Here is a 275,044-nt window from a genome sequence, read left to right as displayed (position 1 = left end):
ACTTAGTAGATAGGGTCCCGGAAGAACTCTGGACAGAAGTTGGCAGCATTGTTCAGGAGGCAGCAATAAAATACATCCCAAAGAAAGAGAAAACCAAGAAGGCAAAATGGCTGTCTGCTGAGACACTAGAAGTAGCCCAAGAAAGAAGGAAAGCAAAAGGCAACAGTGATAGGGGGAGATATGCCCAATTAAATGCAAAATTCCAGAGGTTAGCCAGAAGAGAGAAGGAATTATTTTTAAACAACCAATGCGCGGAAGTGGAAGAAGACAATAGAATAGGAAGGACAAGAGACCTCTTCCAGAAAATTAGAAACATTGGAGGTAAATTCCAGACCAAAATGGGTATGATCAAAAACAAAGATGGCAAGGACCTAACAGAAGAAGAAGAGATCAAGAAAAGGTGGCAAGAATATACAGAAGACCCGTATAGGAAGGATAACAATATCGGGGATAGCTTTGACGGTGTGGTCAGTGAGCTAGAGCCAGACATCCTGAAGAGTGAGGTTGAGTGGGCCTTAAGAAGCATTGCTAATAACAAGGCAGCAGGAGACGACGGCATCCCAGCTGAACTGTTCAAAATCTTGCAAGATGATGCTGTCAAGGTAATGCATGCTATATGCCAGCAAATTTGGAAAACACAAGAATGGCCATCAGATTGGAAAAAATCAACTTATATCCCCATACCAAAAAAGGGAAACACTAAAGAATGTTCAAACTATCGAACAGTGGCACTCATTTCACATGCCAGTAAGGTAATGCTCAAGATCCTGCAAGGTAGACTTCAGCAGTTCATGGAGCGAGAATTGCCAGATGTACAAGCTGGCTTTAGAAAAGGCAGAGGAACTAGGGACCAAATTACCAATATCCACTGGATAATGGAAAAAGCCAGGGAGTTTCAGAAAAACATCTATTTCTGTTTTATTGACTATTCTAAAGCCTTTGACTGTGTGGACCATAACAAATTGTGGCAAGTTCTTAGTGATATGGGGATACCAAGTCATCTTGTCTGCCTCCTGAAGAATCTGTATAACGACCAAGTAGCAACAGTAAGAACAGACCACGGAACAACGGACTGGTTTAAGATTGGGAAAGGAGTACGGCAGGGCTGTATACTCTCACCCTACCTATTCAACTTGTATGCAGAACACATCATGCGACGTGCTGGGCTTGAGGAATCCAAGGCTGGTGTTAAAATCTCTGGAAGAAACATTAACAATCTCAGATATGCAGATGATACCACTTTGATGGCTGAAAGCGAAGAGGAACTGAGGAGCCTTATGATCAAGGTGAAAGAAGAAAGTGCAAAAGCTGGCTTGCAGCTAAACCTCAAAAAAAACCACACCAAGATTATGGCAACCAGCTTGATTGATAACTGGCAAATAGAGGGAGAAAATGTAGAAGCAGTGAAAGACTTTGTATTCCTAGGTGCAATGATTACTGGAGATGCTGACTGCAGTCAGGAAATCAGAAGACGCTTAATCCTTGGGAGAAGAGCAATGACAAATCTCGATCAAATAGTTAAGAGCAGAGACATCACACTGACAACAAAGGCCCGCATAGTTAAAGCAATGGTGTTCCCTGTAGTAACATATGGCTGCGAGAGCTGGACCATAAGGAAGGCTGAGAGAAGGAAGATCGATGCTTTGGAACTGTGGTGTTGGAGGAAAATTCTGAGAGTGCCTTGGACTGCCAGAAGATCAAACCAGTCCATCCTCCAGGAAATCAAGCCAGACTGCTCACTTGAGGGAATGATATTAAAGGCAAAACTGAAATACTTTGGCCACATAATGAGAAGACAGGACAGCCTGGAGAAGATGCTGATGCTAGGGAGAGTGGAGGGCAAAAGGAAGAGGGGCCGACCAAGGGCAAGATGGATGGATGATATTCTAGAGGTGACGGACTCGTCCCTGGGGGAGCTGGGGGTGTTGACGACCGACAGGAAGCTCTGGCGTGGGCTGGTCCATGAAGTCACGAAGAGTCGGAAGCGACTAAACGAATAAACAACAATCAATCTTCAGTGTAGGGATTACTTCCTGTAATGGTTGCCCAGCCCAAATACTCAGACTCACAAGAGGTTGCTAAATGAAATCTGATTTATTAGGGAACTTAGGACAAACACAGAGAAAGCTGAGAATGACAGAAAGCGCGCCAAATACAAACTTAAACCCTTTGTTGCACACGTAACCCCACCTCCCTACCAGCAGAGCCGCCCGTCCCAGGTGCTGGCAACTGTCAGATCTTCTAGCCTGGGAAAGTAACCTTGAACACAGGAGATAACCCAAATACATTCCAAAATCACAGCCAAGAGATAAATCCCTCCCAGCAGGAACCATCCTCCCGTCAAAGATGAAACACGCATCCAGCTAATGACATGCGAAACGTTATGATGTATCAAACACATTGAAAAGGCGAACATGACACTTCCCCATTTCAAATGGTGACATAAAATTTAGGACCTGTAGAACACAGCCTTTATGTCAATAAAACCAATGATGTGGGGAGACCAAAACAGGCCTCAATGTAGAACAACAGGAGAGTTCTAGATTTACAGGAATTATGTACCCACAGCGGTAGAAAACATGCTTTATCAGGACGCTTCTCTTCCTGAAGTCCCTGCATCACCTACTGTGCTACAGTCAAAAGTTTTTTCTAACTTCCTTCTAGAGCAGATTTAAGAGGACTAGATGCAAGGGTACTCAGAGATTAGCGGTTTAAGAGTACATGCTAGCTACAAACATGATCTCTTAGTTGGCCCTTGAGCACTGTAAAGCATTCTGGCCAACACAGAAACATTTAACAGAAGGCTGTTTTGCTCAAACACTGGCTTTATTCCTATTTTTAAGTGACACAATGTGGAGGCCATGCACCAATTTTTGCCTTGACTTTTACGCAACACTCAACAAAAGAGTCCCTGTTATTCTGTAGCCATAGGGACAGAGAGGGAGATGAACATGTGAAAGCCAGAAACTTGTTACCAACTTGCTGAGACTCTTAGAAGCCACAAGCAGCAAATGGCTATTCTGTATTCATCTACAAATACAAAAGTCCTATTCATCCATTTTTATCTGAAAGCATTTTACGCAAAAATGAGCACATTTCTGCATGTCTCCAGTTGTGTCAGCTTATTCAGACCACAGCAGCACAGCCAGTTACTGGTTAACGAAACTTGGATTAAACTGTTCCAGCCCCATGTTGTTTAAAAATGGCTCGCTAGAATCTTCCCTCAGAGTCCTACACATTCAGATTCACGCCCATGACTTAAACTTAGATTATTTAGATTATCACATTTTTGAGACAGTATATTACTAATAAGCATCTTATCCGACTCTCTCAAAGTCTTACCACTTTTTTTGAGCGTCTGAAATACTTCAACAGATTATTTGTGCTTCACATCTATATATTTTCTCTTCTAACCGGGGGTGTGGTTTTCTTTTTTCTTTTGGTATGGTTTAATTTTATTACATTCTGCCCTGGCTGTGAAGGACAAATCTCCTGCCTCTACTAAAGGGACCAGAGCTAAATAAGTAAGTAAAAAATTAGGATAACACCTCCAACCATCAGTCCACCCAGGGAAGACCGACCTATTTAATGTAGAGTGAAGGACAATGTCTGCCCTCTGTGTTGTTATAATATTCCCCAGCAGGATTTTCCAACAGGAGGAAACAGAATAAGGTTGTAGGAGATGCCATTTATCACCTGCAGTTTGCAATTCCAGCTGCTGACCCTGCTTCTTGGTTCAGAGGCCTACGCCCTGTCTCACCTCCTGGTTCTCAACTGTCCCAGGGGCCTTTGCTGGCCATTGTTCCTATGCTGCCTAAACCATTTCCTCTGTCCTAGCATTATCCACTGTTCTAAGAGCAAGCAGAAGTCAAAATTACAGCTTCTCGCAGGGAAGGCATTGTTTTACTGGACAGCATCAGGCTCCAAGCAGGGTATACCTAATGAGGCACCTACTGAAGGCCTGTCAAGTGATCAAGCCAAGTGATTCATGCAGGAGTTTCTCAAATATATATCAAACAAAGCCTGATTGTTCATAGGAACTGCTAACTTTTCCCATCTAACTCAGTTTATATTAATACTTGCAACAGAGTAAGCAGTGACTTTAAACCTCTTAAAGGACCCATTCTAAATGCTTTCTCCAAAATGGAGTGGTGATGTTTGTCTATCCAGCTGTTCCAGAGCCTAAAAGAGTGTTGTCAGCAGCATCAAAGGAGCATGGTTTCTGTTCCTATTTTCTCTGCTTTTTGCTTTTAACTATCATGGTTATACTTTCTCTTCCCTTTATATTGGCTTCTCACAAAATCTTTGGGCAAATGCTACCTTGTTTATAGGAACAACAACAGCAGCTCTGTAACAACAACAAGGTTAATTGGGGACAACCAGCACTTTTATCAAGCAACTAACTTTGCCAGACTTTTAATGTTGCTGACCTACCCCATGTCAGCACTGCCAAATCTGGTCCTGGGTTTTGGTTTCCTTGTGGATGTCCAATTTGGGTGTGGTCAGTGAGCTAGAGCCAGACATCCTGAAGAGTGAGGTTGAGTGGGCCTTAAGAAGCATTGCTAATAAGAAGGCAGCAGGAGACGACGGCATCCCAGCTGAACTGTTCAAAATCTTGCAAGATGATGCTGTCAAGGTAATGCATGCTATATGCCAGCAAATTTGGAAAACACAAGAATGGCCATCAGACTGGAAAAAATCAACTTATATCCACATACCAAAAAAGGGAAACACTAAAGAATGTTCAAACTATCGAACAGTGGCACTCATTTCACATGCCAGTAAGGTAATGCTCAAGATCCTGCAAGGTAGACTTCAGCAATTTATGGAGCGAGAATTGCCAGATGTACAAGCTGGGTTTAGAAAAGGCAGAGAAACTAGGGACCAAATTACCAATATCCACTGGATAATGGAAAAAGCCAGGGAGTTTCAGAAAAACATCTATTTCTGTTTTATTGACTATTCTAAAGCCTTTGACTGTGTGGACCATAACAAATTGTGGCAAGTTCTTAGTGGTATGGGGATACCAAGTCATCTTGTCTGCCTCCTGAAGAATCTGTATAACGACCAAGTAGCAACAGTAAGAACAGACCACGGAACAACGGACTGGTTTAAGATTGGGAAAGGAGTACGGCAGGGCTGTATACTCTCACCCTACCTATTCAATTTGTATGCAGAACACATCATGCAACATGCTGGGCTTGAGGAATCCAAGGCTGGAGTTAAAATTGCTGGAAGAAACATTAACAATCTCAGATATGCAGATGATACCACTTTGATGGCTGAAAGTGAAGAGGAACTGAGGAGCCTTATGACTAAGGTGAAAGAAGAAAGTGCAAAAGCTGGCTTGCAACTAAACCTCAAAAAAACCAAGATTATGGCAACCAGCTTGATTGATAACTGGCAAATAGAGGGAGAAAATGTAGAAGCAGTGAAAGACTTCGTATTTTTAGGTGCGAAGATTCCTGCAGATGCTGACTGCAGTCAGGAAATCAGAAGACGCTTAATCCTTGGGAGAAGAGCAATGACAAATCTCAATCAAATAGTTAAGACCAGAGACATCACACTGACAACAAAGGTCCGCATAGTTAAAGCAATGGTGTTCCCCATAGTAACTTATGGCTGTGAGAGCTGGACCATAAAGAAGGCTGAGAGAAGGAAGATCGATGCTTTGGAACTGTGGTGTTGGAGGAAAATTCTGAGAGTGCCTTGGACTGCAAGAAGATCAAACCAGTCCATCCTCCAGGAAATCAAGCCAGACTGCTCACTTGAGGGAATGATATTAAAGGCAAAACTGAAATACTTTGGCCACATAATGAGAAGACAGGACACCCTGGAGAAGATGCTGATGCTCGGGAGAGTGGAAGGCAAAAGGAAGAGGGGCCGACCAAGGGCAAGATGGATAGATGATATTCTAGAGGTGACGGACTCGTCCCTGGGGGAGCTGGGGGTGTTGACGACCAACAGGAAGCTCTGGCGTGGGCTGGTCCATGAAGTCACGAAGAGTTGGAAGTGACTAAATGAATAAACAACAACAATTGTAATTTAACAAGATGTTAAAACAATTCTCCCAATTACAACTCATGGCATCTTAAGGGTGGGCCCTTTACATCTGCTGGTATTAATTTTGCTCCACAAATTGTTTATGCCACATTAAGTGGAAAGCTAGTGTCTAGCGGTTAAGTTGTTGGCCTAGGTCTGGGAAGACTCTAATTCAAGTCCTTCTTGCCCATGGAAGCTTATCAAATAACTTCTGGCCAGTTGAACTCTCTATCCATTCAATGTTACAAGGTAATAGAAGTGGAGAAAAAAAAGAGGAGGGAGTTTTGTTATTGGGCTCTTGAAGGAAAGGCGCTGTATCAATGTAACTAATAATAATAATTCAACTATACATGGATTAGCTTTTAGGTAGCACACCCCTGTTAAAGTTTTACACTCCTTTCTGAACTTAGGCACTTTTCTCAGTAACCCTTGCTTCTTATAAAAGTGTATCAGGTTTGAATTCAGCTATCATCGATATTTGTTCCACCTATTGTCACGTTCACTGTTTCAATGTGCCTGGTACATCATAACACTTCACACGTCAGTTGCTACTCCCGTATTTGATTTGTAACACTTCACATGTCAGTTGTTAATTGCGTGTTTGATTTGCAGGGAAGAGAGGCTTCCATACCCTGGACCGTTATCTCTGGGCTGAGGGAATGGAATGTGTTTGGGTTTTCTCAAATGTTCAAGGTTGCTTTCCCAGGATAGGTGAAGACGGTTACTGGCACTGGGGGGGGGGGGTTAGAACGGCCGGGTGGGGGGAGGTCTTACGTTTTGAGCTGAGGGTTCTTAATTTATATTTGGCGCGCTTTTGCTCATTCCCAGCTTTCTCTGTACTTGCATACTAATCCTTCAATAAACCAGATTTCCTAGAGTCTACTGGTGAGCCTGGTTTTGTTAGGTTAGGCAACCATTATACCTATCTACTTTAATGAACACAAAATTACCCAGTTGAGTCACAACTGGTAAGATGGGTGACTCAATCAATATATATTTTAAAAACTCTTTTTAACAATACTTACTCCCCCAAATAAACTCAGAGTTTACAACATTACAATTAAGTTCGTGAAAGATAGTGGAATTGTATATTTTTGAAAAACTGAATGCACACATTATCAATTGCACATTTTGACTGAACTCTATTGCAAAACAATAAAGTGACACGCAAAAATTGAAAAAAGAATGGCACATTCCCCAAGCATTTCAAACAGACCATTATTACAGAATAAAAGGGTTGGGGAGCGGGGAAGATTCATTTATTCTTCAAACAGCATTGTGTTGTGAACTGCAGTTATTCTGAATGTTTTCTTATTGGTATGATAAATTTACTCTATACTCCTAATTTGCCACCTTGGTCCAAAAGGCAGACTTCCTAAAAATAAGTTTTCCAGAGATTCAGAGGTACCAACTGCATTAATTGACAACTGTTGTTTTGTAAAAGATATAGGTAATGATTAAGTCGAAGAAATATTGTGAAAAAGCACAAAATACAGAGAAAAGAATGTGAGTTTTGTGCTGTTGCAACTACAGCTTCCAGGCTGCCATGGACACAGAAAGCCACAGCCACCTGTGATTCAAAATCTTTCCTTTTTTTCTGCAGCTTCTCGCTAGCCCTTCCAAAGAAATAAATTTAAGAATTTTCAAACTCCTAGGGGAATAAAGATAGACCTGATAGATCTTCTTGAATCATCCAGAAAACCACGCTTAGCTCCCTTACTTCAGCGGACAAAACCATGAAGGGATAAACAAGACGCCCAAACGGCCACCCTCCTAAAGAGTTAGGACTACAAAGCCTACAGTCCCCAGCCAATACCGCACTGGAATCACAGCTTCCTCCCAAACGAGTGAAAAGAATAAACGAGAGGCCAATGAGTCCCATACATCGGGCAGAGATGTAAATGGCCCTCAATTCTACAAACGCCATACAGAAGCCGCAAACGGTTTACAATACTTCGTCATACTTTGCAGTACTTAGCAAAGGCGCACGCTGGGTTTGCCTCGTGAAAAGGCAGAAGGCTAAGACTACTGCAACCGGGGGGGGCTCCCTTTTGCAGGAAGAGCCCCCCCCCCGCTTATTTTCCCTGCTTTTCCAGAACCGGCCATGAACACCCCCCATAACCCCGCCCAGTGCCCCTGCAATGCCCCCAAAGCGGGTCATTTGCAACGCGGCTCCCCCTGCGCCCCCACGGAGCTACCTCCATCCTGCGGAGGAGAGCAGCGTTTGCAACGTCAGCTCCTCGCGACGGCCGCTGGCACCCCAGAAGGAATCAGCTGCTCCGCTCGTGATGGTCCCAAGAAAGCCCACGAGACGCCCGCCGAACTCCCGTCCCTCCCGTAGCTTAGCGACCGCGACTCCGCCCTGCCGCCCGCGCTGCAGCCGCTTCCTACCAGGGCAGGGCCGCCCTCTGCGCATTAGCCCGCAGAGACCTCCACTCCGTCGGTCCGTGGGGGCGGCCTAACGGGCGTGCGGCTCAGCCAATCGCCGGCCGCGAGGGGAGTCCACCGACTTAGAAGCGGGTAGAAAGGCGCTCCGTGTCCGGATGGAAGCTTGAGACGGTTTAGGCACGCCCTTAAAATGGAACGTCGTTGTGTTGTTCGGAAGGAGAAGGAGGAGAGCGAGCCTGGTGGCTTTCTTAAGACCGCCGGGCATGGGCTGAAGCACCTCAGGCGGCCGCTGGGGGCAGCCAAGAGACACAGAGCCCGCCGGCTCTTTATCGCCTCCTGGCGGCGCTCGGGAGTTTTGCAGCTCGTAAATGAAATGTCTCAATTGAAGGTTACACTAAGTTTATGTTTTATGGTTTTACCGCTTTTAATAGTTTTAATGCTTTTTTTGTTATGTTTTTCATTATTTGTTGTACTCTGTTTTATAAACTAAATTTAATGTCATGTTGTTGTTTATTCGTTTAGTCGCTTCTGACTCTTCGTGACTTCATGGACCAGCCCACGCCAGAGCTTCCTGTCGGTCGTCAAGCTTGTCGCATGATGTGTTGTGCATACAAATTGAATAGGTAGGGTGAGAGTATACAGCCCTGCCGTACTTCTTTCCCAATTTTAAACCAGTCCGTTGTTCCGTGGTCTTTTCTTACTGTTGCTACTTGGTCGTTATACAGATTCTTCAGGAGGCAGACAAGATGACTTGGTATCCCCATACCACTAAGAACTTGCCACAATTTGTTATGGTCCACACAGTCAAAGGTTTTAGAATAGTCAATAAAACAGAAATAGATGTTTTTTCTGAAACTCCCTGGCTTTTTCCATTATCCAGTGGATATTGGTAATTTGGTCCCTAGTTCCTCTGCCTTTTCTAAAGCCAGCTTGTACATCTGGCAATTCTCGCTCCATGAACTGCTGAAGTCTACCTTGCAGGATCTTGAGCATTACCTTACTGGCATGTGAAATGAGTGCCACTGTTCGATAGTTTGAACATTCTTTAGTGTTTCCCTTTTTTGGTATGGGGATATAAGTTGATTTTTTCCAATCTGATGGCCATTCTTGTGTTTTCCAAATTTGCTGGCATATAGCATGCATTACCTTGACAGCATCATCTTGCAAGATTTTGAACAGTTCAGCTGGGATGCCGTCATCTCCTGCTGCCTTGTTATTAGCAATGCTTCTTAAGGCCCACTCAACCTCACTCTTCAGGGTGTCTGGCTCTAGCTCACTGACCACACCGTCAAAGCTATCCCCGATATTGTTATCCTTCCTATACAGGTCTACTGTATATTCTTGCCACCTTTTCTTGATCTCTTCTTCTTCTGTTAGGTCCTTGCCATCTTTGTTTTTGATCATACCCATTTTGGCCTGGAATTTACCTCCAATGTTTCTAATTTTCTGGAAGAGGTCTCTTGTCCTTCCTATTCTATTGTCTTCTTCCACTTCCGCGCATTGGTTGTTTAAAAATAATTCCTTATCTCTTCTGGCTAACCTCTGGAATTTTGCATTTAATTGGGCATATCTTCCCCTATCACTGTTGCCTTTTGCTTTCCTTCTTTCTTGGGCTACTTCTCGTGTCTCAGCAGACAGCCATTTTGCCTTCTTGCTTTTCTCTTTCTTTGGGATGTATTTTGTTGCCGCCTCCTGAACAATGCTGCCAACTTCTGTCCAGAGTTCTTCCGGGACCCTATCTACTAAGTCCAGTCCCTTAAAGCTATTCTTCACCTCCACTGCATATTCCTTAGGAATATTAGTGAGCTCATATCTAGCTGATCTGTGGGTCTTCCCTAAGCTCTTTAGTCTGATCCTAAATTGTGCAAGAAGAAGTTCGTGATCTGAACTACAGTCAGCTCCAGGCCTTGTTTTTACTGACTGTACAGATGTCCGCCACCTATGGCTGCAAAGGATGTAATCAATCTGATTTCGGTGTTGTCCATCTGGTGAAGTCCATGTATAAAGCCGTCTCTTAGGTTGTTGGAAGAGAGTGTTTGTTATGCAGAGTGAATTGTCTTGGCAAAATTCTATCAGCCTATGTCCTGCTTCATTTTGTTCTCCCAGGCCATACTTACCTGTAATTCGAGGTGTCATTTGACTGCCCACCTTAGCATTCCAGTCTCCTGTGATGAAAATAACATCTCTTTTAGGCGTGTTGTCCAGTAGGTGCTGCAGATCCTCATAGAACTGCTCTACTTCAACTTCTTCGGCATTTGTGGTTGGGGCGTATATTTGGATCACTGTGATGTTAGATGGCTTGCCCTGAATTCGAATTGAGATCATTCTGTCATTTTTTGGGTTGCATCCAAGCACTGTTTTAGCCACTTGACTATTAATTATGAAGGCTACTCCATTTCTTCTGTGGTCCTCTTGTCCACAGTAGTAGATCTGGTGGTCATTTGATGTGAAGTGGCCCATCCCAGTCCATTTCAGTTCACTGATGCCCAGAATGTCTATCTTTAATCTTGGCATCTCACCAATAACCACATCCAATTTGCCCTGGCTCATAGATCTTACATTCCAGGTTCCAATGGTGTGTTGATCCTTAGAACATCGGATTCGCCATTCACCACCAGCACCGTTGGCCGCTAGCCGTCCTTTCGGCTTTGAGCTAGCTGCGTCATCACGTCTGGGGCTAGTTGAGCTCATCCTCTGTTCCTCCCCAGTAGCATTTTGACCATCTTCCGACCTGGGGGTCTCATCTTCCGATGGTATACCAACATATCTCTGGTTGTACTGATCCATTTAGTTTTCACGGCAAGAATACTGGGGTGGGTTGCCATTACCTTCCCCAGGGATCGCATTTAGTCTGACCTCTCTGTCATGACCTTCCCGTCTTGGGTGGCCCTTCACGGTTTAGCTCATGGCATCATTGAGGTGCTCAAGCTCCAGCACCACGACAAGGTAACGATCCTTTGCTGAAGATTTAATGTCATAATAAACCAAAAATAAAATAAATATATCTCAGTTATATCTCCTCGCCCGAAGGCCACGTACACTCCCAGATTAACCCAGTCCCTGAACAGGAAAAAGACTGGTCCTTTTGAAGCTGGGGCAAAACTCCAGGGAAGCTGTTTACTAAAGCTGAAAAGGAATGAGGTTTACCATCTCCCCACAGCCTCTGATTAAAGTTTGGAATTTTCAAAAAGTGAGAAATCAAGGACAACTGAACCAATGATCTTTCACTAGAAAGAGGTGAAGTCTGGCAACAGGTTTTTGCTTTTTTCTCCTGGTTGGACAAGTCTCATGTTCTTATTTGCCTGGACACACTACAAATGGAGGGTGATCCATCCATCAAGCTATGTATGAAGAGATCAAATTTTCTCCAGAAATTTCTTACAATCAATAGTGCTGATTTCAAACATCTAACCAGACTTTTTAAAAATGAAACTTGATTTTATGAAGCAAGAACAAGCCGCAAGTACCATTCCATCACCACCCCCTGGCTTCCCTGAGCATTGCAATTTTCATATGTTTTAAACAGAAACAACTGTTTTACCAAGATCGGAGGAGCTCTGGAATCATCCTCAAATGCTTGCCTTTTGAAATTCCAAGTAAAGAAAGGCTTTTATATTTTATCTTTTCTTTCGACACCAAGTTTGGTTTTGTTCAGCTTTTTTGACTGGGGGGGGGGGGCTTACCCATCTCCCAAGGGGGAAAGGAAGGGCTGAATCCAGTCAGCCTTTCCAGTACACAGCAAGAAGGCTGCTCTATTGAAAATAATTTTGCTTTTTCCATTTTTATCTTTTCTTGCTACAAAGGCAGGATAGGTTGTGAGACCTCTCTTTCTCTCACATTTCAGGTTTAGGGGGTGGATGCCAGGCGTGGACCCCTGGAAGACAGTTGGTTACAGGAGTTGCCCACTTCTACCCAGTTGGATATACCACTCCTGAATTCAAGAATGATGGCAGTTAATTGTTTCTGCTTAATTGTTTCTTGTTGTTCTGGTCCAGGTGACCTGTTTATGCATGGTTTTTTTTTTCTGGATTTTGTAAGCCACCCAGAGTCTAATGAAGTGGATATCTGTAACACTTTTAATAAGTTAAATTAGAGGGACAGAAAGCACTCAGAAGTTTGGCAGGTGCATCAGCACACTGCCATGCAAAAGGGGGGAGAATAGGGCAAGGCCCATCAGCCTTGCTCTACTGGTATTTTTTCAGCCAAAATCCTCAAAAAAATGTTCAGCTTGATGGTTCCACCAAACAGCAAGCCCCCTGGAATGGTTTAGCTGAACCTCTGAGCTGCAGAATTTTTGTTTGGGGTTTGAAATAAAGCACAAATTTCTCAGCTTTGTGCATCCCCTATTTCATTCCACCAACCCCACAGTGTAATCCACAGCACCAGAGATCCATCCAGTACAAGAGAACTGGGAATATACTACCTCCCTTTTAATTATTTCCGCTTCACATCCATTGCTGTACCTGAAATCTCTACTACAGTGTTTCTCAACCTTGGGAACTTTAAGAGGTGTGGACTTCAACTCCCAGAATTCCCCAGCCAGCCATGCTGGTTGGGGAATTCTGGGAGTTGGAAGTCCACACCTCTTAAAGTTCCCAAGGTTGAGAAACACTGCTCTACTATATAGGATTCCTCCTCTTCGTTGAAGGGCAAATCTGGAACCAATCCTTTTTGAGAAACAAAGGCAGGCGTTTCAGACAAAAGTTGGATATAAATTATGTGATGTTGCTTGATAAGCTGTATAGAAAGAGTCCCAAGCAGGATCATCTAACAGCATTATGTAGACTGAGGAGGGTTACAAATAATTGCATTTTATTGAACAATGGTTCCTCTGCTGACTGCATCTTATATTCAAATAATCTTTCCACTGGCAAAAACGTGAAGATGTTTTGGTTGATACTTTCCTCCTTGGCCACCTCACCCTCTGTTACCAGATGGCGTGGACAAATGGACTGCAGAGAAAGAACAGAAAAACCCCAAGCAAGGGTCTTCCCATTCTGTTGAGTCAGTTAGAACGTCTGACTGACCACCTGCAGGAGCTTCTCCAGGGATGATGTTGGAGAAGTTGCAACGTTGGATCTGGTTGTAATGAGCATGCATAGTGCACCGAGTAATAGTTTTCTCTGGACTGTGTTTGTTGTTAAAAGGTTCCATGATAGGAATATAACCCAGCAGTCCTATGCATTGGATCTTTTGAAGCAACATCACCCTTTGAGACCTTCAGGTGATTTCTCACAAAAAGGATCCCACGTTCTAGAACAGGAACATGGGGAAAGCCTTTATGCAGAGCAGAACTTGATCCTTCTAGTCTAGCCTTTCTACACCAATTTGTCTTTCCTAAGGGAAGGTGGGAAGACTTTCCTAGTTTTACTGGGAAGGCCAATAAACTGGGATCTCCCATAGATGTTTTACCACTGACCTATAGCCCTTCCTTTTCCCTCCAAAAGGCTGGTGAACAGTGGTGTCTGGGGAGATCATCCTTTGCAATAAAGTTGGAAAGAAATGCATAAATGTGGCCAGGCATTGGAGCTCACTTCACCTTCATATGGTCAAGCAACTACAGGTAGTCCTCAACTTATGAGCATTCATTTAGCGACTGTTTGAAGTTATGATGGTGCTGAAAAAAGTGACTTATAACCAATCCTCGCACTTATGACCATCGCCGCATCCCCAGTCACATGATCAAAATTTGGGCACTTGGCAACCATTGGTTGCAGCATCCCAGGGTCATGTGATCACCATTTGTGACCTTCCCAGGGGGCTTCCTACAAGCAAAGTCAGTGGGGGAAGCCAGATTCACTTAACAACCATGGCAAAAAAGGTCATAAAATTGGGTGCGATTCACCTAACAACTGCATCGCTTAGCGATGGAAGTTCTGGTCCCAATTGTGGTCATAAGTCAAGGACTACGTGTACTTTTTTCATCTGCTAACGAAGTATTTTGCCATACAGGTGGCTCCCATCTGCTGTGATTCCGCGACTTGTGCTTCTGCATATCTGCAGTTGCTAAAAAGGCACAAGACGTGGATATCCACAATAATTTTTTTTCACCTGCTGCTTTTAGCTTGCTTTTCATTACTTTAAGCATGTGCAAACAGTGAAGAGATTTTTGCACATGAATGCTCTTCCAAGGTGTTCCTATCCATGGTTTCATTATCCACTGTTATTACCTGGAACACAGCCTCCCTGAATAATGAGAGCTGCTGATGCTTAATTTCATCTCTTTATATCCTATCTTTCCCTTAAGGGGTTCTAGGTGGTACAAACGGGATCGCCTACCATTTTATTCACACAATCATTCCGACAGGAAGTGACTGCCCCAGAATCACCCAAGAAACTCCTTAGAACCACCTAGAGACCGCTGAACCAGGACCACTATACTAAACGTTACACTGCAAAAAGCCTTTGGAACTATGTACGTGTCCCAGAATTGCTCATTTTGTGTCTGGTTGCATTTGCAAAAACATTTCTCACTGGATGTATCTGACACACAACATTAAGTAAGACAAAATAATGAAGTTTATTCTTGCAGATAAAGGTACATCCAAGTCAAAACTTTCCCATGATAGGAAGACATTAACAAACAGCAATTTTAATGTTCTTCTGCATGACCTTAAAAAAATCCAGATGACCTTCTTCTTACTAAATAATGAAAGCTTATTAACCAACCGTGCAGAACATGCACAAATAAATAGCATTACCACAACAGCCATTAACAGCCTGGCAAATAAACATTCAAAATGGGCATTGACAGCATAATAGTTGTAACAGGCGTGTTAACAATTTTGAAAAATTGTGGCGTTAAACCAACTGCTTTCATTTTAATACACCATTCTAGCAATTCAATGGAGCAGCATGAGAAGGAATTGCCATTTTAATTTACCAAGAATGTGTTTTTATGGAACACACATACCCTTACAGGAACAAATCTCCCAAATATAATCCAGGAAAACATTTCTGAACAGCTAGTTTGCGCTGTTTATTGATGAAACCAAATGCCTAGATCACTTGATCACCCTTTGGTAATCACTACCATGTAATCTTCTTGGCCTGATTTTCAGAAGTTTTCCATTATCTAAATTCATAGGGGGGCAGTTTCCAGAGACTTCCCAGTACCAAAGACTGGAAGGAAACAAAAATGGTTTTCTCAGACAAAAATGGTTTTCTCAAACAAAAAGGAAAAAGAAGTAGCAAAAAATGTGCCATTAAAAAATACACACATCTGCTTAGGTATTAAACAGCCTTTTCCCCACTGTTGGTATTCCAGTTTTTAGATCTTCCTGTTTTTGATGGGTGCACGTGGCGACTTCTGCATGAAGGACTTCACTAAATGCACAACTGCTGAAGCTGCTAATGCTGGAATGCTGGTACTAGGGATGAACTACCATGTGTAACTCAATCAATCCCCAGACGTTTATTGTGAGTGTTTCACATATGGCCACTCATTCCTTGTGATCTGAGTGGAAAGAGGAGAGCTGGAGAAGACACTACTACACACACCATGGAAAAGACAGATATTTTTGAAAAATACAGATTACATTTTGGTATCGAAAGATCAAGCTGCCATCAGGTGTCTGCTAAGGAAGGATGTCATTACCCAAATTGTGCAAAATACATTATTAGCATCATCTGCACAATGACATCATGATATGCATGTTGGACTTGTGGCTCGTACAGGACATCTATATCTGTTACTGACAAAAACGTTACACTTTTCTTTGCTGATAAACAAAAAGGAAAAAAAGGTATATCTGCAACTCTGTAAAAGCTGTCTGTGCCCTTGAAGACGGAATATAAATTCAGTATAGATTAGTTAATAATGAAAATAGCTGCTTTTTAATTTAAAAAAGAAATTTGTTCGTGTTTTGTCTCAACATATTCTGCCGAACAACTATTAAAAACTGGTCTGAATCTTAGAATTCAAAATCCATGGATTACTCTCATGGGTTGAGCCTCAGCTTGTTTCACAATTCACACAAAGATATTTTACCCGTTTTTCACATACTCCTAATGAAGTGACCATAGAGCACAACCTGTCATTCCAACCTTTAAAACTCTGTAACAAAAGAAACATTTGTTAATGTGAATGTAAAAAGTGGCTTGTGCATCTTCACACTGAATGGAAAACTGACATTCCTTAAACTGTGTACTGCTGGAATTGTAACTGTATTGCAAATTATTTCAACTACTTCCATACAGGTACCTAAATCTTTGTTTCTACTCACAAACTATTATTATATTCATATCCTCTAAAGGCACTCTCTGGAAACAAAATCTACAAACATGGTGTACAAACACATTATTAACCTTTGGTTTTAGCGAAGTTGACCTGGTCAGCATGCAGATTTCAGTGCAGCTGTTCTCCAAGAAGAGAAAACACTATCATTTGTGTGTCAAGTATAATAAAAATGTTTGATCAATGTGGCTTGAGTTTGCAAGTCTCAAGCTGGCAGTCCAACTTCTTCTCTGGACAAGTGTCTCAAGGAAGTCACTTGAACGATCTTAAACTACCACTGCCAACACCACAATCCTACATGAAAAACACTTTTATGCAGACCTGGAAACATATATAAAATTCCTATTGGACTGAAAAGATTACGTGTGTCTATGCCATGAAGGCAAGACAGGCAGAAGCTTTTCCAAAGCAGTGGTCCCATGTAGGCCCAAAATCATGTCTGTAGCCATGGCAACTCTATTCCTAAATATCTTGGGAAGAAGAGCTTGCTTATACATAAGGCAGCAGTCTTTGGGAAATGATGGTGTTATGTACTTGTCTTAACCACCACTAAAAATTGTCTGGACTTAAGATCTTATTGGATTCTCTGGACACAGCCCAGTGAGATGGAAGAAAAATCAGGTCTGTTGAGACATAATCTAACCTGAATACAATATACCTGTAATAACCTGGCATATATGAATGGGTCTTCATAATTTCAACATTGCTCATTATTATTATTATTATTATTATTCTCTCAAAACATGGAGTAGGGTAGTGACTTAACCACTCCCCAGAAAGCATGCTGAAGTGGTGTTTATGCAAGGTTCATCTGCTGCCCATAACAGAACCTTTCTAAATAAAAATATATGAGATTAGATCTGCTCAGATTGTCAGCTGGGGGGGGGGGATATTAAGACACTACCAAAACCTCACACTAATGAATTTAATTCAGCATTAATGTAATGCTAAATTTAAAAAGAAATGGCACTGACGTGTTTCAAGAGAAAAAGGGTTTTCAACTTTTTTGTAGACACGTTTTGCACATTATTTATGCAATGCCACTCCATACAATGGGATGCTTTATGAAGTGTGTTTCTCCATGGCCTAGTCTTTGGTATAAAGTACAAGTTCTCAAAATTGTGAACACATTAGCTATTGACCACTGGAAACAGCTGATTTTAAATTAGTGTTTCTCAACCTTGGCAACTTTAAGACATGTGGACTTCAACTCCCAGAATTCCACAGCCATAATGGCTGGCTGGTGGATTCTGGGAGTTGAAGACCACACATCTGAAAGTTGCCATGGTTGAGAAACACTGTTCTAAACGAACAGAGAGTGAAAGAAGACCTACACCAAATTGTTAATTTCACTTGTTCCCATTCTGACATGTCAAGTCCTAATATTGAAATATTCATAACATTTATGAAAGATGAAATTCAAACCCAGTGCTAAGGTCTGTTCCAGTCTCAAGCTACACCCTGTTCTGTAATACTTGAGAACTTTTAAGATTTAACATTCTTGCACCAACAACTTGCTTTCATCAATTCTGCAATCTTTAGTTGAATAATCCCTGAAAGAACACTTGAGGGTTAGGTTCACCAGCAGATGACTCAACATCTTCAATTTTCAGAATGTCAGAAGTCCAAGTTCTTCAGCTGTTCGTAAGTTACAAAGAACTAGTGCCTTAATTAAGGAAAAAAGGCAGTGTTGAGTCTTACTCCTAAATGAAAAAGGCTCTTTAATTATATCTAGTTCCCTTTCATCTTGTTTTTACAGCAAATCTGCTCATCCTTCTTGTAGTGTCTGAAACAGGTAGCTTTGTTAATTATCTTTAGATAGAATTTTGCTTCCTTTTTATGCAAGTAATAATTCCCCTGTCTATTGCATTCTAAGTCCTTTTTAAAATTCCATCCAGACTTTTACAACTGGAGGTTAAGACTGTACTAAAAAGGCATGGATGAATATTTGCTTGCTCTGACATGTATATATCATATACATACATGCCGCCCAGAGTCACTTGTTGAGATGGGAGGCCATAGAAATAAAATAAATGAATAAAACCATATAAGAATCTTGAATTTGGACCTCCAGTCCCCATTTTACAAGCCACCAACTTGTACTTTACCGGTGATAAAATTTTGAACTTTATCATTACTATCTTCTTGTTATTACGTCTAATCAATAAGCTTTATTGCCTGCTATTATTCTATAACATTTAAAATTTAGCATGGTTTTAAAGGTGTTTTGATTTGGTTTAACTATTGTGACATCACTTAAGGGGACTAAGAATAGAATAGATAGAAAAAAAAACCCTCAAAATTTTGTATATCCAAATTTCTTAACAGAGTTCCCATTCCAGTATCTTATGAAGCCTCACTTAACAATTACGTTTTAATGAAGAAAACAACTACATCCATAGAGATTCCTATGTTCTTGTGGCATGGAAAATGTGTTTGAGTCACAAGATCTTGAAACAGACAATTTTCAACATCAGTCACTCACTAGTGTAATTCAAAATAAGGAAGTCAGAGCAATCTGTCTTAAAAAGTATCAAATACGTCACACTTGTTACAGAATGCTCTCTTATAGGATAAAAAGCAAGTGAAACAAAGTATTTTCAATCTCTACACCAAACAACAAAAATGATACAAATTAGCAAGAAATTAAATAACTTTGTAAATAAAAATTACATACACCTGCTATTATGGTCCCACTATTATCAGTGAAGAAAAGGAACCAGCCTTGAGTGAATGAATATCCAGAAAGCATCTGCTTCCATGGGATTATGTACCAGTGCAGGATTCTTACTGTCGACTAAATGACATTTGAAATTGTAAGCGCCCTGCAATAAATTGGTAACTAGACAGAAAGATTTTAAGACAGAGAAACTAAGTAAGTACTACGTTCATTTGTCATACTCACTTTTTTTTTAAAAAAGAGAATTTTACATTTTATGTAGACATTTGAAGATTTATGGGAAAAGGATACAATAATATTCCAAGGACCAAGTCTCAACCAGTTTGGCCAGAATCCTTTGTACAATGCAAAAAAACCTTCGTTCCTCCAGGTCTATGAAAAATAAATGTGAATTTCTGAATATTCTGTAACCCACGCTCAACAGAGGCGATGCAATCTCTCTCCCTATCTGCAAACAGAAACATAGCCCATCCCGTAACACACACCAAGGATGAATGAAGACTGGATGGTGGGCCTTGCCACTAGGGGTAAGAGCCTCCCTTCAAGCCCCCTGGCCGGTGTGTCTACAAACTGGCTCCATAAGAAGGTGCTCTTAAGGATCTCCGGCTAAAAGTTACTCTAAGAATTGTTCTTTGGGAAGAACTTCTTGAGGCAGCCTGAAGTTGATTGAACCTGGGAAACAGATTACAATACTGGGAAAGAGAAGGGCTGGTGATTTGTTCCCCCACCCCTCCCAGTCCATTATTAGACCCAAGGGAGAGGGGCTGTGGATGGATTAGCTCTTGGGCCTGAGTATGTCTCCCACCCACATGCACTTTTAGCCTCCTTGTGTGCAAGAGAGAAACCTCTTCCCTACACAGCTTAAGCCTCAGGAGTTCAAGCAAGAGGCTTCTTCCTGATGGAAAACTGCACTTTGCTTTAAAAAAGAAGCAGGAAGCTTCTCCTCTCCTTACGTGCACCAAGAATGAAGGCAAAGCGAGTCTAAAGGTCAGTTCATAATTAACCAACAGATGTTATCCAGATGTTTTGGACCACACCTCCCCATATACAGGTCACGTACTCTTAACATCTTTTGCCTGTGAAGGTTGGGACTGGTGGTGGTTGAACCAAATCATGATTACAATCACAGTCCAAATGGTCTCCATGCTCTGCAACCCAGAACACTCCAAATCTTGCTCAGGAAAGTGTATTTGATCTAACTGTGTTCTTACTAAAGGGAGTCTACTGACCTGAAGCAAGCAGTCTAGAGTCCCCTTGTAGCCATGCTGGGGTCCAGTTCGTAAAGTCTTCTGATTCATCATCCGCGTTCTCACAACATCGATGGGGTTGGATGCCAGAGCTCCAACCCAGCCGCATGTGAAACTTGCTCTAACAGAAATTCAGAGGAGTGTTATCCACCATGACCCTTTCCTTCCCAGGGAATGAGAAAACAGAACAGCAAGTATGGCTTGTTCTGTTTTCCCAAAGTATGAGTGGAAGAGGTCGGAATGTTTCCCTTCTCTGGTTAAAATCATGCAGATTGATTCAACTTGGAAACCCTTTGGGCAAGTCTGTCGATTCATTCTGTGCTTGCACCTTTCTTTCAGGACTTACAGAAAGTGAGTATACACTGTGTCTCCCATGAACCCACTGAGAATTATATGCTTTTTGGCAAGATCATAGACTGGCAGCTCGACACCAACGACCACAGCGGCTCTTTGAGCGGTAAGAGAGACTCCCTGTGAGAAAAAAGAGGAGAACCGTATTGTAAAATAAAGCCATGTGTTCTTTAACAAATGATTTACACTTTTTATTTTTGATATTAAGTCCTTTATTGAACTACTCTACTCTGGGATAGTGGTTAAGGTGCTGGGCTAGAAACCAGGAGACTGAGTGTTCTAGCCCCACCTTAGGCATGAAAGCTGGCTGGGTGACCTTGGGCCAGCCCCTCTCGCTCTGCCCAACTCACCTCACAGGGTTGTTGTTGTGGGGAAAACAGGAGGAGGAAGGCGTATAGTTCGCCGCCTTGAGTCACTTATAAAAATAATAAAGGCGGGCTAAAAATAAAATAAATAAATTAGTCCTTAATTCTGAAAATATGGGATAGAAGTTTTATAAATCGATCTTTTTTTTTAATGTTTTTAAAAAAAGCTTTTTTGAAAATCTGGAGGGTTGCTCTCTCTTTGGGATTCCTGTATGATCAAGGATGGAATTCAACACAGTAAAAATGGTCCTACCCTGATGAGGAAGCACCCATAACCAGTTTCTCCCCAACTTGGAAGCTCAAGGAACATTTTGCTTCGAGTAGGGATTTTCAAACTTTTTCAGGCCATGGGACCTACTAATTATTTTAAAAACATTCCCAGAGCTCCCCTTTTTTCCTCTTTAGTTCTCACACAACCCCATCCCATCCTCTTAAAACTCTGGGCTCCTGCAGAACATAGTTTGAAAAATGCTGACGAGGGCATTTGGTTCTTTTTTTAGCTCCAATTTTTAGAGGTGGGCTGTCTGGGACTGAATCAGCAAACTCCCTCTCCACCTTTTCCTATGTTGGAGCTATTCTTCAGCCAAACATTTCTGATAAATAAATAGATAAAAATAATGTATTAAATTTATATGCCGCCCGACTCCCAGCGACTCTGCTGAGCAGACAAGATGCCACTCATCCTGAGAGAATCGGAATTATTTTTATTCCCCCAACAGAAAATCCTAACCAGAACCTGTCAATTGTAGCAAAATCAAAAACCTGAAACTCCCCGCCCACCCAATTTTCCTGTTACAGGTTCTTACAGGTTTAGTGTGTTTTTATTAATTTCCAGGTCATATCATGGATTGTACAGTAAGTGGGTGGAGCTCTTTACAGCATTAGACACTTTCAGTGAGAAAACTCCAATGAATCCACAAATCAAGAAATATTTTTATATATCTATAACCATGATAGGTGTGATATTATTAATTTCAACTTTACATTCAAAAACACATTTCTGCCTGATCCAAAAGGAGTGCCTCTGAAGCGCCTGTCCCCTGGACTTTCCCAGCTGCAACAGAAGAACTACGGGCACATTTCTGAAAGGTATTTAATAACTTGCCTTCCACAAGCCTCTAGTGCCTTCGTTGTGATAAATATTCATGAAGTTGCCAATCATTCCACCTTCAATGAGGCTTCCTTGAGCTTGCATTCTGATCTAGGATTTATTTGGGATATAAAGGAAAGAACAGAGCAGAACAGAAAACGTGTCATACATGCAATCTTTCCGCAAGGAAACGAGAATGCGTCTTATCCCACCCATGGGGCAGTCAGTCAGAACAACTGACATCCATCTGACTCATATGTAACTTTAAACCAGGGGTGGGTAGCTTAATTTCAAAGGCCTTCTTTGAGAGGTCATTTTAGACCTCTTGCCCTTGGGCGGGGGGGTGGGAGGAGAGAAGAAAATGTCCAGAAAGATAAAACAGGAAAAGAACATGGTATCTCTGCCAACTTTGGGTTCTGGCTCAACTCACTCACTCCTTGTTTCAGTCCTATCTAAAATGTGAAGCTCTGAGATTGTAGCCCTTGACAGAAGAAAGGTTGTCCCTTCTGTATAATGTGTTTTACGTCCACTTTTTTGGAAACAACACTTCCCATTGGCTAGAAAGGAAAACACAATGCAAAGAGGCTGCCGGGCTTCTATTCCAAAGTACAAAATATAAATGGGAAAATTCACCTCCAAGATGTAAAGGACTTTAAAAAATGGGCATAAACATCCGACATTAAGGGCAAGAAATTTTCCTTCAAAGACTGCTATGAGGCCTCTCATTCAGGAGCAGGCAAATAAAGCCTCATAAGTAGGAAAAACAAAAAAAATTGCTTTGTGAAAAATAATTATAACATTTAGCATCAATGGGCAAGCTTTTATCTCAAGCAGCATAGTCTTCAAGGCATATCTCGTGGGAAGTGACATCACGTGGCTACGCTGGGCAGGGCTGAAACAAGTATGGGATCTGGCCAGAGCTAATGTTCTACACAGATGCTTTTTCCAACATCTCTTCCCCCCCCAACCTCCAACATTTTTCTATTTCCCTATTCTTTCCCCTTAAACAGTAGATTACTAGAAAAATGGTAGGTTGCTCTTAAGGTCTTATCAAAGACTTCTAAAATTAGACCAAGGAAGCATGAAATTAGGCTGAGAGCAATTTTCCAATTCCTGGAGAATAACTCAAATTCAAGAGCTGGGTGCTCATTTAGAATTGCATCACCCTCACAGCAGGGAAAGCTGCTATAATGGAGAGACAGAGGAATGAGAATGTAGGCTAGTTCCTAAATTAGACATGGCCAATGTGCTCAGCTATTTTCTTCTCATGACATGCTGCAGTACAGATAAGTTTTTTTTTATGATGATGATGACCCCAACAGAGTGTTCTCTTGGGGATATATTAACAATACAAGAGAAGAGAAAGACAGGATAGGAGCTGGTCCAACAGAGGGGGAAAGATTGCCTTCTCTGGCTTAGTAGTGCAAAAGAGATTTAAGTTAGCAAATCAAGGCTGGAAAGATCTGGATACCCTATAGACAGCAACGAATAACTGGCAATTGTCTGGGTATCTGCAGTCCTACTTAAAGTACCCATTTTGCTTTTAAACCTTCCCCAGTCCCCAAGAAAAATGTGCCAGGTTTTTCTATTCAGACATTTAAGGGCAAAATAGCTAGTTGAAGCCTCCGCAAGATTCATCTCCCCTTAACAATCCCAAAACTTAAAAAAAAGAAGAAGAAGAGGGGGGCTGAAAATTTCAGTCCCATCCCTACAACCCTCAGGCAAGACAGGAAGAGGAAAGGTGGCCTCCAAACTGCCTATCTCTGATCTCAGCCAATATTATTTACTCTGCCTGGGTGTAGTTTTTTTATGGTGAAAGGTCCCCTGTGCAAGCACCAAGTCATGTCTGACCCTCTGGGGGGACGCTGCTTTCACGACGTTTTCTTGGCAGACTATGGAGAGGGGTGGTTTGCCATTGCCTCCCCCAGTCATCACCTTCCCCAGTGAGCCGGGTGCTCATTTTACCGACCTTGGAAAGATGGAAGGCTGAGTTGGCCTGAGCCGGCTACCCGAGAGAGAATCCAGCTTCCGCTGGGATTGAACTCAGGTCGCGGGGAGAGTTTCGGTTGCCATACTGCCACCTGCCACTCTGCGCCACACGAGGTTTTTTTATACTTCCACATAAACCCACCCCTGGTCCTTTTAGGGTGGGAAGCAGCAGCTGGGACTTTCTATATACAAGTCATGTACTCTATTGACAGCAAGCTACAGCAGAAGGTCCTTGTTAACGTTAATGCTGATGATTTCTAAACACATCAATGCCAGTGCGACATGAAACACACTGCAGGGGCCTGTTGCCTGAACATACATGATTCTTCCTTGCTTTCCAAGACTGATCAATCTGGACCACCAGAAGCAGGGCCAGGCCTAACAGAAATCCCAAATAACAAACCTGGTTCCACTTTAATGGGAAGTGAATCTTATTCAGGTTTCCTCTTTATCTGGAGCAAAGATGAAATCTTGCAGTGCCCATCAGTGAACCGATGTTGCAGGTCTCCAATCCCTTCCTTCTACTACTTGGGGAAGGAACTGAGACATTTTTGGAACATCAACTCTCATTCCAAATGGATGATTCAGAAAGTTATAATGGCTAATGATATCAAATGCCAGATGGAGCTACTTAAGAACTAGCTATGCTGCATTCCCTTTGTAAGGTCCTAACAAGCAAGCAGCTAAGGCTAATTGGGTTTTAAAGCTAGGCTGAAAATTACTGGTAATCTGAAAACTGAACAAGCACCATACTATTTTACTTATTATGATGCTTATTTACATCTCTGTATTTACACACATTTTTCTATAACAGCTAAGAAGCAATGGCAGGTATCTTATTCTCCTCTGAAAGGATAATGTAATTTGAAAAGAGAACCAGAAAAGTAATCAGATCAGCAAAAAGTCAGAATCCCCAACCTTCTTTGGTTTATTACGTCAAAAGTGTTTTGGCTTTGTGTTTTACACACACCCCAAGCCTTTTGGTTACTCAGAAAGTTCGCAAAAAACTAGCTTCAGCCTGCTTTATCTGAAGCATCGTTGGGCCTTTGATGCAAAATGAAGTAGAAGCTTACCTTCAAGACATCAGTGGGGTTAGCAATAGAAGATGAAATTACACCAGACAGAACCCCACACAATACATTGACGGCCAGCGTTTCATCTGTTTCAGAAACAAAAATGTTCATTACACTCAACCTCTATATTTTGGTGTCCAGATCAGTCTTGACTAGTCCCTGCAGTTTTCTTGGCAACATTTTTTGAAGTGGTTTGCTGTTGCCTTCTTCCTGGAGCTGAGACAGAACGATGGGCCCGAGGTCACCCAGCTGGCTTCGTGCCTAAGGCGGGACTACAGTAGATCTCCCAGTTTCTAGCCCATGTCTTTAACCTCTACACCAAACGGGTGCTCAATACAACACAGAACCCAATGTTTTACCCACTTTAGCAGGCTTTGAAAAAGTGATAGCAGAACACCACTTTTGCTGGACTTGTGTTGGGCACGCAGAGTGAACCCATGCTGACACAGACTGGCAATGTTCATCTAATATAGGAAGCCAAGTCCTATTCAGGGAGCAATAGCCCCCTTAGCTAGGTCACTCCAGTGGGACAGGCAACCTGCTCTGGGGTTCCCCTGACTGAAGGCAGATGAAAGAATGGCAGGAAAGCTTACATATATGTATGAAAGAACGTGCTTTCCTTGCATATGTTCTGATCCTTATGATGAGCTATGCTAAATCTGCCTGCTGATAGGCACACATTTATGTCAAAAGAACCAAACTCATGCCGCTCCAGTGTGAGTTGGTTTCACACATGCTGAGTTATAAAGGGAATCCCTTGGCTTAATCCACTGTACAGTCCGAGCAAGTGTGGCTTCTACAATAACCACAGAGTTAAAGCAAATCATAGTTTAGCCACTAAATGAACCAGGGCGTTGTTATCTTTGCATGGCTTGCAATCAGTTGCCAACACGCTAAACCTAGGTGAACAAAACTCAGTGCTGTGTTCACCTAACAAGCTTTGCTCAAACCAATTAACCACCTTATGGATTAATGTTCCGCCAAAACCTAGCCAGTATGAGTTTAATGCAGGCCAGACGTTATCTTAACAATGCTGTGTGGTAGGTTAAATGACATCACCTACCATACAAAATTACTCTGATGACAATGCACACTCCAATACCTACTCCATATATCTTATGGATTACCTACATCCCCTTATATCTTCCTGGAGAAAATCTACTAATGTGGTCACTAAGAGCTGACACCAACTTGATGGCATATCAATCAATGTCAATCAAAACTTCTTAATACAGCTGACCACTGTACTGAAACTCTTCTTACTTCCTACAGTCCCTACTCTGACCTCTCTTTAGCTTTGATCTAAGAAACGCAGCTCAGATCTGGAAAATCTGCTCACCTTCTGGCCGTTCGATAAATATTCTTTTCAGGGTCTGATATGCGCCTATTTTTATAGTTCCATAAGAGGCCTGGCGTAACATAGCAGGGGCAATTCTGCAAGAACAAAAAAAAATGGAAATAAAATCAGGGGTCTGGCTTTCCTGCAGTCTTCTGAACACGCAATACTTGGGGCGAGGAGATGACGACTGCCTTGAGGGCAGCAGAAGTGCTCAGGGCTTCCAAGGATGGTTTGACCACCAGCACAAATGAAGAGAGGCTTGTATTTATTTATTTATTTGGTACCTTTCAGTCAGTCTTGACTCCTGGTCACTGCCTGGACTAGTCCCTGCAGTTTTCTTGGCAAGGCTTTTCCAAAATGGTGTGCCCTTGCCCTCTTCTTCCTAGGGCTGAGAGAGAGGGACTGGCCCAAAATCACCCAACTGGCTTCATGCTTACGGTGGGACTAGAACTCACAGTCTCCCAGTTTCTAGTGTGGTGCCTTAACCACTACACCAAACTGGCTCTCTTATATCCATTATTACTGGTTAAATTAGCTGCTGCTATAAACAGTTCTCAACTAGGGACATGGACTTCTACCAACTCAGACCCAAGTTCTGAAGAGTCTATAAATGCAGAAATCACCAACAGCTCTGTGCAAAGCAGGAGAGACGGGAATGCTCCTTTTCCAAAAGATTTTATTTCAGAACTTTTCGATTAGCTTGTTCTGGATGCTCTGGATTAGCTTGTTTTAGAGCATTCCAGGGAACACTGAGCTTTTCTAGAATTAACACATTCATACACTAACCAATCCTGGGAATGGATGAATGTGTATGCATGTGTAAATGTATACAGCAGGGGGAAAAGATTTAGAATACCCCAAACTTTAAAAGCAATATTTGCACTTAAAAAGCTCTACCATTCATAGCTCTGTCAAAGATGAAGCATTTAACTGTCTTTTTCCTAAGTGGGAAATGCCAGCTTAATATCAATTAACACACTAGGAAAATAAGCTAGGATGTGACTCGGAACTGGGTGAAACTGTTAGGTTTAAGGTAATCTAAAAATCCACAATATAACTCACAAGTCTGTCAACCAACTATTTAACTACAGGTAGTCCTTGCTTAACAACCACTCATTTAGTGATGGTTCAGATGTATGACGGTCTTGAAAAAAATCGACTTATGACTGGTCCTCACACTTATGACTGTCGCAGTGTCCCCACAGTCACGTGATCATGGTTTGGGCGCTTGGCAACTGGTTCACATTTATGACCATCACAGCATCCTGTGGTCACATGATCACCATTTTTTACCTTCCCAGCCGGCTTCTGGCAAGCAAAACCAATGGGAGAACCACATGATTCACTTATCGACCATGTGGTTCAATTAACACTTGCAGTGATTCACTTAACAGCTACTGCAAAAAAGGTCATAAAATCAGGTCAGATTTGCTTAATGACTGCTTCACTTAGCAATCAAAATTCAGGTCCCAATTGTGGTCGTTAAGCGAGGACTACCTGTACATACAGATACATCGGTTTAAACTGTTTTCAGCAATACACAAAACACACATATTAGAAATCTTACCCAGAGTATAAGGCCTTCAGTCCTTCTTCCCTGAATATTTTCACTAATGCGTGAAGCATTCCACGGTAACGGATTTCTTTATGCTTTACATCATTTTTCTGGCCTTGTACTTGGAGACGTGTTTTTGTCAGATCAATTGGGAAAGTACCTTCATCCCCAAGAGAAAACTGGTTAGTTTATAAATTATAAATTTACAAATACGTACACATTCCAGAGTTAGATAAAGCTAGTTTCTAGCATAAAATGGACAGAATATATGTAACGCCTGTTTAAATAATATACACGGACAGGGTGGAAGCGGTCTTAAAAATCTATTTATTTTCAAAATTAAAATGTATATTTATCAGACCTTCCAAATTCTCTATGACACGTCATATTCCCATCCCCTATTCCGCATTCCACTGTCCTATTAGAATATCTGAGTATTATTGTTATTGTGTAGAACTCACAGTTTTGCTCAAGGCACTAAGACTAAGTAAAGTGTGAAATACAAAAAGTAAACTCTTAACCACACAAGTTAAGACAACAAATCAAATGCTGGTGGAAGAAAAATACTAGCAGGAGCCACAAAGTTATGGAGCGAGTCTCAGACAGTAGAAAGGCACGTTCCTAGCAAGGTACTCTCTTAAAAATAATAATATTCTGACCGCTTCTGAAACCATCCAGTTACACTGAAGGCTTAGAAGTTTTAAGTTTTTGTTCTAAACCACTAATTTGCTGTCCCTCTCTTTTTTTTAACCTGGACATTTCTTCCCTTTTTCCTTTCCCCAGTTTACACTGTAAAGTCAATAAAAGTCTTTAAAAGTCAATAACAATGCAGATTAAGTTTGAAAGAAACTTAGTTTTAAAGAAGAGTCCTTTTAAAAAAATTCTTCCTTCTTAAATTCCTTTTTAAAATGCAAAATGTATAGCTCAGCTGTTTCAGGCAAGCCTTAGAATCAGAACTGCCCTTTTGAAAGGAAAGGAAATGCTGGTTGGGCAACTAAGAGTAAGTCCCTGCATGAAAGTAGCGAATTCACCCTGATCAAGTTATGCTTCTGTCTCTAAGCTGGTCATATAATTCCACCTGTGATTTCTGTTGCAATGTGATTTTCTTTGCCTATGCTTTTAAAACAAGGTTTTAGTTATCTTCAGGTAAGGCTGGGAAAGATTCTTCCCTGACACCTTAGTAAAAATTATTGTAAACAGTGCTGAGCTGGTTAAAAATTGGTTTTAGTCAAAAGTCTGTTTGATTTGCATTCCTTGGTTGAAGCGGGCCATGTACTGGGGTCCTATCTTCCTCCCACAGAGCAATTTGATCATAATGCTGGATCCCATTGCGTGCCTGCTAAACTTTGGAACTCTACAAAAACATACTTATGGAAACAGAAGATTCAGTGAATTTCATGGGAACAGCCTGAAATCACTCCCTTATTGTCCAGATAGGGGTCATTCAGATGGTGCTTCCTAATCTGTCTGCCTCCCATCTTGGGCAGAAGAAACAAAATCCATACATGGTCCTTTTAAGTAGCCATGCCTTCTTTAAGAACCACTTGAAGGACAACATCAGCCTTCTAATGAAGGTTTGGTTCTGATTTTTCTTCTGAAGGAGTCTGGTAGCTTCTTTTCTGACTAACGAATTTTATTAAAAGGCATACACTTTTGTTTAGTTGCAGTTTGTTTGTTTGTTTGTTTTTCAAATTTCTATCACCGCCCATCTCCCTCAAAGAGGGGGACTCTGGGCGGTTTACAATAAAATTCACTTCAGTTTACTTCATCAGATGCATGGAGTGGCCAGCCCAGTGTTTCTCAACCTTGGCAATTTTAGGAGGTGTGAACTTCAACTCCCAGAATCCCTCGGCCAGTCACGGGAGCTGAAGTCCACACCTCTTAAAGTTGCCAAGGTTGACAAACACTGGGCTAGAATGATGTCAGATTAAAATTTAAGTGAGGTAGGAAAGGGGCTTGCTCAAGATCCTGCAAGGTAGACTTCAGCAGTTCATGGAGCGAGAATTGCCAGATGTACAAGCTGGGTTTAGAAAAGGCAGAGGAACTAGGGACCAAATTGCCAATATCCGCTGGATCATGGAAAAAGCCAGGGAGTTTCAGAAAAACATCTATTTCTGTTTTATTGACTATTCTAAAGCCTTTGACTGTGTGGACCATAACAAATTGTGGCAAGTTCTTAGTGGTATGGGGATACCAAGTCATCTTGTCTGCCTCCTGAAGAATCTGTATAACGACCAAGCAGCAACAGTAAGAACAGACCACGGAACAACGGACTGGTTTAAGATTGGGAAAGGAGTACGGCAGGGCTGTATACTCTCACCCTACCTATTCAACTTGTATGCAGAACACATCATGCGACAAGCTGGCCTTGTGGAATCCAAGGCTGGAGTTAAAATCTCTGGAAGAAACATTAACAATCTCAGATATGCAGATGATACCACTTTGATGGCTGAAAGCGAAGAGGAACTGAGGAGCCTTATGATGAAGGTGAAAGAAGAAAGTGCAAAAGCTGGCTTGCAGCTAAACCTCAAAAAAACCAAGATTATGGCAACCAGCTTGATTGATAACTGGCAAATAGAGGGAGAAAATGTAGAAGCAGTGAAAGACTTTGTATTCCTAGGTGCGAAGATTACTGCAGATGCTGACTGCAGTCAGGAAATCAGAAGACGCTTAATCCTTGGGAGAAGAGCAATGACAAATCTCGATAAAATAGTTAAGAGCAGAGACATCACACTGACAACAAAGATCCGCAATGGTGGTGTTCCCCGTAGTAACATATGGCTGCGAGAGCTGGACCATAAGGAAGGCTGAGTGAAGGAAGATCGATGCTTTGGAACTGTGATGTTGGAGGAAAATTCTGAGAGTGCCTTGGACTGCCAGAAGATCAAACCAGTCCATCCTCCAGGAAATAAAGCCAGACTGCTCACTTGAGGGAATGGTATTAAAGGCAAAACTGAAATACTTTGGCCACATAATGAGAAGACAGGACACCCTGGAGAAGATGCTGATGCTAGGGAGAGTGGAAGGCAAAAGGAAGAGGGGCTGACCAAGGGCAAGGTGGATGGATGATATTCTAGAGGTGACGGACTCGTCCCTGGGGGAGCTGGGGGTGTTGACGACCGACAGGAAACTCTGGCGTGGGCTGGTCCATGAAGACACGAAGAGTCGGAAGCTCTAAACGACTAAACGAATAAACAACAACAGGAAAGGGGCTATTAGGCCCTTTCTGCTTTTTTAAATCACCCTAAACTAATGTGGCAATTTCTCTTCTCTATCTGTTTATCACTAGGTTATTCCTTAAGAATGAGAATTTATTGTATTCCTGTTCCTTCCTTACACTCTTTCTAAGGAATCAGTGTTTCTGTACACAGTGGGATTTCTCTCTTAGAAGATGCACATAACACTGAGGTCTTCACTGTGCGCATGTCTTCAAGTCATTTCTTGATTTGCTGCAGCGGCCAGGACTGGTCCCTGAAGTAGTCTTGGCAAGGTTTTTCAGAGGTGGTTTGTCCTTGCCTCCATCTTCCCAGGGCTGAGAGAGAGGGACTGGCCCAAGGTCATCCAGCTGGCTTCGTGCCCAAGGCAGTACTAGAACTCACGGTCTCCTGGTTTCTAGCCTGGTGCCTTAAACCACTACACCAAACTTAGGGGTGGTATTTCCTTGATACAGTAAGAAGACATGGACCATGAGGTCCTTCTTCACAGCAGAGGTCAAGTTTATACAATCCATTTCTATACGTTCAGGATGCAAAAAATGCAGGTCACGTGTGAGGTCAGGTATACTGGGAGCAACACGTGACCCTCCCTTGGCCATTCACCATCCCTCCAATACTTCTTCTTCCTGCATCTACCCCACACTTGGCCTCTTTCCTCCATTCCCCATGCTTCTCTACTGCTTACCCACCTAGCATGCATGTCCTCACCTGCCTTTTTCTGAATTTCATCCTTCTCCGGCACCAACCCCTGCACCACCACTTCTTTTCCTCACCAATCTTCCAGCCACTTCACTAAACCTCAACCCCCACCCCAGCAGCTGCCCATTCAATCCACCCAATTCACCTGGCAGCCTTCTTCACTCACTGGTCTTGGCTGTTGACTTGCAGACATTTCACTACCCACTTAAGTAACATCATCAACGCATTGTTGATGTTACCCAGTTGGGTAATGAAGCATTTGCAAGCCAACAGCCAAGCTCAGAGAGCACCAAGGCCTCCACAGCTCAACTCCGAGCTGCAGATATTCTCTTCTACTGGATTTTTTGCTGATTCCAAAACTGAAATGAAAACCTGTCACTTTTGCATTAAATTAGATTAAATAGAGAATGGCCCCACCCCTGTGGCATCCTGGCCCGGCCCAACTCTGCTATGCCTTGTGAGCATGCAAAGATCTTTGTGCCAATCGAAGTTTGTAAGCGAGGGTCATTTCCATATTAATTAAACAACTCTGTTGGGCAGTTTTATAAATTAGCAGTAATCCTTCACCCAATTATTTCAGAATTCAGTTACCCACCACATTCTGCAGTGACTGAAGCCAGTCCTCCGTACACAAACGGCTTCCAGTTCAAAGCCGCCATGCTCCTGCGTATTTCTTCCCTCTGCAATGCAACAAAGCAACACATTGCTCTTAAAAACATCTCCCTGGTAGGGCAGCAATTGACCCACGTACAGCCCTCCAACCCTATTCTTGCCCCAGTCCTCTCTGAGCACCCCCAGAGTGCCCCACTGACATTCAGCAGCAAAAAAGCTGATTTTGAGAGGGCCATTTTTCATCCTTTTTGCCCCAAAGGTGGAAAATGCATGCATTAAGCCTCACCAAGGCTTTAACAGACCTGCGCTGCCCCTGGGAAACTCTTGTCTCTTAGTAGTGGCAACTGGCAGGCCTTGCCTGGGCTTCAAAGCTAAGCATGGTCAGGCCAGGTTGGTGGCTGGCTGGGAAACCACGAAGGGATAAGCTCAATTGGGAAGTTAAAAGGACCTTACTGAAGGGGCAAAACAGCAAGCCACCTGCTGCAAGACAAACCTCACAGACACAGTCTGGAAATGACTTGGAGTCAAACCGGACTTCAAGGAGACTTCACTTAACCCCCAAACAAGAAAAAAAAAATGGGGAGCATGACCCAGAAAAATTAGTTCCTGCTGACAGCAACAATTTTCCCCCCCCGTTCTAAAATCTACTGTTGAGTGATTTCTTTATTTTGGTCGGGCTTTAAAAGAATATTTGAGGATGAAGCTCTCTTTCTCTCTCCCTCTTGCAAATATGACTCTCTTTTTGTTGCTGCTGCTAAAAAACTGCTCTGGGAAACTTTTCTAGGATTGCACCTTTCAGGAGCAACCTGCAGCCAAAGAGCGAGGTAATGCATTTCAAAATCAGCATGTGAACTCTAGCTGTCCTCCTGACAGCTTTTGATCACGTGCAGCCCGCCTTTCTCCCAATTTTCATTCTGACCCTCACCTCTTGCGGCCCCCTCTTCCCTCCTCCACACGTTCTCACAGCTGCAACTTTCTCTGGCTCATTCCTGCCCCTCCCTAGCCCCCATTTACAAAACCCAAGTCAAGGAGAGGCAGCACAGCCCCCCCCCCCCCATTTATGATCATGAGATCACGTGTGGGCCTTTACAACTCACCACTGCTGCTTGGGTGGGTTTGCACAACACACCAAGTCCAAACCAAACAAACCACATTCTCCTTCCCTGACCCTCTCTTATTTTCAAATCTTGATGGCATCACTAGTGCCAATACCTTTTGTTCCTTAAAAGACAGAAAGGCTTTCCGTGTATCAATGTCAGTCTTTAGATGAGATCAGATTTGGCCTATAGATACAGTAACTGAATGTCTTTTATTACAAGGGGAGCCCTGCATCTCAGAAAGCCATCCTTTAGAGTTACTTATTTTTCAAAAACTCATTTTTGTCCTTTAACTTTTGCCATACAAATCGTACCACTCAATGCACAGTCTTTCACATTCATGCGAAAAATATGAAAATCGAATTGTTGTTTTTTAAATCAATTTACATATGTAAATGTATTTAGATTTTTTTTATAGAATGTGCACTTTTGTAAAGTTTTTCTTGGTTTTGCACTTGAATTTTCCTTTGTAAAAGAAAGTTACAAACATAAACAATTAAAAAAAATATCCTTATGAATCTCTTTCAAAATTGCCCTTTTTTCAGTTTGTCCTTTATTTTTTCCAAGAAAATATGGTCACCATACCTATAAGAAATATTCCTCTGGCATATAAAATGCTTCAGTGTTAATTTATGTCTAATGTTCATTTCCGGAATATTTCACAGACACATCTATTAATCCTATCAGTAAAAACCTAGAGGCATCAAACCCTAAACGTCCTTAGGGTTAAGGTTGGTTTAATTCTTTTGTGGCTCAGCATGTGAAAAGAACCCAGCCTATTTGGCTACTTTATTGGTTCAGGGTGCTGTGTGAACCTGATTTTTAAAAAAGGCTGAATCTCCTGAGCATCCCCCCCAAATATTTATGCACAAGTAAAAAGCAAAGTCTTGTTAAGTCAGACTAGATTCCTGGTGGATATCCCAGACCCATATAAGTAGGGGTGGGGGGTGGTCAGCAACACAGTAAAGCATTACTGTGTCTTTTTGTGGGATGCCTTCGAACTTCCCAGACATCCCTAGAACTTCCTGGTGGTCTCCCATCCAACTGTTCTCCAGGTCTGGCCCTGCTTACCTTTTCCAAGAGCCGCTGCGGTAACCAGGCGCAGGTAAGGACGTCCCGCGCCACCCGAACTGGCCGGGCCAAACGCTGCCCCCAGCCCAGCCCAGCGCCCGCAGCTGAACGCCGGTTGGGCCGAGCGAAGCCTTCGCCTTCCAGGCTCCCAGCGGAGGCGGCGGCGAGGCTCCGGCGACTGGCCCGTCGAAGGGACCGGAGAGCGCGGAGGAACGCCGGGGCCAGCCCCCTCCTGCCAGGCGCAGCAGCCGAAAGCGGCTCTCTCTGCGCCGGGAACGCGCCGAGCCACGGGCGGCCCTCGGGAGGCGTCGGAGCGCCAGGCGCGTTCCTCGGCAGTCAGGAGGGGCCGGCCGGCCGGAGGAGGAGCCGCGGAGGGGAGCGCGCCACGCCCGGCTGCCCCCCCGCCTCCCGGCAGCATTCTCCCGGCCGGCCGGTGGGGCCGAACCGTCGGCGCGCGGCGCGTGGGTCGGGCGTCTTTGCAACGGGGGCGGCGGAGCGCGGCAGGACAGGAACGGGTCTCTGCAGGGGCGGCCTCTCCCCGGGCGCTTCCCCGCGAGGTGCGAGCTTCCCAACGCCGGCGGCGCGCGGGGCGGCACATTGCTGGGTCCGCCGCTCTGTCCCGACGCTCGAGCGCAGCAGGCCCCGGTCAGCCTCCCCCACTTACCGGCGATAGAAGCCTCGCGGTGCCCGAGCTGCCCGTGCCGAGGAGAAAGTGGGGGTGGGGAGGCCGGCGGCGGCGAGCAGCCCACCACGGCCGGCCGGCGGCTGCCTTCCCGCGATCTGAGCCGAGGCTCCCGAGCCCCGAAGGAGCCTCCCGGCCATCCGCTCCTCCCCCGCTCCCTGGGCTGCTCGGGTCGGGGCTGAGCTGTCCAGCCCGCCGCCGCCCAGCGCCAGGCGGCGGACCTCGCGCGCCGGTCTCGCCTTTTTTTTTTCCGCCCAACGACCCTGCGGGGGAGGGTCAAGCGGAGGCAGCCTGAAAGCTCTCCGGGGGACCCTTCCAGCGATCCTCAGGAAAAGAAAGCGAGAGGCTGCCGGGCGGGGGGGGGGGGGCGGGAATCTCCTTCCAGCGCAGCTGAGGACAGCGAAGGAAGAGTAAGAGGTAGCTCGGCTTCCTACTTGCCAAAAATGGCTAGTGGGCCCCTGGGACGAGGAAAGCGTGCGCTAGAGAAGTGGTTTCCCCTGCTTCCTTCCAGAATACATACCTACAGGCGCACACGCTTTCCAATCTTGCCTATAACCTTGAGATTTCTGATGGTTTCCCCCTCCAACTAGGAATCAGATTGATTCTGCGTTGCTTTTAGAGGTCAGCCGAGGTTATTCCCTATCTGGGCATATTAGTGATTACTTCATCTGTAGTACTAAACTAGAGACTACATTTAAAAAAAATATTAAAAGTTTTTCAAGACTTTGCTGCTATGTTAGTCAGTACTATTTCCAACACATCTAAAAATGTTTCAACAAATAATGTAGTCTAATTTTCCAATATTTTGCTCTACCTCCCAGAGTTCCTCCCGCCCCATGCTTATTATGTTTTCTGGAGTGCCTGTAAAAATCCAGCATTTTCGGGAGAGGTCAGTCAGATGATGCTATGCAGGTCCCCAGTAGCGATACATCAGATTGTTTATAACTACGTTTTTTATAAAATGTGTAATTTTATATTAACACTGTACGCTACTCAAGAGTCTGAATTATTTTTATTTTTATGTGTTGCTCCTGATGAGTTGCCAGAACAGATTTAAAAGATATTTAATAGCACATAGTTCCAGGCTGACTCATCCTGTTCATGTACCAAGTCTTCACCTCAAACTTTTCAAAAGATTTTCAAGAGGGGCTTGAAGAGAGAGACAGAAGAGTTTGAAAAATACTCAAGTTCCTTTGGTTTTAAATGGGGGTCTTTCTTCAAGGTTGTTGATTTTCTTGATTAGAAAGTTTTCAAAGATATGATTTCACATTTGAAACCAAGTTGGAACTGATGGCTAATTCTTCTGCAAAATTTGTACAGCTTAGCAAACCTGTTACTGATGGTGGGAAAGCTGTATTTCTCATCTTCAATCCCCTATCCTCCCATTCCTCGAATTGCTGAGGTTTTTCTGCATGTCTGAAACGTGGTTGACCAAGAAACAGAAGAAGAGAAGGATCAGGGCTGAGACATGCTTTCTATTTTTGCTCTGGGACTATGGTTAGCTGATAGAGGGTCCAATCAGGCAGAAGCAGTATATTTGCTGCTTATTTGCCTTCCTGAAAGATTTAAATTGCAAGAGAGCTGCATGCAATAAGGATTTTACAAGCAGCACAGTGTCCAATTTAAAAGTTCTGCATAGCTCGCTGTTTCTCAACCTCAGCAACTTTAAGAGGTGTGGACTCCAACTCCCAGAATTCCTCAGCCAGCATGGAATTCACACCTCTTAAAATTACTGACGTTGAGAAACACTGCTGTAGCATGGCTAGATTAAAAATATATATAAGTATCTGGAAATTGTAATCCGACTCTGAGACCCTTAAGGGCACCCATTCATTAAACTGGTGTGGGGGCATACGTTGGCAGGGAGATAATTCAATCCTAACTTTGGGGAACTACATTACCCGTAAACCACACCGGAGAACGGGCTCCACCTCTACCTTCTGTTGCTCTTGATTCTGCTCAAACCATGACGAACGAACCCGGAATCTGAACGTCCCTCCAAGCGCTCGGACGGCTCTCCTTTCCTACTTCTAGGGCGCGGGGAAGGCGCTCGCGGCGGCCGGCGACGTGCGTGCGACGTCACAGTTTCGTGCGTCATGAGGAGCGCGGGGATTGGCGACGCACGGATGGCAGGGACGTGCCCTGCTGGCTATATGAGCTCCGGGGAGGCGCCTCTTCGGCCTTTTTCCGCCTCGTTCCTCGCTCGCGCCAGGGGCTGCCGCGACTAGCGCTCTTCCACCCGACACCGCCGGCCCGCCGCCCGCCGCCTCAGCCATGATCATCTACCGCGACTGCATCAGCCGTGAGCCCGAGCCCCCCCGCCGCGTTTTTTCCCTCTAAATCGGGGGGGGGGAGGGAGGGGCGGGCGCGGCGGCCCCCCGCGGCGCCGAGTGCGCCTGCGCAGCCTCACATTCCAGGCCGGGGAACGCGCGCCGGCTCACCTTGCACTGCGCCTGCGCTCTCCGCCTGGCTCGTGCCTAAAGAAGGAAGCGAGCGCGGGGTCGCCGGGCCCCCAGACGGCGTTCCATTGGCTGCGTGCGCGTGTCGCCAAGGCGCCAGCCAGCCGCCAGGGGCACTGCGCTTGCGCGGCAGGCCGGGACCGGGGCGAAAGGAAGGACGCGTTGGCTGCGGCTGCCAAAGCCGTGGCGACCTCTAGAGGGCGGCAAAGGGTCGCGGGACGTTCTCGCTCCCCGGCGCCGCCCCCTGGTGGCCTTGCGGGGTCTCGCGGGCCGGTTTTGACAGCTCTCTCCCGGGCGTCTGCCGGGCCCCCCATCTGCGCTGTGGGGGGCTGGGGGTGGCCTGCTTGGGGGCCACGCGGGCTGTGGCTCCCAGTCTGCTGCCCTAGAGTGGTGGTGCCCCCCCTTGACTTGCATCCAAGGTTACTTATGGGAACAGCTGTTGCTCCAGGACCTCGCTTGAAGCTTCATATTTAGAACTTGTAGGGTTTCAGGCTCGTTGCCTGCTTTCTTGTAAGCTCTCGGGGTGCAGAAGTAAAACACCGATGATAACGTGGGTCTCGGGTCCGCCATGCTGTGGGAGTGGGGCCCCCCATGTGGTAGGAGTCCAGGGGCTCCTTGTCGGTTAAGAACAGAGGTGGGTGGTTTCAGGTTTGTCTTTTCTCCCAAGAGGCACAGACGGGGTGGAATGAGCCGTGAGAAGCGGAAGGTGCCCACTTTCTGGGCTGCCGCTGGTATCTGCACGAGCTGAGTTTAGGAGAAGGGTGCGCGCGTGCTCTCAAGGGGCAGGGGAAAAAGCCATGTTGTTTCTTCCTTTTATAGAAGATGAGATGTTCTCGGATATCTACAAAATCAAAGAAGTTGCCAATGGTCTCTGCCTGGAAGTGGAAGGGAAGGTAGGTGTGAGCTGGGTGGGGAACCGTAAAGGTGGCTCGGTTGGCTGCATGCTGTGGTTTGATGGACATGGAGAGACGGACGTTCATAGCTAGCTTTTTGAGCGAGGGATTCTTACTCCAGACTCTATTAATCCATTTCTTTCAAGGCTCTTTTTGTGGAGAGATTGAATCTATTTACGTTTCTTTGAGTAGCTCTTCAGAACTGAATCCGCAAATAGTCCTGCCAGCACAGGACATCCTGGCTTCCCAAATCACAGCACCGTTACAGCAAAATGTCCTAATTTTGATGACACAGTTTTCGCTCTTCCCCCTTTAAATATAGGAGTGGAAGTGGGATGTCTGGGAAAGATGCCTTCTCTTTTTTTATCCTTAATCCCACCCACCCAGATTGCTCAAAATTGGAGTGCTGAAGTTTTTTGCCGAATGGTTGCGGCTGATGCGTTGAAGTTTTCAAGGTAGAAATAGGAGTGTTATCTCCTAGATGTGTCCTATTCCCAACCCTAAAACTGCAGAAAAGCACTCCACATATGGGAAATAATCACACACTATTACATCACCAGCCTTATGATGACATCACCTCCAGCTGATGAGGGAGCAAGTTGTGGCCCCTTAAGGGAAAGAGATAGAAACCGGAAGGTGGTATTGAAATTTCTGAAATGTTGTGAATTCATCTTTGAAGTACTTTATTACCACCTACTCCAAGTAATACATTTTGAACAGAACAAGAGTGTTGAGTACTTTTGAAAACGAAAGACCAAATACTGGGCTTGATTTGAAACGGTGGAGAGGGTAGGCAACCTTTATTACCCTCTTCAGATATGTGCTGTCTGACTTTAAAATATAGTTGTTTGGATTAAGGGGAAAAATACTTTGGGGGGGTCTAATGAATGGCATGTTGCAATCCTAAATATGTGTGTCTTATCAGAGTTCCTTGGTTATTTCAATGTATCAGATGGTGAGCAGGAAAGAAGGTGAAATTGATGATGCTTTAATTGGTGGAAATGCATCTGCTGAAGGTCCAGAAGGAGAAAGTACAGAGGCCACAGTTGTCACTGGTGTTGACATAGTAATGAACCACCACCTTCAGGAAACAAGTTTCACTAAAGAATCTTACAAAAAGTACATCAAGGACTACATGAAATCGTAAGTGAACTTGGATTTCATTCTTTCAAGTGACTTAGCATAGGATTGTGTTACTTGTGCTCCCAGGTTCGGCTTAGGTCACTCACCTCGTCCGCCCCCCTGGCTTTCTACCTGGGTTTTCCAGGTAGGTGCGGCTTGAGCAGACAAGACACACAGCCCGGGTCAGCAGCTGGGCAGTAATTAGGGACACACACAAATCACTTCCAACTGAACTGAGGCACAACAGGTTCTTTGCAATACACGGAGACCCAGTGACTTTAGAGTAACAGCAAAAGACTCAAGGAGTGGGCAGCTTTTAAAAGGTAAAGGTTTCCCTTGACGTAAAGTCCAGTCGTGTCTGACTCTAGGGGGCGGTGCTCATCTCCGATCCTAAGCCGTTAGAGCCGGCGTCCGTAGACCCGTCCGTGGTCATGTGGCCGGCATGACACGGAACGCCGTTACCTTCCCGCCGAAGGTAGAGTAGACCTATTGATCTACTCACATTTGCATGTTTTCGAACTGCTAGGTGAGCAGGAGCTGGGACTAGCAACGGGAGCTCACCCCGTCGTGCGGATTCGAACTGCCGACCTTCCGATCGGCAAGCTCAGCAGCTCAGCGGTTTAACCCGCAGCGCCCCCACTTAGGACCACTTTAATCCCCAAAAGTCCTTGCTTTGCTGGTAGCTGTTGATGGGTGGGGGGACGTTCCATGTGCTCAGGCCGAACTTCCTTTGTCTGGTTCAGGTGACATCTTTTCCTCTGTTTTTTTAATGACTTGCTTTCTTCTTATCTACCTCCCTGAAGGGAACTTATAAACAAGTTTCCTGGCTTTTTGTCCTCTCTGCTTACATGCCTGCTTCATCTTTAGTTATGGTACCTTCAGCCTTGTCTCACAATTGACCTTCAGGGTTTTTGAGAAGCTTGCAAAATGCAGCCACCTGCCTCTTCATGGATGAAACTGGCTGTTGAGGGGGATATCTATAATTTATGGTTTGGTTCAAACCAATAACCTTCATACTGGTAGGTCCACCACTTCAGAGCCTTAGGTATTTCCACTGCAGACAGTGAGGAAAGGTAGCGGGAGTAGAATCTGTGGTGCTATGAATTTGGGTTCCTGGCTCTCCCTCTATTATTGATTACACAGGAATCTATAGAGGTGATGTCTCCAGCAACAGTGTCTATACAAAGCTACACGGCCTCAAAATTAATGGCATATGCATCATGATGACTTTGCACAACTAGCACAATTATTTAATAATGTCTGGCACAAGTATGTAGGTTGCATCAAGTGTGGTTGCTGTCATGCACATATTCCAGTCAGATGATAGTTCTTTACCACTCTGGCCTTACTGATCATGCACAGATCTCAAATCTTGTATGGTCAAGCCCGTGCACTAAACCCACTAATGTTCCTTTATTGTAGCATTTGTTTTATCATATGATTTCTGCCTAAATTTTACTTATGGAGGAGAAAAGGTATAGGTGTTGAAGAATTGCTTCCTTTCCCTAGAATCAAAGCCAGACTTGAGGAAACAAAGCCAGAGAGAGTAAAGCCTTTCATGACAGGGGCAGCTGAACAAGTTAAACATATTCTTGGAAACTTCAAAAATTATCAGGTAAGTTCCAAAGCCTCTCTTTTTTCCTGAAAATACAGGAAGTCTATATGATCCTAGGGTTACTGTAAATGAGTACAGGTAGTCCTTGCTTAACCACAGTAGGGACCGGAAAACTGGTTGTTCAGCAGTGCTCTTGTTAAATGAGTTGGGGCCAGACCCAATTTTACTACCATATTTACTATGGTGGTGAAGTGAATCATTGCAGTCATTAAGTGAGTCCAGCTTCCCCAATGGACCTTTTTTTTTTTTTGCCAGAAACTGGCAAAAAAAAGTTGCACATTGCAATTGCATGATACAGGACACTGCAACTGGTTGTAAATGAGAGCCAGCTGCCAAGTGCCCAAATTGTGATCGTGTGACTGGGCTGGTGCGACATTTTGCGACGGTTGTAAGTGTGAGTACAGGTCATAAAGCATTTTTTCTGAGGCCACTGTAACTTCGGATGGTTGTTGAGTGAGGACTACCTGTAGCTTTTTGCTACAGACTTAAAATGCGTTTTGTTATATATGGGTTTTATTTTTAAATGACTTGTTTTTCCACCTCTTATTCGAGTCAGACTGAGATACAAGATTCTCTAAACTAAGGATGAACAAATTTTAATGGTCTGGGGACCACACCAATCTGGCTATTCCATGTCTAAAATATTATTAAATACATTGCATCCTGGAAGATTTATTTCTGTATCAGGGAGTCTAGGAAAAAAACCCAGAAGATTATTTAGCCAGAGATGCAGATTTTATGTGTCTGTGCTCTAAATCTGCTCATATCACAAAGGAAACTGAATTACTTTGGAAAACTGCTGTGCAGTCATAAAACTATGATGCAAAACCAAGATTTGTTAGGATTACTCAATTTTTAAAATAAGATAAAAGGTGCTGCTAATGACGCACATGAATTGTAAAAAGTATTGTGTTTCACACCAAAACAAATGCATTGTTTTCATGGACATTCTGTCAAGCCTCTTTCAATGGACCACAGCGATAGACTGAAATGCTTTTGTTCTAAGTTTTGGATAAAATAAAACTTGCAGGGATCCCAGAGTGATTTAGAAGAATGAGTAGAACAAGGCTGCATAGTTCACTACTGCCCCAGTTTTGCCAGTGTGTCTCCTCCCCAATTTAAGCCACTGCTGCCAGGGTCCCTGGTTTTGTTATGTTCCCATCTCCCCTACCCCCCTTGAAACACCGTGCCTGGAACAGCAGTGTTTGTATCCCTGTTTTGTTCCATGTCTGAACAAAGCACACGTGTTTCAGTGTTGTCATGAGCCACTGGTCATCCACTGTTCTATGGAATGGTCCATGGAATGGCTCATTTTGCACATCCCCAATGCAGAGGAAGGCTGAAGTTCCCAGATGCCTCCCTCAGGAGCCCTCGCAGCTTAAGAGCCTGGTCTTGCCTCCTGGTTTGGACCTGGCTAAACATTTTTACTTATTTCTTCTGCTTCAGTGAGCTGGATATTTCAGCTTCCTGGAAAATTCTAAACTTTAATCAGAGGTGATGGACAACAGTGCTTGTCTCCTGCTTTTCCCAACTTTGGTTCATGGATTCTGGCAGACTCCTAAACCCGCAAAGGTTTTCTGTTTCCAGTAGTGGAAAGGCTGTTGTGTTTGGACTCTCTGCCCATAATAGAGGATGTCTCCCCTTAGGTGAGTGTGTTTTCTGCCTCTGGCAGGAATTCACACCAGAGAAGGCCTTCTGTGTTCTCGCTGAAATGAGAAGTACTTAGTTACGTTTTTGACTACCGAGAGGACTATACAGTGATAGCTGGCATGTGTACTGATTGTTTCATACATGGAATAGCTAACTTCAGCCAGTCTGCTTGATCATATCATACGTATTACAGGTCTTTTGGATTGTGAATAGAGTGGCGTTATTCCATGCAGAGAGCAAAATAGAGTTGTCCTGCACAGAGCTGATTTGGTGGGGCGGGGTGCCAAGGATATGGCAGTGGAAGGAATGGGGAGGCACTGGGATGAGTGGGCCCATGGGACTTGCTAGGTTGGGAGGTGGTGAGATGCTGGGAACAACGTGAATCAGCCTTGCTCTGGTCGCACCGTTTAAAGCATTTTTTTCTGTTTCATGCATGCCCTTGGGGGTACATAGGTTTCAAGGTGATTTGCTCCCAAACAGTTTCAAATTTTAATTGCACCTTGCTTAGTGGTCGGCAGAGCAAGAGCCAAACTTGTATTAACAGGCAGTATTTTTTCCTCTAGTTTTTTGTGGGAGAGAATATGAATCCCGATGGCATGGTGGCATTACTGGATTTCCGCGAGGATGGCGTGACCCCCTTTATGATTTTCTTTAAGGATGGATTAGACATGGAAAAATGCGTAAGTATAGATTTACAAGACAGCGGGTAGATATTTTTGCAGACAGAAACAGCGATTCACAACATGGAAGTCTTGCTGGGTCAAGTCTGTGAACTGAGGAGTAGCATAGTTCTAACAGCAGCCAGCTTGACGTTTATAAGAAGGGGAGAAGCAAGACGGGAGGACCATCCTCCTCCTCTAACGTGGACTTAGAACGTCACAGTGCCTCTGGCCCATAACCCTCAATAATTGTCGTGCTGTGGCATCCCATATACATTATGGTGAACTTTAGTAATAGTATTAAAAGAGAAGAATGTGCTTGCTTTTCACCTGGCTGAGCTCTGCTATTTCTAACATTTTGTTAATTAATCTGCCCCGAATATTGCTGTTGATGCCATTACAGATGGCATTTATTTTCACTGCTGTCTGGTTGAGAAAATGTTCATCAGATTTTCTCCTCTTTCAAACAACCTCATTAAGGAGGTGAGATACCCTTGCTCAATGCTAAGCATCGACTGATAGGCCAGGAGCTGATTTGTTTACTCTTTGGCTTGCATTAAGATGCAATAGTGACTTCCTTGCGCTTTCTGCCTGCCTGATCACATAGCAGCTCAGATTGAATAAGGGAGAACATTTAAGAATAAACACCGATGTTGTATTGAAGACCTGATATGAACACAGGCTAACTTTCATTCATTTCTTAACAGTAACACGAAATCAATCATTCTGAATCATTTGTCATCATAATTGGCTGCTGCTCGTTATTCATCAACAAACATCATGACTCAACAATGTCTGAAAACTGGACTGATATCATCTTGAGCTTAATTTGATTTATTTTGACCCCGAATTAATTGAAGTGGAGGCATTGGTTTTTAAAAAAAAACTTGTCTTGTAGGCTATCTGAAATAAAAAAAACTCATTTAAACCCAGCATAGGTAATGCCTCTTGGTTTAATGTGTTGAGCGGGCTTCTTCAGGCTTCTTGTAGCTTTTGTGCATTTGGATTTTTTGATATCTCAATAGCATAGTGTGGCCCTAGTGCTTGTGTCTCCAGATGCTGGAACCTTGAAGCTGGAAGATCAATTGGCCACAACTGAACTGCTTTTTAGACACTTGGAAACTACTAATAAAGAAGACAGCTTACTTTCTGAAGTGGACTTGGCTTCTTGCCATTCAACAAACCTTAACTAGTCGGAGGACAACGTTGGAAGCCTGGCTGTGGTGTTGCTCTGCATGCTAATCTTGAGTGTTTCACCAGTGAAGGAGAGATGGAATTCTTCAACATATCATGGCAAAGTTTGACTGAGGCAGAGAGTGGGAAGAGAATTCTTGGCAGCAGAAACAAGCATATTGGGCAAAGAATCTACACATACTCGAGGCATTGCTTATATGCTGTAATATGGAATAACTGTAATTTAAATACATAAGTATAATACTGATTTAATCACAGGTTACTAATTTGCTGTGTGGTGTATCAATTCCAGCCTAAGGCCGTTAGTTGTAGTTTAGTAGTAAGCTTTTGAGCACTGGTCAAAGGGAATGGCTTTACGTAGTAAGCATTGTGTACTTCCTGTTTGAATTGTGCAAAGTTTGAAGTACTGGAATCATGATGACTCTTTTCCAAGTAGTTACTTGTAATTGGGGAGGTGGGGTAGGGATTCTTATCACATTAGTTGAGAATCATTGTTCCTTGTTTATTACAGTTAGGCCCTGTCTTTCTACCAGGATACCATTATGGGCAATTGTGGATAATAGTAGGCAAGGGAGAAATGGAAAAGATGCTGTTGCTTCAAAGGAGCATCTTTGTCATCTGGCATGCTGTCTTTGCTCTCCATTTGGTGGGGAGGGAGGGTCTGCAACAGAAGTTCTCTGGGTGAAGAACTAGGAAATTGGGGTCAACAAAATGCCTTTGCAGCAAGATACATGTGAAGGGAGGTGAGCCTGGAATGCTGACAGAACAGGACCAGAAGTCTCGTACGCTAATTGGAGAGCTCAATTGAGCTTAGGTCCAGCACAAAGGACTTGTTACCCATATGTTTCCTTTTGTAAGCAGAAAGAAAGCAATGATCAGAACCCTCAAATTTCTACCCTCAGTAAAACCTATCTTGGGTAAGCTAGGCTAAATAGATTCTCCTTTAACCTGGTGGCCAGAGCCATTCTGCGTGGCAGCGGCAGTAGTAAATGTGCATAGGTTTATGATGACTGAGCCCAGATTGAGTTGCTGTGGACTGTGTGTGTGTACATAAAGGAGCTTGCATGTAGATACAGGCAGATGTGATCAAATAATTTCGCAAATGAAATGCCTTATTTTAGGGAATGGCAGTTTTAGTTGGTCATTAAATCAGTGTTACTTTTGTCATGGCCCTGCTTTTCTGTAGAGTTTAACTGCTGGCTGGTGTGTGCATATATAGATTCATGCCCATTCAAATCCATTAGATATGCAAATCAAACTTGTGTTAAGAAAAAATAAGTATTTCCAGGATTGGTTTTAATGGGAATTTCTAACTATAATTGACCAGATAGGAAAGCTGGGCATTCTCTGGATATTTTGTCTGTGCGGCTGATATTTTCACTTCTGGGGAGCTGATCATCGGTCTCAATAACGTTCTGCAGATTATTCTGGATAGGAGTACGTTCCTCCCGAAAGTAGAGTTCTTTAGAATGCAAAAACCTGAAAGCTTTTGCAGCTCTTCAGCACGGTGCCATGGGTTTTTAAACGACTCTTAAAACAATTGCTGTATCCGGGTAAACAACAGCAGATACGTTGATCATTAGGAGCATGGGTGTTTTGCGTTACTAGGAAGAGCAAATACGTGCATGGCACAACCGAAAGTTTTCCTGTCTGTCTAAGGCATAGAGTGGCCAAGAGTAATGGAGAAAACGTCCTTCAGGGAGGAGTCCGTGTGTGACAGTTGTCAGTCGCTTTTCATTTTGTTTCTCTTTGATCTTGCACAATCGCTTTGAAAGTGGTCATGTGGAAGTAACCAGTAGCAGCATCAGAAATGTATCGGTGGAAACTACTTAATATTCCTGTGACTTAACATTTGCATGTATGTTTTGGCTCAGCTGTACTATTTCACTGCCCTTGAAATCACTAATTCACAGGACGTTCGGTTGATCTTCTTAAATTTTTCATTTCCTAGCTTAGACTTTGAGGGGTGCATTTTGAAGCCTCTGTTGTCCCTGTTTGCTTTCCAATCTGTATCCTACAAACACTGGGTGCTTGACTAAGGAGGAGAGCTTAATTTTTGAGAAAAAGGTATTTTGTATGCATTGTATAAATGTTTTCAATTTAACTGTAGCCAGTCTTGGAATCAGAAGTGATAGTTGAAGAATTGTGTTCAAGCAAGCATTGATTAAGCACTCTGGAGCAAAGTGCTATTGGAATAATGGAAGGAAAGTACCAGCATAGAGCCTGGTCGTTGCAGTGGTATACGTCTTTTTTCAGTGTTTATCTAATACATGAGGCTGGGCTGGGCTGCCCGCCCCCCGAAAGGAAAGATGGCGTCAGCAGTGCTGTGGTCAGCCAAATCTCTTAGCTGGCAAGCGTTGCAGCATTGTGGGCATTCCAGTAGACCTGTCTGAGTGTTCAAGAGAAAACAGAAGCCTGAAGTATTAGAGAAACATTTATGGGCAAAGGTGCATACAGTCTTCGCCCTCCGAGGCTTGCTATTTGTATTGAAGGAAGACGGGTGTTAACGTGGGCCTCGAGATCTGTTTCCTGCCACTCCTCGATTGCGTGACTGCTTTGACTGCCACAGGACTGTTCAGTGTTTAAAACTGGGCATGTTTATTCCCTTGGTAAGAAAGTTTTCAAGAAGATGTTGGCTTACAACAAACAGCGGGGTAAAAGTATTTCCTATCTATAAAGACTGCAAGTTCCTGAGTACACAGGCCTGAGGCAGCAAAAGCTTTCACAGCCCTGAGTGCTTTTTAAAAGGGCCTGTTGCCATATAGGGACCCGCCTAAGAGGGAAGCGTTTCCAATTCTAATGGAATTCAGACCATCAGATTTCGTAAGGTGCTCTATGAAACTGTACCTGTTTTGCATGTCTGGTAAAATTCAAAGTTACCATAGTGTAGAACACGGATTGTTTTGGCAGGTCTTGCAGGCAGGACCAAATGCAAAACATTACTACATGTGTAATTGGTCAAAAGCCAGAAAAGTGTTATGGTTGCTGTTGGGTTCATGTTAAAGCTAAAACATTTTAAAATTGTTTGTGTTAAAAATCCATGGAGCTGATTTACCTGTTCCATGGTTTACTCTTGAGAGCTTCCAATATGCTTATTTTTGTTTATTTTAGTAATGCCCTTGGCAATATTTCTATAAATCGTAACATTTAACCCTCTCATGTTTAATCAGGAGCATCTTTTGCATCCTGCTTTGGATGAAAATTAGAAGCGCTTCCAATTCTAATGGAATTCAGACCATCAGATTTCGTAAGGCGCTCTATGAAACTGTACCTGTTTTGCATGTCTGGTAACATTCAAAGACATTTCTGCAGGGTAGAATGGAGTACGCTTTGGTACAGAGAATAGAGCATGGAGTATTAGAATCACAAACACACGTGGGTCTGAGATTCCTTCATTGCAAGGGAAAATGCTTCCCCCCCCCCCAGAATCTCTAGATTTTCACAAATGCAGCTTGAAATCGTACTTCCTGAAGATTGCTATCAAATCCCACACAGAAACGTTCCAATGCCTTAGCCAAAATGTTAGGTTTAACTGCTTATTCCGTGAGAAGGGTGTCCTTTTTACTTGTTTATTAAAACTCAAACATACACAAACACAGATATGCACACCTCTTTCTCTAAAGCCACTGAAGCAGTTTACAACAGTTTTAAAACTCTTACAAAATAAAAACAAGACATTGGAGGCTTAGTGGCCAGCAAAGATCAGCGTTAAGAGCCAACTCCCTAGTGTTGGGCAGGTTTGAATTGGCTGTGAAGGGCACGGTTGAGAACAGTTCTGGGAAAGAAGTGAACTGAAGCGACTTTTCCACGTCCTTCAGTCACTGGAACTGCAAAAAAGTCCACCAAGCGGGACATAGCGGGGGATTCTATGCCTTAATAAAGAGATGACGACTCCCAAGAGTTAAACGTCCTTAGATTCAGCACAGCAATTTCCGTTATTCCTGCTGGTGGGATAAGTACCATGAAGCAAAATTTTAGGTGCTGTGATGAGAGGGTTACATCCCTACCACCAGAAGGAGAGAGGCTTGTGGACCCCTTCCCTGATCCTCCGGTCAATACGGGTCCACTAAAGAGGTGGGTGCAATTCTGACGGATCGGTAGCTCGCCCAGCCGCAGCGCTGTCACGCCAGCCACCTCGCCTATAATTGGAACCCAGAGGTGCCAGTGCTATCCTGGGAGATTAGACTTAGGGAAGGTAGCTGGAGACCTTTATAAGCCCAAAGTGATGGTTTTTTTAATCCAGTTAAGCGTGACCCTATGTTGGCAGACTTACCCGTAAAGAGATTTAATCTGAATAGTTTACTGGTCTAAGTGTTGCAATAAAAAGACATCAGTAAGTCTCCTCACAATGTTCCTTATCTGTACGGCTGCCGGCCTCAAGTGTCTCCCAGGAACTCTGCATGCGCCAGATCTGCTTCCTGCCTTGCTAGTGGCTTGACAGTACTCTGCGCCATCTCCTATTTTCCAAAGGAGGTGCCTTTGCCTTGCAGGTCCTTCCCCTTCAGCCCAGCATACCAGAGATCGGTGGGGTCCCGCAGCTTGTGCCCCTTACTGGCCAGTGGAGAAAACAAAAACAGAACTTACTGTGCCACCTTGGGTCTCTGTGGCACTGAGGCCCATGGGTAGATAAATTGCCCCCCTTTCAGTGGAAAGAGACAATTTTATAAGTGATAGAATCAAACTTTATTTTAAAATAAGTTAAAAGTCCTTTTCAAACTTAAAAGTAGTTCCATGCAAAACAAACGATGACAGAAATAAAAATACGGAGTGGTTCAAATCACAGACTACTGCTTAACCTCTGGACAGAAAAGCACACAGGAAATGACTGAGTAAGCTGCACCGTGAAGCTGCTCTGTTCCTACTTACCTAACGGAAAGAGGTTCCAAGCTACATAAAAACACAATGCATGAGCTTGTATGGAGGCAATTAGGTATGAGAGAGAATAAAATCGCTGAATCCATTCCAATAAAAAATCCTGTATAATGTTTGTAGCTATACTTACTACCTACTCCTTAGACACAAATGGATTTGTGAAGTAGTAGCAACCTCCAGGTTGCTGTCCTGGAGTTTATCTAGCTGCTTGCTAATTCTGATCTTTAATCAAGGATCTGGCAGACAGTGTTTTTCTCTACCCTCCCCCAGGACCCAGCTTCTACCTTTGTTCTAAAACGGTGCTTCTCAACCGTGGCAACTTAAGACTGCATTGCTGGCTGGGGAATTCTGGGAGTTGAAGTCCACATGTCTTAAAGTTGCCAAGGTTGAGAAACACTGTTCTAAAGAGTCAAACTGTTTCTAGCAGAAAGGGAGGGCTATGTGGTGACCTTCCTCCATACATGGTCTCCAGCTATACCACCGTTGAGAAGCTCCTGCTTGATACAAAGGGATGTGTATTAGAACTGAGATGCTGCTGGCTGTTCATGAATGTGGGCTGGGGACTTGCTTGCCCATGCGTTACAGAGGCCCATTTGATCCATTTCATCTATTTATTATAGTTAGCCGTTAACTCTGGCGGAAGGTTTTGCTACTGGATCTGCTACCATCTTGAGTCATTCTGCCTTGAGTTCATCTTCATAATGGAAGCAGAGGTGTCCTATCAATGGGGAAGCAACAACTCAATGCTGATAGCCCTGTGAAAATTTAGCGCACCCAAAAGGGATGCGCAAAGGATAGCTTGAGTCCCTTAGTTGTCACTGAATAGCAACGTTCGAAGGAAGAATTATATATATGGAAAATAATGTCACCTATTCGAAGCTCAACATCTGCAACTGACAAATGAAGAAAAACAAATGGAGTGTTTCAGAATTATAGAATACCTAAGACTCTGCTGAGTCCTTTTCCTATCTGAATCAATTTTTGCAACACAAAGATGATGGTTACGTCTTTGTGGGAAACGAATAGCCTCTTTACTTATTTCACCCATGTAACTTCCAACGTGGATGTTCCGGCATAGATGGAGATGATCTTTCCAGGTGACCCTTTGCCAATCAATGCTCAGCTAAATTCTGGCTAGCTTATTCTGAAACATCTATATTCTGCAAAGTTTACCCAGGTTCTAAGTCTTGATCAATCCCAATTTGGTGCAGAACCTGGATTTGGAAGGCCACAACACCTCTGTGCTGACTATCCATCTGGAAGATGTCAAGTAGTATACCACCAACCACAATTTAGCATCGTATGAGCAGATGTCCACTCAAACCATAGGCCTTTGTACATCATGTAACAAACACTGCCGAAAAAAAGGGGGGGTTGAAATTTCACCAACCCTCCAGAACCTATTTTGAGAGCTGCAGGGGAGACACAAGATGATTTGTGTTCTCAGTGGAAAAAAAACCATTTCCGACTCAACTGAAAATGTGTCCTACTTCTAGTTATTTTTGATCAACAAGCATGTAAAGGCTATTCACCATCCCATGATACGTTCTTGGAAACTACTTCAGGATTCAGTCTCCAAAGGCATAGCTGTGTCATTTGCAGCAAAAACACAAGTGTGACCTGGATCCTTAAAGGTAAACAGTTTTTAGAATAAATGTGTTAGCCTGATGCTCTGTTGTTCGAAATATAGGCCAACTCAATAGTTTAGTCATAATGGGATAAATTCAGCCCAGGAGTAAATAAAGCTTCTAGTCAATTTATTAACATAGTTATATTTTTACAAAATGCAAGAAGTTATAATAAAAGGCCATTCATTCAAGAAACCAAATACAAGTTTATTCTATAAATAATTTGTATGCAATAAACATACCACAAAAACTTAGATAACATTCCAGAAAAATCTTTTAAAAAATGAAGACAGCTGATTACAAAAGTATTAACTCTTACTCTTTTAAGGATGAACCTGGGCAGCTTTTCCTGCTTTCGAAGTCAACAGCGTCCTGGTTGCTAATCACTTTTATCTTCATTTTGATAATGCCTGTATTCTGGTTTAAGTTCCCAGGTACTTTTGTGTGGCCCCTTAAAATTGTAGATGCCTATTTCTCTCAAAATTTCCTTTAAATAGATCTGAAAGTAAGAAGAAGGAATAATGACAGAGCATCGTAGGAACCCAGAACAATTATGCTGACACCAATCTGTCCTCTATTCCCAACCAAGGGCAGCCCAACTTCAAAGACATAAATTTACACCAAGTTGAGGATGGGTCTAAGTCAATTTTCTTCTTCCTCTATGGGGAAGAAAAAAGGAAGTTGAGAAAACCGGTTCTCTACTCCCATACTAAAGCTGGTAAACTCAGCAGCCTATCATAGCTCATTGTCACCAGCATATCAACTCCACCCAGGCAGCCCGTAATTCAGATGACGGGGTCCACAGCACAAATCTATACTTCCCACACTGGAAAGTCTAAGAAGAACCACCTATGGAGTAATACAACCCAGGCACTCCAAGGCCACATCTAGACAATCAGCCTCTTTTCTACAGCAATGGGTTTCATTTCCATGTTGGCAGTTTCAACGTGTATTCACAAGTTTGAATAGCCTTGTTCTGCAGAAGCTGGGAGTCCCCACCTGAATAAGAACCTGGGAATGCTGTGCATCACATGTCTAATGACTGAAATTAATCCCTTTCTCCAAGCCCTTTTTCCATGTCGCTCATCACTGATGGTATTGACTTACAATCTGCTAGCACAATCAGGAGTTTTTTAAAAAATGCCACAAATATGCTGGACCATCTCCCACTGATTGGGTAGTCTATTCCAACTACAAGGTAACAGACCAATCAGGTGTTCTCACCTGCGGCATGCTGGAGGAACCACTGCGTTTTCACCCTTGGCATCCCATGACAGAAGAAGCTGTTTATTGCCATACCCAATATAATTTCTACCACGTGCTTCTAAATCATTCTCAGAAGTTGCCTTTTCTTCCCACGCTTACTACTATCTACCAGCTATGGATCTGAGCTACCAAACTGTTGCAGTGGAGACGAACCCCAGACATGTGGTAGTTGTTGCCTGCTCTAAGTACAGCTGCCAAATACCTCCCTTAGCCAAGCATGTGTGGGCACTCCTAGCTTTAGAAGCTACCTGTCAATATTCAGTCCATTCACCGACCTTCATCCAGTCACTATTCTGCATCAGTGGTTCTCAACATCTTGGTCTCAGGACCCCTTCACAATCTTAAAAATTACTGAGGACCCCAAAGACCTTTGGTTTATGTGGGAGGGAGGGATGAATATGAATATGAATATATATATATTTACTGTATTAGAAGTTAAAACTGAGAATTTTAAAAAATATTTATTCATTAAAAATAACGAACCCACTACACGTTAACACAAATAACGTATCTTTAATGGAAAATAGCTATATTTTCTAAACGTAAATAGAAGAATTTCATTTTTTAATTTATGTTCACACCTCTAATGTCTGGCTTAATAGAAGGCAGCTGGATCTCATATCTGCTTCTGCCTTAAATCTGGTGTGGTATGTTGTTTTGGTTGAAGTGAATTAAGAAAATCTGGCCTCACACAGATATGTAGTGGGAAAAGTGAAGAGTATGTTAACAGACTTCAGATAATTGTGGATATTCCTCTGTGATACTATACACCAGAACTCGACAAATGGAAGTTTCTTAAAGTTAGTTGCAATGTGGAATATGAAACTCTATCAATGAACTTTTTTTGTACTGTTAATTAAAATCCATTGATCTGTTTTGCACTTTCAATGGATCTTTTACCGATGCACGATTTTGTAGCATCATGCGTTGGTCATTTGGAAAATACTGGTTCACTGACTTATGCAGATCTTCTAAATGACATATTTAATATATTTCATTATATAATATAAAAAACAGTGTTAATACATTTAAACATTTTTAAGGACATGAATCCATTGATGAGGCATTATGGGAAATTCCCGATCTTTAGACCTCCTTTGAAATATCCCAAAAATGGACCACCTTTGAAATATCCCAAAAATGGACCTTCTTTGAAATATCCCAAAAATGTCCATTTTAAAATTCTTGCACTTTTGATAGAGATATGCTATAGGTTTTAATTCTGTCATGGATTCCATCAAGAAAGAAAGCATCACGTCCATGTTGATCTGTTAAAACATGCTTAAGTTGAAGATACCTCCACTGTTTCAAGCTGGGAAGACCAAATTCAATTTGAAGTCAGGGCAAATCCTTAAAACAGTCATTACATAACAACTGGCTTAAAGTCATGATGCTGGCTTCCACTCAAACTTTCCAATAGGACATTTTACCACCAATTTTCAAAGTAGAATTTTTCTAAAGAGTTAGATATTCATGAGTCCCGTTATCAAAACCCAGTCCATGCCCTAATATGGCCCCAAAACTTCTCACTAGACATATTCCTTGAAATAAACATCTTTTAAACTGTATGTTGTCCAAACACTTGCCATGATCAGAAAGGAAATAAGTCATAACTTTCCAACATAGCCCACAGGCGGTAATATTCAACTATATTTTCATTCCACATGCTGGTAACTAATAAAATACTAGCCCAATGATATTTTTGCTAATGAGATAAATTAAAGCCACCTTCCTCAAATGTTAGTCTTAATTTAGCTAAGGAAAACCTAGGTGATCCACAATCCCAAATACATTTCCTATCAATATGAGGGAAATATTTATTTGGTATTAACACAGGAATACCTTTAAGAACATAAATGAAGATCAGATAAAAATGGTGCTTCATGGAAAAACCTAGTCTATGTGCACTTCCCACGTCATCACACAGAATATTAAAAAGATGTTTACTCAGGGCCAACATTTAATAAAATTAATAGTTTTTGCTGCTTCACCAAGGACGTTCTTAAGTGAAACTGGCTTTTTCGTTTTTTACTGTGAGCGTGTAGTGGTGAAGAATACAATGACTTTTAGTACAGTTTGCTGCCACTATATTATTACTGTGGGCAGCCTCTGGAAAGCTCCACCGTGCACTTGTAAGAAAATAGTGAAAAAGGCAAATGATATCTTCGCGTTGCTATGAAAATACTTCTGATCTCATGGGCACCACTTCATCTCATTCAAGAGAAATGGAAAGATGCTTTGGCTGAACACCAGCCTCTTGTCTGGCTACTGATTTCAACGAGACCCGCAAACAGTACAGTGTCAAATGGAGGTCAGGCAAAATACTTACACCTTCCCAGCTCGACGGATAGAATAACGCAACAGTCTGTATCAGAGTTTCTCAATCAGGGTTCTGCGAGAGGTCGCTAGGGGTTCCCTGGGAGATCACGATTTATTTAAAAAATGATTTCAACTGTGGGCAACTTTACATTAAAGGGCTAAGTTTCATTCTTTTAGTTTAAGAACACTGTTAATGCATATAAACAGGCCTACCCTTGAAACAAATAAAATAATTTTCCAACTTCTGGCCTATATTTGAGCCTGAATGTGCAGGGGTTCCCCAAGGCCTGAAAAATATTTCAAGGGTTCCTCCAGGGTCAAACGGTTCAGAAAGGCTGGTCTATATCATTTTTTTTCTTGCTATGCTCAATAAATCCTTCTATAGCTGCTGCTTTTCTTTAGGCAGTTCATAGTTACAATTAAGCCCAGTCTTGGATGTCACCCCCTAGAGGATACTGTTTCTTCCTTGTGGTCTCCTTTTCCCCAAAGACAGATGTTTTCCTGCCTTAACATTTCAGGAATACCTCTTTTTTGTGGTTTCTCCATTTCAAACCTAATCTCTCTCCTTTCCTCAAAGGCAGCAATAATATACTGATCAGAACCAAAGCAGACAGAAGGACAAACAGACAGCCTAAGATGTGCCACCATCACAGACAGAACGTCCAGCTGATGGTGTCCCCAAGTGATAACTGAGGTCACTGGCTAGAATGGCTGCAAACAAACCCTCTAAAATTCCAAGGAAACCTTTCAGAGGGTGAATTAAAAATACAGAATGGAGAAGGGGGCAGCAAGGATGGTCTGGTAGCTAGTACTCTCTTTACACCATTCGTTTTTGTTGTGTGGTGTAGGGAGAGAGAGGAGAAAGAGAAGAGGAGGATGTTCATTATAAGCTATTCCTGTACACATTTCTAGAACAGTTGCAGTTTCAAAGCAGCAAATGGCTTAAAATGTTGGAACTGTCTCTGCTATTCAGCTCTCCAGATATTCTTCACAGAGCATCAGCCCCCACGAGGGGGCAGCACTTTACCATATGAGCCAAAGATAAAACTTTCAGTGTTGCAAGAACCAGAAGAGGATCCTCTCAAAGGAGCAACTGGACTGTACATGCATCCTTGATCCCCTCCAACTCTGTGGTTTAATTGTGGTTTAACTGTGGTTTCTTCTGACTGGAACGATACTAGCGCTGTATGATAATAGTGGTTAAGGCATCAGGCTAGAATCCAGGAGACTGTGAGTTCTCGTCCTGTCTGAGGCATGAAAGCAGCTGGGTGACTTTGGGCCAGTCCCTCTCTCTCAGCCCAACCACCTCACAGGGTTATTGTTGTGGGGAAAATAGGAGGAGGAAGGAGTATTCGGTATGTTCACCGCCTTGAGTTATTTATAAAAACGACAAAGATGGGATAAAAAAATCTTTAAAAAAAATTGGGTTATGGGGCAACAAGGCTACGATCCTCAAAACAATGTTTTAGAGCCAAGAGAATACTATTTAGAACTCATTTAGATTCAATCAAGGCTTATTAGAGAGATCACTATGGGCTGATTCACATGTTACACTAAGCCAGGGTTTCTCAGCCAGGGTCCTGTGGTACCCTTGGGTTCCGGGAGAGGTCACCAGGGGTTCCCTGGGAGATTGCAACTTATTTAAAAAACTATTTCAAATTAAGGCAACTTCACATTAAAGAGGTAGGTTTCATTCTTTATTTTCAGTTTAAGAACACTGTTAATGCATATATACAGGCCTACACATGAAATGAATGTAATAATTTTACACCTTCTGGCCTATATTTGAGCCTGAATGTGCAGGGGTTCCCTGAGGCCTTGCAAGGGCTTTTCCTAGGTCAAAAGGTTGAGAAAGGCTGCATTAAGCTGTAAGCCACAGCTTGCAAACATCTGCTTGGTGTGTGCAACACACTGAGCTACAAATATGGGTAAGTACAATATGTGATTCACATCTTAATCAGTCTGAAAACCACTCACAGGAAATTTGTCTTTTTCTTTAAAAACATAGAAGCAGGGATCTTTACAAATGTATAAAAGAATGACACTAATGAGGCTAATAAAAGTAATTATGATATTTTTCCCCATTTTATTTACTTCCAGGGGAAAGCTGGGGAATGTATCAAATGTGCAATTCTTTTTTTCTTTTTTTTGGCCACCTAAGGACCTTTTTATCCTGGCATTTTAGTGCTTTTTAGAAGGGATTTTGTAAAAAGCTTCCTAAAAGTCTCTAATAGGTCTTGGTGATGCCAAGTCACTGCTCTTCCATAATCAGCTGGAAGTTAAATTAAAATGGTAGTCTCACCCAGTGCTGAATCATTTAGCAATGCCATTCCCTCCATGGCCAAGAACTTTCTCCGACATATATTCCCATGCAACTGCTATGCAGGCAAGGCCTCCTCCAGCATGCTCCATAGGAAGAAACAATTTTCTTCATCTCTAATTTCAGCAGGGCTGGGAATTACTGATTTCTTGCCCTTTAGATAGTCCCCATCTATCTCATTTGAGTGTGTGCTCTGCAATCACTGACTTCCTCTATTTCTGTTTTCTTCTGCAGTCGAGCAGGATTTTGTCATTATCAAAGAAAAGGAAACGTAAAAACAATGAGATGAAAGCAGTGATTAAGAGGAACTGATTAATTAAAGGACATTTCGCTCGCCTGGCCTTGCCAAACAGGAGAAATAATAGCCAGAAGAAAACACACTTTCCAGAGGAGGAACATTCCAACCTAAATATGTTAAACTTAAACTATGCTTTAAGTAAAACATGTAATTAATAAGCCTGCATTTATTATTTATCTGTTCAGATTTATGTCCTCCAAGACCTCAAAGGCTGTGTACAGAGGAAGCCTTCCTCCAATATCTTTGGAAGAAGGAATGGGATGATGAGGACAGAAGAATGTGGAAAGATGAAGGAATGGCCTCATGTGGGTTCTTATAAAAAGCATTTGGATATAGGATGGCAATTCCAGGCTAGGCAGCTCATGGGGAAATAACCAGGGGCTACCTACCCATTCTATCTATCTGCCTGGTAACATCTTCAACTAATGCTAAAAAGTTAGCAGGGCAGCCCAAACATTAAGGAGATCCACAAAAGGTGGATATTTTATTTTGTTTCATACTCAGAATACAACTGCTTCACATGAAAAGCTCCATCAGAACAGTCAAGTAGGCTATGTTCTGTCAAACCAGATTTGGAATGACATGAGTATTTCTTTCCAACCTCAGAACAAAACTCTTGAAACCCACGTGCTTTGTTCTTAGTTTGTAACACTCAGAACCACCCATCCCTGGGTCGAAACAGTTATTTCAAGGAATCTCTCTATGATTTTCTTGCGGGGTGCCAAAGCCTCAGTTTCATTCCAGATTTGAAACAGTTCTTTGGACAAGTAAGTTCTACTTCAAATTCAGAACACTCAAAATGATGGTTTAATGCTCATAATGTTTTGAGCACTAAAGATTTTGCACATTTCTCCATGGTATCCCTGCATAAAAACCATACCTATCTTTCTTTGAAAGCTTAGCTGCTTCCAAATGCTTGGGAATTCTCACTCTAAGGATGCTTTAAACTAATTCAAATGAAGGTGACAGATCTGTGTTTTCTTGAATTAGTTACTGGGAAGTTTTTAAGTGCTTAGTGATGTATCTGGAGTCTTTCATAGAGCTTAGAAAGAGGGAGGGTTGTGTTCCTTTAGTGAACACATGTTCTCCTGTTGCAGTTCGTCCTGACATTCAAGCTGTTACTGGTAATGGCTTCTCAATTTCTATTTAGAGCTCCAGATATGTATGGAATCATCATTAGGGGTGGCAGGACAGGCAAAGAGGTCTGCAGCTTCTAAATAATGGGAGACCAAACCTGGGCATTAATTTCAGTGTGCCTGCTATTACCACTTCATCATTAAAACTCTTCATGAAGCTTTAATTAATTGTCCTAGAGATTTAAAGTAGGAAATCTTGCAGCTTTATCTTATCTAGAATTGCTAGTTTTGCAAAATATGTCAGGAGTTACCTAAAGAATTCTCTAGATAATTTTTTATAAAAAGCGCTGCCATGTCTCATCAAAATGTTCCCTTCTGATAAAAGGTTCTTACAACTTCTGTACAGGTGATATCACATTCATAAAATATCTATCATTTATGACTGCAAAAATCCTGTGCAGTTAGTAGTAAAAAACACTGAAATTTGTAGGGTTTGAATCTACTCAAGTCTAACATTGCGTACTCAGTGTTCATCTTTTTTTGTATAATACAAAAATATTATATTTATTTGATAGTTCAACTCCCTTGTTAGTTCAACTCCCTTCCACAAAAGTCTTGTGGTTAAGCTGTCAGGAACAAACACCCTAATAAAAATTTGTCTATGAGGACCAGTAACAAAGCCTTGATGAAATTAAGTTATCCTATCAACCTGCCAACTTTTCAGGCTGATTATTACTGACATCTAGTAATCAAGACAGTCAAGAGCAAGACAATCAAATCTGTGAAGTATTTTGCAGAGAAGAAAAAAGAAATACAAGTTAAAAATAACACACAGGAAGAGAATGCAGTTGGACTAATGGACTATGAAAAGCAAGTACTTTGAAATGTGTTATGATACAAAGAGTTCAGGAAATGTTTGGGAAAATTGTCAAAGAAAAAGCTTTTAATACAGCTCTTTGATTCAACTTGTTTAAGAAGGGTATTTTGTAAAGAGCAATCATCCAATCGGGGTCAAAAAGTGTAACTGGTTTAAGGAGAAGGGGCCATTAGCAGCCTTGATCACAGTAGTGGGTGCAAAGCCCTCTACTCTAATGCACTAAACTACTTTGCTCCTACTTCCAAGATCAATCAAGATAATTTCATTATCTTAATGAAGATGCCTAAATCATCAGTTCAAGGAAAAACACCCCAGGAATCAAATCCATCAAAAATGCAGTTTGGGAAGCATAGAAGGGAATGCAAACGTCAAGAGTAGGTCAATGGGGCAGACAAAGGAGTCACAAACATCGCTACCTGCATCATATGTAATACAGAAATTGGGGAGGTGTAATCCTACAACAAAGAACTACACTGGGGTGGGGGGAGTTGAGCTCCTTCCTTCCTAGTACAGACAGCCATTTGGGCTTTTTTTTTTTTTTTTAATGGTATGGCATAGCAATTTGGTGTTCATGCTGCTTTTTTTTTCTTGCTGGGAAATCCTTGTGAGGTCCAGCAGCCAGGTGTGTGGACTATTTAGCCGTGACAAGTCACGTTGCCCGGGGTACACACCAAGGAGGCTAGTCTACATTGCAGTGAGTTGGGCTGAGAGAGAGGGACTGGCCCAAGGTCACCCAGCCGGCTTCATGCCTAAGGTGGGACTAGAACTCCCATACCATGCCTGATTGGCTCTTGGGCTGAGAGGGAGGGACTGGCCCAAGGTCATCCAGCAGGCTTTCATGCCTAAGGCGGGACTAGAACTCACCGACTCCGGGTTTCTAGCTCAGCACCTTAACCACTAGACCAGACTGGCTCTCAGTCATTTGGTCTTCAGCCCAGATGAGATACCAAAATGGAGTATCTGACAAAGGGTCTGAAATGATGTGACGTAAAGAGGCAAGGTACGCAGAAGAAGCAAGAGAAAGAGTGCTACACTTTGCTTTAGATATGAACGAGGTAGACCCATGAATCTTCAGCAAAGGATCTTTACCTTGTTGTGGTGCTGGAGCTTGAGCACCTCAATGATGCTATGAGCTAAACCGTGAAGGGCCATCCAAGACGGGAAGGTCATGACAGAGAGGTCAGACTAAATGCGATCCCTGGGGAAGGTAATGGCAACCCACCCCAGTATTCTTGCCGTGAAAACTAAATGGATCAGTACAACCAGAGATATGTCGGTATACCATCGGAAGATGAGACCCCCAGGTCGGAAGATGGTCAAAATGCTACTGGGGAGGAACAGAGGATGAGCTCAACTAGCCCCAGACGTGACGACGCAGCTAGCTCAAAGCCGAAAGGATGGCTAGTGGCCGACGGTGCTGGTGGTGAACGGCGAATCCAATGTTCTAAGGATCAACACACCATTGGAGCCTGGAATGTAAGATCTAAGCCAGGGCAAATTGGATGTGGTTATTGGTGAGATGTCAAGATTAAAGATAGACATTTTGGGCGTCAGTGAACTGAAATGGACTGGAATGGGCCACTTCAATCAAATGACCACCAGATCTACTACTGTGGACAAGAGGACCACAGAAGAAATGGAGTAGCCTTCATAATTAAGAGTAAAGTGGCTAAAGCAGAGCTCGGATACAATCCAAAAAATGATAGAATGATCTCAATTCGAATTTAGGGCAAGCCATCTAACATCACAGTGATCCAAATATACGCCCCAACCACAGATGCTGAAGAAGCTGAAGTAGAGCAGTTCTATGAGGATCTGCAGCACCTACTGGACAACACGCCTAAAAGAGATGTTATTTTCATCACAGGAGACTGGAATGCTAAGGTGGGCAGTCAAATGACACCTGGAATTACAGGTAAGCATGGCCTGGGAGAACAAAACGAAGCAGGACATAGGCTGATAGAATTTTGCCAAGACAATTCACTCTGCATAACGAACACTCTCTTCCAACAACCTAAGAGACGGCTTTATACATGGACTTCCCCAGATGGACAACACCGAAATCAGATTGACTACATCCTTTGCAGCCAAAGGTGGCGGACATCTATGCAGTTGGTAAAAACAAGACCTGGAGCTGACTGTAGTTCCGATCACGAACTTCTTCTTGCACAATTTAGGAATAGACTAAAGAGATTAGGGAAGACCCACAGATCAGCTAGATATGAGCTCACTAATATTCCTAAGGAATATGCAGTGGAGGTGAAGAATAGATTTAAGGGACTGGACTTAGTAGATAGGGTCCCAGAAGAACTATGGACAGAAGTTTGCAACATTGTTCAGGGGGCGGCAACAAAATATCCCAAAGAAAGAGAAAACCAAGAAGGCAAAATGGCTGTCTGCTGAGACACTAGAAGTTGCCCAAGAAAGAAGGAAAGCAAAAGGCAACAGTGATAGGGGGAGATATGCCCAATTAAATGCAAAATTCCAGAGGTTAGCCAGAAGAGATAAGGAATTATTTTTAAACAAGCAATGCGCGGAAGTGGAAGAAGACAATAGAATAAGAAGGACAAGAGACCTCTTCCAGAAAATTAGAAACATTGGAGGTAAATTCCAGGCAAAAAATGGGTATGATCAAAAACAAAAATGGCAAGGACCTAACAGAAGAAGAAGAGATCAAGAAAAGGGGGCAAGAATATATGGAAGACCTGTATAGGAAGGATAACAATATTGGGGATAGCTTTGACGGTGTGGTCAGTGAGCTAGAGCCAGACATCCTGAAGAGTGAGGTTAAATGGGCCTTAAGAAGCATTGCTAATAAGAAGGCAGCAGGAGACGACGGCATCCCAGCTGAACTGTTCAAAATCTTGCAAGATGATGCTGTCAAGGTAATGCATGCTATATGCCAGCAAATTTGGAAAACACAAGAATGGCCATCAGATTGGAAAAAATCAACCTATATCCCCATACCAAAAAAGGGAAACACTAAAGAATGTTCAAACTATTGAACAGTGGCACTCATTTCACATGCCAGTAAGGTAATGCTCAAGATCCTGCAAGGTAGACTTCAGCAATTCATGGAGCGAGAATTGCCAGATGTACAAGCTGGCTTTAGAAAAGGCAGAGGAACTAGGGACCAAATTGCCAATATCCAATGGATAATGGAAAAAGCCAGGGAGTTTCAGAAAAACATCTATTTCTGTTTTATTGACTATTCTAAAGCCTTTGACTGTGTGGACCATAACAAATTGTGGCAAGTTCTTAGTGGTATGGGGATACCAAGTCATCTTGTCTGCCTCCTGAAGAATCTGTATAAGGACCAAGTAGCAACAGTAAGAACAGACCACGGAACAACGGACTGGTTTAAGATTGGGAAAGGAGTACGGCAGGGCTGTGTACTCTCACCCTACCTATTCAACTTGTATGCAGAACACATCATGCGACGTGCTGGGCTTGAGGAATCCAAGGCTGGAGTTAAAATTGCTGGAGGAAACATTAACAATCTCAGATATGCAGATGATACCACTTTGATGGCTGAAAGCGAAGAGGAACTGAGGAGCCTTATGATGAAGGTGAAAGAAGAAAGTGCAAAAGCTGGCTTGCAGCTAAACCTCAAAAAAAAAAAAACCAAGATTATGGCAACCAGCTTGATTGATAACTGGCAAATAGAGGGAGAAAATGTAGAAGCAGTGAAAGACTTCGTATTTCTAGGTGCAAAGATTACTGCAGATGCTGACTGCAGTCAGGAAATCAGAAGACGCTTAATCCTTGGGAGAAGAGCAATGACAAATCTCGATCAAATAGTTAAGAGCAGAGACATCACACTGACAACAAAGGCCCGCATAGTTAAAGCAATGGTGTTCCCCGTAGTAACTTATGGCTGTGAGAGCTGGACCATAAAGAAGGCTGAGAGAAGGAAGATCGATGCTTTGGAACTGTGGTGTTGGAGGAAAATTCTGAGAGTGCCTTGGACTGCAAGAAGATCCAACCAGTCCATCCTCCAGGAAATAAAGCCAGACTGCTCACTTGAGGGAATGATATTAAAGGCAAAACTGAAATACTTTGGCCACATAATGAGAAGACAGGACACCCTGGAGAAGGTGCTGAAGGTGGAAGGCAAAAGGAAGAGGGGCTGACCAAGGGCAAGGTGGATGGATGATATTCTAGAGGTGACGGACTCGTCCCTGGGGGAGCTGGGGGTGTTGACGACCGACAGAAAGCTTTGGCGTGGGCTCGTCCATGAAGTCATGAAGAGTCGGAAGCGACTAAACGAATAAACAACAACAAAGACCCATGAATAGATCAAGTAAATCTTCTTGGTCTTTAACTAGACTGCAAACTCAACTGTATGGAACACAGAGCAAGTCACCCATATGGGTTTGCAATCTTAAGTTTGATATTACATTAACAGCACCAAAGTCCCTGCTACAAAGGTATTTTACAAAAGGCTCCCCCATTAAAACAGTAAGATAAAACAAATCAAGGAAATAACTGTAAGATTGCTAAAACCTGCACCAGGGAACCAGCAAACCCAGTTAGGTACCATAACATGATAATGAGAAAGATTCTGAGTGTAGATTTTTAAGAGGAATAAAAACTCTTAACGTGGCCTAATTAGAAGAGAACGTGACTTGGGAGCTCCAGAGTTCATAAACATTCAAACTTAGATTAGTAATTTTCTGAATTTGCAGAGGTGAACAGAATGAGAAATTCAAATGGCCTGGCATTCATGCAAATCATGTCCTGCATTCACTGAGATATGAACTTTAGAAATATCCAGAGGAAATTCCTGGGATGTTTAAAGCTTGTCTGCCTGAAATGAGGATCCTCAAGTACACCAAGCAACAATCTCCACACACACACACCCCAGAAACAAGCCAAGGTTGTACCAGCAGCACAACTTCAAGGCTGGTCATGCTTTCCTTCATCCACTGTTTCCTAATTTCAAATGATCCATCATTTTTCACAAATAGGAAAGGTGGTTATTACTGGCAAAGAGCTAAAAGCAGATCAGCAGTAATATTCCCAACTCCAGAAGCCAAACACTCAGAGGGGTGCATCTTTGGAAGTTTCAGCAGAGGTAAAGGTAAAGGTAAAGGTTTCCCTTGACATCAAGTCCAGTCGTGTCCGACTCTAGGGGGCGGTGCTCATCTCTGTTTCAAAGCCGAAGAGCCGGCGTTTGTCCGTAGACACTTCCGTGGTCATGTGGCCAGCACGACTAAACGGAACACCGCTACCTGCCTGCCTAAGTGGTACCTATTAATCCACTCAGATTTGCATGTTTCCGAACTGCTAGGTTGGCAGGAGCTGGGACGAGCAACGGGAGCTCACCCCGTCACGCGGATTCGAACCGCCGGCCTTCCGATCGGCAAGTTCAGCAGCTCAGCAGTTTAACCTGCAGCGCCACCACGTCACCCGCACCGCACCGCCTTCTTCAGCAGAGATGAACTATTTATCTCCAGTGACTGGCGGTACGCGAGCACATTTACTTCCCCACCATAGTCTCAGTTTGCTAAAGGTTTGGTTTGTCTCACAGAACTCAGTGGAAACCCTCAAGCATCACAATGGCTGGCTGGGGGATTCTGGGAGTCGAAGTCCACACATCTTAGAGTTCCAAGGTTGAGAAACACTGCCCTAAACTAACCTTACGGATACAGTGGATCCTAAGAACTTTTGGAGACATTCTGTAGATACTATACAATGCATAAAATTCTTCATGCAGAGCATCATGAAGCACAAACAATCCTGCTTGTATCCTTTAAAAAGTCAGTCAAAAGGGAGACAGGAAATTGCGGGAAATTAGAAAATGGCAGATTTTATTAGTTTTGTCTTTGTTTATCCTTTAAAATTAATGTTACTTTCCTCTATCCACTAGAAACCTAGTCAAATTCCTCCCACACCAACTACCAGCTTCTGCGTCAATATTCTTGTATTTTTTTCCCTTTCCATAAAGAGAAGGGAAATCAATATCTGTCATGGAGAAACAAAACAATTTGTCAGTTTCTTAGTTTGTAAAAGATAAAGGAGTTAGAATGTTAGTTGCCGGTGGGGAGGCTGAGAGATGCTGGACCTGTTCTTAACGTAGAAATAAAGTATCTATGATTTGCCTTTTCTAGAGCAACAGCTCACAGCTGCAGGAGAAATGATTCAATTTATAGCAAGAGATTCCTAAACAGCTACTACAGGCCCTTCAACGCAGGGGAAAATACATAGAATAATGAAGCCTATTTCACTGAAGGAAACTGCAGAATAAAGCACTGTAGACATTTCTTCCACAACTGTAAGTTAAGGTGGTGAACTTTAGCAAGACAGGAACAACACTCTGTGGGGAACTATAATCTACAGAGGTCCTGCACCAAAATCTCTACATTCATATTTCATATTTCAAACTCTTCCCTTACTAAACGTACTTAGGCTTATTTTCTGGGAGTCTCCCTAGACTCAGGGCTGCTGCTTAAAAAGCAAGTGGCAGGCGTGGACAGAGGGGCCTTTGCACGGATTTGTGCTGTGCCCGTTCCTGGACTGGATGGCTCTGCTCACTGTCACTCATGCCTTAGTCCAGTGTTTCTCAACCTTGGCAGTTTGAAGATGTGTGGACTTCAACTCTCAAAATTCCCCAGGAAGTTCTGAGAGTTGAAGACCACACATCTTCAAACTGCCAAGGCTGAGAAACACTGCCGTAGTCACTTCCCAACTGGATTACTGCAACATGCTCTACATGGGGCTTCCCTTGAAAAACACTCAGAAGTTCTAACTGGTCCAGAATATAATGGTGCATGCAGTTTTGGGTACATCAAAGTTTGTCCATGTGTCACCACCGTTGTGCGACCTGTACTGGCTCCAGCATGTTTCCAGGTGCAATTCAAGGAGCTGGCTATTACCTTACATGGCACAGGTCAGGTTACTTGTGCGACCAGCTATTTCTAAGGTCTCTGCCCATCCCATCAGATCCAACATGTTGGGCATGCTCCAGATCCCCTCTATCAAACAGGGTCATGTGGCAGGACTGAGAAGATGTGCCTTCTCTGCCATGGCGTCTGCCCTATGGAACAGCCTCTCCCTGAAGATTTGGAATACCCTGACCCTCTTCACCTTCCAGAAGGCCATGAAGATCTGTTTTTTTCCCCCAGGCGTTAGGGCCAGGCTGGTGCAGGAGCCCAGTATGTGGATTGTAAGCTTCGGAAGCAGTGACTTCATTTTTCTATTGGATTAATTTTAACTCTATTTTCTGTTTTGTATACAAGGAGGTTTATCTTGTTTCTCCTAAGAATTGGTTTGTTAGCCACTCAGAGTTATGTATTTAAGATGGGCAGCCATATACATTTCCCAAATTAATAAATAAATAAATTTTCACCAATGTAAAAAGCCTTTCTCCTGGGAATGAACACCGGAGGTCTTCCTGCACTGCTTAACAAGGATCCTTCTTCTACCCTGCCATCTCCTTTTACTCTTCAGGTCTTGCAAAAATGTTGGACTAAACCATGGGGACAACGCATCAATAAAATTAAAAAGAATTCAACCACTTAAAAAGAAATAAAACCACAAAAAGTGAAATAAAAATAACCACACCATCTTAGTATCCATGTATGCACAAAAAACACCCTTTTCATTTTAAGGAGAAACTAAACATTCTTTTTGTGTTGGGTTTCTCCTTAAAATCAAAAGGATGTATGCTTGTTATAGATTAGTATCTATAATCAGTAATTTTCCCCAGCAAAATACATGGGTAGATAAAGGTGATTGATTAGGAATTGGAGAGAAGCTGGAATAAAACAGTATTTAATTTAAGTCTTCAAGGTGCTTAAGCCCGATTCAAGCATTTGCCTGATCACGCGGAGTGGGGAGACAGTAGGAATACTCGCTAACCTCCCTAATATACACGCTGCTCTTCTCTGAGCCTCTTCTAGCTTGTCTGAATCATTTTTAAAGTGAATTGTCCAGACGCAGACACAACACCCAAGGTGGGGTAAGACAGAACCACCACTTCCAATCATTTGTGTATTTATCTGATGATGCTGTCTAAAATTTCGTTAAATTATTCTGCAATCCACATCCTACTGCTCAATCATACTCAGTTTGCAATTAACTACTTATTCCAATGTCTTATTCGTAAGTACCCTTAGCAAGCCAACTATCTCAGCCAACATTTCTTCTAAACCAGGGAAGCAGATTCACAAGTAATGTCTTCTGAGCAGCAATTGTATCAGCAGCAACCCTGGGCCAGGGATCACCAGTTTTTGAAAACAATGCAAAAGATGCCTGGGCAGGCAAGCACCCAGGTGAGAAGGCTCCCGTGCCCTTCTTTTTTTCCCCTTTGCTTTGCCTTTTCTTCCCCACCGCTATTCAATACCTCCTAGGGCCTGGAGTCCTGCAGAAGATCCATGGGCTTCAGCTTAGCTGCTGGGTGAGAAGACTCTCCTCTCCCTGTCCTTCCTTTGCAAAACCACATGTATTAGTGTGTCATCTCTGACAGAGAGTGGGAGACTGAATCTGGTTTGTAGGTGCGCACTGGCTACTGTGCAGCTGCACACCCACACCCACAGCTGAGAGAAGCACTGATGCTTACCCTTTACCTGTGCACTGGATTTTTGTTTCCTCTGTGTAGAAAGTTACACATGTCTCTGTTAAATGGTATTCTATTATTTTCAGCCCATTTTCTATACTATCAAGATCATTTTGAATTTTAATTCTGTCTTCTCAGCATTAGCCATCTACAAACTTGGTTAAATCTTCCTTCTAACTCTTCATCTATCATTAATAAAAATGTTGGCAAGTAGTGGGTCCAGGACTGAACCCTGTAGCACCCCATTCAATTCCTCACTTTAGTTTGATGAGGACCTGTTGATGGGAACTCTGAGATTATGATTTTTGAGCCAGTTATATATCTGCTTAATTATCACAACATTTTGCCTACACTGAATTGGCTTGCTTTTGTCAAATGCTTTCTCAACTCAAGATACAGTATTCCCACACTGTATTAAGGACATGACTCAATCAAAACTTGAAATACATTTAGTTTGGTAAAATTGGTTCTCAACCAACTTATGCTGACCTCTTGTAATTACCATGCTGTTTTAATTTTTTTCACTGTAAGGTTAACTTAAAAGACATATTTTGAAGAAATCTATTCTAAACATTAAACAACCTAGTTTTAGAAGCTGTTCCATTTATAAATAACAAATTGTATGACTTTTTTTCTGAAAAAGTACTTACCACTGGCTGTTTAGTTATATCCACTAAGTCTTTAATGTTGTAATACTGATGCTTTTCAAAAGCAGAAAAAAGCATATCCAACACTTGCTGTTTTTCAGCTCGAGCCCGCTTTCCATCTTCTTTTTTCTTCTTTTCATATTCAATCTATTAATTGAAATAACATAATAATAAAAAGTCTATTTTCAACCTAGTTCAGGAGCATTGTTTAACTGCAACAAGAGAAAGAATAAAGCTCCTTTCAGTTTTATGGTAGTGTGAAAAGGGATTTTAGGACATTCTGATAGAATGTAGTTTAATTAAAAAGACTTAATTTATCCCATAAAGCAATTCAACCCAGTTATGTGACACTCAAAACCATTCTTGACACAACAAACCAATTTTAATGTGTCTTTGTACCATCAGTCAATTCTCTTACGGAATGACAATTATCTCAATAAGTTTCTAAAAATCTCTAATTGTACATTTGTTTTGTGGCACTTGCCAAAGCACAAAAAGATCTTACAGCAGAAAGAGCAATATGCGAACAAAGAACTTGCCTTCTCAGTAGGGGAAGTGCTTGCTAGGATAAGCCACAGCAGAAGTTCAATTTATTGTTACCTCTGCTTTGGAGGCAGCATGTCTCCAGTTATATGGAATGACATAGAAGAGGGGTATGTGTTCATGTCCTGGTTATAAACACTCCAGAGGTATTTGGTGGGTCAAAATGCATAATATTCAAAATAAGATTATGTCTGTGTGTGCTATCTCAAGGCAGATGAGTGATCTGTGGCAATTAGAACCAAGATCCATTTCTTGAAGAGCCTCCAGGCCATGGACTAGGGCTGTCACTGAAGCTGTTAACCATGTGAATTGTAACTGAGCAAGCAGATCAGTTAAGTCCACTGATCTGCTCTCTGGTTCTAGATTGTGCATGCTCATGTCAAAGCAGGTGCCACCACAGAAGAAGAAAGCTGTCCAGTCAAACAGATAGGAGGAGATGCCTAGGTTGGTGCCTGTCAACTATGATTTTTATAATTACTGGTGTGATAAATCAAGCGTCCAGTCAACACAGCTCTGCTTTCACTGCAACTTTTGGAAATGAGCAAGCACAGAAGAAAGCAATGGCTAATGGGCAGTTGTCAACAGCAAAGAAGCTGAGAAAGGGAAGAAGACTTGAGGGGCTTTAACTCTTTAAAAAAAACAAAGGAAAAGGAAGATGCTGAAACTACTGCTGATTTTGTGCAAAGGCAATATAGGCTTCCATTCAGATATTCAGCTTTTCCTGGTCTACGAACAGAGGCTAGGTTTGAAGCCCATATATGGAATATATTCTTTTAGTATATTGTGAGCATTCATGTCTATTCAAAAGTAGGTCCCAGTTCTTGCAGGTAGGTGGCTATAACAACACAGTCTCATTTAGCCAACGGAAAAGATACATGCGTTGCTAAACTCTCAGATCAAAACGTATGGAGCTCAGTGCTTAAATGCTCCTGTACTGCAACCACTGTATACAATATAATTGCAGTACACTATCTAAAGATGTATACCACTAGTAATGGTGACTGAATCTTTAACAATAAGCAATATGGAAGCACAAATGAACTGAAGAGGATAAGCACTGACCTACATTTACAAAGCATTAGCCAAGATGACCAAACCATGAAGGGTTGTAATCCCATAACATCAGGAAGGCTATAGGTGTTCCCCAAATTTGCCAGAGCTGTCTATTCCAAAGTAAGCCCCACTCAGACTTCCTACAAGGATTCTATCTTAGCTCATCCTATGCCCTTACTAAATAGTGTTTGGCGCTGAATTACATATTCAGCAACCAGTTGAAGGCGTCTACAGTAAGTAGTAGTTGAAGAACCACAATAAAGTGTTGAAAGTAACTCACATTATACTGATGATTAGCCACGGGTTTATAATTTGTGGTCACAGCCTTATCTAGCTGCATTGTCCAGCTTACAGGTTTAGAAGATTCTTCTATCTGCAGTCTGAAGGAAGAAACAGCAAAAATCAGAGAGAACATTAAGAAGTGTGCCTACTTTAGGACTACTGTGCACAGTTCCGATTGTCACAGTCAAAAATCATTTGTGTAAAACAATGTAGAAAAGAGCAAATTAACAAAGGGTGAAATAGCTTTTTGGATTAGGCATTAGAGGCTTTATTTTTTTTTTTTTAAGGAAAGGCACCATAAAATAAACCCTATACAGTTATTAATGTTAGAAAAAGAAGATTGATTTCTAATGGATAAAAAATTCAGTGGAAGCCAGTACTGTATCTCTTTTTAGGGACATCCAATTGAAGCAACAGAGAAATGTGCTGCACACACATGCACTGGAAGATCTCTCTTTGAGACATTGAGAACAAAGCTATTGTCACTTTAAGATGTGTGGACTTCAACTCCCAGGATTCCCCAGCCAGCCACGGGAATTCTGGGAGTTGAGGTCCACACGTCTTAAAGTTGCCGAGGTTGAAAGACACTGCTTTACAGAATGAAAAATGTTAAGAAACCCTAAGATTTCTTCTGTACCAACACCACATGGTCTGAGTCTAGGTGGCTGCAAGCTCCCCTCCTAGAATATTTTAGTACAGTATTCCATCTTTCTAGTCAACTGTTAAAGGACAGCAATTGCAATAAAAATTCTATTATATCAATTACATTATTATTATTATTATAAAAATGGTGAACTACTATACAACCACATTGTTATGAACAATGGACAAGAAAATGCTAGATTTTGTGGAAAGGTGGGGGAGTGAGAGACATTTAGGGCATTCTTTGAAGTCAGTTTTCAGTGCACTCAAAACGAACATTAACTACGGGGCTCCTCGTTTTGTACACGCAAATCTGTGTGAGGAGACTCTTTGTCTTCTGCAAGGAAACTGCCCTGCACATATTTGACATATAATGCTGTCAAACATGCCAAATGTGAGTCCCAACAGATCCTGAAAACCTAGTTCTGGAAAAAGAAAAAAAAGAGTCCCAGGTTCTGTGCAGAAAAAAAAAAAAGAATTTAAAATGTAAACGGATCTTGTGATTTTCTGGATGTGCAATTCTGTGCTGCGGTAGCCCTTGATGGGTAACGAAAGACATCTCCTCATCAGAAACTGCAACTGTCAAGAAAAACAGTCAGGTATTTCTGAACCGTGAAGGTGCATTCTTAGAGAAATGGTTCAAATTTTCCAGAGAGAACTAGCTGTCTCCCCATCCTCTGCTTCTTCAAAGTACTGGTTAGACTTTTTATTCAGCCACTGCGAATGCTGTTGAAAGCCTTGATGGTGTGCCTGCGATACAGCTGGATGGACAGCAATTGTAAGGGAGGCATGAGAGCAGGACGGCATAGAAGTTGTCATAATGAATAGTTATAGTACTCAAAGTGATTACCAACACATTACGACGGGCTCTTAAATGAAGGGGCCAATTTCAAGCCTCTGAAGCTTTCTAACATGAAGATTTTTACAGCATCTTACAGCTCAACAAAGAAATATAATAGGTTTTATATGTACCTACAGGTTACAGGGATGGGAAATGCTTACCAATTGAGATTCATAGTCCAGGGAATGGAAAATATTTAAACACACTGCTGATTTCAGCGGAAGAGATGGGAGGATGGGGAGAGAAAGTTGCATTGCAGAATTACTTTGGAAGAGATCAAATATGAAATGGCTTTATATTTGGACATTCTATCCCAGGACATTCTACCATGTAATTATCAGGTAACACATGTGATGGACTAGTTAAAAAAATAAGCTTTAATCTATATTTAATCAGCAAGAACTGATGTTCAGTCATCAAATGAATCTTGGTTCATCTTTTCTGCTTTCAAATCAGTCATAGTAATTAGTTTTCTCAAGGATGGGCTCCTTGAAGTCAACAAGAGAATGACTGGAATTATATGCTCACTGGCATAGAGGTGCTGTGATTTCTGATATCTGACTTGTACCCACTGATTTCTTCATATATGTATGTGGGTTGACCTCTCCGATGTAGAGTTTGTTGCAGTGCTGCTTTCAGGTTGAAGCCATTAATGGACAGCTGGGACCCCTGAATGGAGCAGAGCTTAATACAGCAAAAGACGCACACAGAAGAAGAATATCTAAAATAGCATTAATGAGCACGTTAGAGAAATACAGATTATTGATCTTACACACTTAGCCCACCCAAGCATAAAAAATTACACACCTTGACAAAGTAGGTTCAAAAGTAGGCAAAATAAAATAAAATAAAATCTTACTAATTTATTTGGTCCAGTTACATCCATTCAGGAAAAATGATTCTTGTTCTTCTTTCCCTAAACTGAATTAACCCTTAGTCCTCATTGCTCCTAAAGGCTGCATACAGAAAGGGGGAAACCTCCTGACTCTATGGCCATGCATGGCCCCAAGATGGAAGGAGCAGCAGTCGCATGCTCCTATCCCAGATGGTGGAGGAGGAGGAAGGAAGGAAGGAAGGAAGGAAGGGAGGAAGGGAGGAATGTGGGAGGGGAACAAACAGCTTCCTCCAGAAGCACATAGAGAATTGCATCCTAGAACGAACTCGTCCACATGCTAATGAGGCATGCTGATTTGCTGAGACCTCCAACACAGATGAGGGGGTATACCCTGATGAAGGATGAATAAGTGTATGTAACCTCACACAACGATCCAGGCAGAGGAATCAAGCCCATGGCAGACCCAGATTCCAATTTTGTCTTATCAACTATTAGAGGTTCTAATAATGTCACCCATAATATCAGCAGTCATTGCTTACTACAGGATCACATTCAGACACCTACATTACATACACCCAACAGTACATACAGTATGTAGTAAGCATTGTTCACATTCTGAAAATGTCATTTTATCTGAGTTTTGAAAAGTGTTCCTTATTTCAAGGCTCTTCGGGTGGTAAAAATCTACCACAAATGCATTACTCCATTATTAAGAATGGCCTCAAGGTTGCACATTCAGATTTCTAACGAAGTGATGTTCTGTTACCAGTTTCCTCCGCTGAATTCTATATGTACTATATTTCATTCATAAGCCATGACAGTATCTTCTTTCCAAAAACCACAGCTGCAACTACATTTACTTTTTCTGCTCTCCAAAATACATGTTTTGCTTGCCCCCAAAACTGGTAACCCCACAGTGGTCTTCTCTGCTATCACAGTCATGGTGCAGGGGCTGAGAAAGTCAATACACAATGGCCTTAATTGTCATATTAATTGCTGCTACCTGTTATAGCTGGAAAGCAGAAAATTCCCCATGGAGATGTCAATGTAACGTGGAACAGAGTTCTAAGATCTCAAGTGCTTTCACAAGGTATGAAAAACTACTTGAGGTCAAATATATTATAGGGGTAAAAAAAATACAACTGAAAAGGTGCTGTGGGTTCCCATATTTTTTTACAGCTACTTAATATGCTATTTTGCCAATTCTGAACCAAGGTTAAAAAGAAAACCCAAAGGCATTTTCTTTTTATGAAGTCATGCGGGTCTCAGTCATTATGCCCTAAGGAGATCACTTCAAGATCTTTTTAGCACATAAAATCTGAAATAGTTCTTCCCCAAGAAAAGTATAAAAAGGACTTATTATTTCAAAAAGCACAATGCTTCTAAAAACATGCTGTTCAACATGCTGTCCCTTACACCTACTGCTATAGATCTGCTTCTGAGCTAGCATCTCATGCACAGTCCAGATTGCGCAGTGAGTCATTGAACTCTCTTATTTTCCTGAATTTTATTATAATGATAACAGACATCTGCAAGCATGACTGATTTCTCTGCATGATACATAAAGTTAGAATGGATGAAACAATGCTAGAAGTGCAAGGAGGGGGAGTTGGCAGGGGGTGGGGGGAGCTTAATTAAGCCCCAGGCTGAAAAACTTCGAAGAACACCTAATTTTGTACTGGGAATTATTAACAGCATTTCTCAAAAAAAAAAAGATTACATATTGATATTAGCTTATGTAAAAATAGATGTGTGTGGATAAAAGTGTTATATCAGCTACAAGATGATGACAGTATAAAAAGGACTTATTATTTAAGAACTTATTATTACTTTAAAGAACTATGAATCTCTTAGCATTAACCATTCCAACTGTAATAAGGCTATTGTTGAGAAGTATCTACCTCTATTTCCCCAATGTGGGAGCAAAATAGCAGAAGTCTATTTTTGTGATATCTACTGGACTTCTTGTCCAAGGTAGCTTTAAACCAATCTTTAGATTCTTTTAATTTCAGAAAAATTAAACGGGAACCTTCCAACTCACATCTCGGTTAAACCTTGTATTACCCACTCCCATCTTCTGTGGCCCTTTGCTTTGGAACTCAGTGCCCACCGCCATTTGCTTCTTGCAAGCGAAGAGTTCTCATCTCTGGAGCCTTTAACTTCTACTCTAGAGATGAGCAAAGGACAGGTGTGGCTCTACTAAGGAATCTCTGGGTATTTTACAGAAGAGCAGTTAGGACTTTGGATTCAAACTGTTCAACCACTGCAGTGCAAAATGAACCCCTCTGTAAACTTGGAGTAAACAAGAGTGGGTTTTTGTGTGAACTCCATCCCATTGAAACAAATTCCTTCCTGGGGTTAAGAGTTCTTTAATTCTAACAATAAAGAACCTCTTGACACCTTGAAGATTAACATATTATTTTGTAAGTTTTTATGGAGCACAGGTTATGAAATGCACAGAATACACACATCTATCACTGGGAGGAGAGCTAGAAAGAAGGGGAGGGGAGACTAGGGTGAGGTGACAGACAGCATTGGCTAGACCGTGACCATTAACAAGCAATGTTTAGATGTGACCCAGATACTCTTTCACTGAAGAGCTAGTTAACATATGTACTGTGATGATAAGAAACCATGCCCATTTTTTATTCTGTGGGAAATGGTATTAAATCTCCTAATAAACTCTAGCTCATCCCAGGATGATGTCCACCGATTCCTTTGCAGAGAGATCGACTCACTTATCCAGCGGAAAGGGCACTGGGCATTGCTGGCAGATGATGGCATGACCTCCATAAAAGGTGGTTCAGGGTGATCGTCCCGGATGCTATGGGCGATACTATTAGCCCTATCATGGTGTTGCTGGATAACTATGGAAATAGGGTTGGCATCTGGATCTGCTACTCAGGATTTCATTCCTGTTTTTGTGATATGATGCTGAGATATAATGGTCAGTAGCTGTTTTCAACTAGAATGGCAGGGCATTTGCGATGAACCCTGGGTCCTAGTAAAAAATGAATCATACAGAGCTGAGCACATTCCCTCTCCTCTGTAATTGTCTAGTGCTTTTAAACTGGGAATCAGTGCACAGGCTTTCTTCTCTCTTACTCAATCACCGTAGAGTGCCAACCTTTAGGGACTGCTTGGAAATACACTCCTGTTACTTACTACTCTGTGTTCAGTATGTACAGACAATCTTAAAGTGATCATTGGTTTTCTATCTTTCCTGTTAGGGGAAACAAGTAAGCTGTTTCTAAGTGGGGGGAGGGCAAACACACCACCAGGAGGAACAGGCGAAACGAGACACCATGGAACAACACACCCAACAAGGTGCCAATGCTGTGAACAGTGTCTTGTTAACACTACCAGAAGAGCTCAGTCCAGAAACCGCTGGCACTTGGCCTCCAACAGGGATGGTAATTAAACGACGCAGCCCTGCAGAGTGGCGCCTAAGTTGTGTCTGACCACCTCTCCCCAAATCATCTTCACTGCTCAGATGAAATGCTGCAGATTCAAGCATCAAGCATAAATTAAGCCTCCCCCCCACCCAAATGGCCATATGCCACCCTCCTCTGTCTGCCTTTTCAAAGCACAAAGCAACCATGCAGGCAGCCTTTTTTCTCATTAATCCTCAACCGCAGATGGCATGCATAGTCATTACACAGGCTTTACCAAGACGTTACATTTTCTCACAACTAGGAGGAGTGTTCCTGAATCCCTCGCAATAGGATAGGGAAGAGCTGCCAGGTTCCTAGCGTGCAATTAAAAAAAAAATCAGTTCCAGGAGACAGATGAAGGCGCACACAATTCCCTACAAAGGGAGTGCACTGTTTGGCTGCAAGTATGACAAGATTGGTGGTAAGACTTGCTGCAAACCTGCAGAAGCGTCCAGTTCAGAGCTAGGAATAAAACCCAAAAGAATAAAAAAACGCACCCCTCTCTCTGATGTCACACAGAAGGCTGCAGGTACCAGCAGTGAGACAAGGAATTCCCTATCCGAGTTTCTTCCTGCTAAAAAGTTGGGAAGCTGCAACTTTCAGCCTCCGAGTGTCCTCTTTTGCCATTCTGAGGATTCCCTTTGAAATAAGGTTGGAACCACATCCCAGTGCTGCCAGGGAAGCTGGAACACCCCACTCCCTTGTCAAAATGCCAGACCAGGATGTCCTGGAGCCAGAACATGCCACCCTCAAGACTTCTGGCACACCTCACTCAATCCTTCCTCATCTCCATCACTGGACTAGCCTTCTACTCCCCAAGGCCAAGAAAAGACAGTGCCCTTGTGCAACTGGTCTTCAGGGGGATGGTTCTTCTGATACTGGAAGTGCTTGTTTTGAGTATTTGTACGCCCCTTCCTCAAGAAAATTTCGGTGGCTGACAATAACACATGAAGTGCCTTTGCAAAATCCCAAATAATAAAAACATCCCATCTTAGAATCTTAAAAAATCTGCTGCGGTCTTCCAAATTTACTTCTCAGTGGTCCTGTGGAGGGCCCTATCCTCACTTTTCTTTACTGATTTACAGTCAAAGATTTAAAAAAGTCCTTTTTAAGATGTGTGGACTTCAGCTCCCAGAATTCCCCAGCCAGCCATGCTGGCTGGGGAATTCTGGGAGTTGGAGTCCACATATTGTAAAGTTACTGAGGTTAAGAAGCACTGCTCTGGAAGGTTTCCCAGTATTTCATATCTTTCTATTGTCTTTTCAGTATAATTTTTCACCAAGACAATATACAGGGATTGGAAATTTATTTCAAAAGATAAAAAAACTATGACAAGAAGTGCAGTGTAGAGCATTTCAGGCCAGTTATCCTAACCTTGGTTCTAAAATCTTCATTATGGGCCATTAAAAAACAAACATGCAGAAAAGGAAATGTTAGCTGATGCTTATAAATAAAAGCAGATTAAAATGAAAATGAGGGTCTTCATAACAGTTGTGGAAAGGCTCTTAAAAAGTCACCAATTGTTTATTTCAGGAGGGAGAGAAGGGGGATGTTTTGAGGAAATAACTGATCAGCTTTGCACCACTGATGGTTTATGAGATTAAGCAGGTAATACCACTGGGAACAACTGAAGCCTCATGGGGCAACGCTGGAACCTAGGCCAGACAATGCCACAGATGTGGCTGAAGGTAGATTTCCTTGTTTTTGTCCTGGGATTGGCTGGGACCTTAACTCAATTTTCCTTTTCAACTATGTTAAACTCCTTTCATGGCTTAAGCTATAGTTCTGGTGTCTCACACCTGGAACAAATTGGGAACCAGGGCTACCAATTTTGGTGATCATAATTGGAATGACATGGGGAGGCTGGGGAGAAAAAAAAAAGAGGTTTATGGGACTGCATGGGTCTTGCAGCTTCACATTATCCACTATCCTTATGGGATGCTGAATTCACAGCCTTGTGTTTGCAGTATCTGTTTTCTCCTAACCTTCAAGGTGGTTAGGACAATGTGGGTAGCACAGCTGAGAGAGACAGATTCCCAATCCTCCAGAATTATCATCTTAATTTCACCCATTCTAATTCTGTTTAACAGATCATCAGTCTTGAATTTATTTCCCATTAAATATAACCTACTTTCTCAAACAAACCAACTCCCAGTCTTTCAACAACTGAAATCCAGTAAGATATAACATAAATGGTTTGGGAAGACAAGGCCTGTAACATGCTGCACAATGGCAAGAATGTTCTTCCTGCATATTTTAAATTAAGCCAATTGCTGAATGTTAATGAAGTGGCAACCCATCTTCTGAGCTACGGAGAGGCTCTGTAGCCCTGTTTTTTTCAACATGATGAGAGAAGCATCACCAAGTGTATCTGGTTCAATTTTCTCATTTTGAGACTGGTCTTTGTCATGCAAATGACATCTTATTTTTAAAGGCATGGCTGCAAGCCCAGTCGATGTTAGATGAACCTTCGCAGTATGCTTTGGCAGCAGGAAAGAATCCAAGGCCTGACACACACGTAATTCTGAATAGTAAATGAGACATCATCCTTCAAGTTCAATCAATGAAAGTTCCTGGATTCAAGGGTATTGACATATATATTAATATCCACTAATAATTAAACATGACTGTTCAAATGGAGAAGCTAGTGGAAGCTAAATGAAAACAGCAGGATTTTGTAAGGAAGATGATACCCTGTGATGAAAGGTATATCCTTATGAGTTGGTATAATCAGAGAACGGTTGCTAATCCAGTCCAAGGTTTCGTCAGTGCAGGATCCACACCATCTATAAAGTGAATAGGCATTATTTCCATCACTTGGATAATTTTTAAAGATGCTAAGTAGCCCCAGGCTAAGGATATAGCCCTACCAGTTGATGTAGAACTATTTCAGTACACCCTTTGGGTGTGTTTATTTAACCAGATGCAAATCTACTGTCTAGCTGATACTTATTTATCTTACTCAAAAAGATATAAAGAGATCTTGTCAAATATTTTATTAAGATTATGGAACATTGCTCCATAGTATTCCTTTGGTCTAATAAATTGAGCCCAACATGACTTGCTGGCCTGCTCACAGCATTCTTTTCTCACATATATCCTACCTTAACAATCAGTCTTAGTACCCTACCAAGTACAGAGATTCAACTAAGTGGTGTGTAGTTATCCAAGTTGTTGTGTTCTTCCTTTTTTTAATATTGCAATTAAGTTTTCCTCAGTCTTCCAGTATCTCAGCAGTTCTCCAAGAGTTTTCAAGTCAGTTGAAGAACAGAGGTTCTGAGATCACTTCTGCTAACTTCTTCAATACTCTGGGATGTAATCTGTCTGGCCCTGGAGACTTGGATTCCTTTAAGGTGGGTTCTTCCTGTATTTATCAGTCCTGATAAATGGCTTCTGCTGCCAAAGGAAAGGCAACTGTAGATTAGATGGACAGATGCCAGCTCTTGCCCCATCTTCAACAGAGAAACATAAGGCTCTGAATTAGACTTTGGAAGGAATATAGGTGGTTGTAGACGAGAACAATAATGGTCTTGTGCATGAACTAAAATTCATCTACGCAACTCTGGCTATCACTCCAGGTGTTTCAATTCAAATGCCAATCTGACAGTTCATTTTGCAGTATCTGTACTAGTATAAGTTCAAGTGGATAAATCTGTTAAAATGAGTTTTCTCCATTTTTCTTCCTTTCATGCTCAGATGAAAAGGCTATTTATTCCAGAAGAACTTTGAAGTAAGTGGCTCCAAATATAGGACAGCTTGGAAAGAAGACTAATGACTTCCACTTCTTTCATGAAGCTCTCACAACTGAACTACAAAGCTTCTGAAGCCTTTTATTTTCAGACCTTTGTTCATGAAAATATAACTTTTAAATGGAAATCTCTCTCTTTTTTAAATGCTCAAGAACAGAGATATTTGTCTCAAGAACAGAGATTTTAAACTTACAGCAAGATTCTCACTTGCATTTTATTTCTCCTCAGAAACGATGTACTTTTTAGCATATATGTATCATTTATCTGTCAAGCTTGGCCTGCATTAATCCTCAGTGCTGCACGAGGGGTATAATAATCTTGAGGGATATATTAAAAACATACAGCCCTGCTAGATCAAGTTAAGGCCCATTTAGTCTGGCATTTTAGTCTGGATAACCACAGGGGCTCATAAGCAGGCGGTAGAGATAATCTTCTCCCACCATTGCTCCCCTGCAACTGGCACTGGAGGCATGGTATGGTGATACCTCCTGATAGATCCCCATGAATTTATCCAATCCCCAAGTGCTTCGCAGTGGAAACTGTACTTCCCAACTGGCAACTTGTGACCCATTTAGCGTGACTGTGTGCTGCTAGAACCACTAATAAAAAGCTATGAGTTAGCGGTTGATTACATTAAGGAAGGATTGCATGTACAGGACCATGGTGCTCATTCTGAAGCAGATGCTGAATCCAACCCAGCATTTCCATGCTGCTTTCAGCCTGGAGGTAACCCCTGACAGATGCTGAATGCAATCTAACATTCCCAACCCACAGGTTGGGAACCCATTGGTCTCAAGACCAATAACCCTTGATCAACCCGTCCTCCATGAATCTATCCAATCCTCTTTTAGAGCCGTCCATGTTAGTGGCCATCATCACATTTGGGGTTCATAAATCCCGCAGGTTAATGATATGTTGTGTGAATAAGTGCTTTCTTTTCTCTGTTTTAAATCTCCAGAAGAACTAAAACACTTAGAAGAACCAAAGCTAAAGCCATTTTAAAAAAGAAATAAAAACGCCAGATATTTTTAAAATTGCTGAAATCAAGGTAGAATATGACTCAGGCCTTGTATTTGTCATGTATTCTTTCCACCCAACAATCCCAGCTTGGGAAATTTTGTTCCTTCCAATGAAGTAGTAAGTAAACACAGGATCCATTTATTCATATATATCTGGATTTCCATCCTATTTTCTTTAGAAGATGTTAACATATATTTAATTGTTCAGTGCGAAGAAAAGTGCTGAGGTAGGAAATAATAAGAACCTCTGCTAAGGGGCTTTAGGTAATGACAGATTTTCTGAGATACACAATAAAAGAAAACAGGTATAATAATTTAAGGCTTCTATCTTATTTTAATGCAATGTGTGCTTTCCTTTTGGCAAGCCTGGGAGGTAAGTTTTTCAATAAATAATTCTGTTTTCCCCTACAAAGAAAACAGGGGAGAGGAAATAGGGTTAATTGGGGGGAGGAAACCACCACAAAGGGTTACTTCCTCTCTTGGCAGGATGGCCCAGGATCTGAGAGCTATGATTGCCATTTGCTGATGTTTATACAATCCCATCTTCCCTAAATTGGATTTAATAATACACAATCTTTACAGCAAAGTATCTGAAACGAAGTCTCTCAAATGAGTTGTGTATTTTTCCCCCAGAAACTTGAAAATGATGTTTCCAAATTTGAAATTTGAAATGTGTAATGGATGCTCCATGTCTTATTGCACTATCTCAGTAGTGAAGACATATCATACAAAGAAAAAAGCTGAGATAATACTCAACATTTCCAATTCTTCAATTTTCAAATAATATATACCAGTATGCAACAGATGAGAAGCAGATTTGTATCTAGCTAGCAACACAAGGTCATACCAATTAAATCCAATGAAAAGGGAGCAGGAATTAATATTATAGCGCTTTTCCATAAATCCAAGAATCAGCTATATAGCCTCTGTTGAGACCATCTGAATAAGGAGACAAAAGTACAACCGTGTCACTCAAATCAATTCAAAGGCATAACTTTAAGATAGGAAACATCTGACCGACATCACTTCGTGGAAAAAGGATCTAGATTTTCATGTCTTGAGCACAATCTGAACATGAATCTGAATGAAATGTATTTGCTAAAGGACTGATATAATCTTAGGTTTCATTAACCTAGTATTCCAGAACATGAGAACAAACATCTGTTTTATTATGCATTGATTGGTTGGATTATATTGCTTACACAGACAAATTGGATCAGTTTCTAGATTGGGGGGGGAGGAGTATCTTGGTACTAGGGTTGTGCAAAGCTTAAATTCAGTGATTCAACTAGAAGGTGATTCATCTGAATCGCACCATCTAAATTGAGTTTCTAGATTGGATCAACAATCATTTGGACTCAACTACAAGACTGAATGGTGAAATTGAATACCTCTCTTTTCAATTCAAACCAACTCTCCATATCAAATAATCTGAACCTGAGCCAGTTCACACACCTCTACTGAATACCCAATACCTTTGAAAAAGTGCTAGCCGACATTAGCCTGAAGATTATATTATGGGGATATATGGCACGGGTCTTCAAATATCTGAAAGGCTATCTAAAGAGGATGTCAGCCCTTCAAAGTCAAGAAACAACACAGGAGAGATTCCAAGAATCTCTTTATTGTTGTAGGATATTATAACAGAATCTTGAAACCCTGACCCCATCTTATACTAAACAAAATCGGGGGAGGAGGGGGTATATTGAGTTTTTCACACACTTCCCTCTTGCTCAAGACTGTGTAATTTCTTCTGCAAGTCTCCCCTTAACAGCTACACTTTCCTTCTCCAAAATTAGTTTTAAATTATTTTACAGAGGATGGGAGCAAGTGTATCTTCTGTAGCTTCTGAGTACAAGGTTCCACCTAAATTCAGTGTAGATATTTTATGGAAGAAACAATCTTCTGTACATATGTGATATCTTTTAATCCAAAAGCTTATTATCTAGTCATGTTGTATCTTTGAAATCTCTGAAGTTACCTACTGAGTGTGGAGTTGAATTTCAGGAGAGGAGACATTTATTGCCAGATCTGCTATGAAGTCTGACACGAATGATGCACACCACCTAATATTCATGAGAAGTAATTAAGCAGAGGGTGGCTGCCGATTAGTCAGGGATGGTGTAGTTATAGCCATCCTCTCTGAGCAGGAGAATGGACTAGAGGTATTCCAAGACCTTTAATTCCATTATTCTAATCTAAATATTATTAAAATTGCATGCAATGATATTGGATGGTAGTACCATAAATCATATAATCATGATACTTGGGGAAGAATCTCTTATCCACATTACAAGAAATATAGCTAAATGTTGAGAAAATGCAACGCCTTCCTGTTAGGAATCCCATTTTTTAAGGGAAAACATCTCACCATTATGCATCAAATGAACCACAGTGAATTAATTGTGTGAAGCACAAGAAAATGGAAAACCCTGTTAGTAATTTTATTCATTCAGGGATGGCACAACTTCAGGTTAGAAAGATCGAACTGGTTTCTATCATAAGCCACTACACAGTTTAAGAATATTGCTTGCAAAAAGTAGCCAAGGCAGAGTGACAACCCACACACCATAGCAATTTAACTGTTTTTGTTCTTTTTTTCCCCTCATGCTTCCTGTTCCAGATTTTATGACACAAAGAAAGAAAATGTGTTGCAGTTCACTGGGGTTTGTGACCTTTTCCTAAAACTGAGGGGGAATTCAAACAGGTTATTTCTAAAACATAGACGACATACACAAAATAAGTTCTGTATGTAATAACTTAATGGAATCCATTTCTATGTATCTTCAGAACTTAACCAGTTAAATTCTCCAGGGATTTAACTAATCAAATTTGATTAAACATTTTGCCCCATTATTGTGCTGGAAATCAGACAGGTGACATGACCCTGACAGATGTCTGATTATTATTATATATTAAAATACAAAAAAAAAAAGGATAAAACATGGAATAATATCCATATTACATACAGTAGATAGAAAAGGGAAAGTAAATGTATATCACAATGCCTCTCCTCAAATGTCTTGATGACAGAAGTGTTAAATGAGAAGAGGAAGGGTGCCCTCAAGAAAAATTCACCTGCCTGGATGAGGGTGCGACCAAAGCACAATGCCAAAGAATGATAACCATCTTACACATCTTTCTCTTCCTCCTCAGAATCCAGGTGAAAATTACTTAAGCTGTTCTCCTGCATTGGTCCAACTTGTGTGCATGTAGGAATGTGTGCACATGTGTGGATTGCTTGCCCTTCTTACTACAGTGGGACCACCACATTTACAGGGGAAATTTCATCTTCTTTTTACCAGCACAGGAGGATGAGAAGGTTATGAAAAGAGAAAGCCAACAATCTTCCTCCCTTGGGCAGAGAGAGCATTAGAGTAACATGCTAGGAGCAAGTTGAGTATGGTAATTAGTTATAAGCACCAATAATGAACAGTGTGTTCAGGACCGAATGAGTGAGTGATACCAAAAAGGGTTTTAAAAATGGCCTACAGTATTCCATAAGTAGAAAATAAAGCATGGATTTTTTTTATCTGATAGTTCTTACTAGTTTATTAAAGGATGGTTTCTTTTGCTATTTTTGGCCTTGCTCCTATCACGTTGTTCCCAATGTTACTATAGACTGATTTGGAGCTATCTGATTCCTGCACACACACACATGCACAAGTACCCACACACACACACGCACACACACCTTGTGCTATGCATTTGAGTGAAGATAAGAATTAGCATATATGAGACTCCCTTAGAACAGGCCACAAAGCAGGAGGATTGCTCAAATGGATGTTAGTTTCTACAGCGAGTCTAAAAATACAAGAATGAAGATTTCTATGACGACACAAGAGAGAGTTCTCAAAACCTGAAGTGGTCCTCAAATCCAGAGATAGTTCCCATGAGAGCCAGATGAAACAATGGTGCTCCGGTTGAAAAGTACCAGGAAACATGAGAAGAGGGTAAATGTGGGATTGTTCCAGCTTGGATGGACTGGTCAAATCTTGTTGGAAGTTGTAAAGATGTATGGAAACTGTAGTACTTCTGAGTTAATGCACAGAATGAGGTATTGAACATACAGTATAGGGTCCAGCCATGATTCCGCTAAAACAGGGTATCCTGCTGAGGTGTACTTCCTTGGGGAGGTACAGACAGAGTCCAGAGGAGGTGTGAAGAACCTCTAGTTACATCGTTACAATAAATCCACCTTTCCCAAAGTTTCGTTGTATTGTTTTCATTGTTCATTCATGTTCATCTTGGTGTTTGGATTTTTAGGGAAGGTGTATACATTAAGATAAAGGGAGGTGTGACGGCAAAAAGTCTAGGAACCCTTGTTCTAGAATAACCGAACATAGCCCAGCCAGCTAGAGCTTGTGCTGGGTAGGCAGGCATGGCTGTTTAAATATGCGTGGACAGCCATTTAACTCCTGTAAACTCTGTAATCTTTCCATTTCGCTAGGGTCACCTCCTAATTGTTTACCATAAATAAGTGCTCTGGGGGTGGGCAGGGGGAATAATCACTTGGATTCTGAGCAAATTAGGTTCTTTACATGATTAAAGGGTAAAATTAGGATAAACATTTTTCCAGATTACTTCATGTTATCTCATTAATTTGCTTTTTAAGCACCTGATCCTACTGGACTTATTATAATGCTTTCAGAAGGAATAAATTATTTATTGTGGATGCATAGGCATGTCTGAATAGAACACGAATTCAACTGAAACACAGATCCAGCAAAAATGGGGGGGGGGCGCTTCTTTTCAGGGTCACTTAAGTTAGGGATGGGGAAGATATGTTGGCCTAGAGCCGAACTGACTCTGGGCAAGCACGCTGGAGCTGCATCAGTGGCCTTAATATGTTTGCTCAGACCACTCACCCCCAAACCCCCTTTGTACCTTACACTGTCAAATTACAGTTTATTTACTATAATTCAGCTGTAGAGCTGCTTCCACCAACACCAATGGAGGCTTTTAAAAGCCCAATTGGTGCATTATGAGTAATTTTAGATGTAACAACAGCATTCAGCTTACCCTACTATTGTGAACCAATAACAGCCTCCAAACTCTTTAAGGGCAGCACTGTCATGAGTAAGGATGGCCAGCAGGGGGCTCCCATCCAGACTGTCAAGCGCATGCGTAGCACTGAGGAATTGGTCAGCCATTCAAAGAGACACAGATCGGGACCGCCTTAACCCTTGGGGGTTATATGTCTGGGTTTTCCCCACGCTTCTTCAGTTTGTTAGGATTCCTGTTAAGTACTAGCAATAAATATTAGAGACCAGTTCCTTGTCTCAGTGTGTTTCCTGGTTGTTAGGACAAGCACCATGTCAAGTATGGTGAAACAGAGGAACAGCAAAGTGATGAAAGCACAAGTCCCTATTGCAAGGGTTTTGCAATCCCCAAAGACCGACAATTAGCACATCAGATAAAGCTTGCTCATGGCTTCTACCTGCTGCTCCAGCAGTAGCTGCAAGTCCAGGAAGACCCTCAAGTCATAGAGCTGCTTCTTCAAGACAAGCACAACCCCACCCAGAGTCAAGTTAGAAATTGGATCACACCAGATTAACCTCTTTCCTCTGCCCTCAGCAAGACAGGAATGTCTTGGAGATGCCTTGCTTCATGGAGTTTATCTCCTAACAGAAGATGTCAGGAAAAATAAAACCCTCCATCACTCCTACTTCATGCCTGCCTAAAGATTTGCAGTTCGTTTTTTGAAAGCATCACCTGGTCTTGGTTGAGTAGTTGATAGTCAACACCGCTTCGATGCCAAGTTTATCTATCTGGGTACCTGAGCAGAAATGGATATTGTGTGCAACCATCGCTTCTATTTCTTTTGAACCAGCTGCATCCTTCAACTGCTGTATTCCAAACATCCCACAATGTTTCAGTTATATCTACCAAATCATACATGCTTTCTTGTAGCTTAACCGATGTCAGGGGAAGATAATTTAAAGCCTAATTGCAGTGCGGGGATACAATTTTTGAGGGTAGTCATAGTGTTGAGGAAAGAAGGGTTAATTCATCTCTCCCCAGCAGCAATCTCTTTTGGAACGTGATGTCCCCTAACTCTGTAGTAGTTACGCTTTGACCTACCTCCACTGACAACAGTGGAGGCAGCTATAGTGGGTTCTAGGACTGGAGAAGAGCTCTTACCTCTGATTAGCTGCTACTGACTCAGTTAGGGTTAGGGTTTCCCTTTCTGTGGCTTAGTAGAAAGAGGCGACCGGAAGGAATGAAACGGGGAACATAGGTGGGCCATATTGAACCCTTAGGCTGGAGTTTCCCTAGGTTGACTAGCTAATCACAATCATAGGGTGCTTGTGATCCTGAAAAGCTTATCCTAATTTTTTAAAGAATCCTATACACCAGCATCATCTACTTTAAATACATTTTTCTTGTTTGTTTTCTAAATAACGTTGCTATTCTTTAAACCAGGGTTTCTCAGCCAGGATTCTGTGGCACCCGAGGGTTCCACAAGAGGTCACTAGGGGTTCCCTGGGAGATCACGGTTTATTTTAAAAAATTATTTCAAATTCGGGCAATTTCACATTAAAAAGGTAAATCTCATTCTTTATTTTTAGATTAAGAACACTGTTAATGCATACATACATGCCTACCTGTGAAATGAATACAGTAATTTTGTACCTTCTGGCCTATATTTGAGCCTGAATGTGTAGGTTTCCTGAAGCCTGAAAAACATTTCAAGGGTTCTTCCAGGGTCAAAAGGTTGAGAAAGTGTCCTAACAGTGAGACACACACTGAGACGAGGAACAGTTCTCTAGTGTTTATTACTGCTACATAAACAGAATCCTAACAAACTGAAGAAGCGTGGGAAAAACCCAGACAGATAAACCCCCAAAGCTAAGTCGGGCCTGATCTGTGTCTCTTTGAATGGCTGCTTAATTCCTCAGTACTACGCATGCGTTTTCCACCCTGGATGGGAGCCCCTTCCTGCTCGCCATCATTACTCATGACAGAAAGGCTGCTTTAAACTAAAAGGCCAAAAATCTGCTTTATGCCAGAAAAAAAATAGATACTCTAGATAGTGCCTTAACCTAGCTGCAGGGGTGGAGTAGAGGAATCTGTGAGATTTGCTACTTCCAAGAATTAACAACTAAATACTGATCAAGTATTTTTTTTCACAGAAAGAGAATGTTTAATTGATACAGACTGATACTTCACAGAGGGAGAGACGAAAAATGATGGTACCTCTTCCGATGTTCTGCAGTGTTACAGCTGGGTTCATAGCTATCATCATAACAAGGAAATAGCAAGTCACCTTCTTAACTCCATGGTAAACTGATTGTTTCTTAGGAAATACTGCTACTTTACTACATTGATTGGTCATCTGCTGTCAAATCAGTGTTGACTCTTAGCAACCACATTGATAGACCTTCTTCAGTATGATCAGTCCCCAACCCAGTCCATAAAATTTTCCAACACTGCACCTGTCACCGCTGTAATTCAGTCTATCCACTTTACTGTTGGTCATCCTCTTCTTCTCTTTCTATCCACCCTTCCCAGTATTACAGGCTTCTCAAGAGAGCTAGCTCTTTGTATAATATGTCCAAATTATGATAATTTGAGCCTGGTCATTTGTGCCTCAAGTGAGAATTCTGATTTGATTTTTTTCCCCTTCTTGGCTATCTCAGGAGTCTTCTCCAACACCAAGTTCAAAGGCATCTACATCCTACCTCTTCAACATCCAACTTTCATCTTCATAGAGTGTCACAGGGAAAACCACTGCCTGTAGATCCTGATCTTTGTTGGTATAGACAGGTCATGGCATCTGAGTATCTTTTCCACCGTTTCAGCTCTACTGTAAACTACTGTACATATGAAGTCTGCCTTGCACGAAGAAAGCAATGAACTGTGCCACAATAAAGAGGCTGATAGGATATCAGATCTGATTAATGCACAGCCAAGTTACCAGCCATGGTACTGTTCACCTTAAAGTATTAAACAAGGAATGCTGAAGAAACACGCAATATATCTCCATTCCTTTTCTAGAAGAACAGCCAGTGGTCTGAAAGAAAACCAAGGGTATGCCAAAAGTAGGTACAGAAAAATACAAACTGGAAAAATCAACCCAGTTAGTATTAATTTTCTAAGCAACAAGGTGGTAGTTGCAGAATGTGTATTGGCTACATCTCTGTTACTGGAGATGTAGGTGCATCACAACAACTGAGGAAGTCTTCAGAATAGGTTTACAACCTGTAACAGATTATGAAAACTAAGGAGATAGAGGACTCCTAATGCATGGGGCCATGTCACCTTAGTGCTACTAAAGCTAAACCCACGTAGGAAGCCCTGACCATTAAGACTTGAAGCCCATTCGGGCTGAATCCTTTACTGATCATACAAGTAGAGATGTTACTGAAGCCTTGCAAAAGTAAATGCGCACATTCCAACAAATGATTAAAAAAGGACGGCTTTTGGGGGGAGATGGGCGGTGACAGAAATTTGAAAAATAAATAAATAAGGCTCACCGTTTCAGCTTCATGTAATTTTCACTGGCTGCAGGTCGGCATTCTGCACGTTGGACCACTATTCCTTCCAGCGAGAGTTTCTCTTGAACACAAGAAGACCCAAATTAGCAACAAGGCTCACAAACAAACAAACAAACAAACAAACAAAACGGTTTTGGTTTTGCAAAATTTGTCTCTCAAAACGCACTTCTCAAAGATTTTGCAGAATTGTTTTGGTCCTCTAGAACCAGTTCATTCAACAATCCCGATGAAATAAACCATTATATATACGGAAGTCATTTCCCAATGTTAGAAAAAGAACCAATCTGTTTTCTCTTGCACAGGTATGCCAGCCGCCCAGAAGTACAAATGCAGCGTTTTCATTAAGGTTACACTAGCACATGGTTATGGGGAACAGGACTAAGTAGCATAATTCACAAATAGGATTTCACTGTTAATATAGCAGCTATTTATAAGGTAGCTGAATAATATTTACAGGCAACCAAATCTACCTTTTTAAATCTGCTAATTTAGTATTATTCCTGCACATAACTCGCAGCAAGTTAATACAGAAAACACGTGGAATTAATTCGCATGACTAAAGATAAAAGTTTGGAAACTAGAGATGTTGTGTGTGGCATGTATTATTTTATTATAATGTATTTAATAATGTATACAGTTTTACATAGTTTATAGACAAAAAATAATCAGGCCCTCTGAAGCCAAGGATTCTCTGATCAAAAACAGACCAGGAGGAAAAACAAGAGGAAAGGCAACCAAAGATGAGAAAGGATGAACATGAACTAATTCATTAATATACACTTAAAACCTAGCTAGAAAGTCAGTGTGGTGTGGCAGTGAAGGAGCTCCACTATCAGTGAGAAGACCCAGATTCTAGTCCTCCCTTAGGCATGGAGCTGGCTGGGTGATTTTGGGCCAGTCATTCTCAGCCCTAGACTGAGAAGTCAAAAACCATCTATCTACCAACCCACACTGGACCAGTATGGTCAATTATGGTCCATAACCTTCAGCAAAGAGGGTTTCAGACTGCAGTAGGTTGATTAGACTAATTAGACTGACTGACTGACTGACAGACAGACACACACACACACACACACAGATTACTTAAATTTGTATGCTGTCTATTCCCATTTTGGGGCTGTAGGTGGCTTGTACCCATCTATATACAATCGAACGTTCAATATAATCACTGAGTCTGGAATGCTAAGTGTAATAATGGCTAATGCTGTTTCTTTTTGGCACGACTTTTATATGTCTCGACAGGTGGCAGCACCTGGGATGACTCTGTCTAGGCTCAGAAGCTAGTCAGAGTCAGACTCAGTTAATACCTAAATGGGGGACCTCAAGGGAATCCCAACACTGAAGGCTAGCTGGGGAAGTTGAAGAAGCATCTCCAAAGAAGGGAGTGACAAACCACTTCCATATTTGATCAAGAGAACTACAGGGATGGGTTGAGGTTGACTTGAAGGAGCCTTTCTTTATATGGCAGTAGAGCCAACACAGACTTTTCTGCCGTGGCTCCTACCCCACCAATTGACCTCCTCTTTTAGTATCCTAAATCCCAATGTGTTTTTCAAAAACCTCGTTTTGGGTATCGCCTTTTCCAGTCGTCAACTCACCCCAATAAATGTTGTTTATGGACTGTTTTTATTCGCTTATATCCTGTTTTTATCTTCTGCTTGTATGAATTGCTATAAACCACTTAGAAGGGGGTGAGCCGAGTTAGTCTGTGGTAGCCAAAAACCTAGAGGACTCTGGTAGTGCCTTTTCAGACCAAAACATTTTATTAAAAGGCAGAAGCTATGCTCACAAAAGTGTATGCCTTTTAATCAACTCAGTGAGGGTGCTACTGGGCTCCTCCTGACTTTATAAACCACTCAGGGGTTGTTAAAATCAGCAGCGTATAAACTCCAAGGCTGGGCAGGGCTTTTGACTTGATCTCCAAAAGGTGCGTCGGAATCCACAGGAGGCTGGATGCAGCACCCGTCTGTAACGCTGGAAAGCTGCCACAGCTTGTGCAGCTGCTGTGCAATCCTGGGAAAAGACACAGCTGCTTTAAGATGTTGTACACGGGCGCTCGCCTTGTGCTCCCGTGTGCTCGGAAGCACCACTTGGAGATCATATCCACAGGGCTGTGCTGCTTGAATCAGTAACTTCTATCAAACTGAATGTGAACAGAAAATTAATTGTGGGGTGTGCCTGTTCTCCCTAAACCTGTGGCACCAAAAACTCTCTTGTAACTGACAGGGAAGCCTAAGCCTTAAAATGCATTAAGAAGTCAAGACGAATAGCTGAAACCCCCACCTTGATTCTTGGTTCTTTGATTCTGACAAATAAGCCACATGAAAGCTGGGCGGGGGTTAATCTGCTGTCTTGCTGTGGGATGCAAAACTGCAGATTGTTCCCTTCTGAATCCATCACCTCCTCTGAAGAGATCTTCTCTAAAGGAACAGGCACCTATTTTTCCACAGGTCCTCTCCTCTTATACCTTGCTGCAAATGTTTGCATTTTTGAAAACTAAGCCTTAAAGCCACAGCTGCTACCAAGAGAAGCCAGCCAGCCTCTACCTTACATCTTCTGTTATTCTTCTCCATCCCTTAAGTGTTGCTAAGATGTACCGCTATTGATATGCAAAGGTTGACCTACCTATTCTCTTGTCCATAGAAACAGCAATCCCACTTCTACTGAAAATAAACTGATCTATCAAATATCTCCCCATAAATCAAAATCAGAATAAGTCATCTTTTCTTTCACAATTTGTATGCAAGGAATGGCTGTCTGTCAGAAATAACACACCCAGACAGTACTGTTCTCAGGCTGCTTCAAAGCAAATTTCCCCCCAGGAATCATATATAAATCCACACTCGTTACTACTGCTTCCAGATCTGATCTGCTGTATTTCAATATTTTAACTGCTGTGTTTGTATGCAAAGGAGCAAAGCGAACAATGGGGATGAGAAGCTCTGAAAAATCCTTCATCACCTTAAACATTACAGGTTTTCGAGCATGTTTCTGAATCCCTTACAAAGGTATCTTGAAAAGCTATTTCACAGCATGGAATAAAATAAAGACATATTCTTTTATTTTACCATTTTCCAAATCTCAGTTTTAGCCTAAATATTACATTCCAGGCATCACTTTATTATTTTCTGCATCAAACAAAAATATCCTTTAATAATTTAAACTCCTGGGACTTCAAAGGGGAAAAAAAACATTAAAACCACTTTTTCCCAAGCATCCTCTTACCCTTACACAGTTAAATGCAAATTCAGCCTCCCATTCCTACTCCCAGTAACACACTGCATACACAGCTTCTACGCCACCTACTGCAAAACTGGGCTGACAAGCTCATGCAATGCTTAGCGCACTTCCTTTCTATCCTTGCTCCAGAGCTGAATAAAGGTGCCTTCGGAAGGAAATCTCCATACAAAGCAAAAGAGGAGCAAGTCAAGACGGCGATCTTAACCCACGGAGCACCCCACAGAAATAAACGGGCGTGAAATGGAGATCGACAGAAAAGGGAACGACTCGGAAGGCAGCGACCAAGGCAAGAATCATAAAATGTCTCCAATTACCCTCAACGTTGGTGGCTATCTCTACGTTACCCAAAGGCAGACCCTAACAAAATACCCGGACTCCTTTTTGGAAAGAGTTGTAAATGGGAAAATGCTCTGTCCGTCTGACGCAGAGGGCCATTTTTTCATTGACAGAGATGGTCTCTTATTTAGGCATGTTCTGAACTTCCTAAGGAATGGGGAACTGCTTCTCCCTGAGGGCTTTAAGGAAAACCAACTTCTGGCACAAGAGGCAGAATTTTTTGGGCTTCAGCTGTTAGTGGATGCAGTGAAGTCGAGGTGGGAGAAGGAACAGCTGGCATCCAGAGAGACTACCTTTCTAGAAATCACAGACAGCCACGACCGTTCACAGGGCCTTCGGATTTTTTGCAACGCCCCTGATTTTATAACAAAAATAAAATCACGCATTGTTTTGGTATCGAAAAGCAGGCTGGACGGTTTTCCCGAAGAGTTTTCGGTCTCTTCCAACATTATTCAGTTTAAATACTTCATAAAATCAGAAAATGGGACTCGGCTCGTTTTGAAGGAAGATAATACTTTTGTCTGCACCTTGGAAACTCTCAAGTTTGAAGCTATAATGATGGCACTAAAATGTGGATTCAGGTTGCTGACCAGTCTGGATTGTTCAAAAGGGTCAATTGTTCACAGTGATGCACTTCATTTTATCAAGTAACTACTTCTCCTCTCAACAGACAAAAGGCCACAAGCATGCAGCCTGTAAATCTCATTAAACTCCAAGACATCGCAAAATGATTTATCCAGCTCTGCCATCACAGAGCACCTCTGCTAATGAACTAATGAGAACTCATGGTATGTAAACTGTAAAATCCATCTGCGAGTTTCTTTGTGTCACATTTAATAATAATAATAATAAAAAGGTACTTACTAAACATGATAAAAATCAAAGTGAATGTAGAAGCCGTCAGCATCTATGTTTGTTCTGTTCTGCTTTTATCACAAAGAATCTAGCGAAAAGGCTGGTCTGCATTTTAGTGTGGCTAATATTCATTACCTCTTACTCTGCTCAAGAATGATAAAAATGCTTTCTCTTTTTAACTAGTATCTATCTTCCTGGGCTAATCTTGGCTGAAGAGGGAAACTGTTTGAGTTTTTACTAGTTGATTTTAAAATAAATCACACTGCAAGTTTAAAACATAGTGGGATTTAAAATTGCATATAGACATCCACTTATTTAACTAGCAATACAGAAGATGCTGTATCTTGTATAGTTGAGGATATCGCCTGTTCAGCTCCCGAATCAGAGGGGTGGAGGAAATGGACAGACCATCTAGTCTTATCGCTTATTAAAATGGGTCCTTTGGAGACCTATACAGTAACCAAGATATCAGAGCTCCAGAAAAGGGGACTTCCAAGATATCCATCACCTTTTATATTTTAAAAATCCCTATCTTTTAGAAAATACACATTCAGGCCAAAACAAGGAAAAATCTACAGACTTCTCCCTGGAGAGGAGACACATACATATAGCAAGAACACCACACCTAAAAACTACTGCTAATGAACAAGACAGCCAGATATTCGATTTCAGGTAGCCCACTGGTTGATAGGATTGTGAAAGAGCACCCAAGTTTGTTTTCTGTCATAACTTCATTTCCTTTCTTTAAAAAGCAGGGTTTTCTATTCAAACTATAGTAACGAAGTCTTCTATTTTTATTAGCAGAGAAACAAAAGCTCAATACATCATAATCAAGCATTGCTTTTCATTTATTATGTCTTCCAATTATTTCTATCCCATGTTTCAGGGCTAAATTCATTTCAGGGCAGCTTATGGTAGTAACCCGCTAATATACTGATCAGCTCACGCTATTAGCAGATAAAAAGCCATCAGGATTCTTTCCATGGGATGGCCATGGGGGGAGGAGAAAGATACAAGTCCCAAATGCTTTTCTCATCTGCCTCCTTGTCCTAGAATCCCACATCTACCAACAAGGGGTAACCGCAGCATGTCTCCTGCAACTGGTTGAGAGGACTCTAGCTTGCAAACGCTTATGTTGTAACAGGTATGTTTGTAAACTCTTTGCTGGTTGTTTTGCTGCAAAAGACCAGTGTGGTCTTTCCCTCTAGAAACTGTCCCATTATACCAAGATGGTGTTATTGCCCTATAAAACAAATCCTGGGCAGAGCAAACAACAACAACAACAAAAGCCTAAGTAAATTTTAACTTCCAAACAGACTATGCCAATGAGCTGTACTTTAACGCCATTCTTCAAATAAGACTTCTAAGTACATGAGGCAGGAGAATGGTGGCTGCTTTGGTTGCTGTTTGGGTTCCTGGGTAGGTGGGAAAATTATGTGCAGATCTTGATTACAGAGCATGTTGATTTCCAACAGGTATATAAGAACTAAGAAGGCATGCGAAGTATTTACACATGTACGTATGTATGAATATATATTCTGCAGTTCTCTAAGATTTGTCAATATTATTGCTCCATGCTAGAGATGATGGACTGGGTATAAGAGAATTACTTCCCTAAAGCCTACCTACTATTGTTTGTGGCACAGGACAGGTCCACACATGAGGCTTCCCAACTTATTGCTTGGTCTCTTAGCCCAGCTGTGAAATTCAACTTTCATTTAAGAAATCATTGACCAACCGACTCCTTGCAGCTTTTAAATATCTGTCCTTTCAATTCACCAGTTTTGTTTTATCATAAACACCTTGAAACAACCATACTAATACATGCTTAGCTCACATTAACCATCTGGGGTGTCCTAACAGCCAGGAACCACGCTGAGACAAGGAACAGGTCTCTAGTGTTTTATTGTTGCTACATAACAGGGAATCCTAACAAACTGAAGAAGCGTGGGAAAAACCCAGACATATAAACCCCAAAGGTTAAGGCGGGCCCGATCGGTGTCTCTTGGAATGGCTACCTAATTCCTCAGTGCTACGCATGTGCTTAACAGCCTGGATGGGAGCCCCCTGCTCGCCATCCTTACTCATGACATCGGGTTGGAGAAAAAGATGCTTTTCCCTGGATGCTTTGTAAAAATCCCAATCTAGGGAAGCAGCACTGCCACCAGTCTTCAAAACAGGACTGTGGCTTTTTGTTGTGAAAAATGTAAATGATGAAAGAAGACAAGGGTTGGGGGAGAGCAAAGGAATCCACCACAGTTCACGAAAGATGGCAACATTTCTACTGCCTGCTTAAGTCCATGTGTCTAAGTCAGTTGGGTGGTCCTACTTCTTGGGAACAAATTTGACACACAATACTGTGATTTACATTACAGGAATTAAAAAGAATGGGTGTCAAAGATTGAAGATTTATAGGGTGTAATGCTGGATCCCCCAAAACCGTGTTTTGTACCGCCAAAAGCTAATTTCAGAACACATTCTTTAATTTATGGTTTAGCATTACATTTTTGGCCATGATTACAGCCAACAAAGTATTTCGTCCTATAGAAGGAAGTACACATTACTAAAGCTGACTTCTGATTTGCAAACTAGAGTGCTGGGAGCCAGTATGATGTAAGGAGCTGTGAGCAAACAGTACAGAAAAGGAGTTGTAATTAACAGGTTTGCATTCTCTGCTATTAGTAATTTCCTGATACAAAAAGTGAAGAGAGTGTTAATGTTAAAAAAAAAAAACAGTTTCCCACTTTTTTTTTTAAAGGGAAACTTTGGCCCTCATGGTTCATCATCTGCCCCAACCCGTTATGCATCCCATTCTAATGTGAATTAAACAGTCTCTGGGATTAACCAGAGCCAAACAAGAGAAGGATCTCAAGATAACATGTTGTGAAGGGTTCCTGACACTCCAAGCCTGACAGCATAATGGCATGATCATTATCTTAACCCACTAGACCTTGGTTTATATTCACACTTTAATGGTGTGAAGGTAGATCGGAGTTCAGGAAAAGGACACAACACTGACAATTGCAAAGAACGCATTTCAGAAGACCTCTGAGGTCGAAAGCCTCACAGGCTATAGTTCTCCCTCCGTCCAAATGTACCTCATCAATCAAAACTACACCTTCTTTACACCAAAAGACACAGGGCATCAGGAAGAATTTGAATCTGCTTTCTTGCCACTGTGCTTGATTCTACATACAAGGAAGTTTAATAATAACACAAAGCATATCAGAACATTTCAATGTTTCCCTGAAGTAGCCCAAACAGTCAATGATACGTGTCTTTTCTGAATACGCATATTGAACTTATCAAATATGGAATAACATCTTGGAGTAAAACTAGATTTCCCAGAGCTTATGGCTGCTACATGCAAGAATGCCACAAATAAATAAATATAGTCCACCTGCTCAGTACTGAAATCCAAATGAAAAGCCAGCACATAACCTGCACATAATTTTCATTGGCCTGAGCCCCAGAGGCATATTCTTGGAGATGCTGCCTTGTCTCCATCAAAGAAGCACTACAGATGGAAGGTAGATGAGGTGTACTGGCTAACGTCTTCCTTTTATGTAACTGCAATATGAGGACAGAGCAAAAGTGTGGTTTAGTCACAGCCAAATGTCAAACCAACCAGCATCCAGAGGGGCCCAAAAAAGAGCTAAAGTGCCAACTGCATCCGAGTCCAAGGTATCAGACCTGTAGTACAAGATGGACGTCACAGAAACATACAAAGCGTTTGTGGTGTTTCCAGCATCAGGTGACTTCCAAACGGTGAGCTTTATCCTAGGGTTTGGGAACCTAAACCCTCCACACAATTCAACTGCATCTACTCTATCTAGCATATAGGTTTACTCTGGAACAAGGACTACCTGTCCCAGGTCTACTCCTAATGATCGTTTCCTTGCAGGTGTGCACCTCTGTGCTTCTCAGCTTCCTGATTCTCTGCCCAGAGGCACCATCACTCCTGGAGGCTGGGAGGGGATTCAAAGAACTCTTGGTTAAGTCTACGGGTGAAGGTCCTAGACCTCAAGCGACAACTTCTCCCGGCCTGCAGTTCTTGGTGCAGATTCTAGATCTTTTTTGGTTTCTGAAGTCTTCCTTCATAGGAAGATAAGTCCTCTAAGAAGGGACATGTCTCATGTTGACTTGATTCTGTAGCACATTTGTCAACTCAAATGTCTTGACAGCAAGGACAGTATTGTTAGAGCTGCGAGATCTGGACAAAAGCCAGATGACGGCAAAGGTTTACAGAAAAGTCAATTAAGAAAAAATAAATGGCCAAAATCTAATGAGTGTTTTTGCCTGAAAGTTTGAATGAAAATGCCAAAATCTCACACAGTTTGGAGAGGGGATAACAAAATCTTGCAATCTCCTGAGATTCTAGCTGTTAGATGGTTAGGATATCATGAATTTCTCACAGACTCTATTTTAAGTCACCCTTTTCAATGGAGAGAAGCATTACCACTTATATTTCATGCATTCCTTTACTTTTTTGTCCCAAGGTGTCTTTGAGAGTGACTAGGCTAGAAACAACGTGGTAATAATCTGATTAGCAATCTTTGCTTTTAAAGGCAGGCTTTGAATGGGACAGACTATATGCAACTATTCTGTTTATTTTATTTTTCCAGGCTTTGCATTAAGCCTACAAAACTGTATCTGTGGATGAGATGGATTTTTTTAATCCAAAATTTAAAAATTAATCAATATATGGCAGACTGCAATTTTATTAACCACAGCAACAGCTTTAACGAACCATGTGCAGTTCTGCTTCCTGAGCTGTCAAAAATTGATTGTGTAAGCAGAAAATATGGAGGAGGGTGTTGCTTCTAAAATGTCACATCATCCATATTCTCTGAACACGTTTGCACTTAACCATCAGTTATAATGATGGAGTGATTCGTTTTTAACTGATTGCAAAGCTTTAAGATGACAAGCAATGCCTTAAAGTTTGTTATTAAGTCAAGGGTAAATGTCCTGATAGAGAGCCAGTTTGGTGTAGTGGTTAAGGCATCAGGTTAGAAACCAGGAGACCATGAATTCTAGTCCCAACTTAGGCACAAAGCCAGCTGGATGATCTTCTGCCAGTCACTCTCTCTTGGCTCTAAGAAGGAGGCAAGGGCAAACCACTTCTGAAAAACCTTGCCAAGAAACCTGCAGGGACTTGTCTGGGCAGTCTCCAAGAATAGGACAAGATTGAACCGATTTAAAAAAAAAATGCCTGATACACTCCAGATGTTTTGACTTCAGCCCCAGCAAGCATGGCTCAAGATAAGGGACTTATGGGTACTGTAGTTCAAAATATCTGGAGGGCATCAGGGTCCCAACCCCTGCATTAAATCACTGTATAACGTGGGTTGGGTGGGAGTGGAGAAGCCATCACCCCCAGCAGCATAGAAGTGGCTGGTATGATGTTATTATTTAATCTGCCCAGACAGAAAGTAGTTAAATCAATTCTTTCTGAAAATGAAATCAAATTTAGATTCTGTAATTGCTTTTTTCAGGACTGCTGCCCTTATCAATTGTGCATTCATTGGCACAATGCCACCCTTAGCCTGAAAAGAATTGTAACATCACCACCACCATCATCTACTGTACATACAATTAACATGTATTCCTGGCTTAGTACAATGCCTCAATGAGATCAGTGGCTCACCTCAATACTCCAAACAGTGGTTTGCAGGAGGGTGAACAGATCCTGATTCCCATCTGGTGTTAGAAGCAATTTGCTGTGATATCCAAGCAGAAAAAAATGCTTGACTCTTCCCATAAAAACAGAATCTGAAACCAGTTTATAGTGTGGTTTTTAATTCTAAGCCAATTATAACTGTAATAGAGAAGCAGTTGCAGAGGGAAATCATGTTAGAAAAGAAGGGGAGTGCTTGAGGCTTATTTGACAATAATTACTCAATTCAGTAATTAGTAGAGGGAAATGTACAATTGTAACAAACTGAGGACAAAGAGAAAGCACACTCCCTCTTCCAGCAAGAGACAAGTGTTTCCTTTCAACGTGATTCTATCTACCCTAACTTTAAACTCCTGAAGACAGGTATCTGAGAAACACAGTCATCGCATGTTGAGAAAAAAGGCATGCAGAATCCCTAGGATAAAAATATAAAAACAAGAATTTTTTTGAAATGTAAAAGTGCCAGTAATGTTACTCCTCATCATATATGGGGATTATAGTTCATGAGAAGTTCTCATAATTCATAAGAAGTTTACAGCGCCAACTCAAAATATGGAGTCCTTGGTGCTCTCTGAGCCTTGTTGTTTTCTTGCAGATGTTCTTGAAATGTCTGCAAGAAAACAACAAGGCTCAGAGAGCACCAAGGACTCCACAGTTCAACCCTGAGCTACAAATATTCGCTTCGATTGGTACAACCCAAAATACTTAGCTGCTTGAAATACATCATCATCATGGCAGATGCTCTCAGATGCTCTCAAATGTACCCATCGTGCTGGAGCTGGAGATTTCTTTAAAAAGTTCCTACACTATCTAGGTATTAGTGCCTTCCCTCTCAAGCAGCATGCTTTACCAGCCCACACTAGAGGACTGGTATTGGACATCAGTAAAGAACATCAGAAGGATGCTATCTAACAGAAGACAATCATTATACATAAAATTTACTGAATATAATTATTCTTCTAAAATCTGCTGCCAACAATTAAGGTTTCTAAAAGGCATTTCCGCCTATAGCTTGACTTGGGAAATAATCCACCATGCAAATGTCACATTAAATCTGTTCAGCTTAACATTTTAGGCCAGAAAGGCACACACATTCATCTGACATTAAGCTTCTTTTCCTGGTGAACAAATGACTTACAGTACAAAGTTATTTTGAATTATTTGAATAAGACACGCACTTGTAATTGTCAGTATAAATTAAGCTCTCTTGAACATTTTGAGGAAACCATGCCAACGTAGCTTCAAGAAGACTTCACAGTGACTATCTACAATTTGACCAAGTTTATTGTCTGGCTTGGAAAAGTTGAGGATCAAAGCAAGGAAGCGGAAAGGACTTTGCTCCATAGTCATGACTAAATGAATTTCAGTTTCTCAACTATGGTTCCAACATCAAAGCATGACACAGGATACAGAGAGAACTGCACTGAGAAAGCCAGCAAGATGATACATTTTGGCCAACAGTAGCCAAGGATACGACTTCAACTTTTTGGATTCTGACATATTTTATAATACTATCTAGGATCTTTATGTGGAATTCTGGCGCCAACAAATCAGACAAATTGTTGTCTAATGGCAACCTGCTGGAACATGCTGAAGTGGACGTCTTGTTCTCAAAAATCCTATCAAATGAGTCACAGGCTTAGCCTTGGTCAGATGCATTAATTCAAAATCTATTCAAGCAAACTCGTTTCCTGAAGTGTGAACTTCTGATAGGCCTTTCCTAGAATGCAGATGTGGATCGCTACCTGATTTCAGTTACATTTAACATTAAAGACACAGCAAAGAATGCCAGTATTTGAGGGCTGGACTTGAAGGGTATCTCTGCCCCTATAGGCCCCCTCTAATATCAGAGATTTTTTTCTTTCCCCCACTCCCCCAATCAAATTAGCTAATATGGATGGCCACTAAAAGTACATTGCAGTGATGGAGCTCCAGATTCACTTCTCAGAGTTGCTGCCTTGTTGTCGTCATCCTCCTCCGTATCATCATCATCACCACCTTTTAAATTTTTCAGGTTTAAAAAATCATGCTCATGCTTTTCTGATCTTTGCTCTTTTTTGTCTTGGTCTTTTGCTCTTCCTCTAATATTTATCTACAGCTGTTTTAAGTTTTTAGCTGTTACATTTTACTATGTTTTGTTTCACAGATTTAACTTCAGTTCTAGGAACCACTATTAGGTGGTATAGAAAGGTCATAAATGAAGATTTGAAAATATACTCTGAAGATTTATTCAGAAGCAAATACCACTTATTTTTGGCATAGCAATAAGTTCCTGAAGTATTTTTCAATCATTACTTACCAGTGCTAAGACAATGTAGAATTTTAAACCATGAAGGGCATTCGAATATTGTAGTTTATTCTTCACTGTATAAACTTCTCAAGGAGCATCTCTTACAGATAGCCACATAAAAAATGCTATTGCTATTAACTGATATACTGTATTATTAACTTTTATTCTTTAGACATAGTTTTTCTCAAAAGACTTTTCCTTCCTTTATACTTAAGGTTATTTTCAAAGAGTTAGCCAGGGAGTTTGCATGATGGGCATGTAAAAAGGGGCAGAACTCCAATCATGTAGTTGTGGGCACCACACTGACCTCTCCCCCACCATGGATGTCCCTAGAGTTGGCCCTTTTTACTGAACAGCTGAGCCATTCTAGTTCCATAGATTTTGCACCAATATTCCTACAGTAGCATAGGAAAACATCAACAGTATTACACTGGCAAACAATGAAGTTTCTGTGAGGAAGCAAAGGATTTTAAAAGCTTGCAGATGGCTAGAGAAAATCTCCACAGTCTTGGGAAGCCAAAAGCAGACATGGAGACTGAAACTGCAAACCAGAGTACAAAGTTGGCTTAGTGGCAGGAAAGCTAAAGGGCCCAGGCAGCAAACACTGAGGTGATAAAGAGTACAGTAAAATTATGGAGTGAGGAATAATTAAGTAGAAGATAGAAAATACTGAAGAAAAATAGAGGCGATGGTAAGTGAAAGCCAGAGGAACCAACAAAGAAAAGATCAGAGGAAAAGTGGAAGCTGGGTGTTTAGTAACTTTAGGCAGGAAGGCCCAAGAGACTCAGTTAAAATAATGCACTATTATCTTGTAGAGGGAAGAGGGAATGGCCTTGAGAGACAGAAGGAAGAGCTGCTACCAAGGCAATGGCCAGATAAAAGAGGCCTGAGTCCAGGAGAGAAATGTAACCCAAGGAAATGCCTCTGTCACCCCACCAAGGTATACCAAACTTGGAAACCAAAGACACACAAGCAAATACTTCTTTTATTGTGAGGCTATAGTAATAGAATCTTGCAAGTCACTGCTCCCCTCCCTCCCTCCCTCCCTCCCTTATCTTCCTAAGAACTAGGGAGGGTCATGTTTGAGATGCTTTCTCAAATTACATTCCTGCCCTAGACTTGGATTTCTTTTATCTGACCACTGACTTGGTTGTGGCTCTTCCTCCTGTGCCTCAAGGTTATTCCTTCTGTGCATTACAGTCTCAGACAAGACTCTACCTGGTTCTCACAAAAATAAAGGGATGGAGGGGAAAAGCGCTTTCAGAGATGCAAGATTCTGTCACTATATCTTGACAATAGAAATAGTATTGGCTTACATGACTTTGGTTTCCTAGTCTGGTCTACCTCAAAGACATCTTCAGGTTGCAGCTGAACCTGGAGAGCCATGGGTGATTACATGGCTGGAGACAGGAATTGTCTCATTGGGTTAGGAGAAAAGGTGAGGCATTGTCTGAGGTTCACTCAGGGCATGGCAATACATCTTCCTCTCTTTAGGAACTCGAACCTGCAGATGGAAGCTAACAGACAAGCCAAGGACAAGGTTCAGTTAGAGAAGTTACTTTTACTGGAGACCTAAAGGAAGTCTAATGATGAAGATCAGTTATAGCAGGATGTAGGAATCGGGTCATATTCCTATCTTCCCAGTTTTTAAATCTTATGCCTCTTTCTCCAGCTTTAGAGAGTAAGGAAGATGACCTTGACAGAAATATGTAGGAACTGTTACCTAGTCAAACGGGCTGAAATATTTTTTAAGTCCAGCATAGTGAGATAACATTTGGAAGCAGCTTTGGCAAATGCCTCCCTGATTCACTGGAATATAAGAAAGCGGAAGAGGTGCAGCACAATCAGACTTACAAGATTCTGTTATTATAGCCACTCTCAATAAAAGTAGTTTTAGCCTTCTTGTGAAGTTGATTACTTAGTCTGGTCTACCTAGTGGGACTGACACTTGCCTTTATGAGGTGATGGACTCCTTCCCATTCATTTCTTGGCTTTGGATGAAGCAGGCACCTACACAGTTTGAACTGCGTATATGGGGACATGACATAATGTAACGTCTCTGCTCTGAGAACTTAAGAGAAGGAGGACTGAAAAACATGGATCTCCTAAAGCTAAAAAGGTAAAGGTTTCCCTTGACGTAAAGTCCAGTCGAATCCGACTCTAGGGGGCGGTGCTCATCTCCGTTTCTAAGCCTTGGAGCCGGCGTTGTCATAGACACTTCCGGGTCATGTGGCCAGCATGACTCACGGAACGCCGTTACCTTCCCGCCGAAGCGGTACCTATTGATCTACTCACATTTGCATGTTTTCGAACCGCTAGGTGAGCAGGAGCTGGGACTAGCAACGGGAGCTCACCCCGCCGCGCGGTTTCGAACCGCCGACCTTCTGATCGACAGCTCAGCGGTTTAACCCGCAGCGCCACCGCGTCTCCTAAAGCTAATGCACTATAATTATCTAAAGTACAACAGTCCATGAGTACAATTCCTGGTAGAGGGTCTGAACCCCACAGAATAAGATCTGGCTACCAAATGTGATGAGTCCCAATAGGATGAAACAAGTCATGTGGTGCCTCCTGGTGGTTAATGTAATCTAATCTCAGATACCTTGTTTCCAGCCTTGCCAGCTCTAGCCCCACCAGATATCAAGGAGAGGCGGATCTAAGAAAAAATTGGGGAAGAGGCCCTTGTAGCCTGGCAGAGTTGAATTTCATATACTGATTTCTTTTGTCCTGGAGTTATGTAACATTTCCTGAGAGAGTAAAAGGAAAACAGAACTAATTTCCACAACCAACTGAGGAAGCAATCCTGAGAAGGTTCAAAACTGTATTTATTGATGCTCTTCAGAACATCAGAAATTCATAAATAACCAGCATAAAAACGCACGTCCTTCAGAACCCAACCCAGTTAGCTTAAAAGTAAATATTTATTTTTTCAAGCCAACTGCAGAGCCATCTCCTTCCTCAAATTAAGCGATTGGCTGTCTAGTTTGGGAATATCTATTCAGGCTGCAGCATCTGCCATGTCAAACCCTGCAATACAGTACTGCGAGGCTCAACCTGCCAAATAAAATCTTCGGTCTCATTCCCAGAGGTACTGAAGCCAAAGCCGCCTTGTTTTTACCAAAATGAATACTCTCAGCCCAGGAGAAACCGGCAGACAACAAAGCAATGAGCTGTGATACAAAAAGCACTCTGTTGTGCTCACAAACATGAGATGTCAACAGCAACTCCGGTAATTAATGGTACTGGGCAACCCCAACTGAAGAAAAAGACTAGCCAAGGAAAACTTTAGAGAGAGTCACCCAATTCTGCAGGCACCTCGTGGCACTTTAATGAAGATGGAACATCTAAGAAGCATTACAGTCAAGCTGTGTAGCAGCTCCATGCAGACTGCCAACTGTCCATGAGCAGTAAGCCAAACCTGGCCATACCCCTCCATGTGTCCACAAATGTTTATGCCAACACTTGGTCTTTGGCAAAACCCAATTCACTAGAAAGGCACAGTCCACAAAAACCAGCTCCCCAAAGAGGATTTTTAGGCAACCACCATACTAAAAGTTGTTATGTTTTCAGTAAAAGAAATATGCAGAGATTCAGTTAGGAAATACACTACAGAAAGTAAGGTCTCAAGTAAGGGTTCGGGCACTGAATGCTGAAAAAAGAGGCAGCGCAATATGGGAGGATGGCGGAAGAGCAGAAGTACTCCTCGATACGTACGCTCACTGCGAGAGGTACCCTGGCAAACCATAGAGAGTGCTTTTAGTGATATTCTGGTAGCTATCAAAAAAAAAATCAGGGCATGTCAGGGGTATCTGTGGCTCCAAAAACTGTTAGGACCCCTGGTTCCTTCAAAAGCCATAATAAATATGCATAAGTTGCCATCAACATGGAAGAAAAATGAAAAACAGAAGGCAACATGACAGAAAATAAGGGGAAAGATTTACATTCCATACCTCCTACCCTCTCTGCAGCAAGCCACTAGACCTTGGGTTGTGATAGTTGCTGTATCGTACAATCTTTTTGCACTTCCCCACGATAGGGCAGTTCGGTTACGGTCCACAAAGTACATTGTTTTCTACAGACCCACCTAATTCTGCAACTATATTTTGTGATCGCCAGCTTCTGCTCACCACATATTTATGTTTTTACTTACAGTACAGTACAGTACTTTCACCCAGAAGCTCAGAAGGCTAACCCAGCACCTCCTTCTCCAAGACTTCCCAAAGCAGTAATCCTGTGGAGCAGGCGGGGCTGAGAAAGATGACTGGCCCAAAGTCACCTGGTAGGCTTTCATGGCTGAGGATGGACTTGAACCTGGGTCTGTCCACTCCTAATCTGGCACCTACAATTCTAGCAACGATGGCAGAATCTACAGTCTCTTTACTGCCCTTACAGGATACTTAAAACACTAAATCAAATCTCCATCAAGGCTATTTCAGTTTACAGTGGATTAATTTTTGAATGACTTCAACAGACCTAGAATGAAAAAATAAACTTTTTCAAAGCTACTCACATGTAAACTATCATTAGAGCTTGATCTGTTCAGTATAATATTGATAACTAACACATTTTACCTATGGCACAAGTAGTAAAAAAACACAAGTACCTGAAAAGCAGAATCAATAAGGATAGCAGAAAGCGATTTCGTTGAATTATGTATAGCAAGATAACACAACAAAATGGCAGATGTTGAACACTATCTGCAGTGCATATACAAAAGGAATGTTGCCATAGTGTATTTCAAGATCTAAAGCTCAAAACAACGGAACGCAGCAGAGTAAAACCTACAGCTGGTCTTTCTTTTACAAGAAATGTATTTAGAGGTATATTGTATTGTGCAATAACAAATTATGTCTTGACCATACAATAGAAAAAGGAGAAATTGGAGCTATCAGCGGCATCGTATCATTTGGTGCATCAATCTTGCTGATCAGCCTCCTCTAATGCTCATAAGGCTAATCAAACAGAGAAATCTTAAATGGAATAAAAACATTAACAGGACAGCAAGCGATATTTTTTAAAAAGTCTGAGTCGCTCCTTGCTGAAAATACAGCAGAAATACAAATGCCACATTCATTTCACTTTGCAAAGGGTTATTTGTTAACAGATTGCATCAGTTCATCAGGTCAATCAGAAATTGCATCCCAGATCCCTGATGAGTTTAATGTAAAAGTTCCATATTTTCCATGCAGTTCTATGGCTGGACTATTAGAGCCAGTCTGGTGTTGGGGTGAAGGTGCTAGCCTAGAAACCAGGAGTCTGTGAGTTCCACCTTAGGCATGAAAGCCAGCTGGGTGGCCTTGGGCCAGTCCCTCTCTCTCAGTCCAAGAGCCAAGCAGGTGTGGTAGGAGAGTTCTAGCCCCACCTTAGGCATGAAAGCGGGCTCAGTGGCCTTGGGCCAGTCCCTCCCTCTCAGCCCAACCCGCTTCACAAGGTTGTTGTTGTGGGGAAAATAGGAGGAGGAAGGAGCATTAGGTATATTCACCGTTGAGTTTGCACACACACACACACACACACACACGATGGGATAAAATCATCATCATGATCATCTATTAACACGGAGGCACCAAAACACATGTAGTCTATAATAACACCTTACAGGTACTGAGTTTAATGAATATGTGGTTTGCAAAATTATAGTAAGGACTGTACATTTTGTCTCTTGAGTTATCCTAACTTTTCTCAAGGGTAAGCAAACAGCTTAATAGCATTTAAATGAAAACAATGAAGAACATTTTCTTCTGGTACCTTAAATGCTAGCAAATACATTCTGGCATAAGCATTCATGAGATTCAGAAATCCAGACATTTAAAAGATTCTAAGAAATTATTCTGCTTTTCAGAAATACTGCATTTTAACAATTTAAGTAATTTAGAGCAATGAATACATTTGAATTCATACTTTCAGCCCAGTGGTTCTCATTATACTCTGGATGAACCTTTAAGAGGTAGCCTAATACAAACACTGAAAATGAAGATTAGCTGTGATTATTATTAGCTTCGTAATCAAGATGTTGCAGGCAATACTTACCATTATTGCAGCTCTCTGATTTTTCATCTGTCTGGCTCTCTAGGAAGAACAATAAAGCAAGAGTGAGGACTTTTTGAGCTTCGTTGTTATTAGCACTATTATAGCTTGGTTTTGCCTTACAGACCGTAGCTACATTTAATCTAAGCCTGTACTACATTAGGGCTGCCAGCTAATCATGTCTCAGTAGGGAAATTCAGTATATTCTTAGGGCAGAAATTCGATTTCCCATCTTTCTGGAACCAATCCCATGTCCCTGAAAGTCTATCATGATTCTCTTCCTGTACTGTTAATGGCTATGGTGGAATGGGCAACCAGTTTGCCCAAAATGTTGATATCAGATTAGGGGGTGGGATGAGAAGAAAGGGTTGGTGACATAAAAATGGCTGGAAAAAGAAAAGTAAGGGGGTTTCAGCACAAAAAAGGAAAAGAAGCAAGGCTGCAAAGAGTTTTAATGACGTATTTAGAAACTGAGGATAATGGCTGGGAATATTAACAAACCTCAAGCTATAAAGTACAGGGAAAGAGCTGAAAAACAAATGGAGTGGTAAATCTGTTTCTACACATTTTGCAATGTGCAGCGATTTTTAAAAAAAATTTGGGAACATTTAATCATCTGCACCCAATGTCATCTGCTTTATAAAGTTATTTCCTTTCAGTGATTATCAGGCCTTGGTTACCCAAACCCCTTTTCTGCAAATCCTTAAGCAACACAGCCTCCTTAAATTCACAGGTATGGCTGCATGCCATGAATGCTCATCCATGGTTATCTGAAATATGAAAATGAAATCAACTCACTTTCTGGGGTCTCATGACCCACTGAGCCACAATCAAGTCAAACAGCCTGACTTCGCAAGCTACGTGAAAATGCGGTTGGCTACCATTATTGGTAGAATAAGTAGTGGCTTTCTTTACACACGCCTCTCTGATGTAAGGGAATTAATTATCAAAAACATGATTGGCACTGATTAGATGAAACCATCAAGAGATGCACATCTTTGTAATAAATGACAACACTTTTTCCCAATGAAAAGTGCAATTTTGGCAGTATTTAAAGTCCACTTCTATGGCTAAGCATGCCTTTCAATATTGCAAGATGAAAACAGGCGAACATTCATGGAGGAGGACCCACGCCAGCCAAGGATGGAAGCGAGGGCCCCGAAGATGGGTTCACAGCCCAGTCAAACACAAGGTCTGGACCAGAAAGAGAAGCCCCTATAAGTTCACCCAAGACAGATAGCTCAACTTGTATCTTCCAAATAAGATTACTCGTATCTGCAGCAAGCTACTATGCCATTATAAAACTGAGGAATGCATGTCCTAGACTTTCCTAACAAGACAGCACTCAGCTCCAGGCTGAACTAATCTACCACAAAGATTTTGGAAGCATAGCCCTCCATATCCACAGCAGAGTTCAAGCGTGGCAAGTCAGGCGAGGGGGAAACAGCATGTCTGTATGCCACTATTCATATTTACAAGCAGTGGGTAAATGTCAACTCATTACAGTGAAAAAGGAGAAGAAACGACACATGTAAAATATTACATTTGTCAGCGTATGAGATGATCCCTGACTGAGGCTTGCAGAGCGAACTATGACATGTTTGCCCAAAGCATAAATCTGCTGAACTCCCTGGAACATCTAAGGATGCCTCGGCTTCTTCCTGAGCTCAGGCCCGAAACGAGTCCATCTATTTCAATGAGTCTTACAAAGAACAAGCTGGGGCAACTGGAACGGAGGGGCCATTCAGGCGGAACAACTTCACTCTTAACCCTGGATGAGCCCTTTCTATAGGAAGTTGAGCACATGGCTGTAATAACTTGCCTCTATTATTCCTCTTTCTCTCTTTTGTTTTAGAACCACTGCTCAGAGAACATTTTATATTTCCCCTTTTGTATTCCAAAAAGTCAGTTGAATGACCACATAATTAACGGTTGTCTGGCTGTGTCTGGGATTAAGAATTGAGCCACAGCGTTAGCCATCTTCCTCCAAATCACCACAAGGAGCAGGCCTAGGTCTTCTTCTCCTCCTTCATTTCTGTTTCTCTACCTTTTTGCCCCAGATTGGTCAGAAGCGTACTCTAGATAACGCTTGGCCTTCATACTGGCACAGTCCTAAGTTACCCAAGAAAAATGCTTGCTGTCTTGGGGGTCTGCCTTTTGTCATGCGGTCAGTAGAGAATAGCCAAACATAAAAATGCGACACAAGAAGAACAGGTAAGGATAGGGTGCAAGTTCTCAATTATGTTTGGTCCAACGTATTTTCTATCACAGCTTCTTAGACTCCAAGAAAAGCATTCTAGAACATATTGCTAAAGCAAAAAGCCACGCGTGCAAGAACAAGGAAGAACACAACAGCCGTATCTTTTGCCTCTCAGCTTCAAGGTGTCATGGTTCCTCTTTCAATGTTCCTGTGAACATCGTAACTAGTTCCCATGCCATGCTGGTGTTGACACGTGTTACTGTTTGGGAGGAGGCTGCTCTTGTTTTTTGTATCAGGCACTGATGTAGACACTTCGGAATGTCTATCTGGGTTATCTTGCCTGTTCAAGGACACTTTCCCAAAGACCAGCAGGAACCATTAGGAACACCTGCAGGCTGCGGGGAGTGGACTCTTTCTGACTCTGTGGGGTGGGATTGGAACTGTTTAAGCTTTAATTGTTTGAAAGGCCTGCGCTTTTGCCATTCTCAGCTTTGCTCTTGAACTTGCATACTATCCAGTAATAAATCAGATATCCATAAGCTTCTTGTGTGAGTCTGGTTGGAAACTTGGGTAGGCGTTCATCACACAAGGTTTCATTGCCAAAAATGTTTGAAGTAGGATGATCAATTATTTTAATCAACATAATGGATTTGATATATTGTTATCCTTGAACAAGTCTTTGGGGGTTGGTCAGCCTATTCAATGAAGAAATCTGCCTTCTCCAACCTAGTAGTATCCAGCTGGGACTGCAGTTTGGAGCCACTGGCCATGCTGATTTAATTACAACAATGGGAGATACATTCCCACTACATCTGGAATCAGGAAGGCTGAAATAGAACAATAAAGGTCTGCATTTATTTAAAAGGAGAACATGATTACTTTCCAAAGAATATAACTTTAAAATTGGAGGCTTATTGCTGGATTTGCAGATCTCATTTTCTCTACTATTGTTACTATTGGTATATATTATATAATATATATTATAACATACCTTCTTCCACATATTTGTGTGTATAAAAAAGGGAATACAAGAGACCCACTCAGATAGGCCTATAAACAGAAGGTCTATCCTGGAAGATTTCATATCATGCAGTATATGGAAAGATATTAAGACAGAAACTTCTAAGATGACTCAACAAGAGGTAGTTCTCAAAATGCAAAGTGGTTAACAAGTCTGCTAACTGGATAAGGTAATGGCATTCAAATGGAAAATTAAAGATGTGAGAAGAGTATCAACCTAGGATTAGCCTAGCCTTGTCATACACCATAAAAAAGTGGGTGAAAACTGTAATAGTTCAGGGCCATCACACAGAAGAAGGCACAATGCAAGGTGGGGTCCTCGTAACAGTATGTGGGAAAGACCTTGAGAGATGAATGCTGACTGGGGAATGGTCAGCTAAGAGAGGGCACAGCTTGCAGCTTGATAGTGGGCAGGGTAAGAGGCTCAGAAGGGATCCTCCCTAGCTTCTCAGGCTGTAAAGGAGACAGTGGGAGATTTGTACTTTCAGACTTACAAGATTCTATTAATGCAGCCTTACAATAAAATAGAATTAGGTTATCTGGACGTGTGTCCTGTCTGGTCTACCTGGGAAGGCTGACAGTTCTGGCCTCAGGTCTTCTGGAACTCCAACCAAGCTTCGCCAGCTAGACTTTGAATTGGTGAGGGGTGTGTGAGTAAAGACTTTAGTTCAGAAGGTGAACTATAAAAGCTATAAACCTGCATTTGTTTCAAAGACTCTTGAGTTTCTGGATAAATAAGAACAAGTAGGACGGGGTGTTACAAGATTTTCTTTAAGTCCTTTCATGTGACACATTTTGAGTACCGCTTCTCCAACAATTAGCTGTACCCATCAATTCCTTCCTGAACAGTTCCATGGCTGTCTTAGTCAGTTTTGATAAATGACGCATGATTTGCTTTTAAGTACTAAAGAGGACCACTGTCTTGTGAAAGAAAATGTCTTAATGGTTGTTCCATATCTTTAACAAGTTACCTTATGTTCACATTCTTGTGGAAGCAATTACCTTTACAGACACTTCTGAATCCTTATCTTGCTTATCCTTGTAAGGTCACTGCGATCATGTCAACGTCAACATTTACAAACAGAATGCTGAAATCAGAGCATGCCTCAACCACAAGCACATCCATAGCCAAACAATAAAATGAACCAGGTCACTTAGCTCAGTATCAAGAATTATGCCAGCTCTCTTTTACTTCTTCATATGGAAATAGAAGAACACAGGCTGTGACATTTTTGCTATCAGCTGGAAGTTCTTCTGTGGTAGAGTTTTAAAACTGGAGCCCAGGACAGGCTTAAGGGATGAGACCGCAAAGGAAGATTTGGCCAGATCAGCTCCATTATAGGCTCCTACCGTTAGAATTCCTCTGGAAGTCAGATCAGCAGTAGATGTAGAAAAGACAGAAGAAACCACTTATTTATGCAAAGCACAACTGAATTATGTATAAAAATTCTTCTCATCAGAATTTGTGGTGATGATCACATCTTAGTACAGCTTTTTAAAAACGGATTAGATAAATTAGTGGAGCGTATAACCATCAGGAAGGAATTTTCGTCTATCTTAAACGGCATTTTCTTTCATCAAAACACAGGATCAGATTGTATGCAAATTATTACTGACTTTCCTAAACTGGAATCAGGTACCCTTAACTGCAGTACTCCAGAAGCAAGCCCTTACCATTCTACTTGCCAACTACAACACATGCAATTCGGGGGGAAAAAGAGGATACCAGTATAATAAAAGCCCTGCATCACAACGAGTGGTAAAATATTCTAAGCAAAACTAAAATGGTAAGCATCAGAGAGTTCTTTTCACGGATACTGAAGAGATAGTAGGAAGACCAACACTGTAAGTAAATGACTGTGTTCCCATGATATGTGTAACGGCATCAAGAAGTGGTTAGTGTATTGTAGAAACGTCAAAAAGGGATTGGTTAACCCATACTAGCTCCAAATGGGTTAGACTTAGCTCAGAACAAACCCAGTCTTGTTTAGAGTTGATTTATTTTAAACTACTACTACCCCTCTCCTAAACCTAGCATAAAAACTCTTTATTGATGGATCAACTCTCCTTTCTTATCTCTGTAATTTGGACCAAATCCTGGCTGGGGAATCCTAGGAGTTGAAGTCCACACGTCTTAAAGTTGCCAAGCTTGAGAAACACTGCCCTAGAGAGATGTTGTGAAGACCGTGGGCAGGCTAGTGTTCACCTCACTACACGCACACATACCTGCTGAAACATGAAAGGATGCAAAGGGGGCAGAAACAGATGGAGGCATATGACAACTTCCGAAATTTCTGCGTTTCACCCTCATCCTATTTGCATGGCTGTGGATTATTTCCCCCGCTCTCTGGAGGAAAAGATAAATATGGCAGAAACAGGAGCCACCTCCAACCATTTCTGCAGCTGCTGGGAGGGCTGGGGAAAAAACAGCCTGTGGATGAGGGATTAAATCATCTCGAATTGTGTGCTGCCAGCACACAAAGGTGAGCCAACCGACAGGGGAGAGAGGGTGGCTGCAGAGCTGGTGGATGGGAAGAACGCCAATAAACAAACAAGCAGATAAATCACATTTAAATACATAGGCTTCATTTGCACAGTAGGGAAGTGATGTGAGCCTGGGTAGAGGGTTCAAAGGTTGTGGCTATGTTATTTTTAAACATATAGTAGGTGTATATTTTTCCCGAAAATTTCAATCTCGTTGCTAATACAGCAGGAAAGCACTGAATCTGGTCTGCAGAGGAAATATGGATGCATAAGGATGCCTAACAGACCACTGATTGGGCTAGTCCATGATGAATTTTTCTAAGAGTCTTTTCCCACACAGCTAAACTACCATTAACCAAACCATGGCTTGCAAACCGTGGGAAGAGTTGGGCTCAGGAAACTGCCCAGGGATGGGTGGGGAAGGATGGAGTGGGGAATTTCTGGAAACAGGCAGAATTGGTCCTCTTATTCAGGAGTCACAGGAAAACTGGAAGCCAGTCACGTTGATGGGGTTAATCTTTATGTTTATTTTTATACTCCTTTTTCTGCAATTATCACATTTAAAAGAGATTTGTTTTTTGAGTATGTGCCATCGAGTCATTGTCAGCTCTTAGCGACCACACAGATAGTTTCATGGCAAATTAAAAAAAAAAGTCCTTAAGAATCATGCTTGTAGAAAGAACCATTTCCATAATAAAGACAAATTCCTACTTATTATTAGAATGGTCAACCCTGGTGTAAAACAGCAGCACCAGGTCACAAAACACATTCATTTATCCAGACTAGCCACAGAATTCAGCAAGAAGAAATAAAATTACATGCAATGCCAGGGGAATCAATACACAATTACACAGAGGAGGGCTGTGTAAGTCCATCCATGATAAAATTATTTAGGATGGAAGTCTATGGTTAACAAATATAAGATAGATCTGTCTTTTTTTACCCTGCAATTACAATGTGATTTGTGTGGAATGGAGTTAGGAAAAACGTCCCTGTACAAGGGACTTCTGGAGAGAGACTAAGATATCTCCCTCCCTTCTGGTGTGGATGTCTCCAGTCTATAGAAACTGCATCTTGGTATCAGATTTCCTCCTGGGTTCATGATCCACAAAAGGCAAATGAATTTGCATTCCCACTCTTTCATTTCAATGGCTTTACAAGCACTTCTTCAACTGCAGATTTCCAAGAAAGAAACCAGAGATCAGTAAATGTCAAATGCATGATTTACCAGGAACTCTTATTCTGCATGGGCTAATACGTTTTATTTAAAAAGTGGTGAACTATAGCTCCATCAGATGCATGGAATGGCTAGCTCAGTGTTTCTCAACCTTGACAACTTTAAGATATATGGATTTCAACTCCTAGAATTCCCCAGCCAGCATGCTGGCTGGGGAATTCTGGGAATTGAAGTCCACATATCTTAAAGTTGCCAAGGTTGAGAAACATTGGGCTAGACTGATGTAGGATTTAAACTGGGGTGAGGCAGAGAGGAAGGGAGGAGAAGATAGGTTGGTTATGCAGATGCAGGTTACATTTGTGACAGGGTACAAGTACTTTATCAATTAGAATGTAATGTGTTAAAAATCCATTGTGTTTGTTGAGAACTTTTGAGATCACCTGAAACCTTTTGATGTATATGGGTTCAGCCATCTCTCGCTCAATTGTGCTGTTATGGATTTGTTTTTCCAAAATGGTCACTCTTCAGTCTATAACAGAATGTCCTGGGAGGGTGAAATACTCTGATATTACTTTCTCTTGTTTTGAGTCCTGATGGCAAATATATCCACTAATTCTTTTGCGCAAAGTTTACTATATTTGTCCTATGTAAAATCCAGAGGGGCACTGCTGGAAGATAATGGCATATATCACTTGGGAAGAAGGGCAAGTGAAGGTGTCTCTAATCTTGTGGGATACAGTATATTTGTTGGGGCCCATGATGGTGCTGTTGGTGTAGATGTGGGGCAAAGTGGACATCTGCGTTTGTTACAGAGTCTAGTTCCCATGTTAGCCTCATTGTCCAGTTGTTTGTGAGAATCTGCTTCAGGTTGCCTCTATGCAAGTATGGTCCTACCATGCCGAGCCTGAGAAACTGCAGTGTCGTTGTCCAGCTTATCAATAATGCATTTGAGTGATTTGAGCTGTGAGCTCTAGATGATAACCAGTGGTGCTCTGGTTCTGTAGTCTGTCTTTTAGGAACTTTTCCTTGGAATCAACCTAGCAGTTCAACGCATTTAATTCCATCAGTTGAGCATCTCTGTCAAATGGGTGAGAACAAATGTGATTGTAATGCAGAGTCTACAGATCACCATGCATACCTCCATGCTTTTAGGTTCCACCCAGAACACACCACCATACCTGGCATCTATAGCCAGACTCCGTGCTGCTCTATAGGCCTTTTAATAACATTGGTTACTCAGAAAAGGTGCTCCTAGACTCCTCCTGATTTTTGGATACCACTGTAGAGGGCAGAGGGAATGGTCTTGAGGGAAAGGAAGAAAAGCTGCTATGAAGGCAAGAGTCAGATAAAGGAGGTTTGAGTCTGGAGCAAGGATGTAGCACGAACAAACATTTCTGGCAGGCCCTCCCTAGTTCTCACGAAGATAGAGGGAAGGAGAGGGGAAGCACATTCAGATTTGCAAGGTTCTGTCACTATTGATCTACATTACCTTGGTTTCCTAGTCTGGTCTGCCTTGAAGGGCTGACAACCATGGACTAACACAGTTTTCCTCCCACAAATTATTCTATGCAGTGTTTCTAAACCTTTGACTCTTCAACAGGGTTTGTGTATTGTTAAGCAGCTAAACATGTCAGTTTTATCGCAGGTTAAATGCCACTGTTCACCCGATTATAACTATGTATTTGAAAAAAATGCACTATTTGCTCAGGGTGTCTTGTTAATACCAAAATATATTCACAAGATGTAGAAATGGGGCAGTGTTAAAGGCAAAATAATGGGAAGCAAAAATTGCACTGTTGCATGGCAACTGGCGAAGTACATATGGTGATTTTCATAGAACAAAAACATAGTTTATATTTCATGCCTAAACAACAAAATAGCCTAGCAGAGATAATAACCGGATCTCCCTTTCACCAGCCGACTATCCAGTCTTTTTAAAAGAACTCCAGAAGACAATAGTGAAATATTAAAAATATTAAACTATTTCTTAGACTTAATCTTTTTATAACACTTTGCCTACTGAGAATCCTATCGCAAAGTATCATAGATTAAAACTGTTAAAATGTATTAAAAAAAAAATAATTAAACAATTGACAGCTCTGAAAGCTCTATTTCTGTTTTATTGACTATTCTAAAGCCTTTGACTGTGTGGACCATAACAAATTGTGGCAAGTTCTTAGCGGTATGGGGATACCAAGTCATCTTGTCTGCCTCCTGAAGAATCTGTATAACGACCATGTAGCAACAGTAAGAACAGACCACGGAACAACGGACTGGTTTAAGATTGGGAAAGGAGTACGGCAGGGCTGTATACTCTCACCCTACCTATTCAACTTGTACGCAGAACACATCACGCGACAAGCTGGGCTTGAGGAATCCAAGGCTGGAGTTAAAATTGCTGGAAGAAACATTAACAATCTCAGATATGCAGATGATACCACTTTGATGGCTGAAAGCGAAGAGGAACTGAGGAGCCTTATGATGAAGGTGAAAGAAGAAAGTGCAAAAGCTGGTTTGCAGCTAAACCTCAAAAAAACCAAGATTATGGCAACTGGCTTGATTGATAACTGGCAAATAGAGGGAGAAAATGTAGAAGCAGTGAAAGACTTTGTATTTCTAGGTGCGAAGATTACTGCAGATGCTGACTGCAGTCAGGAAATCAGAAGACGCTTAATCCTTGGGAGAAGAGCAATGACAAATCTCGATCAAATAGTTAAGAGCAGAGACATCACACTGACAACAAAGGCCCGCATAGTTAAAGCAATGGTGTTCCCCATAGTAACATATGGCTGCGAGAGCTGGACCATAAGGAAGGCTGAGAGAAGGAAGATAGATGCTTTTGAACTGTGGTGTTGGAGGAAAATTCTGAGAGTGCCTTGGACTGCAAGAAGATCAAACCAGTCCATCCTCCAGGAAATAAGGCCAGACTGCTCGCTTGAGGGAATGATATTAAAGGCAAAACTGAAATACTTTGGCCACATAATGAGAAGACAGGACAGCCTGGAGAAGATGTTGATGCTGGGGAGAGTGGAAGGCAAAAGGGGGAGGGGCTGACCAAGGGCAAGATGGATGGATGATGTTCTGGAGGTGACGGACTTGTCCCTGGGGGAGCTGGGGGTGGCGACGACTGACAGGAAGCTCTGGCGTGGGCTGGTCCATGAAGTCACGGGGAGTCGGAAGCGACTAAATGAATAAACAACAACAGCTCTGAAACATTGAAAATCCAAACACATACAGAGGAAGAAAGAGAAAAAAAATACGAAATTATTTATGGAAAAGACATCGTAAGAGCAGTGTGAAACTTGTAGGGCTAAAGCAACATGGGAGAACTCACAGCAATCCAACCCAACGTTCTCCTCCTCCCCACTAATTGAGTTACGTGAAGGATTAGTGGTAGGGAGATTTTGCTTCTTCACAAACTTGCCTATGAGCAGAATTGTACAACAGAGCTACTTTGAATGATGTTGTGATTTCATCTGAGAAAGCCTCCCCAGAGAAGGAAGACAAAACAGACAACTCCATACGTTTGGTGAGGATTTAGCGCAGAACCTGGTCTCCACTAGCCTGGGAAACACAGTATCTGCCAAGCATTCTGAACTAGACTCACCAGAGTGGTCTCTCAGCTTACGTGAACTCAGCTGAGTATTAGAGATGACAAGGTACCAAAGGACTTGCTTCGAAGGAGGAGAGCATTGGGAATATAAGCATCTACTCGAGAGCAGCTCAATAGACTGGGTTTTCTAGCCAAATTATGCTGGATGAACCTTAGCAAAGTTAAGGTTTTCAGTATAATATACTGGATAGCCTTAGACCAGACTTCATGAGCTCCAGCTGAGTAAGTGTGGGGGAAGCTACAGCCATTAGCATGCCACTTTCTGCTTAAGACTGACTCATGCCTAGAAGCAGTCTGGAATGCTGTGAGCCTTTAGGCTTTGATCCCTGTCAGATCTCCCTCTGGGCTGACTTAGCTACTTAGACCCCAACTTAGGCCTCACTTTTCACTCTCACGTTTGCCTTCTGGAGCTTCAACTAGGATTCAGACTAGCTGACTCTGACGTCAAGACAGCCTTACTGACAGTCCTTCTATACGTTTCCCTGGCTTTTGTGAGTACCCCTTTTCCCTTTTGTAACTTTCTAAAATCAGTGTTCTAATCACCCTTTTGTTGTTTATTCAATATATATATATATATATATATATATATATATATATATATATATATGTGTGTGTGTGTGTGTATGTATGTGTATATATATATATATATATATATTGAATAAACAACAAAAGGGTGATTAGAACACTGATTTTAGAAAGTTACAAACGGACTAAGGGTCCAGATGAATTTGAAATAAGATTTTGGAATCAATTATAAGAATCCTTTCCATGGGAAAATGCTGTTGTTTTGAATTCTCTAAAAAAAAACAACATGATAGGATGGGATTTTGAAGGTTGGATACTACAGGGAACCAGAAAAAACTACAGATTACAATTAAAGGAGAAGAACACTTAAATTTGACTTGCTAATACAGAATGGAGCAAAATACTTTAACATGGGACAATATTTTTAAACAATGGAACCAGAAGTTAATTTTAAGAGTGTCTGCCCTTATAGACAAACTGTGTTTAAAAGATGTCATGGAAGAGGAACACGTTTTAATGGACAAGACTGAGACTGCTCTGAAAGTGGATTTAAAAATGACAGGCTACAAGAATTATATGGAAAATATGCTACCCTGGATATACAAATGAAACCGGCTGATATTTTAATAATTAAAAGGGATATACAAATAACAAACCAAAAGAGTGACTTGGATAACTTTTCTATATAGGATTTACAAAAGAGACTTGTTAAAGCTTTGGAGAATTTTGTGAGAAGGGGCAAAGAAAAAATGAAAAGAAATCAAGTTCTAGGACATTATTTGAAGGGATTAAAGATCAAGACTGTTAAAAGTAAAAGGAAGGAATATAAAGTTGGTTTATCTGATCAAGGTTAAAATAGGTATGTTGTCGTCTCTGGTAACCCTCTAAAGCTTTCTGCCAAGCTTCATGAGAAAAACAGACTGTTCAGGTGAAAGCCACAGTGCTTTTTTTCTCACTGGAATTTCCCTAATGGTACGCATTGTTCCTGGCGGCTTTAGCATGAGGCTCATCCCTTTCCACCTAAAGGAGATGGTGTGGTATCACACAGGATTCTCCTGTTCTTAAAGTAAATTCCAACGCACCAAACAAGGCACCATTTTTGATCTGGCAAACATCTTGAATAAAAGGACAGATGCTTTCATGGCAGACATTTTGGCATTAGAAATACAGACCTAAATAGAACTGTGAAGAATCCAAGACTGTTAACAATTACAAACAGAAACAGTTGCTAGCACCAAAGTATTATATTATATTATATTATACTACAGCATAATCTGCTTTCAAAACCAAAAAATTCAGAGTTTTACATTTCAGGTAACTATTATTATCCAGCACAGGATGCCTGAAACCTGTCACAGAATCAAATTCACTTGAAGACACCAAAGTACATCTCAAAGTTTGGAAGCTGAACTTTGGCTCAGGAAGTATCTGTGGAAATGTTGACAATTCTGCAAGTTAACACTAGCAGCTATTCCATCCCACTTACCTCCAGAGCTCTCTGTAAAGACAGTTAATGTCTGTCCTCCCACATTCTGTAAAAGGAAGGGGTGGTCTCTGGGTGCACTGATGGAAGTTGGCTTTCCACCAATATCGTCAATATTTGCAAGATCTTCATTCAAAGTGAAAGATACCTAACAACCAGAAATACCATTAAATATTTATGACAAAGAGAAGGCTTGTTGATTGCTTGTAGGATTTGGAGGCGGGGGGGAGGGGGCTTTTTCTCTCTCACTCAGACTGGGAAAGGCCTCCACTAAGGACATGGATGACTGAAAACCCTTGTAATGCAGCACACCAATTCCCAGCTACTAGATCAGAAGCACTATCACTACTCTTTAGCTCAATTCTGAAGGCAGGCATTTAGAGATGCCTTCTAGGTCTGTGAAGGAAAAAGACTTCTGATGTAGATAATACTGGTCTAGAAGCACAACTGGGCCTCAGACATTTTATACCCTCTTCTTTTCAAAATATGGGCATGTCCTTATTGCACAAAAATATTGCACAAAAATTCCTCCCCTCCCCAATCCTTTTAATACTCTCAACAGGAGTGTTTTATTTAAGTGAGGTAAGTCTCAGGGATCTTTGCAAGGCATGGTCAAAAAAGACAAGATGGTAACCACAACGGTGCGACTGAGCTTCCACTCCTTTGTTCTGTGTGCCACAACACAAATTAAAAACAGGTGGGGCTTTGATCGCACCATGGTGGCCACCTTGACTTTTTTGACCATGCCCAGCAAATACCCCAGGTAAGTCTAATCAGTAGTTGGATCCCAGGCAGGAATGAACCACCTAGGCAAGCTTACAAGAGAAACCAAGAATTACAGGTAAGCTTTATTGAAGAAAATAAGCTATACCAAAAAAAAAAAAAAAATTAAAAAAAATTCAACAGCTACAGTGATTCAAGAACAAGCCTTATATACAGAAATATATGTCCAAACCTTCTTACATTTCTTTTTCCTTCCTGCCCTGCCTAACAGACTACTTGGCCCCTTCTTTAGGGCAGGATGGCTTGTCTCCCTATGCCCTTTGTTTCTGTAACAGTCTGATCCACAATCAAGTTGTTTTTCCCTGGTCAAGAACTAATTCTCACACAGTGCTGTTCAGAGATCTGGGTCTGAAGGGCAAATATTATTATTCGGCACATGCATGGCCAGGCATATAAGCACGGCATTACCATTCCAGGAAATTTTAGTTGCTTCCTTTAGCCTCCACCTTCCATAACTGTATCTGAATAAGAATATCAAATGTACTGATTCCCACCTTCAGAGGTCCTCTAGAAACAAAGAGATCAGTCTATCCGGGGGATTAGCATAGTTTCAAAGGCATAAATACGAAAAAGATATTCTTGGTTTTATTATTTACTTTTAGAGTTTGTACACTGTGAAGAAGAGGAGGAGGGGGGGTTATTTAAATATTGCACAGGTATTTCCCCATTATTATAATTTTTATTATTATTATAACAAACAACAATGAAAGCTGAACCAACTGACATTAATCTTTTGGAACAACCAGCAGCTGGAACACAAGCTGAGATAGAAGTGAGGATGGCACTGTCTACACCTGTGTTCCTCAATCTTGGCGACTTGAAGATGTGTGGACTTCAACTCCCAGAATTCCACACATCCTCAAGTTGCCAAGATTGAGAAAGACTGGTCTACACTTTCCTACAGCTGCTATTTTCTCACCTCACAATCCCAGTACTACACTGACCAATGGAGGAGAGCAATTGGACTAACAACAAGAGAGAAGTTGCTTGGGGTGTCTAGGATTTCCCCAGCATCTTAAGCCACTGGGTGAGATCATGCGTCACCACGGGATGAGGTATCATCAGTATGCTGACGATACCCAATTGTCCATCTCCGTCCCGGGTGAACTAAGTGATGCTGTGGATGTTCTTTCGTGGTGCCTGGAGAACGTGGGGGTCTGGATGGGGAACAGCAGGCTTCAGCTGAACCCTGGTAAGACGGAGTGGCTATGGGTGCAGGGCTCCTCTGTATCTGGGAATCTGCCACTGTTGGTCCTTGGTGGGGTCGCACTACCCCAGATGGACCCAGTGCGCAATCTGGGGGTCCTCCTGGACTCACGACTCCTGCTCAAGGAGCAGGTGGCAGTCATGGCTAGGAGGGCCTTTGCTCAACTTCGTGCTGTACACCAGTTGAACCCTTTCCTGGATTGGGAAACTCTTCTTTTGGTCACCTGCACCCTGGTCATCTCCTGTATTGACTACTGCAATGTGCTCTACATGGGGCTACCCTTGACAAGTATCTAGAAGCTGCAGCTGGTGCAGAATGTGGTGGCGCAGGAGCTATGGGTGCCTCAAGGGCTGTGCATATAACACCTCTACTGCATGAGCTGCGTTGGGTGCCGGTGTGCTTCCGGGTCCAGTTCAAGGTGTTGGTTATGAACTTTAAAGCCCTTCAGGGCATGGGCCCAGGTTACCTGAGGAATCGTCTTGTCCCAATCACATTGACCCATCCCACCCGGTCCAGCAGGAAGGGCATGTTACAGACCCCGTCAGCTAAAGAATTCCGACTGGCGGGGTTGAGGAGAGCCTTTTCTGCTGTGGCCCCTGCCCTGTGGAACATCTTGCCCCCGAGGTGAGGTTGGCCCCCACTCTCCCGGCCTTCAGGAAGAGCGTCAAACCTGGCTCTGCCAACTAGCTTGGGGGTCCAAGAGTGATGGACAGCCCTGGAGGTGGTTGGTGGTTTGAAGATGCTCTCTCCACCTTTTAGTTTTCCTCTTTTATCTTCTTCTATCTTTTGTATTTTTATAATGGTTTGTTATGGCTTTTTTTATTTGTAAGCCACCCAGAGTCACTTTTATAGTGAGACGGGCGGTATACAAATTTAATAAATAAATAAAACGGATGCCTGTTTGAAGAAGGCTTCTAAAGAGGCCAAGAGATCTGCTTGAATTGATGCAACAGGGCAGGAAAATGAACTAAAGGTAAAGCAAGAAGAATGGTGAGAAACAAAGAACCAACGTTTGTTTCCCACCAAATAAAGAGTCAGAAGCTTAACAGTATTTGATCCAATCAACACATGGAGGCAAACAGGTTAGTGCAACCATGCAATATCATCTTCTCTAAGATAGGGCGAAAGTGTCTTGGGCAAGGGCATGAGCCATCCCACACAATTTAAGGGATAATCCCTCGCTGTGTCAGATGTAGCTGACAGGGAGACGTGACCGGAGTTTCAAGCCACGTCTCCCCAAAACGGGATTCTTTATTTTATGGCAAAAGATCTGCTTCCAGCCCCTCAAAAATGCATGTCATAGGTTTAATATATAATTATATAATTGCTGTGTAGGAGGAACGCAGAATTCGATTGCTGTATAATTCATTCTGATTTATTTCAGTCCAGAACGGCAGCTATGAGATTGCCTGCTGTGTCGGAGTTAATATCTATGGAAATTCAGCTTCTCTGTCTCCCTGTGATCATTTGGCCTCTCTGCCCTATCAGCCTCTACAGCCCCTTTCTGAATTACTCCTTTTGTTTTTTTTTTGCTTAGCCCTTTCTTTCCTTCCATTTGCCTACCTGAAAAGGCAGCAGATGCCTGAGCTGAAGAAACAATCATTTCATTCTATTTACTATTTTGCAAATGCTATTTCTAGTCCATCCCCTTGTCTTTCCTTGGGGTACGGTGAGTAATCAAATTGCTACTTCCAATAAGGCAGCATATGATAAGTCAATTGTTACTTAGGAATACCAGCTTCCTTCATAAAGAAAGCATCTGCCTTGCGTTGTTTTCTCCCAACACGTAGGAAATCGGCGTTCATCTTCCTTTTCTTTTTTTCAGATTACACTGCACATTGTTAAAAAGGGTTTCCCTCTATGAAAGTTCTGGATTCAAGCCACAACTAGCCCAGGGTGGGTCTGGGCCTGGATTTATATGAGAGACCACTAAGAGCCTATGCAAAGAGAATATAATTCTAAGAAAAAAAAAAAGCCTGTAATGATTTGGCATAACCCTATATAAAAACGTAGGGACACATAAGGATATTAATATCTGCATTTTATGCATCTACTACTTACTTCCGTTCTTCCTTGATTTCTGTGAAAGAAACAAAGAATATATTTTAGTACTCATTTTCTCTAGTAACTAGAATACAAGCAATAAATCCAAAAAAGACCTGTTTGAATGTCTTTGCAGTTTGATAATGTTTTTATGGGAATGTCAGCTATTTATGCTGCAAAGAAGTCCCCCTCTTCAAGTTACTATTTTATACTTTGCTAAGTTGTGAAGAAAAACAGATGCCTCGGGTTTTGCAGATGCTTAAGTGTCATTTTAACCCTTAAAATTCCGCAACTCCCCACCCCAAAGGGGCCTTAGCCCCATCCACTTTCGGTGTGAATCTTGTCATGCCACGCAAAGCATGGAGTGGCCTTCAAGCCAATAGGAGTTATGCATCCCCCTTCTATGATTTTTTTCTTTCAGTAAGTTAACAAACATTTAATAGCCTATTAGATCTCTCAACGGCATTCGATGCCTTCAGCCATGCTATCTTCCTGGACTGCCTGGGAGTTAGGGACACGGGGTTGCAGTGCATTCCTCCTCCTTCCTTATGGTATCAGTCACTTGCAACCTGGGAAGAAGCGTCTGAGCCCCTGGCCACGCTGGTACGGGGCGCCACATCCTGAATTGGAATATGTAAAATATAAGCATTCTTACTTGGCAATTCTTAGTTTTCCTACTTCACCTCTTCCTAAAGCTTTATTCCATTGCTGAGACAAGTATTTTGGGACCTAAAAGTAATGGAAAAAAATCAAGTAAAATCTGCAACAAATATCAATAAATTGTGAATAAGCCAGCAGCAAGGTGGATGGACTCAGTTGTAGTGGCAATGGATGCACAGTTGGGAGACCCGGAAGAACAGGTTAGGTGTAGATTGTCATGGAGAAAATCTATTTATGTGGTCACTAGGAGTTGAAAATGACTTGATGGCACATAATCAATCAATGAGCATCCCAAGATCTCATCGCCAGCAGAAAAGTAAGTGGTTTTCAGCAAGGCAATTCAATATTTACCAACACTGTTATGCCATTTCAGAATTTTAAAAACAACTTTGGGAGGAGGAATGCCTGCAATAAAAGCTATTAGCAAACACATAGATAAATGTCTATACAGTATTATCTCCCATTTCCCTCCTACCATTTCACCACAAATTCTTTGACCGGTCCAACTTCACCCTTGCAATAAAAATGCATATATTTGAAAAAATTGCTCTCCGATAATCATAAATACACCCAGAAACCTCTCAGAGTCTTATATATGTTTTTGTCTTCTTGAAAGACTAGTGAGCAGGTAACCATACCTTCTCACCCCACAAGAAATCCCAGTGGGTTCTATGGGGCATCCTTTTGAGTAAGCATGCATAGCACTGTAATACACATAGGGCTACAGTACTCCTGAAAATACCCAAATCAATGGCAGTTGAAGAATTTCCGCTTTTCCTTTTATGCCACACATGGTTGTTGGGCAGGCCAGACATAATGCTTGTGCTGCACGAACTCTTGACTGTAAGGTCTGGGTCCAATTTATTACAAAGGAAAATGTGTATTTACCAAGAGAAGTGGAGAAATGGCTCCAAATAGCCAAGAGTGAACAAAATAGATCAAATCAGCTATATAACCTCTATTTAATGGATGTTTCCACAGTATTTGGTTGCTCCCTCCAACACTAAAGTGCAAGTAGTTGTCATGTTCGCCGTTTCAATGTGTTTGATACATCGTAACGTTTCGCATGTCATTAGCTGGATGCGTGTTTCATCTTTGCCGGGAGGATGGTTCCTGTTGGGAGGGATTTATCTCTTGGCTGTGAGCTCGGAATGTATTTGGGTTATCTCCTGTGTTCAAGGTTGCTTTCCCAGGCTAGGAGAACCGACGGTTGCCAGCACCTGGGACGGGTGGCTCTGCTGGGAGGGAGGCGGGGTTACGTTCGCAACGAGGGTTTTAAGTTTGTATTTGGCGCGCTTTCTGTCATTCTCAGCTTTCTCTGTACTTGTCAAAAGTTCCTTAATAAATCAGATTTCATTTAGCAACTTCTTGTGAGTCTGAGTATTTGGACTGGGCAACCATTACAGTAGTCTTCTCCAGAGCATGTTCAGATGTTTTGTCCCTGACTGATCGGAAAGTGCATCTTAACAGTATCTCCAAAGTGAGCAGAGTGTGCTCCTGCAGTTATCTATTGAGATTTGTGCTTGAATCATGATCTTAGACTAAGGCACATTATTGACGGACTGGTCTCAGTAAAGGGAAGATGTCTCCTGAAAAATTATATACCCCACCACTGCTGTTAAAAACTCCACAAGCTCTTAAGTTACACATTTGGCAGTGCTGTAGAAAGATGTGCATAAAGCAGGAAGTTGGGCAGGTCCTGGTCCAGTTGAATCCAAACCCAGATCATTTGGGCTATTCTCAGTTGGGCCAAGCAAAAAAAATATCTTGTCTGACTGGCTGGTACCAGCAAGCCTGGTGCATCTGGCCCCTCCTTCCTGTGTGCCAGTCCACCCATAATCTTCCCAGCATATTTCTTTCCCTTCTCTCCCCTTGACCGCTGCTGTAACTTGGATTTCTGTGGCATGCCCACTGCTTTCCTCAACCTTCCTTCCCCTTAGCCACCACCGCCATTCCTTCCCGTTACACCTCGTCTTTTATTCAATTATTTCCTTAATAGATTCTGGGAATGTGGGTAGATGCAGACTATCTTCACGTTTGACAAAGTATTTATTTGTTTATTGTTTATTTATGTATTAGTCATACTTCTACCCTGCTACAATCAAAAGAATTCTGGGAGGCATTGCAGCCTATGTAACAAAAAATATTCAAGCATCCACCATTATATTAAAACCAATCCAAAACACAGTAACAATAATGACATTAAGAACAATAACCATATCAGCTCCTATGTAAAAACATAAAGACACAAGAAACAGGAAAAAAATCAAAAAAGCAGAAAACAAGATGGCATTAGGTATAAACGTAGGGAAGGCCCTTCGAAAACAGCTCAGTTTTTAATAGTTTCCAGAAAACCAACACAGAGGGAGCCAGCCTGATCTCTGTTGGGAGACTGTTCCAAAGTAACACTGCTGTCACAGAAAAGCAACATCTTCTAGCTTCTGCTTCCCAAACCGCTTAGAAATCTGGGATTACAAGCAGTTTCTCCCTTGCTGTCCTATGGGTCAGGCCCATACTAGTTGGAGCTGATGGTTCTGTAGATATCCAGGTGCCAAGCCATGAAGATCTATACCAGCACCTGAAATTGTACCCAGAAACTAATAGGTAAAACTAATTGGTAACCAGTGCAGGGCATGCAGAATCAGTATTATATGCTCACTGTGAGGAACGCCAGCAAGCATGAAGGCCACCATGTTATGGATTGCTTGCAGTTTCTGAGTCATCTTTAAGGGTAGCCCCATGTAAAGCACACTGCAATAGCCAAGCTGGGTATTAAAGAGGGCATGAGTTACTGTGGCCATATATTCTTGCCCCAGGTATGGTTGCAATTGGGGCACCAGCCACAGCTGGAGGTTGGCCCCTCTGGCTAGTTTCCACCTGCTGATCAAGTAGGAGCCAGAAGGACTCCCCTGAACAGCTGACCTGCTCCTTCATAGGTAGTGCTTCCTAGGAGACGAGAAATTAAAACTATGTTAAGACAAAGTGGAGATAGGACAGCACTCTTCAAATACTTGAATGGAAGTCATATAGAAGGTCAAGCTCTGCTCACCATTTTTCTGCTGTGCCAAACCAGGAATAATAGATTTAAGTTACCTGCAGGCAGATTCTGACTGAATGTTGGAAAAATGTCCTAAAAGCAAGAACATCCAACAGTGAAACCAATTGTCCAGAGAAATGGTGGGTCCCATTCGTCAGGTGAGTTCAGGCTGGGACTAGACAAACATCTGTCTGGGATACTTGGATTCTGCACTGAGCAGGGGTTAATTGGCCCCTTTTTATAAATCAGTGACAAAGTCACGTCTCCTTTGAGTTGGCTCAAATTCTGATGACTTTACAGACACGTTCATGCAGTCATGCTGGTAACAATACAGAAGTGGTTTGCCACTGCCTCCTCCCAGGTATTTTTTTACTTCCTGGATTACCCTACAGCCCCAAAATTCACCAGCAGCCTCCCATCCAAACACCAACTAGGGTAGACCCCTCTTAGCTTCCAAGCCCCAACAAAGTCAACCAAATGCTGCCACCTGCTGAGACCTCATAAGTATTAGAAGAACCAGATTTCTGACAGTAGCCCTCCTACCGCACGCAAGAGTTCAAAGAACAGCAGTGAAATACTAATAGGATCATTTCACTATAATACTGTCCTCTTTTCTCCGGCGAGTTTATAAAGCACACTTTCCTTATTGGGACAAATAAAGCATAATGATTGGCTGCTACATTACATTAACATTGATTTCTGCCCTTGTAAGGCTGCACTACCGTCTTTTCTCTCGCACTAGGAAGGTTGTTTGTACCAAACAGGCTTAGATTTCTAATACAAGTCATCAAAGAACAATGGGATTCATAAAAGCACAAATCCAGTCTGGTGCACTGGATCACTCAGCTTCCAAAAAGCAGCACATTGCGCCTTTTGCTGAGCTACCCAGCAGTAGTAACGTGTGGGAGACTTTTCAGATTTCAGAGGAGACCCGGAGCAGTGAAGCAGAGGAAGTCCCAGCTAGCTCTGAATCATATCAAGCAGAATGTTATAAAACTGTCGCCGTATCATTAATCTGCACAGTGTTCTTCCTTCTGAGGGAGCCCAGAACAGCGTGTAAAAGAAACCCAATAAAACCATCTATCAAACCAACAAGCAACTGAAAACAAGGAGACAAAGTACACATTAAGCTGTAGAATAATCAAAGCCATTCACTGGAAAAGCAGCTTCAGCCGGGAGCTGCAGTTGACTTGCAAATGCTTTTGCAAACAGCCCCGTCTTTGGTTGCTGGATGGCCTGGGAGCAAGGTATCCTCTTCCCCCCACCCCCACCTAAGTAATTCGGTTCCATATATTCTGGCCCATCTCACGAAGGTGACTGGGGCAGCATACTGTAAGATTAAAACCAAACTCCCAATTAACACAGATAAAAATCAATATATAAGCCATATCATAATACATGCCTGGGGTTGAAAAACCATCCCCCTTCAATCATTACACACAACAATCAAACCAAGGTGCTGACTTAACCTTCTAGCACAAATGCCTGTGGGAACATTCAGGTCTTTAATGCTTTGCCAACAGGGTCACAGCCATCTGGATCTCCAGGGGAAAGCTGTTCCACAGAGCAGGCACAAGGACAGAGAAGGCATGACTCCCAGGTCCCACTAGATGACACTGTTTAATGGACAGGACTTGGAGCGTGCCAACTCTAGCGGTTGTAACAGGCCAAGCAGAGACAATCAGAGACAGGAGGTCCGACAAGCAAGCTGGTCCTTGGTACTGCAAATCCTAGACCAACTTCAAGACTAGCTCTACATAAGGTCAGGACAGTCTTTAGAAATATTGCCAACAACTTAAGATAAACCATCTTGGTCTAGGAAGCAAAACAACTGGCACGTTCACCTAAGCTGGGCATAAGCTCTTCTTGCTAGGGAAGCCATCAGAAGCTTGGAACCAGAGGACCCCAAGTATTATCTCAACCAGAAAAGACCAGTTTCCTAATTCCCAGTCCTGAGAGCTGTGTAATTTTGAACTGTTCAAGTTTTATTAAATATAATATGATGCCATCATGTTAACCATATCATGACAGAAATATAATACAGCAGTTTTACAAATGACTGTAGTGGAGACGCAAGAGGCTACTGACTCCTCTATATGTCATGTGCTTCTGCTTCTTTTTTATGCCTATTTGCTTCCTTCTGACTGCAACGTAAAAAATACTTGAAAGGATGATGAAAAAAGCAGCAAGGGGCTTCTTTTTAAAAGCTAAGGGTCAAAATGAATCAATGAGACCTGCTACATCCAAAGCAGCCTTGAGCTCCTGAAGGAAAGGCAAGATATAAATCTAAAAAATAAATAAGGTTTTATAACAGGGGTCAGACGCAAATTGCAACCCACAAGCATATTTATGATCCTGGGAAGCCTTTCTAACTGCAACCGCTAAAAATTAATGCGCAGTTCCCCAGCACTGGAGTCAGAAATCACACATACTATGGTATAAGTTAAGCAGCTGAAAATAATCCAAAGAAATCCAAATTCCACATTAGCATCTTTATCGTCTTAAAAAAAAATCCCGGGAGAAAGAAAAATCTTAATTCTGTCCCCATGAGCTACACAGCCTTCCTAATATTGAGGCCCAATCACTCAATTTGTACCTCTTGTTCCCCAACCCCCAAGCATTAAATGTGACATTTAGCAGCCAAAATGTTCCTTTTCCCTGTTTTATTTACACTTTTTTTCCTGCAAACCAAATAATGATACTGCTGCTTTTGTTTGGCCACTTATTTTTCCCCTTTATGGAACACTTCAAAGGAAAACACATTAACAAATACAAGAGGAAACACTGAAAAAAAGTGTGTGTTTTGTGTGTGTGTGTGTGTTTGTATCAGATAACTAAACCCAGGATTTAAAATGTCATAGAGATTATAGCTTTCTCGAATATCATTAGTTATGAATACTTAAATATTATATCTATCTATCTATTTATCTATCTATCTGTATCTCACATTAAGACATTAAGCATCACTACTAAACAAGCTAAAAATGAAAGACTGTAGTCAATGCACTATAAGGAGGAGATGGGCGGGGATAAATTAGGTAGGTAGGTAGGTAGGTAGGTAGTTAGGTAGGTAGGTAGGTAGGTAGATAGATAGATAGATAGATAGATAGATAGATAAAATCAAGCTCAATTCAATGATTCTGATTTAGATATTTCACAATATTGAAATGCAGATTCTATGCACGGATAAACCCAAATTTTAAAGAAACATGGATTGGCCTTTATATTATATAGATTTAAATGAATGTCTGGTTCTTTGGTGAAGGGCAATAAAAACAACTATTTTAAATAAAAATTAAAAATAAATCTGTCCTAGGAGTTGAAACTTAACCATTCCATTGTGCAGTTAGGTATGCAATTAAAACACTGGCTTGCTAGTACGCCTTGGCATAGCAGGTAGGCATCTATCACCCAAAGAGGTTGGGTTCCAGTGGCCTGGAACGCCAATCTTACCATCTTTTTATATAAACAAAAATCATAGCTGGGCAATTCCTTTATGAAAAGCAACTCTAAAAGGAAGTGTCATGTTATCATCAAGCAAAACGTTACAGAAACAGGGGACAGGAAAGAAGCAAGACATTTAAGAGAACATTCAAAATCAGTCTTAAGATGAGGATTACGGGCTGACTTTCTAATAGATATGATCGGTGTCACCTGGCATTTACGGGGCAAAAATGATTGCTCCTTTCTGTAACCAAATCAAATCAAACCTCCGTTATGGCTATAAGGCCAGAGCTGGGGTTGGGAGGGGCAGAATGTAAAGGTAACAATGAAAATATATACAGCTAAAAAGAAAGGAAATTGATATAAATTTTCAGACTTGAGGAGAGGTGGACAGAGCATGGAGAGGCACAGAACGGGACTACCATCTTTCACCAAAAGCATAAAGGTGCTGCATTCCCACTCTGCCTCCCAGTCCAGCAGAATTAACAAAATATTACAGTCAATATATCAGCAGCCATCCTCAGCCCTGTGGTTTGTAACATGTCTGATGCAGAAGTCTGGAAAACTCAAAAGCCTATTTTGTTTTACCCTTTAAGTTGGCCTTAATAAAGGTGCTATCCGAGTGAGGTTGTTAATTGCTGCTTTTTGTTTTTTTTCACTAAGATTGCTTTTTTATTACCACATCCACTGAAAATGACTGCATTTAGCTGCCCCAGGTGGAGCCTAATTTCAGAAGAGTATTTTTCCTAATCTGAAAAAGAGCTATACAATTTCAGATTTCAATCTCCTCCAGCTATTAGAGATTCTACATAATTAGGCTTAATTGTAGTTAGCGAACCACCAAAAGATTACTTTCTAGCTCTAATGTTCAGCTCAAACCAGAACACTTACACCGTTTCTTCTGCACAGTATGTTCCCCCAGTCTGTTCGACGGACATTGTTAGTAATTTAGATAGGTAAAATATTTATACAGTATGAAAAGAGCCAGAGTATATTAATAGCCTGAATAGAAATTGGTTCCTTTTCGGGCAGGGGAGGAACCTACTTGGTTAGATGTGATAGGATGAAGATGATGAGCAAGCCACTGATATGTATTTTCTGGGCAGTCAGGAAAAGGAAACAGTGGATGGAAAGCGAATGGAATCAGGTCAGATCTAAAGAACAGGTGAAATATAGCCTCCTGCTGGGATAGAAAAGTCCTCTTCAGAGGGATTCTGTCACAGCATTAAGGAGCATTTGTTCCTGTTAACCACAAGCCAGTTCGTCTTCAAGCAGGCAATGGTGGTCATACATCCTCTATTATTTTCATTGGCAATGTCCTATCAGGTAATTTTTTGGAAAAAGGGCGAAGAAAAACTTAAAGTTGGAAACTCAAAGAGACTTGAGAACATAGTCTGTTCAAGCAACCACCCCTTGCGTAAAGATTTTTAGGAATGCCATCTAGGTTCTTTATAACATGATTACTACAAGGGACCAATACATCACTTTTAACTAACTTAAATAGTTTAAATGTTCATTCTGAGTTATTGTTCTGGCTCAGCTCTGGGTTGTTCTTTATTCTCTCCAAACCCATTGGTAATGTTATTAATAACCCTTCTTAGACTTGTTTTATTTTAATATTTATGTTTTATTGATTGTAATAGTCAATAGAACTATGCAATAAAACACGACTTCTCTGCTACACCAGACAGAGTGCCTCTAAATGCTGAAAAACATTCCCCATGTGCTGGAAGGCTCTTTAACAAAAATCTGAATTGATCATTTGAAAGCAGCTTCTCGTATTAGACTGAGAGCCGTAGGTTATACATTCCTGCCAAATGAGAAATCTCAGAGACAGACAGGGACAAAGCAGAGATTAAACCCAATATTACAAACTAGAGCCTGAAGACCAACAATAACTAGTTATATATCAGTGTTCATCTGGGTGCTTGCAGACTTGGTTGCTCAACAGAAAATGTTTCAAGCTATAAAAAGGCAACTAATAAGTCACAGAATAAATCAGAACAATTTAACTGCCTGGAGTTGTTGAATGTTGGGTGGTGTGCAAGTTTAATAAACTACTGGAGTCCTTGATGCTCTCTGAGCCTTGTTGTTTTCTTGCAGACGTTTCATTGCCAGACTAGGCAACATCTTCAGTGCAAAGAGAGAGTGGGCCTTGCTCTCAGTTTATATACAGTGACTTGCCCTGCTTGTGTTGGTGGGGGTGTTGCTCTCTCCTTGGGAGTTCTTTGATTGGGCTGTTGTTTGCTGCTTGGTTGATTGACTGAGTTAATAGTTCCTTGATTAGGGTGTATTGTGCTGTTTGATGGTTCATCTGGTGTTAATCCTAGTGTTGATTTTTGCATATCTGGGTGTTGATTGCTGGCAAGGGAGTGTACTGGTCTTTTGGCTTTTCTGTTGTCTCTTTTGAATGGTATGTAAAATTATTTATTTATTTATTTATTTATTCAATTTCTATAGCCGCCCATCTCAACCAGTGACTCTGGGTGGCTCACAACAATAAAAACCATAAAACAATTAAAATAAAATTACAATAAAAAATAAATATACATGGCTGCCGAGTAAACAATATAAGATGTCAATACAACCAAGAAACGGGACCATTACCACACTCGGGGCCCCAGGCCCAGGCACATAACCAGGTCTTCACGGCCTTACGAAAGGCCAACAGGGTCGGGGACATCCTGACCTCTGAGGGGAGAATATTCCAGAGGGCAGGCGCTACGGCTGAAAAGACACGCCTTCTAGTCCCTGTCAACCGACATTCTTTGGCTGACGGGATCCATAGCATGCCCAATCTACCAGATCGAATTGGACGGGTAGAAACAACTGGGAGAAGGTGGTCTTTGGATGGATGAACTTTTTCCTTTTTGTACAGCATTTTTTCCATCTCTACAGCATCTCCCAGCAAAATGGATACCCGCTCAACTTTATCAAAAAATGCCTCACCACCCAACCCACTACAACCCAACCAGTACAAGCTATGAAAAGGATAACACTGCCATACATCAGAAACATCTCAGAAACCACCAACAGACTGTTACATCTGCATGGCATCACCGTAGCACATAAACCAACTAAAACTCTTCAAAACATATTAAGCAACCCAAAAGACCCAATAGCCCAAGAAGAAAAAAACAGGAGTTATTTACAACATACAACCCAAAGACTGTAACAGCCACTATGTAGGACAGACAGGCAGAAGACTAGCAGGGCGCATCCACTAACACCAACTAGCAGTTAGAAGACATGATGAGAACTCCTTAATCTCACAACACATGGACAGACTCAACCATAGTTTCAACTGGGAAGCTATGAGCATCCTAAACTAAACCAAATCCAAAAACGCTAGAGAATTCCTGGAAGCCTGGCACTCAGACAAAGCAGCCATCAACAGACACATAGAGGTAAACAACATCTACATACCATTCAAAAGAGACAACAGAAAAGCCAAAAGACCAGTACACTCCCTTGCCAGCAATCAATACCCAGATATGCAAAAATCAACACTAGGATTAACACCAGATGAACCATCAAACAGCACAATACACCTTAATCAAGGAACTATTAACTCAGTCCATCAACCAAGCAGCAAAGGACAGCCCAATCAAAGAACTCCCAAGGAGAGAACAACACCCCCCACCAACACAAGCAGGGCAAGCCATGGTATATAAACTGAGAGCAAGGCCCACTCCCTGTTCGCACTGAAGATGTTGCCTAGTCTGGCAATGAAACATCTGCAAGAAAACAACAAGGCTCAGAGAGCACCAAGGACTTCACAGTTCAAGCCTGAGCTACAAATATTTGTTTTAATAAACTATTATTATTAAACACTCAAATCCCAAGACCATAAATGGGAGGATGGGATTTCTGAATGTATCCTTTTTATTATTTATTTTTTATCCTGTCTTTTTTTTTGGCCTACTCAAGGTAGCATACATACCTAATGCTCCCTCCTATTTTCCTTACAACAACCCCGTGGGGCGGGCTGAGAGAAAGCAACTGGCCCAAAGTTACTCAGGCGGCTTTCATATAAGGGAGGATTAGAATTTAGTCTCCTGATTTCTCACCCACCAGCTTAACCAAACTGGCTCTCTTTGTTTTCAGATCTTCACTAAGCTTTCGGTGCATCCACATTCACATCTTCTGCTGCTTTAAGTCCTTTTTCCTCATTGGAATTGTTTGCAGTTTTGCTTTTAGTATCTCCTTCTTTAAAAATCCTCACCTATTTTCAGCTCTTTTTCACTAGTGTGTATTGCCATAGGCTCCTATTTACTGTTGCTCTGAAATCAGTTTTTGTTTAATATATACAATTGAAAATGATCAGTTTCACTTTCCCTTTGAAAAAAAGTTTCATGGCCATATGATCACTTCCTCCCAATGTTGCTCCTACTTCCATGTTTTAGTTCTCCTTCTTAATATGTTAGGTAAAAGGTACATGATCCTCTTGATCATACCTTCACCTTCTGAAAGTGGAAGTTGTCAGCAGAACAAATTGTTCCTGAAAGGTCCATGTTCAGGGTTTGTTTCCAAATATATGATGGGTTAATTAAAGTCTCCCATGCACTATGATTTCATGCATCCTTAAAAAATCTGCAACTTTTGGAGGAGATTGTCTTTTCCTTCCCCGAACAGGCAACAGACATTAATTGTTGATGTCTGAATTGCTTTTATTTGTTCTTCCACTTATTTTTCACATACACTCATCTTTTTCTATTGCTTGTGTTTGTTTTGAACAAACTGTATCCTTCAACTGCCATATTTCAGTCATCGGAGGCATCCCATTAGGTCTCCATTATACCAATTAACTCATATTGTTTTTACCTTTCTTAGAAGCCATGGTTTTTGTTTCCTTTTCAATAATTCAGTATAGGATTTGTTACTTTCTCATTAATATGTCCACCATTATAACTAGAATGAAAATTAAATTCACTGGTTTATAACTTCCTCCATCCCCATTGGATCCTTTTCTTACTACCCATTTTCCACTCCCCAGGAACAAATGCAGTGTGGCTGATGCATCTTCTCTCATGCAACAGGTATGAAGATGAGGATGCTGTGGGCTCCTGTAGGAGTAGTGGTGGGATCATTCGAAGCCTCTTCCTGAAACATACCCAAGGCCTATCGAGCCCAGCATACAGGTTTCCAAGAATGTACCTAGGATCCCACAAGGAGAGCATGAAGGCATCACCCCATCAATGGCCAACCATCCTGACAAAAACTCCTGTTAATATTGCCAATAAAATCTACTAGTCAGATCATTGTTAGAACTATCTTTCTTCTGTTATCTACAAAGGTAACCTTTTTTTCGCAGTCTCTAATGAGACTTCTGCTCAAACCAGCAGTAGCGTGCATGTTCTTAAATAAGCTTTGCATTTTATTCAATCTTCTATTGTCTTGTCCATTTTCTTCAGGTAGTTTTATAATGGTAAAAAAACCCAAGAATTTATACTTTGTCAGGGCATTGACACTAAGCAAAAGCTTACTACTACCATGGTTAAGAACATGCAAAGCAAAAATAAAAGAACCCTATGAGGGCTTGATGTGGGGTCTATTAAACCACGGTTTACACAGTATTCCAGTGAATCCCAAACTAAATAACTTCCGCATTCTATCTCAATATATAATGCAAACCATGACAGGGCAGTTTACTGAGTTTATTTATTTTATTTAGCTTCACCACAATCCTCTGCAAAGCGTGGTGGATGGTTTAGCAGGCGGTACCAACACAGCCGCCGTTTGTTATCAGCACTGGATCCCCTAAGGCACACTGCTCCTGACCATGGGGGCTCCACTGCTCCATTGCCTGTCCGCCTTCAGGAATCCACCTCGCCGCCTTGGGACCCGCTTCCTCACCAGCCGGCGACCCTTACGGCGTCCCGTGGCAGGGAGTTCCAGAGATTAACCGCCACGCGCCGAAGTGCTTTCTGTCGTCCCCCCCACCGACCGTAACCTGGATGGAAAGGGGGGAAGGGAAGCCTCCGCCGTCCCCTCTCTCGCAAGGCCGCCCCTGCGCCCTGCCCGGCATCTTTTCCCCTCGCAGAACCGCCGCGGCACCCCGTTCCGAAGGGCAAATTCCCCCGGGCAGGAACTCCTCCGGCTACTGTTTTTGAAGTCTACCGAGCCTCACCTTGACGAGCCACATGCCCGTGTTCTGCTTGGCGCCGGTCAGATCCAGGTCCCCCTTCTCGCTCATGGCGGCGCCGGCCCCTCGCCACCCACCGCGAGCCACGGCAGCCACACGGATCACAAACGGCGACGGACCGGCGGCGACGGGTCCTCGCCGGGGCCAAAATGGCTTCCGCGCCGAACGCGTGGCCAGCTGCGAGCCCCGGGGCGGCGTTCGAGCGGGAGAGCCCAAGGAGGGCCGATGGGGAGGAGCCAAAGCTGAGCGTGATGGAAGGGGCGGGAACGGAACTTTCTGCAAACAATATGCCCGGGCTGATTTATAGGCTTTAAAATGCTGCAGCAGGTACGTTCAAAAGCTTATTGGGGGGAACGTGTTGGGGTGTGTGGGTTGTGCTTGGTTTTAATAGTTGGTTAATTTTGCTTATGTTTTTAATTGTTTTAATTATTAATTATATTTTGTAAGCCACCCAGAGTCTCCTGAAGTGGGTGGTTATATTCAAAACAACAACAACAACAACAATAATAGTTTAACAACATACTGCAAGGAAGTGAAATTGAAGGTTGGTTAACATCTGGGACGCGGTGGCGCTGCGGGTTAAACGGCTGAGCTTGCTGATCGAGGTTTGAATCTGCTTGACGGGGTGAGCTCCCATTGCTAGTCCTAGCTCCTGCCAACCTAGCAGTTCGAAAACATGCAAATGTGAGTAGATCAATAGGCACCGCTTCGGCGGGCAGGTAATGGCGTTCCATTTAGTCATGCTGGCCACCTGACCACGGAAGTGTCTACAGACAAACGCTGGCTCTTCGGCTTTGAAACAGACATGAGCACCGCCCCCTAGAGTCAGACACGACTGTACTTAATGTCAAGGGAAACCTTAACATCTGGCAAAACTTGCGGGATAATGAAAGACCCACCAAAAGAGGCAGCACCAGGCAACTGCAGGCCAATGAGCTGCTTACCAACAACTTTCAAATTGCTAACTGGTTTGGTAGCTGATGCGGTCCAACAGCATCTAGTTGAAAACAAGCTCTTTCCATCTGAGCAGAAAGAAAACTGCCCAAACAGCAGAGGGAAAAAAAATCAGCTCCTAATTGACAAGATGATTTTGGAAAAATGTAAGAGAAGGAAGACCAATTTGAATGTAGCTTGGATTGATTACAAGAAGGCATTCTATTCCCAGCCACATGACTGGGATGCTAGAAATAACAGAGGTCAATAGAAACATCAGAAACTTTGTGCAAAGATCAATGGCACAACGGAAGATACAGTTGCTGGTCAATGGTGACATATTGGGAGAGGTTAACATCAAGAGAGGAATCTTTCAAGGAGACTGACTATCATCACTACTGTTTGCCATTGCATTGATACATCTGTCAACCATACTGAACAAGTCAGGCCATAGCTATCAAACATCAAAAACATTTGCCAGGGTATCCCACCTCCTTTACAAGGATGATCTGAAGCTGTATGAAAAACACCATCTGAATTAGAATCGCTGCTCAACACTGTCCAAATCACGATTTCTCAACCAGGGTTCCATGGCACCCTAAGATTCCGCAAGAGGTCACCAGGTGTTCCCTGGGAGATCATGATTTATTTAAAAAATTATTTCAAATTCGGGCAACTTCACATCAAAGACGTAACTTTCATTCTTTATTTTCAGTTTAAGAACACTGTTAGTGCATATATCCAGGCCTACGTGTGAAGCGAATATAATAATTTTGTAACTTTGAGCCTGAATGTGCAGGGGTTCCCCGAGGCGTGAAAACTATTTCAAGGGTTGCTCCAGGGTCAAAAGGTTGAGAAAGGCTGGTCCAAATATATAGCCAAGATATTGCAATGGAGTTTGGACTGGACAAATGTGCCACCCTTACCATCAACGGGGGAAAATAGTGAAAACTGAAGGAATCAAGATGCCCGATGGAAATAACATCAAGAGTCTGGATGAAGAAGATCACAACAAATAGCTGGGCATCCTTCAGGCTGACAATATCAAGCACACTGAAGTCAAGAAGAAGGTTAGTAGTGAATACATCAGAAGAGTGAAGAAGATCTTAAAGTCCAAATTCAGTGGCAGAAAATACCATCAAGGTGAATAACACCTGGGCAATTCCAGTCATTAGATATACACGGACCCCGTCGATAAGAGAATTCCATCTGGTGGGGTCCAGGAGGCGGGCCTTCTCGGCAGTAGCGCCCGCCCTTTGGAACATCTTGCCCCCGGAGGTGAGACTAGCCCCATCGCTCCTAGCCTTCCAGAGGAAGTTGAAGACCTGGCTCTGCCACCGGGCTTGGGGCAAGGAGGAGAATCAACATACTTGGGGTTGGCTAGTGCCTTGAAGTGCCCTTCCTACATAATGGCTAAAGGAGATCACAACCATCTGGATTTTATGAGCTGGGGTAGTTAAGAAATTGTTTTAGTTTTAGTTTTAATGGGATTTTATTAGAATTTTATTGTATATTTATTAGAATTTTATTGTATATTTATTCTGTATTGTAAACCACCCAGAGTCCCTCCGGTCGGAGGAGATGGGCAGTGACAAATTTGATAAATAATTAAATAATAAATAAATACAGCTGGAATAGTGTACTGGACTCAAGCTGAACTAGAAGCCCTGGATAGGAAGACCAGAAAAATAATGACAATGAATCATGCTCTTCATCCACAAAGTGACGTTGACAGACTCTATTTACCAAGGAGCGTAGGTGGGTGTGGAGTGTTGCAAGTACACCAGACAGTTGAAGAAGAAAAAAAGGCATTGGAAGAATATCTGAAGGACAGTGAAGAAGATGCACTGAAGCTAGTATAGCATGAAGGCTTACTGAATACCGAAGAGACCAAACTGGCCTGTAAGAAAGACCAGATGAAGAGTAGAAAAGAGACATGGCAAGGCAAAGTATTGCATGGCCAGTACATAAAAAAACTAGCAGACAAAGCAGAAAAGAACAAGACCTGGCAATGGCTAAGAGCAGAAAAGGTGAAGAAAGAGACAGGGGCTAATGCTGGCTGCACAAGATCAAGCCTTCAGAACAAATGCATATAAAGCCAGAATTGAGAAGACAGCAACAGACAAATGCTGTCCCTGCAAAGAAGCTGAAGAAAGAGTGGACCACCTAGTTAGCTGCTGCAAGAAGATTGCACAGGCTGTTGACAAACAACAGCATGACAAAGTAGCAACAATGGTGCATTGGAATATCTGCAAGAAATACCACTTGCCTGCAAGCAAGAACTGGTGGGATACAAAATAGACAAAGTAATAGAATATGAAGAAGCTAAAGTGCTCTGGGACTTTAGAATTCAGACAGACAAGCATCTGCCACACAACACCCCAGACTTAACAACTGTTGATAAGAAAGACAACAAAGTCTGGATAGTGGACATTGCAATACCTGGAGACAGCAGAACAGAAGAGAAAGAACAGGAGAAAATCACAAAACATGAAGACCTGCAAATAGAAGTAGAATAACTGTGGCAAAAAAAAGCAAAGATAGTACCAATAGTAATAGGCGCCTTTGCAATTCCAAAACATCTGGAGCACCACTTGAACACCATCGGCATTGACAAAATGACCATCAGTCAGTTGCAAAGGGCAGCTTTACTTGGAACAGCTTACATCCTGTGACGATGCCTTTAATATTATTGAACAACATCTGCCTATCCCAGGTCCTTGGGAAGGACTTCATAGGTGTACAAAAATGCCAGATCCAGTCTAAACATCTGGCTAACGGTGCGACCAACCATAGTAAGACTTTATTATTATTTTATTTTCACTGAGCAAGTATAGGTGGCAATAAGTAGATCTGAGGGCCCCATTGAATTGGAAGGCTGTAAGTTCAGTAGGGAAATTGAAATAAAAAATCACTTCTGTACTTACCAAGCAATGGAAAAGAGTTGTCAGGCTTTGTAGTGAAATGTGGGAATGACCTTGGGAGACAGGAGGAAGAGCTGCAGCCTAGACAACAGTTTAATAAGAGGGACCTGAGTCCAAAGAAGGGATGGGGGTAGAGAGAGCATCTCAGAAGGGACCCTCCTAGTTGTCTGGAAAGCAAAGGCAAAGGAGGGGGGAAGCTGTTTCAGACTTGCAAGATTGTATTACTATAACCTTACAGTAAGGATAGTATTAGTACTCATGGTTTCTGTTTCCTGTCTGGACTACCTTGAAGTCTGACAGGCTTTCAACAGGCTGTTATTCTAACCCTGCAACCATAAGAGTTCCAGTACATAGTCCTTGTGGAGTCTGTTTCCTGACCTGGCCTACCTCGAAGGAAGACCGAGGCAGAGAACCTCCTCTTTTATTCAGAGCAGTGACATAAAGTGGAGGGTTCCCCATAGTAAGGGAGTTCTGGTCCCGCCTTGGGCATGGAAGCCGGCTGGGTGACCTTGGGCCAGTCCCTCTCTCTCAGCCAAGAGCCAATCAGGAGTAGCAGGAGAGTTCTAGTCCCGCCTTAGGCATGAAAGCCAGCTGGGCGACCTTGGGCCAGTCCCTCTCTCTCAGTCCAACCCACCTCACAGGGCTGTTGTTGTGGGGAAAATAGGAGGAGGAAGGAGTATTAGGTATGTTGGCCGCCTTGAGTTATTTATAAAAATGATAAAGGTGGGACAGAAAATAAATAAATACTTAGCTTAAAAGCTGAATTTTTATTCCCCCCCCACTATTTTTATTGTTTTATTGTCCCCCTATTTTTATTGTTGGCTTCTTTATTTTGTGGCTTGGCAACTTCAGTATTCCCAACTCAGTTGGTTTGTGATTCAAAATATTGTGCAAACTCAGATAAATGGTGAATTCAATTACCACGTTGCAGGGTTTTTTGGCCCCCCAGAGTGTAGCTTCCAAATAGATCCAACCTCCTGGAATTTGGAAAAGTGATAAACATTTGGTTATTTCAACGGGAATTTGAGACAGAGACACATTGATTTAGATCCCTCCTGTTGCACGAGTGTTATTGATTATTAATTAGGTAGTTAGCATTTTTGCTAATATTTTATCATTGAGTTTATATATTTATTTAAGGTTCAGACCACTGCAATCAGACAACTACTGAGGTTTACCAAAAATATAACATCCAAGGCACAGTAACATAATGATAAATACAAATAATAAAAACCGCACGTCATTAACTGAGAACTAGAACAATCTACATATTGATCCCTTTCCCATTGTTATTGTACTGCAAAGCAGCAGCTTCTTAGGAACAAAGATAGCTGTATTGAGGTTGACTTGGAACAACAGAGCACCCACTTCTAGTTTTTGAATTTCCTTCCTTCTGTCATGAGTAAGGATGGCGGGCAGGGGGCTCCCGTCCAGACTGTCAAGCGCATGCGTAGCACTGATGAGTTGTTCAGCCATTCAAAGAGACACAGATCGGGACCGCCTTAACCCTTGGGGGTTATATGTCTGGGTTTTTCCCACGCTTCTTCAGTTTGTTAGGATTCTTGTTAAGTACTAGCAATAAATATTAGAGACCAGTTCCTTGTCTCAGTGTGTTTCCTGGTTGTTAGGACACCTTCTTTCCTTTCTACCTTGATCTTATTCTAAAAAGAGAGAAAAATTGGAAGGGCTTCCAAGTTTCTGTTAATTTGTCCTATCATTCCTGGAATCTCTGCAGCTTCTGTTTCTGGACGTAGCTCGAAGGGCTGACACTAATAAAGGTACGGCCCTCTTGTTGAATGTGATGCTCCAAAATATAACTGACAACCTTATTTGTCAGCAAACCTACTTCGATGTTTTTGCCACGACTAAAACAACGAAGTGTCAGCACAAAAGCCTCTTTTCTGGAATGATTAGAACAATTCGACATTTAGAAAGGATGCGTAGCATAATCAAAGCCATACAAATGGGCTGGTACCTGAAGCAAAACACACCAACAGTCTAGTCATAACCAGGATTGCAAACTCTAGTTAATGAGTTAACTTATATGCCATCTGACTTCCAGAGCTACCCCTGGGAGGCTCACAACAAACATATGTTGTATGAACAAACATCGTTGTTGTTGTTGTTGTTGTTGTTATTCAACTGTCTATACCAAATAGATAAATACTGATCTATATGAGTTCAGAATTGCAGCAACTGACTAGCATTTACTGAATTTCAAGAACTTAGCAACTTTCCCAGTAATATTTGTATTAAACATACTCAGGTAGATAAGTAGGGACTGATGATCAGAATAACCTCTACGAGACTGTGGAATTGATTGCAACCATCTTTTCTGGCTCCTTTATAAAGAAGAGCAGTACCGTGTTATAATATTTCTTTCTGCCCGTATTCGGTTGCCTTTTACTTGCTTTGGAGAACGTAGCCTTAAAAGAGATTGATACCACATGTTCAGACTACTGTTAGGGTTTGTTTCAATAAAAGGGCCTAGATTTTCTTCTCATAATTCTTTATGGAATTTTCCTCCAGATTCCTCCCCCCATCTCCACTGTTTCTTTCTTATCTGTTTTCACTTCCAGTCCATGCATAGATTCAGTGAGAGTAGAATTCATGAAGACTTTTGGACCTGTTTTCCCTTTTCACAAGCGTCTCAATAAAAGTGCCTCTGAGATGGTCTTGCTGGGGGTCCCACCCCCAAACCACTCTATGTCTGACTGGGCTATCAATGCTGACAGTGATTCCAGGTCTTTCTTATCAGGCTGTTCCTTCTACTTTTTGACTTCTCAGTGTGTGACCAGCATGTCTTGAGTCAGTAACAAGTTGAGACAAATTCTTGGTTATTGTAGCAGCCAGGAAATTTGGAGTTGCTCAAGTTATGGTGGTCCTGACATGGATATTGAAGCCCCCCAAAACTACCATCCTCAACACTAGAGTGTTGTGACTAAAGTGTTCCTTCCAAAGCAGATTTGGAGATGATGATGATGATTTCTTGACAATAGCCCAGGATCACAGTTGATGCTTTATCAATGAAAATCAAGTCTAGTCAAACTTTACCTGGAAATCCAATTAATTTTTCTAATATTATATGTTTAAATGCTCATATCTGCAACTGAGATTATTTGTCAAAGATCACAATGAAGAATGTGCTGGAGGGTGTCCACCCATGCTCTCCAAGAAGATCTGGTATTCTCTACAAATAAATGCCAAAGGTGGTGACATGTGGTTTCATTTTATTTGAGATAGGGCAGAGTAAAGATCCTTCCTTGTTTATCTTCACTGCTTCTGAAAAACACTTTGCAGTGTGCAAACTGTGAATTCTCATCTATATAAAATTGGTGTTCTCCTCTATGCTTTATAGTCGGGAAGCAACACTGCAGAAGTGATAGAATTAAACTAAATTTCAGGGAGTAGGAAAATTACTGCCCATATGGAAATGTAATCTCAATCCACATTAAACCCTACATATAGAATCTTTCCAGAGCATTGCTTCCTGCAGAAATCCCAAAGTATTCAAAGAGTTAGAGGGGCTTAAGCCTAGGAAGAAAATCTAGCCTACTCTATTCAGAAGTGCTTTGAACAACCATGATCCTCTTGAGTTCCTAACAAATAATCAACTTTGTAGGAGAAAAGCTGTGCTATTCTATGATAGCCAAAAATCAGAAGGGATTTGGTAACACATTTTCAGATTAACAAGTTTTATTGAAAGGCATTGTTCATGAAAGTGTAGGCCTTTGAATAACATTTGTTAATCTGAAAAGGTGCTCCTAGGCTGATTTTTGGCAAACAATAATAAGGAACTTCTGGATTCACATAGTACTCTCTCTTGCTTCTTGCATTTGGGGGCTCTGCACAATTAAATGAATTATGAACTAGCCAAACCATCTGACTTCACACAATGTGCCAAGCCCCCCAAAACTAACTAAGGTTAAAACTAAGCTTTGCATGTTCTGCAAAGTCAGCCACAAGGCTTTCAACTGACTCGGTTAACCATGTTGTAGAAATCCAACCAGCCATTTTGTCAAGGGAGGGGGAATAGATTTGGCTTTTATTACACAATGGAATGGATTGAAAAGCAACAACTGAGTGCCTTGAAGCAGGTTTTTGAGGGGCATGAACATCTAACAGAAATTTCACTGTTTGGAACTTAAAATATTACCATGAGACCCTGCCCACTAGCACAACCTGGTTGCTTCAGTTGTTCTCTCTTCTTCCATGCTGATTTTTAAAGACACCTTTGCCGAAGTCTCTGTGATTTTTAATTGCTTGCTAGAGAACCAAGCCGCATCTGACCCATGCAGTCTGATGCATTAATAGCTCTCCAGATGCTTTCTGCTAGCAAGAATTCCCTCCGCTGATGGTTGCTAGGGAGACCGTGTGCTTGTCTCCTACTGCCTGACATCAAGTTTTGGCAGCCTTGACTGTTTGTTCCCCGTGAGACTTACTGAAATTCCAGTCTATGCTTCAATACTTTTGAAAGAGTTGAACTTTGCTCGTGCTCAGTATGTTAATAAGGAAACAGGAACTAAACATGGCAAAGCCATTTGCCCTCCAAGCCTTCTCTTGTTTTCTATTACATTTCTATTCCACTGTTCTTAGTTCCCACTTATTTTGTGGCCGGGAACATTGCAACATTCTCCGTGCAATTAATGCTTTAATGCTCCCAGGGGGTGTAGCGTGGCATGCAGCGTTTCCTAGCATGCGTTGGATGTACAGTAGTTACGTTGAAGACATTGCTCATTCAAGCACCTGGGTTTGCCTTCCAGTTGGGGGATTGCAGAAATCTCGGGTTAAGTTACTTGAGATAGTGGAACTGGGAAGCATCTCCATCTGAGATCTTGCAGAGCTATCTGAACCTTAAAGAAAAGTTCTAGATTTCTATTACAGTGGGGTTATATATACACTACGTCTGTTCCCCACAGAATGACGATTTAATGCACCAAGCCAGGAGCAGAAGCAAGATTTGTAAGTTAGATAACCAACATAATTCAATGCTCATAGCCTGGGCTAGGATGACCCTCACATGATACCCCAGCACAGAGAAAGGTAACAAGCTCAGATAATGAAAACATGATCTAGGATTACCAAATGTGTGACATGGGCTTTGCCCCACCACTCCAGTACTATAGCTAGCGATCATCCCCAGGACCTATGTCTCCTCCTCCTCCTCTTTCTCCTCCTCACAGCCAATGTTTCCTAAACACTACCTACAGCCATGAAGCAGTGTAACATGATCTTCTTTAGCTCCTTGGACCTGGGGCTTGGTCAGAACAAACCCAATGCTCTGGGGACAAGGAATTAAGATCTAATCAGGAAGGGAAGGATTCTGTCACTAAGAAATGAAGAAGAATGGCAGGACATAGAAAGGAAAGGCACAAAGACACACTGGCTGAGTTTGTTGTCTAGACCATAATTTTTGGGATTCGCACATTGTGCCAATCCTCAGGTAGGGTAGGATAAGGTGGCAGCTGGTCCAGCTATTGTTGAACAGTAATTCCTAGGATCCCTCCTCATTGGCCATGTGTGGAAGGAGGCAGTTATGATTCAGCAGCATCTACAAAGTTGTTCCACCTTCAAGGAATCTTTCTGGTCTTCTATGACTGATATAGATTGGTACAGACTGCCCACTGCGTTCATTTGCATGAAGACCTTGGTGGTGGTGGTTCATATGCTCAGGAATGTTCTTTCTCTGGAAAGTTTTGAATTTATTTGCTAAAGTTTATATGCTGCGCACCTTTTTTATTCTAGGCAAGTTACAACTTATAAGATAAGGCATTAATGTGGTCCATATTCATATCCATACAATCAATAAATAATAAACAAAACTATTAAAAACTACAAATAAACCTGTGGCTGCCATCAAACCAATCCAGCTGCTCTCTTGAAGTGGATCATATTCATCTTCCAAAACATCTTCAAGGTAATTTTGTGAGGCACCAACTCTAAGTGCTTCTTGAAGATCCCTCTCCCCTACCAGATCTTCCCTGCATGAACATGGCATGGACAGTTTCTGGGTTTTATATTCCTCCCCCACTTTTAATCAATATTTAAAAATTAAATATTACTTCCCAGAACATAATAAGCTTTCAGTCAGAGGCTTAATGAAACCAGTTCCTGCAAGAGGATGGCAAAGGTTTTCTATCTCCTATTCTTGAGTGACAGAGATGTTGAACAAAGGCTCTGTGGTGGGTTGTCAGGTTTCCAGTCAGTCATTCTAGAAGCACTTTGGTGCCTTGACAGATAACCTGGTAAACTGGTGGTACAATTTCATGGCACTAGATGTCTGGTAGAACCAGCTGCACCTGTTAAACTCCTGCCTGTTGTGGGGCTCATGTGGACAACAGAAGCTAACAGGCACCCAGAAAGACAAGTAGAAGTCTTTTTCTTACAGTGGGTCTTTCTTCAGCCTCCATGGACCAGGATGTTAAGCAGATCCCGTGCTGATGGGAGACAGATCAAGGTATCAGCTAGGTTAACGTAAAGAACCAGGAGCGCAGTAACATATACTCTGAGTAGATAAAGGACTGTGCTGACTTGTAAATGGAATAGGAAAAGACTGAATCACAGGTAGTTGGAATACTCTCGTTACTACAAAATGGAAAAGAAAATCCTTGAAGTACATTCTAGTTACAGACATCCTCTTAACTGATGTTCTCCTGATTGTGGACATTTAGTTGGAAGAGGCTCCCTGCTGTGGATGGAACTCAGCCACTAACTTAAACTGCCTTAATGTCAATGCAATGCTTTTGTGTTCTTGCACTAGATTCAACGGCCCAGTAAACACATTATTTGGGATTAACTTCGTTAATCTGGAGCTCTTGCTTGACTTTGCCTGGCCTAAAATTGTTTTCTCAGCTCTTTCTGGTGACCAATACATCCTTCATTCACTAATTCTTTGGGAGAAAAAGATTTAAGAGAGGAGTGGCCAGAACCATTTTCGGAAAGGACATTATTCTCCATACCCTACACATTCTCTTATTCAGATTCTCATGACCACCACCTTCTGGTTTGTCTTATTATCATGAATCAGTTGACAGCTTCTTTTATTAATATTTAGAACTCTTGCTTGGCAAATCTCCTTGCTTCATTTACAAGTTGAATTAAAGAGTTCTAAAATCAACTTCTGACGATCAGTATTGGGAAGGGTTTATTTACCTGTTACAAATGCAACAGACAACTGTTAACTTCACCATTAAAGTTCAGGCCCATTTCTCCAAGTAAGAACAGGGCCATCTTCACCAGCCTGGTTGACCCTGGTACCAGTTAACAAGGGAGAATCTTAATTACAAGGAAGTTTTAGGTAAGTAAAATTTTTCATTTGTTGTATCAAACTGTGAGAGCAGTGTCATAATTGATGAGAACTCAGTCTCTCAAGCACATATAATGTTAGCATGTATATGTTTATCAAATCTCCTTTGTCTGTAAATGGATTATGTGGGATCAAAATTCAACCTCCTGTTATCATCCTTCCCTCTATGATACTTGTAATTGCTAATCCAGAGAGACGACTGAGATTCCAACAGGGCAAAGTATAGGGAGTGAAATGTTGATCATGGTTGATGATACCCTATATGAGGGAAGCTACTTCTGTGCAATCAAAAAGCCTTCTCCCATACTGGAATATCGTATATTCTCGCCACTAAAATTCAGGAAGACCTGCTGTATCTTCACGCATCCTTGGAAACTCAACTTCACACCCACATGGCTGTAAATCTCAGTTCTTCAAATACGTAACTCTCATTTGAAACTTGGCTTAATGGCAGAAAGATCTCAGACATGACGCCACAAGATTGATTTCTTTATTGTAGACATGAACAAAGCTATATATACACAGATTTGTCCAGGATAGGACAACATACAGAGATCATAGGCAATATAGGACTCTGCTCCAGGGATTAAATTCTAAGTATCTTCCTTCCACCTTTCCTGGTCAATGGATATTTGGCCACTGTCATCAAAGCAGGTGGCTCCTCTTTTGCCAGCTTCATTCCTTATAATCGTTTCATCCAGGCCATTCTTGTATGAATGTTGGAAGAATGTCCCCCCTCCCTTCCCCTTTTTAATGAATATGTTTTGGGTTTAATGTTTTATTTTATTTTATTTAATGTATTGTTTATTATGGATCCTAGTGCTGTTTTTATTCTAAACTGCTTTAAGATGCTTTGCAATAAGAAGTGCTTTTATTTAAGATAGAACTATATTAATTAATAAATATACTCCACCAGAGATTTCGAAGGAACCCAAGGGAAACTCTTAGGAACAAAAACCTTTTTCATGAATTCCAAATCAGTTTATCAATGGCTCCTGTCCCTGAACTTATGAACGACAGAAAAGAAAAAAAAAAAGATAACGGGGGAAAAAAGTCTGGGAAATTTTAACATAGAGGGATGGTTATGCTTTATTCGTCAACATGTCAAATCAAATGTACAGGCAAAGTTAATAATCTTTCCTGCAGTGATAATTATGATCAGATCCCAAGTTATCTGCAGCATCCATCTGATTTTCCCCTTCTCATTATCAACTCAATTCTGATTTACACACACATTCTGACGCTGAAGAAATGTATTTTTATAAAACCTGCTTATAAGTATGCCTATGGGATATTTAAAACTGAAATGTACTCATTTCAAAGGGGCCTATTCATTTTCTTAAATGTGAAGGAAATCTCCCCAGGGAAGGGTGGACAACGTCTAAGCCGGTGTTTTCAACTGTGGCAACTTTCTGTGTGGACTTCAACTCCCAATTCCCCAGCCAGCTAATGCTAGGAGTTGAATTCTGGGAGTTGAAGTCCACACATCTTAAAGTTGCCAAGGTTGAGTCGCACTGCTCTAAGGGTCACAACTCAGCCTTGATGTTCTTGGGGAAGGAAGCCATTCAACGAATATCATCAGAAGAGGCATAGCAATTATTATTTTTACCTCTGGTTTTGTGTGTGTGTGTGTGTGTGTGTGTGTGTGTGAAGGGTAGCAGAAGTCCTCTGGGAGACAAACTCCTCATCCCACTGTTCAATTCCTCCCCACCCCAACAGCTGGAATCATGCACCAAAGTTCAGCCATTGGCACAATGGGGTTGTAAGGTCTGTACAGACCTCTGGCCATAGGATGAGCAGATCTGACAGGAGGATGCAGATCTCCAAGTTGAAGGAACATTATTCCTGTGTGTGCTGTATGTAATGCTTTGTTTAGCACTCTTGCTATTTCTGCATGAATTCATTACAAAAATGTATTGCACTTGCCATGGGAAAACCTAGTGTTCAAGTCTCTAGACTGTTTTATAATTGCTTTCTTCCGGGCTTCATCAAACTGATGAACTTGAAGATCCTGGTCTCGGTCAAAGGGCCTTCTGTCCTGCGGTTTATTCTTTTCTCCAGCAGTTTTGCTCTTTAGCTTCTTCCGATGTATGTCCATTAAAGATTCGGATCTCTGAGAGTCCTGGAATTTAAAATATTTACAAATAAAAGGCGAACTGTTACAAGAATTAGAAATCAAAAGAGAGAGAACGGGAAATTGGAGACTTTGAAACAAAAAGCTGTAATCCAATATATCTGAAAGTCCCTTTGAACTCAATTATGTTACCTTGGTTCACCATCTGATTAAAAAGTGAATGGAATTAAGGCTACGCCAAAAATAAAATAAAGTTACTTCTATATTTAGATATGACAAAGGGAAATAAGCCTCAAGAGCCCAAATAAAACCACCTATTATACCTCTTCTCTGTGCTTCCCAGACAACTTTCTGAGAGCCACAAATTGAGACAATCTTAATAAAGACTATTTTCAACTTAAAAGAATAACGATGTCCAAAACAGAGAGACAGTTTGGTGCAGTGGTTAAGGCATCAGTCTAGAAACTGGGAGACTGTGAGTTCCAGTCCCACCTTAGGCACAAAGCCAGCTGGTGACCTTGGGCCAGTCACTTTCTCTCAACCCTAGGAAGGAGGTAATGGCAAGCCACTTCCAAAATCTTGCCAAGAAAACTGCAGGGACTTGTCCAGGCAGTTGCCAGGTGTCAACATTGACTTGAAGGCACACACACAAAAAAAGTCCAAAATATACTGAACTATCACAATTTAGTTAACTGATCAGCAAAAAGGCAATCCAACAAAGTATTATCCTGTTTTTATATAGGCTCTTGGTGTTTTCAGGATTAATTATTCATAATCCTTAAGGGTATTACAACCCCAAATGGCACCTGTCTCCATTTTCTTATTGTCCTCCTGGATTATGATATGGACAGACAAGTGCCAGCAGCTTAGTTACCAGAAACGAGGTACATCTAGAGACTCAAAGACCATTGTTTACATATAACCAACTCTGTTGGACCACTCTTAATGCAAACCTAGTCTTGTACGATCTGAACCGAACTGAAGTTTCTTTAGATTTGTAATTGAAGGCGAAGTCCGATGACCAACATTGACTAATCATGTGACTAGCTTATCAAATGAATCTTTCTTCCCCTTTGGCAGGTATTTCCATTACATTTAAGAAACCCTGTAGACAGACTAACTTCCCCAAATGTGGGTGTCTTCCTGATATGTGGACTTCAGCTACCAGAATTCTCCAGCTAGCATTGCCATGGCTAAGAATTTGGATTTGGAGATGGCACCCAGTTTGGAGAAGGCTGCTCCAATCAAACAACCAGGAGACGGTCAGTTGTCCTCAGAAGGTAAAAGCAATGGTTGTACTACTAGTGACTTGAGTCTCAATAATAACTTGGCTAGAATGCAGTGTATGTATGAATGTGTTTCCATAGCAACACAGAAAAAATGTTTATGGCTCAGTCTTGATATTCTTGAAACCAACAAGAGGTTTCTGAAAAGGCAGGTTTGAGCAGAAGAAACATTTCCACAGAAACCAACATCACCAGAGGGGGAAAAGAGATTAAAGGACACCTACGTTGTACGAGGACAACTGTTCAGCCAGCCTTTTGTCTCTCTCTGAGAGGAAGGATTCTGCCTTGTCCTTAGAGATGGACCTTCTTGTCTCCTGCTGTTCCTGAAGGACAGAAAAAGATTGATGGGTTAGCAGGTGCCCAAAGAAATGCATAAATCAAAAAGGAATCTTGATTAATTGAGGTGTTCTTTATGACATCTTAAGGCACCCAAATCATGAGATCCAAGGGCAATTTTGCCTCTTGTGGTAGAAAAATAGTGACTGCACGCCTAGGTACACGTTCTCTTATGTCAGGAAAAAGAAAAGGCCACACTGTATAGGTACATTCTCAGTAATAAATAGAGTTGACTCAAAGGTTCAGGCTGAGAGATTTCAGCCTTTTTAACCTTTCCAGGATCAACCCTGAGAAGCAGGGTGGGAGGCGTTCTTTAAACTTCCATTTCTCTCTCTTCCCCACAGGGAATGAGAGGCTTTGCTTGTTGAAGGCTAATGATGTTCTTCAATGTACTTTTTTGGCAATGCTTATTTATATGGCTGTGCCAACCTGCTCCAATTCGATCTGAACTCCTAGCAGGATTTCTATTGACAACTCAAACAGATTTGAATTGCTAAGCCAATTCAGGTTGACCTTTCAATTTAAAGACTCATACTGAGAGTATCCGATTTTTCTGCACTGATCAGGGGAAAAACAGCCATCAAATCAACATGTACACATCTAATTCAACCTGAAGCTTCAATTTGGTGGGTTTATTAGAGACAGAAATTGGACTGAATTGGCACTTGATCTCCACAGTGAACCTCTGCACAGCCCGATTTACCCCAAATCCTTGTGGAAAAAGAACCTCTGCACAGCCTGATTTACCCCAACCTATTTACCTCCAGAGTTCAAATATTTGCCCTGCAATTCTCCAGTATTCCACATGTTCCTTCCCACTTTTTTCCCCTAGCTCTGAAGTTCTTTCACCAGGCCACCACATTTCTGCTTTGCTGAACTGAGACAATTGAATTTTGCTCCATAAGCCTTTTTTTTGGTCACTAGATCTTAAGTACAGGTAGTCCTCACTTAACAACCATTTATTTAGCAGGGTTAGGACTTATGACAGTGTTGAAAAACTCAGCTTGCGACCGGTTCTCACACAACCATCACAGCGTCCCCACAGTCACAATCTGGGAGCTTGGCAACCAGTTCGCATTTACAACCATCGCAGTGCCCCACGGTCACATGATCACCATTTTTTACCTTCCTGGCTGGCTTCCAGCAAGCAAAATCAATGGGGAACTGCATGATTTGCTTAACAACCATGTGGCTCGGTTAACGACTGTGGTGATTCGCTTAATGACTGCCGCAAGAAAGGTTGTAAAATCAGGTCAGATTCGCTTAATGACCACTTTGCTCAGCAACCAAACTTCGGGTCCCAAGTGCGATCATTAAGTGAGGACTACCTGTAGATGGAGAAATGAGGGGATGTTGGAAACCATACCAAAGCGGGACTTATTTAAGATGTGGATTGGGCACAACTCTAGCTATATCCATGTCCCACAGAAAAGCATTTGACGGCATCTTAGTTAAAAAGGTGCTCGAGTATTTGACCTCTTCTATGAAACCAGACATGTCACAGCCTGCTGGGGTGCAAGGAAAGAGTTAGGATGCAGTCACTTCTATTGTGTGAGGCAAGGTGGGAAAATTGGACAGATGTACGTACAGGAGCAGTTTCTTTTAATTAAGTCAGCCTAAGATCTTTGGGAACAAGGGAGCAACCAATCCTTCCATCCTCAAAAGTTCTTTGCTCAGCTTTCTCCTGGCAACAAAACTGCAAGGCTAATCAGAGGAGGTAACTGGGGAGTTCACCCAGCACAGGGCCAGACTGTAAATCTGTAAAACTAGCAGCAAAAAGACAGTGTTCCTGAACTAAAGCAAAACACGTTATCCAAATAAAAATTGCCTGCCTGGGAAGTAGTAGCAAGAGGCTTGCCTTGGTTGCTATCTCCTGGGACTTGGAGGGGAGCGTTTTCTGGGGGAGCTTCCCTCAGGAGGAACACCCCTCTGCCAGAAATAAGATCTGTGTCCTTACCCTGGATCTTCGGAAAGTTTTTGAAACTATTTCAAAGACCGACTGATGACAGACGGGTGTTGTTGGTTGCACCTGGGATGACTGAGAGTGCTAGGATTAGTATTGGCTATATTGTGATTATGGGACTTGAATTATGATCATAGTATTTTGCCTTATAACCATTAGATTTTCTAATACTGAATTGATTGTATTTCTTGCATGGGAACCATTTAAGAATCAGAAAGACTGAAGGTCATAAAAGCATTTCTAGTGAGTAAGAAACTGGTAGGGTGCCTTTTAACTTTTCACACTTTTGACTTACTGCTGTATGATTACTTGATCTGCCAATTCACAGATATAAATGAAGAATATTCTCTCTGACAAAGCACACAGGAATACAGGCTTACATTAGCTTTCTTTTCTCTGTCAGCTGGAGTATCCGTCCAAACTGATCTGTCTCCAGATTTATCATCGGGTCTTCTTTTGAATGTTCGTGGACCAAGTCCAAAGTTTTTGAGTTCCGGTGGAAGATCTATCATCCAAGACTCTCTTTTAGCTTGTTTGGCCCCATCCTTTCACAGGAAACAAAATTGGGAAGTATCCATGAAGACCAGACCAGCTTAGAAGAAATGCCTGAGAAAATCTGTCGATACTTGAGAAAAAGCAACATAAATGATGTATCCAACTCACATCAACGTGTCCCAGGAGCCTCTCTTTCATCCTCCGAGCCCGGTCTTCAATCTCAGCCCCTGGGTTCGATTTCACTGACCCCCTGGCTGGCATGGGACCAATTATGGTTTCCTCTTCTTCACTACTATTGCTCATCTTTAGCACAACACAGAATAAAGGCACAATCTCATCAACTCAGCAAAGTGGAGATTTTAAATAATACGTTAATATTTATACAGCCCTTTGGCCTCTAAAGCGCCACATGCATTACAGTCCTTGCAACAGTATTGTAAGGCAAGCTGCTCTTAGCGTTCCTCAGCTGCTAAGAATATACCACTTCTACATGTAGCTTTCTGATTCACATTTGTAAAACACGGAGTGTCTTCTCAAATGGGAACATCCCCTCTTGTCTTTAAATACAAAATGTAAAAACTGTCTGTCCTTAAAATCATCCTCTTCCACAGCTATTACCAAGATCTAAATTCAAGAGGAGTCTACTTATTATTTTTCAGAGACAATTAAACAAAGACATTACTCTATCGCCATCACAATTGTTTGTATTTATATTGCTTTAATTGAATTTAACAATGTTCTATGTTCAGTTTAACTTCATCCGTTTGTATATATATTTCCTAGAGCACAGCTATGAGGGGATTCAGGCATAGCTCTACTTTACAAACCAATCCAAACAAACAGAGAATAATCACCTAAAATATGATTTCTTAGATTAACTGTTCAAAGCTTCCTCATGCTTACAACCCTATCAGATCTTCCCTGAAGCAGAAATAGTTCTAATGAAATTAAATTAAAGCAGATAAGATTCCTCTTCGAGCACACTTGGAAGCAAGGAAAACAGATTAGAAGATATGTCTCCATCTGAACGTACCACTCCTTGCAAGAGTAATTGTACCTGGTTGATGGCAGATGGTTTTATTAGGACTCATTCTTATGTCTGCTTCACATCAGTCTAAAGTGCAAGGGTTGGCTTGCGTGAATGATTATTCACACAAAAACAGTCCACAGAGACTGAAAGGGATAGCCGCAGGACCAGAAATTTTCTCCCAGACACCATAGTCTATTAAGTGGTAATACTTCTCTTCTGGGGAAGATCACTTAATAGTAATGTGAGTATCCACCTGCAGCAGTGCAGCCCAGAATTCCAACAGAGAGATCTAGAATACAGTAGCAATTGCTGGCATGTGACTCTTCTGGCTGATCCATGCTCCTCTGCTTCAGTAGTAGGTCCAGAGATTCCCAGTGGTGCCCTGGGCTCTGGGAAAAGCAATACTGGAATTGCAGGGAAGTCATGGCGAACTAAACACATCTCTGAAAGAGCGGAGACAATGACCACAGCAAAGACTGAAGAACCAGCGAGTAGTCCTGTTCTTCGGAACCTCTCCAGACAAGGAGAGGACAGGAGATCACCCATGTGCACTCCAGACAGCTGCTTCTCACGAGGAGATCGCAGGACAGTGGTCCCCCACAGTTTGAGGGCCAGGAGACAAAGGGATTAATCATCAAGCTCACAACAGCAGTGGAGCCTTTTGAAGGACACAAAATTCACTAACCTCACTTTCTAATAACTTTTGGAGATTGCTTATTAACTACCTTTAAACTATTAGAGACCTTCAGAACGACACATTTCAAAAGCTACCCAGTGAGTTTATCTTCATCTTGAACAAAAGAAAAATTAACTGTAAGTTTAAGAATTTAAAGAACTGGAAATAAGCAGTGAAAAACTAAATAAGGCTTTGATCTAAGAAAGTTATAAACGAATTAAGGATCCAGACAAATTTGGAATATTGAGACTTTTACCACAAGTAGTCCTCAGGTTATGATGATAAATTGGGACCAGAATTTCTGTTGCTAAGTGATGCCGTTGTAAAATGCAACATCACGTGACCTCATCGCTTAGCAGCGGAAATCCCAGCAGTCCCTGTTGGGAGAGGGTGGGCACGGCCTTCTTGTGAGCTTTTGGAAGGCCTCAGAAGCATTGTGAGAAGGCAGCACACAATTTGGAGAAGCGCACACACAATTTGGAGCATGGCGCACGCAGCCTCAGGAAGAAGGCCTGATGCAGCCAGCAGCTGCCTCGCATAAGGCCAGGCTGGATATGCCTTGTCAGCAGTGGAAGGAAGGAAGAACATGATGAAGATTTGAAGTCAGTTTACAGTCAGGACCAGAAATATTGGAACAAGGATAACTGTTCTGGAATTTGGCCTCTGTACACCACCACATTGAAGCTGACAGGGAGCACACCCAGATGGGAGCGAAGTCAGGACTTTCAGCTGTACTCCAAGGGGTTTGCCAAATTGGGGCACTAACCATTCAGGAAGTACAGCCGGTGGCATACACACACACCCATCGTTGGTGGCTCATAAGTAATGGAACGAATGGGTGACATGCAGCTGCATGGCCGGGTGTGGCCTGTTTCCTGGGTACCCCATGACCAATCAAGCAGATAAGAGGCCTGGAGGTGGCTCTGAGTGTTACATTTGCATTTGGTAGCTGTTCACTGGAACTCTCGACATGAGGTCCAAAGAGGTGTCCATGCGAGTGAAGGCGGCCATCATTAGGCTGAGAAAACAAAATAAACCCATCAGATAGCAAAAACATTGGGAGTTGCCAATACAACAGTTTGGAACATCCTGAAAAATAAGGCATTAACTGGCAAGCTCAGCAACAGCAAAAGGCCTGGAAGACCATGGAAGACAACGGAAGTGGATGACTGCAGAATTCTGCTTATGGTGAAGAGGAACCCTTTCACAACATCTAGCCAGGTCAAGAACGCTCTTGAGGCGGTAGGCATGTCATTGTCAACATCTACATTCAAGAGACGGCTTTATGAATGTAAATACAGAGTCTTCACAACAAGGTGCAAACTACTGGTAACACTCAAGAACAGAAAGCCCAGATTAGACTTTGCCAGCAAACACCTACTGTAAAAAAGCCTGCCCAGTTCTGGAATAAGATTCTTTGGACTGATGAAACCAAGATTAACTTGCACCAGAATGATGGGAAGAGCAAAATATGGAGAAGGAAAGGAACAGCTCATGATCCAAAGCATACCACATCATCTGTCAAACATGGTGAAGGCAGTGTTATGGCATGGGCATGTATGGCTGCCAACGGAACAGGGTTACTGGTGTTTCTTGATGTCCTGACTGCTGATAAAAGCAGCAGGATGGATTCTGAAGTGTTTAGGGCTACACTTTCTGCTCAGATTCAGCCAAATGCTGCCAAACTGATAGCATGCCGTTTCATATTGCAGATGGATAAAGACCCAAAATATACAGCAAAAGCTACCCAAGAGTTTCCCAAGGCAAAGGAGTGGGATGTTCTTCAATGGCCAAGTCAGTCACCTGATCTCAACCCAGTAGAGCATGTTTTTCACTTACTGAAGACAATACTGAAGGCAGAAAGACCCACAAACAAGCAGCAGCTGAAAGTAGCTGCAGTCAAGGCCTGGCAAAGCATCTCAGGGGAGGAAACTCAGCATCTGGTCATGTCCATGGGTTCCAGACTTCAGGCAGTCACTGACTGCAAAGGATTTTCATCCAGGTCTTAAAGGCGATCCTTAAGTTTGTAATGATGTTGGTGTGTTCCATTACTTATGAGCCACCAACGATGGGGGTGTGTGTATGCCACTGGCTGTACTTCCTGAATGGTTAGTGCCCCACTTTTGTCAAACCCCTTGAATGACAGCTGAAAGTCCTGACTTCGCTCCCATCTGGGTGTGCTCCCTGTCAGCTTCAATGTGGTGGTGTAGAGGCCAAATTCCAGAACAGTTATCCTTGTTCCAACATTTCTGGTCCTGACTGTGTATATTTCTTTTCTTTTTATCTTCCTTTCTTCTTTTGCTTTCTTTGCACTTTTTACTCTTTCTATTTCTCCTTCACTTCTGAGTTTAGTTTGTATTTGCTTTTACTATTGTAATTAAAATCTTCAATAAAAATTACATTTAAAAAAAGAAAAATTCTGGGCAAAGATCTGATACTCCTGTCTGCACAGCAGAACCCATCAGTAACATGAGGAAATAGCTCTGAAAGCTACAGTTAGCACAATCTCCATGATACCACAATGACACGGGGGTGGGGGAGGCACTAGAGAAGCACTGTGGTGAAAAGGGGAATTCTCTCATGGTTGTGTTGCCAAATATACAGAGTTACTACAAGGCCTTGCTTTGGGACATAGTCGGGGACTTTGGTGAAAGACATAACTGTAGCAAGTACAGATATATGGAAGATATCCTTTATTTTGGATCCTGAACTCCAAACAGTTGCAGCATCAGATGCCTGCTGAGGTTCCTTGTCTCCATGACAGCTGTTGGGATGGGAAGGCAGCCAACAACAGACACAATTTAAGGAAACAATAATAAAAAAGAGATTATAAGGTATCAGAAACTAGTTCTTCCCATTAGGTGGCCTACAAGAACAGGAACTTTTTCAGTGCCACACCGTGATCTTCTTGGCCCTAAAAGAATGATGGGTCACAAATAAAAGGAGAAGGAAAAGAAAGGATGTCTGGGATTCAGAGAAAGAGCTGAAAGGAGACAGACATATGTGATCATAACTGCCTTTCTTCAGATGAAGGTCAAGTTCCTTCAAAGCCTGTCTCAGATTTCTGAATTTTTAAAATCTTCTCGCTATTGCAGGATATGAATGAAGAATGAATATTGTTAAGATATGATATGAATGGTACTAGAGATACTCTTCATGTATTTATGTATCTGCTGTGTATTTTAATTTCTGTGTAATATGACAGTGAACTGTGAGCACATATCATCTGATGAACAACTTGTTACATCTAAATCCATTCAGACAGCTTTCCTTGATTAACCAGCCAAAGTTTTTTCAAAGCTTCAGAGTTAGCAGCTTTACCACACAAAGGAATTCGGGTCAACATACTTGGGTCCATACACATCCCACAAACAAATGTTGAATTCTTCACGTTTCAGTGTATTATTTCTCATACCTGGTTTATGTAGCCTCGGTTTTCTTCAGCATCGTCTGATGGTTTCCTAAAGCCTGGTGGTAAGGCAGGACCTATGACAGGTCTCAAGAATAGAAAGAGAATTAGTTTTAATAACATTGCCTGATACAGCATACAAAGAATAGCTATTAAAAGTTGCTCTCAAGCTACATTTCCAAGCATGGGAGTTCAAATCCCACTTACATACATATTCTTCCTGCGATACCAATGTTACTGAGGAGTTTAGCTTGCTTGCAAGAGTCATAGGTTCCCTGCCTGTCCAGACAAACCAGGATACTTCATACTTCCTACCTCCCATCAAAGTTCCTCCCATCTGCAGGATGGACCCTTCCCTTCAGGAGTCTCTTACATTCTACAAGCAATATACAGAAACAACTCCATGCACAGACCAGCACCCCACATCTTTTTAATACTTAAGGTTTAGACTGGGCTTTATTACAAAACATGGGATGAAATGTGGAAGTCACGCAATGCTTTGGGCCTGATTCTGAGAGTGATTGCTACAGCGTTCATCCGATGCTGCCTCCCTGCCAAATATAGATGGCAAATTTGGCTATGAGCAGGTCTTGAAGGAGAATCTGTACTTTAAATCAGCGGTTCCCCACCTTTTTGGTACCTGGGACCGGTTTTGTGGAAGAGTTTTTCCATGGATCGGGTTGGGGGGGAGATGGTTTCAGGATGATTCAAGCACTTCCTCTTTTTCCTGACCTGTTATTCTTTTTTCTTCATGCTGTTTGGAGACCGCAGCCAATGGGCTTGCTTTCTCTGACAGGAGGCGGAGCTCACGCAGTGATGCGAGCAATGGGGAGCAGCTGTAAACACCTGGGCTGTAAATTCGCTCGCTCGCCCACCGCTCACCTCCTGCTGTGCGGCCCGGATACTAACAGGCCACGGACCGGTACCGGTCTGTGGCCCGGGGATTGGGGACCCCTGCTTTAAATAGCCTCAAACTTTTAACTACAAATATGAAAGAGGCCCTGAGTCACTTGGAACCCATATAGGGACCATGGGAGCAATGCAGCAAATCACCAGCGTCTCATCATTGGATACAACATGACAACAAGAGGACAAAAATTGCTCACAAAAAGTGCAACAAATGATTTTTTTGTATCAAAGCAGCCAACATTTCTGACTCACAGAACAGGGTTGTTGTTTTTTTAAAACCATCTTCATATTTATAGCTTTTATAAATAGAATCTTATCATAGCACTTTGGTTATCAAAAACATAAAAAGTTACTTAATTCTTGGTTCAGATTTTTTTCCCCTACAAATTAACTTTTATCATCACTGATTTGTTTTCTCCTGAGACATGTAAAGAATTCTTATTGGCACATATCTTTGTGAAGGAACCAAAAATATGTCATAATTCTACAGCTATGCCGATTCAGTCCCAAAGACTGGGCTGGCAAGGAATACAAAGACATTCTAACGAAACAAAAAGTGATTTCTTTTTCTTAGGACCTTAAATAAGTTGTATTTCATTTATGCTGTTAAAAAAAAAAGCCTTTTACTAAACTATGTATCATTTTTCAAAAGTGTTGAGAGCATTAAAAAAGTATCAACAAAATAGTTAAACATTCAAATGTTTCTATGCACAGAATCAAAAAGGCTTGTACTGTAAGTCTTTTTATCCTCCATCCTTCTGTTTACAGAAGAGGCTGGATTCTCAGGAAGATTTAACTTGCAGAGGAAGATTTAACCTGCGTTTTGAAAATTTGAGGTGGGGTTCTGGGGCTCTTCCTAAAAGGTATAGCTTTAATTATGTATGGTAAAACATGACTGCTAAGATGTGACCGGTAATGCTCTGTTAAATGTGAACATATGTTGGACAACAGATGCAGTGTGCTTTCCATAAATTCTCCTTTTGAAATGAGTGTGTGTTGGTTGATAGCTGTAGTGTTATTTCCTTCAATTTTTCTTTCTTTCTTGATTGTATGGTTTTAGTAAATAACACTGTTGCTTTACTATTGTTTATTTTTGATGTTGTGTAGATATGTTGAGAGCTCTTCTACCAAGTCCAATTCCTTGTATGTTTGATCATACTTGGCCAATAAAGTATTCTATCCATCCATCCATCCATCCATCCATCCATCCATCTTATGTTCCCCCTATGAATCTGGTGACCTGAAAACTATCTTTCTTTCTTTCTTTGTCCATTCATTCATTCATTCATTCATTCATTCATTCATTCATTCATTCATTCATTCAATATAATTGCCCTTCTCGCCAATGTGACTCTGGGCAGCTAACAAAATTTGAAAAAAAACATCTAGCTAATGAAATAAAAACAATAGCCAAGAATAAATATTCTGCAGCAACCAGAAATCAGCAAACAACCCAACTGGGTTTAGCGAACTTCTCAACACCACACCTAGGATAACAGCCAGGTCTTAATAGCTTTCTGAAAGGCCAATGGCCTCATGGCTAACCTAATGCTGAAATGGCATTCCAGAGGGCAGGATGCTGCAGCAGTCCCATTTTAAAGTATCCTCCCCATCTAGCCGATAAAAGCCCTCCAGGAGCTTCTAGCTGTGAAGTGCTTTGGCCTCACCTATCAACAAATAACTCTGTAAGGATAAAGTCCTCAGGCAGGATAGACCTCATGTCCTCAACAGTACCCACAATAAGGCCTGTAGATTCAAGCCTCTTGAAAAAGAAGCCAATCATGTCTGTTGTCTTGTACTCCATGTTAAGTGCCAATACAGGATCTGATTCTTCAGCTTTTTATAGAATAACAGAGTCATCAATGTTGCTTTTTGATGCTTAAGACTTCTGATGCATATTACATTTGAGACTATTTAGAAGGAGAAAAGAGGTTTAAAGGTTCCGAATAAACACTATTCAAAACACAATCTATGCTGACTTGCAGAGATCACCTATAAGGAGCAAATTTTTTCAACGGGAGCCCAAATCTGGTTGGTCATCCCTCCTTCATATCCAACAGCTTTGGCAAAGATACAGAAAAGTACAGAACAATGTGTTGCCTCTAGCTGGGTGCATAGCATGTGGTAGTGTTTAGGCTCATAGGGAACATCTCTCTAGGGCAGAGCAAAATGGAACCGGATCATTTCCTCACTGCTGGGGCGGGGGGAATTTCCTTCATCTTCCCCAGTTGAAATCCTGGTCAGTTGCTGGAATAGGAAAATCAACAACTGGCAGTTGAAACAATTGTTCCTGAGTAGGGCTGGGCAGCATTCCAGATTCAAAGGTGAAAAGGTCCTCCAGGGCACTTTGGGATGCTCACATAGCTCCAGCTGGCAGCTACTTAAAGCAGCTGCATCTTTCCCTAGAACAACTGTAGTAAGATCTTGGGGAAAATATATTTGGTTAAGGTGCTCTTTTCCCTTCACATCTGAAGCACAGTACCACCCAACTCCTGAATGCTCCAGGCAGAGAGGAGGAGGAGGGAGACAATGGGTACATGCATGGAATTCAGGATAAATCTGATCAAAGACAGGAGAAAGCCTTTATTAAGGCTTATGCTGTAACTTTGAGGCCAGCAATGAATTGTGCTTTAACACTACTATCATATCCACACAAAATCATCCACAAAATCTCTTCCAGGCTGTAAAAGAACTATTTTATCAAGGTCAACCTAAGGGAGACAACTTCACAGCCTGATATGACATTTTGCTAGATGCCTGGCAGAGAAAATTGCCTGCGTTGGTTCCAACTTGGATTCCTTGGGTATAGCAGATTGCAGTGATGCAACTTCTCCTTGTTATGGGAGTTTTGACTGGTAACAGCTTGGGGATGAGAACAAGACGCCATGAACCCAACCATGTGTGTGCTCCACTCTTTCACTTCCCAGCTGATTAAGGCCTGGTAGAGTGGGTACAGAGAATGGATACCCCATCGTTAGAGCAGGGATCGGCACCTCACGGCACTGCCATGGCTGAAAAACCGTCAGGAAGCCCAGACTCAAGCAATAGCTGAGAAGGGACCCACTGCCCTTGATATAAGCTCATGGTTGGCTCAGCTTGTAAAGCAGAGGCTTGCTACTCCAGCTGTGGGAACACCGTATGAGGAGGGCCAGAGGCCAGGGAGACAGAAGTGCATGGCTACACTCAGAAACAGCTGGCTCAGGCAGGAGTACTTGAGAGTAGTTCTGTATTCAGCTAATTTAGACTGAGGCTGGGCAAGTCTTATCCTTGCTGTTACAGCCTGACCCTGCATACCTTATAGCTAGTTTCTAATCTCAGAAACTTCAATATTGGCCTCAGTCTTGCTAAAGCAAAGTTACTTGGACCTTGGCTACTGGTGAGAATGGACCCCTTTTGAAGTCAGACTGTTTTTGTGACCCCAACTTCGCAGCTTCAGTTGTGAGCTAGACTAACTAGTTGTAAGAACTGCAGTGCAATGTCTCTCTGGAATTCTCCCCCTCCCTTTCAGTTCACAACCAGGCTGAACATGCATTGCCACTTCTGGGGGAAGAACACGATCAGAGGCACGGTGTTCATCTGATCGTGGATTCCGACACTAGTGCTTGAAGGGCTGGGACATTTGGGAGGGGACGAGAATTGCTGGATGAGACCATCTGGATTCAAGTCTGAGCTGGGATGGAGATGGCTTCTGTAACCGGAGGAATTAGACAGCATCAGAAGGTCCCTCTTGGTTCTGCTTGACCTCTTGTCAACTTTCTAGGCCGCTGGTCATGGCAGATCCTTCTGGAGCTTCTAGCAGGACTGGGCTGGGGAGACAGTCTAGTTGCTAGTTTTGGACGGGGACAGTGGGGAACGCATGTTCAACTTGCATAATTTTTCTTCTTTCTTGGTTCTTGTCTGCCATCTTATTCAGCATAATCATGACACTGAACATGCTCATCTTGGGACACATTGTTGCTAATCAGTACTCTTTTTTGTATTTATTCTTGTTGATCATCAGCATGGATTGGATTTTTTTTTTATTAACTGCTGTAGGCTGGCTTTGCCAGAAGCATGCGGCACACAAATAAATAAATAATAAAGTCAGGTGGCGTGTAACTTTTTTTTCATCTACTTCTAGGAAAACTACTGATCAATGTACTGGATGACAGCTAATTGACTGAGATTTAACCCAGACAAAAAGGAGCCACCCCTGGTTAGAAAGTTAACAAGGTCTAGAATAGGATTTCTATCTGTTTCAGATGAGGCAGTACTTGCCCCAAAAACCAGCTGTGCATTCCGTTGCACTCAGATGTTTTGCCCAGCTTAAACTGGTGTGTCAACTGTGCCAGTTCCTGAGGAAGCCAAATATGACACAAGTAGACTGAATTACTGCAGTGCACTTTACCTGGGGTTTCTTTTGAAGAATGTTTCAAAAGCACAATAGGTCTAGAATGCAGCAGTGAAATACTGTTGGGTATTCCCAGGCAAACCCATAATAACCAACTGCACCAGTTACCAATTTGTTTCCAGCACAATTCAAGCACTCTCTCAGTGATGTGCCAGTCCCTCTTAGGGACATAATAAACACAATGCTCTAGGACAGTGTTTCTCAACCTTGGCAATTTTAAGATGTGTGGACCTCTTAAAAGATGGCTGGCTGGGGAATTCTGGGAGTTGAAGTCCACACGTCTTAAAATTAATACACTAACTTTAGAAACACCGATCTAGGATATATAGACCTGAATTCCCTGAAGTATAAATGAACTGCATCAGCCATCTCCTGATCAGGAAATACTCCTAGGAATTTTCCTGGGGAATAACTAGACTGTTTACCACTTGGATCATGGAGAAAATCTATCTATGTAGTTGCTAGGAGTCAACACTGACTTGATGGCACATAATCAATTACCAACTGGGGGACTTAACAATACTGGTAGCAATGTTAGCAGCATAGCTAGAAAAGTCGCTTGTCTTTAAAGAAGACACGGCTGAATAGCTGCAAAAGTTTGAGATTGAGAGTAAAGAGGCAGTAAATAATATGGGAATTGCCTTTTCTTATATACAACTTCACAACTCTATGGGACATATTAAGCCGCAAAAGAAAAGAAATCCATTCTCATTTTGGTTGTCCACAGCTAAAGATGCTACTATTTCAGCCCCCATGTGGATTCTGGAAGCCCACACAAAATTTATTCCTCTCTGGCACTACTAAGAAAGCAAAAGCATTTTTTTCTTCTGGCAGTAGTGTTACTTTATTGCACCAACACTAAAAAGACACTAAAACCTATCTCCTGAAATCCTTCACTGGATTGAAACCTAGCAAATTCCAAAGCATCAGTTCCAATATTTACTTGCTCTGGCCTATGTTTAACACAGAATTTTCCCTGAAGATTGGCCTCCGTTGGAGGAAGAATGAATCCAGAATGCTTTATCTCTGAAAGAACTGGCTTTCCAGTTTCTCACTTCTTGCAAGTATGAATAGCTAATTCAGTTATATCTTATTACACTAACTTTCTGTGTCTTTTCTTGGGGAATTATTAGCCTGTTGACCATTTGGGACACTTAGAACACTGGTAGCAATGTTGGTAGCATAGCTAGGAAATGCTGCCTGACATGGCTGAGAAGAACTGATATATCCTTAGTATGTTTAAAGTTCAACAGATCCACCTAACCACCATGGGCCTATTATAAGGGATTCTGGGTAAAGCAATTCATTATTTATACTGATGAGGGATCAGGGGCTTCCAGAAACAGGGTGTTGGCTACATCAAGACTTGATCTAGATCCTTATCAGAGTTTAGGGTAGGTTAAACTTACATATCTGAACTGGAATTTCAGAAACCAATTCTCTGTTGCTTACTCACCTAAAGGCAGGAACAGAATATTCACAAGATTTTGGAAATGCTGCCATCAATATCCATAAAAGCTACAATGTGATTTTTTCTTACCCACAAAAGGATTATCTACAGTTTGAAACTTCAATGTAGCCATTAGCACTTTTTTTTTAAATGGTTACACCAGTTTACAACACACACACTTTCCTTGACTGATGTATTCCAAACTGATTACATTTTAATGCAACAATATACAGATTTCCACACCACTAGGGAGAAACTATTAAGAAATATCTAGATACATGGTTGAGGAGGAGCCCTTTTAGATCTTCCTGTATGTCAAGAATTTGTTTTACAGAATTTGAGTACATGACAAACTCTATTTTGGTTTTGTCAAGACACAGAGAAGCTGCTGAGCACTAGTTAACTGGTATCCCAGGAATTAAAGAAATTTCTCAGTGTACAGCTTCAAGGAATGCATGGATTAGTCTGTTTGGCAAAATAATTTAGCCACTGGCAAATGCACTGGGGCGAAGGGGACAAGAAATAAGGAAATAACTTAAAAACAGCCCAGAGCAACTGAACACAAGCCATTAAAAAGATCTCAGAAAGGACACCCTCTCATCTACTCCACATTTCCATTCTTAAGGAGAATGTTCTTCTGTCCTCAACTATCCATTCAGAACTGCACTTAAGACAACTGTGGGTCTTCCTGAGAAAGGGTGTTAGCCACCCTCATCTCATATGTTTTTTTGTCAATCTGACACCAGTTCACATTTGGGCTAAATTCACATTGCCTAGCCAAGCTTAACGTTATCCCATTGGTGCTTGAAGGCTGAATTATCCCAGGCAGAACCAGCATGTATTCATTCTGAAAGAAATGTCCAACCATCCTGGACAGCAGGATTCGTATCTCAGAACCTCCATCATTGCACCAACCTGTCATTTATGTCCTTCTGACAAGAATCCCAAATAGGAAGAATAAGAAAAGAGAGAGCAACCACAAAGACCGCTGCTCTTTGTCCATGCCTTTTTTTTTTTGGTGCCTTTGAGTCAGTTTTTTTTTTTACTCCTGACTACTGCCTGGACAAGTCCCTGCAGTTTTCTTGGCAAGGTATTTCAGAATATTTATTTTTCACATTTCTATCACCGCCCATCTCCCCCCAAAAGATTTGCCATTGCCTCCTTTCCAGGGTTAAGAGGGAGAGACTGGCCCCAGGTCACCCAGCTGGCTTCGTGCCTAAGGCAGGACTCGAACTCACGGTCTCCCGGTTTCTAGCCCAGTGTCTTAACCACTACACCAGACCGGCTCTCCTTCACGCTTTAACTGCTTAAAAGAGATAAACTCACCACTGAGAGGTGGATGCGAGCCTGAGAAGAGGGCAAGATAAAAAATACAAACGTACCATGCACTTCCAAGCCTCACTAACCGAAGGGGAGACCTTCAAGAATGGCACCCTCTATTGCTCCAAACCTGCGTGTCCCACAAGTCCGTGCAGTTCTGACACCCTTTTGTGAATTACCTTTCCGGTGATTCATCTTGCTTTTTAAAGCCAGGAGGAAGAGCAGGCCCAAAAAAACCATCGTTGTCTCCTTCCTGACATCTTCTCTGTTTCCTTAATAGAGATAAGGAACACAGGGATAAAGATGATTGAAATATGAATAGCAGTCTGCTTACATCTCAAACAAAGTGCAACAACTGGAACTTATTTCAGGGAATCTTCAAGTAAAACTACCCCCCGTTTTCCATTCACTGCAATTAAATATTGACAATTCAATCAATTACATATTGATAATGCAAACAGTTTTCCTATTGACAAGGTTTTCTGCCCAAACAGGACTCAAAATCATCTTTGATAAATACCAGTGTGCAGGGGTTAGCAGATTTGGGCTAAACTATTAGCATGTCAGGGTGTATCATCATCTTCCCCTCTGGCAACAGAATGTCTGAGGTATTTAGTGCTATTGTGTAAAGTCTGGATGTATCTCGGAAAACAGCCAGCTGTATCTCCCAAGCTTTACTGAGGTTCAGCATCAACATTCATCAAGCTCAGGTCTAAAATCTCTCCACGGTAAGCACAGGTGTGGAGCAGAGATCCATATTCCCTGGAATACTAACAATATTCAATCCGCTGCTACAACTTACTCAGTTTTAACAATGATTTCATAGCTTTTTTTAATCAGATGAAAATTATTTACACAGCATTAATGTCTTACATAAACATCAGTCCCAGGATACAATATGTGCTTGTGAGTGATTTTGATGAAGACTCTCTAAATACTACAAGCCTCCTTCGGGTATTATCTTTTTGAGAATCTCAGCTTTCACCACAAAAAATCCATTAAATGTAACTGTAAAGGGAACATTAAGTTAATTAGACCTAAGCTATCAAATAGGCATAATCTGAAATGAAAGAACCATTCCCTATTAAGAACGTTCCCTATTAGCTCATTAACCAATTTTTTAGTACTGTATTTAGGAAAGGAACAGCCACCAAAAAGGTAGAAAACGTTTAGTTAACAGAACTATTTCATCTCTTGCTGGAACATGTAAAAGCGGCCTCAAATCAAGCCTGACTCCTTGTCCTAACAGCCAGGAACCACGCTGAGACAAGGAACGGGTCTCTAATGTTTTATTGCTTGTACATAAGAGGAATCCTAACAAACTGAAGAAGCATGGGAAAAACCCAGCCATACAAACCCCAAGGGTTAAGGCGGGCCCGATCTGTCTCTCTTGGAATGGCTGCTCAATTCCTCAGTGCTACGCATGCGCTTGACAGTCTGGATGGGAGCCCCCTGCTCGCCATCCTCACTCATGACACTCCTGGCCATTTTCTTAACAGTGTTACAGATGTAGCTTGCTGCTGCCTTTTCCAGGATGTTTTTGATCTCCAATCTAGCATCCAAATCTCTCTCAGAGACCTTCATACACCAGCTGAAGCCACTCCTCTGCATAGCAGTTGGGAGTTTCCTCGGAACCAATATGTTTGCATCAAGAACAACACAGAAAAGGCAAACTGAAATGAGTAACTTCAACATCACGACTGCAAAGCACAGCAGGAGAAATATCTACAAAACACACACACACACAAACATGCTTTGCCTTCTGCAGTAGCAACAACCTCAGGTAACGCAATGTGAGGCAAGAAGTATCAAGAATGTGAGTAGAAAACTATGACAGCCAGCTTCAGCCAAGCAGCATATTATGTTTCAGTGGACGGTCACTCCTAGGGAAAAGCTACTGCACTATGGGTACAATATACCAGTAAAGGTGTTTTGGGCACTGCAGCGCACACACACTAAATTCAGAGCACCAGAAAGTGTGAAATATTTTGATGCAAAGGAAAGGTGTTCCAGAATACAAAGGCTGGGAGGGATTAACCACTTAAGAGTTAACGAACTGGTTGTGCTAGTACTCAATGGACAGCTGAGAGATGAACTGAAGGGAACGCTGAGAGGTAGCAGTTGGGCAGAGCCAGGAGGACTGAGAAGAGCAAAGGCTGGAAGAACAACCAAAGAGAGCGAACTGAAATTGTCCATCAGGAGCCAGGGAGAGCACCCCGGTTTGGGGTCAGAGGAACTTTCATCATAGCACAGTGAGCCAGGATCTTGAAAAGGAAACTCGGATGAGGAAGTTATGGAAAGAGAAAACAGTCCTGTCTACCTGCACAGTTCTTACTGTGAACTTGCTCCATCAAAAGCCTGGTGAATTCTTTCATTGGGTCTGTGATACAGCTGGTGCTATGTACAATTTTTAATTTAATCAATTCTACAGGTAGTCCTCAACTTACAACCATTTCTTTGAAGACAGTCTGAAGTTATGAGGCCTCGGAATGGGCACTTTATGGCCTGTAAAACACTTCCAAGCATCACAAAATGTTGCATCACCACCTCTGCAGTCACATGATCGCACTTCAGGCACTTGGCAACCGGCTCGCATTTATGACCGGTTGCAGCATCCCATGGTCACGCTCTGCAACATTTTTTGACATTCTCTGGCAAAAAACGCCCATTGGGAAAACTGGATTCGCTTAACCACCACCGTAAAAATGGTCATAAAATCGGGTCCGGTCACGTGGTGACTCAACTTATGATCACAGCAACTTAGGATGAAAATTCCGGTCCCAAATGTGGTTGTAAGTTGAGGATTACCGATATTCCCAAATAGGACAGAATTACCAAGCTGTCACTGAACATTTAATAGGGACAGATATTAAGCAATAAAAACACTGATCTACAATTGTTCATTTAGGCCTTTTACTGTTAAGTGTACAGCAGCATAACAGGCACAAGTGAGTCACCTGGTAGAAAATATAAAGCGTGAGCAACATTTCCTGTAAGTCTAACAATTCCAGCTCCTCTTTTTATTAATCCAGTCACGAATCTATTAATTATCCATGCTTACGTCATCACACTCTGGGTAGCTAAACCAAAGCAAGCATGGGGCAGGTGAAGATGAGCTCGCACATGGGTTGATCCATAGTTGCAGTTGGAGTCTTCTCCCTGGGGTTGGATGGCACCAAATAATTATTGTCCTAGGTGCCTCTTTTATACCTTCGTGCCTGGGAAGACTGGGGGAGGCAATGGCAAACCACCCCTCTCCATAGTCTGCCAAGAAAACGTCGTGAAAGCGGCGTCCCCCCAGAGGGTCCAACGTGACTCGGTGCTTGCACAGGGGACCTTTCACCTTTCACGCCTGGGAAGATGTCATGTCTCTGTGTTCAGGAAAGATCTGTGGGAGAAGCCTGTTTTGAGCTGTTAACTGAGACAAGGTCTTGTTATGAAAATTGTGCCTCTTGTTGTGAGAACATTACTGTCTCACAGCATGCTGAGACCACGCTCACTGGCAACTCATATTTTACCCGCTCCTCACAATAGCCCAGAAGCATCTTCTTCACATTCCATCCTGTTGCTTTCCCAACTTCAACATCTGTCGCCAGATGTTACGTTATCAGGCAGATTTGTTCGTGGGCCAGTACTTCTTTTCCTAATCAAACAGCTTCCATCCCTTTGCTGGAAGAAAAAAAAGGAAGTGCCCTAACTTTTATGTTTCTGTTTGAGAAAAAGGCAGGCTGATGAAGAGCATGTCGTATATGTCTGCGGGAGGAGGTGCCGTAAATGTGTGATGTTTATGTGTGTTGGTGTGTCCCCCAAAGGCATACTGGCAACAGAAAACCTGCCCATCCAACTGCCTCATAAAGCAGTTCCATACTTCCATGCCAACACACTAACCTGGGAACTGGACTTGAATCTTCATCCTCTTCAGAATCCCAATCTGTTTCTCTGGACACTCGAGCAGCAGCACATTTCTGCTCATAATCACAGTTTTCAGAGTTTTCCTTATAGCCAGGAGGCAATGCTGGTCCTGCAACTAAAATTTTTTGTATCATTATATATTTCACGGGAATACCGCTTTCTTTGTTTTTAGACTAAATTATCCACACACTTCTTTCTCACAGGTGAGAATAAGATGTGGGCACATTCTTTTAGGTGAGTTCTGTTCTATAGTCCGCTGAAGTAATCCAAATGTGAACAATAGTCTACTCTTAACTTAGGCTAATTGATTTATTTTAAGAAAGACTTTACTAATTTTTAAAGTATCACATTTTTTTGTTTTTGTTTTGGTATAACAGATTAACATAGACCCCTAAAAACTAGTTCAAGTGCAGCCAGAGATATGGGGTAGAAAATTTTCCCAGGTCAAATTTTACATTTCAGGCACACTTGTTAGTTTTAAAATTGTCTATTTGCTTTTCCGGTGACTGTGCTGAGAAGCTGAAAATACACTGCAGTTGCATTTATTTTTGTCTTGCTTATTGCCCTGCATTGCTTCCAACATTCTAATAAAAATAACTTTTCTCCACACATCAAAAGTGTTAGTTTCTTTGGGTACAATCCTCATGAAATAATCTAAATTTAAATTTTGATCACTTAAAATAATCTTCCCCAAATATCTACACAGACTGTGGATATTGCAGTTAATATGCTAACTAAAATCATATTCATTTGCACAGGAAGTTTTTCTGGCTCAAAAATGTCCTGAAAAGCCAACCTCTCTGAGGACAAGTCCCCGCTACAGTGATAGTTTATGAGTTTTCATGCTAAATTTTTTAAAAATTATTTTTATATTTACGCTATGTAAAAAAGAGTAATGCTAGATTTTCATGGAATGTTATGGCTTACATTATGGCTTAATGTACCTACTACCCCTCTTAATGTGACACCTTCTCTCCCCAGGAATATGTTGCAAGAAATTGGCCATTTTGCTAATAAATTTCAGCAATGAAACTAATTCTGGGCAAAATTTGAGGACTGTGGGGGACGAGAATTGCTGAATTGCTCATCCCACTCTGATCCAAATAACATACTCTGGCAGCATGTTCATATTGCTGCCTTAGGCACGTGCATTGCAAATTGTGTTTTAATCATAGTTGGAGGCTTATTATGTTGTTCACTGCCAGAGTGAAAATCACTTTGGGCTGACCTGCACTGGACACCCCAAAGCTGAACTGAGAGCCAGTTTGGTGTAGCAGTTAAGGTGCTGGCCTACAAACCAGGAGACTGTGTGGTTGCTTTCCCCCCACCCCATTCAATCGTGTCCGATTCTCGGGGACTGCCTGGACAAGTCCCTGCAGTTTTCTTGGCAAGGTGTTTCAGAAGTGGTTTGCCATTGCCTCCTCCCTAGGGCTGAGAGAGAGGGACTGGCCCAGCATCACCCAGCTGGCTTCGTGCCTCAGGGGGGACTAGAGCTCACAGTCTCCTGGTTTCTAGCCTGGTGCTACACCAAACTGGCTCTCTAGGGCCCCCTTAAGTATAAAAGCCAGATGGGTGACTTTGGCCCAGTCACTCTCTCTCAGCCCAACTCACCTCACAGGGTTGTTGTGGGGAAAATAGGAGGAGGAAGGAGTATTAGGCATGTTCGCTGCCTTGAGTTATATATAAAAAGGCAGGATAAAATAATAAGAGGAGGAGAAAAGGAGAGGGCTGTTACGGAAGAGGTCTGACACTGCCTTCTTCTGCGAGGTTTTCCCAATTTTCAGACTAGCCTGGATTTCCTGGTAGCCTCCTGTCCAACTACTAAGGAAACCCCTCCTGGCTTCTACTGTTGGGATCAGCCAAGGGAGGCCACGGGCTGCTCCATGAGCGGGAACATCCCCTTCCTCTGGAAGGCCTCGATTTCCATTTACCCGGCCAGCGCCAGCCATCCAGGCACTCCCCAGCCCCGCTTCCAGATTAGGCCAGCCAGGGCTGCAAGGAGCCCCGAGTGGGGCCCTTCTCCCCCAAGAGCTGCCCCTCCTCTTCCCGTGAGCGAGGGCCTCAGCCTTCTTCTTACCCGGCCCGGAGTCAATGGCGGCGGCGGCGGCGGCGGCGGCTAAATGCGGAGGCAGAACCGGCCCGATAAGATCTCGAGACGCCATGGCCCAAGCAAGAGCCCTGAGGCGCCTGCGCAGTGCGGTCCCGGGTCTCCTTTCCTTCCGGCGCGTAGAAAGGCGACTTCCGGCGCTTTCAAGAAACGTAACGTTTGGCTGGGGCGGAAGTGACGCGGTCGCCGCGGAGACGGGCGCCTAGCCATCGCACGTGTGGCTCTGCAGAGCCATGGATCTCTGGTATCCGCCGCCGCCGCCGCCGCCGCCGCCGCCGCCGTTTCCCGCCTGGGGCTCCGCTGGGCATTGGCCGCCGGGACCCCCCGGGCCGTGGCACTGGGCCTCTCCGCCGCCGCCGCTGCCACCACGCCCAGGTCTGTTGCTGGCTCCGGGCGCCCCTTGGAGCCCCAGGCCCCTCTTCAGCCGCGAAAGTCCCTGGGCCAGCCGTTTTCCCCGCAGCTCGGGAAAACCCTATTTTACAGGGTTGTTGTTGCGGAGGGAAATTAGGGGAAGCCTGTCGCTCAGGACGGCCAAGGGTAGCCGGGATATACACGCAAATAATAATAGTCATAATAATAGTAATAATGATAATAATAGTAATGATGATGATAATGATGATAATAGTCTTGATGATGATAATAATAGTGATAATGATGATAGTAATAGTAATAATAGGGGTTTGACTGAGTTGCCTTAACATTGCCGGCCCTCAAGATGTGTTTTCCACTTTCAGTAGATTGATTGATTCAAGCATATATAACTGCCTGTCTCCGAAATAATGACTCTGGGCGGCATACAGTGAAACGGAACGGTTAGAAACAAAACTTTAAAAACTATTAAAACATAAATGTAAATGAAATCATGGGAGAGTGCCTTCCAAGTCTTACATGCAGTATAGCCATGTCATGGGCTCCCTGTTGATTAGTCTATGACAGTGTTTCTCAACCTTGGCAACTTTGAGATGGGTGGACTTCAACTTCTAGAATTCTTAAAGTTGCCAAGGTTGAGAAACACTGGTCTACGAGGACCCATGGTTTTGTGGTTTGTTCTGCCTACTTACCCCCATGGTCAACAGCCCCTTTTCTGCTGTGCCTCAAATTGGGCTGGGTTCATTTTCCTGCCTCTCTATAGAGAGCTTCAGATTTAACCAGTACTACAATATGAAACATGGTGCATCAGCAAATTTTATTTCTGTGTAAAACTGTAAAGGTGTATAGTTTCTTCTGAACTTTAAAGTTCAGGGTTGCCTCAATTCTCCTTTTCTCCCAATACCGTTTTTTTCTAATTTACATGTGCCAACTCTTGCTGGCTTCTTTTATCAGATTGGCTGTCTTGTTGTAGTTGCATGTGACCAGGGTATTTTCATAGTTTTGGGGAACTCTTTCAAGGCAGTTATTTAATTTTTGCTAAATCTTTCTCCCTTGAGGCAGCCAGGGAGCATTTTATTTAGGGACAGATTCAAATATATAATTCACATCACATAAATAATCCACAATTGTTTTACCTACATTATTACATTGGCATTGTTTTATACCACTTTTCATTTAAATATATCAAATTCTTCCACCTCATTCCATTTATCAACACTCCACTATCTTAAAATTGTAAATGTGTTATTTACAGAGTCAGTGACTGTAACTTGTTTATCCAGACTTCAATATATAAACACAGTTAAAGAGTTTTCTGCACCAACTTCAGGTTATTATGTTTTAATCTTTAATGCCATAAACAGCTTAGGGCCTGGTTATCTGAAGGATCACCTGTCTTGATATAAAAACGTCTGGACATAAAGATTAGGAAGAGAAGATCTCTTAAGGAGGCCCCTGCTTTCCGAAAGCCATTCCGTCAGAAATATAGGAGAGTGCTTCCTTCTATATCAATCCCAAATTATGCATAATCTTCCCTGGGAATTCTCATAGTCCTCACTCTTTTCACGTTTATCAAAAGCTAAGACTTTTCTGACAGGCCTTTTTTGCTGATTAATAATACTGGGTTTTGTTTTGTAAACACCAGCCATCTTAAGTGTTTTATGGATAGAGAGGCAGAGTATGAAGGGAGATAATAATATATAATGTTCATCAAGGAAATGTAGAAAAAAACAGGTGATACATATTTCAGAAGTAGGGTGATGCTATATTAGCACTGACTTTAAGGTAGATTTTTAGGATATAAACGCTGATCTGCTGGTTTGAATTAAATGGAATTCACACAGTATTTTGTGCTTGTCCGATTTTGCACATTAAAACCAGATTGGTTTTAATGTGCAAAATCTGACAAGCACAAAATACTGCGTGAATTTTTTTTTTCCCCAAAGAAGGTTAGTTGGCAGAGTGGAATTCCATCTTCCCTGTCCACTTTTCCCAAAGGAAGAGCTCTTTAGTTAAGTGCTTCACTGAGCAGCAAAAGACCAGTGAGCAAGGAGTATTGGCTGCTCCCATCATGGCAGAAGTTTTTCAAGTAATGCTCCTGCAAATCTACATCTAGCTGTCCTTCCAGGACTGGAAATGGAAGGGGTCACCGCAGATGCCTGGGCAACCTCTGTATATCAGTGTAGCCTTGAACTAGGGAAGAAAGAAACCTAACTATTATCATGAACTGTTTGCCCTTTCATGAACTTTTTGCCCTTTCTAGAAGAGAAGGTTAGTGATTTCAGATTGTAACATAGTTGATCTGCTCATGGTTTCTAAGTTTATTTGTAATACTATTGTAATGATTGCCTAGTCCAAATACTCAGACTCACAAGAGGTTGCTAAATGAAATCTGATTTATTAGGAAACTTGTGACAAGTACAGAGAAAGCTGAGAATGACAGAAAGCACGCCAAATACAAACTAAAAACCCTTGCTGCAACCGTAACCCCGCCTCCCTACCAGCAGAGCCACCCGTCCCAGGTGCTGGCAACCGTCAGCTCGTCTAGCCTGGGAAAGCAACCTTGAACACATGAAATAATCCAAATACATTCCGAGCTCACAGCCAAGAGATAAACATACTCCCAGCAGGAACCATCCTCCCGGCAAAGATGAAACACGCATCAAGCTAATGACATGCGAAACGTTACGATGTACCAAGCACATTGAAACGGTGAACATGATATACCGCCCCCCCCAAAAAAATTTAGGGACCCGGTTTAGATGGGTAGGCGGAATGGAACCGGGCAAAAAGGGTAGGAGAAGCCACGTCATGGGCAGCTACCCACTCAGGATGAGGAAAATGCTTCCAGCGAACTAAATATTGCAGAGTATTGCAAAGGCGTCTAGAGTCTAAAATTTCTTTAACTTCAAAGTGTTGTTGACCGTCAATCATGATGGGGGTTGGAGTTGGAGGTTGATCATGCCATCGGTCAGAACGAGTAACTGGTTTGAGCAAGCTGCAATGAAAAACAGGATGTAACAAGAGGTTGCTAAATGAAATCTGATTTATTAGGAAACTTGTGACAAGTACAGAGAAAGCTGAGAATGACAGAAAGCGCGCCAAATACAAACTAAAAACCCTTGCTGCAACCGTAACCCCGCCTCCCTACCAGCAGAGCCACCCGTCCCAGGTGCTGGCAACCGTCGGTTCTCCTAGCCTGGGAAAGCAACCTTGAACACAGGAGATAACCCAAATACATTCCGAGCTCACAGCCAAGAGATAAACATACTCCCAGCAGGAACCATCCTCCCGTCAAAGATGAAACACGCATCCAGCTAATGACATGCGAAACGTTACGATGTACCAAGCACATTGAAACGGTGAACATGACAACTATCCACTTGTAGGGAGAAACTACCTAGTGCTGGTGAAAGCAGAGGGATCTTCAACTGTGTATATATTGAAATTCCTTTTCTAATGTTGGAGGAAATTCCTAATACAACGATGAGGAGAGGGGAGCAAGGGGGAAATATAGTAGTATGTAGATGAAAAAGATTTTCAGAGCAGCTTACATATTGTTAAAAACAAATTTGAGGTTTGTAGTAGCATAAAAAGAAACAGTGAGGAACAGAGAAGATGAAAACAAAACAGAGGCGTGAGCAGGTCTTAAGATGAATGTTATGGAGCATTCTTATAGCGTCTGCCTGGAATGGAAACTGTTTGGGGAGAGGAAGTGCCAAATAACTAAAATAATCCCCACAGCTCAGATGGGATGACCGTGCTTTGCATACCTTCTTCCACAGACAGATGTAGTGAGTGCTTCATGGTCAAAATCAAGGGAAGAAGAGAGTAATGGTGCTCTTCTAGCCAGACAACGCAAGAGCCTTGTCTTTAATCTCTTCCTCTGAAAAGATTAGCAATTGCAGATGTTGGTATCCTTTATATGAGAGCTGAGTTTATGGTCATGGCTTATGGTGCTTTCCTTTCTAAAATAGAATTGCATTTATATTTATCTATATTTTGTTTATATTTATTTCCTTCCTTCCTTCCTTCCTTCCTTCCTTCCTTCCTTCCTTCCTTCCTTCCTTCCTTCCTTCCTTCCTTCATGTCACTTAATTCTACCTGAATTCTAATTGAAGGCAGACATGGTCATTTTGATGAAGACTGGCAAGTGGAACAAACTGGATTGCCACACGTCGGAGCCTGTCAAGGCAGGAAGAACAAACAAAAGGTACTTAATTGCAAGCTGAGAATAAATCACTGTGCTGGAGACGTAAGGGGGAGAGCACCCCGTGCCTCATTTCACCTGTAAGTGAGCCGAGGGATTTTAATTTTTTTCTTTTACACACCTGCCCAGTTAGGAGCCATGTGGGCAGAGGGTGAGGCTGGAATCAGAAGTTGGGATGCCCCTTCTTTCCTGACTGGTGTGTTGCCAGGGAGGATCTGATAACTCTTGCAGAGATTTGATCTGATTGCTTTCAAAGGGCTCCTGAAATTACTCATTCTCAGAATAAACCATGGTTTGTCATGATGCCTGAATGGCACCTTTGTAAGATTAAGTTTAATGGATGTGTAAAATGGCTGGTAACGTTTGTTCAGCACCAGTAAAAGCTGTCCTTTGGGCAGGTGTCTGGTGTCAGAAATGGCATGTTATTTGCCTTCACTGTAAGGCCCTTGGAATAGTTCCAGTGCTGCAACTCATTAATGTCTCCTTTCTCTGTTATAGAACAAGAAGAGAAAGGAACCTGTTTTTACTCATTATTGTGATACGTGTGATCGTGGCTTTAAAAACAAGGAGAAATATGAGGAACATACGTCTCAGCACAAGCAGGTGTGTTGTAATAGCTGCGGGCAGCATTAGTTGTACAGTTTATTGAGTTGAATAATCGTGTAGTCTAACCTTCAGAGCTGGCATGGAAGCTTGAAACCTAAGCCTGTTTCACACATAAGCATTGCAAGCCAGGATTTTTAACCGCCTTGCCTCACCTTGGATGATAATTTTCAATCCAGCTAGAAGAAGCCCCTTTTCCAGAAACGACATTTTGTATCCCGGCTAACCTCGGACAGTTACTTAGTTTCTGCAGGATTCCAGCTATATTTGATGGGAGTCTTGACATCTTACCTTTACACACCGACCTGTTCCAAATACTGATGGGTCTTTACAAGGGCACATGGCAACACCCTTCTTTTTCTGCTGCTGCAAGACAAGTGTCACAGAACGCCTGTAACTTGCCACCTGTGCCCTTGTGGAATGGAAGAGGTCAAAATGATTATGTGTGTTCTTTTACACTGTTGGTTTTATTTGGCTTTACATCTAAATTTAACCTTTACTTCTTTAGCAATAATGCCAGGGTAGCCAGATGATTATTATATAGCCTTCCTCTTAGCTGACAAGAGCTTTCAGGTGGTCATTTATCAACAAGTTTTTCTATTCAGCTTCAAGAATGTGGCAGATGATGCATCTTGAAGATTACATTCTCCCTTGTTGGTTGGTTTGTCTTTGTTTTTCTTGATGGCCTTCAGCTGTAAGAAAATTTTGATTTAGTAGCTATGGTTTGTTAGACAAGTCATAGTGGCCTTGCTAACTGTAATAGATGGGGGTTCACCCATCAGATTAAGCCAAACACAAACAATCCACATTACAACACAGCCTGAACCAAGACTTTAGATCAGCCTTTCTCAACCTTTTGACCCTGGAGGAACCCTTGAAATATTTTTCAGGCCTCAGGGAACCCCTGCACATCCAGGCTCAAATATAGGCCAGAAGTTACAACATGATTATATTCTTTTCATGGGTAGGTCTGTTGATTTTATTTGGCTTTACTTCTAAATTTAACCTTTACTTCTTTAGTAATAATGCCAGGGTAGCCAGATGATTATTATATAGCCTTCCTCTTAGCTGACAAGAGCTTTCAGGTGGTCATTTATCAACAAGTGCTTTAACAGTGTTATTAAACTAAATGTAAAGAATGAAACTTACTCTTTTATGTGAAGTTGCCTGAATTTGAAATAACTTTTTAAATAAATCGAGATCTCCCAGGGAACCCCTAGTGGCCTCTCACGGAACCCTAGGGTGCCATGGAACCCTGGTTGAGAAACCCTGGTTTAGAGGATTTTCTTACTCAGTTGCTACAGTGTGGCATTCCTTGATGTAAAGCCTTCCACCTTTTCAGAGGATTCCTTGCTTGGCTTTCCTGACTAGCTTTTCTTGTAAGTAGAAAGCATTTAAGATAAGTAACCCAGCTGTCTGAAACATGAAACAAATTGAAGTCATCCCACAGTCCTGTGGAGTTTTGACCATGAAGTGGCAGCAGCCAAACTGATTTAATAATCGAGCCTTGGGCAATGTTAGTACTTTATTCACTAAGAAATACTTACTTCTGAGGGAAAGGATAGACTGTTATGAGTGAAGTCCTTTAAATCATTTCTGTTGTTTCTGCTCCGGATGTAATTATTAATCTAAGTAGCTCAGATTAAGTAGCAAATAAAAAGGCTGTTTTAACGAATTATTTAGCTGTGTAAAATTTGTCTGATTTCCTTGACATCTGATTGTTTTAACACTTCATTGGTGATTGTATTGCATTAAAGAGTGTTTGAAGTTGTATCTTTGGTTGCAAAACTCTTATCCACTTATTTTACTGCTGGAAGCCAGTTATGTGCTTCCTGGAGTGCTGTGGGACAGCTGGGGAAGTAGAAGGACAGTATATTTTATCTTTTGCAACCTAAAGAAAGAATACAATTTGTCTGTTGCAAGTCTCTCTTTCTGATCACCACTGCATCTGTTCCCATTGAGAAAAACATGAGATACTCAAGTGACCCGAGTCTACAGAATGTGCTGTGAAATTTAAAACTGAATGCAGTTTTAGATGTCAGGATTTGGAATAAGAAATGTCACAGATCGCTCTGTTAAGCTGGGACTAAGCAGCAAACTCCCCTGGAATTAGAGAATTGGTCCATTTCGAAATAAGAGGAAAAAGACTAGTGTTGTGGAAGGAGAAACAATAAAAGAAGGGGAGGAAAAAAGAGGCAGAAATCAAACTGTAAATTGAACATATTGTAATGCCACATTTTTGGCTCACTAAACTGATTTTAAAGGTGATGTGTTTATTCTTTCAGTGTACAGAAGATGGCTGTAACTTTAGAGCACATGAGAAATTGGTTCAGATCCATTGGAAAAATGTACGTATTCCCCTGGCTCAGTTCGATAACGCTTTTCTAAGGATTGTAACGTGATCTTCTCAGTTTCCTACCTTATACATCTTGTTTTTGGAATTTGCCCAAAGTATCTGTGACTGTTAAACAGTTACAGTGAGTAAACAGCAGTACACCTTTGTGTAGCTGCTTGGAAGGCTGGGTATTGTGAAATGGTATGGGTCAAGTATTGATGCTTATTGCATATTGCTTGGTGTGTTACTGCTTTAAAAAAAACTTCAACAATGCAACCAACGAAAATTGCCTTGAATTTTGGAGGTATAAAGAAAGTAAGGAAGGAAATAATCTATCGAAGCAGTTCAGAGATCTGATTTAGTACTGTCTTCTTTAATAATATCCACACATCTATAAAAATCCTTTCTCATTTCCTATGCTTCTGTACTTTATATTATGTCAGATATTCCATAACTCTGTCATTTAGGAAGAGGAACCAGTAATAAGGGCTATGAGATCTTCTTGATCATCAAATATTTAAAACACCAGACAAACATGTGTTAATATTAACAAACAAGATGTGTGTATATTGAACTCTTAATGATAGTTTAACCCATTGATCCTTTAGATACTTTCACCTTTGGGTGAGGTTTGTTCCAGTTCGTTAAGGTGTCTTGCTTATTCTTGTGAACCATAAGAGAACTGTCCTTCAGCAAGCAGATGAAACGTTTCAGTTTAATAAATATTGCCTTTCTGGTTCTGTTCTTAATGGCCTCTTTTTTCCACCCCACAATTTTGAACAAATATTCCAGAAAACATTCTCTCTTGCGTCCCATCATACCATACCTGTTTAGTACAGACATTGACAGGTGTGGGTTTTATGCTGTGTATTCTCAAGTGATACATCTATCTCACCTTTTTCCACATGTCTCAAGGTTGCATATATGGGATTCTTAAACAGTCTTCTCTCCAAAGAATTTTAGCTACAGGTAGTCCTTATTACGACCATTTGTTTAACAGCTGTTTGAAGTTAGGACAGTACTGAAAAAAGTGACTTATAACCGGTCCTCGCACTTAACAACCATCGCAGGGTCCCTGAGGTCATGCGATCAAAATTTGGGCACTTGGCAAATACATGCTTCGGCATGTATTTATGATGGTTAGAGCACCCTAGGGTCATGTGCTCGCCATTTGCGACCTTCTCAGCTGGCTCCCAACAAGCAAAATCAGTGCAGAACCATGTGATTCACTTAACGACCTTGTGATTCACTTAAGACCCGTGGCATAAAAGATCATAAAATCGGGTGCAACTTAATGACTGTGATGGTTAACGATGGAAGTTCCAGTCCCAGTTGTGGTTGTAAGTCAAGGACTAACTGTACTTAGCTTCAGCAAGGCTTCATAAAAGATAACAGTACCAGCAAATTCTAACGCCATGTAAGAGGGAAATACAGTGGAAACAGTAGCAGTAGCAGTATTTTTTACAATTAATTTTAAAAGAGGTGCATGTTTCATAATGCTTAGAGATGTGTGTGTTTGTTTTTTCTTCCTTCTTAGATGCATTCTCCTGGTGCCAAACGAATCAAACTGGATACACCAGATGAAATTGCTAGATGGAGAGAAGAAAGAAAAAAGTGAGTAGGTGTTAGTTTGTGGAGGTACAAATGCCAGTCTATTAAAGACAGAAGAGGATTTTTTTTTTCAAACCTTCTATTGATTCCTTCTCTCTGCCTACAGATTTGCAGGTTGTTGTTTTTTTCTGGGTCCATTAACAGGGGAAAACTGACTCAGTTAGAGTTATGATCAGTTCCAGAAATGAATGAATGTAATGATTTGATTGATTGTGAGGCTGAACTTGCTGAGCACTTTATTGTCGTAAGTGGATTGGTAATTAAGTCTCCTATGCGTATTGCTGCAGAAATTTCCCTACTTTGGCAAATATTGAAAAGAAGAAAGCATTGAAGATGGAAAAGGAATGTCGGGGAGAAGTGCTGACAACATTGCAATTTGGGTAAGGGTTATCTTCCTTCTTAGTAAGCTCTGAATGTGACCAGCCAGTCTGTTCCCCTCCCCTCCTTTAAAAAAAATCAACTCTATTAATCTTTTTGAGCTTAGGGCCTATTTTGAACTCTTAGGAAATGTTGGAGGCACCCTCTTGAAATGGCTGCTATGGATGTGTAGCTGTTCTCAGGATGGGTGCAGGCGGACCCCTTTAAAACATACATCTCCAGATCCACATTTTCCACTTTTAAGGATTTGTGTGCGCTACTCTCCTGCCAGAAATTGGCTAGAGGAGAATGGAATCCTGCCCTCCAATCCGGGACACAAAGGCTAACAGGGTTCTTAATGAGGGCGGGACTTCCGCCCTCTCCCACCTGATGTCTAATGGCGAGGATTTGAAGTCAGTGAAGTCCTGAAAGAGTTTGGTTGTCATGAGTGCCGTTGAGCTGAAGACATCAGCACAACGGCACACATGACAATAACGAGGAAGCAGAGGAAGGGGCTCAAGATAAGCATAGCACGCACAACAACAGCCACAGACCCTAGCCGGAGGAAGCAGCCATCAGAACACAAAAGAGAAACAAGGAAAGACAAAGGCTAGGCGGATCGCGAGGCACACCCAAGCCGTTAGCACAAGCGCAACGGAGATCGCCCAGCTGACAGCAATCACCGGCTGAATGAGGAAACCGATGATGGGCGATCCCGGGGCACCCGCTGGGGCCTCGCAACCCTTCACCTACCGGCAAGACAGCATGCAGGACAAAGGGGGGATGACGTGACCCAGGGTGAGGGGGCGCTGACCGGCGCGGGGTATTTAAACCCCGCACCGGCGCGCTCCCCTCACTCTCAGCTTTTTTCGCAACTGACACTACATACGAAATAAACCGGAACCTGCTCTCCTATGAATCAGCGTCTGTGTTTTACTCTGCGGTAGGCAGTGCATGACATTGGTGTACGCAGACTACCACATTATTTTGTTTGTTTGTTTGTTTATCAGATTTACGTAGCCACCCATCTCACGAGAAGTATCTCAGGGCGGCATACGTTACCAGTTCCTGTTGCTATACATCCAGACCAGTTTTGAGATTTCCAGATTTCCGCCCAGATATTAACCCAACCTAAGCCTACTTCATTTCCATTGTATTGGCCTCTTTGTTCTATTTTCTGGGCTAGTAGAATCCAGGCTAGACAGGCATGGGATCACCATCAGCATTAGTACAGATGGCTCTACCTTTGTAGCTACAGAAGAACTGTAAACTGGATGACTTTGGAATATCCAGCCCCTATCACAAGGGACACAGTATAACTTGTATCCTGAAAGTAGAGGAATCTGTCATTGTCCTCCTGGGCAATGTTTCTCAAACTCTTGATTCCTGGCTAGAGTCATGAATGGTTTGAAAGGTCTTGTAAAAGATCAGGGATTTGGGGGTCGGTGAGATGGCATTTGTCCATCCCACAAGTAATCCAGAAGTGGTCTGGGACAAACGATTTCTCTTTCAGCAAGATGAAGGGAATGTGGAAACCTCAGTATGAAGTTTCTAGGCGACAAGGAAACACACAGAGAAGAACAAATCGGTGCTGGAATAAATTGAGGAATGTTTCTAATGACAAAGATTTCCCGCCGAACGCTTCAACTGTGACTGGTCCCGACAACCATGGAGCCGAGGAGGTTAGACGAGAACCTTCTGGAGACGCACAAGACCCTATAGCAGACAGAGACCCCCTTAGCATGCTGGCCAGTAGTGATCCTGGTAAGATACTCCTTTTGGTTTTGTTTACAGCTAGTTAAGCAATGATGGAGGAAATTTCAGTTATAGAATAAACCCAGCGCAACTATTTTTACGTATTTTAATTTTTTCAAACATTGCAATGTGCTGCTTTGAGCCACTGACTGGGGAGAAGCTTCCTTTAGAAGGTTAGACTCAGAATTTAAGAGAAATTCAGTTGAAGGAGAGGTACGAGTGGAGGTTCTGGGCTGGAGAAAGCGGCTGTGAAATTGGTAGAATTCTTAAATCGCGTGAGGAAAAGAATTAATCCGCCTGAATGAATTCTTCAAAATCTGAGAGAGTGGAATAGTTCTTGGTGTTGGTTAACTGAGACTCTGTTTTAGAGGGAGGCTCTGTCGGTGAAATAACCCACCACTGTAAGAAAGCTTGTTTTTTAACCAGACAAGCTTTCCTATGAAAGCTTCACACATTACCTGTGAAATTCTACCCATTTCTCAGGTAAGAATATCTGGTTTGATAGATTAGGAGAGCTTTCAACAGCTTAACCAAGGCAGATGGATACTGCTGATTGTCCTGAAGAAGAGAGAATTTCATAGCAGCAGTTAAGGAAAACTAAAGAGAAAATATTAAATAAACTAATAGAAATAAGGTTTTACTTATTTAATACTAATTTATTTAACAATATTTATAAGCAGCCGCAATTGGGGCTGTGTGATGTTTGTATTATGTTTTTAGATGGATTTCCACCCGCAATCCTGTTTTTACTTATATTTTAAAGTGCTTTTAACAGTTGTGACATTGTCTTAATTGTTGGTTGAGCACCGCCCAGAGTCACAGTTAATGAGATGGCCGGCCATATAAATGTGTTTAATAAATAAATAAATGAGCACTTCGTGGACTCTGGGGAGCTTACAATAGTTCAAAATACAATACAATTAAAAATTAATGGCACTCAACTATGATGGCCGCCCAACAGAACTACAGTCCGGTAGCTTGCTGCAATAGTTTAACTGGCTTCCAAAAAGCAAAGAAAGTTGGAGCCGCCTGTATTTCCAGGAATTTCATATTCCATAAAGCGCAGTCACCACCAAGAACGTTGTGGAAAGCATAGCTGTTGCTACAAAGTGTACTGACTCCGAGCCAGATTGGGACAGGCTGTTTCCTGTTCTGGGTTTACCTTTGGAATAGCCAGATTGGCACAGTCTGTAAGAAGAAGCTCTTGTTACATTCGGTCTCCAGAACAAAAGGTTTTGTGCATTCCTACCAGCCACTGACCTACAGTAATGACATCTCTGCACAAAAATTGGGATAAGAGTTCTGGAAATGGAGCCAAGCTCTTGGGCATGATAAATGAAGGAATTATTTAGCTAAAGAGAGCCAGTCTAGTGCAGTGGTTAAGGCACCAGGCTAGAAACCAGGAGATGGTGAGTTCTAGTCCTGCCTTGGGCACAAAGCCAGCTGGGTGACCTTGGGCCAGTCACTCCCTCTCAGCCCTAGGAAGGAGGCAATGGCAAACCACCTCAGAAAAACCTTGCCAAGAAAACTGCAGGGACTTGTCCAGGCAGTCTCTGAGGATCGGACATGATTGAACAGATTATAAAAAAAATTAGCTAAAAGGTCAGGAGGTTGCTGGGGAAAAAAGATTGCTGAAGCTTAGGGAAAAAGAAACTCCCTGTGACCCCAGTGCTCAGTTTCTTTTTTCAGAGGTGGTCTCAGTAGAGTCCTTGGTCCATCCAGGTGCTGTTGGTGCCAGAGTTAAGTCCGCTTCATTTAAACATCTGTTTTCTTAAGTGAGTTCATTCGTTCACTAGTTCAATTAACTGCTAGGAAAGAGCCTTTGGAACGGGAGTTAAATATCAGAATAATTTCAGATAGCTACTTTCAGAAAACCCTCCCACCCTTATATGAACTGGTATCTCTAGGCAAGTAAATTTTGGTGAGGTGGTTTGGTTTCCCTCATGCCAGTTTCTGAAATTAGCACTGGACCACTTCCTTGTATGTTCACCCATAAAGGTAGTCAGACGGACAGACAAAGGCTACAAGGTCTTCTTACTAGGGCCTCTTGTGAGGTCTGTGCAGGGCAAATAATATTCTTACATATGATTCTGAAGTGCATATTAGACAGAGCAGGCAAACTGAAGCTGCCCAGTGATCCTAGAAAGGAAGGAGACAGATAACAAAAGCCAGGTGGTTCTCTTTTTCCATGGTGTGAAGGGAGTCAATATATAGGTACAATGAGAGCCACTGTTTATGTCAGAAGGTGCTAGTATCAGTAGAAAGGGCAGGCCTGGAGTTTCTTTAGAAGAGCAGAATGCAAAGGTGCCAGGTCAGCCCATAGTAAGGTCACCCCATGTTGGCATCAGATCCCACCTTCCTGTAGTAAAGGTTGTGTCATAGTTTACACCACTTTTATAAGCCTGTGTATCATTTCCAGGCCAGGGATGCGGTGGCGCTGCGGGTTAAACCGCTGAGCTGCCGATCGGAAGGTTGGTGGTTCGAAACCGCGCGGCGGGGTGAGCTCCCGTTGCTAGTCCCAGCTCCTGCTCACCTAGCAGTTCGAAAACATGCAAATGTGAGTAGATCAATAGGTACCGCTTCGGCAGGAAGGTAACGGCGTTCCGTGTCGTCATACTGGCCACATGACCACGAATGGGTCCTTACGGACAACGCCGGCTCTAAGGCTTAGAAACGGAGATGAGCACCGCCCCCTAGAGTCGGACACGACTGGACTTTACGTCAAGGGAAACCTATCATTTCCAGAGGGTATGTAACCTTATGGATCTTGTGGCTTTTCTGCGTGCCTTTGGAAAGGAGCCCAATAATCACCGTAGCTATGTATGCCAATAAAATATACTTTGCCCTATCTATCTCCAAATACTTCGTTCCTAATTTAAGTGGGCATTTTCCCCACAACACATCCAGCACTTGAGCCTTTCCAGAGAAACCCCAGAGACTTGACTAGTAGTCTCTACTAGTAGTCTCTACACTCAGTTTTATTTGCCCATACTTTATTTTTGGCCAGCTTCTTTGTTTGTCTTTATACGCTCCGCCAAAGTATCACCTGAGTTAGCTTACCGTTTATGTCAAGAAAACTAAATAAATAATGTTTGTCTCTTCCCAGAATCAGACAAAGAGGTGGGAACTTCCAAAGATCAAGGTCTGGGAACTAGTATTGTTCCAAAACAGGTGACCTCAGCCCTGAGCTCCCTGGTTGTCAACTACGGCAGCTTGTCTGAAAGTGAGAGTGAACAGGATGGTAAGCCCACTGAGTTTTCTTCCTTCCTCTGTGGAAGCAGGAGAAATAAAGAGATGTGCAAAATACCATGGTATATTCCAATTGAAGAGCATTCCTCTTTTTTTGTGGCCCAACCAACCCAGGTGTTCTGCAGAGCAGATGGGTCACCTGTTTGCAGAAGTCAATCTTCTAGAACAAAAAATGGCTTCTCACTTTCCCTTTCCACACAACTAGGGATCACTATTCCAGATCATTTTGTTTTACCCTCAAAAGGCCTATTTCAGCTTGGGGAAATTAACGGGGGGGGGGGGGAAATGCCGATAGAACTGCCAATTTTGTACAGCATTTAATAGGGAAATGGAGAAAAAAACATAGCATGATGTAACTGTAGTATACTTTTTAGGGTTGGGTTATCATCATGCCAAGCCATCCATGGAGACACAGCATGTCTGTGTTGACAGGCAACACTTCAAGATGCGTGCAGCTTCGTAGTTAATGGCCCTGATTGGCATGTTTCTACTTGGGAATTAGCACCCAAATACTAACTATTCTCTTAGAGCAGCTTGTCGATTCAGGTGGTGTCAATTCTGATGGCGTTTGCTGAAATTATACAGCATTGCACATATTTTGAAGTGCTTTTAGGTTTACTGTAAGATTTTCCCAATGTTTCTTTTTCCAAAGAGACAATTTTATCTGCAGGCACATGAAATATTCATATTAACACTGTTTCTCCTTTTTATATGCATAACAAATCATCGCCTTATACAATCACAGTTTTCTAAAGGAAACTGTTGCCAAACTGTAATAAACATCTAAACTATGAAAACTATGTACTTTAGTCCCCCCACCTAAAAAAAAAAAAAGTTGGAGCACTTTTCACCTTAGCGTTCCATTGTGGATGTAGATACTCATGATGTTGGATTATACACCATTATAATAACTGACCTATGAAAATGACAGTCAGATTCAGAACAAAGTATCTTTTCAATCTGTGCACGATTGACTTGGAATCTACTGTGACAAACTGAGTAGCATTTGTTTAACTAGTTTTAAATGAAGATTAGACAAATTTATAGACTATCAACTCCTATCATGCATGTGGTGATCTTTTAAAAAAACCAGATGGGAGGAACTTGGATTCAATGCCATGATCCTAGATCATTTCTTTATTAACCAGTACTGTATAAAAAGTTATCTGACTGTAAATAAATCTGAATGAAGAAACTGTGTCTCATATTACCTTCAGCTATGGGATTTTAAACCCATAACAAAATATAGACTTGATAAAATAGGGTGCATGGATCTCATTGACTCCTGCTATTTCTAAGAAATGTGAGTAAATTGAACTTTAATTTTGTGACAGCCTGTGTTAACTATAAAAGCAGTATTTTGGTTCATCCAATAGGAATAAAATATGCGCCGCAGTGCTCATAACTCAGTATCTTTTTATAGCTGTTCTTTTAATTTTAATTTGAGTCCTTGCATATTAATTCATTGCTTAATTATTTGTTTTTTAAATTAGAATCTATCACTCCTGTAGCAAAAAGAGCAGCTGAAAAAGAGGCCATTCCCAGAAATATCCCTCAGTCTTCAGATAACTCTCAAAACCGTGAGCACGGGGATCACCAAGAAACTCTCCCTTATCTGCATAAAGGGGCAGCCTTGGGGAGATCAAAGTCACATACAGGGAGCACAAGCAATCTGAAAAGACAGAGGAAATCACTTCCTGCATTGCAAAACCACCATCCAACTTTGCTAGAAATGGTAAGAGGTCTTTTCAGTATTTTTTTACTCGATACCAATGAACTTTTTACTTGATACCAGAGTCCCCCTCTGTTGGGGGAGATGGGCGGTAATAGAAATTTGAAAAATGAATGAATGAATGAATGAATGAATGAATGAATGAATGAATGAATGTTACCACTTTTAAGTAGAGATTTGTTCCCTTCAGCTTACGGTTGTTAATTCCAAGAGTTCACAAGAAGATTTTACTCCACCGCTGGTGGAGAGCTTTTTTTTTTTTTTTGCTCTTCTCTGTAAGGAAAGTTAAAGTCTTTTAAGCATATTCCTCCCATCCTCCACCTTCACATTTTAATTTGATTTTAAGAATAAATGTATTTTCCATTTTGAAATGCAGTCATTCTAGGGATTAACAGCAGACTTAAACAAAGCAAAATAGAAGTTACTTGGCCATCTCTTATACCAAAATGATGAAAGAAAATTGCATTTCAGAAAGGACTCTCCTGCACTGTTTGCTAGGTTTTCAGTGATATCTGAATACGTTATCATGGGTGCTAGGGAAAATAAAACATGCTGAGAGTAAATTGGCCCTTAATTAAATGAGGATGTCAGAAAAAAGTTATTTTACCTCTAATGATATGCTAGCCAAGGGATTGGAAAATTTAACTGAATTAATACATAATTAACATGAGAGGGCATTGTAATTCGTGTGGTCCTCAGATTCACCATCTGCCAGGAACACAGTTGGTGTGTACGTTCTTCTCTGCACTGAGGTAATCTACTTGCTTGTGTCCGGTAGCTATAATCCAGAAAAAAGGTGATTTAATTTTGGCTGGTCAAATAAGGTCCTTTGGTATATCACTCCTCTTCCCATTTCTGTCTGTATAGACATGGGAGCAGGGGACATTGGGACATGCCAAAAGGTGAAATGTAGCATTTCAGGAAATATAAAGGAGGTTCATGCTGTAGAGTGGTCAATCTTCCCTTATGGAGAGAAAAACAGGGCACCCAATCTGATTGGTATAATGGAAGAGGGCTTGGCAATTGCTTTAATTAAAAATCCAATAAAACAAAGCCTTTAAACTGCATACTCCAGATATAACCCCCCTCTTCTACCTATCATGTTTTCCCTCTGTTACTGTATGTAACTGCCCCTTACCATAATTTCTTTGAGGGCTTACTGAAGCAAAGGAAAATGTTAAAATGAAATAACTTAAAATACCAAAACAAAATGATGCATAAATTTTCCTTCTAGCAGAGAATAAAATAAAAAATTAATTCCTTGGAATGTAAATTAACATTCAACTCAACTGTTAAGAGCCCTTTTTTTTTAATGTAAACACGTGCTATTTCTATTTAATGTTTCCTGTTTTATTTATGGATTTCTAACTTCCTTCGTGGCATTTTTGTAATGATTTTAATCATTTCAAGGCATTTTAAGCATCGAGCTGGCCTGGAAGTTGACAGAAATATTACTCCTAGTAACTTTTGAAAAATTGATTAAATCGGATCTGGACTTAGAATAGACCTATTGAATGACTTTAGTCATTCCAATATACCAGAAGTAAGATGAAAGTGCAACAAGATACCTTTTGTGGAAATGTTGAATTAGACAGTCTTCACCTCCAAATTCTTTCCTGAAGTTAAATACTGCAAAAACAGGTCAGGTCTATCCAGTATATTAATGCAGATTGCTTAGTTTTGGCTGAGTACATTGTGTTTATTCAGCAAACCATTGCTGGGCATGATATATAAGCTCAGCTGTAGAATTCAAAAATCTGCTTGAGGAAACCAGATAAACTCGAAATATCTGTTGACATTCTGCTCTTTTTTATGGCTGCAAGGCAGATGACTATGTTGCTTTACCCTGCCTCTTCAGAAAACCTCAGGAAGTTTCTGGCTGTGCCTTGATTTACAAAATGTATGTCTTTCCAACAAATGGCCTCAACTCAGGTTATAAGCATAACAGAAAGAATAAATTGCAAGGGAAAACAGCTGCTATAATCCATGAAAAATCTCTCCAGCACTGTCAATAGCATAAGAAAACAGGATTGACCAATTTATGAGTAATAGAAAGATGATGGTAGATAATGTCATCAAATTACTGCCCTGTTACATGCTCTTTGTGCAGAACAAGGGCGTATGTGTATATATTCTGAACGTTACAGGCAGTTTGGCATGTTTTGTGGCCTAAAAGACTGCACTGCAACTGTATGTCTTCGGATGAGAACATACAGTATCGTCACAATAGGATGGTTCTTGAATTCCACATTTATACCATGACCCTTTTTTTAACACAAGTCCCAGTTGTGTAGCGGGTGAAGGACACTCAGGTTTGCAGTGCGTCCTCTATCTCTGGCCCAATCCATAGTGGAATCTTGCACTAAATTTGGGGGTCAAGACCGAACTAAAGTGAATATCCAGTGTGGGACTGTATTGGATGATTTATTTCCATCTCTGCCGTACTTAAAAGATGAAAGAAATTCAAACCCTGCTCTGGGTTGGAAATGCATTTACCGACCATGCTTGTTTGTAAAACTTTGCATAAATCTTTCAATACAGCTCTTTGGAGACTGGTGGTCATATACCTTATACCTTTTCTTCCTTTCTCTTAGCTTCTAGCAAAGGACATACGACATGAAAGGAACGTGATTCTACAGTGTATCCGTTATATTCTCCAAAACGATGGCCTTGGACTCCATTTAGAAACTAATTCAAACCCTCTGTTGGACAGCGAGCCAATTCCTCAGCATGCAAAAGAGTTAGTGACAGATAAGTCTTGTGAATTAATCAACTCTCTCAACTTTGACCAGAACAAAACAGAACCCAACAAACTAGTTGAAAGCAAGGAAGTCTCTGCATCTCCTGCTGTTGATGAGGATGTTTGGGAATCTACAGAGATCACTAGTAAAGACAACTGATTTTTTTTTTTTAACCATACATGGGTAACCATTGCCCATATTGGGATCCTTGCTGAAACTCCTCAGATTGCACATTGCATCCAAAGAATTTGGATGTATTTAAGTTAACTGTTCTGATGAAAACTAAAGCTCAGTTAGGCCTTGCAATATTCTGATCTTGCGATCCTGTTCTTCAGGGATTCATTTTTACTTACTGTAAGTATGAATAAAAATCATATTAACTCTGTTCTATTTACCTTTTATGTCAGGGATGTCCATAAGGTGTGGTCAAAAAAAGTCAAGGTAGCAGCCTCAACAGTATGATTGAAGCTCTGCCCGTTTTGTAAGTCGGTCGAGGTGCAGGGGAAAAGGGGCAGGGCTTTGATCACACCGTCATGGCTGCCATTGTGACTCTCTTTACCATAACCTGCAGAGCGCCTGTTGCAAGCTAGATTAAAACAAGCTGGAAGAGCCGCCTTGGCTGCATCAAGTGAGTGAGTCCTGTCCTGGCTTTCTTCCCAGTGGTCTATTAATAATAAGCGGTACTTTTCCCCTTGCCCACCTTAGTTACGGAATTGCAGTCAGTTGGGAGAGGGGAGTTAGGAAAACCAGCCGTAGGTGGACCAGGGAAGAAATGCAGCCCCCTGATATCAAAACCAGAGCCCATCCCAACTTCCGAGCGAACGTGATAGACCAGCAGAAAAGAAATAATGCCCTCAATGTGTCGTCTTTGGCCTCTCCTTGTAATCACCGGCTTCTCAAATATCAGCAGGCAGTTTCATGTGGTACTAAAAATCTGTATCAGTAGCGACCTTTACGATGCTAAAAGAAAAAAAAATATACAAGAAAAAGACCTTAGAACGGTGCTTCTCAACCGTGATAACTGTAAGACGTGTGGACTTCAACTCCCAGAATCCCCCAGCCAGCATGGCTGGCTAGGGAATTCTGGGAGTTGAAGTCCACACCTCTTACAGTTGCTAAGCTTGAGAAACACTGCCTTAGAAACTAGTTTTCTGTATCTTAGTAAAGGTAAAGGTTTCCCTTGACGTAAAGTCCAGTCGAATCCGACTCTAGGGGGCGGTGCTCATCTCCGTTTCTAAGCCTTGGAGCCGGCGTTGTCATAGACACTTCCGGGTCATGTGGCCGGCATGACGACACGGAACGCCGTTACCTTCCCGCCGAAGCGGTACCTATTGATCTACTCACATTTGCATGTTTTCGAACTGCTAGGTGAGCAGGAGCTGGGACTAGCAACAGGAGCTCATCCCGCCGCGCGGTTTCGAACCGCCGACCTTCCGATCGACAGCTCAGCGGTTTAACCCGCAGCGCCACCGCGTCCCCTTTCTGTATCTTAACCTGCAAATAATGGACACATTCTGCAAATGATTTGGGTTTTGTCTTCACTGTTGCTTTATTCTCACTCCTGTGATGGAAATTTTTCATCAGAGAACAGAAGTATGCAGGAGGTGCTTATCTGCTCAGATTAGACTTTGTTGATAGAGCAATATTCCCCGCCCACTTTATTCTCTGGTTTTAAAGTCGTAATACATCAGCATGAGAGCCAGTTTGGTGTGGTGGTTAAGGCACCAAGCTAGAAACTGGGAGACTGAGTTCTAGTCCTGCCCTGGGCACACAGCCAGCTGGGTGACCTTGGCCCAGTCCCCCTCTCTCAGACCCAGGAAGGAGGCAATGGCAAGCCACTTCTGAAAAACCTTGCCACGAAAACTGCAGGGGCTTGTCCAGGCAGTTGCCAGAAGTCAACAGTGACTTGAAGGCACCAAAACAAAAAACATCAGCGCCCAGTAAAGCTATGTTGCCTAAGTTGTCTCTTTAGCTTGTGAAAAACAGAAACACTGAATTGGATTTTAATTGATAACCCAGGACAATGAGACAATTACAGGTTGAATGTTAAGTTTACTTTCTTCTGTAGTTAATAGAGGGCATGTTACGACAGAGCCATTTAAAGGTGGAGCAATGAGAAATTTCCCTGTGGTGTGTTCAATGCAGATCTGTTAACTTGCACAAACAGCCATTTTAAAAACTTGAACTATAATTATTTATAGTCCCACCTTTCAGAATTCGCATTAAGGACTGATTTGAACTTACAAGGATAATTTCCAAATAATATCAGCAACAGATGTGCTGCAAAGAAGCTAGTGGCATGGCTAACGAAACATCACATATTCATTATCTCACATGGTGTTACTTTAGTAATGATTTCACCAATAAATAGCTGTGAAAACCTACATGCTGCGAACATCCACAACAGTAAAATAAAAATAATGGTTTTAAAAAAACGTTTGGGATCCTTGCTATGAGGCAATTTGTGGCATTGACCATGGGTTATATTTATGTGTCTGCTCTTTGTTTACTGAGGTAAACAAATAGGACAGTTAGTGGTAAACATGGAAAGGGTTAGGCCTTCCCAAACCCTAGATGAATTGATGTTTGTGGCAAATAAGTTTTTAAAAAGTAGAAAGTCTTGATATCTACTGCCGTAAACATTTACATGTTGCTAACCAGTAGAAAGCTAAAATTCTGTCTGAAATAGAACATAGGTTAACAAAATAGATCAGAAATAAATCTGGAACTCTAGTTGGACAGAGATCTTTAGAAGATTTTGAATGTGAATAGTTTTAAGCATGAAGCGCCTCATTTTGCGCTCAAAACAGCCCACCCCAAATAAATCTAAGCTGTTAAAATAGAGTGGGAAACAGCTCATCACGTATGGTTTCATTTTGTAGCTTACTACTATACTTTGATTTTTTTAAATTGTGAATTTTTAGCATGAAAATTAATATTTGGGGTGATTTTTGAAGAGAAATAGAAACAAATCTCAAATGTAGTGCAATGTCTGAAACAAAAAAAATGCATATTGCTTACATCTTAATTATTTTCACAGCTAAACAATGAGAAGTCCCTTTCTTGGGTCCCAATAAACGTGGCCTTCTCTGTATTCGGCCTATTGTGTGCAACTCTGCTGGAAAATTTCAAAGGACAAAATAGGCTTAGTACTTTAATTGAGAATTGCTTCTTTTATGGAGAATTTGGACTTAGAATGTTTAGGAAAGGACTGAAAATTCAACAGTGTAAAGATATCTATGATTTCTTCAACAGTTTCTGAACATTTCATAAACAATATTTTCCAGTAGAGGCAGTATCTTGCTCTGTGAGGTGGCCAGAGAGAGACAGTTAAAAAGATAAAAATGGGCTAGTTTTTTTTTTAATTGCAGTTAAGAAACACATGGCCAAGAAATACAGAACTAACCTCTTTGCAGATCTCTGAGTACAGTAATGACTTCTGAACTGTCTATTGAGCGAGCTGGCCTTGGTGCCTTTAATACACAGTTCTGCCCATCTGACTAAAGTTGGTACTGATTCTACTATTCAACCGGCAAACATATTGTGTCAGACTGCTATAGGGTCTTTGACTAATGGTGCTTGTGAGTTCACAGTCACTTCAAAACATGATGGGAATCGCTCTGGTCAAAGCTTTCCCAACAGAAGCAAGAAAGTGAACCACTCTCCCAGAGCTAAAATTCACAGACCCACTAAGACCCACTCGAGCTTTAGAAAGTGGGGGAGGTGTTTAAAAGTCATTAAAAGTGTGAGGCATTGGCAGGAAACTGGCAAAACCACAAAAGCAGAATGTGGTTTTAATTTATGTTGATCACCTGCATTGTTAGAACATCCCTGCCCATTTTTTCTCCCTGTGCTATGTTATTCCATGAGATAAACACACTGTTTTAAGAATGTATGGGATAGTTTTTGATGGTTTTCCTTTTAGACAGTATGTTTATATTCCAATTTTATTTTTATTTTCCATGACTATAGGAGAACCCTATCTTGTACTGGTCAGAGATGGTACTAAAAATATTTATTGATTGGCAATACCATCTTCATTAACTTTTGAGAACTTCCCGGGGCAAGAAAAGGATCCCACTTCCTAAAAGCAGAACACAATAGGCTATGCTAAGTCAGTGATTAAAGATACTTTGCATGCAAAACAGAGGCTTTATTGCTGGGGCCTTTCTGTCCATGGAAATAGCCCTTCTTCAAACAGCAATAACATTGTTTAAAAGCCAGGAGACTTTGGGTTCAAATACGTACACTGATATAAAGATTTTTAATGACTAAGATTCAACAGAAACCAGAACTTTCCTTGTTGCAAATAATGGACAGACAACTAGAAAAGAGCCACGAAAGACTATTTTTATATATATCACGCTGCGAGACTACTGTATTCACGACAATGGAAAGATTCTGATAGACCCACAATGGAGGAATGGTTGGTGAAGATGATGGAACTAGCGGAAATGGCAAAAGTAACTTGTTTGCTTAGAGAAAGATCAACTATTACATTTATTAGTGACTGGAAACCCCATGGACTTTTTGCTGAGAAAAAGAGAAAAATGAAGTTGTGGTTTTTGGGTTTGAAGATTAGAAAGGGTAGCTTATGGAAAAAGGAAACTGATGTAACCTTAGAGAGAGTAAAATATAAATCCATGTATAACTGCTGTCAAAAAGATCAGAAGCCGTTTATAATTTTTTCTTCTCTTTTTCTTTCTTCTCTTTTTTTCCTCACTTATTCTTTTTTTCCCCCCTAATATTTGTATTGCTTTCTCTTGTTGAAAGTTTCATATACATACATACATACATACATACATACATCAGCAATAACATTGTTAACCTGTGGAATTCACTGCCACAAGGCTGCTAAGATGTTTTGAGAGAAGATTGATAGACCTGTCTTCTAGGCATTTAAACGCTCTATCTTCCCACTGCGGGTAGCATGCCCCCCATAGCAGTTTAGGGATACAATCAAAACATTGAAATCTTTTATTATGATCATAGATCAGAAAATTTAAATTTAAGTTATAAATCACAGAACAAAATTAAAAATTATTTGAGGGGGTCAGCTGACACCGTGTCTTCCCTGCTGCCCAGCAATAGATAGCAACTCGTAAACTATCAACTCATCTGTTTTGCCTGGGAATCGCTGGCCGATTGGCATTATATGGTACTTTTGGAGATCTCTCTATTAATTGCAATAAAGGAGGACATGGTTGACTTCCTATTTCTCCAGAATCACATGGACATACAGTAATCTTTCACGGATAGGTGTTTAATTATATCTGCCGCCGAGAAGAGCAGACAGCAATACATTATGTAGGACTCGGAAGAACTCTTACAGTTTGCAGGTTTCCAGATGATCATGGAGATGAGTGTTCTGGAGCTCTGTGTTAGGCAGCTACTTCTGGTTTTTAATTCTACATCCTCCCGCCTTTCAGGGGTACAACAGAAGGAGAGGGGCAGGTCTGCTTTCAAGCACTCTAGTTGGCCGCTTGGTAAGGTAGATCAAGGAAGAAGAGTTTGATCTGTGTTAGCTAGATAGGAACTCAACCTGGAATCATTCCGACGTTGCCTGTGGTTGATAAATTTGCATTCCCTGGGGCCAAGCATTACCCACTTGGAAAAAAAATTGGGTGGGGGCAAGTCTATATACCTTGGTAGGTTTGATGCCCAAGCTACTCGCCAGGTCTAGCAGAAACAGAAGGCCTTTACATTCATTCCTGAAGACGTCAGATCTGGCCATGGTGACTCATGATTTAGTTCCATTGCACTTAGGTAGTCCTCGCTTAACCATTCGTTTAGTGACAGTTTGGACTTATGTTGGTGCTGAAAAAACCCAACTTGCAACCGGCCCTCACACCATCACAGCATCCCCGCGGTCACATGATCACAATTGGGCACTTGGCGACAGGTTCACATTTATGACCGTCGCAGTATCACATGGTCACATGATTGCCATTTTCAACCTTCCCAGCCAGCTTCTGACAAGCAAAATCAATGGGCAACGTGATTCACTTAATGACCATGTGGTTCACTTAACGTCTGTGGTGATTCACTTAACACCACAAAAAGGCTGTAAAATCAGGTTGGATTTGCTTAATGACTGCTTCTCAACCAAAATTCTGGTCTCAAGTATGGTCACTAAGCGAGGACTACATGTACCCTTGTTATAACGTAAATATTATACTATAGGCAGCTTTGTGTTTCAAGGTTTTGGAGACTTCAGCTAGTCCAGACTGCTGCGCCCACGGTATTGTACAGATTAGTTATAAAGTGCAACTTGTTAAAACAGCACAGCAGGCAACCACTCTAAATAAATTTTAAAGGACTGCTATTTACAAAGCCCTGTATAACTTCAGACACAAATTACTTGAATTGACTATGACTTTTGAAAAATATTTAGAAGAAGAATCACTAATTTTTAAAGGAACAGAGTAAGAAATACTTCTTTGTTCCTCCATGTTCATCTGGCACAGACATACTGCTGCCCAGTCATGAAAAACTCAAGATTTCCAAATGCCTTTTAAGAAGACAACCAGCATTTCCTATCAGGGGAGATAAAGAAGCAAACTTCACAATTTTTCTTCTCCAGGCAGTTTATATATCAGTTATTGTTAGGATGTTTATTCAACAGCCAAACTCAATGAAAAACAGCAAAAGTCATTTCTTCCCACCTTCCCCCCCCCCAAAGGAGAGGTATAAAAATGATCAGATTTGGACTTTTACAATGGAAGATGGATAGCTAGGAACTGATATGCACGAACACACCTGTGCCCATCTTACCTATTACCTTAGTGTTTTTAAAATTTAAACCTATATATTTTTAATTTATAACCCACTTTTATTTGGCACAACTCTTGTGCAGGAGCAACATAGATTGGCTTTTCCAACCCCAACTTTAAAAAAAACACCTACTTAATTATTTCAAATGGTATTTTTAAAAATAAGCAAGGTAATGCCTTCATCTTAGGGGGGAAGATCTCTTTTCCACCCTAGTTGTTTATTTACATGGATTGGAAACTGCTTAAGAACAGGAAACAGGTTGATTGTTTCTACTTTCTAACATGCATGACATTTTTCTGCCACCAGATGTTCAAAGCTGCCTTCCTGTTGTAAAGATTATCCTGCAAGGCTGACCAGAGTCTGAATTTCTTTATTAGTCAATTAAGTCTCTTCCTGCGGCTTCTTCCAAGGCAGCCTTCTGAGCTGCCAGGCTCAAGAGACAAGCTGGGTGGCCTCCCCTTTTCCATGCAAATAGCCTTTCCCTTCTTGCTAACAATATAATTAACTCTTTGCCCTCCTTGATCAGGTAACTAACTTCCTGTTGCCATCAATAGAGCTACTGCATGCAGCTTGGGGATCAAGAAGCACCCCTCATTCCTGCACACAGACTTCTATTGATAGGAATGCACAAATGTCAGTCTCATGATCAATTGCCCTGGCACTGCATGAGGGGGGAGCCCAAGACTATAAACCTGGGCACTGAAGAACTCTTACAGGCGCATCTTGGCAAAGCACCTCTCCCGCCACCGTCTGTCATGGCTGATTGGGATGGGAGCTCCCCTGTAAGTATGTTGCTTCTGCTGCTTAATAAAGCTTTGTATGTTGCTATAATCCTGGCATCTGTGTCCATTTTATCTCTGGGATCTGTCTTGGTTGGCCACTATTGCCCCACAATGCTTCCTCAAGATGATGCTCTCCAGTGCAGCTAGCAGAATTCCTGGCTGGCTGAGAATTCTAGGGTTTGCAATCCCAACTCTGGAGCGAAGGCTGAAGCTGGCAACACTGGAACAGTCTGCAACACGGAAACCCATTATCAAAACTCTTTGCAGGTGTCCTCAACATCCAAGGCTGAGAAATGAATGGCAAAACGTAAGAGGAGGAGAAAAAGCTCCCAAGTGAATGTTTGCATTCCTTGGAGTATGCGCCATCAGCTTGGTGTTGACTTTTAGTGTCCTCATAGACTGGTGTTGTCCAGAATGATCTGTTTCCTACCTGGTTCTTCAGATCTCCCATCAGATCTCCCATCACTGCTGTAACTGAGTCCACCCACCTGGTAGTTCATCCTCTGGATCTACCTTATGGTCTTCTCTGCAAAAGTGTCCAAAATTTGTTAATTTGAACCTGATCATTTGCATCTCAAATGAGAACTCTGGATTGACTTGTCCTATGGTCCATTTGTTGTTTTCTTGACTCTCCATAGTACTCTCCAACACCAATGTACAAAAGCATCAATACTCTATCCTCCTCCTTCAAAATGCAGTTTGCATTCCTAGAGAGCTTTAGGATCCTATCCCAACAGGAGGGCATCATCTGGAGAACATTAGACGCCTAGATCCAGTTGATTTATTATTTATTGGTGGAATACATATTTATTGGTAGAATATCTATGGAACAAAATGACAGCTTAAAAGAAATTCAGATGCCTGCCCCCATTTCACCTTATATATGTTTGATTTAGAGCCAGCAGCCTCTGTTCAGAAGCATGTATCTCAAGCAGTGTAAATGCAGTGTGTATAACCCTCTTCGCTAGTGTTTGCTGCGAGAGACTAATGCAGTATTTCTTCAGGAAGCCGTTACAAATGGTCTTGGAGCATCAAAGTGAGCCATAAGGAGGGGAAATGCTGTAATAAATGCACTTGCCGTCGAGGCGTCGCAAATCTCTTTGTTAGAAAGCCAAACGAACTAGCGACTGGAAAATCCCAGAAGGTGTACGACAGGGATTTTTCGAAGGACGTGAAAGCATTTCTAGGATCAGCCACTAGCGGGGGATTTTTGGAAGACGCAGTTCTTGAGGCAAAAAATAGTCGGAGAGATGAGACGCCAGCTTTCTCCCCCCTCCCGCTTTCCCCCCTTTCTCTTTCTTTCTTTTAACGTGGCGGCGACAGCGGGCCTCCTTCAGGGCAAACTTTCAGAGGTCAATCGGGGCTTGTCCTCCGAGGCTACTTCAAACCACCTTCAGCTGGTTGGGAATTGGCGGAGAGGGCTTCTCCTTAGCTAACCCTGCCGCCAGTTTTGCCTCTGGGACCGGCCCGCGTTCCGGCTGAGTTTCACGCACCCACCGGCCCTCCCCACAAGGCAGAGTTCTGGAAAAATCCGCCGGCGCCCGCCGTGGGGAAAGACGGGGCGTCCTTTGCGGCAGCGCTCCCGGCCGGCAGCCGCGGGCGCCTTCTCGGCGCGCAGGGCCGGCCGCCTCCCTTCGGCTTTCTCACTCGTCAGTCACGCGGAGGGGTCGCCGCCCGCTTTTCGGGGGCGTCTGGGACATCCCGGCGGGCTTCTGCCGAACGCTCCAGAAGCGCAGCTTTGCAAGGCGCGGTTGCCCCCTGCCCCAGCCCGCCCGCTTGCCCCTTCCCCCGCGGCCGACAGCTGGCCCTCCAGGAAGCGCCCGCCCGTCCCCAGCTGGCCCGCTCTGCCCCGCCCGGGAGATAAACGCGAAAACCGAGGAGGAGGCGAAAGCGCCCCGAGCCGGCCGTCCGGCCAGCCAGCGCAGCAGCCGCAGCTCGGGCCAGCTCTCTCGCGTGCTCGGCCCGCCCTCGGCGGAGCGCCCAGGGACCTCGCCCGCCTCGGCCATTTCCACGAGAGGAGGCGATGCCCTTCGGCCGCCTCCCTCGCTCGTCCCGACGGGGCCTTTATGTCTGCGCCCGGGCTGCGCCTGCGCCGCCAGCGCCATCTTTTGGGCGCCTCCCCCCGCCCCCCAGCGCCTCTGAAGCCGAGGCGCCGGAGCGAAGGGTCTGGGCGGAGGAGGCGGAGCGCACAACGTCTCTCCAGCCCGGCCGCGCGGCAGGCAGGCAAGCAGGCAGGCGGCGGGGCGGGCTCCTGGCCTCGGGAAGAGCAGCACCGACGGCGCGCAGGCGGAGGCGGCAGGACAGCAGCAGCAGCAGCAGCAGCAGCAGCGGGAGGGAGGTAGGGAGGGAGGACCAGGCGGGCCGTCCGGCTGCGCCAGCCCCGCTGCCTCCCCGCGGCCCGTGTGGCTGCTGCTCTTGATGGGGACGCGCCTGGCGCCCGCCGTCTCCAGCGGGACTGCGCGTCTGCGTCGAGAGGGGCGGCTCCTTCCCCTTCCTCCTCCTCCTCCTCACGGGAAACCGGCTGCCTTCTCCCGGTGAGCGCCGGGGGCTGCGGGACGGGCGCCGCGAGCCCTGCTGGTGGAGTTGGGGGCGGCGGCCGCCCGGCGCCGGAGCCGCCTCCCTGCCCCCCGCCGTCGGTCGCAGGCAGGAGGCGCTCGGCGGAGCGGATGGCCAGCGCCTGAGCGGCAGGGCGGAGGGGCTCGGCGTGCCGCCGCCGCCGCCGCCTGGATCGCCCGCCGCCGGAGCGGGCGAGCTGCGCGCCTTGCGGTCTCTCCTCCGGGGCGCGGTGAGCCCGGCCTCCCGGCCCTGGAGAGCCGCGCTGCTGCCCGCGCCTGGCTTCAATGCACCACCCTGACTCAGCTGCAGACGCGCGGGCGAAGAAGATGGCGCACCCGGCGATGCTGCCTCGGAGGGGCGGCAGCAGCGGCGGCGGCGGCGGCACGGCGGGCAGCGTCGGAGGCGGCAGCGCCGGCGCCAGCTCGGAAGAGTACCCGCCTGCCCTGCTGGTCCAGCCGCCGCCGCCTTCCCCCGCTGCCGCCGCCGCCCCCGCCGCATCTTCCTCCGCGCCCGGCCCGCCGCCGCCCCCCCCACCGCAGAGCCTGGCCCTCCTCTCGCAGCCGCCGCCCCTCGGCCAAGCGGGCGCCCAGCTCAAGAAGAAGAGCGGCTTCCAGATCACCAGCGTGACCCCGGCCCAGATTTCTGCCAGCCTGAGCTCCAACAACAGCATCGCGGAGGACACGGAGAGCTACGACGACCTGGACGAGTCGCACACCGAGGACTTCTCCTCCTCCGAGATCCTGGACGTCTCCCTGTCCAGGGCCACTGACCTGGGGGAGCCCGAGCGGAGCTCCTCGGAGGAGACGCTGAACAACTTCCACGAGGCAGAGAGCCCGGGCGCCGTCTCCCCCAACCAGCCCCGGCTGGGCCAGCCGCCCAGAGCCCTGACCAACGGGAGCATCCACCCTCCTCATGGACACCCCTTCGCCCACCCCGCCCACGGGCACCCCCAGGCTGCCTCCCACACCGGGGCTGCGGGGCTGCCGATTTCGGGGGGCTCTCCATCCAGCCCGTCCTTCCGAAGGCTGCCCGGGGCTGGAAGCTTGGAGGGCGCTGGTCCTGGCCTTGCAGCAGCGCCCTCCTCCCCCGTGGGCACCATTGCAGCTGCCCCCGTGGCCCACCTCCGCCCTGGTGGCCCCCCTGGGGTCACTTCTGCCGGTGGAGCCTGCGCCAGCAGTGTGGCAGGGGGGGCGAGTGGCCGAGCACGCCCGCTGAGCAAGAACCTGGGCAACCTCGCAAGTGCCGGGAATGGAATGGCTGTGCCCGGAGGGAGCCACCCTGGGAATGTGGCGCTCTCCGGCGGGATTGGCAATGGCGCCAGCGCTTCCTTGAATGCCGCCGGAAGCTCTGGTCATACAGTTGCAGGGGCAGCAGCGGTGGCTTCGGGCCACCTGCAGCCTGTGGGCGGCACATCAAGGTTTCGAGTCGTGAAATTAGATTCCACTTCGGAGCCGTTTAAGAAAGGGCGATGGACGTGCACAGAGTTCTACGACAAGGATAACCCTGGTCCGGTGGCCGAAGGAGCTGCTGTGGCCAAAACAGGAGACGTTCTCCTAGAAGTGACCTCGGAAAGGGAGACCACCAGTGGGAGTTCCGTCAGCAGCACCCTGAGCCACTATACCGAGAGCGTGGGAAGTGGGGAGATGGGGGCCCCTTCTGGGGCGCAGCAGCAGGCATTTCAAGCTGTAGGGCCTCAGCAGATGGACTTCAGCGGTGCTGGTGCAGGGTCAGCACCAGGTCTACCCCAGAGTGTTTCTCAGTCCCAGCTCTCGCAGGTCCCGCTTCATCCTCAAGATGTCAGCTACCCTCCGCAGAAGGTTCCTCCTCCGGTGAACGTAGTTGGTGGCCATCAACCAGCTCTGGCATCGCAACAGCTGCCGTTCACCCCGCCAGCCCAACCGGTCCCAGCTGTTCCAGTTGCTCCACAGCCACCACAGTTACCTTTTGGGCAGGGACAAGCTCAGCACGCAACAGCCCTGCCCCCAATGTCTATGCAGATGGCTCCAGGGCATGTGAAGCCAGTAACCCAAGCCCCAGTGCCAGATTACACCCAGCAGCCACAGCCGCAGATGCTTCCAGCTTCGGCTTCTTCTCTGCAGCCTGGGACTGCGATGTTGGGAACAGGGTCTACGGTGCCCATCGTGCAGCCGCCAAATATGCAGCTTCCTGTCCAAGCACACATCGCTGTGGCACCTTCTCAGCCTGTTGCTCAGGCCCAGCCCACCATTCCAGCCGTGGGAGCGCCTGCTCCCGTGATGAACGTTGGACAACAAGGAAGCGTAGCTCCTGTGGCCCAGCCACCACCAGTGGCAAATCAGATTGGTCCTTCGTTGATGGCCCAGAGTGCTCCTGCTGCTGCTGCTGCTCCACCCTCCCAAGCAGCTCCCTCAGTTCCAGCAGGGATCGTCCATCCAGGGTCCCAAGGTGCGCTACCGGGCCTTTCTCAGCCTCTGGGTATTGCACCCCAGAGTAGTTTGATACCAATGCAAGCCGGAGATCCTCTGGTTCAAGGAATGAGCCAACTGCCTCCTGTGAGCCCAGTACCTTCTGTTAGCACTACTCCTGTGCCGTGCCATTCAGCTGCAAGCGGGCCCCCTGCGCCTATGGGCCTGGCTCCTTCCAAGAACCTAGCACAGTCTTCAAGTATGCAAAATGGGAGCTTGGTCCAAAATGTGTCTCAACCTGCCTTGATTTCTACTAGCATCAATTTGCCCGGAGCCCCCAGCGTGCCACTGAACTCTTCCCAGTTCTCTGCGCAGTCCCTCGCTCAGTCAATTACAACCCGAACTGAAGATGCCAAGCGCCCTACGGAATCCACCTTGGTTGGCTTAACCCAGCCTTCTGGCGGTGAAGGCAGTGTTGGAGCCCACTCAGCCCTGGCAGATGGGAGCATGGTCTCCTCCCTTTTCCCCCTGAAGGTACTTCCGCTGGCATCTCTGGATGGTGAGGAAGACAGGTAAGATCATTTCAAAGGGAAATGTTGTAAGCTGGACTTACCCGACTGACTCAGCCTTGGCCAAATACCAGCTTACTAATGAATGCCAACAAGGATGAGGTTGGTTCATAGTGGACAAAAGAATCTCTGCAGAAATGCTCCATCGCCCTTTTGCAGAAATTCCAAAAGTAGAAGGGGCCAGATTATCTTTTCTTTGTGCATAAGAGGCTCAATTAACTTAAGAACTGCAGTGTTCACAGCACATTGGTCCAAATTGGGTCTATTTCCATATTTAGAATCCAACCAAAGAGCCCACAGAAGCTTTCACTCTCTAGACAATTCTGCTTTTCTCCTTAGAGGTGGAAGGTGGAGTGGGAATGAATTGGGGAGGACTGAGATATGAACCATTCCAAGTTCAGAATTTGCCCCCCCCCCCAATCATGCATAGTAAGGCAACATTATTAGACCAGCCCTATATCCATGAACATCTGCATGTTTTCAGGATCTTCAGATTCTTTTGTCAGGCAAGATTCTGCAGAAATGAAGATTAGAGAGAGGCTGACTTGAGAGGGAAGTCTGCATGGTCAGAATTAAAGATGAGAGGAGGTTTGGGGCATTAACATTAAGTTGGTGTGCATTGATTTAAGGTTGCACCCAAAAGAAACCATGGCAAAAACATGGAACCCAGTTCTAAAACTGGGTAAAACACGGTCAAACTGATAAAACATGGGGGGGGGCGGTTGGGGGGGAAGAGAAGTCAACGAGAATTAATTAATTAGCTTGTTCTTTGGGACCTTTGAATTGATTTTTATGCAGACAACTCCCAGTGCTGTTAGTTAGCGGGGCCATTGCTGGGGGATGCTGGGAATTGTAGTTCAGCCTCTGGAGGCTACAGATTGTCTACTTCTGGTTTCAGCAGGCACATTCAGTATGGGTGGATTCATTCATTTGTGGATCCTGTTGTTCTGTTAACATTAGAAAGTTGATTTATTTCTAGGTGTTGCTTATTCTCTTCCTTTTACACAGAAGCCAGTGGCCTATGAGGTGTGAAAACTCTTTACAATATTATTATTTGTACCACTATCCCACCTTTTCTCTGAGCTCAGCGCAGCTTAACTGGCACTTTCCCTTTTATCCTTAAAACAACATCCCTGTGTGGTATGTTGGACGAAGAGAGAATGCCTGTCTTTGATACCCAGTGAGGTTCCAGGGAAGAAGGTGTCTTGAGCCTGGGATCTCCCCAATCTGATTCCAACATCTTAACTGTGGTATTACACTGATTCTCTGGCCTTAACCTGATCTCAAATAGAGATGTGCAGCTGTTCAAATCTGAAGCAGAAAAAGTACTTCAAAGGGAACATGGGTGTGTTTGCTGCATTGTCAGTGCGTCTCATGCTGAGGATTGTAATCCCAAAAAACATCTGGAAATTACCAGGTTGGGTAGGGTTGATTTAAATCTATACTTCACTGAATAGCCTTTGTGACAGCTGTGCAACTCCAGAGTTATGGTTTCTAGTGAAGGGACTTCACAATATGAATTACCTTTGCAGATTTGCATCTGCGATATCCAAGATGTTGATTCAGTCGGGAACAAAAAGATCTGCAGGTTCTTCTTGATGGATTTCACATTTCCATTTCCTCCTTCCATCCAAGGGGTTCATCCAAAATGTGTTTGTCTGCTCTCCCTCCTGGGTGATAAAGTCATTGAAGCAAAGTTGTGTGTCTCCTTAATCCAAGGATATTCCAGGTCTCTCTCTGTGTGATGATCAAGAGGAATTGAAAGTACATTGGAAGAGGCTGGAGTGTCACTTTGGCAAAAGTTTTCAAGCTAGTCGTACTTGAGAGAAGTATGAATTCTCTCTGATAGTGACTACAATTTGTGGTGTTAAGCATGAAGTGAGCTGTTGATGGTATTGTCAAAAAGATTGCTTTTTTGGTGTTTTGCTGATCAACCTGCTGATTATTTTTCTACTTTCCAATTCTGCCAAGTAGAATAATACAATTTTGCTATCCTGTGCTTGGTAAAGCAAATAAATACTTAATGTATGGTCCTATAATACCTTTGACATGAAATTTGGAAGAGCAGTGGGATGTTTAAGCAATTGTAAATCAGAGCATATTCTGTGCGAGATACCTATCACAGCTCTCTGGTGACTTAATGGTGGACTCTTCTACCTTGTGGGGGTTCTCCATCTCTGAAAGTTTTTAAGAAGAAGCTGGAGGGTCACCTCTCAAGGATGGTTTAATTGGTTTTCCTACACATTCCAGAGCAGGGTTTCTCAACCTTGGCACCTTTAAGACTTGTGGACTTCAACTCCCAGAATTCCCAACCAGCCATGCTGGTTGGGGAATTCTGGGAATTGAAGTCCATACATCTTAAAGTTGCCAAGGTTGAGAAACCCTGTTCCAGAGGGTTGGATGAGCTGATTGTTGAGGTCCTTTCCAACCTTACTGTTCTGATTCTCCTTTAGCTGGGCAGGGTCATGTGGCTTGTTTTTAAATTACTTGTAAGTTTCTACTGCTGAAGTAGTGCAATGAAACAAATTTAGTTGGCAATTCTGCTTTGTGAGAGAAAAAAGAAACTGAATTATTTCTAGGAGTGTTGTATGACCATATTAACCTAAGTATGCTTGGAGAATAATTGAAGTTAGTTAAAAATGCAACCCTGACAATAAAGTTTTGTAGCGGTTTAAGGCAGTTGATGAGATTCTTCCCCGAGTAGATTGAGAAGTAGCTAATTCAAATTGAATGAAAGGAGAGAAAATAATCTGAAAGTTTTGGTTACCTTAGGTCAATGATACAAGAACTGCAAAGCTCCAGACTTGGCAAATAACTATCAACGAATTTGTAACACTGTTTCAGACAAACTGTAAGGCTTTTGACAAACTGCTGTAATATACTTTCCCACAAATTTTCTGATATAAACTCCCTATTTATTACAATGAAGCTGGATATGAAGGATTTTGGTCCCTTTTCTGTTGGAAGAATCCAGAGCACTCTGGATTATCTCTCTGTTTTACAAAATTGTAATTTTCAGATACATCTCAAGATTCTGTTTTCATTTTACTGAGAAATGAATGGTAGCTGAATCCTTTTCAGGTACACCGCTTCGCATGTAATAGCCATGCTTAAATAAATTGTTGAATAAGCTACAGTTGATCAGGTTCATGCATGCTGTGGCAGATCGGGTTAACCCAGATTGGATTAACTAAGTCTGAGTCAAACAAACCGCATGGTAGATTTGTGTGATGTGTGAATCATGTTGGTAGGATGAGAATGAGAAACAAGCAATCTGGCTACTATTTTGTAAACCAGAACATTGGGAAATAACTCTTGGATTATTATATTGGGTTATTGATGCATTTGATGTATTGAGTAAAGTACTCCTTATATGGCATCAAAGGAAAAGGTCCAAAGTCAGTAAGTCAATAAGATCTTAGTTCTTGATCATCTTCAACTATCTGTATTGTGGATTTACACTTAACGCTTGTTAAATTGTCTCAGTGTAGAGTTGTTTTTTTGTTTCCAATTATTTCCACAAAGTTTTTTTAAAAAATAGCAGTTTCTTATTCACCTGGATGATGGGAGAATATTTTCTTTCTGTGGAACTGAAGAAAGGTGTTCTAGTTTGTGTCGAACCTATACAAATTTGGGCCCGCAGAGATGTGAATATTAATATATTCTTTTATAATTTGGGTTGGCCTATACCAGTTAGTCATGCTGCTGAAATTCATGGCAAAATCACCCTATTTTGGTGGTGGTGTTTTTTTTTTTTTTTAAATAAAATGAGGAGCAAGATGGGTTTACTTGACTCATTTTGCCCTTTAATTCTCTATCTCTCAATCATACAAAAACAGTTACAGGTAGTCCTCACTTGATGACCACAGTAGAGACCGGAATTTCAGTTGCGAAGAGAAGAGGTCATTAAGCAAATCCAACCCAACTTCACAACCTTTTTTGTGGCAGTCATGAAGTGAATTGCCACAGTCCTTAAGTGAACCAGGTGGCTGTTAAGTGAATCATGTGGTTCCCATTAATTTTGCTTGCCAGAAGTGGCCGGGAAGGTTGAAAATGGTGATCACATGACTGCAGGATGCTGCGACGGTCATAAATGTGAACCGGTTGCCAAGCACCCAAATCGTGACCACATGACTGCGGGGATGCTGTGACAGTCGTAAGTGTGAGCACCAGTTGTATGTTGGTTTTTTCAGCACTGTCCTAAGTCTGAACCATCACTAAACAAATGGTCATTAAGTGAGGACTACCTGACTCCATTCAGGGGGGTTTCTATATTAAAGAGATAAGAGGAAAACCAGATTTTTTTTTTTTCATATGCAGAGCATTAACTGAGTCCAGTTTACTTCTTTGCCTTGAACTTGTAAAAAAACTTTACGCAGCATGTTCCCTGCACTGATCCACTGGAGCATAAAGATCAGTGGATGTTTTTATTTCTATTTGTTTCACTTCCTACAATAACTTTTCAATAGTTTAAGGAATGGTCTTTAGGTAAAGTGACAAAATAGGAAAGGTCGTAGGCTGTTTTTGTTCAGCCGTAAGCGTTCAAACCAGTCTGTAGCAGAGACGTTCCCATTTATATTTCATAGAATTTGGTGGCCTTACTTGTTGTTCTTACTGATACCCTTGGTAGTCAGGTGTTGTTAGCATCCCTCACTTTTCTCCCTTGACTCATCATTCAGAAGCATCTAGGCAGAAGACACTTTTGTGTTTTAATTGGCTTTAGCTTTCAAAACTGAATCACAATAAGCAGCTCTACAATTGTGCATACTAGAAAAAAAGTGAAATAAAATAATGAATTGAGGGAGGGAACTAGGGTTCCCAGATTTAAGAATTTTACAGACGTTAACAGCATGTAATTTGCCATATAACAAAACAATTATATGAGCAAACGGTGTGTCTTGGGTATGAATAATTAAGTGGCGGCTCAAATTCATGGGACAGGAGCTTCTGCAAGAGAGGGCACATATAAACAGTGGATGTGACATTGCTTTAAATAGACAAAAGATACAAAAGTCCTGAAATGCAAGTTCTGACATGTTTGTTTTTCGAAACAATTTCTTACTTTCCACTCGGTAACCAGAGGGTAGCTCCATATTGGATGTTGTTCACCTTCAAAGTTAATTGTATTACTGAGGGCAGTCACAGTGCAAGACCTCAGCTCTGCTCCATCTGAATTATTCAGGGATGGCTGGCTGCATTGGAGCCCTTTGTAAAACATTCTGGAGCATTAAGCCAGCAGCTGCAGAGGGAGGGTAAGGCGAGAAAGGGAATATTCAGGGCTTGCAGATGGGTTTCATCTTGAAGGGGTCACCTGGAATTCTTTGGCTGTCTAGAAGGGTGAAAGTTTTGTGACCCCCATCTGGATGCCCCTCAAACCTAAGATAACTTATGAAAAACTTTTAAGTTGGCACCACAGAATCCAACATTTGTTGTAATCCTATCAGTCTGCATGTGTGAAACTTTTAAGTACTACTTACCTCAGCTAGAAGAGTCTTCTCGAGTGAAAGATTTCGAAGAAAGAAATATTGTAGGGAGGGGGCCATGTTGGGCTATGGTCACCAAAAATCAGGAGTCTGATAGTACCTTTTCAGGTCAACAATCAGTCAGTTAATTAATGGGGTAGAAGATGGATTCTTATCTGTTATGATCTATTCTGTTGTTATAGCCAGCTCCAATAAAGTGTAGTTCTAGTCTTCCTGTGGAGTTGATTTCCTGGTCTGGTCTCCCTTGTGGGGCTGGTATCAATTTTGCAATTGCACTGTACTTTCCACCCGCCCCCACCTTCTTATACCCCAGTGAATCAGGGAGGTGTCTGCCTGAGCAGCTTCTGAATGTTCTCTTGCTTCCCAGGACTTAAAGAATGTTTCAGCCCCCTTTGACTAGGTAACGTTTCTTGCCTTTTTCTGTCAAGGTCATCTTCCTGACTTCCTATGTCTGCAAATCAATTGCAGGGCAGGAAAAAGATCACGCAAGTATTTCAATGTAGGTTATGCTCAGTAGGTCCAACTGTCTGAAGCAAGAAAGAGATTCCCACTGACTACCTCTTAGAGTAATTGTGTTTCAGAGAAAAATTACAAAGTATGCTCAGCTGCAGTGCTCTTTAGCTTACCAATGAATTCTGTGCACGCAATATATTTTGGATTCTTTAGGGGACTAATCCCACACTTCCTTTCCAATCAATCCATTGACTGGATTGGTCTAAACATGGATTACGATTTAATGGGGATTCCACCATAGAAAGAAGATACTTTATTCCTATGCATTATGTTGTTGCTATCTTCGGCACCTTTCCCAACAGACTTTTTTGAGATAATAATGATCAAAACTCTCTACCATATTGCAAACTTGTACTGTACACATCAACTTGCATAATGCTTTGTCCCTCTTTATCATAATTCCTAATACTGAATTTAGTATTTTCATTAATGACATACAGTACATTGCAATCATGTTTTTACTGATGTACTACTATGATGAGACAAAATAAGAATTTAGGATGGGAACAGTGATAATGCACTTTGTGCTGTGCACAACGGGTTTTGCTGTTTTAATACACAGAAAGGCAATTTCTGTACACTACAATTATTATTAGCAATTATTAACTTCTACATCCTTGAGGTAATGATGGGGTGGGTGGAAACGCTGGCTTTTCCAGTTTCGTATATGCATATTTTGGCATTTAACTCCAAGAGCTGTGGTTAATCTTTCATAACCTTGGAAATGTATCTCTGTGGCTTTATTCAAAATCACTGTAGGCTTTCTTGTCCAACTTCATGCATCAACACTATTTAAGAAGGACTGTGGTTGACTCAGTCTTAGTAGTCTTCAATCTGTCATTTCTGCAATCTCTTCTTCCTACTTTTTCCTGTTAAGAAATCACTGAGGTCACTGAAGACCAAATAATGACATCTTTTTTCTTGTTTGTGATCAGGTTTAATAATTAATGCTGCTTACCGAAGCAAAATTATCTTAACACAAATAAAATAATAAAACTATTAAAATAATTTTGTTTATCAGGAGTGATGGTTAAAATTTAATCTACTAAGTGATGGTGGGCTAAGTATTAGCTCTACCACTGAAATGTAAAGTATTGCAGTGGGTAATTGAGAAAAAACACAAAGCTTTTGTGGTATAAATATGCATACAAGAAAATTAAGAGGTAAACATGGAAAAATAGGATTTTGTATTTTGGGGCATTTTGATATGTCCTTGTTAATGCCTTGGTTCCTTTATTTAGAAGAGTCAATGAATATATAATTAATTATGGCCATTTACAGGATTTGGTAATCTCTGGGTTTGCATGCTCCTGCAGTTGGTTACTTGTTTTTGAACAATAAATAATGACCCCTTTGTTTATAAGGAATTTTGTTAATTAACTTTACCATAAATTTTAGTGCTGTGCTACCAATATTTGAGGGAAATTAATAAGTTTCCCTAGAGTTAATAAGATAATTGGGCATAAAATTATGTCATCAAATTAGAGATGGGTGAGGAACCTGATTGGCCAGTATGAGATGCTTTTATATATGGTAGCCATTAGTAACGTTCTCTATGAAGCAAATCTTAGATGATCTGCAAAAGTCCTGATGACCACCAGGAGGCAGTAGAAAGACACAGGAAGCTTTTTCTGTGGCCATCTAGTGGTTGTCTGGATTCTGCATTCCAGATCTTGCATGCCAACTGCAGATACACCTGTATCTTTTAAAGAAAAATGAAAAAAAAATCCCGTATTTGGAGGCACATGACAGAAAATGAAAAGAAGAAAACTAATAGAAAAGGAAAAAAATCCTCTTTCATTAGAATGTTTGTCAACAAAAATGTGAGTTCTGTAGTATTTTTGTGTGGAACCTGTATGTGTTAATACCCAATCAGAAAATTAAATGGAAACTAGAAGCACAGTGCAAATGGAAAGATCAAAAAAGCTGGTAAAAACAACCTAATATTTACATTTTCAAAAAAGCTTGAAAACTCACTTTTCAAGGGTACTTTGGTTTGAAGAAAAGTTGAAAAATTGCTCTTCCCAACAGGTCTGTATTAATAGAAGTTTTGCAACTGATGTACCCGTTTATTTGCAGGCTGGGTTCTTTATTTTACCTAATCTGTTGTCTTGTTGATTGCAGTGTTGGCTTAGTGCATGTCATGAATGAAGAGAAGACAAGCTTATTTGGAGGGCAGGATGCCCCAGATATTCTTTCAGAGTGGAATGAAATTGAGACGTGCATAAATTCTATGCAGCATTTGGACAGGGCACAGATGAGCTTCGACTAGATGGAATACATTCAGGAGGTTGTATTCCTCCAAACTTTTCTGTGGGTGATAGCGGGGCATCTAGAAAGTACTTGCATTAGAGGTAGTAAGCCAAATCACCTTCTTCAAAACTTGAGGGATAACTCTGTTCCACTGCTCCTAGACATAAAGGTATGGCTCGAGTGTTGAATCCTCCATGCTGTTCCTCTGCCTCCTCTTCTCCCATCATTTCTCTCCATCATTTCCAGTAGCCCTCTTCACTTTGCTTTGAGCTTTGCCCAAGGGAAGTGTTCAAGGTAAGCCTGTCCATTTCATCACGAGCGAAACTTCAGTGCTACGTATTTAAATCTAGCTGCCTTGCCATTACTTCCACTCTTATTATCCCATATTTCTGCACTGCAGTTCTCCTAGGTGCCTTGATCTCTGTAAGAAAGCTGTTCATCCAAAAGAGCCTCTGTTGTGGTGTTCAGGGCATCTATTAGCGTATTGCAGAAGTGAGAAAATAGCCTTGTTAACATACAGTGCAAAACCATAATGGCTGGCTTCATGCGTTATGCTAAGCAAAACAAACACATCACATTATGGCTTAGTATTATCAAGCACATGCCTCTGCAACTTGTTTCTTAGTTGTAAACATCCATCCCACGTGCGAAGCTGCCTCGTGCCACTAGCTGTAGTCACATACTGTGCTAAGTCAGGATTTTATAATCATGGCTGGTTGTTCAGGCTACAAAGGCCAGGTTTGTTTATAATGCTGTGACATAAAAGAAGGGTTTGCATAGCACCTTAGGCAAAGAACAAAAGAGCCACATTGTAGTTTATTATATATGATAACCAAGTCCATCTTTTTTATTCTGATTAATAATGCTCTCGGGGCTTGCTATGTTCCAATTTAAATTCATATTTGGACTGTATGGTTGTTTCCCATGTTATTTCTGATTTTATGAAATATATAGAAAAGCAATGGGATCAATCCTGCTCTTCCAGGTGAGCTTTGCTCCTTGAAAGCCTTAAAGTGGCCAGGGTTGAGAAACACTGTTCTAGTGACTTGAGCTTCCTTGAAATATAACTTCAAGTTTGCTCAACTGAGCAACACAACAACACAATTGTAGTGGAAGAAATAATTGATCAATGTCCCTCAGGAAAGTATTGAGATTCCCTTACCTTTCAGGATTCCTCTTCCTCCTTACACCAATAGGTAGAGGTGGTGGTCCTGGTCTCCCAGACTCTCTTGGCTATAGGTAGAATAACAGGTCTTTGAGTGACATCTTCCCTCCTCTATCACCACCACCACCACCACCAGAACAACAGCAACACTGATTCTCCTATTTTGCTTCCTTCAAGCCTTAATGAAGGCAGGGTATCTACCCTAAAGGGAAGGTATCAGCAATTCCTTTAATCCTCAGTAAAATTAAGGGGTTTCAAATCAAATGTCCTCACTCCTGAGAAGCCTACAGGAAGATTAACCAACCATCTCAGCAGTCTTTTCCCAAGGGGTAAGAAGGCAAACCTGATCAGTGACTGCCTCAGATGTATGGGCTTTGCGGTGAATCTCTTTGGTTTATGCTGTAGAGTTTGCTTATTGTCCCAGACAAAGATGCAGCACTGTACAAAATTCCAGATTCTCTCAAACGTGAGTTACAGTAGTTCAAAAGAATTGAGGTCTATTCTGTGGGGTTTGTTTTTTGTCTTTCGTTCCTCAAAAGAAAAATAAGGAAAATTTTGGATTTGAAACGGCTAAGCAAGTTCTTGAAAAAAAGCGGATGTTCAGAGCCCAGAGCAGCAGCCACCATCATGGATGGCTTTCAGCCTCACTTTTCAGACCCAGTCTCAGGAAATGCCAGTAATTTATCTATTGCTGGCATTTCTAGGACAGAGCTTTTTGTATTAAACTTAGCGCTGTTGGTTTCTGTAAAGATCCTGGCACATCAGTAGTGGCTTTCCTGAGGCAGAAAGGCATTTACTTGTATCTTTATCTCAGTGATACTCTATTCCAATTGAAAGATGTTTTGAATGTATGGAAGAGTCCCAGATCACCCTGATTTGTACACAGTCTTCAGAAGAACTTCGTGAAGTCCTCATGGTGGTTGGAACATCTGAGGGCGATTCAGATGAGTTTATTGGGAAAAGGGTAGAGAGAACAGGCAAGTAAAGAAAACTGTGATGCCGCATTATTCTAAGTAAAATTAACACAGTCAGCCTAGCTAAATCAACTATGTGCTATGCATAACATCTTGGGTTTCAGCACATGTTCAGTGTTGATTGCAGAGAGGATGGTTGGAGAGCATCATCTCAGCCTCTTCTTTGGCTGTTGTTAGGCAGGTCATCCTTGCTTCTGATGTTTCATTTTCTCTTTTTCTTATTCATTCCTGTCCTCAGTTTTATAGAATGCAGAGGATGTGGGAATCTGCCTCTTGGAGGAGGCTGGCTGTTGCTTCATCCTGAGTCTGAGCAGCACATCTGAAAATGATCAAGCAGCTGAATTCACTTTCCTTGTGGCAAATGAAAAAAGCATGGAGTAGTTTGTACCAGGTCTGACATCATATGGAAAAGATTATGTGGAGAGGTGTCTCTGTAAAACAAAGGATGGTTTCTGCCTATTCAGACCTTTTGGCACGTGATAGGTTTACCAGATGCTTTAGATGGCACTAAGAATAAAAGGGGTAGGGGAGTGGGAGGGTTTATTACAGGTGCTGATTTCAGTTAACTGAAAGAAACATCAAAGTGCATCTAGTCCTTGGAACTTTGAACAATTAAATTAGCTCAGTTGGAATTTCAAAGCAGCCTTCAAAACAAACATGTGCTGATAAGAATTACAGCGTGACAGCCAAGACATACTAGGTCACTGCAGAGAATCGAAGTTTCCTTTTCTGTGTTCTGTAAGAAGGTGTCCTGAGATTGGGGGAGAGGGGAACTTGTCATCTCTCGAAGCTGAACATTGGGTTGGAACATCCAACCTCATGGCAGATTGGGTTGATCAAAGTCTGCCCAGGATTTGGAATAAGTATTTCATCCTCAGATCTTCAGACAACTGAGTTTAAAATTTGGGTTCCTTAAGGCAGGTTTATTTGTGTCTTTCTAAGAGAAAGAGCTTCCCTGATTTACGACCAAAGACTCTATGCACAGAGGCTATGGGAAGCTCTTCAGGGTATGTTCTGTGTTCTTCAGTTAGGGTTATTCGGTAGGCTCCAGGTTAACTCATTAGAAAGACAGTTGGTGGTCATAAGCCATGTGCTTAGATACTGGGGCTATTGCTGAACAGAAGATCGATAGAGTTGGAAAGAATCTTAGAGGTGAAGTAATCCAACTTCCTGTTGTTCAGGATCCACTACCATCTAGCCTCTGTTTGAAGACCTTTAGCAAAGGACAATTCACTACTACATGTGACAGCCCATTCCACTGGCTGACAGTTCATATGACCATAAAGTTCCTCCTGATGTCTGACCTCCTGAATCAGCTTCCTTGTAGTTTCAACCCACTCGTTCTACCTTTTGGGACAGTTGAGAATAACTCCACTATCTTCCTTGGGGTAACCCTATCATATCTTCCCTCAGTTGTCTTTTGTAGGCAAAACATGCTTTAAGCATTCCTCATTGATAGCACTTGCTGTTTTAGCAGCTGCATTATATTGCTGGCTTGTGTTTTAACATGTAGTTCACAAGGACACTCAAATCACTTTCACGTGTACTGCTACCAGGCCATGTCTTCCTTATCTAATATTTGTGCCTTTCACTTTTTTTTTCTGAATCTTCTGTCTTCTGTGTAAAATATTGGCCAATCCTTCCAGCTTTTTGTCACTTGCCAGCTTCGTAAGTATCCCCCATCTGCTTCATCCAAGTCATTGACAAAAATGTTGAACAGCACAGGGCTCAGGTCAGAGCCCTGTAGCACTCTATTCAGTACTTTCCTTCAAGTTGGATATATTAATGATCTCTCTTTTGATGTAGTCATTCAGCCAATTGGGAGCCTATTTAACAATAATACCATCTAGTCTGTATTAGCATTTTATGAAGGAAAATAGCATGAGGCAATTTGTTAAAGGATTTGCTAAGGTGCAGGTATAATATGTCAGTGGCATTCCCCATATCTACTAAACTAGTAACTTCGTCAAACAAGGAGGTAAGGTTAGTCTGGCATGATTTATTTGTCTTCTCTTTTTTAAAGATGGAGATGACATTTGTTTGCCAATTTTTTGGGACCTTGCAAGACCTCCAGAAGTTTTCAAAGATGACTGAGAGTGGTTTGGGGATCTCTTCTGCTAGATCTGTCAGTACACTGAGATGTAACCCATCTTGACTCAGAGACTTGAATTCATTTAAATTAGTGAAAATTATTTTATACTCTCCCTTTGTTTACCCTACGCTGTAGTTCCCTCCTTCATTATGATCACCAGTTAGTGCTCTTTTTCCATTCTGAGAAAAGACAGATGCAAAATGGGAGTTAGAAGTTCTGCCTTCTCACCATCACCCATGACCCCTTAACCTCTTTTGCTTTGCAGTGGACCATCTTCCAAGGTCAGAGACTTCTCAAGATGTTACCGGTTTGCATGCATAAATTCTTACCCTTTTATCATCTGCATTTCCTTCCCAGGTACATACTCTGTTCTTTTATATCCCAAAGAATAATATAATCAGAATACCTACAGGAGTCCTGGAAGGGAAAAAGGACACTTCTTACCATGAATTTCTCTTTTGTGGGCTTCTGTACATTTTGCCTTAGCTTCCTTCAAATTAGTTTTTAATCAGGAGAAAATAATAGGCTTACTGCTGTTTCCAGAAATACCAGGCAGTAAACAGGGACATCTTACCACTTTTTTCCTTTCTGTTGCTCCTGTTATGGCTGGTTGTCATATGATGGATAATTTTCTACTAAATTATTTTAGGGTGTTTTATGCCAAATCCATTTTTCAGTGCCAGGCAGGAAAACAAGGATATCCCTTCTATTAGAACAGACCCAACAGATGCTTTTGACTATCTTCTAATACAGGGGTGGAGAAACAGAAGTCCAAATATATGAGTGTTTCTTTAATTCATGAAATAGGACAATTATTTCTTTCCAAAAATTTTGCTGCATATTAGCATGGTGCAGTGCAGGGAACACCAGTGGGTTCAGTTTACCCCATCTTTCTTTCATGAGTCCAAGTATGTGTCCATGGTTTTGCTCATCCACTGTATCTTCTCAACATCCTTGTGAGGTAGGGCAGGCTGAGGAATAGGGGCTGGACCAAATTCACCATGCCCAACTCGGTTACTGAGCCTGGATTATTCCCCTTCAGGCACAGAGGGAAATGGCTTCTATGTGTCTAATGATAGAAGCCAAGTTGGTGGTTGTTTCCATGTCCTGTGGACAGTGGGTGCTTTAATTTTTATTTTTTAAATTTTAAATGCTTCAGTATGTGGAAAGAATTAAAAAGATACAAAAAAGAAAGAAAAAATGGAGAAGGAAAAAAAGACAAAATAGATTTTTCATATACATGATGTGTATGCCTCTTTAGTGCTTAAAATCATGAGTTTGGCTGGTTTTCCCAGTGCATTACAATAACGAGGGAAAAATTCTATGCTGGAAAACTGTAATAAATGTTCATTCTTGTAGCAGCCTATAGTTAAGAACAATAGTAGATTTTGATGCTTTGCGTGTTTTCAGATCCAGAGCCCAAGACAAAATAAATGCGCAGGGAAATCCAGAGTAGGGGAATTCTTACTTCGCCATCAAACATTTTTTCCCAAGATTTAATGTTTTAAAATACTCTTGAGCATTTTTTCCCTGTACAGTATGCATGAATGCACAAACTGAAAGGAAACATTATTTTTGGCATAACCGAATTGTTTTTCCTCTGGTGTAAAAGAGCAAGAAAAGGAAGTAATAAAATGTACAAATTCAGGCTGGGTAATTGTGCTGGGAGTTTTAAGTCCAAATTAATTGTGTGATAGCTAGAATACAGGATACTTAACTGCAATAAATTGTGTGCTAAGATGTGAAAAGTTTTGATGAAGTGGAGTGATAGTGTTGCCTTCTAAATGGGAAGGATAGGGTTAGGATGAAGTAAAATTCGGATATATACGTAACAGTCACTTTACTTCTAAAATATCTAACAGAGCTAAAGTCCTGCTGTTTTTGTGCCTGAGAAGTGGGGTATAGAAATTGTGTGTTTTTTGTTAAACTGGTGAAGTAGACATTGTGATTTTTCTCAGATGGCTTATATAGTTCATTCTCTTCATCCCAAAGACTATCTTGAGCACAAGAGTGTTGAGTTTGCATTCTTATTATTGATCCTTTCGGACAATTAGCTCCACATCTATGTTTCTTTTTCAGTCCTATGAAGCATTGATGGCGGGAGCAGAAAGGCAGAATGAAAAATCTAGCTTTGGTAGTGCTACTGCTAGGAAGCCTTTATTTGCTCTGATTGATTGACCAGTTGATTGATTATGTGCTATCAAGTCATTGTCACCTCTTAGCGAGCACATAGATAGATTTTCTCCATGATGATCCATCTCTGACCTGGTCCTTCAGGTCTTCCAATGGTGCACCCATTGCTGCTGTAACTGAGTCCATCCACCTTGCTGCTGGTTGTCCTCTTCGTCTCTTCCCTTCCACCTTTCCCAGCATCAGAGCCTTCTCCAGAGAGCTAAGTCTTCTCCTAATGTGTCCGAAGTAGGATAAACTGAATCTGGTCATTTGTGCTTTGAGTGAGAACTCTGGGTTGATTTGTTTGATGAGCCATTGGTTTGTTTTCTTGGCTGTCCATGGTATTCTCAGGAGTCTTTTTCAACACTAAAGTTCAAAAGTGTCAATAGTCTTCCTATCCTGCTTCTGTTTGCTCAGGGATGGTGTGCATTTATTTGATACAGCTCTCCATCCCACTGGTAGTCATTTGAACCTAAGCCAAGGGTTTTAACCATTGCTTGTTAAATAAGCCAAAGTCAGTCTTGCAAAGCAACAATAACTTGTTCTTGGTCCTCTATCTCTTACAAGTCCCAGATGGTATTCCTAGTGCACTTAGAGCAGCAAAGTGATGCATAACTTGTGTGTTTGCTAAAGCGTGTGCCGATATTTTTTTTGGGGGGGGGAGAAACTATTTGTGAGTGGGTGTTTGTGCAGGAGCTTGCTTTATTGTGATGGAAATGTCTCCAGGTTTCTTTAATAAGGTCTGTGACTTGATGAAAGGGAGAGGTTGCAGAGGACTTAGGAGGGAACAGTTGTGGGTTGATTTGTTTCACATGGGGTTCTATTTGTGTCTCTTTTTCATTGGTTTCCTTCTGTGAAATGTTCTGCTTTGTGGGGCAAACACGAGATCTGACATTGGGAAGTCACCTAAGTTCATGGAACAATTTGCAAATGAGGAACTATTGGGGTGGGTGGGTGCAAAAAGTGTGTTTTAAAGGTGTGGGATTGGCAAGAGGCCTGGTTTGGAACAAGCAGCACACCAGAATTAAACCAGAGTTTATAGACCAATTTGAGACCATGGTTTCAAATAGAAACCTCTGGCAAAACAACCACCCTATCAGCCTGTCTACAATTGATTGGATGAGGGGAGTTCATATGCTCCGCCAAAGGACGCATGCGAAACACAACTTAACTTAGCATCACTTACAGACCAGGTCATTTTGTTCCTAAGGTAGAGCTACCAGATTTCTGGTTGCAGAAATTCAATCAATCCCTAGATGGCAGCACAGAGATACTGAAACGTTAACTGTTTGCTGCCATCTACTGGTCCTCCTTCTCCTCCTCCTCCTTTTTTTTCTCTTTTTTGTAGCCCGGCTACATTATTTTTCATGTTAAAGATGCATTCCTATTTCTTAAGAGCTTCTAATAAATATTGCCATTTCTATAATTAAGGGATGTCTGTAACATCGATCATACAGAAGAGCAGGCAAATTTAAAGATGTGCTGTTCTTTGTTTCAGCTCTGTTTTGGAGCAGCTGTGTGAGGATCTAATTTTAAATCACCTTGTTTTGTCCCTGAAAACCCTAAGAATGAAGCTCCTCTCCAATTTTCACACTGGTTTTTAAAAATTTCCTGCATGCCTTAGGTCAACTGACTTGTGCATGTGAATGCCTTGATACTGTTTCTGTGTTCTTTGAAATGTTTGGGAAGGGAACATTAGGATCTTGCAGTCTTTTTATCTTGCCGCTGTAGGATTCTCTAAGAAATGGTGTGACTTTAAGAGCAAACAGTGAGAAGGCAGAAAAGAGAGAAGAATCTTCTGGCCTCATAAAATATTAAGGTAATTATTGTGCAAAAGCTTTTCAGCGCCAGGAATATATCTGCTGGAACTACTGTTAAGGTGCCATTGCACTTCTTGGTTTTGGAGCACCATGATTGCTCTCTGGAATATTTTGCAGACGAGAGAGAGTATATTAGATTAGTGTATATACTTTGTAGACCAGACAGAGTATATTAGGTTTAATAGCTGTAGTTCCTGTATTTCCGTAGAGTAAAACCTTGATTTGAATGGACCTTTCAGGAGAAAAGGGCACCCATTAAGCACAAACGGTTCATACACAGTTTGTAGACACTTCTTAGTTCATGCACATTGTCCAAACTGATTCACCAAACATTGGACTTCTTGCTTACTTTATGGGCAAATTTAAAGTCACCTTGTGCATCCCTTGCAATCAAGTCCTGTGGTTTATATGTTTCCAGTACTTTTGAAAGAATAATACATAATTTTTCTGGTTGATTAGACTCTTAAAGCCAATATCACATCCGTTACGGTAGTACGTTCCATGCCATGCTACTGTCTTAGCCCATTTGCAAGCGTCTCCAGGATGGAATTAGACCACTTCTCACGACTAACTGGGTTTGCGTGGGAGGGAAGTGCTTTCTTCAAAGCAGGCTTGTTAATATTGGGGGTGAATGTGGTTTTTACCTTAGATCACACAGTGCTCTCGCCTCTCCGCTTTTCTCTCCTTTCTCTTTTTTTAAAACTTATTTTAACGTGCTGTTAAATATTTCAACAGATGCAGAATGACTGACTCTTATAATTGCACAGTAATATGTCCGTGAGAAAGTAATGCCAAAGTTAATTGTAGTGCAACAGCTGGAGGCCCAACTGAGTCCAGCAGGATAGGTGGAAGTGCTTCATTTGTAGGAGGAAAATGACATGAGCCAATTTCTATTTGATTTCCAGGAAATTTGGATCAAATTCCATAAGAATAGCATATAATTTAATAGGCTTGTAGATAGTGTTTTGTTTTCTCAATACAGTGTTTCAGGCAGGAAGAGCGCTATGTGGTTTTGTGAATTTCTTAAGAAAAAAGGAAAAAAAACATAATTAAAGATAATTATAGTGTCTTTAAAACAGATATAGACAGGCCAGGGCTCTCAGAAGGTTTTAAAAAGTATATCCCCGAAATCCAAGTGGCATACCCAGTTTTGGGGGTCTGTGAGATTCTCTAGACGACATTAAACCAGATAAGGTAGAAGTATGGATATGCAGGTGTCTTCAAGAGAAAGTCCAGCCCCGTGAAAAATATGGTGGGTTTGGATAGCTGATTCATTGTAAGACCATAACTAGAACCAGTTTTCTCTGCCTGGAAAAACCATCAACAGTGTTCTAGCATGTTGCATAAAATGTCAGTAACTGATGACAGTGTAAATAGTTTTCAAGCCTTTTGGCTTGCAAGGATTAGCCTTTCAACTTAAGAACAGCACTCTCATCTTCCAGTCTTATCTCTAGAATTATTTTAGGTTTGTGGTTTGGAGGGATTAGTATATCCATGGAAACACCACTTTTAATTGTTTCAAATAGTGTGTCTAGCCATGGCTTAATTTGTTCACAATATGATGCTGGTGAAGATATTTTGAGTGGAGTCTGATGTTCCAATTAAGCCTTGTAACGTTTACAGTTCACAAATTATATTGCTGTTGGGGAGCTGAACATGTTTGAAACAAATTGTTTTATGAAGTGCCACAGTGCCATTTTTAAAATGTAGTCTTCAGTCAGCACAGGAATATATTTGTGCCTTGGCCGCTAAGGTGTTAATTAAGATAATTATTCTCTTTTACATGGATGTGTACCATCTGGCTAAAATTAACGGGACCTTCATGAATATTTCAAGTTGCTTTTTTATTAGGGTTAAAGAAAGAAGCATTTCATCACGCACTCTATTTGAGTTCCCCATAGAATAGTAACATCAGAAGAAATACGAAAAAACTAGAGATGAAAGGAATTGGCAAAATCCAATTTGAAGAATGCAGATGGAATAATTAGATAGGATTTTGCTTATACTTTTGCCCTCAATGGAAAAGGGGAGAAAGCTGTACCATCTCAGAATAAAGAGATGCAGAATGGCTGTGCCTTGGAGGACTTGAACCATTGGAATGAACAGGAAGAACATCAAGCATAGCTGAAGAATCAAGTAATTTTCTAGAGTCCAAAGTAAATGGCATTATGGTTTTTAATATCCTTCCAGGGTAGTTTTTATGATGGGCAAAAGCCAGTAATTCCAAGCTTGTTCCTTCCAGATGTCATTCCAGCCACAACTCTATGCTGGTTGCCAACGGAGGCTATATTTGTGTTCTCAACAGGAATGTTAACATTTATTAATGCTTTTGTGAATGAAGCCTTTTTATAGGTTCTGATAATGTGCTGAAAATGCTTTAATATATTCTCATCTTTGCAAGTGACTATAGACTATCAGCCAATAACTGCAGCATGGCTGATAAAGCCAAACTAAATGTTTTTTGACTGGCTCATGCAACTGTATAACTTCATTTGCATTTTGCAAATTAACCATGGGAGATAATTAGTTTTCTTCTCAGAGAATGTAATTAAGAACTACTTAAAATACACTTGTCTTACTTCGCTTCAGAAAGGAAGTTCTGCAGTTATTTAATATAAATGGAAATAGAGGTTTAACATTATTTTAGAAAAGAAAAGAAAATGAAGAACTGAGCTTGTCAATTCTAGTCTGAATATATATGCAGCATATTTTTTTTCTGATGTGTCTGTGATATGGTTTAAATAGAACGAGAAATGTTTAGTTCTAAGGTGTTAATTCCGTTGAATAATTTATATGCAAATTTAAACCCCATCAGTTCCTTCTGAAGGATCATACAGCAGTTCACTTTGAGACTTTTGGAATGATCTCTGAGATAAAGCAAGTAATTCTCTGTTTAGCTAGTTCTTTGGACCAAATCTGCACAAGGCAACTATTTATGTACTGTACTATTAGACCTTCCTTCCTTCCTTCCTTCCTTCCTTCCTTCCTTCCTTCCTTCCTTCCTTCCTTCCTTCCTTCCTTCCTTCCTTCTTCTAATAGTGCTTGCTTTAAAAAAAATTAAATAAAATTTACATAGCTGTTTGGTTATCTTGAATTGAAGGAGGAACATTTAAGGCTTCATTTTCCTTCCTGTTAAGTTAGTCCAGACTATGTCTGTCTTTTGCCTGTGTCTTTGCAAAGTGCTCTGCTTCACCCAAAACAGAAATGGCACTTGAGAAAGAGATGTGAGACTCATCTCCGTGCCTACCCCCCTACAATTAAAGCTTTTGAACATTCCTAGAAGTATTTAAACGGCAAATATTTAATAGTTTCTATTGTTTGAGTATCAAATCAAGCTTGTATTTCAGCAAGGTGACTGGAGTGAGGATAGCTGCTCTTCACAACAACTGCAAGCGGATGAATCTGGTCTTAAGAAAATAGAATCTTTTAGGCTGACACCCCTCATCACAAGTTGGTGTGGGTAATTCAAGCAGGTTGATGAGGAGGACATCTGACTGATGCTGTTACAGGTAGTCCTCACTTAATGAGAGTAATTGGGACTGGAATTTCAGTTGCTAAGCCACGCGGTTGTAAAGTGCGACGTCACATGACTGCATCACCTAGCAATGGCAATCCTGGCAGTCCCTGTTGCCATTGTTAATCGAGGATTGTGGGTTGTTAAGTGAAGACCTCCTCTCAACTTTCTGCTGGCTTCCCTCAAGCAAAGTCAATGGTCATACGTAGTGCTTGTTCAGCACTGTCGTAACTTCGAACGGTCACTGAACAAGTGGTCGTTAACCGATGACTTCCTGTATGTCCAAATTCCACCTTGACAAATCCTTTTCTTTAACAACTGTTAGGGTAAGATTGCTGGATCTGATATTTATGGTTTTGCCCTTATCTGGGGTGGGAAGTAAATAGGAGACCGCCGGTAACCTCCTAAGTCTACAATATAGCTAATATGGTGTGGAAGGATAAGCTGGACTGAAGTTGTAGGCACCCTTTAGGTGCTTTCCTTCCCCTTTAAGCCTAACACACCTCAGCGTAAGGAGGGCTGGGAGATGGTTAAAAGCCCTAAGTTTGGAACAGCTGGGGGTGGTGTGTGGTGTGGATGTGTAGGAGAAGCAGGAGGAAGCGAGGGTGAGAGCAGCAGTTAAGGCTTGTAGCAAAGGTAGAGAAGGAGCAAGTGAGACTTTGTCCCCTTAAAGGAGAACTGGGTTGTAAAGGTAGTAGAATTGTTAGTAGTGCTTCATAGTTATAGTAATAGAAATAGTATAGTGGTAGAATAGCTTAGTGACCTACATGCATTAGTTAGAATAGACCTAGTTTAGAGTAGTAGTAGTGATAGAAATATAGTTGGGAAGAATTGTATTAGTTGGCCACCTAGGTAAGAAAAGAACACTTTTATACCGTAACTAGTGGTTTTATAAGTAAACCCCCCCCCCACACACACATGAAAGGGGTGAACAAAAGGTCTTTGTGTGCAGTGTCTCATTTGGGAACGTCTTGGTGAGCCTGAGTAAACAACCCTTGGGTGTCAAACAAAGCTGTGGCACATGGGTAACTTTAGCCATGAGACATAGCAATAGAACACCACAGATTTCACCCATCATCATGTAAGCCTAAAGGTGTGTTTTTAACACGGCCTTGTGATAGATTCAGAGGAACTGTATTTCATAGGGAATGTCTTTAGAATCTGAAAGGTTTTAAACCTGTTATTGCCAGCCTTGAATTTGTTTAGGTAAGTAGTGAATCTCTCCGATGTCTTCCCACAAAGTATGTTTAGCTGCTGTCTTGGGAAATTTTTAAAATCTTCCATGCCACAACATTTTTTATTCTATCTTAAAGCTTTTTGCTTGGGCATATGAATGGTTTTTGATTTTTTTCTTTTGTATTAGTTAAACTTTAATTCTTGCTTTCTAGCTGGATTGTTTTCTGTCATGACTTCTGCTTGCCATGTACTTGCGTGTGTAACGAATGCCTTTTCTCGACAATCGGTATCAGAGTCCTGCAAATCCTTGAAAACCAACCTCAGAATCACATACCCTTCCTCTTAGAGCAGAATGGATCTCCAATACAAGTTTCAGCTTTAGCAACTTGATCTTGTATATTATACGAAGGACTTCAATTAGGTGAGCCTATATTTGATTTAATCCCCTGGAAAGAGGATAGCATGTTGCAGAATACTTTGGTTGTCCTGGCCTTGATTCTCACTGCCTGTACTTATTACTTGTAGTTCGCTTCTATGTTGTTGCTGCAAATGGTGGTCATAGCTGAGAAAAATGTAATAGCAGTGTGAGTTCAGTCTTCCAAAACCAGTATTGGAAGAATCTCAGAATCACTAGTTCTCACATTTCCTGCTTTCTGCACAAATTGTATGAGTAAATTTGTAATTATTGGGGGGGGACGGGTGGGGCGGTCTGTATTAGGACTTGGGTGAGATGTCTGAAAACTCTTCTCTGCTTCATTTCTGCCCATTTCTCTTGAGAAAGTCGCTAGTTCAGAGAAGTGGAATAGATTTCATTGGTTAATCCTTCTTTCTAGGATCTTGGTGGGACACGGTGGCGCTGCGGGTTAAACCGCTGAGCTGCTGATCGGAAGGTCGGCGGTTCGAAACCGCGTGGCGGGGTGAGCTCCCGTTGCTCGTCCCAGCTCCTGCTCACCTAGCAGTTCGAAAACATGCAAATGTGAGTAGATTAATTGGTACCGCTTCGGCGGGAAGGTAACGGCGTTCCGTGAGTCATGCTGGCCACATGACCCGGAAGTGTCTATGACAACGCCGGCTCCAAGGCTTAGAAACGGAGATGAGCACCGCCCCCTAGAGTCGGACACGACTGGACTTTACATCAAGGGAAACCTTTACCTTTACCTTTATTAGGATCTTCTAGGGATACTTTGGACAACGTCTTTTATTTTTCATCACAGTCTGGTAGAGATTGGTTGACTATCTCAGCAGCTGGGGAGAGTGAAGGAGGCTTTTGAAAACCATCCAGGGTAGGTGAGATCAGCCATGGGAGAGGAAAGGAAGGAACAGCATTGGACGTTTTGAGCTTTTTCCAAACCAAGTGACCTTGGATGTTATGCCAGCAATTCAGTGAGTCACTCTGTACTGCTACTAGTTTCCAGCTTAGTAACTACAGAAATATTTACAATGCAAGGTTGAACTCTGTTTTCTTGGCACATAAAACTTAAGATTAGCCTTCCACAGGCCCACATATGAGTTAGACCGTAATCCTTGCTGTCTTCAACCTTCATGATCTTTGGCTGCTTAAAACTTTGGTTAACTATTTATTGAACTTGTGGGTTGTATATAAATATAATAGCACTGTCATTCAATATAATGCTCATTCCCTTGTTTGGGAGTTTTGGCGGCTGTCTGTCAGGGAGATTGTAAAGGAATGTGGAGTTGACTTTGAGAAGAAGGAAGGGAGGAAGGAGCAAGCCATTAAGAAGGACTTGCAGAAAATATTACACAGAAAGGGGGAGGCATGAGCAAGAAACACAAAGGAGCTCTACCTTGATTTTGTTTAATATAGGATGGGACAGAGAGCAACTTGCACAGGCTCTCAACATTGATGTCAGCCATTTGTGGTAGGTCAACTGGGACCTACTTGAAAAGGGATTTCAGGAATGTTCTTCATTGTAGTGAAGTACAATAACATTCTGAAAGCCTGTCCTCGTTTTTCTGGTTTTTTTCCATGACTTCCCCTTAATAGCTTGTTCATTCCTTCCCTGTACCCTAGGGTCAGCTCTTTATTCCTTTACAAGGTTATAGGAGATCTCAGATTCCGCCCTGGCAATTGCTTAACAGCCAAAACTCTCTTCTTTCAGCGGAAGTGTGGACAAATTGCAGACTTGTTCAGGGTTACATATTTTTTTGTCACAGCGATGACCAAGATACTAATCTAGAACTTGTCTGTGTCCTTCTGCCCTATAATTAAGTATATATGTGTACTCTCGGCCCCAGAATGATTCCAAGGTACAGTGAGTTGGTGTTGGCATTTTCAACAGTAACCATCCTGGTTAGCTTTGCCAAAAATCTGATGCAAGACACAGCAGAATTGCCATTCTAGCTACTGGACGTAGTCTGCTTTATTTAGTTGGCTTAGATTTTTAGCTTGGGTTTTTAGCCACAATAACTTGTAACTGCATTTTTTGTCAGACCCTTGAACAAAAGATTTCTGTAAATGTTTTAAACTTTATAGCTGCATATACTGACAACAGATAGATGAAGCAACTACAGGCAGTCCTTGCTTAACGACCATTTGTCTAGTGACAGTTCAAACTTACAACCGTGCTGAAAAAACTGACTTATACTGGTCCTCGCACTTAGGATTGTCGCAGCATTCCCGCAGTCACACGATCACGATTCAGGCACTTGGCAACCAGTTCACATTTATGGCAGTCAGTCGTGTCCCACAGTCACATGATTGTCATTTTCGACTTTCCCAGCTGGCTTCTGGCAACCACCATGTGGTTCGCTTAACAACCATGTGGTTTGCTTAATGACAGTGGTGATTTGCTTAATGACCGCCATAAAAGGGTTGCAAAATTGGGTCGATTCACTTCATGGCTGCATCACTTAGTGACCAAAACTCCAGTCCCAATTGTGGTTGTTAAGCGAGGACTACCTGTACATGGTAAGATAATTGCACACAGATGGTTGTTCATTATAGTATTTGAACTACTGATGCAGCTTTTTTGTTGGAGGAAAAATGTGAAATGGAGCTAACTTACACTTGACATTTGATTTTAAGAATAGTTCAATATAATCTTAAAACACTGCCTTCTACTAGGAAACAACCTGAAACAGTTACTTGCAAACAGTTACTTGTACTTGGTTAATCCAAGTGCAAAAAAAATATCAGCTAATTCTTGTGAAACAACGAAAATTACTTTTTAAAATGATTTAAAAGACTGAATGCAAATAATCCACCAAATCCATTTGCCTGGGACGCAAACAACCTACAATTAGAAAAGAAAAGAGAAAGAGCTCAACAAACTCAAGTAACCCCCTTTAAAAAAAAAAAGCAAATTTTTACCACAGGAGCTGTGCCTGAGTAGCTAGCAGAAAAGTCCTTAAGGTATTATTAGCATCACAGTTTTCATGAGATCCTTCACAATATTTAATCAGTTGATTGGTATGCCAGCTCCATGCAAATCACGGGATCAAAACAGTTCCTCTTTAGATAAGGAATGTTTGTGTCGCTGTACATGCAGAATGAATGGGTACTTCTGCATGTCCCTTTAGAACGCCATTGATTTTATTTTTAAATGGCGCACGGACCGGACGCAATCATCTGCCAGATCCTAGATCCTCTACGGGCACATATGCTAGAGCGGGAAATGGAGGAAATATCGGGGCGTGCAGTTCAGCTGGATGCGGTGCGTTAGAGAAACCAGCGTAGAGGTTTCAGAGAGAGAATAATTTTGGCAATCGTCTGCTGAGATGTAGCACTAGAGAGGCACCCAAGATGGGGGGACCTGAAGATATATTTTACATACACGCAGTGGTGATCATTCCAGAGTATAAGAGTTCTCAGCTTTTTGGTAGCACAATCTGTCCGCTTGTGCTATACAGGTAGTCCTTGACTTAATGACCATTTGTTTAATGACTGAAGTTGCGATGGCACTGAAAAAAGTGAATTATGACTGGTCCTCACAATTAATGGCTGTCGCAGCATCTCTGCAGTCATATGATCAAAATTCAGGCACTTGGCAACTGGCATATATTTTACAACGATCGCAGCATCCCAGAGTTACGTGATTGCCATTTCCCGGGGGGGTTGGGGCTTCCGACAAGCAAAGTCAATGGGGAAAGCTGGATTTGCTTAACATCTGTGTGATTTGCTTAATGACCATGTTGATTTGCTTAACGACTGTGGCAAAAAGGTCGTAAAATTGGGCATGACTCACTTAATGGCCACATTGCTTAGTGATGGAAGTTCCAGTCTCAATTGTCGTAAGTCAAGGACTACCTGCTGAAATGTATTGCCATATTAATACAGCGATGCTCACAGTTTCCAAAAGTGAGAGACTGAATGCCTATTTCCTTCCTAATGCATATAATAACAGTGGGATTGGAAAGTTCCTCTGACACAAAGTTGTATTAAAAGAGGATTCTATTGTACCTTGATGAAGGATTGGGAATTAAGATGGATTAAACCTTGTAAGTAAACTTTATATAGATGCAGAAGTAGTAATGCATAATTTAACAATATGGTTTGAAGAGAGTTTGGGTTTTATGCTTGAAAACAGGAATGATTTTCAAGTTGTACATTTTAAGGGCTATATGGGAAGGTGCCCTTATGTAGACACATGGGGGAACAGATAGGGAAGCTTTATCAAGAGATAAAATAAGCATAACGAATACCACTATGGTGTATGAAATTGCTGCCCTGCATATTTCTTCTGAATATTAATTGCGCAGTAGACCATGTCTAGAAAAACAGTGGAGGATTTGTTTTATTCATTTGGGAACACACATGTTTGAAAGAGTGGGTTTTAAAAAAATCTTTTAATCTAATCTTTTCTTTCTCCCAACTTTTCTGCCAAAAGTCCATTTTTAAAAAAATTAGAAACATACTATTTTAGTTAGTCTCCAAAAGTTCATGTGCATTTGCATTATACTGTAACACAATTGAACTGTTCACCCTAATTAATTTTGCAAGTACATCCACAGTGGTTGACACATACTAGTTACTAGAGAAACCGAGTTAAATGAAGTATGCTAAAATGTATGTCAAATCAGAGTGATATATTTTTATCTCTTGTTGGATCGTAGATCTATTTGGTTTTGCTTTTGAGGTCCATAGTTGGGTCTTGTAAAATGTACCAGAGGAAGTAAGAATAGCCAAAGCATAAAATGGTATGCCTTAATTAAAAAACCCATTAAGAAAATCCTGTCTATTTTGTTTTGTAAATTAATTTCCATCCTTGCTCTGATTGTCTGGTTTAAAAATCACCAAGATTCAGTCACTGAAAATGAGCAGTAGTTGTGAAAGGATTTAGAGAACATCCAATTTTAGAGGTGGGTGGAGAACTTTAAGAGTGTGCAGTATTGGTGATGCTGAGGTTGAATTTGCATAGGCGGGTTGGAAGTCCTAAAGGAGATGGAGCTAAGATAAAATAATAAACTTGTTAACAATATCTTCTTTGTCTTCATCTTCTCCTCCTCTTCCTCCTCCTCCTCTTAATGGTTACTTAACTTGACTTTCCTCCCACCCTGCCTGTAAAATGATGTTTTCCCACCCTAGATGCCAGGGAAATCTCTTCCATGGCAGTTTCACAGCAGTTGTTGAAGCTGGTTCAGTGACATGTGTCCTTCACCTTGCTCTCATCTTTCTGTTGATGGTCTCTTGTATCCTCTGTACTGAGAGGCACCCGCCCTTGGGGGCTGGGGGGGGCACGATGAGTGGCACCATAGGGTTAGCAATGAAAGATAATAAAATTTGAAATTAGAATATGTTAGGATTTTGAAAATATTAATTTAGACGTATTTCTAAGAAGGCAAAAGGAAGAGGGGCCAACCAAGGGCAAGATGGATAGATGATATTCTAGAGGTGACGGACTCGTCCCTGGGGGAGCTGGGGGTGTTGACGGACGGCAGGAAGCTCTGGCGTGGGCTGGTCCATGAAGTCACGAAGAGTCGGAAGCGACTAAATGAATAAACATTTCTAAGAAGAATCAGCAACAGAAAGTGGTGATTATGATTAGCACAATCAAAATGCTAATTGTTCTTTTGGGGGTTTGGGTTATAATTGCTTATTTTATTAAACTTAAGGAAAACATTACAATTAACATTTCTTTTTTCAAAAAAACTTAGTGTGTCATATTATATATAAAGTAAATAGCAATGAACTATATCGCTATTTAATTATATAAAAAACTGTTTAGATAAAAACATTAACTTAATTGTACAAATAAAGCTGTAATGAAGAGAAAAAGAAAAATCTCTATTAAAATAGCTGGAGGAAAAAAAAACATTTTTTGGTGGGGGGGAGCCCTAGAGAGTAGGAAAAAAAATTAAAAGCAATTAAAGAGCTTGAACCCCTCCATGTCATTTAATTATATAAAACCATCTAATTTACATATGTTATATATAGCATATATGTTATGCATACATAACAGCATTTAAACAAGTTTATCTGTCTGACGACCACTACTGAAGTTACATAAAGCTTTTCATCTTTTCAACATTCTGATTCAGTCTTTAAACAATGAATGCAGTTTTCTTGTTTTCCCTTCAGTACAAAGCTGATTCAAAGGCTGAGAATTGAAAAGTTTTGTTAAGTGATCATTGAGGTGATCAAAGCTAAGCAGATGAAGTGTGAAAAGTAGGTTGTTTCTGTAAACATCATTTTTACATTGTGGTTGACTCCTGATTGTCTGTGGTGGTCCAGAACAGTTTAGCTGTCTTTTGTGAAGACACATCTGGCCTTGGAACATCTGGTACTTATTGTCAGAGCTACCAATAAAATTGGGGGAAGTGGAGGAACATGTTATTTGCATGGAGAAGGTTTCTTCCTCAGGGACTTCCTTAGCATCTCCAGTTCTAGAAAAAGCAAAGGAGAAGCTCTACTCAATTAAAGGATCCAGTGATGTGATTTCATATACGTATTGCACTTCAGGTAAATTTTGTACAAGTTAATTCTTGAGTCAGTTCCCATCCACAGCTGTCAGGACCTGATATCCTTGTAGAATTTGCAATGTGAAACGGCTTCACTCTCCTTGTCACCATATAGGCAGGTATGCTTGGTTAATGCAGTTTTGGGAGTATCTGTCTTGCAGCCATGCAGGTGGTAAGATGCTATGCGTAGCTCACAAAAGTCTCAGAAGGAATACAGTACTCTGGTGCTCATTCTGTATGAGCGCCTATTAAACAAATGTATCCTCTTGCACCAGTCCTGCTGTTGGTTTCTTCACTTTTTTGCTGATATAAATGAATTCGAATGGATTTTTTTAAAAAAAAGAAAACAGATTTTACTAAACTCAGAGCAATACGTAAGATCTCCTGGCTGGAGGAGCTAATGGGAAGAAGAGCATAAGTTGGGTGGGAGGCCCTAAAGATGAAAATATTAAAAGCACAGTTGCAGAACACTTTCAGTAAGGAGAAAAAAGGGGGGATAGCAAAAGAACCCAGTGTGGCTACACAGAAAACGTAGTGGAGATCTGAAAGGAAAAAAGGACTTGCATAGGAAATGGAAATAGGATCAGGTCACAGAAGAAGAATACAGATATCTGGGAGCTGTAAAACGTGTCAAGAAAGCAAAATCTCAGAATGAGCTGAGGTTAGCAAAGGATGTCAAAAATATCTAAAAGGGCTTCTTTAGATACGTTCTTGCTGATGGTATGGCTGAACCTTTAAGTATTGTCTCTGAGAAATCCTGGAGAAATGAGGAAAGACAAGTGAAAAAAAGCAAATTGTCTTTGTTTTCAAAAACTGGAAAAAGGAAGATTCAGTAAACTACAAGGAACCAGTCATTTTGGCATTAATAGTGAGGAAGATTCTAGAGCAGATGTAGAGAAATCAGTCTGTAATGACCTTAAAAGCAAAGCAGTAATTACCAGAAATCAGCATATATTGGCCAAGAACAAAACTTGCCATGTTCATCTTAGTCATTTTTTTATCAGGTGGCATCATTCATAGATTGTGTGAATGCTTTAGACATAATATATCTTGACTTCAGCAAAGCATTCAAAGTCCCCCATGACATGCTGACTAACCAGTATATGTTGAATGGCATGACAGTTAAGTGGAAATGGAGGTGCTCATCAGTGGTTCTTTAGATTGGACAGGGGTACTGCAAGGTGTTACAAGGATCAGTCCTAGGACATCTTCTGTTCCAATATTTCCATCAATGATTTAGTAGAAATATAGTGCAGAGGCATCTCTTATTTAGGATTAAATTAGCCATTCCTTCGTTGGGACATTGTAGGGTGAGAGCTGTGTTAGTCTGTTGCGGCAGAAAATCAATACTTTGGTAGCACCTTTTCCAACTAACAAATGTTATTAAAAAGGTATCAGCATTTGTGAGCTCCATGTCACTTAAATAGATTTTGTTGGGGGGAGTCCACTTAAACTTTGACTGGCTCATAATATCAAACACTGAGTAACTTAATAATACAAATAAGAAAAAAATGAAAGCAAAGCTGCTTATTAGTAGACCTGGTTGACAGATTTGGGCTTTTGATGAATCCTGACAGCTCTAGTAAATATCATTGGAGAGATCTCTTCTCCTTGACGGTACAGAATTCATCAGATCTCCACAATGAATGCAATAATTACAAATACATTTAGGCTGTTCTTGATTTGAATCCAGCAACTGACCAACCATATTTGCTGGATTTTGTCCAGGCATTAGAAATGTCAGCTTTTTATCTGGGCTATTACACACCAAACCTGCCAGGCTACTGGCAATTGCAGTTGTAAAATTCAGTGCAAGGTCAAGACATCGAAGCTTGCCACGAAACAGTGCCTGAAGGGATAAAGTCAACAGTCAGATGCAGGCCTTCTCTGAGCAACCTTGTTCTAGTGGCTTGGCCATGTCTAGACTGTCCCCAATGCTAGACTGATCCTGCTTGGCACTCCTATCCTTGGGCAAGCCCAGTTTCCTTTGACAGGTTACTCCGTGTCTTGTTGAACATTTTCTTCTCTTTTCTTTTTTTAAATATAACCAGGCACTCCATCTTCTCTGCCTTCCGATTTGCAGATGGCAGTATTCTTGAGGACTAAGTGAAGAAGGCTGCTATTTTCAGTCAAAGCCTTCTTGGTCTTGGCAGAGATGTTAGGTCTGTTGCCTTCCAGGTCTGTAGGGGCCTGGAAGTATAGCGTGTGGTTCTGGGGATGCTGCCTCCCCCTGCCCCGGTCATCGTCCTCATCTGGGGAAGAGTCTTGAGACATGACCATGAGAGCTGCCCTTCCTATCTTCTGATGGTCCATACTTGGTGAGTACCTCCAGTCAAACTATCATTGTAGGCTGAGGAAGCTCCTCTTCAAAATGCCTATTAGGGAGCTTGAGGTAAGGTCACCTTCTTTTATTGTTAATTTATTGGATTGTTAATTCATCTTGTTAGCAGCCCAGTCTTTAAGGCAGGCTCCTGAACTAAATTGCAATAAAGGCAGAAGCCCTCACCATAAATAAAATCCCACAGTGAACAGATGGTCATAAACAATCTGAAATCTTGGATAGTTTTTTTTTTTTTAAAGATACCAGCTAAGACCTGATGAGCCTCTCTGGGGAGACCACTGAGCATCTGAAGTCCTGTAATGGAGAAGGCTGTCTTCTGCTGACCAGTCACTTGGCCTCAAATGACACGAGCACCAGATGTGTGAAAATGTGGGCAGACTGATGTGGAAAAGTGGTATTTCAAGCAGTTTGGTGTCTAGGAAGACTGCCGATCTGACAATGAGTGTTTTGTAAGAATTACTAAGTGTCTAGGACTTATGTAACAGGCTAACCTTCTGTTTGGATCTGGACAAGAACTGGTAAGACGTGCTGTTGGTGGTTCTCTGCCACCAATTTATAACCCAGGAGCTATGTTTTATTCTAATTTATTCTAATAATTTTATTAGAGGAGTCTTCAGAGGTGTCTTTGCGTGCCTTAGAGCATTCCAATGTCAAAGGCTGGATCACTGAGACCAAACTACCTAGAAAGAATTGCACAGGTACACCTCATTGAATGTCGTCACTGTGAAAGTTGAAGTTTTGGGGGAAGATTGCAATTCTGTTCAGAGACATCATGAACACTGTTTTCTTAGTGATGAACCACAGTTCCAACTTCTCAGGCAGCCTGTTATTGTTTACAGACACTGATTAAATATTTGCCATGTCTTCCAGATTTTATCAGGTGTCATTTGTATATTGTTGGCTACTTGTTCCAAATCTCTGGATGATCAGGTATTTCTTAAAGAAGTTAAGCCTGAAAAAAAGAGACTCTCATAATATATTCTACTGTGTAAAATATATAAAATGCTGCAAAGCAGAGCATCTCAAGATTAGAGACACCAAAGATGAAGAGGGAGCAAACTGAATCCTATGAGAAGAAGGTGAAAGAGCTGAATATTTTAGTTTAGAGAAGAGGTGATGCAGGCATTGAGAGTACTTGAAAGGATATCATTTAGGAAGTGGTGAATTTGTTATCTGGGTTAACCCGAAACGTTTGGGTTAAAGGTATTTAAAAATAGGAATGTTTAATGGATGAAGGTCATTGTTTTGCAAACTGCTGAACAGTGAAAGAGAGGACCTTCTAAAGCTGAAACTGAATGGCTAGTTTATCCATGGTGGAGAGCAGAAGCTGATGGACAGAAGAAGCTGAATGGCAAAATTTATCAGTGATGCAAGCTTTGGTATGTGGTTCTTCAGATCCTTTCCAATTTCTCTCTGCAATGAGCTGTCTAAGGATTGAAGCCAGTGAAATGAAGCGTCCCCAGCACAGATAACATTTCTGGATGGTCAGTTGTATCAAAATCTTCTCAGAGGTCCAGCCAGGTCATTTTTTACTCCTCCCTTTCTGGCATAGGACATTGTGGCTGTTTCTTTACTGACACATTGAGCTGCAAATAGGTCTAAATGATCCAGTTTTCATCCAAAAGAATCCATTGAACACCTTGCCTTATGAGAAGATATATTTGATAGGACAATGTTACATACTTCCAATTTCAGTAAACCGTCTGCTTGGTGGTAGTTCATACCAATTTTTTAAAGGATACCCAGATATTCAAAGAGAATGCATAATCTAGCATCCATAATTTGTCATGCCTTAGACTTACTGTTACATTTTTATACTCTATTCCAGTTTCATAAAAATTGACAATGTTAACTTGGCTACATTTGCTAACAATATATTAGATACACAACTTTAACTATATTGGAAAATTAGTCTAGGGAACTAAAGTTGTACAGAAACTGTGCATCCCTGTGTGCGTGCATGCGTGTATGCGTGCGCTCACACACACACCTAATAGAGACATTTGAAATAACCATAATACTATTTCATTCCATAAGAAAATATCAGAGATTTGCCTAAACCAGGATCTCTGTGTATTTCTGTTCTTCCTTAATTCAGAAATACATAATAGAATTGACGTTGTCTTTTTTGCTTCATCCATCATCAAAAGCCCCAAAAGAAATATTTTAATTAGTTTAAGAATAGCTTTAGTTTTGACAGAATGTCTCCAATTTGATGCCAAATAGAATGTGAATTTATTCACAAGCTTTCAAAGCACATGTACTTTCCTACTCTGGAGCTGGCCTGTTCTTCTGGAGGAAAGTTTTCATTTATTTCAGTAGAAGTTCTTTCCAGTGCAAATTTGTAGTTGAAATCAGGACCAAAATGCAGAGCACAGGGTTGAACTCCCAGTTCTTCTTCAGTCTCAGTCTGAATTGGGTTTATTTTGCAGATTGTCGTTTGTGCTGCTCTATACTTTAGCCATGGTGCCGTGTGTGTCTGATGTACCAAGCAAATCCATGGACACTCAAGCTTGATTCTAAAGGAGCTTTACCTCTTCATTTTGTACATGCTTTAAAAGTTTAGGCCTCTGTAGTAATTAGGCCTCTGTAGTAATTCTGTTTATGTTGCCAGTGAGTAAGACATTACAAAGAATGAGTCAGACAGGCCCGTTACACTAAGTACTAACACAAGGAGTACAAAGCAGGAAAGAGACAAAAACCAAGTCAAGATATGGAGAGAACCTTCTGACATGCAGAATCAGTGCCTTTTATGAAAAAAGGTGGAGTAATGATAAAATAATCCAGAAGTCCTTAGAATTCAGAAAACAAAAACAGGGAGAAATTCTGGAATTTGCAGAGAGCAAAATACATCATCCTGGCTATGGCCTTACAACCTTCTTGCTGATTAGCGGAATGGTGTAACCGTTGTACGTAACTATTATCAGAGTTGCATTTCTTTAGTTTTTCAATTAATCAATTTTGTTTTGGTCATAGACCAGCATAGAACTAATAACACAACAATTACTCTAAAATAGAGATTTAAAAATCATATTGATAGAATAAAATAAGGTAAAGAGAAAATTATTAATGTAAAATTACAGAGTACCAGAATTAAAATGTGGGGGAATCCTGTAGAGTTACAGTTAATTTTACAATGAATAATCTGAATGCTGTAAACAACTAGGATAGATAACTATAAAAGGACATAAAGAATACTAGAATTACTAGAAAATACTAAAGAATCTAAATCTGTGCTAACTTATATTTAAGTCTAATACTTGCTGAAGCCCTGCTAGGGTTTGTTCCGAATAAGATAATTATGGTCCAACCAACTATAATGAAGAGATAGCAAAATAAAACGTAGAATGGTATGTGTATATTTACAAGGAAAAGAGAAAAAAAGAATGGGGGTAAGGAAAGAAAGAAAAAAGGAAGAGAAAATATATTGAGGAGTCCTTGGTGCTCTCTGAGTTTGGATGTTCCTTGGAGCGACCAAGCTCAGAGAGCGCCAAGGACTCCACAGTTCAACCCTGAGTGACATATATTCTCTTCTGTTGCAAATGTATTGAGTTATGGAAGCCTAATTAAGGTTCAGCATCACCTCACTTGGAGAAGTAGTATATGTTTAATCATAGCTCTGACACAGAACCAGGCAACTTTGTCTGAAGTCCCTGCCTCTCATCAGCTAGCAAGAGACTAAAGTAATCAGCCTCCAGCCTGCCCAAGTATTGTATTATAAATGGGGAAATACACATATCTCGTAGGTTTCTGTAAAAAAGGCAATGCAGCAACACATGGCCCACTATTTCTCTTCCAATCATATAAATCTTTCACCTTTCTTTAGTTTTTATGTTTAAGTTCAGTTTAGTTTTTTAAAACACAGTTGAATGTTGTCAGTTTTCAAGAGAAAATGGGTTAACTCCATGCACTATAACTTCATGTACTTTAGAGGTAGACTGCCTAAACGGGTGGACGAGTGGGCTTGTATTGTCTTGAGTTCCACATTTCACCCAATGATTGATGTTTCATTGAAAACCTCAGATATATCATGGCAGATCTGGTAAATGCATACAGGTTGTCCTCACTTAACGACCACAATTGGGCCTGGAGTTTCAGTTGCTAAGTGAAGCAGTCATTGAGTGAATCTGACCTGATTTTATGACCTTTTTACAATGGTCATTAAGCAAATCACTGGGTGTTAAGTAAACCATGTGGTTGTTAAATGAATCATGCAGTTCCCTGTTGATTTTGCTTGCTAGAAGCTGGCCAGGAAGGTAGAAAATGGCGATCACATGACCATGGGATGCTGTGACGGTCATAAATGCAAACCAGTTGCCAAGTGTCCAAATCATGATCATGTGACCATGGGGATGTTGCAGTGGTCATAAGTGTGAGGACTGGTTGTTTTTTCCAGCACTGTTGTAAGTCCAAACTGTCACTAAACAAATGGTTGTTAAGTGAGGACTACCTGTAGTGGACTTTTCATTTTGATCACTTTCCAGGAAACAGTTGCAAGCCATTGATTCCCATAATATTAGATAAATAAAACACATGGCTCGCCTTGACCAGAGCATATGGAGAGATGTGAGAACTGTCCCACAAATACAGCAGTAGTGTCATGAGTAAGGATGGCGAGCAGGGGGCTCCCATCCAGACTGTCAAGCGCATGCGTAGCACTGAGGAATTGTTCAGCCATTCAAAGAGACACAGATCGGGACCGCCTTAACCCTTGGGGGTTATATGTCTGGGTTTTTCCCACGCTTCTTCAGTTTGTTAGGATTCCTGTTAAGTACTAGCAATAAATATTAGAGACCAGTTCATTGTCTCAGTGTGTTTCCTGGTTGTTAGGACAAGTAGTTTCCCGAATCTGGGCACCTTCTGTATGTGTGGATTTCAACTCTATTGTTCTCAGAATGACCGATGATTGGGCACTTTGGAACTGTGATTGGGAAAAACCTTCCCATTGAATCATTAGGCTTTGGAGGATTTTTATGGTGAAGCCCTGTCTTTCTAAAGGAGATTGAGGATTCTGTTCTTATTGGCTCTGTTCTTAATGGTCCTTTCCCCATGAAATGCTTAACTGGATCAGCAGGCAGGGTGATTACTGTGGAGAAATTAGCAAATTTAGCCCAGTAATAATCACAGTCTTGCATAAGGTTATACTACTCAATCAGTTATGTCTTGGGAATGCAGCTAATTCTTTATTTGCCTTGGTAGTCGTCCAAAGAAGAAAACTGAAGGGGAAGAACATCTGAAAAAGCAGACATTCCCCGCTACAGAACTCATTGTGTTGAATTCAAGTAGCACAGAGGTCATCTCTCAAATTTGGTTGACTCCAGTAGCCAAATTGTGCCTACTGGTTTCCTCCTTGGCTAGTGATTTCCTGAAGCTTTTGCTAGTACTTTCTGGGTGTGAAAGCTCATTCCAGTTCCTGGAAAAACTAGGCAGTGTCTTTGCCTTCCCCGGATGGCGATTTTCAACTCAGTGTGATCGTGCATTGTCAGAGCCACCAGTAAGGAGATTTGATTGAAGTAGTGGCTGGCTGGGTTAAGCATGTTGTGTAAACACAGGGCCACCATTTTTCTCATTATTCTACGCTCTGGAAGCAAGTTTTGAAATATTTTACAACTATTCTATCAGCAAAATGTCAAAAAATATTCCATTGAGCCTTCGGATGTCTCTGCTACTGATTATTCAGTTTTTCAACTTTGGTTTCTTCTCTTTAGGAGAAACTACCCATATTTTGTTGACCTCTGCCTCAAAATACCTGCCAGGAATCAACACAGCTTTAAAAAATAGTCCTTTAAATTGTAGGCACTATTATGCTTATAGTAGATGATTTCTCCTTTGGTGGATATATGAAGCCTCCCACCCCTCCTTCCATCTTGGCAGAGAGTAACCCAAATATAGCCTCATTAATGGTTGACCTAGTAGATGTTTGTTGCATCTCTGCAGATGGAGCACAAATTTGCTTAGTTCACCATTTTTATATTGATGATGCTCTTGGCTCACATAGGCAAGTTTCAGTGCCATCTGACAAGTGAGAGGAAGGGAATTCAGATTAGACAAGGATAAAAGGACTCTCCAATATCATGGGGAGGGGGCAGAGGAACTCTTTCAGAAAGAGTTGAGACTGCAGTTGAGTGTTACTAAAATATAGATATTTCTTTTTATCTTAAAAACACAACAAAATACTTGTTTTCTTTCTCTCCAGAGCAGAAATAATTTAGGTCTTTGCCAAAGTTAGAGCCAGAATCAGAAAGCTAGGGGTAAGTTGTAACAATTAGATGCACATAAAATACAGTGTCCATCACTTGAAAAACAAGTTTAATGGACTTCAAGGAACGGGTGCCTGATATTTTAAAACAATTTCATCAGTATAGTATGTGCAGTTTTGTAAATGACAGTTCAGCTGAGCTGCCACATTAAAATCAGAATCTAAAGAAGTATCGGTTGTAGAGAGCTATATAGATACAGTAAAAATGGCAGAAATACTAATATATAAAGGTTTAATACTGTCTAATATTGCATTTAATATTAAACACATTTTGTTTCTGTCCTACTTGCTGTATCTGTACAGGTCTGTACAATCTTCATTTTTACAACTTCTTTGGTGAAAGCTTGTTTCTTTCATGTTGGCTATATTTTGTGAACTATTTGTATAACTATGATCTTTTTCTTTCTTAAATATGTGGTTCCCTACAGTCTCCTAATGCTATGAACAGTCTCTTCCTCTATTTTTGTGGTATAAGTACTTTGTTAATGGGTGTACACCTAGTCCAGTGCCTTTCACTACGACAAACACCATGGGTAAAATTACTTGGTTAAAACCCTGATTTCTGTCGAAAGTGAGCTGTAGATTTTTTTTAAAGGCTAAAAATAAATTACATTTATTATACAAACTATACCCACTATAATGCCTCGTTTCAAAATGGGTTGTATTAGGGAAGACTATTAATCTGCTCTATGTTTTTTTCTGTACGCTTGCTAAAAATGTAAAGACCAACCCCATTAAGCTCAGCTTAACATCCATGCCATTTTCTTGGCTGCAGAGATGGTTTGTCACTCTTTTTTTTCAGATGTTTTTAGACTTTTCCCAGTCTAACCAACAGCCCTGGAATTCCTAGGTGGTCCCCCATCCAAGTATTAACTGAGGCCAACTGCTTAGCTTTCAAAATCAGCCAAGATTGGCTAGGTGCTTTCACCTGCGGAGTTTGTAAGTCTGCTACTTGTGATAGAGTAGGTCTTTCTTTAGACACTTTTTATCTCCCCCCATCATGAATGAGTGAGATGGATGTGTACTTCTGTCTGCACTGTAGGGAAGATAGAGGCATCCATTCTTCAGGTCTTGCATCTGGACTTGAAAAACTGGTGTCCAGATAAACAGAGTTTTATCTATTTGTCCTCTGTCTGTGTAATAACTGAAGTCATTCTGGAAGGAACAAAGTCTTTAATCTCTGCAGTGGAAACTTGTGTTCTTAGACACAAAGCTAGCAAGCCTATCAGAAGACCTACATTGTAGAAATACTGACTGTGCGTGTGTGTGTTTTAAAAAAAAGCAAAAGAAATACATGCCTCAGATGCTTAACTTTTTTTTCCTGGCTTATTTGATGTGAACTTGAAAAAAATCTTAATAGGGATGTTTTTTTCTTGTCGATATCCTGAACACTTTGAACATAATACAGAAGAATATGGTGAACAAGGACATTTAAGTTTTTACTCTGAAATATTTTCAAGGAAAAAAGCAGAGGCAAGGCCAATGGGAAAGGCTTTGGTTGACCCAAATAGACTTTTCTGGGCCACTAATTTTGAGGGCCCAACAACTTGATGTAAACTGAGCAAGTTGTGGAAGAAAAGAAGGTATTGAAAGATGGAGTTTGAGAGCAGTGGAGAGAAAAATAAGGTTAATTAACGCAATGTATGATTCAGAGACATCTGTGATGCCACAGCGAGGGAGAGGATTCCGTGGGAAAGAGGGATTCAGCTAATATTAATTAGACCTCAAATAACTGCAAAATGCTTTTGATGGTCTGCCAGGAGGTTGTAAAATGAGATAGGTTTCTGTTGTCCAATGAAAGTTGTCCTCAAGTTTGCTGCTGTATTCACATTTGCTTCCTAAAACCATAGAATCTAGAGTTGGAAGGGGACGTTTAGGCCACCAAGGTCCAAATCACTTAATTTAAATTAAGTTTGCTTAATTTAAATTAAGTTTGCTTAATTGCTTAATTTAAAAATGCTTATTAAAGCATCCCTGATAGACGGCTATATCTATATAAAAAGAGCCTAGAACATCTCAGTAATTAACTACTATACTGAACTTGTCTTACAAATGGAATTTTGTATTCTAACGCTGAACCAAAATCTGCCTTCTTCTAACTTAAGAAGTTTGGATGGAACGATAGTGAATAAGCATTGCTGTTCTTTTACCTGGCATCCTTTCAGGTATTTGATGAATGCTGTCATACTCCCCATTTATCTTCTCAAGGCAAAACATACCCATTTCCTTCCATCTCTCTTCACCGGCCTGGGATTCTAGTCTCCAAATCATCCTTGTTGTTCTTTTCTAACCCTTTCCTATTTTGTTTGAACTTATTCTAGTTTGTTTTGAAATGTGGTAGCCAGAACCAATACAAGTTCAGATTTACAAATACTGAGTGAGGTAGCTTGGATATTCCATGTTTCTTTTCTCGTTTAAGAATTTCTCTTTCTTCTCTGTCAGAATCCATTCTGTTTTGTTCATTCGTTTAATAATTTCACATTATTTTCTGTCAGAATCCATTCTGTTATCTTCACCAGTTTCTCTAAGATGGTTTGGAACTTTATTTCTGTCTTCGAAAATTAACTTTCGCACCCAAGTTTGTGTCATAGGCAAATATGATAGATGTTTTCTCCATTATTTCACTGAAGTCATTAATACAAATACTGATGAGTTAGATGGTCCAGGACTGAACCTTGTGGTGCCCTCTTGGTCTCTCACTCCAGTTTTAGAAGGAATTGTTGATGAGCCAAATGCGCATTGACTTAATTGATATGCCTTCTAGTCCACATTTAATCAGCCCTTTCTCCTTGGACACCACAGTGTCCTTGTTGATGTGACAGCAGAGTTTCTACCACGTGACAAGGATGTCCAGATGGTGTCTAAGACTGTAATGTGTTGCATACACTTTTAAAAGCAATAAAGCATATAAAACAATACAAGTTGAACTATATTAAAACAAACAAATGAAAATCAAACTAAGAGGGTTTCAATGCCCCAACTGATGAAGCCCTCTAGGTGGTTCACGTCTAGTGAATAGCCACAGAATTTGGCTTAGCCATTGATTGCAGCTGCTGAAGAGATCTGTAGAAGGTATATAGCTTACCCCAAATTGTGTACTTGTGAGGGTCTTGTAAGTTCATACCAAATTATAAAACTAGCTTTAGCAGTATTTAGAGACAAAAAACCTGGACAGCTAGTCTTAGCAGCAGTTAGAAATGGTACCTAATAATTAAGCTGAAGCAAGAGAATGGAATCCAAGTGAGACATTTACAAAAAGAACAGGTCATTTCCTTCAGTGCCGAGATTAAGGAAGGAGGATCTTTTCTTCACTCATTTTGATACTTAATCAGTCCCTTATAATTCTTAAACAAATCAGTCTCTTATAATTCTGTTTAATAAGTGTTGCCATAGCGTTTCATTGAGAATCAGTCTCTGCATCTTTAATGTTGTCACAAAAGGACATGTATTTGTTAAAAATAGTAATTCCCAAAGATTCCCAGATGGGTGTACTTTAGTTCAAGATGTTTGCCAGTATCATACCAGTTTAACACTCAATCTGTGTTAACCCTAACCCTGCTAAAATATTCTTTTAATATTTCTAAGAACATAAACAGCCTTCCTGTATCACACTATGGGCCATTTTAATCCAGTATTTTCTTTCTTACAGTGGCCAACCAGATGCTTCTGGGGTTCTCACTGGTATTCCCACCATGCTGTTCCCAACATGGACATAACATTGAGTCTTCAAGACTATTAGGCCTGGTCTCTCTGAACACAATTCCCTTTTGAATCTATCCAATTTAAATAAGTTTATTTTTCATATGCTCAGGAATAGACAGTGTTGGTCTCCAAATATTGTGGATTCCTTTCTCACTAACCATGTTCAGCATGGTCAACAAGGAAGGATCATGTGATTTTTTTTTTGTCCAATGACATTTGGAAAGCCATATGTCGCTTGCTCCCAACCCAAATCCTAGAAATTTATTGTCTTTATTGTCTTTAATATTTCCAAATACTTTCCCAGTTTCTTGAGATTGTAGTGTGGAATCCTTTGAATTCTGTTGTAGCTCAAGTCATGGAGAGTTTGGGAAAGGTTCATGATCGTTATATTTATGTCATATTTGATTCTATGGCTCCGTTGTCACTAAGAAAAGCAAGTCTTAAATAGGGGATGAATTGGAGGGATGTTATCTCCCTTCCAATTGGTATGTTTCATAGAAATAAAAAGCAGAAAGGACAATCTGTTGGGAGAAGAGGTTAAATAGTAGGGCTGTGCATGCTTTGAAAGTAATTTGGAAAACTATTCCAACCATTCTCTGGTGTTTATTAAAGCAGTCTGTTGTTCTTAAGGAGTTCAGTGTGAGCCTAGAGAAAAGCAATGTGTCTGATCTATCTGTCATTAGCTTTAATGAATTTATTTCATGAAAGGCCAAAACCTCCTTTAAAGAAACAATAAATTCTGTTCCTTTATCGAAGAAATAATAAAGACTGAAGATGATGCTGTCCAATCCATTTTTCTGTCCTATATACATCTATCTTTTTGTTTATTCGTTTAGTCGCTTCCGACTCTTCGTGACTTCATGGACCAGCCCACACCAGAGCTTCCTATATTAGATAAATTGATCAAGTAGTGCCACCTAGAGGACAATTTAAAGCTTGCTTGTTTTTAAGGGCACAACTTTTTAAAAACAGCTACATTCTTGGCTCCTTCAGTGCCTGCAAAAATCATAGCCTGCAATATACTTAGCTAGTTTGCAAGAGAAATCTGGGAATTGGAAGAATCTTCTGCAGTTTTCAGTTTTTCTGGTATATTTGTGGGGGCAATAATCCAGAAAAGGAAATTTGTGTATAGGTATGCATATATGTATGTATGGAAGAACCTGGTGAAATGTTTTGGTCTTTAAAACATTCCTGGAATTTTAACTTATTGAATGAGGGTTTTTGTATATTGCTGTAATATTTCACTTTATGTTTCTCTATATACACTAAAAACATTTGAGATTCGAAACTGCATTCTGAAATAATAATAAAAGATTTCTCTACTAGTTTTTCTTCCATTAGCAAACTCTGAAATATATTAGCTAGGGAAAAAAAACCCTACTTATAGCAAATACTATATTAACCTATTAGGAATCAACTCAATACTGTCAAACAGGTGGTAAATTGTGGTCTTAACGTTTCTGTGTACAGGGAGAAATGTCAGAGGCGTAGTTAGCTTTATTTTTCCCACTTGGAGGCAGCATAGCCATATAATAGTTTGCAGCGGTTACATGGATCTAGTATTTCCATCTTTTGTTCTGGGATATTTTACAGGATCTAAAGAATCCAAATGTGGTTTTTTTTGTGGGGGGGTATTGGTTGTTCATTCTAGAAATCGACATAAATAGTTTTTTGAAACTAACATTTACGAAGTGACCAGCACCAGAAACAGAAAACACATTTTAAGAGTCACAGGTTTTACTTGTGCTTATTTGCATTTCAGTGTTTACACTTAGGTATACAGGTAGTCCTCACTTAATGACCACAATTGAAGCTGGAATTTTGGTTGCTAAGCAAAGTGGTCATTAAGTGAAACTGACCCATTTTACAGCCTTTTTGTGACAGTTGTTAAGCAAATCACTATGGCATTAAGCGGACCACATGGTTGTTAAGCGAATCATGTGGTTCCCCATTGATTTTGCTTGCTAGAAGCCAGCCGGGAAGGTCAAAAATGGCGCTCATGTGGCCACGGGACTCTGCAATGGTCATAAATGCAAACCGGTTGCCAAGCGCCCAAATCATGATCACGGGACTGCAGGGATGCTGCGATGGTCATAAGTGCGAGAAGCAGTTGTAAGTCTTTTTTTTTTTTTTCAGCACCATCTGAACTGCCACTAAATGAATGGTTGTTTAGTGAGGACTACCTGTAAATATGCATGGACTGCATGCAGAATGCACATTTCAATCCTGGTGCTATAATTCCCTAGATTCAAAATGTTTTGCCATTTGAACCAGAACAATACTTTTTTTTTAAATTACATTCTATAATATATGTACTCCAATAAGTGTAGCTCATCTTATTAATTCCTCCTCTTGCCTCTTCATAACAGTAATAACCAAATATTTGAAACCTTTTTTTCTTTTTGAAAATTATGTGAATTTGGTTCTCTTGTTCAAAGAAATTATGGTACAGCGTTCACATGCATACTAATTTGATTTGAACGCGCTGTACTGTGGTTTTCTTCTGCACCATTCCACAAACATGTTCCATTTTTTCTTCATCTTGGTCTGCATATCTTGAGCATTTTAATAGTGATATTTTAATAGTGATACTTTAGTTCAGTTTTTTCCTTTTCTTTTGTGGCGGTATAGATTCCCCTTCCCTATCTTGGCTCCCTTTGGAAATACTGGACTATAATCCTGGCTTTCCAAGAAAACTGACACTACCCTCCCAGTATTACAGCATGTAGTAGTTATTACTGCCAGTTTATTATTGACATCTGTCAGTTCTGGCTCTTTTAGTTTTATTTACACACACACACTTTGGTGCAGTGATGGAACATTATGATGCATAAAAATTGAAAACAAAAAGCTTTCAGTATATATAGCTCCTTAATTACAGAATTAAAGAGTTGGAAGCAGTGTTTCTCAACCTCAGCAACTTTCAGATGTGTGCACTTCAACTCCCAGAATTCCACAGCCAGCCATGGTGGCTGGGGAATTCTGGGAGTTGAACTCCACGCATCTGAAAGTTGCTGAGGTTTTGAAACACTAGTTGGAAGAGTCCACAAGGATCATCTAGTCCAGCCCTCTGCAATGTGCAAGACAACCAGTTAAACCGTACCTGAGAGGTGACTTTCCACCTTCTTAAAAAAAACGCCTGATGTGGCTGCCTTTCTGGCTGGTTTTAAAATCCAAAACACCCATGTGCATTTTAGAAATTTAATATTCTTATTTAAACTGTAGAGTGACTTGGGCACATTTTAAGAACTCTGCAGCAAGTGCTAAATGACTCCTGTGCTTAAGCATTTGTATGATGAGATTTTATTTGGCCACACCTCGCATGTTTTTCATGAAGCTAACACGGTGAATGGGAACAATTACTACAATTTCTTCCCCTTTCCTGATGTATTATAATTTGTGAGCTGCTTGTGGTGGGAATGCATTCACGTGAATCTGTTTCGCTTTCATAAACCGGCACCACTAACAGCTTCTCCTTTTCTAGTTTCAGATGACGGTTCCCACTTTGGAAGAGAGATTTCTGTTTAGGATTGTTTACCAGATTAGCCAGGTCCTGGTGTTAGAACCTTAAAATACATTCTACAACAGGCTGGTAGCAGTGAATAAATACACTGAGCAGAACTGAGGTAACAGTGGGCTATGCCTCCAAGTGTTGACTCTTCCCTTCAGGGGCTCCACCGTCAAAACATTCACGATGGAATTGAACCCTCCCCCTCTTTTTAATGTGCATTGCACTGCACACGTGTAAAAAAGAGATGGAGCTTGGCTTCCAGGCTTGCGTCCACCATCTTGACTTTTTTGACCCTCCCCCAACCTCCCTACTTCCCTCCACTTTCATCTCTCTCAGTGTCAGCCTTGTGAGGTAATCCAGGCAAGAAGCACACCCAGGAGTACCAGCTCTATATTTCTTGAAAGGCTACATTAACAGAATCTTGCAAGTCTGAAAGTACCGCTCTCCCCCCTCACCTCTACAGCCCAAGAAACTAGGGAGGGTCCCTTCTGAGACGTTTGCCATGACCCCATTGCTTCTGCGGGCTCAGCCGCCCCTTTTTTGACTGTAGCCTAATCTGCGGCTCTTCCTCCTGTCTCCCAAGATCATTCCCACATGCCATTACATATAGTGTCTTGGTACAAACATTGGCAGGTCTTCCCACAGGAATACTTTGCTCCATCAGGTGATGCTGAAGACTCTGGCCTGCTTAGCTTTTCACTGCCCAGATGTGGTGAACTTAGTTCCGTACTAAGTTTATAGGCATTGCAATTGGCAGGCTTAATTGCCCTTTCCTCTTAATTGCTGAAATGGCAAATCTCCATCTTAAGGGCCTATAGAATATTGTATCTTGGTTAAGGAGTGGTTGGTTGTTTCTTTTTTCCTCAAAAGCAGGTCTTATTCGGGCAGCAAAAGGGGGCAGGATGTTTGAGGGAAATGGTGTTGTTGCCCTCTTATCGTGCCGTGTTGCTTAAAAAACACCCCCCCCCCGCTTCATTCCAGTATCTGAGCTTGTCTGGGAAAAATGGGTGTGGCCCAAGGAGAACACAGGAAGATAAAACAAGATTCAGTTCTCCTTATCGGCACACACTTGTTGCAGTAAATTCCCCTTCCTCGCAGTGTATCTTTACTCAGTGGGTATGTGTGGAATTACACCTAGTTTTGGCTTCAAGTGATAGTGAAAGCAGAGAAAATGGAGAGACAGGGCTGAGTGCAGAGCAACACAGCCCCATTCCTGCAAATCTAAACCTGCAGTTTGCTTCAGACAATGCCACAAATTGCTGGTTAGTCCTTCGCATGAGTAGCTTTACCTCAACCTGTTCATAATTTGAACGTCAGGATGACTGGCTGCATTCCAAGTGCATTTTATTAAAAAGCCAGCCCCTTTGGCCACTGAAACCCACTCTCCCACAGACAATAACGGTTCTTTTCTTTCCATGGCAATGTTCCCCAACAGAATGGGCATTACTTGTAAGAATAAAGTATGTCAAATAGCATGTCCCAAAGCTTTATTTTATAGCCCCAGTTTCTGTGTTTTGCAATTAAAAAGGTCATTAGCGTGACCTTTTTTGCATGTTCTTGTCATAGATGGGCGGCCTTACAGATTTGATTAATACATAAGTAAAGGTTCTTGGCAGCCATTTGGCAACAGTTTGGTCTTCCTTTCTTCTGGGAATATTTTGGACTTCCTGGTTTAGCCTGTAGCCAGGGAATTCCTGTGTGGTCTCCATTCCAAGCAGAACCCAGGTCTGATGCTGCTTAAATTTTTTAATAGCTGTAGCCGTCTCCTGCTTTGGCTCGGAAAACCAAAATTATGGGTGTTCCCATAATTTGTAGCTATTTTTGTACTTGTCTTGGTTGTTTTTTTAATTCTGCTCTTTTTATGTTATTTATTGTGAGCTGCCCAGGGTCGGTTGGAATTGGGCGGCATCCAGAATGAATGAATGAATAAATTCATATTTTGCTCTTTGAGGACTACTGTCTCTAACAGATGCTTTCCATCGGTGTATCTCCATAGTAATAATGAGTGGACCATAAGAGCTTGTGTGGTAATTAATAGATGGCTTTAAGATGCTGCAAGAATCTTTGGTATTTGCACAGAAAAGCAAGCTGCAATTTAGTGCATGGGAAATGAAGTAAGTAAAGGAGAAAGCCTAGATCATATGGGTCTACAAAAAGATAGATTGGTCACCCCGGTGGAGACACCTGATTCTCAAAAGGTATTTGAGATGTCTGAGAGGACAATGTTGGAGGAGCATTATCCTCAGGAGGTTGGTCAGACTGATGAAAACAGCAGCATGTGAGTTCCACACCTTTTCTACATGGGCCACAACATTGGCATGCATACCCCAAAGTTTTCAACCCAGTGCTGCTTCTGTTGAAAGCAGTGAGGTCCTGCAGCTGCTGCTGTCCTCAGTTTAATTAGGGTTAATCCAAAGACATCCAAAGAGCAGAGGTGGAGCAGAGCAGGCTTCAGTTCAGGAGCTACAGGTGGGAGCTTTTGCACTCCACTCCTACAAGCAGTAAAGGGCAGTTTTTGATTCTGTCAAGGAGAAGAACCATTAAGAGATATGTCAAGAGAAGTAAGGGAACCAGGACAGGAGCCGTACCAAAGTCTTGGCAGCATTAAAATGATCTTGTGCTGAAGCTTGAGGAGGGTTGGGCCCACTTTGTGCTTGGATGGGAGACCTTCTAAGGCTGTAGACTAGATTTGGAAGTCAAATAATCTTCCCAGGAGAAAGTCATGCATGTTGTTCCTAAGAAAACTTCATGGATGTGTCCACAGAAGCCAAGCCTCTTTAAAGGAACCTTCACCTTTTACCTTGAGGGGGTGGGAAGTATGTAGGCTTGATGTGTCCTTCAGGCATCTCTTGAGCATCTTATAAATTGAATAAGACATGTTGGACTAATGCTGTGAAATAGATGGATAGTATATACTCAGAACAGTTGACAGTAAATCTCTTCTAAGCTTGACAAATGACTGAATCCAACCCAGCACTATCAGAAAGAGCTTTCTCTGTATCCAGGAGGTCCCAAAAGTGTTCAAAGGACAAGTCTTCTGTTAGGTATGTTGCAACCTAACCATTTGCTTCTGTTTAAAAGCCCCGTTAACTTCAAACATGAAGTGGTAGCCTTCCGCATTCATTCCATATTCAAAGGGCAGTAGCATAGTGATTGATCAGGCTATTTAATTTATTTATGGCTCATCCTCCTACAGGACTCTTGGTAGCTAGTAACGAGCAGATAGGACCTAAGGAATTTGAGATAAAGATGAATATTTGAATTCATGCTGAGTTGCTGAAGACAGCTGTTCAGCATGAGTTTCGATGGTAACGTGCTTGGTGATGAAAACAACTGCCTTGGAGCTTCCCTTTCCCACAGCAATGTTTAGTAATTCCAAACATGTGATGCACCGGCATTGTTTTGTGAGTTTCCTCTATTTGCATTTGCATCATCAGCTGCTGCTTGCAATATTTCTGGTCTGATCTCTTACAGGTCTCCTTTAGGGAATGTTACTAGAAATAAAAATAAAAAGGGAAATTTAGGGAATTGTCTATAAAAGAGTTCCAGCCTCCAGGAATACATCTGAAGATGGTTTTCTTCAGTGTTACAACTGTAATTCTGTTGTATTCCATGAAGATAATTCTCCATGGGGTCATTCTGTTGTATTCCATGGATGACTGTTAGCTAGTTGAAAACCTCAAAATACCATAAAAGGTAGAAGTTCTTCTGTCATTTGTTAATTGAGCTGGTGCTGTGTTTCCAGCACATGAGGAAATGGGTATAACCTTTTAATTAATTTTTAAGCTGCTTAACTCTCTACCCCATTTTCCAAGCAAAGCCATTGAATGAGATTTAAGATGATGTGTAGTCTGATCTCGTACAGAAAACCATCTTCAGATGCATTCCTGGAGGCTGGAACTCTTATAGGCAATTCCCTAAAATCCCCCCCCCTTTTTTTTTTCTTCTTTTTTTCTTCTAGTAACATTTGCTAAAGGAGACTTGTACAGGCTCTTCAGTGGGCTTCTAGCTAATCCTGTCATTTAAAAAAGTTGACATAAAATTCAGGTTAGAAATTAATCTTTTAGCTTCTCAAATGTCTACAGCAAAACCACATGGATTTCTCCAGTTTAGTAATGCAGAAATGAGCATTTCCCCCTTTTCTGTTCTTGCACCTGGAGGATTCTACACTTATCCTGGGCAGTTGAAAATACATTTGGGAAGGAGGCAGTGGAAAACCCACGTACCTCTTGCTGCCAAAAAAAACATGGATGTGTCTGGGTAGTCATCTGGGAATCAAATTCAACTTGAGGGAGAATTCGCCTTTACTGTAATTTTTCCCCTCTGACTGCCAAATTGATGAACATCTGGATTGCTGTGAGATAAAAGGAGAAAAACTGCCTCAACATCCAGTGTGCTACAGAGACATCAGTCCACTGAAAACCTTCTTTGAAATAAAGCAAGCAAAAACAATTAGCAGCCACCTTCTTCAAATCTGGTAGTTTTGTACAGGTTGGATTACAATTTGCCCCTAAACCCTAACCTGGCTGAGGTTTAGGGGAGGCTGTTTTGAGCTGAGGAAAGCAGAGACTGACTCACTCGTTAGGCTTTGAGAAACAAATGAGTAATTCAAAAAGATACTCAGAAATCCTGGTCGGGAAGATTGTAATCTCTTTTAGTGCTTTACATAACAGAGCAGCATGTGATCTCAACCCGTCTGACGTCACCGGCACCGCTTGTTTTTTCTGCTGAGCATAACCAGCCCCTGTTATATTGCCTGATCTTTTCCTCCATTTAAGATCCCTGAAACTGCTGCCTTACTTGGGAAAGGCAAACTTGTAGTATCACTGCTAATCTTCACGCTGTCTAACAGTATTATGATAGGCATGGCACTAAAATATGACCAGTAGGTCTCTGGAAACAAGTTCTTTGCAGAATAACAATCATGAAAATGTTTTGGGATCTGGAGCAGCGTCTTAAGAGGTAATTATGAAGTGGGTTGAACGTTGTATTTCATAGTTGCTTTTTCGGGTTAGAAATACTCCAGCTTGCTTTTTGGTGCCCTGTTGGAAGGATGGCTTTCTTGACTTGAGCTAAATAAAATGCAGTAAGATAAAATCATTTATACATGCAATCTAGTGGTGAAGAAACCAGGAGGCTGTGAGTTCTAGTCCCGCCTGAGGCATGAAAGCCTGCTGGATGACCTTGGGCCAGTCCCTCCCTCTCAGCCCAACTCACCTCACAGGGTTGTTGTTGTGAGGAAAATAGGAGGAGGAGGAGGGAGTACTAGGTATGTTCCCTGCCTTGAGTTATTTATAAAAATAATAAAGGTGGGGATAAATAAATAAAATCATCTTAAATTTGCCTATCTAATTTGTTTTGAAGAGTGAACCTGAGCAGATCAAGCATAGGCTAAATTTGACTGTCTAGAAATAAATAATTAGGATTTCTATTGTCATGGTGAGAATTAAAGCTAACTCAATTCTCCCTATTGTATGAGTAATTGCCCACTGTATGTGCGCCTTCTGTCTTTGTCCCTTTTGTTGGTACAAACTTTTGCCAAATTGACACAGCCCTGGATGTTTTGAGGTGTGTGGAATGCCAAGGTGTGAGAGTGAAAGGTTTTTGGGATTTCTTGAAACCTGCCATTTTACCCTGGGGAGCATTCACTCCCAACTTGACTTGTTTATGGGTGAGTCCTCCAATTCATGCCTCTACTTTTCTCTCTCTCTCCTCTCCTTTAAGCCCTGAAAAAGGGAGTAGATCTTAGGAGCTAATCATAATTCGTGCTGGCTGAATTGGTGCTCCAGTTCAGGTTGATGTAGAAGTCCAGTCAAGGCAGTAACTGAAGTTAGTTTTTCTGGAGAAAGTAGCCTTAAGGGTTGGCTTCCTCTCTGTAATATACTCTTGCAGTGGAGGGTGGATTAATTTAGGAAGCTTCACCACCCTGGGCTTGAAAAGCTGAGGTCTGTCTGTAGTCCCTTTGTTTAAAGGGTACTGTCCATGGTAGAAGACAGCTGAGTACAGCACTCCGTTCAGCCCATGCATACACCTGGCCATTGTTTTGCAGGGAATCAGTGGCTGTTTGCCCAGGAGAAAGAGACCTGTGGGTAGGGACAGAATCACTTGTTACAACACACCAGGTTTTCAGGAAATGTATACTGTGGTTTTGCTTGGTATCTGAAAAATGTAGCTGCTTTTGCTACTTGCACTGCATTGTTGACCATAGTTTGTGCGATGCTGTCTGTAGAAAGGAAAGCACGTGCACAAGTGGGAATGAAAGTGCACACTTGTCTGAGACGCACTGATGTAACCACGTTGGGTTGCAGTGGTCTTCAAGAAAGTGGAGTGATGGGACTGCTACAAAGAAACCATTCTGGAAGAATGGAAAAGTTTGACAGAAAATGTAGATGTCAGGACAGACTAAGGAAATGAAAAAGCTGATGGGGAGTGTGAGCTTGAAACTGATTTGAAAACATACACACACAAACGCGCATCATGCCCTTCCCTTTCAGTGCAAGCAGCATTATGCAACATGGAGAAAAAGAGCAGGAAATGGTAAGCCAAAGAAACTGAGGCGTGAAGTAAGAAATTGGTCTTTGAGATATTAATTTTCAAATCTATACCCCTCATTGCCTTGTACAATGTATCTAATGTTCACTACAGATGGTTTACATTCTCAACCAACAAAACACTGACTGCATACCAAAGTACACAGGCAATTCATGTTCTCCATCAACATAGCCTCTAATGCCGCTTCATGATACATTTATATTCTGTATTCATTTATCCATAAATGTGTTCAACAGTCAAGAGGACTTATTCCCTGCTCAGCATTGGACAGTTTGCTAAACATTGCTTTATGTCCATCACCATCCATTCCATCTTACTATATTTAGGAACCATCCTTCCAACTCCATAGTCATGAAAAGTCCATAATTCAAGACTATTCACTTTATCATTCACTTTCTCTAAATCAACAAACATGCAGTCAATTTTTTTCCTCACAATTCATATGTTCCTCAAAAAAATTAGGTTTAAAGAGTTCTGTCTCAGATTTCCTTTTTTCAAAAATGAAATGCATTGAAACCCTAATACTAATAAAATTTATTTAGCAGTGGGGTTTTTAAAAATCTGTTTTGTTAAACCTCAGTAGTCTTGAGGGGCAAAACACAGTTGAGCGGTAATTGGGTGTTGTCTGCGCAACGCCTTCTCAATATTGCTGCAGCATAGCTGCCCAGCTGCTGACCTAGTGCCTTTGAAAGGTTATTCCTGTAAAAACCCCCCCAGTGGCCCTGAGGAATATGGGAATTAAAGTCCATTCCCATAACCACTTCAGAAGTGGGAACTTGTCTATAGGAATTGAGAGCAAAGTCATTTTCCCATAAGGGACTTGCAACATCTTCATACATCACCTAGCCAAGACTGAAACAAGAGAAGACCCATCCTGGCTAGTGATGGTTGGATGATTTAAGAAGATGCTTTAAGTTGCTAGATTCAAATACACAAAGAAGCAAGACTAATTTAAAATTCCTTTCTGTTCCTTCCAAGGAGAGTCAGTTTGGTCTAGTGGTTAAGGCAACAGGCTAGAAACCAGGAGACTGAGCGTTCTAGTCCCGCCTTAGGCATGAAAGCCGGCTGGGTGACCTTGGGCCAGTCCCTCTCTCTCAGCCCAAGAGCCAATCAGGCGTGGTAGTTCTAGTCCCACCTTGGGCATGGAAGCCGGCTGGGTGACCTTGGGCCAGTCCCTCTCTCTCAGCCCAAGAGCCAATCAGGCGTGGTAGTTCTAGTCCCGCCTTGGGCATGGAAGCCGGCTGGGTGACCTTGGGCCAGTCCCTCTCTCTCAGCCCAAGAGCCAATCAGGCGTGGTAGGAGAGTTCTAGTCCCGCCTTGGGCATGGAAGCCGGCTGGGTGACCTTGGGCCAGTCCCTCTCTCTCAGCCCAAGAGCCAATCAGGCGTGGTAGTTCTAGTCCCACCTTGGGCATGGAAGCCAGCTGGGTGACCTTGGGCCAGTCCCTCTCTCTCAGCCCAAGAGCCAATCAGGCGTGGTAGTTCTAGTCCTGCCTTGGGCATGGAAGCCGGCTGGGTGACCTTGGGCCAGTCCCTCTCTCTCAGCCCAAGAGCCAATCAGGCGTGGTAGGAGAGTTCTAGTCCTGCCTTAGGCATGAAAGCCGGCTGGGTGACCTTGGGCCAGTCCCTCTCTCTCAGCCCAAGAGCCAATCAGGCATGGTAGGAGAGTTCTAGTCCCGCCTTGGGCATGGAAGCCGGCTGGGTGACCTTGGGCCAGTCCCTCTCTCTCAGCCCAAGAGCCAATCAGGCGTGGTAGGAGAGTTCTAGTCCCGCCTTGGGCATGGAAGCCGGCTGGGTGACCTTGGGCCAGTCCCCCTCTCTCAGCCCAAGAGCCAATCAGGCGTGGTAGGAGAGTTCTAGTCCCGCCTTGGGCATGGAAGCCGGCTGGGTGACCTTGGGCCAGTCACTCTCTCTCAGCCCAAGAGCCAATCAGGCGTGGTAGGAGAGTTCTAGTCCCGCCTTGGGCATGGAAGACGGCTGGGTGACCTTGGGCCAGTCCCTCTCTCTCAGCCCAAGAGCCAATCAGGCATGGTAGGAGAGTTCTAGTCCCGCCTTGGGCATGGAAGCCGGCTGGGTGACCTTGGGCCAGTCCCTCTCTCTCAGCCCAAGAGCCAATCAGGCGTGGTAGGAGAGTTCTAGTCCCGCCTTGGGCATGGAAGCCGGCTGGGTGACCTTGGGCCAGTCCCCCTCTCTCAGCCCAAGAGCCAATCAGGCGTGGTAGGAGAGTTCTAGTCCCGCCTTGGGCATGGAAGCCGGCTGGGTGACCTTGGGCCAGTCACTCTCTCTCAGCCCAAGAGCCAATCAGGCGTGGTAGGAGAGTTCTAGTCCCGCCTTGGGCATGGAAGACGGCTGGGTGACCTTGGGCCAGTCCCTCTCTCTCAGCCCAAGAGCCAATCAGGCGTGGTAGGAGAGTTCTAGTCCCACCTTGGGCATGGAAGCCAGCTGGGTGACCTTGGGCCAGTCCCTCTCTCTCAGCCCAAGAGCCAATCAGGCGTGGTAGGAGAGTTCTAGTCCCGCCTTGGGCATGGAAGACGGCTGGGTGACCTTGGGCCAGTCCCTCTCTCTCAGCCCAACCCAGCTCACAGGGTGGTTGTGGGGAAAATAGAAGGAGGAAGGAGCATTAGGTATGCTCGCTGCCTTGAGTTAGGTATAAAAACGATGAAGGCGGGATAGAAAATAAAATAAAAGTCCTGAAAATAGAGCCATTGTTAATTAGGAATTAATTTCTTAATTTCATTTTGGGTATTGTGTATGTCAATTAATTTGAAGATGATTTTCATATGAGGATTTGAGCTTCAGTTCCTTATCTGTATAATATGGGCAATGAAAATATTTAATAATGTAATAGCTTCTTGTTTACAAAAATTGTTTATCTGTTTCCATAAAACCACTCTCTTGATTTTTTTAAAATTGACTCTGATAAGGCAGAGGTGCTGTTTGTGTTTATTTGCCCAGATAGGAGATGATACTCAGCTGGTTCTAAAATAATAACTTTTTAGTTTTGTCACTTGTGACCTAAATGACATCTCCCACTGGTGTTACTGTATTGATACTCCCAGATGACTAGCAGCATTTGGCCAATACTGAAGAATCATTTTAACCCAAGAAAATGCTACAGACACATGTACACACAGAGATTTTGTTAATTTTTCTGATAATCCTCTGATACACAAACTTTCTACAGCTGCTTCATTGAGAACTCACCATGAATATTTAAAAGATTCAACAAAGTAAGAGATTGTCATTTTCTAAAAGAGGGGGGCATAAAATTCCCCCACCAATAGGCATTAGGGTGTGACGTATAAGAGGTATGCAAAACATTTCAAAATCTCTAATAAGAAAAAAAAAGTAGTTCATACATATTCAGAGCTGGCCAAAAGACAGTGTGATCTTTTTTGTGCTTTCTCTTGAGTTATCTGGTGCTATATTTGGGTAGAGTAGAAAGTTTTATAATTTCTGAGTTTATTAAGTGACAGAATGAAGACTGGTTCTTCTTTTTTGTTCAGTCCATGTTTCATGGGTGAGAATTCATGATGAGTATCTTGGAGGATTTAGAAGGTTGCAATGAGTATGGAAATCTTAGTTGGGCAAAGGTTTCCTTAGCCCAACCCTCTGCGCAAACTGTATTTTTCTGATTGCTCAGAACAGTTGGTAATGAAGTTGGTTGGATGTGGACCAAACACTGCAGTACTTTCTTAATTTCATTTTGGGTATCACTTAAATGTATGTCAAATTTGAAGACATGTTTCATATGAGGATTTGAGCTTGCAGAATGCTGACCAAACACTGCAGTACTTAAACCCAGCACTGGTTGATACTTGTTGTGCGTCCTAACACCTCTCTCTATGATGTTACTATTTGAAGCAAGTTTCTCAGCCTGGTGTGCCCTGTTTCTTAAATATATACATTAAAAATACCGTGTTTTCATCTCTATGGGTTTAGAAAAAATGGGAAATGCAACTCTACTCTTTAACAAAGTGAGAGTTCCATCTTATTTGGATCAGGGAAAATAATAAATCTTTGTGCTTAAAGAAGAGACATGATTAAAATGCTTTATCAGCTCATTCCTCTAGCTATCTAAATACTTTTATTTTACTATGTTTTCTTTCCCCAGCAGAGGACTTACCAACTATGGTCTGCATTCCTCATGAGGAATGCTGCTCATATGTACGGTGACCATATTTTCTTGGAAAAAGTAAAGGACAAACCTGGAAAAGGGGCAAATCTGAAAGAGGTTCATAAGGACTAAAAAAAAATGTTTATATTTATAACTTCGCTCAACTAAGGAAAATTCAAGAGCAAAACCAAGAAAATAAGTAATTAAATTAAATAAACCCAAAGGACAGCTTTCTGAAATAAAGGACTGTCCTTCAGAACAAAGGATGCATGGTTACTGTACTCATATGCCATCAGTATGTAGAGCAGAGGAGAGAAGTTTAGGAATCAATAGTGTTTTAAGAAATTTAGGGATAAAATATGTCCACTTCACCACACTTACTTTCTGGTATGAGTATTGTTTGGACAATTATTTTACTCGGACTGTTTCATGGGATGTGATCTACTTTAGGAAGATAATTACTATGAAAGTCTAGCTTCCGTTGAATTAATAAACATGGCACTGCAGTTAGAGACTTGGGCAACATCTGCAAACTAAAACAAACAATGCATTTTCTTTCACACTTTGCCTCACTCTTACAGACTGGAAACACAACTGTTCTGTAAAATGTACAGAACACAAAGGGGTACATTCTGAACTGTGTCCCATAAGACTTCTAGTTTCTAGCGCTTCCTCTGCCTTTTGCCATCACGGACAGACTTGGGAACTCTACTTGCAAGGCTCCTGGCCCGTGTCCCAGTTCCCAATAATGGACCTTCAGATTCTGCATTGTCTTGCTAAACTATTAATGTAAGTTTATAGTTCAGTAGTCTGAAGTGGCCATACTGAATTGAACAGAACTAACTCTTAAATGAGCATGACTTTAGATGTTGCGTGCATGAAACCTGATGTCAGCCCTTCCAAGTAAACCAGACAGGAAACATGACTAGATGAGCTAATTCTACTTTATTGTAAGGCTACATGAACAGAATCTTGCAAGTCTGAAAGTACAAATCTCCCATGCTGCTAATTTATTGCTTGAGTGGTCAGGGTGGGTCTTTCCTAAGTTTCTTCTTTAGACCGTTACCCTCTCATGGACTTCCTTTCTTTTTATCTGATCGTTCCCTAGGCAGCACCTCTTCCCTCTGTCCTCAAGGTCACCCTCACATTCCTTCATGTCTAATTATGCCACATTCAGAACAACACCCGATGGTCTCGGTGTTACTTTCCCAGGACTGTGATTTTATAACACCCCTCTTCAGGAATCAAGCCCATTGAACTCAATGGACTTTGATAATGTGTAGAATTGTCCTGCCGGCGATATTTGCTACTACTGTAATGGAAGATGAGCGATTTCTTGCCTTCTAGATACGTTGCCCTTCTCTATCAGCCCCAGCCAGCATGGGGTGAGAGTTGGTTCCCCCAAAGTCTGGAGGGTCCCCCAAATCGCCCCTTCAGCTGTAACACATCTTGGGATGTTGTTGAGATGGGGTCAGTTGAGCATGGGATGATCTTTAGTGTTAAGAGTTTAGATTTTCTTACTTTCTTACATTCTCTATTTATTACCCTGCACTCTGCCCTGGGTAGAACCAGAGATGTCCCCACGATTGAAGGCTTTTGTCAAAAGGATGAAAGTAGTGTTGCACTGTCTCTTCTGGGTGGGGCAGACACTGCCAGCCGACTTTGTGTGGCAGGTAGCTGGAAATATTACCCTTTTTAAAGCCGTGTGGGCTTTTTCTGATAATACCTTGAAAAGAACTTTTGGAATGGCGCTCTCCAAATAATCATTTGGAAATTATTTCTTCCAAATAAAGGCGGTTGATTCAAAGGTCAGGCAATTCCATATATGTATTATTCTGGTCAAATTATTCTAATTGATGGTGAATACATAATGGCTTCTTGAGAGAGAAGAAAGAGTCCTCAGTGACCATTAATGGGATTGTGATACCTTTAGGACAATTCCTTTGGAAGACAGGTGTCTCAGTTACTACTTTGGTAACACAGGCTACATACAGGAGTAGAAAGAAGTAAAATAGGCTCCCTAAGAAGGATGATGATGGCCTGCTAGGACAGAAATGAAATGTAAACCAATTACTGGCTTTCTCTAAGCATCCAGCCCAGCTAGATGGCAGCCCCTGGCTAATCTCACCAATCTTCAAAAGCTAACCCTGTTCAGAGTTGGTTAGGAGACCACTAGGAAATATTAGGCTAGCCTGGAAAGTCTAAAAAACATCCTGGAAGAACTAATGTGTTATTGCAAAGAGGTTTATATCTGGAATTGACTAAGAGACTAGGTGGGTTGAGGAAGTGTTTATATCAGCGTTTCTCAACCTTGGCAACTTGGAGATGTGTGGACTCCAACTCCCAGAATTCAAGTTCAAGGCTGAGAAATGCTGATTTATACAATAATGCATGCTTTTCTTACAGCAACTTGTAAACACCCCTCTCCCCCCAGCCTCCAAATATTTCATTGTTGTTCCCTTGTGAATTATGCTGAAGCTGATGGCATTATACCTGGAATACTTAAAAAAAATGTTCAAGCCCTTGGCAATGAAGTTTCTTGCTGTTTCCTCCAAGAAGGGCCTCAACCAGATGTGCTGCAGGTTGACACTCATGTAAGATAAGCTAATCTCCTGCAAATGATAAGATTCCCCCAGACTGGCAGGCACAGTTGCGCACTTTACACCTTAGAGGTGAAATAAACAAGCTGAAGAATTACATGTTCAGATGGCTGAACGTTTGGGGTAATAAACATTGAAGGAGCAGCCTTGAAAGGTTTTGCTGCTTCGTCTAGTCCTTTCTGAATTGCTTTTACCTGAATTCTTCAGTGCATGAAATGTGGGGAAATTGCAGAGGGGCATTGGGGGCTAGCTGATCTGCGGTAAATGTGGTGATGGGCACACGCAGTAGGTTTCTATTGAAAGGATGCAAGAGAGGGAAAAATGCAAAGGTCGGGTCAGTTTCTACACGAAAAAGAGGAAGTAGAAGAAAAGTTGGCTGTTCTCTTGTGGGTTTCTCCTACCTCAGAACTTCCCTGTGCTGTGTCCACATAGCTACAAACAACACGTTAAAAGCCACTCCTGGCAAGAACTGGCGTGACTGGCAGCAGGAGCCCAAACGCTGGCATTGAACTGAGGCCCAAGCAAAATAGTTTGAAACTGTATCACTGCACTTTTGAGTAATCAGAAGTTAAAGTCCACCCATCTCAAAGTGGCTGAGGTTAAGAAACACTGTCCAGGGCAGGCGAGGGGAGATTCCTCTGGCTGGCAGGCTCTCTGCTGCGCCGCATCCTGCAGAGAGATGTGGGGAGTGGAAGCAAGACGTTACCGAAGGGCCCCCTAGCTGCTGCCTCTTCGCTTTGGCTTCTCATGCAGGGGTCAAGCCAGGCGTCTCCCTTCCTGCTTAGGACAGCGGTAAGGAGGGGAGCGCTCAGTGGGGCGAGCTCACCCCTTCTCCCCCCCGTTGTTCATTTGGGTTTTCCGATGGGGCAATTTAAGCCCCATTTCCAGGCCTTTGCTCTGCCCGAGGGGGCCTCTGGCGAAGCTCGAAGAAAGCGGCCTCCCTGTTTCCTGCAGCCGCGCCCTCAGGACCCCCGACGCCCAGGGCATTGGCCATCCGGGCAGTTGCAAGCCGCAGTGTTGCCTTGTGGAGGCCGTGCCTGCCGTTCCTCTGGAGGCCCTTAGAGGGCGCTCTTGCAGCGGCTAAGCAATCGGCGGTCGCGCAGCGCATCCCGCCGGAGAAGCCCTCCTCGACCCTGGTTTGGTGTCGCGGAGCGCCCGCGGGTCGTTCTGGTTTGCTTTGCCAGCGCGCAGACTTCCCTGTTGCGAGCGGCTCCGAAGGAGAGGGCGGGGGGGAGGAGGCTCATTTGGAAGATGCGCCGTCTGGGATCGGGATTGGACGGCCGCCTATCCTTCCCGGCTCCCCTTTACGGACTGTTGCGGGAGAAGCCGCGAAGGAGCGCTCGCTCTCGGCTCCTTCGGGGCGCTGCGCTTTTACGCGCCGCCGACGCGGCGGCTGCTGCCCGGGCCGGCTGCGAAGGGTTCAGGCGTTCAGCCGGGGCGCGGGGGCGGGGGCGGGGGCGGGAGAAGGAGGCGTGCCCAGGCGGCGGGGCGGCCAATGAGCGCCGCGCCTGCCTGCCTGCCTGCCTGCCTTCGGCGAGCGGGCGAGAGCCCCCGCCAGGTCTTCGGCAGCCGGGGAAGCGCCGGCCGCGGAGGGGGTTGGCGAGGCAAGGCGCTCGGCGCGGCGTCGGCGCGCTTCTTCCCCGCCCGCCTCGCCTGGCCTGGCCCCTCGGGCGCCGCACCCCTGCCTTTGCGCGCCGGCCCCATGGTGTAGGAGGCAGGGGGCAATGGATCTAGGCGTTTACCAGCTCCGGCACTTCTCCATTTCCTTCCTGTCGTCCCTGCTGGGCACCGACGGCTCTGCCCTCAGCCTCGACAGTAGGTAAATCCGGCCGGCGCCGAGGGGTCCGCTGCTCTCCGGCCGGGGCGGCCGGGCGGAGCGATCGCTCCTCGCTGCCCGGCGCGTTGCAGGCGCCTTGGCGGGGGCGGCCGGCCGGGGCCCTGCCTTTGTCCCAGGGAGGCTGGACGGAGCCTGACAGCTGCGGGCTCGGCCGCCGCCGGGAAGCCGCTCGCGCTGGCTGCGCGGGGAAGCGAGGGGCCGGGGCCGCTGGCTCCGCCGCCGCCGCCTTCGAGAGCCGCGCGCCTTCGACGAGCTCGGCCGCTGCTAACGCGGGCTTCTCCCCTCCCCCGTTTGTGTCTTGCAGCTCCTCCGGTGCCAGCGTCGTCGCGATAGACAACAAAATCGAGCAAGCCATGGTAGGTACGGCGGGCGGCGCACCTGCCCTTGCCGGGGACGCGGATGGGGCGGGCGGGGAGGACGGGCGGCCGGCGCCTCCAGCGCGCTGCCGGTCGAGGAATGCGCTCGCTCCCCCCCGCCCCTTTTCGAGGAGGAGATCGGTCGGGATGGCTCAGCGAGAGCCTCGTTTCCTTTTCCCACCAAGGCTGCATCAGCCCGAAGGCAGGTGGGGATCGGGGCAAGGATGGGGAAGAGCCTCTCATTGGGGGAGTGGGCCGCTCCCTTTATCTCCAGAAAGCACCCCGTTATTTTTTTATCTCTCCCCCCCCCCCGTTTCCGCTTTGCGCTTTTGTTGCTGGAGAGCTGCAAGGAGCCCGTTCTCACGGGATCCTCCTCCTCCTCCTCTGTTGCTAGGCAAACTTGAAGTATAACCCCCGGCTATAAATAGCCCAGCCTGCCGATTGGTGGAAGGATCAGCCTGGGAGGCGGTCTTCCTCAGTTGGCCTGACGTCAGAGAGGGTGGTGGGGAGGGAAATGCGGCAAGCAGCCTCCCTCCAAGACAGAACGAGCTGCAGCCCAGAAGGCAGGCATGGGGTGCACAGGGCATCCACCGGGGCCCTGGAGAGGACAGGCAGGCAAGGTGATCTGGGCCCACAGCCCGCCAGAGGCTGGGAAAGGCTCCCCCCCAGCCAACCGCAGCTGCCACCATCATAAAACCAGAGCAGGGACCGTGGTCCTTTCAGGCAGGAGGAAGAAAGGTTGGGTGGTGCAACAATAGAACATTTCAGGCGGTGCCCATTGCATCCCTTGTCTGATACAAGATAGAGCTGGGTCCTCCCAATGGGCTGCACTGCTTTGCCCCAGAGGGAGAAGGAACAGATTGGGCAAAGCACACACTTGAGCCCAGGTTATTCTCATCGTCTCCCCACCCCCCCTGTATTGGGGGCTATTGGCTATTCTGCAAGGCCTTTTCTCTGCCCAAGAAGGAGCCATGTTCTCGCCCTCTGGGACCACTGCAATGCTTAACAACATTGCCTTGTAGCCGCACTGCCAAAGGCCGAGCGAGAGCCTTTTTCTGGAAATTAGTCCCATTCCCATGACCTGGGCTGGCATTCGTGCCAGGGAAGAGCCACCCACAGCCAGCCAGGCTCCCTTCTGCTTGGAACTTTGGGTAAAAAAAGGAAAGCCATTCCTATCTAAAATGCACACTACCAGAGAGCTAAGGAGGCTTTGTGTCAAACTAGTGGGAAAACAATAGGATTTAGAACTGAATCCAACGGCCTTCAAGATTCGTGTTGTGTTGCAAGCCGAAACCTCTGTTCAACAGTTGTGACTATTTAAATGGGTAACAGCTTGGGAACGTTATTTGTTAAGTTGGAAATGTTAATAAAATTCTCAGTACAGATTGACTCCCGCAAGGCTTGCCATTGCTATTCTCTGACCAAGTCAGTTCCCTGGAGCTTTGCAAGTGAAAATGTTTTAAAATAAGAACTAGTTTTTGGGATGAGGTAAAGGGATGACTACAAATCTGGGCCCTTTTTAGGTGCATATTTTTCATCTTTCTGTGTGCATTTTAATTTTTGTGAGCTGCTGCTTACAGGCTGCTTTTGTGTAGGAAGCGGCGTATAAATAAGTAAATCATAATGGTGAGAGTCCGCAGATGGACTCTTGATGGGGACCTTCAGTGTTGAAAGGTGTTCTGATGGGTTGTTTTAGAAGTCTCTGCTGTTGGTGCAATATTTGTTTTGTTTTGTTTTGCTTCTGTTTTTCAGGATCTTGTGAAGAGCCATTTGATGTACGCAGTACGAGAAGAAGTGGAAGTTCTGAAGGAGCAGATCAAAGAACTCATTGAGAAGAATAATCAGCTGGAGCAGGAAAACAACCTGTTGAAAACTCTGGCCAGTCCAGAACAGCTGGCTCAGTTTCAGGCACAGTTGCAGACCAGTTCCTCCCCGGCGTCTTCCCAAACGCAGGGGACAAGCCTGCAGCCTTCCCAGTCTGCACCACAAGGCTCAGGACCTTCAGCGTAGTCCAGCATTTCTTGGGTTTTGGCACTCTGGACTCTGCTGAGGCTGGACTGCAGAAAATCCAGCAGTCTGCATGCTGTCCCCCCAGTTATGAAGACTCTTCTGCGCCCTGCACTCCTAGTCGCAAAACATTTTCCTTTCCAGTATTGAGCTGTTCGTGGGCAGCAGGGGAGTTGAATTTTTCTTTTAGATATTTTTTAAGTTGGGGGAGGGAGGGTCTCACCACTGTTCAGGGAATTAGCACAAATGCACTGGGGACTTAAGCAGCTTCTGCAGCTGGCTGCTAAACGTATGAGTTTGTGTGCCTGAGGCTTTTTTCCTTAAGATCTTCCTTCCGTGTAGTGCCGTGATGAATGCAAGTGCTGTTGGGCCTGGAAATGTGAAGAAATTGGCTGGGGTGGTGGGAATGAAGACCCATTCTCTAGCGTTCCACCAGGAAGCCAAAGGAATGAGGGATCAGCAAGAGCTTTGGGGAAAGTGGAGGACAGCAAAGGGGGGCCTTTAGTGCCTGCAGTCTTAAAAAGCAGATAATGCACTCATTTTCTGTAGCCAAGAAAGGTGCAAAAATAATCTATTTCTAGGAGAGGAATCGGTAGGTGATGCTGTGACATAGGATCGTCAAATGAAGGTTTGTTTGCTTAATGTATATTTGTGTATTTAGTGTAATTACTTTGTAAAATAGGAACTGTAACTACTCATTACGTTGTACAGAGTGAATTTAAAAGAATGAACTGAACAAGTTTGGATAGTGTTTTTATTTTATTTTATTTTTGATGCTACACGAATAAGATTTGCACCTATACAGCTCTTCAGAAATTGGCTGATGCTGTTTACGTCAGTTCTAAAAGTTGCCTTGGAAAGTGAATACGTTGAGGTCAAACGGTCCTTTGCAGTTCCAGTTCGTGCAGGAGGGATTGGTTCACAAAAGCAGAATCTAAAGTTAATTTCTCACTTTTTTGAGGGGGCATATGATCTGTATAGTAGGATGCATATGTTCTTGTGCATGTTCTTGGAGATTGATTGGGAGAAAAATGGTAAAATGTCAGTATATTTAACTATTGCACTTGTCAACTTCCAATAAAGCATACGATGTTGATATAGAAGCTGTGTTTTAAGGAGGACTGTTACGTGCCACTGGGTTATCCCAAAACCAAACTTCATCAGGGCTGTTGGTTGTGCAAAACCTATTTTAAAAAGAGGGAGAGGATGTTTCAACAGTGAAAAATTAAAACATCATTAAAGCCTCCATATCGTTTCAGTAAAATAAATGCAAACTTGGATTTAAACCAGAAGGGAAGATGGAAGCCTGGGTTTTGCTGACCTCTGCTTCCTTCTATCACTTCTTTCACAAGTGATAGAAAAGGTACTTCAGTCCTTCAAAAGAGGTGGTGCAAAACCAAAGTGGCAATTGCTTCTCACCGCAAACCAACCTTTTAGCTAAATCTGATTAAAAGAATGTCTGTGCTGCAAAGTAGTACACCGAAGAGTGGAAAGTGCAGCTGTTGTAGCATCCTGAATGCATCATTCAAGCCACATTAAATGGATTGGACTTCAGGTAACACTGAGCATTGTTCAAAGTGCTTTGTGTCTGTTGTTTGAATTACCTTAGGCTCATCCTGCAAGATCTAGTCCTAATAACCCTTCATGCTGCACGCTAGAGAAGTTACGAGGAGCTTGCAGAGGTCATCTAGAGACTTGGTTACACAGACATGGACAACATGGCTGAGCTGCAGACACATTTACAAGCAAGTGTGGCTTGTGATCTGTACTGTGGTTAGTCTAGATTAGACACACAAACCTGAGTTTTTGTTTTTGTTTTTTTACTTTGCCTGGAACAAAACAGCATGAATCCATTTTTTAAGTTCAGTTGGCTGATGGCTTTCTTCTCTGGCCCTTCCCAGCAGAGAAAACCGCATGAAGCTTGGCTAACCAAATTAGAGATGATTCAGAAGCCACACCAGTTGGGCCCAGCCTGTGGATGCTCATTGTTTTGTTTGTCACTAAACAAACTAGTGGCTTGGTGTGATGTGGAAACTTCCTTCTCCCTCACTTGCAGCTCCAAATCATTTGCCAGATGCTACAGGATCCTTCCTCAGCAATGCAGCTGGGCTTTGTCTGTTTGCTAAATTGATCACCTTTGCCCCCTGAAAATCTGAGACATTGCCCTTGCCTGTCCTTTGTGCAATAGGAAATTGTCGGGCTGTAGCTTCAGAAAAATGGTACAGAACCTCACAAATCGAGACTCAAATGATTTCAGATGTCCTAACAGCCAGGAACCACGCTGAGACAAGGAACTGGTCTCTAGTGTTTTATTACTGCTACATAACAGAGAATCCTAACAAACTGAAGAAGCGTGGGAAAACCCAGACATATAAACCCCAAAGACTAAGGCGGGCCTGATCTGTGTCTCTTTGAATGGCCACCTAATTCCTCAGTACTACGCATGCGCTTTACAGCCTGGATGGGAGCCCCCTGCTCGCCATCCTCACTCATGACATCAGATGTGGTTTGCCATTACCTCCTTCCCAGGGCTTAGAGAGAGAGACTGGCCCAAGGTCACCCAGCTGGCTTCGTGCTTAAGGAACTAGAACTCATGGTCCCCCATTTTCTAGCCTGGTGTCTTAACCACTACCCCACCTGACTCAGTCAAGTGAACGTGTCCAATGAAAAACCCAGTTGTCTCTCTGGGACTTTGGTTCCACTGTCAAACAGTTCTTACTATTTAGAAATATTTTTTAATAAATATCAACATTGGTCTTGCTGTACCTTAGAAGTGTTTCTCAACCTTGGCAACTAACTGGGAATTGAAGCCCACGCTTCATAAAGTTGCCAAGGTTGAGAAACACTGCCTTGGAACAATTGCTGCAAGTAATTACTGCATTACTGCAATCTTGACTATCTTCTATGGCAGGGTTCCTCAAGCTTGGCAACTCTTAAGCTGCGCGGACTCAACTCCCAGAATTCCCCAGTCAGCAAAGCTGAGCTGAAGTCCACACAGCTTAGAGTTGCCAAGCTTGAGGAACCCTGTTCTATGGCACATCCTTTGAGGCATTTGAAGAGCCCTCTTGAGTTTTCTTTCCACTGAATTTACCCTGCTGCTTCAATTGCTCTTCATAAGGCTTAGTAGCTACTCCAAAGCCAATTACTTTCCAACAAAGATAAAAAGAGGCAAGCTTCAGTGATACAGGGCAGAACCAGCTGAAATTAAAGTGGTGTTTCCTATGCGAAGTCTTTTAACTCTTTGACTTTCATAATTATGAGCAACTTTAAAAAATTTAGCAATTAGCAGCAAGCATTTTTTTTTCTTTTCCAAGCATGTCTCAGATACATACAGTTTCCAGCTCTGTTGATAGATTTCTATTCTGTGCTGTTAAATAGCTTCCTAATACACCAGGCTCAAGTGAGACTGCAGCGAAGACTAACATGCTTTTATTCTGCATTTTCACCTGTGACATTAAATTTTACATTCACACACATTTCTTTTTGCCAAACTATAACTGTTCTTTCTGTAGAAAATTACAGAAGGCCTGATACCGTTTTCATCAGGGCAGGGTGGGTGGAGTAAAGAAAAATTATGTGAATTCTGTATGTCCATCATACTCTGTATTTGTTGACATAACTCAAGGAGAGTACTTATATCCTAGAGGCAGGGAACTTGTGGCTCGATAGTGTTACTGACTTAGGCCCTTAGCGTTTCTCACTAAAACTCTTTGTGATACTGAATTTGCCAGAATTCAGTACCATAACCTCATACTCCCTGTGCTTACTCTCTAAAAGCAGAGTTGTTTTCTTATTTCCATCCAAACAGGATTTCCCCATGCATTTTTCCACGGAACTAAAATGCTTGTGGTAGTGGGGGATCGGAAATGTAAACAGCCCACAATCTATAAAGAGCCTGTCCAAATCTGTCCATAAAGTTGGTGGCTGAATCAGTTGCTTAGTTTATCTGTTTGTGGAGAAAGCTACGTTGATGTTTGATGAGGAGAGTCCAGAATTGCTAATGTGCCTAGTATAGAAGTATGTTCAACTAAATTGGGCCAGTAGGTTGGTTTCTGGAATCTCAGTCTCTCTTTCCCTCTCTCAATCCCTCCCTCCCTCTCTCTCCAGGCAGGCAAACAGAATACAATGTCTAGGTAGGAACTTCCTGTACAGCTAATTCAGCATTTCAGTTTCATACCAGGTACTGCAAGGAGCAAATCCATATCCAGAAGAAAAGTTGGGACAGTTTCTTTCATAATTATGCATTGGTCCTCTGGGTGGGATATACTGAGAAGCCAACATTTGATGGACTATTGTCCAAATATGGAAGTTCAGGAAGATCCTAGTTTGCTAGTACAGGAAGCTTGAATCTCAGCCTTCATCAACCTGGTACCCTAAACATGTGTTGGGGTTCTTGAATCCCCAGCCAGAAAAATCTGTTTTATGAGTTTAGTCCCAAAGAGTCTGGACCGCTTGGCATTTGGATCCATTTTGTGATTCCTGCTTCCTGAACCCCAGGGGAAAAATGAATTCTCTAAATGTGCATGTTCGTGAATCAGGCACCCCAATGAAGTCCTTGCTATGATCTGTTGATTCCATTGAAAAAGTCTTTATTCCACTACCGTAGTAGCATTGGCTTCTGCAGTCAAACTTCAGTCTATAATATGGATGCAAATAAATGCTGATTGGAATCCTTCAAACCGAAAGACTTGAGACAAGCATGGGATTACAACTGTTTGTGGGAAATACTGCGAGCTTTGATTTTCTGAGCTAAAAATGGTACGGAGTGTAAAAAAAAAACTGCTTCCAGTGCTCTAAATCTAGCCCACCTAGGTGGCAGCATGTAGTCAACCTTGCTTAATAAGAAAAGCTAAGCTGGGTCAAACCTGATTAGTACTTTGATGGGAGACCACAACGTTCTAAGACTAGAGGCCACACTAAGCCATTTCTGTGTTCTTCCCGAGGAAAAAAATATGACCTCTATGAAGTCACCTTGATTTGAAATGAGATTTTACCTAATTATCAAAAAGATTTGTGAGCCTCAAAAAAAAATACATTCCCATATCTGTAGCCCTGTTTCTGGCTCACAATTGTTTTGGAGAGCCACTTTGGTCTAGTGGTTAAGGTGCTGGGCTAGAAACCTGGAGGCTGAGTTCTAGTCCTGCCTGAGGCATGAAAGCCGGCTGGGAGACCTTGGGCCAGTTCCTCTCTCAGCCCAACCCATCTCACAGGGTTGCTGTTGTGGGGAAAGGAGGAGGAAGAAGGAGTCTTAGGTATGTTTGCCGCCTTGAGTTATTTGTAGAAATAATAAAGGCAGGATAAATAAATGAACAAAAGCACTGTTTCATCATTTACTCCTAACAGATTTTTGAGAAGGAAAAAATGGGAAGATGATGACAAATATTGTATAAGTCCTCCTTAAATTTTTAGGGTAAAAACACCCAAAATCTAAAACTGAAAAAATGTATTTATGGGATTTTGCTAAGAAGAAATACAACCACAGTCTAAATTGCCTACTATGATTGGATGTTTTGAAGGATTAATGGATCTAGCACAAACTATTACATCAGTTGTTACCACTTGTACAAACTATTAGAAAAATTGCTATCTCTTGTACAGGATAAGAGACCAGTACTAAATGTTATTTTTAAAACCCCCAAAACCTAATTAGAGCAAGCATTGCTTTTTTACATTTGACAGGCAAGAGTCAATTGTGGATAAGATGCACAATTAACTCATGGAGAGCATTGTTACAAGGTATGTCAGCAATCTCTACCTATAGTCAATCAGCCTGCAGGGTGGAGGCATGTTTGACACTCTCCAACCCTTTTTTTGGCCAGGACTCACTAAAACAGTCCTCTCTTCTCTGTAAGCAGTTTGCATGTACTTGAGAACATTGCTGGAAAGATCCAAATGCACTCTTGAGGTTTTCCTTCAAGGCTGGTAAGGGAGAGCTGGAGGACAACATCCTGAGATGTTCTCCAAGGAGCTGTAGGACTACAAGCTTAGCTTTGAAAAAGGATTAACAAATTTATGGAGAACAAATCAGTCACTTCACCTTGTCTTGATAGCTAAGAGGAATCTATGCAGCTTTACACCTTTCGATATCTTAAGACATATTTAAGGGCAAAGTCCTTCATGCTTTCTCTGGCTGTTGTAAGAAGAGGTGGTATTATTAGATGGATCTATTAGATGGATCATGGCCTGATTCACCAAAACACCTAATCAGAATGTGTAGCTAACCAATAATTTGTAGAAAAAGTTTTGCTGATAGCTTTGATTGCAATGAAATGTTGCAGGAATAATGCAGTTGGAAATAAAACTGTTTTGTCTAGTTCTCTAATTCCACTGCATGAATAAAGATCCTTCTGTCATGCTTTTTTATTTCAACATGACTGAAATATATCATTACAGGCCAATCAAATTGAGTTTTGCGTGATTTTTGGGACCCCATACATTTGGGACATTGGGTTTTAGAACACTAGAATTTCAACTCCACCCACAGAAATATTGTTCATTCCCCACCACAAGAACGTGAAAAAGTAATGAAACTAGAAGTAAACAAAGGCTTACGTGAGATAGTTGCAAACCAAATATTGTAAGACATTAATTGTGAAAATCTGCAATATCTGAAAAAAGGACAGGCAATCGCCAGGTATTTTAACAATTCCCATTAGCTGTTGACCGACATTGCAAATAAAAAGGCAGCTGTAATCTAAAACATTTATGTGTGGTTTATACATTGGTACCTTGTTAGTTACAAAAGTCTACACTTAGTTACACAGTCTACATTAACCTAAAGCAATTGTTGAAAATTCATGGCTGTA

The 275,044-nt window shown here is 42.1% G+C and overlaps 7 protein-coding genes and 1 non-coding gene across 11 annotated transcripts; 5 read left to right on the top strand and 3 right to left on the bottom strand.

Moving 5' to 3' along the window:
- Positions 1-14,931: 14,931 nt before the first annotated feature.
- SLC25A30 (solute carrier family 25 member 30) lies at positions 14,932-35,151 on the bottom strand. The gene is made up of 10 exons (XM_063304586.1): positions 35,050-35,151; positions 32,865-32,949; positions 28,368-28,515; positions 26,801-26,895; positions 25,462-25,547; positions 22,411-22,510; positions 20,940-21,060; positions 20,576-20,714; positions 19,638-19,718; positions 14,932-18,325 (listed from the first exon to the last, which is right to left on the bottom strand). The coding sequence occupies exons 2-10, from the start codon at positions 32,926-32,928 to the stop codon at positions 18,284-18,286; spliced, it is 876 nt and encodes a 291-aa protein (XP_063160656.1). The 5' UTR covers positions 32,929-32,949; positions 35,050-35,151; the 3' UTR covers positions 14,932-18,283.
- A 2,730-nt stretch (positions 35,152-37,881) lies between these two features.
- On the top strand, positions 37,882-45,580 carry TPT1 (tumor protein, translationally-controlled 1). The gene is made up of 6 exons (XM_063304581.1): positions 37,882-38,033; positions 39,010-39,083; positions 40,036-40,226; positions 41,715-41,820; positions 44,034-44,150; positions 44,837-45,580. The coding sequence occupies exons 1-6, from the start codon at positions 38,006-38,008 to the stop codon at positions 44,837-44,839; spliced, it is 519 nt and encodes a 172-aa protein (XP_063160651.1). The 5' UTR covers positions 37,882-38,005; the 3' UTR covers positions 44,840-45,580.
- LOC134499408 (small nucleolar RNA SNORA31) lies at positions 44,636-44,765 on the top strand. Its single transcript, XR_010068132.1, has one exon. It is a non-coding gene; the product is annotated as a small nucleolar RNA SNORA31 (small nucleolar RNA).
- Positions 45,581-51,937: 6,357 nt separating the features above from the next.
- Positions 51,938-138,472, bottom strand: GTF2F2 (general transcription factor IIF subunit 2). Its single transcript, XM_063304579.1, has 9 exons — positions 138,317-138,472; positions 125,701-125,774; positions 125,064-125,082; positions 121,016-121,160; positions 108,514-108,552; positions 90,065-90,146; positions 71,063-71,162; positions 69,190-69,333; positions 51,938-52,322 (listed from the first exon to the last, which is right to left on the bottom strand). The coding sequence occupies exons 1-9, from the start codon at positions 138,380-138,382 to the stop codon at positions 52,203-52,205; spliced, it is 789 nt and encodes a 262-aa protein (XP_063160649.1). The 5' UTR covers positions 138,383-138,472; the 3' UTR covers positions 51,938-52,202.
- On the top strand, positions 93,399-94,474 carry KCTD4 (potassium channel tetramerization domain containing 4). The gene has a single exon (XM_063304580.1). The coding sequence runs from the start codon at positions 93,566-93,568 to the stop codon at positions 94,310-94,312; it is 747 nt and encodes a 248-aa protein (XP_063160650.1). The 5' UTR covers positions 93,399-93,565; the 3' UTR covers positions 94,313-94,474.
- Positions 138,473-149,970: 11,498 nt separating the features above from the next.
- On the bottom strand, positions 149,971-174,945 carry GPALPP1 (GPALPP motifs containing 1). Its single transcript, XM_063304574.1, has 8 exons — positions 174,822-174,945; positions 172,721-172,859; positions 169,012-169,104; positions 160,770-160,851; positions 155,817-155,951; positions 155,534-155,698; positions 153,079-153,177; positions 149,971-151,616 (listed from the first exon to the last, which is right to left on the bottom strand). The coding sequence occupies exons 1-8, from the start codon at positions 174,904-174,906 to the stop codon at positions 151,398-151,400; spliced, it is 1,017 nt and encodes a 338-aa protein (XP_063160644.1). The 5' UTR covers positions 174,907-174,945; the 3' UTR covers positions 149,971-151,397.
- A 90-nt stretch (positions 174,946-175,035) lies between these two features.
- On the top strand, positions 175,036-194,441 carry NUFIP1 (nuclear FMR1 interacting protein 1). Its single transcript, XM_063304572.1, has 10 exons — positions 175,036-175,095; positions 179,342-179,433; positions 179,929-180,033; positions 182,319-182,381; positions 183,906-183,982; positions 184,267-184,359; positions 185,850-186,100; positions 189,198-189,332; positions 190,834-191,075; positions 193,667-194,441. Exons 5-10 carry the CDS (start codon positions 183,906-183,908, stop codon positions 193,970-193,972), a joined length of 1,104 nt encoding a protein of 367 aa, XP_063160642.1. The 5' UTR covers positions 175,036-175,095; positions 179,342-179,433; positions 179,929-180,033; positions 182,319-182,381; the 3' UTR covers positions 193,973-194,441.
- Positions 194,442-203,760: 9,319 nt separating this feature from the next.
- Positions 203,761-269,341, top strand: TSC22D1 (TSC22 domain family member 1). Of its 4 annotated transcripts, none has more exons than XM_063304575.1 (3): positions 203,761-206,881; positions 266,180-266,231; positions 267,984-269,341. In XM_063304575.1, the coding sequence occupies exons 1-3, from the start codon at positions 204,210-204,212 to the stop codon at positions 268,239-268,241; spliced, it is 2,982 nt and encodes a 993-aa protein (XP_063160645.1). In that variant the 5' UTR covers positions 203,761-204,209; the 3' UTR covers positions 268,242-269,341. The 4 variants fall into 4 exon arrangements, with proteins under 4 accessions (XP_063160645.1, XP_063160647.1, XP_063160646.1 ...); XM_063304577.1 differs by lacking the exon at positions 203,761-206,881 and adding an exon at positions 255,575-255,733; XM_063304576.1 differs by lacking the exon at positions 203,761-206,881 and adding an exon at positions 265,695-265,857.
- The last annotated feature ends 5,703 nt before the right edge of the window (positions 269,342-275,044 follow it).

This window comes from Candoia aspera, chromosome 5, assembly GCF_035149785.1.
Source record: "Candoia aspera isolate rCanAsp1 chromosome 5, rCanAsp1.hap2, whole genome shotgun sequence".
NCBI classification, from domain to species: domain Eukaryota; kingdom Metazoa; phylum Chordata; class Lepidosauria; order Squamata; family Boidae; genus Candoia; species Candoia aspera.
Note: the sequence above shows the minus strand (reverse complement) of the source record. Positions and strands in the feature narration are given on the sequence as shown.

Coding starts and splice junctions, on each gene's coding strand:
- SLC25A30 (XM_063304586.1), bottom strand. CDS start 32,928: ATGGCGGCTTTGAACTGGAAGCCGTTTGTGTACGGAGGACTGGCTTCA. Junction 26,896..28,367: donor CTGAAGGCCTTATACTCTGG/GTAAGATTTCTA, acceptor TTGTTCTTGCAG/AATTGCCCCTGCTATGTTAC. Junction 21,061..22,410: donor TAGAGGCTTGTGGAAGGCAA/GTTATTAAATAC, acceptor TCTCACAGGGAG/TCTCTCTTACCGCTCAAAGA.
- TPT1 (XM_063304581.1), top strand. CDS start 38,006: ATGATCATCTACCGCGACTGCATCAGCC. Junction 38,034..39,009: donor CTACCGCGACTGCATCAGCC/GTGAGCCCGAGC, acceptor TTCCTTTTATAG/AAGATGAGATGTTCTCGGAT. Junction 40,227..41,714: donor ATCAAGGACTACATGAAATC/GTAAGTGAACTT, acceptor TCCTTTCCCTAG/AATCAAAGCCAGACTTGAGG.
- KCTD4 (XM_063304580.1), top strand. CDS start 93,566: ATGGAGATCGACAGAAAAGGGAACGACTCGGAAGGCAGCGACCAAGGC.
- GTF2F2 (XM_063304579.1), bottom strand. CDS start 138,382: ATGAGCGAGAAGGGGGACCTGGATCTGACCGGCGCCAAGCAGAACACG. Junction 108,553..121,015: donor CTTTACAGAGAGCTCTGGAG/GTAAGTGGGATG, acceptor TGTTCTTCCTAG/AGAGCCAGACAGATGAAAAA. Junction 52,323..69,189: donor ATATAACTAAACAGCCAGTG/GTAAGTACTTTT, acceptor TCTTACTTTCAG/ATCTATTTAAAGGAAATTTT.
- GPALPP1 (XM_063304574.1), bottom strand. CDS start 174,906: ATGGCGTCTCGAGATCTTATCGGGCCGGTTCTGCCTCCGCATTTAGCC. Junction 155,699..155,816: donor GGCTCCTGGGACACGTTGAT/GTGAGTTGGATA, acceptor TTCCTGTGAAAG/GATGGGGCCAAACAAGCTAA. Junction 153,178..155,533: donor ACAGAGAAAAGAAAGCTAAT/GTAAGCCTGTAT, acceptor TCTGTCCTTCAG/GAACAGCAGGAGACAAGAAG.
- NUFIP1 (XM_063304572.1), top strand. CDS start 183,906: ATGCATTCTCCTGGTGCCAAACGAATCAAACTGGATACACCAGATGAA. Junction 186,101..189,197: donor GCTGGCCAGTAGTGATCCTG/GTAAGATACTCC, acceptor GTCTCTTCCCAG/AATCAGACAAAGAGGTGGGA. Junction 189,333..190,833: donor AAGTGAGAGTGAACAGGATG/GTAAGCCCACTG, acceptor TTTTTAAATTAG/AATCTATCACTCCTGTAGCA.
- TSC22D1 (XM_063304575.1), top strand. CDS start 204,210: ATGCACCACCCTGACTCAGCTGCAGACGCGCGGGCGAAGAAGATGGCG. Junction 206,882..266,179: donor CTGGATGGTGAGGAAGACAG/GTAAGATCATTT, acceptor TGTGTCTTGCAG/CTCCTCCGGTGCCAGCGTCG. Junction 266,232..267,983: donor ACAAAATCGAGCAAGCCATG/GTAGGTACGGCG, acceptor TCTGTTTTTCAG/GATCTTGTGAAGAGCCATTT.